The 288,358-nt window shown below is 41.8% G+C and overlaps 4 protein-coding genes and 1 long non-coding RNA gene across 9 annotated transcripts; 3 read left to right on the plus strand and 2 right to left on the minus strand.

Annotated features, from left to right (window-relative positions):
• Positions 1-7,681: 7,681 nt before the first annotated feature.
• WDR17 (WD repeat domain 17) lies at positions 7,682-122,481 on the plus strand. Of its 2 annotated transcripts, XM_084627230.1 has the most exons (31): positions 7,682-7,752; positions 9,329-9,477; positions 53,824-53,952; positions 62,094-62,277; positions 64,489-64,719; positions 75,362-75,613; positions 76,338-76,460; positions 78,187-78,374; positions 81,084-81,252; positions 83,091-83,182; positions 84,842-84,924; positions 86,080-86,166; positions 89,503-89,667; positions 92,371-92,573; positions 92,723-92,872; positions 92,966-93,096; positions 94,529-94,654; positions 98,179-98,334; positions 99,441-99,505; positions 100,237-100,369; positions 102,340-102,428; positions 105,090-105,189; positions 106,322-106,461; positions 109,800-109,820; positions 111,329-111,440; positions 112,525-112,666; positions 112,770-112,872; positions 117,602-117,703; positions 118,938-119,036; positions 119,258-119,441; positions 120,764-122,481. In XM_084627230.1, the coding sequence occupies exons 2-31, from the start codon at positions 9,469-9,471 to the stop codon at positions 120,881-120,883; spliced, it is 3,888 nt and encodes a 1,295-aa protein (XP_084483356.1). In that variant the 5' UTR covers positions 7,682-7,752; positions 9,329-9,468; the 3' UTR covers positions 120,884-122,481. The 2 variants fall into 2 exon arrangements, with proteins under 2 accessions (XP_084483356.1, XP_084483357.1); XM_084627231.1 differs by lacking the exon at positions 9,329-9,477 and having other exon boundaries at positions 7,700-7,752.
• A 155-nt stretch (positions 122,482-122,636) lies between these two features.
• Positions 122,637-131,618, minus strand: SPATA4 (spermatogenesis associated 4). Of its 2 annotated transcripts, none has more exons than XM_084627232.1 (6): positions 131,414-131,618; positions 130,821-131,319; positions 130,416-130,534; positions 127,623-127,840; positions 124,984-125,097; positions 122,637-123,260 (listed from the first exon to the last, which is right to left on the minus strand). In XM_084627232.1, exons 1-6 carry the CDS (start codon positions 131,512-131,514, stop codon positions 123,163-123,165), a joined length of 1,149 nt encoding a protein of 382 aa, XP_084483358.1. In that variant the 5' UTR covers positions 131,515-131,618; the 3' UTR covers positions 122,637-123,162. The 2 variants fall into 2 exon arrangements, with proteins under 2 accessions (XP_084483358.1, XP_084483359.1); XM_084627233.1 differs by having other exon boundaries at positions 131,190-131,319; positions 131,414-131,609.
• Positions 131,212-216,591, plus strand: LOC311520034. The gene is made up of 3 exons (XR_014711452.1): positions 131,212-131,341; positions 213,924-214,306; positions 216,048-216,591. It is a non-coding gene; the product is annotated as an uncharacterized lncRNA (long non-coding RNA).
• ASB5 (ankyrin repeat and SOCS box containing 5) lies at positions 154,238-203,640 on the minus strand (the record flags this gene model as incomplete). Of its 3 annotated transcripts, none has more annotated exons than XM_084627236.1 (7): positions 154,238-156,255; positions 158,367-158,558; positions 160,310-160,444; positions 160,579-160,729; positions 162,050-162,157; positions 164,006-164,085; positions 203,445-203,640. In XM_084627236.1, the coding sequence occupies 7 exons, from the start codon at positions 203,638-203,640 to the stop codon at positions 156,128-156,130; spliced, it is 990 nt and encodes a 329-aa protein (XP_084483362.1). In that variant the 3' UTR covers positions 154,238-156,127. The 3 variants fall into 3 exon arrangements, with proteins under 3 accessions (XP_084483362.1, XP_084483360.1, XP_084483361.1); XM_084627234.1 differs by lacking the exon at positions 203,445-203,640 and adding an exon at positions 182,488-182,678; XM_084627235.1 differs by lacking the exon at positions 203,445-203,640 and adding an exon at positions 171,086-171,211.
• A 15,810-nt stretch (positions 216,592-232,401) lies between the features above and the next one.
• Positions 232,402-247,559, plus strand: SPCS3 (signal peptidase complex subunit 3). Its single transcript, XM_084626932.1, has 5 exons — positions 232,402-232,792; positions 234,609-234,682; positions 245,233-245,309; positions 246,472-246,587; positions 247,124-247,559. Exons 1-5 carry the CDS (start codon positions 232,650-232,652, stop codon positions 247,254-247,256), a joined length of 543 nt encoding a protein of 180 aa, XP_084483058.1. The 5' UTR covers positions 232,402-232,649; the 3' UTR covers positions 247,257-247,559.
• The last annotated feature ends 40,799 nt before the right edge of the window (positions 247,560-288,358 follow it).

The following is a 288,358-nucleotide window of genomic DNA, read 5'->3' on the forward strand; positions in this document are numbered from 1 at the left end:
TACCCTTTTAATTATTGATAGAGCTGTCATAACTAAAATATTAAACAAATAAAAAAATATTAATTGCACTCCATAATACTCTATGGTTGACATTGATCAAACAATTTAACACTCCAAAGATGTTTACCCCTATAATTCCATATCCTTTGATTCTTCTATGCATAAGGCCAAATCTGGCAATGATTTGCCATTGGCCTATGTTGATGGACATTGGCCTATTTATAGGGATGAGAAATTGTCCTCCCACCCCATTGACAATACAAACATCTCTTGACTGCTATGGTGTTAGATCCACATTTATATCCAGATTTAAAATTGATAATGTTGACCCTGTATCCAAGTGACACAATAATCCCACTCTGATCTCTGCGTTATTGAGGATTACTGGGACTAAAGGTCTGGGGTCCAAAAGTAATTGTTTTATCCTTATGGGAAAGGCCTGTTCTTTTCTCCTATCTCTGCTTTCCTCACTGTCTCTCTCTATATTATTCATCCTATTTTCTAATTCTGCCTCCATCATTTCTAATAAATCCATAATTTCTTCATCATTAAGATTGGGAAATTCACTGAACCATCCACCACCTGCCATTCTCTTTTTTGTTTGTTCCTCTTTAACTCGCTTACTTTCTCTCTTTTTCTTTCCCTATATATAAATAAAATTACCATTTATATATATTATTTAACTAACTTTTAATTCCATTACTGTCACTAACTTATCTCTTATTGTTAACATAATCTAATTTATTTCTATAATTAATGCTATCATTAAACTTATTCCATATTTATAGTTATTACTAAACTTAAGTTTAATTAGGTAGTAAATAAGTGTTATCTATTACATACTCATTTTCCTTGATTTTATTCTATTCAACTGCATTCCACAGTACCCTTGCATTTATATCAGTCATACAATTTACCTTTTTTATAATGTCTATTCTAATAAGTCCTCTACTATTGACTCCCATATTTGCCAAACTGAATCTTACATTATCTATACATCTAATACCTATGTTGTTAGATAGAGGAATACTTAAAGGAATGGGTATCTTTTCTCCCAATAGTCCTGTAAGCATATACAGGTCTGTCAAGGTTCCTCCCCCACTCTGAACTCTAGGGTACAGATGTGGGGACCTGCATGAAAAACCTCCTAAGCTTATCTTTACCAGCTTAGGTCAAAACTTCCCCAAGGTACAAAATATTCCCCCCGTTGTCCTTGGACTGGCCGCTACCACCACCAAACTAATACTGGTTACTGGGGAAGAGGTGTTTGGACGCGTCTTTCCCCCCAAAATACTTCCCAAAACCCTGCACCCCACTTCCTGGACAAGGTTTGGTAAAAAGCCTCACCAATTTGCCTAGGTGACTACAGACCCAGACCCTTGGATCTTAAGAATAATGAACAATCCTCCCAACACTTGCACCCCCCCTTTCCTAGGAAATGTTGGATAAAAAGCCTCACCAATTTGCATAGGTGACCACAGACCCAAACCCATGGATCTGAGAACAATGAAAAAGCATTCAGTTTTTACAAGAAGACTTTTAATAACAAATAGAAGTAAATAGAAATAAAGAAATCCCCCCTGTAAAATCAGGATGGTAGATATCTTACAGGGTAATTAGATTCAAAAACATAGAGAACCCCTCTAGGCAAAACCTTAAGTTACAAAAAAGATGCACAGACAGAAATAGTTATTCTATTCAGCACAATTCTTTTCTCAGCCATTTAAAGAAATCATAATCTAACACATACCTAGCTAGATTACTTACTAAAAGTTCTAAGACTCCATTCCTGGTCTATCCAGGCCAAGAGGACTACAGACAGACACAGACCCTTTGTTTCTCTCCCTCCTCCCAGCTTTTGAAAGTATCTTGTCTCCTCATTGGTCATTTTGGTCAGGTGCCTGCGAGGTTACCTTTAGCTTCTTAACCCTTTACAGGTGAGAGGAGCTTTCCCCTGGCCAGGAGGGATTTCAAAGGGGTTTACCCTTCCCTTTATATTTATGACAAGGTCTCTTGACATATATCGGGTAATATCTACATCCATCGCTGTATTTATTAATGAAAGCAAAGATCCAGTATCCATATAGCAGTGTTTCAATTTCTGCTTCAGTAATTCAGATTGGAACCAATGGTCTATCATACTGATCTAAATATATCTGTGATACAATTAATGGAGAGGTAGCCTCTTCTTCAGGCACCTTTATTCCACTTTCTTCATCTGTTGCTTCTGCTTCAGATAATCTTATAAATTCATCTTTTGGCATATCTAGATCTAGTAAATCTCTCATTTCTTCATTATCCATCAGATTTTCCATTTCTTCTCCATTCATATCTGGCATTTCCCCAAACCATGCTGCTATCTCATTTATCTATTTTATTCTTCCCTTGTCTTTCTCTATCAAATAAAAAAAATCCATTTATATACACATTATTTTACTTATTTTCTATACTATTGCTCAAAAGATATTTCTTTCTAAATCTATTGAGCATTGGAGTGCTGTGAGAATTTCCATTCCCACTATTCCAAGTCCATTGTCTCTTAGGTTCATAATCGTGAAACACACTCCGAATACTTTTCCTGTCCTATATTAACTATTAGTGGATGTGTTAATGGAATTTCACTTTTTATTCCTAATACTCCTTGTACTACTACTGTGTTGTGGGAGGTCTGCTGGACTGTATCTGTTATTTAACACAGATTAAGTAGATCCAGTGTCTAGGTAGCATAAGTGTTATATTTTCTCTTTAGCTATGCTAATTGTGATCACTAGTCTTCCATTATAAACCTTCCACAAAGGAACTATCATTTGAAGCGGATGCTTCTCCCATTGATGGACTGGTGTTAATGTTTTGGGTTGCTTGGTCTGCTGTTGAATTTAAATTAGTTGTTTCTATCACTGGTAGACTTTCCAAGAACTCATCTAAATCTTGCTCAGTCCAATCTGAAGATATATACCAAGCTTCTTCATCTCATATTTCATTCTACATCCCTTCTCTTTGCATTTTTATAATCTTTTTAATGTCCCTACAATAAGTATTATTATTATTTTGGTTCTCCTTTCCTTGTTTTGTTCTTAATCAAAACAAAGTGGAGGGGTAATTAGTATTTTATTTCTACTTCATAAAGTCCTTAATTTTTATTGCCACTGAGGGTCCCAAAAATTCCTATGCTTTGTACTAACTTTAAAAAAAAAAGGCAACTGTATCTATTAGCATATCTTATCTGGATGCTCCACTATTAAATTCCACATATCCAGTGGGTTGTTCCCAATCATCTGGTTTTAAATGTGCCACTAGATCAGCATGATCTTTTGATGACATCGGGGAGATGGGGGGGCACTCCGCTTCCCTATATCTGATCTTCGGGGTGTGGTGGAGCCATAGGCATACTCCTTTCATGATTAATCTTTTTAAGTAGTTCTTCTGTAGGTAAACCATTAATCTGGTCTCTGGGTTCATAGTGTAATAATTTTTCTCCAAAGCTAATTTCTTCCTGCATCACCTTTTCTTTGTTCATAAGGAACCAGATTTTGTTTTTATTTTATTTTCTCAGTTATTATCCATCTTGTTTATGTTGCTGGTTTTCTTTTCCCTTAGGATTGTTATTGGAAAAGCTCACCACTGATAACCCTTTCGGCTTTTTTCTTGGGAGTGGCAATCCCTTTTGTATTTTACCTTTTCCTACATTGTTTAAAGTAGTGTCTGAATTACTAAATGTTACTGCTGTTTTTACTGTTACACCAAATTGTGAAACTAAGGCTTCTTCAGAGTGTAATACATTACCTACTATAGTACCTTTCTGTTTATGCATTAATTCCAAAGTCATACATGAATTTGGGTTTTCTTTTACCCATTGTTCCTTCTTAGGAAAACTTCTTAGAGAATCAGAATCCCCTTCCGGAAAAAAAGATTTCTTCTTTTGTCTTCCAACTATTAATATTACTTCCATAGGGGAATTAAGAAAAGATTTCTGAACTAGTACCAGGGCTGACCTTGTTCTTTTCTTTTAATCCCATGAGTTTAACTTCTTTGATGTTCACCACAGCACCACTTTTCTGAGCCATGCTATTAACTACCTGCATAGCCTGCCATTTTTTCTACATGCAAGCCACTTCATGCTAGCCATATGTCTGGTTAGTTTTAATCTGCTGGTTCTATGACCTCAGAACCATATCTACCATTGCCTGTGTGGCCATACATTTTCCCCTTGAGCAGCACTCCTGCTTCCCTAACACTTCAAGCCCTCACTCATCACAAATGCACTGCAGCTTTTCAGTCTGTGAACTCCTATATTAAGCTGAACCATCTCGTAACAACAAAGTTTCAGTTGCTGCTGAAGCAGCTGACTCTGGTCTTTCAACCTTTTGGATTCATCTATCTCAGACACGCAGGAGCTATTTAGTTATTTCACAACCACAGTTGAGACCCCATTCTATTTGTGCCTTACTGGCTTCTTTTTGCATGGCTATAATCTGAACGTTTTGAGTTAGTATAGTGGCTTTTAACATATCCGCCTCTGTTTTTATGCTAGTCAATTCCTCCTGTGAGGCAGTCATCTGAGCAGTATGTGCCATCACACTGGCTCTCAAAACTTCAGCCTCTACCTTTGAATTAACTAATTCCTTCTGTGAATTAGCTAATTCTCCCTTTAGCTTTTCTTATGCCTCAGATAACTTTTCTGCTTTCATCTTCCATTCATTTATCTCTGTTCTAAAATAGAAAAAGAGGAATTAGTAAACTAACTCGTTTCCTCAGCCTTAAACTATTTATTTCCTTACATAAAACTCCAGCCACCATTTGCAAACTCTGTAAAGCAGCTCACTTTTTCTCCTTTTCACTAGGCTCTCCTGAGAATTCTTTTTTTCTCAGGCTGAACCCATTGCTCACACAGTTGCTGGTAAGCACCAGGTCCAGTGAACGCATTTTTCTTTCCAAGGACCGCATCCTACCTTTCTAACAATCTTCTAAGTTGTTTCCCAACATTATTTCTAAAGTATTATATTGTGCCTCAGTTTCCCTTTTGCTGTCATTCTAATTTATTCCTTGCTTAGCTAGGCACTGGTCTCAGGTATAACCACCTATGTTTTTTTAAGGAAGTTGGGACTTGGGTGTGGCCAGGGTTATAACCCTGATCACTCCGGACTTACAAATTCCTTCAATAAAACTAAATTATTGACAGAACATGGGCTATAACTCTAGTTCTAACCCTTCTTCCTGTGCGGGGATTGGGTTGGGGTTACAAGTGCCTCGTGATAAGGGTGTTGGTGCAGAAGAGGCAAAGCTAGCTTTGCCCTTTATGTACCAATCCTTTACACTGGCTACAATCCTCGCTGCCTCTTATGCCACCGATCCTATTCTCACCTCCCTTTTACCGATCCACACAGGGCATCAGCTATTCGTTAATATAGTGTGATCCTCCATTTTGATGTTTTCTAATAGAGAATTATTGTGGTGGCCATTTTGGATTTTTAACTATAAATGATCATTACTTATTTAAAGCCCTACTTCTAAAACTAACTATATTTTTATGCAAGCTAAGACATTATGATACTGTCACCCACCATTATTATTCAACTCTGGAGAGGTGATTTTCACAATGTTTTAAAACCCCTTTTTCAGTTTTCCTGCAGATCTCTATCTAAGCTGCTGCAAGAGTTTTTTCAGAGCAGCTAAAACAAAATCCATTGTATCTGTGTGACCAAAACCAATGGCTGAGTTCTACATAAATGAAGCTTCAAGGGGATGGAAAGTCCAAAAGAAGGTAAGAACAGCATGAGGTCATTCTGCTTCTTTGGGAGGGTGGGGGAAGTCATTGAACTTTGGAAGATATATGCAAAGACAGAAGCCATCTTTGGCATCCATTAGACCAGTGGTTCTCAAACTTTTTTTTTTTTGTGGACCACTTGAAAATTGCTGAGGGTCTCGGCGGCCCACTTAATGATCTTTCCAAATGTTGTTTGTACCATTAGCCAACTATTGTAAAGTGCTTTGGATAAAAGCACTATATAAAAAAACCTCTTAATAATTAACTTCTTTTGTTCTACCTTTATAATGCAATGGATGTGCTCTCTCTCCCCCACACACACAGCAGCCCCCGAGCTGGGGTTGGGAAGGAGCCGGAGGGGGGGGGGGTTGTCGTCTCTCCTGCCACAGCAGTCACAGATCTGAGTCTGGGAAAGAGGGCCAACTCTACCCAGCAGCTGCAGCCCAGGACCTGGGGAAAGTTACCTCTTTCTCTGGTCGCCGCAGCCCTGCATGTCCCAAATTCCCCCCCACCCCCTCTTTTCACCCTACTAACCTCTCCCACCTACCCCCTATTCCCCCCAAGGCCACCACCTCACCTTACATGTACATCTTCTCCAGGGTCCAGGCACCTAATTAGTGGAGCCATGCAGGCATGGATCCACTAATAAGGTGGGTGGCCCTTCATTCTCTCATGTGCAGCTGCCCAGGTGCGCACCTTAGAGGGAACTATTCGTGAACCACCTGAATGGAGCTTGCGGACCACTGGTGGTCCACGGACCACAGTTTCAGAACCTCTGAATTGGGCAGAAGGGAACAAAGCTTTTGCAATCTGAGCAAGGTAAGTCCTTCAAACAAGGTGGCAGGAGTTGAAGTCTCTGGAAACTGATACAGGTGAGAAACCTGATTAGGCAAAGATCTTCCACCTTGTAAGACAAGGGAACCAGTCCCCTATACTTCTGTGGAAGGTCCTGACTGAGCGAAAGTTAACCATGGCGAGGAAGAAGAATGACCGGTCTAAGAAACTATCTTGAACAAAGTCTGTGCCTTGCAAGATTATATTTTAGATTCATGTTTTAAACTTACTTTTTTGTAACACTATCTAACTTTATTCCTTTATTTGGCATCACTTATGTCCTATTTTTAATAAATTATTTTTATTGTAAACCAACTCAGTACAGTGTTTATGGGGAAAGGTGAATGATTACCATGAAACCTTACTACAAGGAATTCTCTCTCACATATTTGTCTGCTAGGTCTTGCCTACATGCTCAGGGTGGAGCTGACCACCACATTTGGGTTCAGGAAGGACTTTTCCCCTACTGATCATCTCTTACACATATGCATTAATGCAGGGCCAGCTCCCGCCCCCAACGTCTGTTTCCCATTAGTCTAGTATTCCCGCAAGTATTTTCACACTTTCATTTGCATCACACTCACGTACTGTAAAACTGCATGAAGACAGCAGGCCACCCTCCAGACACTCACTCTTGGACACCTGCTGCCCTTGCCTAGTACACCGCCCTCCGGCTGGCGCTGTCACCGTGTGACCGCCTCCCCGCCCTGCCGCAGCGAGCCCCACGCTTAGCTTGGAAGCGCTCCGGGGCAGGGGCTCTCTGCTCCTGCGGGACCCGCAGCCCTTCCCACAATGCACAGCGCAAGGCTCGTTTCACTAGCACCATGACGTAAAGGGCTTAATCGTACGGGAATGCTGGGCATGCGCCCCAAGACCGCCCCAAGCTCCCCCTGGTTCCCCCGCCCCTTCACGCACAGCTCTTCTTCCGCCTCCCCAGCTGCTCCGTTGCTACGGTAACTAACCCCCGCTCACCACGTGCTCAGATTCGGGCACCGCCTCCTCCTGGCCCCCCCCACCCCCGGGACGGTCAAGCGGCTCTCTCCAATCAGCGTGGGTCCGGGCGGAGGAGGCGGGCCCCGCTCGTTGCCTGGGTGACGGGTTTTGTTGGTTTCAGCCCCCGGCCCAGGGGACAGTGGCGGTGCGGGAGCGGCCAGGTAGGAGCTGGGGCCGGTTGGGGGGCGGCTGCTGGGTGACCGCTGGGGGGGCTCGCACTTGCCGTGGGCAGATGCACGGGCCGGGGCCGGGGTCGGGGCGGCGGCTCGGGGTGTCCGTGCCCGTCGGGGGTTTGTGTTTCACATCAGCCGCCTCCGGCCAGCCTGGAAGCGCTTCCTTCGCCTCCGCTCGGCGGCGCCGGGTGCCGGGGGAGGGCGGCCCGGGGGAAGGGTCTCTGATTGGCAGCCTGTGGCACCCCCCCCCGAATTATTTTCTGATCATCAATAAACTTTCTTTGGGGGACTTTGTGTTCCGCCCCCCCCCCCCCCCGTGGGAGTCGCAGGGCGAGAGGGTGGCCGGGAGGAGTGCCTGGCTTCAGAGATACTTGCTGGGTTTGCAGGGAAAAGAGGGAGGGATAAATTTTGTGATGTATTTGGGGAGGTTACTGGATCTATGAAGATAGGTGTGGTAATCTGTGAGTGTCTTGTATATTGTTATCTGTTGGGTTCCATTGTTGAAGCTGATCGTGGTCTCCAGGAAGTTGACGCTAGCATGGGAGTGTTTGAGAGAGAATTTAATGGACAGATGGTGGTTGAAATTTGTGGTGAAAATCTGAGGGAATTTAAGTCACCTGTTTAGAGGATGAAAATAGCATTGATGTAGCTCAGGTATATCCTTGGTTTTGTGGTGTGCTTGTCTAGAATTTCTTCTTCAAGATGGCCCATGAAGAGCTTGGCATACTGGGGAGCCATCCCAGTACCCATGGCAGTTCCCATGGTTTGGACAAAGTGTTCGTTGTGGAATGTAAAATTGTTATGGGTAAGGATGCAGTGGATGAATTTGGAGTGGATATCTGAGGGCTGTCCATTGTCTTGTAAATATTTGAGGCAGGCAGCTATGCTACCATTGTGAAGGATGTTACTGTATAGGAAAATGAGGTCCAAGGTGACAAGGATGATGTTCTGTGGAAGATTGTTAATGTTGCAAAGTTTGTGGAGGAAGTCAGTTTTGTCTTGGAGGAAGCTGGCCCTTTGCATGATTTGAGGATTGTTTCTACGAGTCCAGATATCTTCTGGAAAGATGTCCAGTTTTGATATTAAGATTGAATGCAGTGATGGAGAATGAACAATCCATGAAGGGATGTAGTGCAAACAGTAAATTCTTCTCACTGTTTAAAATCTGTTTGAATTTGTCTCGTTTAGACTTCTAGCCATTGGCTCGTTTTTACGCCTTTGTCTGGTAGACTGAAGAGCCCTCTATTTAAAGTGAATCTTCTCCCAGACTAGGTACATGGATTATAATCAAGTGATCTGTTAATCTTTTATTTGAGAAGATAAATAAATTGTTTTTCTGTCACTGTAAGGCAGACTTTCCAGTCCTCATAACTCAAGTTGCAAAAAGTCAAGAAATGCAAAACCAGTCATAACTCAGTTGCTGTTTGCTTATGCAGAACAACTGTTCCTATTTGTTTCAGCATGATGTATTATTCTGTATTTTAAATTGTGTACTGTAAAATGTATACTTTGGGGAAATTGGTGAATTTAATTTTTGTATTATTATTTTATATTTGTATTGCAGTAGTGACCAAAGGCTCCACTCAGGATCTCAGTCTCCTAGTGCTACTTGCTGAACAAACACACAAGGAGCCATGGTGCCTTGAAGAATTTACAATTAAACAGACAAGATATAAACCTAGTAATAGAGATCATATAAGCAAAATGTCAAAGGTACATGTCTAGTTCTATGGTGTATGGTTGTTTTTTTTTTTGTTTTTTTTTTTTACATTTTCACCTGAATGCCATCTCCCTCCTCTTTTGCCTTTCCTTCTCCATCCTTCTGTTTCAGTTTCTGGATCATGTTGATCCAGTGGTCCAGATCCTGACCCCAGTGTGGCCCATTTGCACTGGTCTGCCTATGCAAAGGGGGCATAAAACTGAAACAAACTAGTAAGAGAGGATTCCCCTGGCATGAGGAAATTTTCAACAGGTATGGTCCCTCTACCCCAAGTAGGAGTTCAGACTGAATGTGGCTAAAGTGAGGTTCGTTCCAGCAAAGAATGGCTGATGTAACAACCCCACTGTTACAAGTTAGCATAAGTTAGACAGGCCCTGATTTGTGCCAGTAGCTGAGCTGTGCTCCAGCATTAGGAAGAAGGCAGAGGTGGTGTACAGCCACCTTTTTCCCCCCACTTGGGTTCTGTACTAAAACACTCCTTAGCTGGGCCAAAGGATCAGGGCCAATGTATCCTCCTTCGCCTTTCCCTGTCATAAATTCAGACTAAGTGTGGAAGGATAAGGGAAAAATGCCTGTGAGCTGGTGCCTCTGGTTCAGTTACTGAAAGTGTCTACAGACATCAAACCTCCTCCTGCATTTTTTGATGGCTGCTCCAGCGGCCTTCTATACTGTGCAGGGAACAGGGTGGAAAGGCTTTTACCTCCACTCTGTGGGGCTGCCTTTCAATGTCGGAAGCCAGCACAGCTTCTTCTTTTTTGGAGTCCAAACTATATAGTATTACTATTGCATGAACACTTTTTCATTTAGTTATATTTGTGGAGAAAAGGGAATGGATTAACCGTATGCTACCTTGCTTTTGCACTTGGGCAATATTTAATGTGGAATTCCAGAAGGTATTTCTGCTTTTTAGACAAAAAAGAATTTTAAATTGGTACATGTTACATACCCCTTGACAAGAAACTGTAGCATGTATAAGAATCAGTAACTCAGGGTTCTACATTTCTATTCATGCATTAAGCACATTTTTCTGTTTAAAAAAGGTACATTCTAATGACTGAGCCACAAAATAAAAACATCCTGTTTATTGCAGAAGGGAGGGGAAACAAAGGAGTTATGAAAACATTTATATAGTAAACATTCATATAGTTGGAGGTATTTATTATTCAAAATTTAGCAAGGCTGAAATTTACCCTTCTCTAGATAAAGATATGTGATTTGTATGCAAGAGATTATACAGGGTTTGACAGATAGGAGTTATACATCTATGCTAGAGGGTTTTGGGTGTGCTGACATTTCTCGACTCACTTGAGAACACAGAATTTAGCAAAACAAAATGGCCAATAAAGTCTTGTTTTTAGTTTTGAAAAAGTAAAAATATTTAATACACAATTTGAAAGATGCGTGGGAAGTGGTTAGCTCAGCACTGCATACAAATATTTTTGTGCAGTAGAGAACACATTGCTTTGCCATATGAAATGTATCAGACTTCATAGTATTACATATTTTCCTTGAGAAACAAGGTAGGTGAAAGTCTGTTTTTAATTGGACCAACTTTTGTCAGTGAAAGAGAAGCTTTTGAGCTTACACATTGCTCTTCTTCTGGTGTCTTCAGGAGTGTAAGCTCAAAAGTTTGTCTCTCACCAGCAGAAGTTGGTCCAATAAAAGATACTACCTCGCCCACTTTTTCTCTCTAATATCCTGAGACCAATGTGGCTACAACAACACTGCATGTTTTCTTTTAGAAATATTCATATTTACATATGGGAAGGATAGTACTGGTGTAGACCCTATTTTATTATTAAAATTTATAGAGTAGTATCAAGTGGCACTGATCCAGGCAGAATTTCCATTCCCATTGTGGAAATTTAAAGGTAACATTCTTTGATAATATTTCTATTATTTGCATGTTATATTTCTGAAAACCATATCCTATTGTTGATTTTTGCACAAAATGTCAACTGACTTTACTGGGAGTTCTGCACATAAATCTGTATCAAGATATGAAAGGAGTGTGATCAAAAACAGTACTTGAAAATATAAAAAGTCTGAGGATACATCTAATTGTATTATAGTTAAGTCCCTGCTGAAATTGCAGGATCATCGTCAAAAAATTGCAGCTAAGTTGCAGATAAGCTATGGAAAATTATGGAAAAGTAATAATGGACCTTATTATTTGTGGTAATGAAGTACATTATTACTTTTCTGAGATTTTCCACTGGTGGCTTCCTGGCTCCGGCGGAGGTGTGGGGGAAAGAAGCCTGATATTGAGGATTCTGCAATATCGCAAGTTAAGTAGGGTCCTAATTATAGTGTCTTCTGACCACTTGTGGGCTGACGGTGGTGGAAAAATGTTTAAAATATTTGTTAGTCTACAAAGTATGCGTTGACCAACATTTTTAGAGATTGAGAAGTTGTTGAATAACATTGCTTTTTTTTATTTGAGGGGGAGGGGTTTTTAGTTACTGCTGATAACGTATGGATTTTCATGAGGTGTTCTTTTGCTGGACAGTGTTTGAGATTTACCTGGCCAAATTCATTTCAGATGCAACTCTTCTGAAGTCAATGGGATGAATTTATCACAAAGTGTCATATGAATTATTTGGGGTTATTGAAGTACCATGTCTTCCTAACTTTGGTTTGATTGATGTTACAAACCATACTCAGAGTGGAACTTACAGTAGTCACTGTGGACATTAAATTTCTTCTCTTATGGTTATCATTCTCTTTTTATGTGGGAAATTGAAACTTAATTTAGCTCAAGCATACTGGCTTTTATTTCAATATGAAAGAGAGGTTTTTTTTTTAGGGGGGGTAGTGTTTTGAGTTTATTTAAGTAAAGGAGGATCTAAGAGGACTGTCAAGCAACTACAAATTTTTTCTTGCTGCTGCCAAATCACTTAATTCTATTTCCCTTTATCTATTCTAGTTTTGGACCTCTCTTGAAGAGGGACTGTCAGTCTTACCAGACTGAAGTGGTTTTGTAGTGTTCACAACTGGGGGAGTAGGATGAGGTCATCACTCACTTTCACTTGTAGCCTAATAGGATTTGAGTAGGGTGTCCTGAGGGGAAAAGTGTTAACTGCTTTGCCTCCCAGCTTTCAAGATACAGGCTAGTCAAGATATAGAAGTGTGTGTGTGTGTACACACGTATGTTCGTAAACACACACAGACACACAATGGAACATATGGAGATTTGAAATCACACAGCTATTTTGGTGGCTGGTGATGTAGTGAAATTAAATCCTCAATCAAAAAGGCAACTGGCCCCAAATAACTCCAGAAGAACTGTTATATCTGAAGTGGTCCTATTATATGGTCCCTAGTTAGATATCAAGGATAAATTGGGCCATTTTTCTTTAGTTTGTTAGTAAAGAACACTGCCAGTGCCACGTTCTCACTTTCCAAACCTCTTCTCCCAGCAAAATCTTTCTTTGTAGTAAAGTGCAATTTATATAATGAAGTGAAATCCCTTCTAAAAATGTTTCTATAATACAGGTAGCATCTGAGGAGGAGATGGGAGGAGAGAAACTCAGTCACAAAAGTCTTGTACCCACGACACTTGCTTTATGTGCCCAGTTTTCAAGAGACCAACTCCCCCTTTTTTAAAAAAAAAAAAAATTAGCATGAGCTAAGGATAAGATGTGACTTTTACCATTACTTTCTCAGATGGTATGTGACTGGAAAGAAAAGGTATGTGCCAACGTACAAGGAGTACAAACAAATCCCTGGTCATCTGTTTGCCGAGTGCTGTAGAAAGCAACTAAGAAACAGAGAGAAATACTGAAAAGTCTATTCTCCCTGAAAATTGTTACAGGAAAAAGCAAAAGCTATGTTATTTGTTTTGTGTGTCCCCACCACTGAGCACTTCCCAAATATTTAAAAGTAGGAGCTGCAATAATAATATCTCTTTCTACCTTCCCAACCTATAGGAGAAATAACTTGTCTAGTTTCTATGATATTTGTTTGTGACTAAATGGGTGTGTTGTCCACATGTGTGAAGACATTATTGAATAAAGGCTCCATCCAAGAAATGAGTTTTGCGATTGGTTCTAGAAGCGATACCCAGGGTTATATTTTTTTTTTGAAGGAATGTATTCCATACTCTGTCTAGCACCTGTGAAAATTCGGTATTCTGTGCTCATAAGTCTCCCCCTATTGGTTGACAGTGAATTGAACATAGCTGTAGTGGGAGATGATGATGATCGTAGAGGAAGAGAGGATCTCTCAGGTTGCTGGAGCCAATCCCATGGAGAGACTTTAGTATCAGGGCAGAGAATTTGAGTTGGATTTTGTATTTAGTGGAAGATTCTAGTGCAGAGAGGAGCTTCAGGATGACCTGTGTTGCTATGCACATGGGCTGCTGAATTTGTAGTTACTCTGGAGGTCATGAATGCACGAATCGCAGTGTCCAGTTCAGAGTTTCATGGGATTGGAGTACTGTCTTCTAGCGAATAGCAGATGGAAGTGGATGATTTTTGGTGTCATGGTTGTTTGAGCATCCAGTGGCACTGAAGAGTTTAAAAGGACCCCTTAAAGATGCTGAACACTACATTCCTATTCTGAGAAGAGATGCCTTCTGTAATTTGGTATGTTATGTGGGAAACAGGTTCTTCAAGGATCTTCTGTCTTCCTAATAGGATCACCCGAATCTTGCAATAAGAAATCTGGGAGATGGTGCACTTTATTTTTGTATAAAGGAGATGTAAAGCTGGATATAATCTATATACTGTTGGCACTTCAGTCCATTTTGTCTCATCAGCTCTCCCAACAATTTCATAAAGATGTGGAATAACATGGGGGAGATGACTGAGCCTTGTGGGACTCTGCATGTGAGTGTTTTGTAGCTGAAGATAGTATTTAAAGTTATTTTTTCCTTTTTATCAAAGTTTTTTTTCTTTCTTTAGATATTTGCAAGATATGCTGTTCTCTGGGGGCTCATTCCTGTTCCCAGTTAAATAAGTGGAAATAGTATCAGGCCACATATTCTCATCTGAACATTATCTTCTTAAATCAGTGTCAGATACTGGACATTTTCCCCTTCAAGAAAGACATAGTATTATACTTAAGATATGCTTTTAGTGTTTCTTCTTTATCTTTATATGTCATACATATAACATGCTTTGAACATTATTAAGAATGCTGTGGCTTGGCTTGACCAGACTGCATACGCCAAATAAAGGTCATACATGCAGAACACAGTAGTTCTTTCTAGGGTTAACCACACGAGATAACATATTTAAACACAGCACCTAGTGTAGACAAGGATAGTTATGTGGTGCTTAAAAAAAGCATTAACTAAAGGATGTTAGTTAATTTTGCACATAGGAATTTGTACCAATTTAACTAAATCTGTTTTAATTTAACCAAAATTAACCATTTGTTAAAATGGTGCAATTTATGATACAGGAAAAGGTCATAGACAAACCCTGTAAGGACAGCACAACATAATGTATGCAACATGACTAACTTACTGAGACAAACTTATCTTTGTGGACTAGACTGGATCAGTACTCATTCTACAGAAACCAGGACAGTCCAGCATTCAGTTGTATACAGAGGAGATAGTTATTTAAACAGCCCCAAGCTAGGACCAGCATTTCAGATCTAGTATACACTAAATGAATAATTTTGCTCCATATATAACATGCAGTCTTGTACATAATGGGTTTAACTATTTTATAATAAACTTTCCTGATTCTTAAATATTCTGTATAACCATAATAGGGTCAGCACCCACCTCTCACAAGTGCCTCCTTGTGTGCCAGCAGTCTCTCCGTTTGTGGAGTGGGGTGGCACCCACCTCTCGTGAGCACCCCGGTGGTTGATGGTTTCTTTGGTGGGTCTTCAGTGACTTAGCCCTCCATCCAAGTCTCACACACTATCTGCACATGGATCAGAACAAATCCCTTCTGGGGTATACAGTCTTTACCTCTCCCAGCCTGATATGTGGTGTACCCTCAGAGCAGGTGTGGCCAACCTGAGCCTGAGAAGAAGCCAGAATTTACTAATATACGTTGCCAGAGAGCCACAGTAATATGTCAGCAGCCCCACATCAGCTCCCCCTCCCCGCTCCCAGTGCCTCCCACCCCCGGCAGCCCCACTGATCAGCGTCTCTCCCTCCCTCCCCATCAGCTGTTTTGTGGCGTGCGGGAGGCTCGGCGGGGGAGGGGAAGGAGTGAGGGTGTCACAGGCTCAGGGGAGGGAAGGGGTGGAGTGGGGACAGGGCCTGTGACAGAGCCAGGGGTTGAGCAGTGAGCATCCCCCGGCACATTGGAAAGTTGGTGCCTGTAGCTCCAGCCCCAGAGTCGGTGCCTATACAAGGAGCTGCATATTAACTTCTGAAGAGCTGCATGTGGCTCTGGAGCCACAGGTTGGCCACCCCTGCCCCAGAACTTCCTCCCTGGAGACACTGTCTACCTGCAGCCTTCCCTGGGCTCAGTCCTTACTGAATCCCAGCAGCTAGCCAGGAGCACCTTCTTAGCTCCCCTGGTCCCTGTCCACACTGAGCTGTCCATGGTCCTGCTGCTCTTTCAGTCAGCCAGGAACACAATCCTCTCCCAGCTCCAGGCAGCAACTGACTGACTCCGTTTCTGCTGCTCCTTTTTATATGGGCCTCCTGGCCCCGATTGGCTGTTTCCCCTGCAGCCACTCTAAGCTGCTTGGAGCATCTCTCTTCTGCTCCTCTCTGGGATGGGATGGGGCAGGATCCTGAGATCTTCAGCAGAGGGCTTCTGGGCCTAGTCTACCTGTCACAATACCCTTCAGAGAGTTTGAATGAAAATTACTGTTAAGCAGGAGTTGCAATTACATTGTATGAGTATGCATACGTATACACAAACATATATATTTTACTTTCTTCCCAGGTATTTAATATGGAAAAAATAACACATAGACTTATACAAAAGCCACAACCAAAAATATGTACCAGGATGTAGGAATGAATAAAAATACATTTTTCATAGTTGAAGTGAAATAATGGGGTTTTAGCAACATGGAAAGACATTGAAAATATAGGGGAAAATGTAACAAGGCCTTGAAAATAATAGATTAAAAAGTTAAAAGGAATGTGACAAGACAAGTTTTGGAAAAATGCTGAGCTGAAAATGTGACTGATAATTAGAGGCTTCTCTTTTTCTTATCAGGAATTGTTCCAAGTAATGTAAACAGTTACCTTTAGTGTATCAGTGTTACCTTAAAGTAGGAGACCCAAGTCATAAATGTCTTGTCTACTCAAGGAAGGGAAAGGGGTCAACCCCAAACTTCCCAAAACTGGATCTTTGCTAAAGTTAGCAATTAGCAATGGCATAACTTGTCTGTTAAAGAATAACTCTTAAAAGATTCATTATTAGGTTGGAGCCAACGAGTCCAACATGGGTTTGAGCACCCATGGCCTAATCATGCTGTAAGTACCAGATCTTTATTTATAACTGTATGTTGTTATGGCTGTGATGATTGCTTAGGCACGGAAGGCACATTTGATGCAACTGGATAAATACAATTTGGCCTTCGAATTTAATAAAGGAATTATGATTAAGGCTGCGAGTTTGACATGGAGGTCACAGATTCCATGACTTTCCAGGACCTCTGTGACTTCTGCAGCGGCTGTTGTGGCTAGCCTGGGGGCCGCCTGAGCAGCTAGGATGGGAGGGGGTGAAGGCCCTGGGCAGCATTTACCTTGGGGGGGGGGCCCGGAATTGGTGACATGTCCCTCCCTTCCTCAGCTCCTAGCTCTGCATCCTGCCTCTGCACACAGGCACCAAGCCTGCAGCACCCATTGGCCATGGTTCCCAGCCAATGGGAGCTGCGGAGCTGGTGCTTGGGGCAGGGGCAGCGCATGGAGCTAGGAGCTGAGGGAGGGACGGACATGTCCCTACTTCCAGGAAGTTGTGAGGTGCCAGCCCCACCCACCCACCCCCCAGTACCAGCAGGAGTACCAGCAGGGGTCCCAGGCTGCCCCGCCCCCAAGATTTAGTCTGGGGTGTATAGTAAAAGTCATGGCCAGGTCACGGGCCATGAATTGTTGTTTACTGCCCGTGATCTGGCCATGACTTTTACTAAAAATACCTGTAACTAAAATGTAGCCTTAATTATGGTTAAGTTAATAATGTCTGGTGATATCCTGCATAAACAATAATATGAATAAGCTTCCAGTACAGGCAATAAATTACACCTGTGCAAATTCATTGATGGCAGTGGTGTTGGATGGGTGTTGCTGAGGACTTAATCAGAAGACAGTGGGGTGCCTCAAATGTAATTAAAGGTCAGTATCGCCTGTGGAACCTTTAAAACTTCTTACAAAGGTGCAAGAATAAAGGAGACTGGTTGGCTCTGAGTCCTGGTTGGGTGGGCACAGTTGGCAGTTAGGAAAAAATGTTGAACTGTAAACTGAGTGCATTTGATCTGTAATTATTGAGAAAATTACATGGAACGCTATGGTGCCATTATCACAGAGTTGCTTTTCAGAATAGAACTTCACTTTAAATGATGCTTTTAAGGTATTGTATTTATTTAATACAATATTATGTGTAATAATACTAATTAATAATACATTCCAGGAATTGTACACATCTATCTTCTAGACTTTTGCAATTGCTGGAATTTATCATGGGTGTATACATTCTAATTTCAATGCATTCAAAACAAGTTTTTGTGTTTACTTTTTTCAGTATCCTGCTTTTTAAATATTGACATTCTGAATTTCTTTAGCACAATATTATGGGTAAAGAAGGATCACAGATGATTTTTAGGGTAGAAAAGCATTTTTTAACCCTCAAAGCAATGTTAGGATTTATGAATGTATTTTGTTATGTTCTTCATCAAGAAACAGTTAATCTCTAATTTGCACTTGTTGATTTCAAAATGTCTCAACAGAGATATCAAAAACCTTCTGTAAGATACTATGCTTTGATATGAGGTCATTAATCTGAGGATAGTATTTTGTGCTATTGTAATGTTTCGGGGTTCAACCCGGATGAGCGAGAGATTGTGTGACAGCCTGCCCTGTAAAGGTGGGTGTCTTAAATGCTCTGTACCTATGTCTCACTGCCTAGGCACCAAAAGCCAGCAGAGGAGCATGTAGTTCCCTGAGTGTCTGTGTGCTGTGTAGCCCTAGTTCAAGTGCTGTGACCCCCGAGGAGCCTGCCTACAACACAGCAGCTTGGGTTAATGCTTGCAGGGTGACCCCAGTACATTCCCCCCCCCCCCCCCGTCCTGAATTTCCCCCATGCCATCTGTCCTGAAGTGTCTGGTCCTCTCCTGGCACACTCAGGGAAACAATATGGACTATAGTTCCTTTAAAGGGACAAATGTACAGTTTATCAGTTTAACTGTAGTGACAATCCTTTCAGTTTAAACATAGCATTGAGCTGGATTATAGTAAAAAGCCAAGAAGTGTGTTAAAAACAACAAAAATAGGTTAGGTGATACCAGTTAGAAGGGATTGAAGCATAAACATATGCTTTCTAATGGTTAAGATCTAACATAAGCTACAGACTTTGCTCAAGGTAGTTTTCTCACCAGTCATTCTGGCAACTTGGCTGACCAGACCCTCTGGCCAGGACCCAAGGCACAGAGCAAAAAGTGCTTGGGTCTTTTGTCTCGTCAGGTGTAGGCAAAAGATGGAATCTCTCTGTGTGCCTTATATTTCCAACGGGATTTCTTTGTCTTAAAATTCAGAAAGACCTCCTAGAGATGCAGTCTCCTGTGTCTCTCTGGGGTATAGGAGCCATGTTAATTCTCTGTCTCTCGACTACAGGCTCAGGATAACTCCCGCTGGTTTAGTGTGTATAGCTTTGTTTATGGCTAATATGTAAATTGAGGTAAATCCACATTCCTTTGTGTAGGACAGTCCTGTTCATCCAGGTTAGGCTGTTTTTGTGTTAAACATGTTTTCTAGTAACATTATACAAAGGAAATTCATAACTTCATATGTAAGGTTAATACGTGCATTTTACAATGATATTAATAACCAGCATCTTATTAGCTTTCATCTGATACCTCACAAGGCATATTTTGTACAAATATTGCAGAAGTGTGTATGGTGTAAATACAGGGGTGTGTAGGATCACAGCTAGAATTGGGCATATTTTAAAATACTGTTTAACTGTGTTGAAATAGAATTAGACAAGATGAGGCTAAGTTTGAACTCTCACCAATTTTTCACTGGTATAAATACATTGAATTTATTGGCGGTATTCCTAACTCTCAGAAGTGGAAAGCTGGATTGAGTCCAGTGTCATTAAATTACAGACACTACACATCATGTTGGAATTATTTTAAGAAACTAAATAGCTAATTTTCTCTAGAGAAATTAATTATTTTGCTTCATTTTTCTAAAACATAGACAGTAGCAGTAGATATCTTTGACAAATTATAAAGTTTGTAATAATAAATGAATAACAGATTTAGCAACATAATTAATCAACCAATAATAAATGATCTAATACTCTCTTCTATCTCTCTTCCAAAAATACCAACCCAACTTTTCCAAAAGCATGAGGATAATAGATGGGTTTTCCAGTGTGTCCAAAGTCAACATGGTTATTTTGGATCAAGGAGTGAGGGTGAATTCCAGAGGTGAGGGGGCCCTATCAGAAAACATTCTATTGACAGGTCCTGCTTTCATATACAAAGCCGCTCCAACTTGAAATGCCTTTGTGTATCCAGGTGTTACTGTGTCACGTGGAGAGAGAGGCCATCTCTCAAGTACGTAGGTCCCTTGCAATTTGTCTTTATAGCTCAAAATAAACTGTAAATTAAACTACATACAGAAAACAATAGGCAACTGATGAAGATCATGGAGCACTTGTATAATGTGCTTGTGGTGAGAATTTGTAGTAAATAAGAATTGGGTAGATCTTAGTATTCTTTATCAGCTTCGGTTTCCACACTGATTTAAAGTGTGGGTCTATGTAGAGTGCAGTGCAGCAATCTAATCTCAGATTGAGAACGGCATAGTTGATGGTATTAAAGTGTCCAAACAAAAGAAATGGTTGCAACTTCCAGGCTAGATGTATATTGGAGAAGTTGTCCTCTCCACTGTTTCTATATAATTATGTAATAAATAAATTCAACAGTGAAATTCAGATTGTGTGAACTTTACTAACAAATGATGGGCATATATTTTAATTCTAAACAGCAGATATAATTCTTACCATGGTTTCCAACTGCTTTCCCCAGTCTACCAACTTCACCTCAGTTTTATTTTGAGTTTCAATCTACTCTCTCTTATTCATGCACTAGTCATTCTCAGACTTGGGGGCCAGGTACTCAACTGCTCCATCTGGGTCAGAGAAGCGTGAGAGATAGGCACAGACCCTACCTTGGGTTCGGGTTGACTGAGAATTGGTGTACCTTTCCCACTTTCAGGCATTATAGGGATCAAATTATTATAGATTTAATGGCTCCAGTGGTTCCACAATAATAGCTGTGAGGTAAGCTTGGTCAGACTTGGCTGGAAAGTTCTGCTTTCGTCCATTCTTTCATGTAGAGGAGTTCCTATGGAGGAATCCTAGCTTTAAAATTGGTGGCAGACGTTGATGTGCAGGGATTTGATGGAGAGAGGAATTAACTGTGTTGCTGCTGATTGAGAATGATAAATTTAAACCATTTGTAGATCTTCCTCAACAATTTGACTTGCCCTTCTTTGGAGCAGGGAAATATCTCCAATTAAACATTTACTTACAAATGCATTTGGACCTCCAGAACTTCCAGGACTTTTATTATGGAAGTAACTTTCTGGATTTACGTGGCCAGCCATATCCTTTGACAATTTCTGATCCAAAAAACACTACCAAAGATTGAAAATTGTTCAAGTTGCTAGGAATGTTGCTAGGAATAGAGATTTGGATAGACCACTATCTCCAACCCAGTGGAAAACAATTGTGTCTAATATTACAAAAGCAACTGTAGACCTGAGACTACAGCTTATTCACCAAATGACGTTTTTTCAAATATACTTGTTCCCATATAAGTTAATGGTAATGGGCCTCATAAATGCTGACCGCTGTTGAAATGTAACTCCCTTGATGCTACACTACCTCATATGTTTTGGGAGTGCCCCTGTATCAAGAATTTCTTGTATGAGATGGGTCAAATGACCAGGGCCATCCCTAGCAGGATGCAGTGCCCTGGGCAGAAGTGACAGATTTGTCTCTTCCGGGACTGACTGTGCTGGTCAATCGCACCAGCCCGTAGGGTCCGGGGGGCCTGGGACGGAAGTGACGGATTTGTCTCTTCTTGGGACCAACCACGCTGGCCAATTGCACTGGCCCGCAGGGGCCCCCAAAGCGTGGGGCCTAGAGAGGTCACCCCGATTCGCCCTACCCAAGGGATGGCTCTGCAAATGACCAGTTTGATATTGGACACAAAATTGGAGCTCTCCCTCCTTACTTTCATTCTTGGACATATTCCTGATATCTGGAGGTTCCCTAGTAACAAGGTGATGTGGTTCTAACCTGTAACTTGGTTTGCTAAAAAATTAATTCCATAAAAATGCAAAAGTCATTCCCCATCAAATATTGATACTTGATTCAGTGATACCTGGTATCCCTGAACCCCATCAAACATTGATACCTGGCTGAACTTGCAGCTAAATAGAATGAGGGACATTCTGCAGAAGGAATGCCCAATAAATTCAAAGCAATTTGGGCTGACTTGTTAGAGGTCTGTGATTAATGCAGTCCCTGAAGATAGATATGTCACTTCCCCTCTCTTCTCTTTATCCTAACCCTCTTTACTTAATTTGTATATTATGATGAATTTTCTGTTTTGATATATTTGTTAAAGTTGAAAAAAATTAATGAAACAATTATATATAAAAAGGGACATAATCAAATTATTATTAAATTTGTAAAATGAAATTCACCTTGATCCAATCAATAACACCACATCTAGGTTCTTTAAAAATCTAGGATTGAACTAAGTATAGGGCTCATTATGACACAGTGTCATCCTCTGTTTCACTAACTATGGGTGTGATCCCACAAATTGACATAAAATGGGACTACTCACTGTATTAGCACAACTTTGTACAAGCACTGTGCCCCTAACAGATGTTTGTGTGATTGGGCCTGTAGACAGAACCACATTCCCCTAGAATCCAATGGAGGTGGATCTCTGGATGTGGGAAGGACAGTGCTGTGAAGGTGATGCTCCCCTTCAGTGTCAGTTTCCTCCTCGAGACTTCAAGCCATAAGAGTCCCATCTCTTGTGAACACAGAGTGGTTATTCAGGGCCTATGTTAATGCAAAGTTTACAGCTGTACAAAAGACAAGAAAATCAAACTTATTTTTCCAAACCAGCCATAATTCAACACCCTTGCATATGTGTGGTAATTTGTATTCCTGAATAAGGTGGCAACTTTGCCTTAAATGATATCTGATATGCTAGGCACAAATGCTCTGTGACGTAATTGTGGTGGTTGTGGAGCTATAACTTTGGATTTCTTAAACTTTGTACATATAAATCCCCACCAAAATGATGGGTTTAACCATAGTTCTTTGCATTTTATTTCTTCTATCCACAAATAATACTTTGAATTTACATAGCTCTTTCATCAAAAATGAAAAAAAAAAAGAAAGAAAGAAACAATGAACATTTGTATAAATACACTACTAGGTTAGTATGTAATGTGTATACAGTAATTTGTTCACATTGCATTGTTCCAAATGTTTTGTATAGGATACCCATCCACTCAGCTTACCTCAAGAAGTCTCCAAGATGAGAGAGTTTATTTCTTGAATGACATAGAGCCTAAACCTAATCCCACTGAAGACAATGGAGTTTTGAAATTGATTTCAGTGAAGCAAGTTCAAAGCTAGATCATCCCTTTATATATACTTTAATTGAGTTATTTTACATAGCTCAGTCACGTAAAAAGGGAAAAGTCAAAGTAGCTGGCCCATAAGTAAGAATAGAATATGCCCCTGAGTTTAACTTTCTAAAATGGTCTTTAAAATGTCTTTTTTTCCTATGTTACACAGGCAGTTTTATAAACTCATATTGCAGTGTCTGTGACCTCAGAGTAATAATTCTCCATTCCTGACATGTGGTTTTGACGATTAATAATAAACATACCCTTTCTAATTGATTGAAAAGAGGCAATCAGAATATCAGTAATGTAAGGTATATACTATATAAATAGTAAGAGTAATGTGAAGTGTTTGTTTAGCTTCTAAACTGTAATTGGTTCATCAGAATTGTTTCCTGTATGAATTAAGGTCACGATCCTGTAAGGTGCAGTGTGTCTTACCCCACTGATTTCAAAGAGAATTTAGGGTGCTTAGAATCTAATAGGATCTGAGACATAAACATAGGCATGTGGAATGTCTGTTTGATCACAGGGTTTATCACTATGGTGACACTAATTCCAGAATTAAGCAATTACTTCAGTATTTAAGTGAACATGATTTGTATGTTTTGTATTCCTTTTAGAATGTCAGGAGTACATTCAAAAGATTGTGTATTTTAAGACTGAATATGAGTTTTTAATTTGCTCAGAGGTGTGTATGATGATAGTTTATTAACATTATGTTAACCAACTAAAATGGAAATGAATTAAGTTTTTCCAGTGTGGTATATTACAAGAACTATTATACCAACAGTTCTAAAGCCTGTTCTTAGAGAGAGGGGGAAAAAATGATGATTAAAAGAAATGTAAGAATAGTATCAAATTCTTTTTTGAATTAAGTATTTTATAAACTATGTATCTAAAATACTAAAAGAAGTTAACCTTCTTTAGGCTAATTTAAAGAGTTTTTTGTTTTGTTTTTGGACTTACATTAACCCATCTTCATATTTTTATTTATTAATTAGGTTATATTCACCTTAAATGAGAACATTGCATGCCATTTGATTACAAAAAGTTTTTGTAAAAATTAGTTTTGACAGCAGGTCAATGAGTGAATGAATATGTTTATCAGTATTTCTAATGTACCCTTGATGTATTGTCTGAGAAGGAGAGCAGTTCAGGCTATTTTTCCCTTTATTATTTTTTATATTTATTTAATTTAGTCTGAAGCCTTCTACTGTATTTAGCTGCATATGGGTACAAGAAGTCATCAGCAGTTAGAACTTCCACACAATATCCTGCCCCCTATTTTAACTTGAGCTGAAGATATCACCACTAGTTGTGTTGAAATGATAATTCAATTTCTGTGCTCATTCAGTCCTTGTCTCCCTGCTGAGACTCTAATGAAAAGTGGGCTTTTGTAATGGTGCCTTTTGTGAGGAGATGCATTTGCCAAACAAGGACTGGATTGAGATCAGAAAACTCATTTTGCATAGGTCACCAGGGCATTGTGTAGTAACAGGCATAAGTGGTAACAACTTGTGGTCACTACTGAACTAATTCAGAACTGAACCAATGATTTACATGAGACAGGTTCTGGTTCCAGCTTAAAAACCCCAGAATCATCGGGAACCCAAAATCCATTTGAAAGGGCAAAGCTGACAGTCTGCAAAAACAATCTTTTCTAAACATACCAGTATTACTTCAAAGTATGAATAACTAGAAGGGGAGGGGAGTAGCAAGCATTAGCAATATGTAAATATGGATATGTTGTGTTTCGTTCACATTCTAAATCTTTGTTCTAAGGAATATATTACAGCTCTCATTTAAAAGACCTAATGCTCATTTCCATGTTAGGGACTGTGGTTTGCTCTACACCTAAAACTAGTTTGACCTAGCTACATTGCTCAGGGCTGTGAAAAATGTCATGCCCTGTATGACGTAGTAAGGTTGTCTTAGTCCCCTGTTGCTTATTTGAATTTAAGAATGATTCAAGATTATCAGTAACAGGCTCAGATGGAATTACTTACTAAAAGATTATTATTATTAATCCTAAAGAGCTGGTCTCTGTCTCTCTCTCCTCTGTAACTGGTGGGATGTTGGCAGTCTGCACTCTCCAAACTAACTTCCAAACCTGTGTCCTTTTATAGGGCGAGACAATGAAACTTATTTTTGGAGGAAAATATACTTTTCCACAATTAATTTTACCCTGTGTTCTGTTTTCCTAATTACTAATGACATTTCTTTTATGCACCTCAGTTTACCTGGTTGATAAGCAAAAAGGAATCTCTAATCTGGCCATTATTACAAGCATCTGTGAGAGCCAATGTGCTTAATGAATTAAAAACATCTTTCAGTGAGTCATTATTTCATCCATTTGCATTATTTCATCCATCTGAAATAACAACTATTCCTTATCAGTCACCCAGTTTTGTATATAATGTACTTGTGTAGACACTTTTCATTAGTTTGAGGGTTCTCTTCCTTGGACACCTGGACTATATTAGTGAAGTTAACATAAAAAGTAGGGTTAAAAGTTTATACACAGTCCATTATTAAGTTCATTTTCCTTCCATCCATTAGGTTCAATTGAAGGACAAAGAACTTTTTAGTTTCAATATATATAGGTAGGGGCCTACCAAATTCACGGTCCATTATGGTCAATTTCACAGCCATAGGATTTGAAAATTGATAAAGTTCACATTTTCAGATGTTTAAATCTGAACTTTCAGTGTTGTAACCTTGGGGCTCGCGACCCAAAAGGGGATTGGGGGAGCGGGGGTGTCACAAACCTGTTGTAGGGAGGTCATGTGATTGCCACCCTCACATCTGTGCTGCCTTCAGAGCTGGACAGAGTGGGGAGGAAGGCGTGCAGAGCTGTCTGCAGCCAGGAAGATACCCAAGAGCAGCCCTGCAGGAAAAGAGCAAGTCCTGCCCTGCCCCAGCCCTGCCTGGACTAGCAGCTAGGAGCCCCCTTTGCTGGGGTGCTCCCAGCATCACAGGGAAGATCAGATTCAACTCCATGAGCCTCCTCCAGCTTCAGGAACCTCTGGGTCTGCTGCACAGGCCCAGAGCGTTCTGCAGCAGGGGGAGGCACCTTGAGTTGGGTCTGGTCTCGTCCATCCCCCCTCCCCACCTCCAGTAGCTGTGCAGGGAATGGATAAGTCCTGTCCCTCCCCAGCCTAACCAGAGCTAGGAGCCCCTTTTGCTAGGGCGCTCCTAGGAACAAGGGGACATCAGATTTCACTCATGGTCCGTGTTGCGTTTTTCATGGCTGTGAAATTGGTAGGGCCCTATATATAGGGTACTAAATATATCAATACACAACATAAAAGGATTTTGGTTGGCACATAAAAGAATTATGAGAATTTAACTTAAAAATAGTAAAGTTAATATTTACTAACACCACTGTAGACGCAGCTAGATTGAAGGAAGAATTGTAGGTTGATGTTAATTCTGTGGCCTCTTGAGGGGGTAGATTTACTAGAGCAATGGAAAAACCTTGACTGTCACTGTCGTAAGTGTGTATGCTACAGCTGCAGTGCTTGTAGCATAGATATACCCTGTTTCTAGATACCTACCTCTCCCTCAGTCCAAGATGTTTGGGTTGTGCTGCTTTTCCAGCATATTCTTTTCCAGACATATCCATAAAGGCTCCAGTGAACCCCTCTCAAGATTTCATCCCTCCAGGCTGAATAGAATGGAGGTATAGCTCTGCTTCCTTTTTCTCTTCTTAGCTCAGGATGACGGCGGTAGGGAATAGCTCCCCCACTGTCTTTAGAAATAAATCTGAAAAGGTTGCATTCCTGCTGTGAGAGAGCTCTTGCCTTGTTGCTAACAAAGTTCACACATTGTGACTATGCCTCAAATTTGCTCACTTTCTTGGAAGCACCTTTATACCTCAAGAGTACCTGGAGTGACTTAAATAAAATACATAAATCTTAGGTTAATCTTTCTGCTGAGCTGGTTCTAAGGTTTTTCCCCCAATGTAGGACCTGTCTGCCCCCTCTCAGTTCTTTCTGCCTCAAGAAGACACAGAACTTGTTTATGCTACAGGTTTGAATCTAAGGGTATGTCTACACTGCAGTTAAAACCCCACAGCTGGCCTGTGTCAGCCCAAGCCCTGAAAGACTAAGGGCTTGGCTACACTTGCGAGTGAGAGTGCATTAAAGGAGCCCTGGGCGCCCTAGCTCACTACCCGTCCACACTGGCAAGGCACGTAGAGCGCTCCGACTCCGTGGCTAGAGCGCTCCTGGTACTCCACCTCGGCGAGTGGAATAACGTTTGGTGCGCCCACGCTGGAGTGCCGTGGCGCCAGTGTGGACGCCCTGGTCTGTTGTTGCTCTGTGATCAGCTTCCAGAAGTATCCCACAATGCCTGTTGTGGCCACTCTGGTCATCACTTTGAAGTCTAATGTCCTGTCCTCAGGTGACCAACTGTCAGACCCGCCCTTTAAATTCTCTGGGAGTTTTGAAAATCCCCTTCCTGTTTGCTCAGCCAGGTGTGGAGTGCTCTCAGCAAATCTTTCCAGGTGACCATGCCTCCATGCGCCAGGCGGGCCCTAGTATGGAGCAATGGCGAGGTGCTGGACCTCATCAGTGTTCGGGGGGAGGAAGCTGTCCAGTCGCAGCTGCGTTCCAGCCGTAGGAATTAAGATACCTTCGGGCAGATATCAAGGGACATGATGGAAAGGGGCCATGACCAGGATGCACTGCAGTGCAGGATTAAAGTGAAGGAGCTGCAGAATGCTTACTGCAAAGCCCACAAGGCAAACAGCTACTCTGGTGCTGTCCCTGCGACCTGCCATTTCTACAAAGAGCTGGACACGATACTTGGGGGTGACCCCACCTCCATTCCGAGGACCACCATGGACACTTCAGAGCCGAGTTTAACAAGGTAGGAGGAGGAGGAGCAAAGTGGGAGCAAGGGTGCTGAGGCAGAGGAAGACACCCTGGAATTCCTAGATGCATGTAGCGAGGAGCTGTTCTCAAGCCAGGAGGAAGGTAGCCAGTCACGGCAGCTGGTGCTTGGGGAAGGACAAACACCAGAGGAGGTTTCTGGTAAGCCGCTTTTATTTTGGGAAGGAAGTTATTCAGTGCGGGCTCTTGTGGGCAAGGAGGGTTAGGGCTGCATGCATGCCTAGATGCGGAATAGGGCGTTAATGTGCTCTCTCAGATCGCGGTAATCGGCCTCAGTGATCTCTTCAAAGGTCTCATCCAGAACTTGGGCAATACGCTTGCGCAGGTTTCTCGGGAGAGCCACTGTGGTCCTTGTCCCAGTAAGGCTAACTTGTTGGTGCCACTGTGCCATGGGGGCGGGGACTATTGCTGCACACAGGCAAGCTGCATATGGGCCAGGGCGGAAGCCGCACTGCAGTAGAAGACCCTCCCTTGCTTCCCAGGTCACCCTCAGCAGTGAGATATCTTCCAGGACCAACTCCTGTGGAAAATATGGGGACAGTGTTCAGTATAGGGGCCCCCTGCCACTGTTGGCTCTCTCCAAGGCACAGAAACCCAGAAGACAGTACAGCCATGAAACAATCAGTCACGCTTGACCCTGTGCTTACTCACCATTTTGGGGCTCCGGTGGGTTATGTGCGCTCGCTTTGGGATGGGCAAATTATGCTGTTGTTTAGACTGTGCTTGCCCTTAAGTACTGGGGAATCATTGCTCTGCCTGGTGTGAACAATGCTGCCTCTGTTAAGTGTTGGTTGCATTTTGCCTTTACAGATGCAACCTTGAGATCTCAGCTGTCTGTATTATCACCAGCCGAAAGACTCCAAAGAATCAGAAAGAGGCCACGCAGGAGCAAGGAAGACATGTTGCATGAAATAATGCAGCATTCAAGTACTGAAAATCAAAAAGTGCAGGAGTGGCGGGACAGCGAAAGGAGGATCTGCCTGCAGAATGAGGAGCGCTGGCACAAAAGCGCGGTGCTCCAGCAGCAAAGCACGGATCGGCTGATAAGCATAATGGAGAGCCAAGCAGACTATATCCAGGCGCTCGTAGCCATGCAGGTGGAGCACTACCGTGCCCCCCGACCCCGGCAGCCCTTGTCCCAAAACTCTTTCCCTTGTGCCCCCATGTTATGCTATACAAAGCACACAGGATCTTTTATAAGAGAGAAGGCAAATACGCCATATTTCTTGAAAATACAACAGCATATGCTTTTCAGTCACACACGCATATACGTATCATGCACACAGTCCTGCCAGCTGATGTTTTTATAGTTACCAGTCTGGAGTGTGGCCAGCCAGACTGGGCGCAGAGGGGAGCCGGGCTTTGTTGGGCGCGATCCGATGCTTTTGGAGTAGTGGCAAGACGAACCCAAAATCCCATGGCAAAGCACCCTGTTCTTATAGTTCTTTTTCTGTGCTGAAGTCTATGGATTTTGCTGTGTCAGTCTGTGACAGGTTACTCCTTAATTAGTGTATTTTTTGATGTAAACATTCCAAAACACCTCCGAGAGGGTTATCCTGTCCTGGTTCCGATTTAATCAATTGTCCTGTCTTTAGGGGTGCCAGCCTTCACTTCGGGGTCGTCAATTTGCCTTTCCTTCATTATGGATGCGCGTTGATGATTTTCTGGTGTCATTAGGTCTCTTTACTCCTTTTTCCTTGACCATCTGGTTATAACAATTGCTTTCACACCTTATCTTTTCCTGATGCATGCATTCCTCATTCACACAATCTTTTTACAGAGACCTTTGAGAATACAAACAGTGTCTGTTTATTTTGAATCTCCTTAACATAGACACAATACAAGATCCTATCTTTTACTTACTAAACCTTAAAACAAAGAAATGTATATTTAACTAGAGTGCCTAATTTGTAATACATATAGGAAACCATAGTAGACATAGCTTATCGTAAAACAAAAGGGTGACCATAATCAGTCATAAGGACTGTTTTGGTCTGTCCCTGCCTTAACATCAGTAAAGACACTAGCAGTCCCTCAGGTGCATTCCTACCAATGTCCCAGAGGGTCATTCCTTTCTGCTATTCAAAAAGGGTGGCTGATAAAATGAAATCAAGACATACATTAGTACCTCTATTCTTATAATACAATTATAAAATCCTCCTCCTACACCCATGTCACCTCCAACCCACTTTCCCCAACATCCGGGTTCTTATCGCCACCAGCTGCCTCCAACACCTGTAGCTTCGCTACCCAGCCCTGAAAACTATGACCCTTACCCACTGCACTCAACCCCCATCACCAAGCAGTATAGCCACCCTGAAGTGCAGCACTCATTACACAGCACTCCAGACAGGAAGGCTGAATATGATAACAGGGCATACGCAAATCTGTGATTTTACCGTTCCCCACCCCATCTCCTTGCCCTTTCTGTTTCCCAAACAGTTGTGTTTCTTTTCAATAAATGAATTTTCTTTTCAATAAATGGATTTTTTGGCTTTGAAAACATTATTTATTATTGCATAAAGTAAAAGATACCTTAGCCCAAGAAAGAAACAGGTACTGCCAGTCAGCATAGCAAACACAGATTCCTACTAACATTGGAACCACTGCACTTCACTCCCTTTCAGGGCACCAGCCGTTACTGGTGGCTTTCAGCCTCAAATTGCTCCCTCAAGGCATCCCTAATCCTTGCAGCCCCACACTGGGCCCCTCTAATAGTCCTGCTCTCTGGATGTTCAAATTCAGCCTCCAGGTGTTGAACCTCCAAGTTCCATGCCTGAGTGAATTGTTCACCCTTCCCTTCACAAATGTTATGGAGCGTACAGCATGCAGATATAACTGGGGGGATGCTGTCATCGGCCAGGTCCAGCTTCCCATACAGAGAGCGCCTGCGGCCCTTCAAATGGCCAGAAGCACACTCCACAGTCATCCTGCACCGGCTCAGCCTGTTGTTCATAGAATCATAGAATATCAGGGTTGGAAGGGAGGTCATCTAGTCCAACCCCCTGCTCAAAGCAGGACCCATCCCCAACTAAATCATCCCAGCCAGGGCTTTGTCAAGCCTGACCTTGAAAACCTCTAAGGAAGGAGATTCTACCACCTCCCTAAGTAAAAGGACTGCTCCTTGCTGCTGTCAAGGCCCCCTGCATAGAATTTCATGAGCCATGGCATTAAAGGGTAAGCTTGGTCTCCAAGGATCACAATGGGCATTTTGACTTCCCCTACGGTGATCTTCTGGTCTGGGAAAAAAGTCCCATCTTGCAGCTTCCTGAACAGCCCCGTGTTCCAAAAGATGCCTGCGTCATGCACCTTTCCGGGCCAGCCTGCGTTAATGTCAATGAAACGACCATGGTGATCCACAAGCACCTGGAGAACTATAGAGAAATACCCCTTCTGACTAACGTACTCGGAGGCTAGGTGGGCTGGTGCCAGAATTGGAATATGCGTGCCATCTGTCGCCCCTCTGCAGTTAGGGAAACCCATTTGTGCAAAGCCATCCACAATATCATGCACGTTACCCAGAGTCACGGTTCTTGTGAGCAGGATGCAATTAATGGCCCTGCAAACTTGCATCAACATGATTCCAATGGTCAACTTTCCCACTCCAAACTGGTTAGTGACCGATCGGTAGCTATCTGGAGTTTCCAGATTGCAATAGCCACCTGCTTCTCTGCCATCTCTGCTCTCAATCTTGTGTCCTTGCACCGCAGCGTGGGGGCAAGCTCATCACGCAGTCCCATGAAAGTGGCTTTTCTCACCCGAAAGTTCTGCAGCCACTGCTCATTATCCCAGACTTGCATGATGATGTGATCCCACCACTCAGTGCTTGTTTCCCTAGCCTGAAAGCGGCGTTCTGTGGTGGTGAGCATGTCTGTGAATGCCACAAGCAAACTCGTGTCATATGCGTTACTCGAGTCGATATCATCGTCGGAGCCCGCACTGTCACTTTGGATCATAAGGAATAACTGGACTGCCACATGTGACATGCTGGCGAGACTCATCAGCATACTCCTCAGCTGTTCGGGCTCTATTCCCGCAGACCGAAAGGGAAGACAGAGCACGCAGTACAAAAAACGTTGAAAGACGGCACCAAATGTGGACGGAAACACAGGGATTGCTGGGATGTGAACCGATGCATCACGGGGTTTTGGGACAGGACCCAGAATGCCCGGCACCCCCTACCCTCTTCCCACAAGCCACAGCACCAGAATGGGAAGAGGTGCTCTGTGGGATAGCTGCCCATAATGCACCACTCCCAATGCCGCTGCAAGTGCCGTAAATGTGGCCACGCCAGTGCGCTTGCAGCTGTCAGTGTGGACAGACTGCAGCGCTTTTCCTACTGCGCTCTCCCAATGCAGGTTTAACTCAAAGCGCTCTACATCTGCAAGTGTAGCCATGCCCTAAGTCAGATAAGGGCCTGTTTAATTGGAGTGTAGATGTTCAGGCTCAGGCTGGAGCCTAAGCTCAGGAACCCTCCCCACTTCTGGGGTCCCAGAGCCTGGGCTCCAGCCCAAACCTGAATGTCTGCACAGCAATTAAACTGTGCCTTAGCCCGAGCCCCCTGAGCCCAAGTCAGCTGGTATGGGCCAGCCCTGGGTGTTTAATTGTAGTGTAGACATATCCAAAAAGAACCAGCCTGCTCTGTGTGACTAAATGAGTCTAGGAAATAGTTACGTAGCATCCTGGAATCTGATATTAGTTACATACCCCCTCAAGAATTTTTGGAATCAGTACAAATATGTGTTAATCACATCTGGCTCCAAGTAGATTTGTATTCAACCCAATTGGTTTTGGTTTGCAAAAGTTAGTGTGAATGAGCATCTTTGTGTTCATACATCTAGAGTTTTGTTTGGAGTGTCCGGTTTGTATTGCTCCTAAAACATGAAGCAGAATTCACTCCTGATTATTGAGTTTTGTCTTGGTTCACATAGAAACCAAATTAATCTAGGAGTTTCAACAGATTTTGGTTTCTGTGTTTCTTAGTAAGGGAACTTTTTGTGCAATCTGCATTGTTTCAAGCTTGTGACTAACCTGGAAACCAGTTCTGTTTTGGGGAAAGGGAGTGGGGGGTTGTCAGGTTTTGTTTTCAAATATTTTTTTGAGACCAGAGAGGAGATCCAGTATTATTTTTCAACTAGAAGTCAGTCCTTACTCCTCTATCTAACAGATAAAAGGAAAGAAAATGATAAAAAGGTAACAGAATGATATAATAATCAGTTGTGGACTCCACACTTAGTGGTTGACTTATGAATCTTGTATATTCTTAGAAGCTAAAAAAGAGAATCTAAAAACTGCCTCTCATTTATGAGAGGAAAATGGCAGCTCTCCTTGTCAAATAAATGTTGCTAAACTTAAATGGTTGAAAAACTTTAATACAACTACATCAGATACATCTCTAGAACTGTCACTTCAGAACAGTCTCCAACTTTGCAGTCCCTTCAGCACACACGTCCACTAGATAGTCTAAATTGATCATCTTGAAAAATATACGGCATAGTTCAAATTGCATATAGAAAGACTATATTAAAAGAATGTTAAGGTTGCAAAATCCAGCATTCAAAAGTTAAGAAATTGTAGAATTAAGGTTGCCCATACAATTCTAATTCAGCCCTCATGTGTGCATTCAATATGACAGGCATTGTTCAGTAATAAGGATCATGAAAGGCACAAAATTATTAACATCAGTTGGTATAAGACATGACACTTGGATTAATTCTGATTTGCAGCTCAGTGCACCTTTCTCCTAAACCATAAGGTGTTTTAAATAGTAGTAAAAGGATGGGGATTCATTATCTCTGCATCCTGTCCAAAGGTTCAGTTCTGGACCCAGGATCCCGAAATGGAATGTGGGAAAGCATGCTCAGTGACAATAGAACATTCAGGGATGTTAGAGGCAACCCTTCAGCAGGGTTAACTGAGCAAAAACAAACTGAAGTGTTTAACAATTATAATTTAGCCAAATCTGAGTGGATTTCTATGGGAACAAGAAAAGGCATCTCCCTGATGATCCCCTGCCAAATGTATCTGTTAATTACCCATCTAATGGCTTTATACTGTTGCCCATCACTGTAGTATATGAGTGCCTTCCACATAAAATCAATAGCAGTAGTGAAGTGGACTTCCTGGAGTTTTTCTCGCTTCTACCTTTTTGGGTAATAATCTGCTTGGGGTAGGGTTTTTGTTTTGTTTTTGTTTTACATTGCAAGAGGATTATTGAATAAGATGGGTCTCACTGTTGTGACCTTGGCACTTTATTTATGTGGCTTGTTCTTCTGGAGTGAGTTGAAAATCTAGAGGATTCAGGAATCTTTGGGAGTGGACTAGCATTGGTTATTCGCTACCTTGCTGGGAAAGAGGGAGGACTCTGATCTTCATCTGCACAAGGGAGTGGTCAGACCAAGAGAGTGGTGTATTGGTGACATCTCTAGTATCCACTCCTAAGCTGAAGATAGGGTCCAACGTATATCCAACTGCATATGTACGTGTACAGATGGCCAGAGAATCCCATGGTTTCTGTGTAGGCCATGAGATCAAGTACCATTGCCTCATTTACATGGTGAATGTGGAGGCTGAAGCCACCCACGACAAGGAATCTGGTCAAATCCAGTACTACGCTGGGCAGTAGCTCTGTCAATTCCTTCCAACAACTTGACAGGGTTTCGACTTGGAGGTCTGTACACCACTAGAAGGCCTATGTTTTTCTTGTCCTTTTCATCATGTATCTTATGGATACTGTGACTCAGGGACCTCCTCTTGCCAACTAGCAGAGGGCACAGAGGGTGCACAGGGTTTTACAGGGATCCCATGGGTCAGATATATGCATAATAATTCACTAAAATATGGTATGTGAAGCCTCTACCGAGAGCCAGTAACCCACTGGTCATCATAATCATTGTGAAATATGTACAGATAATATTTAGGGAGCTGTGTCTATACTAAAAATTATGCTCTTAAGGCAGGTAACCAGGAGATGACATGTCTTGGACAGGTTCCTTTCAGGTAGGGGCTAGCAGACACTTATCTCCATGTATGGTCATTGTGTAGTGTGTGCCTCACAATCTATGCCTGTTCACACACTGAGCCAGCTGCCAATTGCAAAATCTATAAGAAAGGAGTATACAGAAAAAAACAACCAGTATGTGGGGGAGTGCCCTGGTTATGAATGAGCACAATGGAGATGCAAACAGACAACCTGGATCGTTCATCAAGGAGGCAAGCTGAGAGTGTCTCATGAAAAGAAGATCACAGCCAAGTCTGGCTGAAAATGCTGAAAGGACTTTGGGTGAGCATTGCTTTTTAAGATGTGCAAGTGTCTAGTTAAATAAGTCTAGGTTCTAGAATGCATCTTATGGTTTCATTTTATGTGTAACCATTTGTTTCCAATACTTTTACTTCCTGTCACTTGAATCTCTGTACTTTAAGAAACTTTTACTTGTTTGTACTGTAAACATAACTAAATCAAGTGTGTCATGGGGAATTGTGAACTGAGGTGAAACTGGTAAGCCAGGGTGTGTGACTTCTTTAAAAGTTCCCCAGCTATGTTCTCGGGTCTGTCTTGGCTTGATATATATATAGAGAGAGTATCCTGTGGGGACCGTCTGTACTAGGGTAAGGTTGGAGATTGGCATTAAACTATGTACCAGTGATGCAAGCAAGCGCTGGTGTTTCATCCAAGAGATTATGAATGATGCTGGTTTTGTTGATGGCCAACTGTGCATTCAGCCGCAGGATTTTCAGATTGTTGTTTTTGTTTTCCTCCTCTCTTTAATGATTTTACTGATTGAACAGTTGGCTTCAGGTGTCCAGCTTTTGGATTTATCCCAATATGGTGGTTTGGAGGAAAGTTTCCTTAACCCAGTGTTATTTGGGAGTGTGCAGGATAATTGGGTCTCACATCTTTGAAGATGCCGATATTCCAGTTTTCCAGATTTTTAGGGTCTGACAGTATTGTTCTGTGCTTTGCTGTAGTCCCTAGAAAAATTTTCATGATAGTCCCTAAATAAGTGCAGCTGACAGAGGGTGGTGTTGAAGTAATGGATTGTGGTGTAGATGGAAGGGGGCATTTCTTCCTTCCTCCTTCTCCCTCTTTGTTAACAGCACTTCATACTCCTGTGACGTGCTGTGGAGAATATGGAACTGAGTGTTGCACCTCATGGCCCAGTAGATAAATCAAAGGAGTAGATAGCACATAGGTGGAACTATCTCTTTAAATCTGCTTGATACCAAGGGGGAGGAGAGCGAGAGGGAGAAAACAAACACTGCACTTACATGTAAAGTTATGGTGATGACTGTACTTTGAGCTCCTCATCAGCGCGGATGGCTGTGGCAGAGCCCTAGAGATCTCTGTGGCAAACAATGGATATTTTAGAGCTCTTCAAAAACAGATTTATTTTTCTGCTAGAAGTTGCTAGGCAACCTATATGTCGGAGTTGCGACCATTTCTATGTAGTATTATTTGTACCACTGTAAACCACTCTCAACACAACCAAAGCACAGATATTGAAATTGATATTGCCTAATTTATCTAGCCCCATAAAGCTAAAGTTACTTTACATTTTAACACTTCGGTTTTGTGTTCTGGAAACTACCTCTTACAGACCAATTTTATAGTCTAAAACTGAAAACAGAAAATATGTTTTGGAAAATAAATAAGAACCACTTAACAGTCTAGCTCGGTTGTTTTTCACAGCTCAGCAGTGTTTTATAACCCAGCTTGAAACATTAATCAGCTTTTATCTTAAAATACTGAAATATATGATATAGTAATGATTTTGTTTATTTGTTGTTTTCAATTTTCACATTTAGAATTTCTTAAATGGATCGTATTTGTATTCTCATTAAAAGTCTTTCACATGTTCATGAATTTACAGCTTATTACTGTAAGGGAATCATTTCACTAAGCTCAGAACTGATCTCTGTGTAGCTTGGTTTAGTTTGGGTAAATTTTAGCACAGAACCCACGTTGTCCTTACATGTGTTCAGACGCTGAGATATAGTCTTATGATTGTTTGAAATTTAAAACAATTTTGTATCATGGCTTGGATGACTTATATTTCTCACTGGTTTGATGAAGATGATTGGTATGAAGGACACCAAAGAGTAAGAATTCTTCGTTAAAATTACCATTTTCTATTTTACTGTCTTACATTTTTCTTCATTGCACTGCTGTTTCTCTGTTACATATACCATTAGCATTATTTGTACTGCAGTACTGAGAATGGATCATTAATATTTATTTATATGGTCTTAACCCTGGCATAAGTATATAATGTCATATTTTGAAGATTTCAGTATAATGTAATATGAATAAAATTTTTCAGTCTTGGAACTTTAGTTGGCAGATAGCTGCATTTTTATTTTTTGGTTGCATACTTTAATGTGTAGTAAATGTTGAAAGATTAAATTAAATGTTCCATTTTAGTCTATTAGAAGGAATGAATGTAATACTTAGGGTTCTAATTAACTAACTACAGCAGAGAACAGAAGAGTGGGGGAAAATCTGAATAAGACAATATTTAAGAAATAGAGCATAGAACTTTACCTAGGGTCATCTCCATGTTGTACTCTGGACATTTGTATAGGACTTTATGGAGCGAGTGACATTATTTCAAAATAAGAAGAGTGGTTGCTATGGCAACCTTTGCAAGATGTCCTGGAAAAAATGTTTAAATGTGTTTTGATAACCATATGCTTCGGGCAAGCTTGGTCTATTTCTGTTTTTCATAGGTTTAAGATAGGAAAATAATGAAAGGCACATACCTTTCTGTATGTTATGGCCTCTTTTAATGTAATTGCTTGGTGTCTTTTTCATATTCTTCTTTTAATGGTATATTTCTCAGTCATTACATCATGTTGCAGCAGGAGTTGCTGGCTTCTCTGTTTTTCAGTAGATCCTTATTAGTCAACTATATGTGTGATTTGTTAAGTGCGAATTATGTGCTCGCTGCTGCAATATAGAGCTAGAAGATTTTAATGTTTTCTCATTCTCATCTATTGTATCGTTTTCGTCACATAGTTGCTTTTGATACAGCCTCATTCTCAAGCAGCCACTCATGAGGTAAGCAGTTGTGAGATTAGTGGTAGCCATATCTCAGACCAGTAATGCTCTAACGGCAAGCAGACAGCAGGAAGGAGGCTATGCTACGGTGTGGCTGGTAACCGTCTCCTGGGAGACTAAAACAGATTCCCTACATCAGGGTTCTCAAATATTTTCATAGTATGGGACACATCTTGATAATCTTGTGGACTACCTACCTCTCTTTTTTATCATCTACTGTGACTGTGCTGGCCATAGCAATTGTTAGCATGGCAATAGAAAGTATTTAATATATTTAGCTATCTCTTTAATTGCATTTAACATCTGAAAACTATTAATCCTAGTATCATGTGACCAGCCAGCTCTAAAAAGGTGTTAGTTTGAAACCTGTGCAATGTGTTGACTCAAGTTGACATAACTACTTGTATGATTCAACACGTCTGGCTGTGTGCTGTTAGGAATATTAGCGTATATTCAGAAGCTCTGGTATTAACATTTGGCTTTTCATTTTATTGTAGTTCTAGAAGAAAGAATTTGAAGAAGGAAAAGAATAAAATTTTGTGCTGTAGGGCTGAGAAGATATAATAATTATAGATAGCACTGTTAGAGTTGCCTACAGGGCCGGCCCACAACATTTTGGCACCTGAGGCGGGGAGCTCAAATGACGCTCCTATGCCCCCTCGCTTGGGCCAAAACTTTGAAAGGTCTCAATTCTGCCTTCTTCCTGTTCTACTCCTCTCATGGTACTGCTCTGCTACCTACCCCAATAAAGGAGAACTAACAACTTAAAATGCCTTGTTCAACATTTTTAAGTAACACATTTGCTGTTCAGGCGTTTGAAAGTTAACTTTCCTTGTCTGCATAGTAAACACTGGCATTTTTATCTGTTTGAATAATCAAAGTGGTTCTTTCCGTGCCTTGTTGATTGCAAAGATTTGAACTGCTTCCTGAAGGTCCACAGTCTGGGCCAGCTCATGCTCTATTGAGATGGTTGCAAGGCCGATAAATAAATTACAACATTTATTTCAAACAGTATGTCATGCCACCACACTAAGCCACACAGAAATTTAAAGTTATGTATGTTTCTGGTAATTCCATTTCCCTCTGCCACTGTTCTCCCATGAACAGTTCCTGTCATAGCGTTATCCTCCATAATGGCAACTATGGCATCATCTATCTTCCCAATTTGGTGTTTGATAGGCTTTATCGCCTCCACTCAACTTTCCCATCGTGTAGCAGTCAGTGGTTTCAGTGTCAGAGAGAATGTTCTCAGATGTTGCTTCAAAATTTGCAATCGGAGAGTTGATGCAGAGTAAAATACATAGATGCTTTGAATTACGTTTTAAAAATACAGCAGCCTCACTAGAAGCTGATGCTGCATCACTGACTACCAAGTTCAATGAATGAGAAGTGCATGGGACAAAAAAAGCTTGAGGATTTAACTCTCTGATCTGGTCTGCACTCCTCTGTTCTTTCCTCTCATGTTGGCACCATTATCGTAGCCCTGACCTCTCATGTCAGCTATCGCAATTCCTGTATCTTCCAGCATTTTAAGAAGCACATTTGTCATACCAGCTCCTGTAGTATCATCAATGTCAATAAATTCTAGAAAGTGCTCTCTAACAGTCACCTTTGCAGGGACATTTTCACTAGGTTTTGTTGTTGTTTCAAAACACGCCATTAAAGTCATTTGTTCCATATGGCTGATGTCAGGTGTGCAGTCCAGAATAACAGAGTAATATCTTGCTGACTTCAGATCTGCCACAATCTTGTGTTTGACTTTTGTTGCCAGTAACTGTATGATCTCATTTTGAATTGTTTTTCCAAGGTAGTGGTGTTTGTACATTTCTTGGGTGGTGACTCTTCTGAGATGCTCCTGGAGTACATCATCAAACTCAGCCATCAGCTCCACAGTTTCAAGGAGGTTTCCATTGTTTGGCACATACAGCTGATCTGAAGTGCCACACAGTGCTAGGTTTTGGGTAGCAAGCATTCTCACAATGGCAATGAGCCTTTTCTGAACATTTTGCCAGTAAAGAGACTCTGATGCAATCTTCTCTTGATGCTGATCATCTGTGGTGGCCTTTAACCTTAGTCTCATCTCAAGCTCTTTCCACCTATGGAATGCTCTCTAGTGATTTGCTGAGGAAAAACAAGAGGAAAGTGTGTGTGTGTGTGTGAGAGAGAGAGTGAGAGAGCTCCTTGTGCGGTCTTCCTCCTTCTCAGTAGAGCCAGGCATAATCACTTGAAAGTGAGTGCTATGGAAGTTTTGTGTTTTATTTTCTGTGAGGTTTACATTATGAAGCAATTGTTTTATTTTCTGTTGAACACACTAGATAGGTCCTCTTTACCCTACTTTAAAAAATGGTTCCTTAATGCTTTGCCTCTATTTCAAACTGAATGTTATGGAAATTTTTGAAACACCATAGCTTCAAAACTCTCTTTTCAGGGAAGTTTGGGGTCAAAAATTAAAACAAACTCTAATATTATATGAAATGTGCCATGTTGAATGTCAGGAGGAAGTATTTACAATCAGTCTGATAACTAAAAGCTCGACTCAACTGCATCTCTGTAAGTATTTTAAATAATCTCCATGCTTTGCAATTACATTTAGAATCTCACAAGTTCCCTTTAGTATTCAGAAACCCATAGCAAATTAATGAATTTTGTGACTGTAGTGAGTGAACAAGTACAGTTGGTGGGGGATGAAGGCAAAGGTGACATAATAAAGTGTACATTGTTCATTTTTTTGACAAATGTATTTTAGTTTTACTTTATAATACTTCATAGTATACATTATTTTACAAAATGTACTACTGTAAATGTGAAGACTTAATGAGATCTCACTACAGCACTTTACTCTTAAGCTCTGTGCTGAGAATTTAGTAGACTGGATATATTTTAATATGAAAAAAAAAAACGAGGAGTCCTTGTGGCACCTTAGAGACTAACAAATTAATTTGGGCATAAGCTTTCGTGGGCTAGAACCCATTTCATCAGATGTATGAAATAAAAGATACAGGAGCAGGTATAAATACATGAAAGGATGTGGGTTGCTTTACCAAGTGTTAGGTCAGTCTAATGAGATAAATCAATTAACAGCAGGATACCAAGGGAGGAGAAATAACTTTTGAAGTGGTACAAGAGTGGCCCATTATAGACAGTTGACAAGAAGGTGTGAGTAACAGTGGGGAGAAATTAGTACTGGGGAAATTAAGTTTAGGTTTTGTAATGACCCAACCACTCCCAGTCTTTATTCAGGCCTAATCTGATGGTACCTAGTTTGCAAATTAATTCCAGTTCTGCAGCTTCACATTGGAGTCTGGTTTTGAATTTTGTTGTTGAGGAATTGCCACTTTGAGGTCTGTTATTGAGTGACCAGAGAAATTGAAGTGTTCTCCTACTGGTTTTTGAATGTTATGATTCCTGATGTTAGATTTGTGTCCATTTATTCTTTTGCGTAGAGACTGTCTGGTTTGGCCAATGTATATGGCAGGGAGGCATTGCTGGCGTATGATGGCATATATCACATTGGTAGATGTGCAGGTGAATGAGCCCTGAATGGTGTGATTGATGTGGTTAGGTCCTGTGATGGTGTCCCTTGAATAGACGTGTCGACAGTGTTGGCACCAGGGTTTGTAGCAGGGTTTGGTCCCTGGGTTGGTGTTTTTGTTGTGTGGTATGTAGTTGCTGGTGAGTATTTGCTTCAAGTTGGGGGGCTGTCTGTAAGCGAGGACTGGCCTGTCTTTCCAAGGTCTGTGAGAATTATGAAGTATATGGAATAGTGAAATGCAGCTCACAAAGATTCTGCTATATCAGTCAATATTTTACGTGTGCAGTTTTTAGTTTGCTAATGCAAACTTTAGTATAGAATTTAGAAAAGTATGCAAACTTCAACCTAAATGGACCATCCCTTTAGAATTAAAAATATTGACTTCTTTAGACAATTAATTGTTCTGTTCAACTCTAGAAGAAATTCAGAATGATCTGGACAAATAGGAGAAATGGTCTGAAGTAAATAGGATGAAATTCAATAAGGACAAATGCAAAGTACTCCACTTAGGAAGGAACAATCAGTTGCACACATACAAAATGGGAAATGACTGCTTAGGAAGGAATACTGCGGAAAGAGATCTGGGAGTCATAGTCTGACATAGTCATAGTCAAACATCATTCTGGGATGTATTAGAAGGAGTGTTGTAAGGAAGACATGAGAAGTAATTCTTCCGCTCTGCTCCGTGCTGATTAGTCCTCAACTGGTGTATTGTGTCCAGTTCTGGGCACCACATTTCAGGAAGAATGTGGACAAATTGGAGCAAGCCCAGAGAAGAGCAACAAAAATGATTAAAGGTCTAGAAAACAGGACCCAAGAGGGAAGATTGAAAAGATTGGGTTTGTTTAGTCTGGAGAAGAGAAAACTGAGGGGTGACATAACAGTTGTCAAGTACATACAAGGTTGTTACAAGGAGGAGGGAGATATGTTGTTCTCCTTAACCTGTGAGGACAAGAAGCAATGAGCTTAAATTGCAGCAAGGCCGGTTTAGGTTGGACATTAGGAAAAATGTTCTAGCTGTCAGGGTGATTAAACACTGGAATAAATTGTTAAGAAGGTTATGGGATCTCCATCACTGGAGGTTTTTAACTGCAGTTTAGACAAACACCTGTCAGGAATGGTCTAGGTAATACCTAGTCCTGCCTTGAGTGCAGGGGTCTAGACTAGATGACGCCTTGAGGTCACTTCCAGTCCTATGATGCTATGATTTAAGACAGTGTTTCCCAAACTTGGCATGCTGCTTGTTCAGGGAAAGCCCCTGGCGGGTCAGGCCAATTTGTTTACCTGCCACATCTGCAGTATGTCCCTCAGCCCGCACCGCTTCCCGCAGCCCCCATTGGCCGGGCACAGCAAACCGCAGTCACTGGGAGCCACGATTGGCCAAACCTGCTGACGTGGCAGGTAAACAAACCTTTCCCTCAACAAGTGGCATCCCAAGTTTGGGAAAGACTGATTTAAGAGATTAAATTAATTTATTGGCTTTCAGATTATACTTGTCCTGAATATTTCAGTGTTGAGCCCCTGGTACCCTGCATTATCCCTTCTAGAACCGGTACATTTAACATCTGAAAATCAGTTGGGTCTTAATTTTTCTTTGCATCCTCCAGTTCCTTTGGAAGAGGGGTAGTATACCAACTGCACCGTTATTCCTATGTGAGGCTTACTCGCACTGAGGATGGGGGAGAGTGGAAGTGTGTGGAAAGGCTGACTGGACGGTTACCCAGACACCAGGAAGGATAAAACCTTTTGTTTGGTGTTTGTACAGATGTACTAGCACAGTGGGGCTCCTAGGCACTGTGCTAATACAAATAATAATAAAATGATTTTTAAAAATCACTTATTAAATTTAGATTCAATTTAATAATAAACCCTATCTTAAAATTTAATTTGAAATTATGACAACTTACGTTAAGGCTTAAACTAACTATAATCTATTAAAATAATTTAAATTAGATAAAAATAATATTAAGCAATACATGTTTGCTGCCAAGTTTCATTGTAAGTCAAACCACTGAAGTGGTGGAGGTCACAAGCTAAGCATCTGCAACTGGAGTTGGAGTGCTCAACCAGCTTTTGATGTCAGCAGTCCCTTCTGCAGGTGAAGAAAGAATATTTTCTTCATTTCAGTTTATTCAGCTAGTTCAGTGACTAGTTCATTCAAAGTTAAGAAACTGATTAGGAATTGAAAATTCAGGAAACATTGTTTTCCTCTCCCAATCTGTGCGTAAAAATTAGGTGTGTGAGGATGACATCTACTAGTTTTAAAATCCTGAAGGATAGTGTGACCTTAGAATATCAGGGTTGGAAGGGAGCTCAGGAGGTCATCTAGTCCAACCCCCTGCTCAAAGCAGGGCCAATCCCCAATTTTTGCCCCAGATCCCTAAATGGCCCCCTCAAGGATTGAACTCACAACCCTGGGTTTAGCAGGCCAACACTCAAACCACTGAGCTATCCCTCCCCCGTAAACAGTCAGTTCAATTTTCTAACAACAGACAATACTTCCTTCGTAGAGATGGGTGAATTTTTTTAGCAAATAGTAAATTTGCTAGAAAATGCATTTTTCAGGGCACCAAATTTCACAAATTTTGGTCAAATTCCACTCATAGTTTCAGCTGAGGGGGTAAAAAGTCTTTTTTTTCGGGGGGGGGGGAGGTCAGAACAGTTACACTCAGCCATTTTGAAACAAATTATTTTGACTTTTTTGTTTTGAATGTTTTGATTCAGCCCATTAACCCAAAAGTCACTTATTGACTTAGCTCTATTTCTTTGTTTAATAAATCAGATAGGTTTAAATGCAAATCATGTTTTGATAAACTTTCTGATAATCATTTTTCCTACGTATCTAGCATGTTTAATGTAGTTTTATTTAACTAATAAAAAAAAACTTTAAATTGTTTTTGAGCATTTTTAACTGAACACAAACTTCCATCAGAAAAGAGACTGACAGAATCAAAAATAACAAATTATCATCTGGTAAATAAGAAATGCATGAGTCATCATTTTCTAACATAAGAAAAGTGTAAAATTTCAGAATCTGAATAAATGTAAGTTAATCTCTAGCGTTGCTTAAATAAACTTGTATAGTTATAATGTATCCCCCTGATTAGACAGAAAGAAAAAGAAAGGCATAAAATTTAATGTAAAGTTTATATGGTAGTTACAAATCAACATGTTTTAATGGTTACCAACCAATGAGAATCAACCTTTCTTTAAGAAAATAACTGAAAAAATGCAAAACAAGATTAAAATCGATTATTTTAATTAACATTTCCTGCTTGTTGATTTTAATTATGATTTAAATCAGTCATCCTGTCAGAGACCCCTGGATTTCCCAGTAATTTTAGGACATCCATGTTGCTAAAGAGGCAGACCCCTGTACCTCTTCTATGTGTCAACAGACTGCTCCCTTGCAAGAGATGATGCACCTGAAACTGCGTGGTTCACAATGCATGTTTTACTCTCCCATTACTTTGTTCACAGAGGTGGGTATCAAGGCCCTCTGTCTTTAAGCAGATATCATCCTATATCTCTATCAGAAGTATGAACTAGATCTTTTAACTGTTATGTTGTCATTGACATGCTGCCAAAAATTAATATTTGTAGCACCAAGAGCCAACTGTTTGGATTCAGAAGTTTATTTTTGAGTATCTATATGTATGCCAAATGTAAATTATTAAAAGCAAACATTTCCTATATGGTCAACACAATAATTCTCGTTTAGTATTTTTAAGTTTCCCAACAGCTGGGAATAATTTGTTTCTGTAATTGGGAGTCAGTGACAAGGGAGTCAATAGAAGGGGAGATGCATTCTATATGGAGATTCAGAAAATGGGGCTTTGGATTATCAGTATCCCTTTGTATAAGTGTATCATAAAGATATAGTATATTCACATTCATGCACTCACACAATAATGTATATATCAGTATGAACAAGATATAGATTCCTCGTGGGTCAAAATCACTGGTAGATTGAGGATGTGCAACTGTATTAATTGTGCACTCTCTTGCTCCCTCTCTCTCGTGATATCTATCTATCTATCTTTGCAAAAAAGTAGCCTTTTCAAGTCCAGTAAAGAGGCATGAGTGGCATAGTACAGCATGCTTTATGTATTTGTGTGTGTGTGTCTGTGTCTCTCTCTCTCTCTCTAGATAGACACATACACACATGCACACACATATACACCCTGATAAATAAAGGATGTTGTACTGTGCCATTCATGCCTCTTCACTGGACTTAAAAGGCTACTGTTTTGCAAATAACGGTGTAGTACAATCTTGAAAAACAGCAAATAAATGAAATACACAGAGTACATGAAATAGAGGAAAAAGAGTTAGATTAAAATTAAAATGGTACCTCTTAAAGAGCTGCAGTTGCCAGGCTACTGACACTGCCGTTTTGTGTGTGTGGTGCGACACAATGCTCAGGCTTTTCTTCTGCATCCTTTAGTAAGTCTGCATTATTCTTTGAACATCAGGGTTTAGTTCCTTTATCTGTTGAGTAAAGTGATTTCTTTCAACATCCATATCAAGAGATGGTGTATTTCGAGAGCCACAAGGTTTTGGAATGGACATGGAAATTCTTAAGTGGTTCACAAAAAATTATACCTATTCTAAGCTACAGATAATATAGGCATGTATCTATAAATAACTATATAGCTGTAGCCATTCATCCAATCAATTTTGTCAGATGTGTTTATGTTATTTAATAGTATCTCTAAGTAAACAGACTTTCAGTTTAATGCTAGTTTCTATATTTAGTAACTAGGAAGGACTTATTATGTTTCAGCTCATGTCAATTAAAAAGAGAAAAGGCTTCGGCTTTTCTCTATCTCCTAGGAAACTGTAGACATTCTTCAATAATAGCTTCCTTAGTACTGTGTACATTTTACAGAATTTTTGAGAAAGCAAATTTTTTCTGCATAATTTACATGCTATATATAAATATAAAATAATCATTTATATTTTGAATAGAAATGATGAGTTTAACAGAGGATGACTGAAAAATCAACATTGCTAAAGATGTAACGTAACAGTTTGGATATATTTTTCTAATTTGCTGCCATTTTGTTCACACTGATGTTCTGATGAATGCTGCTTTCTGTCTCATTCTATGAGCATGTTTGACTGAAACCTGCAATGTCTGAGGAAATCTGCAGGATACTGGCTTGATGTGTGGTGTTGATAAGAGACATAATAATCCTTGTAAAATATGATTTAATTTCTTATTAGCTGTAATGGATTTCAGACCAAATACTTCCTTTATAATGAAATAAAACTGAAGTATTTTGCAAACAGACAGTGTCATGGAAACTCTATAAATAACAAAGAACAACCAAAAAAAAAAAAAAAAAGTCAGCAAGTTTACAAGAGATCCTAGAGAGTAAAGTTTTGAAGTACTTTATACATTATAGCTCAGAGTAAATACTAAAATATTCTGAAAACATGGATTTCAATGTAAATGCAAAACAAAAATAGTAAAAACAACTGTGTAATGATTTAATACAGGAATGATGCTGTTTAAGCGTGTACGATTGTCTTAACAAAATTGTAATAAATCTTAAAATCAAATGTTTTCCTTTTAAATATGCTGTTAAGAGCATAATTTCATTTTGAGAACATATTTTAAGAAAATCACTGACTTAGCAAAGTCAAAAAATATAATATTTTCAGATGACCTGGCTCATCTTGTTGCTGAGTCACCTGTTGCTAAGTCTCTCTAAAATGTATATTTCTATCTTTTTGTAAAGTTACTGTTTGCCTTTTTATAAACATATTCAGAAAGAAGGAGAAAGTACAGCCAGATTCATATTGCAAATAGAAGCACAGTAGTTAATGTGATATATATTTTGTGATATGGACACACATAAATTGTGAACTAGACTGAAAATAAAACTCATTTCACAGCCATCAGATGGCAATGACTCTTGGTCACCATTAATCTGGCCTTTAATCTGGCCTTCATGCACGCCAGCAACCTAAAGGCTTTGCATCTGTTAATGATACATTCAGCTACCCAGACTTCTTCTTTGTATCATTTAAAAATACAAAGTTCTATGTACAATACACCATGCAAGCACATTGAAGGAAAGAGTGGGGCTGTCTCTAATGCATAATTGCTGTTTTCTTGTGGTTGATGAGGGTAATCTTCAGCCCAGTGTGAGAACCCCTTCCTTTCCCTGCATGAGCTCTGGAATGGAGCTTTAAGCCTTGGAAGTCTCCCTGTCTTTAGGCCTTTAAATTTATATTTTCCTGCTGACTGAATTTCAGTGAGCCAGGGTATAATCCAGCTAAAGGGAAAGGGAACAAGAAATGTTGTTAAAATGAAACCTTTACTTAATACTTTACATTTCAAATGCTTTAACTGTTTTTCCATCTTTTTCTGGATCTTAAATAAAAGGTTACAAGGATTTTTAATGGTGTGTTTGCCATAGTACTAAGCAGGCTGAGATATCTTTATATCAAACCCTGGACCTTGTTTAACACTGTTTAATGTTCGACAGTGACTAGGTTATTTAACTCCTTTGGCTCATTTATTCCATCTAACTTTATCTAACAGGCCGCTAGCCCAAAGGGTTACACCACCCCAGAGCACTCTACTCCTAGCAGCGGCAGCCAGTCCTCTTTGCTCCCAACCCCATGCAGCTGTAGCTACCAGGCCTCCCCTTTCCGTAATAATGATGTTGGCTCTGCAGACTTAAGCAGTTGACGTTGCATCAGTTGACACTTAGTTTGTATTTGAGAGGTTATCTTTGTGTAAGAGCTAGAGACTTTAACTTGTTTTTTAATGAAAGCTTAGGTCCTGCAGAAGCTGATGGCCCACACTTCAGGAAAGAGTCCTCCTTGCCCTACGTGAGTGAATTTTGCAAGCCACAGGGTGAACCACTTCTTTAGGAATCTTTTCTCCGAGCTTTCCAGTCTGATTTCACACTTTCCCTATTGTACTTGGTTGCATGTTAAAGTAATATTAGGACAGTCTTAATGTGGAAAATAAACAATAAACTCACTGTAATGGGTTACACCCTTATTTTGTATCAGTGCTATATATTTCCTTTGCTTTGACTTTACCCTGTCAATGCTTAACTAATAGTAATTAGTACTCAATCTCCCCTTAAATACCTGAAGCCCCCACTACTGTAATCGCTCTAAGGGCTTGTCTACACTTGCAAGTTTTGTTGCCAAAAACTGGATTTTGGCGACAAAACAGCAATAGCGTACAATACTGCAAGGTCACTTTTTAAAAAAAAAACCAAACCCTAGTTTTGGCAACAAAAAACTTACACCCCTGCGAGAGACTTTTGTCTTTTCCCCTCCCTTTATTGTCGACAAGCAGCCAGTATAGAAACCGCAGGGTTTTTTTTCAATTTTATTGGCCTCCAGAAAGTATCCCCTAATTCCCATGCTGTCACTCTGGTCAGTGGTTTGAACTCCACTGCCCTGCAGCCAACCCACCCCTCCCCCTTGCAAGCCCCAGGACTTTTAAATCTCATTTCCTGTTTGCTGGCTTCCCAGAGGAGCTTCCCAGGTGTCTTCCCAGGTCAGCATGGCTGACTATCGCACCAAACGCACTCCTGCTTGGACCACCGCTGAGTTGGATCTGATCAGTGTATGGGGAGAGGAGTCTGTTCAGTCGCAGCTGCGAGTGACCCATAGGAATCAGGACACATATGGGCAAATTTCTCAAGGCTTGTGCTAAAAGGGCTATGATCGGGACACGCAGCAGTGCAGAGCGAAGATAAAGGAACTGAGGCAGGCGTACCATAAGGCACGGGAGGCGAACCATCGCTCCAGTGGTGCATCTAAGACCTGCCGCTTCTATAAGGAGCTGAATGCTATCTTCAGTGGTGACCCCACTGCTGATTGCCGTGTGGATACTTCGCATGCAGCTGAAAGAGGGGGTAACCTGGAGGCTGAAATCGTGGATGAAGAAGTCAAGCTAGAAGAGGATGCGGTGCTCCCAGCGGGGTTGCCCAGTGGGGCAGACAGTTAGGAACTTTTCTCCACTCCGGAAGAGCTCAGTGGGGAACAGGAAGCAGATGAGTCTTCGGGTAAGTTGCTGTGGCTTGTGTTGGGAATCGAAAAGTGTGAGGCAGGTAGTGTTTTCTGTGAGCTGGACATTGCCTTGTGTAGCTAATCTGCATGGCCAACCAGGGTGTCAATGGACATCGAGACCTGCAGGGAATCCTCCAGAGAGAAGCTCTGGAAAGTTTCCAAGAGGTACTTGTTAATCCTCTGCCACAGATTCCAATGGATTGCAGCCTTGTTAGCTCCCCCATTGTAGGAAACTACTATGCCATTTAGCAATCACTGGAGCTGACTCACCATGATTGGAGTGCTCGCAGAGCTGTGTGTTTGCCTAGAGTCTCAGAGAGAAAGTGATTTCTACTAGCAAAATGCCCTTTTTACTAAAAACAAAAGGAGTACTTGTGGCACCTTAGAGACTAACAAATTTATATGCTCAAACACGGCTGCTACTCTGAAACCTGTCACTTTTTACTAAAACGTTTCATTCGTTTGCTGGAATGTAACAATCTCTCTTCTGTTCAGCACAGACCTTGAAGAACACATCACGCACCCCTGCGGACCGGCTGTGGCAGATAAGAAAAAAACCTAGGCACAGCAAAGAAGACGTGTTCCGTGAGGTTCTACAGCGTGATGAGAGTCAGACATGGGAACAGAGAGAGTGCTGGGAAACTGAAAGGCAGGACAGAAAAGGGAGTGCTGCTTTTGCTAGGCAAGAGACAGCGCGGACGATAAAAGTTATGGAGGATCGGACAGAGATGCTCAAGTCATTGATACAGCTGCAGACTGAGCAGATCTGAGTTAGAGCGCCACTGCAGGAGATTCACAATTCTTTGCCAGCCCCACCCTCCTCTATGCCCACACATCCCTTTTCACTTCACAGCACTCCTGAGTTTCCCCATCACTCCACCCCCTCTCACAGCTTGCACAATGATCACTGGAGCAACACACAGTTGTGAGGTTTTACCCTTTTTAACAATAAATAAAGGCTAAGGTATTTAATGGTACAGAATTTTTATTCTGTGTGCAGCATGCGGCTATGACCATGGCAATATTATCCTCAGTAAGGTCTAGTCTGCCATTTAAACACCTCCAGCGAGCTTTCAAACGGCCAAAGGCACATTTGACTACCATGCGGCACCTGCTCAGCCTGTTGTTAAAACGCTCCTTGCTGCTGTCCAGGTGCCCTGTGTAAGGTTTCATGAGCCAGGGCTGTAAGGTGATCCACAAGCACCTGCAACACCATGGAGAAGTATCCCTTCCTATTGATGTATTCAGAGACAAGGTGGTCTGGTGCTAAAATTGGAATGTGTGTGCCATCTATCGCCCTGCCAGTTAGGGAAACCCATCTCTGCAAAGCCATCCACTATTTCATGCACGTTTCCCAGAGTCACGGTCCTTTGCAGCAGGATGCGATTTGTTGCCCTGCACACTTGGAGTAATATAGCCCCAAAAGTGGATTTTCCTACTCAAATTGATTTGCAACTGAGTGGTAGGAGTCTGGATTCGCCAGCTTCTACACACCGATTGCAACACGCTTCTCTACCGGAAGGGCAGATATCAATCTGGTGTCCTTGCACCGCAGGTCGGGGGACAGCTACATAGCTGCATGAAGGTTGCTTTATGCATCCTAAAGTTCTGTACCCACTGGTCGTCATCCCACACCTGCGTGACAATGCGATCCCACCAAACCAATATTTCCCTATCCCAAAAGTGACAGTCTACTGTATACAGCTGCTCTGTGAATACACAAAGCACTGATAAGTTGCTGCCATCCATATCATGCTCGGGTGCCTGTGATTCATCCTTTGCTAACTTTGTAACTCTGCGAGTAACTGTGCTGCCATGTGCAATGTCCTCACGACAGCTAACAGTGCATAGGAGAGAAGTGCAGGATCCATCCTCTCTCACTGCAGATTTTGGCGTGCACTACAAAAGAATGACCGTTGGAAAAATGGTGCGAAAGGAAGACCGAGACCTTTGGAGGGGTGGGACACAAAGCGGTGCAGGATGGTACATTTTGCACATCCCAGGATGCACCGCGCTCCGTTTCCGCATTCCCAGATGGTGACGGATGGTGTCGCCAGGCACTGTGGGATACATATCCACAGTCCATTCCTCTTGCTGTCGACAAAGGTGCCCAAAATGTGGACATGATCTGTTGACAGAGGGAGCAAATGTAGACACACTTTGGCAACTTCGCTTTTGTCGATTTTTCCTTGGTGACATTAGTTTCATTGAAAACACTTGCAAGTGTAGATAAGCCCTAAGTCACTTTGGGGTTTGGATCTGTCATCATGTGTGTTTGCTATCCCTCTAGTTTTGGTATCCTCTGCAAATTTAATCCTGGTTGAAATTATGCCAGAGAAACGCACAAAAAGAAAGGCATGAAGCAATGAAGTTGTGTGTTTTGGAATCCCTAAAGTGTCCTAGTCTGGATTAGTCCTACACTAGTAGGAATTTTCACTGCTTGGAAACTAGAGAGACAAGATGGGTGAAGTACTGTCTTTTATTGGACCAACTTCTGATGGTGAAAGAGAGAAGTTTTTGAGCTACAAAGAGCTCTTCTTCAGGCAAGCTTGGAAAATGACACATGCTTCATACTAAGACCGAAATGGAAGCACTTGGAAGTGCTCTGTGGACTAATGGTGGCTGTGAAACGCCACTGATCTAGAGTGCAAAGGATTTCTCTCTCTGTCTCACCTCCCTCCCCTCCCCCATCACTTGGACCATTGATTAATTCATATTTTTACAAAACCTACTATTTCTCATTTAAAAAATTAAATGGGGGCACATGGTCAACTCATGAAAAGTGCCTGTGGATGGGAATTGCACAGCTAATGCACCATGTGTTGAGTTGAGAATATACTTCACTGTTCTTAAAGAACTGTCAAAATATTTTAATCTTCATATTAAATATAAGTTCTATGTATTAATAGAAATGAAAATTGTTTGGGAATTTTTAAGGCATCACTACACTTCATTAGTAAACTGTATCTTCCAATGAGAGTGTGATTGAGATATCATACCCTCGTTTGTTTTACGCTGCAGTAATTAATTTGTGCGGAGGAATAGAGGTTAAGTGGTTTGTTTTTTGCAATTGCTCTCAGTATAGCAAAGATGATTTATGTGCAGATGTGTGCTGTCTTGGTCATGGGGCACTATATGAAGGGTATGAATGGGCTTAGTCACTATCTCATCCCTGACAAAACTAGTAACTCAGACACAATAACAAAGCATAAATCTCATCTCAAACTTCTTTCCTGAACTTGGTTTTCCCTGTGCGACCTATTCTCTCCACAGAGCCATTCCCATAATGGTTCAGCAGTACTTCTGCAGCTTTATTCATGTGTCTAATACCTACTAACAAGGTGGGTCAACAGGAGAGTCTTGTTACAAAACGTAAGACTGTGTCCACAAAGATGTTTAATGATACGTTAACATATGTCAGTTGTCTTCCTATTTATTTTTCCTGATGCATTTTAAAATCTTTTATTGTAGATGTAGAATACTGAGAAGATATGAAAAATTACCTTTTCATGGCTCCAGAGGGAAAGAGTAGGAATTAAATAATTAGCCCGTAGTGGTTTAAAAATTCAAGAAGAAATATATGTTGCTTAATTTATTTTACATTGAGATGTTTGGCACACGATGTATTTTACCTGCACATTTTTGTGGGGAATTAGATTTAAGAATAGAAAATGTTGAATTTTACTACAGAAGATAAAAAGAAATACTGGGACAGATCCTCAGCTGTTCTAAATCAGCATAGCTCTATTGTCTTCAGTTGTCTCTTCCTGCATGTATGTTTGCCAATGACCTTAAACCCCTTTCCTTGCATAGTATGACTATCTGTGTGGTTTTATTCCTGGTATATTCATTGTATCTTAGAAAACATATGACCTTGATTTATAAAATTAAAGGATATATTTTTAAACATACTGTTGAACGAAAGTGCATTGTTAGCTCATTAAAAAAGTGTCCTGTCTCTATTTCTCAGTTCCATAAATTTATTTTTTATAGGCAAAGATGTCACAGGTTAAGCAAGTGGGCCTTTTAGCTGCTGGATGTCAGCCTTGGAATAAAGATGTATGTGCTGCTAGTGGGGACAGATTTGCTTATTGTGCCACACTTGCTATTTATATTTACCAGGTAAGATTACTTTTTTCTCAAAAGACTACTTACTTTAGAACATTGTTCTTTGCTTTCTCCTTCACGTTCATCCCTTTCAAAAAATGTTCTTGTTGTAGTTTTGAAGTGTGATTATAGTCAGAAAAGTGACTGTGTAGAACTGGCATCTTTTTACTCAACAGATCTACTTCAAAACACTTAAAAACAATATTGTTACAATTTGTTACTCAGGTCAGCTTTGCAGAGCCAGTGTAGGTATGAGAGACGGAGCAAGATTCCATGCTGGCTTGTGCATCACCATCAGAATTGTGTAGCACTGATAATAGGGTGACCAGACATCCCAGTATTATCAGGACAGTCCCGATTTTAACCCATTTGTCCCACTTTCTGACTGCACATCAGTCAGAACACCCTTTGTCCCGCTATCAGGGAGGACTGCTCACCATCACCGCCAAAGTCCCAGGGCTGGCATGGCGGCGCTTCCTGGGGAAGCTCCCGGCGACTCGCACGCCCTCCTGCCCACCAACAGGAGTCTGCAGAGCGGGCGGCTCCTGGGCACAGAGGCGGAGGGGGTCTCCGTGTGCTGCATCAGCTCCCTCCTGCCCAATCAGAGCTGCGGGGGCCGGGCTTGCAGGCGCAGGTGTAGTGTAGTAAAGTGCTCTCTGTCGTAATGTGCTACTTACGGTGTACTGAGCATGCTCAGTTCATCTGAGCATGCTCAGTACATCTGCTGAAGCCACTGCCCTTCACCCTGCCCTTATTAGCTGTAGGATTCTGCGGACTGCTTTTGACAGGGGTTAAAAAGTGGCAAAGAAGGCGAATCGGAGCAGGGGGGTGGCCAGGGTCTGAGCGGGGGGGTGGAAATTTACTGGTCAGGGGGGTCAAGCAGCTGGAGGCAGCATTAGGAGAGGGGCTAAAGGGCAAAATCAGGAATGAGGCGGGGAGGAGGAAGAGTTAAGCCCAGGAGTGAGGCTCTGGCAGAGGGTGTCAGAGGGCAAAACCCAGCACAGGCAGGGGCACAGGGGGTAGCATTTACCCCAGTGGGACTAAGACACCAGTGCTTTGCAAAAATGATGGGGGGCAAAGGGGCTTTTTTTATTTCCCCTCTCAACATTGGCTTCCCAGGGCTGGGTTCTTAAAGGCACAGACATCCCAATGCCTAGTCAATGCAACTCCTCTTTGTCTTATCTAACCTACTGAGGCTATGTCTACACAACAAAGTTCAAAGCGTTGCCGCAGGTGCCAGTGCTCCTGGTAATCCACCTCAATGAGGGGATTAGCTCTGAGCACTGGGAGCCGAGCCTATCCACACTAGCGCTTTAAAGCGCTCAAACTTGCTGGGCTGGGGGGGGGTGATTTTTCACACCCCTGAGGCAGCAAGTTAGAGTGCTTTACCTTGCCAGTGTAGCTAATCCCTGAGATTTAATTCAGTGAAACATTTAACATATATCCCCTCAGAAACAAAGAATCCCTTATCACTGTATGATTGCAGAGTCTCCTAGCAGTTTCCCAAGTTTTTATCTGCTGCTGGGATTCCCTGAATTCCCTGAATTTTTAAATTTAACTTTTTCTTCTCATTTTAGAGCTGACTGAATTTCTGGCCTAGTGTCAAAACTTTGTTCTAAGTCAATCCACCAATGGGGATTGCAGTTTTGCAACTGTTATTTTGCCTTTCAGTTTAGCCCTTAGTGTTTTTCCTCATGCCATTGTGTACAACTTGATTCTCAAATATTCAATAAAGGCAGTATACTATCTCCTATAATGTCTTTCTTCCTGGAAAAAAAAATATTTTTGTAATTTTTGCAGAAAATTAGAACTGCCATCGTGGGTCAGACCAATAGTCCGCCTAATCTAGTATCCTGTCTTGTGACTGTGGCCAATGCCAGGTGCTTCTAAGGGAATGATCAGACCAGGCAACGACTCACTGAACCATCCAATTGTCCAGTCCCAGCATCTGGCAGTCAAAGGATGGTTTAGGGACATGTAGAGCTTGGGCCTGCATCCCTGATTATCTTGGCTAATAGCCAATGTACTTATCCCGAGGGACTGATCTAATTCTTTGTTCAACCCATTCATAGTTTTGCCTTTCAGAATATAATGAACACACATCTACAACCCTAAGATGCCTTTACAACAACAAGAATTCTAAAATCATGAGTTATACACCCTCGAGTCAAGAAATTTTAATAAATACATGATATCTTTTTTTTTTATGTGCCTCTTTGTTCCTGAGCCTGTAGGGTGCAGTAAGGCCAGTTCCAATGCCTTGAGCCTAAACACCTGTATGAATCTTAGTCTACCCTCATACTGTTCCTGTTACCTCTCCCAAACATTTAATATACCTAAGGCCATATCTACACTTTAAGTGTGTGTTAACTCAAGTTATGTCAGCATAGAGTCACTACGGTTACTATGTCTACCCCCAACCCTCTAAACCCACCTTGCCTCAGTGGCTACTGCCAATCATCATCTAGCCCCTGCTCACTGGGGCAGACTGCAGTCTGTAACGGCCACTCGTCATTAGCAAGGGGTTAGGACCTGCTGCCTTTGCCTATCCCCAGGCTGCCCCTCTGCAGCCGCAGTACTTTTTCATAGGCCTTCATCAAGACCTGCAGCCTGGGGGTTTACCAGGCTGGAGCTCCCCTTGCCCTTCCCCAGCACTGCTCCACTTCAGGTACCTTCCTCCCCTTCCCACTCCAGGGCTAGAGTGAGACTTCTCCAGCTTCTGGCCCACAGCCCTCTTATCAGGGCCAGCTGGGCCCTAATTGAGCTGGCCACAGCTGTGGCTGCTTCCCCCAATCAGCCTAGCTTGGCTGCTTTTAACCCGTGCTTATTGGAGTGGGGAAGCCACCCCACTACAGGCACAGACACAACTTATAGTGATATGCCCCGTGAGGGTTAATGTGTATAAATTAGGTATGTTGGCAACAAGAAGAAAGTCAAGGAAAGTGTGGGCCCCTTACTGAACGAGGGAGGCAACTTAGTGACAGAGGATGTGGAAAAAGCTAATGTACTCAATGCTTTTTTTGCCTCTGTCTTCACGAACAAGGTCAGCTCCCAGACTACTGCACTGGGCAGCACAGCCTGGGGAGGAGGTGACCAGCCCTCTGTGGAGAAAGAAGTGGTTCAGAACTATTTAGAAAAGCTGGACGAGCACAAGTCCACGGGGCCGGATGCGCTGCTTCCGAGGGCGCTAAAGGAGTTGGCGGATGTGATTGAAGAGCCATTGGCCATTATCTTTGAAAACTCATGGTGACTGGGGGAGGTCCTGGATGACTAGAAAAAGGCTAATGTAGTGCCAGCCTTTAAAAAAGGGAAGGAGGAGGATCCGGGGAACTACTGGTCAGTCAGCCTCACCTCAATCCCTGGAAAAATCATGGAGCAGGTCCTCAAGGAATCAATTCTGAAGCACTTAGAGGAGAGGAAAGTGATCAGGAACAGTCAGCATGGATTTACCAAGGGAAAGTCATGCCTGACTAACCTAATTGCCTTCTATGACGAGATCACTGGCTCTGTGGATGAGGGGAAAGAAGTGCACGTGTTATTCCTTGACTTTAGCAAAGCTTTTGACATGGTCTACCACAGTATTCTTGCCAGCAAGTTACAGAAGTATGGGCTGGATGAATGGACTATAAGGTGGATAGAAAGCTGGCTAGATCGTCAGGCTCAATGGATAGTGATCAATGGCTCCATGTCTATTTGGCAGCTGGTATCAAGCGGAGTGCCCCAAGGGTCGGTCCTGGGGCTGGTTTTGTTCAATATCTTCATTAATGATCTGGAGGATGGTGTGGACTGCACCCTCAGCAAGTTTGCAGATGACACTAAACTGGAAGGAGTGGTAGATACGCTGGAGGGTAGGGATGGGATATAGAGGGCCCTAGACAAATTAGAGGATTGGGCCAAAAGAAATCTGATGAGGTTCAACAAGGATAAGTGCAGAGTCCTGCACTTAGGATGGAAGAATCCCATGCACTGCTACAGACTAGGGACCGAATGGCTCAGCAGCAGTTCTGCAGAAAAGGACCTAGGGATTACAGTGAACGAGAAGCTGGATATGAGTCAACAGTGTGCCCTTGTTGCCAAGAAGGCTAACAGCATTTTGGGCTGTATAAGTAGGGGCATTGCCAGCAGACCAAGGGACGTGATCATTCCCCTCTATTCAACATTGGTGAGACTTCATCTGGAGTACTGTGTCCAGTTTTGGGCCCCACACTACAAGAAGGATGTGGAAAAATTGGAAAGCGTCCAGCGGAGGGCAACAAAAATGATTAGGGAACTGGAACACATGACTTATGAGGAGAGGCTGAGGGAAGTGGGATTGTTTAGTCTGCAGTAGAGAAGAATGAGGGGGGATTTGATAGCTGCTTTCAACTACCTGAAAGGGGATTCCAAAGAGGATGGCTCTAGACTGTTCTCAGTGGTAGCAGATGACAGAACGAGGACTAATGGTCTCAAGTTGCAGTGGGGGAGGTTTAGGTTGGATATTAGGAAAAACTTTTTCACTAGGAGGGTGGTGAAGTACTGGAATGGGTTACCTAGGGAGGTGGTGGAATCTCCTTCCTTAGAGGTTTTTAAGGTCAGGCTTGAGAAAGCCCTGGCTGGGATGATTTAGTTGGGGATTGGTCCTGCTTTGAGCAGGGGGTTGGACTAGATGACCTCCTGAGGTCCCTTCCAACCTTGATATTTTATGATTCTACAATTAGATTCCAGGGCCTTGTACCATCCAGAAACATATGCAACAGCGACAGGTCCTACTTTGCTAAAAAAGGGACATCTGATGTAGCTAATTGCTACAGATAGCAGCCTCAGGTACGTGTGGTGTGAGAAACTGCTGTCTGTAGGAATTAGCTTCGTCCGATTGCAGTGTTACAGGTAGCACATCCCTGCAGATGGCAGTTTCTTGTGTGTGTGTGTCTGTAAATGCTATCTGTAGGACCAGGCTACCTGCAGCAGTGTTAGGTACTACTTTGCTAAAAAAGGACATCTGCTGTAGCTAATTCAAGCAGTCTCACATGTAAAACCAAACTGATAGCTTTCTTTAACAGTGTAACAAGCCTTGTGGATGGGGAGGGAAGTGGTTGACATGGTCTATCTTGCCTTTAGTAAGGCTTTTCATACGGTCTCCCATGACCTTCTCATAAACAAACTATGGAAATGCAACCTAGATGGAGCTAAAATAAGATGGGTGCAAAACTAGTCGGAAAACAGTTCCAATAGTAGTTATCAGTGATTCACAGGTGGAAAGGGCATAACGAGTGGTGTTCTCCAGGGATCAGTTCTGGATAAGTTTCTATTCAAAATCTTAATCAATGATTGAGATAATGGCATAGAGAGTACAATTATAAAATTTGTGAATGATAACAAGCTGGATGCATACAAAATGGGAAATGACTTCCTAGGAAGGAGTACTATGGAAAGGGATCTGGGGGTCATAGTGGACCACAAGCTGAATACGAGTACTGTGGAAAGGGATCTAGGGGTCCTAGTGGACCACAAGCAGAATATGAGTGAACAGTGTAAAGCTGCTGCAAAAAAACAGATCACTCTGGGATGTCCGCTCTACTCCGCGCTGATTAGGCCTCAGCTGGTGTATTGTGTCCAGTTCTGGGCACCACATTTCAGGAAAGATGTGGACAAATTGGAGAGAGTCCAGAGAAGAGAGAGAGGAAAAAAGTAAGGTCTAGAAAACATGACCTATGAGGGAAGTAGCATCTTTTTACAAAAGCTGTTTCTTACAATCTGTACGTATAAATAACTACTACAGATAGCACATTTCTACACACACCAATTTCACATACACTATAGTGCAAGAAACTACTACTGTAGGCATTTGCCACATCAGGTAGCCGTTTACTACAATAGCAGTTTCTTACAATCTATAACATATCAGTAACTGTAGGAGATTATTACATGGAGCAGTTTAATACACTACACCGGCAGTGAGCAGAGAGCCCTCCCCCCCCACCCAACCCGACCCAATCCTAGGAGCCAGAGGGACCTGCTGGGTGCTTCCTGGGAGCTGCCCCAGGTAAGCACTGCTGGGACTCCCCACCTCGCTCCCGGGCAGGTCCCTCTGGCTCTTAGAGTCGGGGCGAGGGGGCAGGCGGCTCTCTGCGCGCTGCTGGCGCCTTCAAGCCCCACTCTACAGCTCCGTCAGCTCCCATTGGTATTTTTCCTGGCCAGTGGGAGCCACAGAGCTCGCACTTGTAGTGGGTGCAGCACGTGGAGAGTCTGGAGACCCCCCATGCCACTCTGACCCTAGGAGTCAGAGACCTCCCAGCAGGGCTGGTGACTGCAGCCAGGGAAGGGGGCAGGATGTGATAGAGTGAGTGTCTGGGAGATGTGTGTGGGGTGCTGGGCTTTGAGGGTGTGGAGGGCGCTGGGCAGTGGGGGAGGTTTGTGTGTTTTGGGGTACTAGGCAGTGGGGGCCTGTTGGGGGTGCTGGGCAGTGGGGGAGATCTTTGTGTGTTAGGGCACTGGGCAGTGGGGGTCTGTGTGGGGCATTGTTTAGTTGTGGTGGTGGGGCTGTGGGGAAAGGCACTGGGAGGGAGGGAGGAAACCTGTGCCCTTGGCCCCGTGGCTTCTGCTGGGGGCTGGAGCTGGGGCCTTGAGTCCTTGCCCCGTGACTTGTGGTGCGGGCTGCAGCAGGGGCCATACACCCCTCTTGCAGCTTCCTAGGGCTGTGCGCCCCCTCTCATGGCTCCAGTTGGGGCTGTGCACCCGTGGCTCTCTTTCCCCCCCCCCCCCCACACACCACCCCCTTCGCCCAATCAATGTGTCCTGATATTTCACTCTTGCGATCTGGTCACCCTAACTGGTAAGGAAATGTCAGGATTAGATTTACTTGCATGCTCTCCCTTAAATGAAACATAGTGGGGAAACAGGAAGTGGGCCCCGGAGGGTTCCTGGTGTATTCTGATGAGACTGAGCTGGTGTGGAGTGAGTGCAAGCTGCATTTGTTTGTTTTTTATATTAACTTTAATAAAACCCCAGTTTTAAATCCATCTCTGGCTTGGGAGTGTAACAATTGTTCATAATAGGATAAAACATCTCTGCAGCAAATAGAGTACGTGAGGTGCATATTATGGAGCGCAAGTGAGGGGATAAACTGAAGCTTTGCCCACTGCCTCTGGGCTGTGGAGTACTAACCATTGCTTCTACTGCCAAAAAAATGAGTATTAAAAATGACATACAATATATAGTTAAAATTATAGAATCCATGAATACAATATGTAGTCCAACGAAGCCTTGTATATCAGAGATTCTCCCTGGGTCATTTCCCCTTCTTTGCTATACTAAACCAAAAAAGCCAGCTAAGGAAACTGAACCACAAAATATACATGAAAGTAATATTAATAGTTTGACTTAAGGTGAAAAAATCAGAGTTAAATCTTTACGAAGTCTTTAATCAATCATGTTCTGTTAATATGAGACAAACGTTGGTTGATCTTACACACTATAAATGCTGGAGCTTCTGGATTTGAAGGGTTGGATATACGTTAGTGGCACTAAATAAAGGTTCCTGGAGATTATGTTGATTGCTCAATATTGCAAACATCCACTGAGTTCATTCAAAGCAAGATCAGACCCACTGTATTTTATAAATCACTATATCATGAGTAAATGTTTTAGGTTGCTTCAATAGCTTTCCATTAATTCCAGTGTCAAATTGTTATTTGTCTATGATTAGAGAAAGGTTCCAGGCATCATAAATTCTGTTCCAGCTCTGCCACTGATTGGCCGTGTTACGTAGGTCAAATATCTTTGCGCTCCAGTTTAGCCATCTGTAAAACAGGTATAATACCTGTAAAGTACTTTAAAATTCTGATATGAACAGTGCTATAGAAATGAAATAAAAGAAGTTACTATATGAAACACATTGAAATATTTTTAGGGGGGAGGGGAGGGGCTTAACTGAATATTGACATCTTTTCCCTGCAATTAAAATTTATATGGATCTAGCTTATTAAAGTTGCAAATACTCAGACTTGTTAAATGCAGTGGAAATCAAGTTGTAGTCTTTTAAGTATGGTAAGCTTCATATTCTTGTCCATTAGTGACTTGAGCTGCTATACTATGCAACTTAGCAATATATGCCATAGATATTAAGTGAGTTTACTGAAATTTGAGTATCTAAAATAAATTTGTGTATTTTTTTTCAGTTGGATCACCGATACAATGAATTCAAACTCCGGGCAATTATGTCTGAGCATAAGAAGACAATCACAGCAATAGCTTGGTGTCCCCACAACCCTGACATGTTTGCAAGTGCCAGTGCAGATAACTTAGTGATCATTTGGAATGTGGCTGAACAAAAAGCTGTTGCAAAACTGGACAGTACAAAAGGTATCTGAGACTCAGAGGTTTATTTCTTATACCTCTTCATCTTTGAAATAGCAGAAATACTCGCAATGTACTAAATGTTGAATGGTTGGTAGAGAAGGTTTTAGAAGTTGAACAGTTATACATGGAGCACAAAATTCTTTAGCCTCCCTTCTACTGTAGTTCATTGTAGAATATGATAAAACACAGTGTTTTTGTACATTGTTCTGAACTATATAGTAATTGCTGAAAAACTGAACTTTTCCACTCTTCTTACAGCAAAAGCAGCCTTTCAAAATGCCTTATACTCAGGGCACATTTACTTGTTTGTTTTTTATTGGCAAGTAAAATAGTATCAATTATCACCAGTCATCATAGTGAAATGTAGGCAGTTACGATTTATGACTTGGATGTGAATTTTCATGGCAGTTTTGCAAGGCTGAACACAAGTAAAATCTGGTCTACAACAAAGGCTGCTGTTCAGATGAGGCCATTTACTAATAATGATCACACTTCAATTCTAAATGGTAGGTTTTGGTTCAGTTTAGATAAACATCCTAACGTGCAGCTAGCTCTTCTCAAAAGTATGAAACTGTTCATCCTATTCTCTTCCAAATGTGTTTTCCAACAGGCTGAGTGTAATAACTTCCCCTGCAACAAGCCTGAGTTCCTTCCCTGCAACCAGCTAGTGCACCCCAGGTGCTTTTCTGCAAGCAGTTTCTCCAACATGTACCTTCTATGATCCTATACCTTTTCAAGTTCTGTTAGGTCCAGAAGGTCTGGCAGCCTCTCTTGGGTTTCTCAAACTTTCTGGTGCTCTGAGGCTTCCCATTTTGTTATTTTCTAGAATATATGGCATGCCTTTGAAAACCTTACGCACTGTGAGATCTAAAGGTCACATGAAAGCACAAGTAGTGGGCAGGGAAATCTGAATTGATTCAACTCTGATAAAAATTTTACTTTTGCTCAGGATATGGGTTAAAATCACTACTGGTACTTATTTTTTAAGGACCAGTTTATCAATCCTAAATAATTACTGGATTCCATGACTGACTTTGAAAGAGATGGTTTTCATATCCCATTTATGTACCTCCTGTGTTGCTCAACACTTCTATTTTCAGACGTAAAGGGTTTTAACATAAACAGTTTATTAACTTTACACTCATATCAGATATCTCTGATGCTACTGTTACTAAAATGTACCTAAATAAAATGTGCATGAGAGGCTTGGGGAAATGTAGATTATCGAGATTGTTCTTTGATCACACCTTTCAATCTAATTTTTATGATTATGTGGAGTATTGCAGTGTGTGAAATGCTGAGGTCAAACCTACAACTTGGGATACTTGAAGTTAGGTGCCTATGTCCATATTTAAGCATCTAAATAAAAGTAATCTGATTTTCAGAAGTGCTGAGCGCCTACAGCTCCCACTGATTACAAAACTTTAAAGTTTAGGTGCAATTATCTGCTCCTGTAGTCTTAGACCAGGTGTACACTACAACTTGTTTCGGTGTGAATAAGCCACTCCCTGAGTGACATATGTTACTCTGACCTAAGTGCTGATGTGAACAGCGCTATGTCATCAGGAGAACTTCTGCTGACATAGCTACTGCTTTTTGCAGAGGTAGGTTTATTATGCCAACGGGAGAGCTCTCCTCCCGTCAGCATAGAGTGTCTTCACCAGATTCGCTACAGGGGTGCAGCTGCATCGGTGTAGCTGTGCCGATATATCGCTTCTAGTGTAGACTAGCCCACTGTGATTAGAATTCCTGGTTTTTTTTCAAAACGTAAATACATTTTGTAAAAGTTTGCATGTAGTTTTGTTTTTTAACTGATTAATAACAGTTCATTACTCTTACTGTAAGGTAAGTAATTATGTAAGGATGAACATATAGCATATAGGAGCAGGCTAATCTCCAGTCATATACATAATGCCCTTTGGCACTAGTGGAAGGTAAGCATGTTTATCACAGTATAGTCTGCTGCCATGTAGTATATAAAATTTTCACTCTTTGAAAATGCGTAAGTAGAGTTTACTTTTATGCCATACCAAGTACACACAATTGCCTATGCTTAGACTGAAGTCTGTTAAATATTTTTAACATATTACTTTACTAGTAATTTAAGATCCGTAGCTTTTCAAGACCAGTGTCAGTAATGGGCTAAGAATATTTGATAGATAGCATTCTAAATTTCAAATGCTAGTTCTTACACTTTTTCTTTAAATGTTTCAGGGGTTCCTGCCTCACTTAGTTGGTGCTGGAATGCAGGTGATGCAGTTGCATTTGTTTCCCATAGAGGCCCATTGTATATTTGGACTATCTCAGGACCAGACAGTGGGGTAGCTGTACATAAAGAAGCACATAGTTTCTTGTCAGACATTTGTCTATTTAGATGGCATCCAAAGAAGAAAGGAAAAATAGTATTTGGACACACTGATGGAAGTCTTTCTATTTTTCAACCAGGTAAAACTGTACTTGATAAAATAATTATTGACCACTGAACGATTTTTGTTGTTATATTCTCTAGTTTAGATTTTATAAAAACTTTTATATAAAATTTGTTTAGAGTATAGTAGTGTTCCTGCTCACTGCATATGACGGAAATACATCTGATTAGCTCAAGAAAATTGAGAATCTTTTGTCTTTATATTTAATCCTATTTGGTTATCAAATCAACACTGCATCTTTGAAATGTGTATAATAAGCTGATTCTGAGGGTATGATAACAACCCTCTACTCTAAACTTTTGATCTGCCACTATACTGATGTTCGCCAGGAAGTTCTGATCTCCTAATTTTATTTATTTGGATTGTTATTTGTTGAATGTTCTAACTGTTTGAATGTTCAATCCTCTTACCTTTTTTTTTGCTAAACAAATCAGCACTTGTGAACCCAGATCTAAGATTCTGTATCCCATTAAAGCATAGTAGGGCAAAGAACTGTCCTTTTAATTTATCTGTAATGCACCTAGCACATTTTTGGATGCTTTATAAATAGCACAGTGTTGTATTAAATGCACATTCCTTAAAGGAATATGTGGAGATATCCTTGGGAGTTAAGTAGTTAATTCTCTTTTTCATATGTGCCTCACTGCTTGGTGAGGAAAGATGACCCTCTGTGATGACCAGTTTTGTGTCCCGGGGTATGTATTTTTCTCTTGCTCTGACAACTGACTTTGAATATTAGGGGAGGAAGAATCTCCTCTAAACCAGATGTTAGTTTTTGGACAATGCTAAGAACCATGCTAGAATTCTTGTATTTCTCCTGCTGCTGCTCTTTGTACCAAATTAGCACTTCCAAAGGCTATACTTTCTCTGATACTATGTGTTACTTCCAGGAGTGCTGTCTCAGCCTAATGGAAAGCATCAATAAAATGAAAATATATGATTTACTGTTGGGCCATGTACACACATGTGGGTTTGGCCAAAATGATTTGAAGGTGAAAATAGGAGTAGTAGATTTGGGAATTAGATATTTCAAGAATGTAAGAAACTTGCAAAGGTAAGTAGAACTCTGGCTAACATGGCGAACAATAATGTGAGTTTTTACCACTTGATGTTGTCAAAGTCAGATTCAAGACTCACTGAATTTGTCAGACCACTCTGTTTATTAGCAAAGCGCTTTGCCAATGCACCCAGATATATGTGAGCATCTCTCTTAGGCTCAAGCTAACTTATTTATACAAATAAGCCAAAGCCAATTTAACATAAGAGACAAAAGGAAGCAGAAACTGACAAATATACATACATATCTTATATGCATACTAACGTTTACCAATCTCCTAGCTCAGTAGGAGCTCTAAGTTAATTAGTTTGAGGACCCATTGTCTCACACTCCTTAATGTTTCTCTTCCTGACAACTATATTTCAACAAACCCTTCAAGTAGCATTTCTTTAATGAATTATAATTTCAATATAATTCATTCTACTTTTACAATGTCAGCATTATTCATTACTCTTGGGGAAATCTCAGTTCCCAGCAGCATAGAATTGACTTCAGATTAAACCAAGGGGAACAGTGGGGGGCAAAAATCCTAACTTGTTTCAAGACTGATCTTGATAAGTATTTGGAGGGAATAGTATCAGGAGATTGCCTACAATGACAAGTGTCCCATCTGTGACTGCTAGTAGCAAAAATCCCCAAAGACTGGAAATTGGGCCCTAGATGTGGAGGGCTCTGAGTTACTACAGATAATTCTTTCCCAGGCATCTGGCTGGAGGGTCTTACCGGGATGCTCAGGGTTCAACAGGTTGCCATATCTGAGGGTAGGAAGGAATTTTCAGCCAGGTCAGATTGGCAGAGACCCTGTGGGTTTTTCGCCTTCCTTTGCAGCATGGGTCATTTACTGATTTAAACTAGAGTAAATGATGGATTCTCTCTAACCTGATGTCTTTAAATCGTTATTTGAGGACTACAGTATCTCAGCCACAGGTGATGGGGCTATTACAGGAGGGGATAGCTGAAGTTCTGTGTCCTGCAATGTGCAGGTCAGACTAGATGATCATGATGGTCCCTTCTGGCCTTAAAGTTTGTGCGTGTAAACACAGAGGTACAGCCTACAGTTTTCTGATTAGGATTGTTTTGGTTTGAGTGAGATCATTATTACAACTTGGACTCATTCACTGGAACCTTTTTCTATAGAGTAAAATCTAGCAATTTTACATCACTCTGCTATATCTAAAATATAAATTCCACACTTTTGCATTCAAGCAGAGAATATAATTAGTTAAGTCTCGTACCCTGCAAACAGTTTAGCATGTGAGTAACTTTACTTACTGGAATAGTCCCATTATAGCAAATAGGACTACTCACAAGAGGAAAGTTAGGCTGTGCATAAGTGGATCAAACCCTAAATAAGAAGGTAAATACCAAATAGTTGCTAGGAAACCCTAATTAAGACAGTCTGAGCCAGAAGATAGTTTAGCTCTCACTGAGGATTGCTCTGATTTGAAAAATTTGCTTACAATAATAAATCTGAATATTTGAATTCACAGGATTTCTTGGATTTGCAACTGTGATGGCTACCATTGTATTACTATTATGACTTTGAAAAGAGAGAAATGGGTTGGTTTGTTTTGTTGTCTAAAAATGTAGCATAGAGCCAATAGCTGATTTTTACCCTTCTATTGATGCCACAAACGTAGCCTCCCCAGGTCAACACCACACTGACCTACAGATCCAGGCTTTTCCTGTACATGGTGGAATAGCTATAAATAGTTTCCAAAATGGACAAATTTTATGATCCATCCATCTCATAAAGAAATAGACTTGACCAAGCTCACCATCTACTGTAGAAGATAATACAAAACATAATAAGGTTATATACAAGAATGGTTCATTGATACCCTGAGATCTTGGAACTCTGAAACCAGTGCAACTGAAATTAATTTTCCTAAAATAAATATTGGAGGTGTGCTGAGTTGTTTTAATGAAAAGTGGTGCATAACCCGGCCATGACTGTAGAGGCGATACATAACTGTTGATAATGGGGGGGGGCATAATTTATAGGTTCTGTGGGGTATGTGACCTCCCCACAGAGGTTTTCAAACTGTGAGGTGTGTCCCCTCGGGGGGGGGGGGGGGGCAGAGGAACATTTGGGGAAGGGGGCAAGTGGTGACGCTAGGTGACTCAGGCCCCAAGCCCTATGCAGTGGGCTTGGGGAGGGAGCGCCACCTTCACCCCCTGACTCATCACAGTGGGCCACCCAGTCTGGGTTTGGGGGCAAAATCAAAAAATCAGGGAGGGGGCATGTTCCCCACCGTGCTTCCCCCACACGTCACCTCTGCATGGTTGGACTATTCTGTTAAAACTGATAAGTCCATTTTATTTTCCTTGGTGGGTGTATGCACACCCTGGCAATGCTGGTGGAATGGGAACTGATATGGTTTTTATCAAATCTGGATTCTGCAATTAGAAAAATGCACTCTATCAAGGCAAAGGTTTAATCAAACATGAAAAATGCTTAGTCCACTTGAATACAATGGCAGATTGGACTGCGACAAGGAAAAGAGAAGCTACAGGTAATTTTTTGCTATTTTTACATTTCACATTTATATTTTCATGTCCTTTTGCTGAGATTCACCTTCTAGTGTCAAATCAGGGGTCTAGACCCGAGTCCTGCACAAAATCATGTGTATAACTCCAAATCCTTAACCTATCTTAAAGCCTTCTGTTTAGCACCTATAAACTTTAAATCCCTTATCTTGAGGAAAACTCCAAAACTTGATGTGGTAGATCCAGCATACAATTTTTTTTACTGTTTTTATGATTTCAGTTTATTAATTTGCTCAATATCATTAATGAATTATGAATTTGATTATATTTATTTCATCATAACTTCCTTTTTCAGATGCCACAATTGCTGCTTTGGTGTCATCCTCACAAATCAAAAGAAAAATGTACTAATTAAAACCTTCACAAAAATGAATCAGTTTGCTGTGATAAATGAGTTGCTTCTGACAGGAGATCAAGATATAATAAACTTCAAGGACGTAGATCTTACTCTGAACAACTCATTAGGAATTTTCATCAACCTACTTAAGTTTACTGTAGGACAAGATTCAACATTCAAGGATGCTCTGAAAACCATTCAGAAAACTGTGAAGTACACTTCTGCTGAAATTCAGCATGGAATAACTGATATAATGAAGAAGGTTTTGAAAGATATTGTTGAAGCTATTCAGAAAAAATAGCGATGTTAAGTTCTTCTGCCTGAAATGTGACACTACAAAGGCTGCTGTTAATGTAGAAAATGTGTCCACTGTTTTACACTACTCTGTTGAGTTCAAAGCCAAAAAGAGATTTATTGGAGTGGTCCGATAACATGGCCTCACTGCTGAAGATATTACACAATACATTTTGAAAGACCTTCATGAACTGTCTTGACCCTCAAAATACTTTGTTCTTGCTTTGATGATGTCAAAGTTATATCGGTGTGCAAAGGAGGTGTTACAAATCCTTTTACAAGAAAGATTAAACAAGCAAATACACGCACTGGTTGAACCACCAGCTACATCTGGTGGTCTCTCATGTGTCTGACAGGAACTCAGCAGTGGCTGGCTTGTTCTCAAACTGTAATTTTCTATATAGTTTTTTTTTCACAGGCATGAAATGAGTATTCTGTATAAAGGCTAGCATCTGCAAAGACTCATAGAAGCAAGATGGACTGGTCACCTGAAAACCATAGAAATAATTCACAATAATTTGGAAGAGATTCAGAGTATTCGTCGGACTTTGTGAATGAATATGGTGCAAGAGGGATGTTGGAAGTTACACAATCACTCAAATTCTTGTTCTTAGCTGAGGTTATGAGAATGATTTTGAAGGTTTTTGCTCATGTGAACAATTAGTTTCAGAAGGAAGTAATGCACCCTGCTAAAGGAGTTTAATTGATTACTATTGCCCGTGAAGAACTTCTTCAAACGTCTCTGTCTTGTTGACTTTTTCCCAGACATTTGATCAAAGTACCATGTTGTGAAAGATGTGTGTGATGAAGCATCAACATTAAGATGTGCCCCAGAAGAGCCATGGTATTGCCCACAAAATTTCAAGAGTCCATGGTCACTGAGCACTTACCAGAATTCCAAAGTGTAAATGAGCATCAGAGGTCCCAAATTTGACAAAAATTGATCGATGAAACCAGTGAATTGCAAAGGAGATTTTCTGAGAAGAATTCCAAGTTATACAAAAGGTTGCCAGCAGTCTATTTCACCAGCTCTCCAGATATCTTGAAATTGGAATCACCGTGTGCTTTGATTTACTTGCTTGGATTAGATACTGAGAAGGTGACAGTTGAAATGGCTGTATTTAATGCACTGGTAGAAGAGAGAAATTGCAAGGGATTTTAAAAAAGAAAAGGAGTACTTGTGGCACCTTCGAGACTAACAAATTTATTTGAGCATAAGCTTTCGTGAGACTAACACGGCTGCTACTCTGAAACAAGGGATGTTAAGTTTCAGAGTAGCAGCCGTGTTAGTCTGTATTCGCAAAAAGAAAAGGAGTACAAGTGGCAGCTTAGAGACTAACCAATTTATTTGAGCATAAGCTTTCGTGAGCTACAGCTCACTTCATCGGATGCAGTCAGTGGAAAATAGAGTGAGGAGATTAATATACACCCAGAACGTGAAAAAATGGGTGTTATCATGCACACTGTAAGGAGAGTGATCACTTAAGATGAGCTACTACCAGCAGGAGAGCGGGGGGGGGGGGGAAGAGGAGATAGTGATAATCAAGGTGGGCTATTTCCAGCAGTTAACAGGAATGTCCGAGGAGCAGTGGGGGGTGGCAGGGGGGAATGCTCAAATAAATTGGTTAGTCTCTAATGTGCCACTAGTACTCCTTTTCTTTTTGCGAATACAGACTAACACGGCTGCTACTCTGAAACCTGTCATTATGCAAGGCACTGCATTTAGCCGTATGGAGTGGAAATCTATCAACTTCATGAAAAAACTTGTACAGATACAGACAGACATCATCTTCCTTTCCAAATGCGAACAGATGGACATCGTACCAAAAGGACTGAAGGTAAAAAATCCATTACAATCTACATACCACACAGACTATGCTGACAGATTGTGCTACATGCTCTCAAAGAAACTGTGGAACCACCTGATCAGCATCCTCTACAGCAAACGGGGAAAGATTAAAAATGAGCTCTCAAAACTGGATACTCTCATAAAAAAACAACCTTCCACACAAACTTCCTCGTGGCTGGACTTACTAAAGCTAGATAAGCCATTTACAACACATACTTTGCTTCTCTATAAAAGAAAAAGGACACTAAACTATCTAAACTACTACATGCCACAAGAGGCCACAGCAATGGTTCCCTTAACCCACCCAGCAATACTGTCAATCTATCCAACTGTACTCTTAGCCCAGCAGAAGAATCTGTCCTATCTCAGAGCCTCTCCTTCTGCCCCTCCACCCCCACGAACATGATACAGTTCTGTGGTGACCTAGAATCCTATTTTGACGTCTCCGACTCAAGGAATATTTCCAACACGCCTCTTAACAACATACTAATGCACAGAGATCTTCCTACCACCACTACAAAAAGAAGGATTCTAGGTGGACTCCTCCTGAAGGTCGAGACACCAGACTGGACTTCTACATAGAGTGCTTCCACTGACGTGCACGGGCTGAAATTGTGGAAAAGCAGCATCACTTGTCCCATAACCTCAGCCGTGCAGAACACCATGCCATCCACAGCCTCAGAAACAACTCTGACGTCATAATCTAAAAGGCTGAAAAAGCAGGAATTGTCATCATCATGAATAGGTCGGAATATGAACAAGAGGCTGCTCGGCAGCTCTCCAACACCACTTTCTACAAGCCATTACCCTCTGATCCCTCTGAGGGTTACCAAAAGAAACTACAGCATTTGCACAAGAAGCTCCCTGAAAAAGCACAAGAAGAAATCCGCACAGACACACCCCTGGAAGCCCGACCTGGGGCATTCTATCTGCTACCCAAGATCCATAAGCCTGGAAATCCTGGGCGCCCCATCATCTCAGGCATTGGCACCCTGACAGCAGGATTGTCTGGCTATGTAGACTCCCTCTTCAGGCCCTACGCTACCAGCACTCCAAGCTATCTTCGAGACACCACTGACTTCCTGAGGAAACTACAATCCATCGGTGATCTTCCTGAAAACACCATCCTGGCCACTATGGATATAGAAGCACTCTACACCAACATTCCACACAAAGATGGACTACAAGCCATCAGGAACAGTATCCCCGATAACGTCACGGCAAACCTGGTGGCTGAACTTTGTGACTTTGTCCTCACCCATAACTATTTCACATTTGGGGACAAAGTCAAATTAGTGGCACTGCTATGGGTACCTACATGGCCCCACAGTATGCCAACATTTTTATGGCTGACTTAGAACAATGCTTCCTCAGCTCTCGTCCCCTAATGACCCTACTCTACTTGCGCTACATTGATGACATCTTCATCATCTGAACCGATGGAAAAGAAGCCCTTGAGGAATTCCACCATGATTTCAACAATTTCCATCCCACCATCAACCTCAGCCTGGACCAGTCCACACAAGAGATCCACTTCCTGGACACTATGGTGCTAATAAGCGATGGTCACATAAACACCACCCTATACCGGAAACCTACTGACCGCTATTCCTACCTACATGCCTCCAGCTTTCACCCAGACCACAGCACACGATCCATCGTCTACAGCCAAGCTGTACGATACAACCACATTTGCTCCAACCCCTCAGACAGAGACAAACACCTACAAGATCTCTATCAAACATTCGTACAACTACAATACCTACCTGCGGAAGTGAAGAAACAAATTGACAGAGCCAGAAGAGTACCCAGAAGTCACCTACTACAGGACAGGCCCAACAAAGATAATAACAGAACGCCACTAGACATCACCTTCAGCCCCCAACTAAAATCTCTCCAACACATCATCAAGGATCTACCACCTATCCTGAAGGACGACCCATCACTCTCACAAATCTTGGGAGACAGGCCAGTCCTTGCCTACAGACAGCCCCCCAACCTGAAGCAAATACTCACCAGCAACCACACACCACACAACAGAACAACTAACCCAGGAACCTATCCTTGCAACAAAGCCCGTTGCCAACTGTGTCCGCATATCTATTCAGGGGACGCCATCATAGGGCCTAATCACGTCAGCCACACTATCAGAGGCTCGTTCACCTGCACATCTACCAATGTGATATATGCCATCATGTGCCAGCAATGCCCCTCTGCCATGTACATTGGTCAAACTGGACAGTCTCTACGTAAAAGAATAAATGGACACAAATCAGATGTCAAGAATTATAACATTCATAAACCAGTCGGAGAACACTTCAATCTCTCTGGTCACGCGATTACAGACATGAAAGTTGCGATATTACAACAAAAAAACTTCAAATCCAGACTCCAGCGAGAGACTGCTGAATTGGAATTCATTTGCAAATTGGATACAATTATCTTAGGCTTGAATAGAGACTGGGAGTGGATGTGTCATTACACAAAGTAAAACTATTTCCCCATTTTTATTTCACCACCACCCCGCCCCCCCACTGCTCCTCGGACGTTCCTGTTAACTGCTGGAAATGGCCCACCTTGATTATCACTACAAAAGGTTTTCTCCCCCCCCCCGCTCTCCTGCTGGTAATAGCTCATCTTAAGTGATCACTCTCCTTACAGTATGTATGATAACACCCATTTTTTCATGTTCTGTGTGTATATAAATCTCCTTACTGTATTTTCCACTGAATGCATCCGATGAAGTGAGCTGTAGCTCACAAAAGCTTATGCTCAAACAAATTGGTTAGTCTCTAAGGTGCCACTAGTACTCCTTTTCTTTTTAAGGGATTTTAAGAAGTTCTTGGTGCTGCCAAGAGATTAAAGGAGGCTTTCCTGTCTATTTTTGAAATGTCTATAGTGGTGTTGTTAGGAGCATCAGCTGCAGTTTGTGAGAATTCCTTTTCTTGTTTGAAAAGAATTTTATCACACCAAAGGATGAGCATCACCCATGACAGAAAGAGAAACCTAATTCTCCTGTCTTAGGAAAGTGATTTGAGTTAAGAACTGAATCTGAATGCCTTTGTGGAAGAATTTAGATGCCATTATCCAAGGAGATTTCAACTTTAGTTTCATGAACAGTCTTTTAGGTACACCTCACTTTCATGTTAAGATCTATATTTTTATATTTCTGAATCTTTGAATGTTGGAATATTTGTTATACTGAACAATCACATAAATATGTATCTTATTTTTCCTTATTTCATACAAAGAAAATAAAAAAAAAATAATCCTCTGACTGAGACTATGGTTTTCACTAAGTACATGAACTTTTGAAGGCAAGCACAACAGCACCTCTTGTCACGTAGTCCTCTACCCCATGTCAACATGCTAGCTATGGGCCTGAGATGAACTAACAGAAATGTATATCAATTTATGCACCTAGTCACTGTTATCCAGTCTGACGTGTATTATTTGCCCCGGCAGCAGCAGCAACAGGTGGTGTTTAATTCTACCACATAAGTACCATACACTTCTAAGTTATAGTGTGAATTATTTTAATACTCAGAGAAAAATGTTCCCCAGTGAACAGACGTTTTGATTCAGTTTTTTAATGCTAATTGAAGTAGTTTTTGTTCTACATCAGTCATTAAATGAAATCCATCAGAGGGATAACAGATAGCTTTTAGTGTTTGTCAAAATGTGACAAATTAATGGCATTCTTAGTTGTCAAAATTCAAAGGTAGATAAAAGCTGAATAACTTTAGAGATAATTAATTAATTCATTGTTTCTAGGGAAGTAGCACAGCATGTTTGTTTGTTTGTTTATTTTGACTAGGATACCATCACTTTGGAAAAAAAAAAGATTTGTATTATCTGTGAGTGGGATTGTTTTTTTGTAATATCAAAAATCAGCGCCAGCTTTCCATAATATTGGATAATGACTATCATAACACAAGTTACTGGGCTCACTGCTGGGGTAGATGAGTGATATTTGATGAACTGATATATACTGGATGTCAGTCTAGATGATGTAAGGGTCCCTTCTGGTATCATACTCAGACTTTATTTGTTATTTATCCACTCTTGAATTTGAACAAATGATGTAACAAATATAATTGACCATTTACATTTGAAAAAAAGATTATTACTCTGATTCATTATCACTGTCTTTCTCTGGGTTTATATCACTCTTCTTTTCTTCGCTCATATTTTATTTTGTTTATGCAGATGTATTTACCTAAAACTGGCTTGCATCTGGGGCCTGATGCTGCAAACCCATGAATGAGGGTTTGCAGGATCTAAACCTGTAAACACGAACAGCCATTTCACTCTATTTTTTCCATTATTAAGATAAAAAGGAAGCAGTGGAAATGTCTGCTGGCGTCAGAACGATATTTGTTAGTAAGTGCAGCAGAGGATGTACTACTAGCTTCCGTAGTACAGCCTGTGGAAGAACCTACAGAGTGTGTTGGGGAAAAATATGGATGGTTTGCCAGCCTAAGCAGACACAACAAAACTATGCATAAATCACTGTGATTGAGAAACACTATATCTAATTTAAGGTGGTCTGTTGCCTTTTGCTTTTAAAGGTTCTAAGAGTCAGAAACATGTCCTAAGACCAGAGTCTCTTGAAGGGACAGACGAGGAAGATCCAGTGACAGCCCTGGAATGGGACCCTCTGTCGACTGACTATCTTCTTGTTGCTAATTTACATAATGGCATTCGACTAGTTGATTCTGAGTCTCTCTGCTGTATCACAGCATTTAATTTTCCTAGTGCAGCAGCATCAGTTCAGTGCTTAGCTTGGGTTCCTAGTGCTCCTGGAATGTTTATTACTGGAGGTAATCTTTTCTTATTGTTTATTGTTGAATGGTTATAAATATAGCATTGAATCTCCAAAATAAGTACTCATGTTTAATCTTTTTTATACCTCTGACTTTAATGTCAATAGAAACAGAAATATTTTAACATATTCTAGAAAAAATGAATGCATAAAAACGAAGCAAAGAAAATGACTCCAAACAGTTTTCCATATTTTGTATCTCTTTTTTCCATGAGAACAAATGACAGAGGGTTTATGGCCAGAAACTTTCCTGTTTTTTATTTTAATCCCTATAATGTTTTCTTGATGCAAGCAGCTTTGCCATGAGTTTATCAGCATGGATTACAATTGGCTGGGGGATGGGCCTTCCCCACTCCCCCGCTTCCATTTCTGTTGTTTTTGGAGCTCACTTGTTCCAATCCTTTCTCCTTTCTGAACCTGAGAGCAAAGGGGAAAATGTGGCTGAATTGTGGGAGAATTGTTGTAGTAGTAGAGAGAGAGGAAGAGTGAATGAGAGAATATTTTATGCTGTTTTGATAGGTTTACCCACTGTACTCAAAGAATGAACATCTCTAATTTAAAGTAATATTATTGTGAAGATGAGAGAGCCTGCTTGTAACATTGAATTAAATGTATAATCTTAAAATAATGTTTCACTTTTTGATTAATTGGGTGCTTAAATTATGTACATTGTTTATGCAGAAAAAACATTAATAAATGGAGCTCTTTTTTTTAAATCTCAGATTCTCAGGTTGGAGTGTTACGTATTTGGAATGTTTCACGCACAACACCTATAGATAATTTTAAATTGAAGAAAACGGGATTCCATGGTTTACATGTGCTCAATTCTCCTCCAAAGAAAAAGTGTAAGTATACATTTTATTATTGTAATTCATTGCAATGGGTGCAAGTTAAAATAATATAGTCCTTTCTCTTTGTGTCTGATCCTGTACACCCTAAGCAAAACTCCCTGCCTTTGGATCTACTTCTGCAGTCCTTAATCAAAACAGCCATTTACACCAATGCATTTTTGGGCAGACTAAGTGCTATCAAATCAAACCTTTTGTTAAATTCTTTCTTATTAGGCACAGGCAGTCCCTCATGTAGGAATACTACAGTCTTGCTCCCAACCCTGGTGAAGTACGATATACGTTCTCTGTTTATAACAGATACCTCATAACAATATGCAAAGTTTGTAGCCCCTTAGAATAGCTTTATAGAGAAGGAACACAGTAAACAAGGTGAGGCAAGGTTGGTGAGATAATATCTTTTATTGGACCAACTTCTGTTGGTGAGAGAGGCAAGCTTTTGAGCTTATACAGAGATCTTTGTCTGGTTACACTTGACGCTGTCTGGAAGCTTCAAATCTTGTCACTCACACCAACAGAAGTTGGTCTAATAAAAGATATTACCTCACCCACCTTGTCTGTCTAATATCCTGGGACCAACATGGGTACAACAACATTGCATACATGTAAAGATGTGTAATGCAAGTCGTGTATTGATTCCAGTTCTCTAGCCTTAATAGATTAATAGTACAAAAATCAGAAAAGACATTTTGTTGAACACATAATCTCTTACCATGAAAGAGAGAGACTGAAAGGGAAGGTTACCTATTAGCATGTCATCCACTTTCTCCCTTTTATTCTATGGATTCTTCAAACGTCCTAGAACATGTTTTTGCACTCTTTCATCAGCCTAGAGACAGTATTTTGAGAATGTAACTAGATTGCTGTTGCATCAAATTTAAGCTTCTTACCTCCACCTTCAAAGCTCCATATACTTATCCTCCCTTGTTCAGCACACATTGTTCCTGTCCTCTCCACACTGTTGACTTTCCCACTCTCATCTGCCTGTTTATCAATTTGTCCCATACTCATCTCCCTGCCTTCTTCTATGCAACCTCTATGCATTGTACAGCTTCCAAGTTACCAAGGCATAGACCCATATTTAAGTTCCTTTTAGAGACCCACTTCTGCCCTACTACAGAGAATGAGTCTAATTATCTTGTTGTTCCTGGTTCCTCTAACCTCTTCCTAGCTGTTTGTTTTTCCTTAGACTATGAAATCCCTTCTTGAATGTCTGTACAGCACCTAGCAGATCTTGGGCATTTCCAAAAACAAATAATAAAGATGCTAATATTAGCCTTATTTAACTCCTGTTCTTCTGTTTTATGTCAGCCACCATTTTTCTACCACCAGTACCAATTCCTGTCACTTTTGTTACTGTTACCTTGATATTTTGAGGGACGCTATCAACTTAAATTTTTTGAAGAAGACTAATTTTCAAAAATTGTGGATTCTGACACAGCACCCTTTAAATGGTATAACCTGTTATTTTTTAAAAGTTTGTTGAATATTTTTCTAAGGGATTTCTCTTCTCCCCTGTTGATGTTTAGAAGGGTTTATTGGGAGACGCACAATATCAGATATACTCAGGCCCACCCTCTCACCATGGAAATCTTCCTACTTGTCAACGTTAAATAGGCAAATGAATTTTACAAGCCCTGATGTGAAGTGATGTAATTGCTACTTGTTTTTAAATATGAAAAAAAAACAAAATATGTTAATATGTTTATATCTTTGTATTAAGCACTTTCATCACATTCTCCTACTAAAAATCATCATACATCATCTACCAGTGAGGCCGTTCCACCCCCAACTCTAACCCAAAACCAAGCATTCTCTCTTCCTCCTGGCCATGCTGTCTGCTGTTTTATGGATGGTGGAGTGGGACTGTATGACATGGGAGCCAAGAAATGGGATTTCCTTAGAGATTTGGTATGTCTCCTTTGCCTGTCCAATGTTTTGAATGAAATAATAATTATTAATATACATACAGCATTTTTATGCACAATAATCAAGGACTGAGCATAGAGCCTATAGTGTAGTGTGCAGGCAAATCAGCTTCCATAAATAAAAAGGAGCTGAAGATTTAGAAACCTTATAATAACAGCTCTAGAATGTTGAACTTAATTCTTCACTACAAAGGAAGACTGCCAAATAATGTAGGGCCCAACTTTGAACTACCTTAAAACTAATATTATTTAGTGAGGGAAATACTTCATATTTTAAGTATCAGTTTAACTCTTCCCATCTCCCCTCCTCTCTCACCTCACAAAAAAAAAGAAGTATTACTCCTTCAATAATGGATGAAGAAAAGGAGTATAATAGTTATGTGACCCTTTTTATGCTGCATGTCAATTATCCAGCTAGCACATGCTGAAAATAGTGCTGATGAGTTCACTGATGATGCTCTTAATAAACAAGGAGATAAAAAATGCAGTGTCATGTTGGATTTAAGTAAAAAACTAAAAAGGAGTATTGAGGAAAAAACAGTCTACTCAAATGAAAAACCCTTAGCAAAGCAGGCAAATAAATATTGTTTTCAAACATCTCATAGTGTGATCCTGCAGTCCATATGCAAGCAAAGCATCTAGTGAAACCAGTGAGTTATGTCTGAGTAAGCACTGTGAGAGAACCTATGAAAATGTCATAGAGAAATAGAAAGTAACACAAAAATGTAAAACTACTAACATTACTTCATAATGTCTTTTTTCAATGATCAGGTAAGAATTAGAATTAGCAAAGCAGTTTCATGCAGCAAAATGTTGGGTCACACTGAGGGTGTGTTTGCAATGGGAAAATTCAGAAATGTAATTCTCTACTGCAGAATTACAGCTCCTTTGGTAACAACCTTGGAAGCTGTAGGATAGATAAGGCACAGGCATTTTTACTACCAGGTCATCTAATCCTGGATTATGGTACGCCACTGGTGGAGAATTACAGGTCTGGGATATTAGAAGTGTAAACAGACATTAACTGTGTATACCTTAGCTCATCCACCACTGGAGATATTCCAGGAGTTTGGTGGAACTTCACCACTTAGTGTTAGTGATTTTGTTAAAAATGGTTTTAATATTTTTAAATTAAGAAAACGAAATATAGTTTATTAAACAAAAGCTTGTTTAAATATACAGACGATTACTGTAAGTATGATTCCAGCATCCATCCATGTCCATGAAAATGGAAGCAGAAATGGGAAACCAGAAAAGAAACTGTTAGAATTCTTGCTGATTTCATCTGCAAGCAGCCAGTTTGTTTATTTCCATTTTTATGGAAACAGACATTATGTCTGAAAACAAAATAAGGGTTTGAAAAGAATGCTTTGGAACTTTCTCTACAACTTATTTTTTCACAAGTCCATTTTCGCAAGAGCAAAAGGTGTCCAGCTACTGAGAATAGTACCTTAGAACTTTCATGTCAGTTTCACATACTTGTTTTCCAAAAAGGTCATAAAACAAACACATTTGGAAGAAAAAGAACATAACATAAGAAAATTGAATTTTAAAATAGAAATGACTTCGCATTTAGGTACAGCCCAATTAATAACACTTCAGTCATAATGACTGATGCACAAAGCCAAATTCTGCTCATTTACACCTGTGCAATTCTACAGGGGGTTGGCAGTGTTAATTTCCCCAGTGTGCACAGGTGCTGCTTGGAGCAGAATTTGACCTGTGGCATATTCTATTTTGCTGGGTTTTTTTTAATCCTTTGGAATGAGAGAGAGAGAGAGAGGAGAGATCCAGATGCTTATTATACCTTTTACTATTAACTGATTAGCTGAAAAGTATGGCTCTGTTGGAGCCTGTAGTTGGTTTGGTAGGTTTTATTTTAGTGTCTTGCATTCAAGTGAAGGATCATTAGCTTTTTCTGTTATATTTTTCACTCACATAGTTTTCAGTTACTTAAAACTCAGCAATTCATTTGCTTTGTAGTAAGACTTCTAAAGAAAATATAATGGTGAAAATAGGTTAAACATTTTTTTAAAATCTAGAAATAAAAAAAGTGTTTTTGGCAATTTAAGGAATTAGCTCTCAACCTTTCAAGACCACTGTACCCTTTTCAGGAGTCTGGTTTGTCTTGTGTACCCGAAATTTCACCTCACTTAAAAACTGCTTGCTTACAAAATCAGATGTAAAAATACAAAAGTGTCACAGAACACTGTTACTGAGAAATTGCTTACTTTCTCATTTTTACCATAGAATTATAAAATAAATCAATTGGAATATAAATATTGTACGTACATTCTAGTGTGTAGTATATAGAACAGTATGAACAAGTCATTGTCTCTATGAAATTTTAGTTTGTACTGGCTTCACTATTGCTTTTTATGTAACTTGTTGTAAAACCAGGCAAATATCTAGATGAGCTGGTGTATCCTCTGGAAGACCGCTGCGTACTCTATGGGGTATATGTACCTCACGTTGAGAACGACTGGTTTAAGGGACTATGTAAATCTCTAAATTGCATGCTAAAATATTAATATAAAATGTTAATATAGACATAAAGATGTTAGAGAACTACAGTAAAGAGGAGTTAAAACTACAGAAAATAGGGTTAGTTTATCAATTAAATCAACTGTGTTCATGTAAGAAATAAATCTTTAATGTACTAGTACTCATTGTTTTTATTCTCTCATTTTAGGGACATGTTGAAACCATCTTTGACTGTAAATTCAAACCCAATAACCCTGATCTTCTAGCTACAGCATCATTTGATGGGACAATAAAAGTTTGGGATATAAACACTTTAACAGCAGTCTACACCTCACCTGGGAATGAAGGGGTCATTTATTCTCTTTCTTGGGCTCCAGGTAAGAGTATTTGATTTTAGGCATAAATATTGTTATATGATGATTGAAATTTCCTGCACAAAATGCAGTTGATCTGATGAATTCAAGTAAATGCTCATGTAATTCTCAAGTTGGCAAGCTGGAATGTACATGCTATTCTGTGGAGCTGTCCATCTGTAAGGAAGAATCCTTCCCTCTCCTCAGCATCTATTTGTAAAATGCCCTGACTGCACCACAACCAGGGCATTTTTGCTTCACTGGAGTGGAGGCAGGATTTGAGAAACCTGTGCAAGGGCTTTCTTCATGTGTTCATTGTGGATCTGAAGGGGAGAGGCTACCTACCAACAACAGTTGATCTTAGTGATCCTCTGGGAGATGTGTCCCCAAGCCCATCTAAGGGTGCTGTTCAGTGCTTTTAACTTAGGCAAAACTCCCATTGACTACAGTGTCAGTTTTGCCAAACTGCTGAAAAGGGCCCTTTGGGGGAATCTTCCTCAAAATATCATGTCCACATAGCTATGCTTGCTGCTAGAGAGTCTTCCGGGAACAGGAGGATGAATCTTTCCCTATCCAACAGAGCAACAGCAGAGCTCTTCTGTAATTACGACAACAGCCTCAAATCTGCAGCAGTTACTGCTTAGGTCCTGCCAACCACTCCTTCACCCTTACACAGGGTGACTGGAATCCCCCATTCTTTTCTTTATGCCCTGCATTAGTAGTACTAGGAGATAGGTCATTATCAAAAACAAATAACATACAATAGAAACGTATTTGTAATTTGATTTGTGGGAAAGAAATAACTTTATCTGAAAGAGAAAATGTTGATCCCTTTCCACTTTTTGGCTTGCATCATCCCCCAAATTCATTAGCTCCCACATGTACAATATTTGCCAACATTTGGATTTGATCTGGAGAAAGAACTTTGAACATACTGATTTCTTTTTTGCCTCCTCCATAACTCCACCTACTTGAATATCTTTTCTGCTCCCCGGGGTCCCTCTCCAGATTTTCTCCTCTTAGCCCCTTAAGTATAATCCAACATTTATTGTTTCTACATCGTATGGGTGTTTTCTATATGAGACATGCATGGTTAACAGCAGCAGTTTCTGTTCTGGGATTGAGTCACAATGGTGAGGAAGTGGAGTCTTGTGGTTCTGTGCCTTAATTCCCCATTGTAGAATATGTACAGTAATGATTCCCTACATCGTAGGAGTACTGTGAAGATGAATTCACAAATGTGTTTGAAGTACTCAGGTATTACAGTGATGGGGACCTATAAGGATAGATAGTAGTGGAATCTGATGGTCCAAGACTGGAAGTAATTTAAAAAGAAAAGTGATTGCTCAAGTGTCCTCACATCTGTCCTATGTGTGCCCAACTATGAGAGAGAGAGAGCACTTTTTCTGCTGTGTTCTGCTGTTCAGACAGGTTTAAAGTGAAACTACATAATTTTATGCAGATGCTTTAAGCACTAGACATTGTGGGGCATTTACAGTTTCAAAGAAAGCCTATGGACAACTAACTGCTGTCAGGTGCTACATCTTGTCCTCTCTCTGCATTCAATGCAGGGGGTTGGGATGGGAGTTGAGCTCGTGTTTGCAACCAGTCAGCGTCTACCTTGCACAGCGGTGCTTACAGTAGGAGGGTAGAACACACAAGGCTTTTGTTGGAACTGCTGCTTCTGAACTAGTGTCAAATCCCCTGCAAATGCTGGGCTCAAATTGTGAGGGTACGTTGCTAATCTGCTGTTGCTATCATATGGTTATGTATTTCTTTAATTAAAATGAAAAATTATATATGTAAAAATAACACTGACCCTGTACTCATTATAATGTGTCTCTCATGTCTGTTCCTCAAAGGGGATTTGAACTGCATAGCTGGTGCAACCTCCAGGAATGGTGGTTTTATCTGGGATGTCCCTAGAGGCAAAATGGTAACCCGGTTCAGTGAGGTGAGATGCGTTTATTTTGCTTGGTTTCTTAAATGTAAGCTAGTGGCTCCATCTAGTGCTCATCTAGATAAAGCTGGATCAGTGTTTGTATGTTTTAAAGAGGTATTTAACTTAACTTAAAAATATAGCCAAGTTTATTACACCCAGTCTGAGCTCTGGAACAGGTACAACTCACTTCCTTAAATTGGTTTTGTGACATGCTAGGATCCATCACTTCAATATCATTGCTTTACTAGTGACTTACAGAGGATCCAAAAGCAAAGAGGAATATTTCCTCTCAAAAGCGCACACATTCTATTTTATTCTAGTCTATTTTATTAATCTTTGGACTCAAAAATATATCAAAAATATATCAAAATATATCAAATATATATATCAAAATATATAAATATATATATAAAAATATATATAAAAATATATAAAAATATATCAAAATATAATGTGGTAGTGATGATTGCTAACAGATATAAAATTGAGGTTTAATTTTTAGTCCTAAGGCCTCACTCCAGAATGACAATGCTGCATTAGCAGTGCACTGTGAATTAATATCAAATATATATATCAAAATATATAAATATATATATATAAATATATATCAAAATATATCAAAATATATCAAAATATAATGTGGTAGTGATGATTGCTAACAGATATAAAACTGAGGTTTAATTTTTAGTCCTAAGGCCTCACTCCAGAATGACAATGCTGCATTAGCAGTGCACTGTGAATTAATTATTGATTTAGACCAATGTTTCCCAAACTGGGGATGCCTGGCAGGCTTTACCTGAACAAGCGGCGTCCCCAGTTTGGGAAACACTGAGTTAGACTTATAAAAAGCTGTATTAAGTGCCCCTCTTATGGGCTTGCATTACTTGGAATCTTAGTGGTGGTCAGTACAGCACTGATGTAATTTGCTCCTGGGATAAAGCTCTGTTTAATAAACTGGTTGCATCATTTTGCATTAACTTCATTTTCCAAGTGGTCTCAATGTGTAGCCCCATGTAGACCGCCTTACAGCAATCTAATCTGGAGGTGACAAAGACATGGATAACTGTGGTAAACTCAGCATCAGAGAAAGAAAAAAGTTGTCTTCTTCTCAGCAGACACAGATGAAAAAATAAAGTTCTTGACCACAGATGCCACTTAGGCATCCAGAAGTAGCCCAAGATCTAAAAACACGCCTAATGTGCACACCTGTGTTACAAGTTACCTTTCCTCAGTGAGTGGTGTTGATATATATTCCACCAACTTTTCTAGCTGCTTCACACAGACCACTAACTTTCTCAATCTTGTCCAAGTTAAGTACCCAGCAGCCAGCTAACCCCCAGCCAAGTTCATATGGACACAAAGTGCTCACTCTGCAGTTGTGACTCTCTGATCCTGTAGAAGGTTCTGGAGCAGGCCTACCCACAGCATAGTTTAGAGTATCTGGGGATCACTAGAGCACAATGGGACTCCAGCCGCACTCCCTTTTTCCTGGTCACATAGCCTTCATGGCCCAACAAGGCTAGGGCCTCATTACTGTGTAAAAGTGCAGTGTATATACGGTACTTAGGGAAATGGAGCTGAATCCTACTTGCAAAACCACAGAGAAGTCAGTAACTAAGAGAAAAGGGGGTGAATTATTTCTTATTGATAGGTATTTTGCATTTTTTGAAGCATGGAAAGAATGGAATCTTCTGCATTGCCTGGAGTCATAAAGATTCCAAAAGAATAGCGACCTGCAGTGGCGACGGATTCTGGTGAGTGTCATGTTGAAAAGCAATCCGGTATTTGGGCAGGTGAACTTTGATAGCACCGTATATTTAATGTTTAAGATCTTGGCATAAATAACTATTGGATGTGTTCTGCTTATATATATTAATATAAAGTTACCTAGCACTACATCAACAGCAGACAACACAGTAGCAACATATGCAGATATCATGCCACTTGCTAACAAAAATGCAGTATTGTTTCATGTTAATGGTATGTGCACTACGGCTTGCATTATGATCAAGCAGGCATAGGTATGGAACTCTAGTTCCCCCTAGCTGTGAAGAGACAAAAGGAGGTGTGGCCAAGGAGAACATGAGAATGTTCAGGCACAGTGGAACCATTTCCTTAATGTTTGTTGGTTGGTGTCACACTTGCCTAGGGAAGTTATGGAAGCTCCTTCACTGGAGGTTTCCAAAAGAGGCTGGATAGCCATCTGTCTTGGATGGTTTGGACACAACAAATCCTGCATGTTGGCAGGGTGTTAGATTAGATGACCCTTGTGCAGGGGTGAAAGTAAGGCAGTACGGGTTGGTACTGGTAAAAAGTGGTCGCTGGTACCAGCCCGTACCACTAACTTTAAAGCACTGCCATGGCAGCGCTTTAAGGACCTTGCTTAAAGCGCTGCTGCTGCAGCACTTGAACATCATTGCCCCTTTTGCCACCCCCCGGGCTGCTGACAGGAGGGGGCCAAAAGGAGCAGCTGCCCCGGGGCCGGCGATTTAAAAGGGCCCGGGGCTCCAGCCACAGCTGCCGCTACTGCCCAGCTGCGCCCTGCCTGATGCCCCACCCCTTCTGGGAGGGCTGGAGCTGGCCCCCGTACTGGTAAGAGTTCAATTTTACTTTCACCCCTGCCCTTGTGGTTCCTTCTAATCCTACGGTTCTATGATCCTATGTCTCTAAGGAAAGGTATACTACCTCTAACCAGCCCTTGTATTTGGGGAAGCACAAGGACTATAACTGTGGCCTTTGTGGGGGCTGCAAAGATGGGAAGCCTTCTTCTGTTCTTCCTTCACTTGTGCACTTCTGCAATCTGACTCCTTATGTTGATTATAGATGCACATAAAATCAATTTTGACCTGGGTTGTCCTACTGAGTATGTTGGGGTTTTTTTCTTATTACCATATTGTAATTGATTTCAGTATTATTCGAACTATTGATGGCAAAGTTCTTCACAAGTACAAACATCCAGCTGCAGTTTTTGGTTGTGATTGGAGCCAAAACAACAAGTGAGTAATAGTTAATTGAATTAATTAATTAACAAAATTTACAGCTTACATGAATGACCATCAAGATAATGCAAAGGTATTTAAAATGTGATATCAGTGTATTGACCTAGTTTTGTAAAGGCAAAGAATCCTGGGACCATACTGTAAAAGGCCAATTTACTCTTTCTTATTTATAGACATTATTATTTAACATGAGCTACACTGCCATCCTTGATGTGCAGTTCTGTCTCAATAATAGGACTGTAAAAATATCATTAAATGTCAATCTGGGTGCTGAGGATCACTTCAAATTCTTTTCCTTATGCAGCATCGCCAGTAATATAAAATCTGCAGACCAAATATTCTGCCCTCATTGAAGGCAGTGGGGATGATACAGGTATAAAAGACATGTTTGGCCTTTAGATCTTGTGTTACTGGTGATGATGTATGAGAAGAAAAGAACTCCACTTCGCTCTGAGTGAATCTGCAGGGCTAGGAGCATGGAAGTCAGTGAGAGACCCAATGCCATGCTTATGAGCCATTTTTCAGAGTAGACCTGCACTGCAAGTCTACTTTGGGGTGCAACGGGAGGCAGAGTGGGACAGGAACCAGTGGCTTGGCTTCCAGAAGAGGAGAGTCTTCAAGACTGTGAGTTTTTTGAAAAAGCTCACATTAACCATTTGGTCATGTGCTTCATAGGAAAAACTGTATGCTGACGTATGGAATCATGTGCCACTGAAGCTTAGCAGATTTGGCTTCTTCTCATGGCTGAAAAAAAAGCATTATTTAAAATTTACATAATGTATTTTCATATGCTTCATTTTAAAATAAAACCTTGATTGATGTCCCACTTGTGAACAAATAATTTAGAAATGGGTCATGTTAGTATTTAACATCCATAAATCAGAACACACAATTGTACCTCTAAACAGGAGAGTTCCAGTTCTTCAAACTAATAAAGATTCAACAGGTTTCCCATTTGAGATCATCAGAAAGAAGGTGAGGAATAAATGGGAAACCTTGATGGTATATCCACACAGCAGCTGGGGGGGATGCTTCCCAGCACAGGAGGGTAGACACACGCTAGCTCTGCTTGAGCTAGTGCAAGTCTTTCTACCCACAATGGGAAGCACCCTCCCAGTTTCTGCATAGACATACCCTCAGTATAGCTAAACTTAAAAAAAAGATGCATTGTGTCAGTGATGCAACTGACTTGGAGAAACATAAATGATTATGTTTAATTTAGCAACACTGATAGGGGCAGGGGTAGCTCAGTGGTTTGAGCATTGGCCTGCTAAACCCAGGGTTTTGAGTTCAATCCTTGAGGGAGCCATTTAGGGATCTGGGCCAAAAATTGGGGATTGGTCCTGCTTTGAGCAGGGGGTTGGACTAGATGACCTCCTGAGGTTCCTTCCAACAGATATTCTATGATTCTATAAAAATATATGTAATAAAATATATTCCATTGGAATAATTACAAAAAGTTAGAGCATTTGTAGTGCGTAAATCCAAGAACGGTGTAAATTGGTTACAAAAGGAACAAAAAACACAAAGTCTGCATAATCTTTCCTGAGTGCATACAACTAAAAAAAAATCTATTTGGAAAACCAAGTTTGTATATTTTCTATACAAATATAGACTATGAGCAAGTGTTCCCATAAATATTGGTCAAAATTTTAATGTTTGGCTTTGGGGGAATAATTTTTCAGATATTTGTGAGAAGCTGCAAATAGATAGGAAGCAGAGGGGCCCCTTCCCCATAGAAACTTCAGTGTGGCTAATTTGGCTGTGGCTTCTCCCCAGTTTCCTATAGCTTGTTCTGATGGTGGTCCAGCTTGTCTTAGCGGGGAAACAGAAGTGTCTGCTTCTTTCTGGCCCTTTCATGTGGCAATAGCAAGCCACTTTGTTTCCTTTCCTCCTTGTGGTCCATTCACGTCAAACTCCCCTGTCAAACCATGGGACAGACCTCATCTTACACAAAGAGGTGATTTTAAGAACCCTGGAAGACTTCAGTTTTAAAAGGTGTCTACAGTCTGTGGTGGATAATTTTCTCCCTCCTAGTCTTTGCTAGTATTTTAATATGATCAAAAATATTTGCTTAGAAAAGGCAAACATGAATATCATCATGTAGGCTAACTTATTTTAACTGATAATATAAGAAAAAGATAATTTAGAGTGTGATCTTTAAACTTTCCAGAAAGCACTTCATTTTTTCAAAATAAGAATACTAAACAGCTTTTTTAAAAGTAATCATTTGCAGAACACAGTTAATTGCCAGAATATCTGTAGGAAACGGAGATAACAGTTGAATTGCTTTTTTAAAAAGGAGTGGACTGAAATTTCTTTACATCTGCTGAATCAAACGTTTATGTTCTCTCTGCAGTGCTTGCTCATACTATGCTGATGATAGCACCTTATTAACAATATATAAAAGCAAAAATAATATCTGATCTGTTGTGTTTGTGAGGTTATGAGGTTGACTTAAATTGTAATGTTGAATTTTTAATACTAATCTTGCAGCAATCTGAGTGCATGCTGGGGGAGAGAAAACTGCAGGGGAGTTGGGCAGTTGCAAATGAGATTGTCATAGCTGCTGGATGTGGGTGGAAAGGGAAGGTTCATGGGTTCAGCAACTAGGAGGTCAGATTGGGTGCAGTGAAATAATGGGAGAACTGGACACAGCTGGATAACTTTTCCATAAGGAAATGGTTAAAAATAAAATACATAGTGATGGATATGTGACTTTATCACTTATTTTTCTGTCACTATTTGACCTTCATTTCAAATACCATTTCCATTTATTCTGTTTTTTCAAGTACCGTTTCAATTTATTCCTTTTTTTTAAAATTCTGTAATTATATACATAGCCTAATCCTGAGCACAACACATACAGACAGTATTATTATTTAAAACCTTGTTTTGTAAATATGGCAACCAGGCTTTAAGGAATAGCAGAGAAAAGAACAACAGGAAACAGATCAGTTCATTTATTTTGTAAATTTTTCCTTTAGGCAGAGTTAGTGATAGGTGCAAAAAATTATTCTGTTGTTACTGTGTACTCAGTAGATTTACTGACAAATAATGGGCTAGATTCTGGTGTAAATTTTATAGCTCCATTGAAATTCGTGGAACTTTGCCTATTTACACTAGCTGAGGGTCTATCCCACTGTTTGTAGTTGTATATCATATACTAAAGCATAATTTTAACTGTTAGAGATTAAATGAAAAAAGCAAATACAAGTCAAATTTTCTGAGATATACATTAAAAGGCGTGCTACATTTGTATTTTTTTGAATTAAAAACAATATATTTCTACTGACTCCAATAGCTGATGATTGTACTGTTGTCATTTTGCAGAGATATGATAGCCACTGGATGTGAAGATAAAAATGTTCGTGTTTATTACCTAGCAACTAGCTCTGATCAGCCACTGAAGGTTTTTACGGGGCATACCGCAAAGGTGTTTCATGTAAGGTGGTCTCCTCTGAGAGAAGGAATCCTCTGCAGTGGTTCTGATGATGGGTGTGTATTCTTAGATTCTGAGAGAGACTTAAGGTCTCAAGTTGCACTGGTGCTGACACTATTTAAAAAAAACCCCAACATTACTATCATTGTGTCTGTGAATAACATTTCAGGTCCAAACTGTAGCCCTGCCTCCTCCACATTACAGATCCTGGCTTGGCTCCATGCCTGAGGAGCAGTGCTAGTGTCCTGAGGAAGCCATGTGACAGATACATGACTACAACGCTCTATACTCTACCCAGATAATGGAGTCAGTGACTGCCACCTACCACTTAAAAATTATATTGGGATGATACTAAATACTCACATTGCATCCAAGACCCTGTGAGTGGAGGGAATAAGATTCCCTTGTGTGACTATCTAGAGTATGATAGACTGAATAGCATCTGTGGATGGCCATTGTAGGTGGGTGGTAAAAAGGGCAGTATGTAGGAGAGGACACTTCAAAGTTATGTGGCAAGACCTTTCCCTTTGAATTTCTGCTTGGAAATCATTCTGAATATTTTTATGCTCCTATAAGGCTTACTCAGAACAATTTGAGTTTATTAGTGAGAAGCATACCATAGAAATTATACATAAACACACAGTAGGATCTTTCATTTTACAAAGGCAAATAAATATGGTAATAAGCATAAGGCTATAAAATACAAGTACCTGTCATGACGTATATTTTAAACAAAGGTATTGTCTGCCCAAATACTTATATTGACAGAATTTGGCAGCATTTTTTGAACGTATTAAACCTGTACTCCACAATTTGTGCTCTGAGCATGTTCTTTTCCATATTAATTTTAAGATGTTGATTTTGACCTATAAAACTCTAAATGGCCTGGGACCTTTTTTATCGAGGAGTATGCCTCTCTTTTGTGGCAAACTGCCATAGTTGTTGTCAGCAGAGGCATCTGAGATGAAACCCATTCAATATAAGAGAGAAGGGGCAACTGGCAGGATATTCCCCATTAGGGGCTTGGGACTTCGGAACTGACTTCCTCCCTCAGTCCATAACAGCCTGAGTTTGGTAGCCTTCAAGGTGCACTGCAAGACCCTCTTTCTTTCCATAGTTTGTAAGGAGTGTAGAGCAGGCCTAGGTGTAGGCCTGAGATTGTGCAGGGCAGGAAAGGAGGGCTGACTTGATTTAATTTAATACATTATTTATAGTGATAGACTCAAGAGCTCAATCTGTTCAGTTTAACAAGTTTAGTTAAAGGGTGACTTGATTGACAGTCTGTAAGTACGTACATGGGGAACATATATTTAATAATGGGCTCTGCAATCTAGCACAGGGATTCTCAACCTCTTTCTTTCTGAGTCCCCCCCCAATATGCTATAAAAATTCCACGGCCCACCTGTGTCTCAACTGGATTTTCTGCATATCCAGTAGGTTAAAAGCCAGGGCCAGTGTTAAGGGGTAGCAAGCAGGGCGATTGTCCAGGGCCCCACACCACAGGGGACCCTGCAAAGCTAAGTTACTTGGGCTTTAGCTTTCAGCCCCATGGAGCAGGGCTCAGGCTTCGGCTTTCTGCCCTGGAACCCAGCAAGTCTAGCGCCGGTCCTGCTCTCTGATTTATTTTGGTGGACCCCCTGAAACCTGCCTGCGGCCCCCCAGAGGGCCGCGGACCACTCATTGAGAACTGCTGATTAGCAGAGAAAGGTGTAATATGACCCAATGGCTAGAAGTTGAAGCTAGACAAATTCAGACTGTTAATCAGGTGTAGTTTTTTTTAACAGTGAGAGTAATTAACCATTGGAACAACTAACCAAGGGTTGTGGCGGATTCTCGATCACTGATCATTTTAAAATCAAGACTGGATGTTTTTCTTAAAGATATGCTCGAGAACAGTGGTCCCCAAACTTTTCAGTGTTGCGCCCCTCCTCTTACTCCTGTCTGCAACCCCCCTCCCCGCCCAAACTGGGGCTGGGAGTGGGGCCGTGGCTCCGGAGGATCGGGGGTGGCAGATGGGGTAAGAGGGCCAAGGCTGGGGCCACAGCTGGGGGCGGGTCTGGGACCAGGGCGGGAACAGAGCCCAGCTAGTGGCTGAGGCTAGGGGTGGTGGTGGGGATGGGGCTGGGACTGGGACCTGTGGCTGGGAGGGGAGCCGTGGCCAGGCTGTGGCAGGGGCTAGCTGCTGCATCCAGGTGTGGAGCTGGGGCTGGGCTTGGGGCCAGGAGCGGGGCTGGAAGCCAGGGCCATGGGTGGGGCCGGGGCCAGGAATGGATCTGGGGGTGGAATGGGGCTGGATGATGCTCCCTCCACACTCCCCGGGAGGGCTGGCCCGAGCCCCGCCACCCACCCTCCCCAGAATGTTCCTCTGTGCCCCCCCTAGAGGGGTGCACCCCACAGTTTGGGGATGTCGAGCAATTATTTTGGGGAAGTTCTATACCTGTGTTACACAGGAGCCCAGACTGGATTATCACAATGATCCCTTCTGGCTTTGGAATCTTTTAATCTATGAATTTCAGTTATATTTTTGCTGTCACGGTATATTTGAATTGAACTGATGGGTCTCTTTATTTTAGTGTTCTTTTAACAAAGTGTATAGGGTGCCCAAAGCATTGGATAAAAGCTCTTGTATTACAGTGTGTGTAAATCTAGGTAAGTAAATACTCCATGTGAAATATGAACTTCAGAATTTTGCTGAATGTACAGGTGTGTTCATGTTTTGGTATATTGATGGATATATGCTTTTTGTGTCTTGTTTTCAGCACTGTTCGAATATGGGATTATACACAAGATGCTTGTATAAATGTTCTTAGTGGACATACAGCACCAGTACGGGGACTAATGTGGAATACTGAAATCCCTTACCTATTAATATCGGGCAGCTGGGACTATACAATTCGGGTGTGGGACACAAGAAATGGAACCTGTCTAGACACAGTTTATGATCATGGTGCAGATGTATATGGTAATATCGTTTTAAATGTTAATGTTTCCATTCTTATTTTGCTAAAATGTATTTGTGATACCTTAAAAGTCCATAATATATTTTCCTTAAAACTAATTAGCAGATAAATTTAATTGTCTGAATAATGTTTAAAATGGTCTCTCTATTAGGATTAACATGTCATCCTAGTCGTCCATTCACTATGGCCTCTTGTTCTCGTGACTCCACTGTGAGACTTTGGTCTTTAACACCTCTGATAAACCCTCTCCAAATAAATATCCTGGCAGACAGATCTTGGGATGAGATCATTGGCAATACTGGTAGGTAAATTATAAATTCTGTTACTTTCATTTGATTTGTGTTAGACTACCTTTAATAAAATGTTTGTGTGCAAAAACATTTGTGTTGATTAGATCGTGCTGTGGAACCAGGTGCTCCTCCCTTGCTATGTGGTAAAGTATCCAGGGATGTTAAACAGGAGGTGGACAAGCTGATTGGTAATCCTCGAGGGAAAAAACTAAGGTGGTTTTCAGAATGTTTGTCAGTAAGTATTCCACATCAACATGTTGCGCGTGCATATAGTCCTTAAATTAAACTGCAAAAGAAAAGTTTCTTCTTTCTTCTCCCCTCCCCATGTACTATTTCCCTCAATATAGGTTCAGAATATGCAAGGAGGACTTCTGCTTTGTGATAGTTTGTAGATGGAAAAATGTCCCTCCTAGAGCTGGTTTAAAAATTTCAAATGATATATTTCCCCATCAGAAAATATTGTGTAATCAGAATCCTAATTTTCCACTGCAGTAGATAAATTTCAGTAGAATTTTCCATTGAGAAAATCAATAAAATTGCTTTAATTTGTCCACCCAAAATTAAACATATTGTTTGTTTGTCAAAGTGAAGTGTTTCAGGTTGGGTTGAGTCTGCATTAAGCTCTACGGTTGTCTGAGCTGCTTCAGGGCAGTTGTAATTCCGGGTCACCCAACCCCCCCTTCTCACCTACTGGCCCCATTTGTTTCAGTCAAAAACATAGAAACAAAAAATTCTGAATCAGAATGTTATGGAAATTTGTTCTGCAAAAAATATCAATATTTTGGTGTTTCCTTTTGATTTGGGATTAAAAGAAATGTAAATATATCATAATTTCTCATGCATCAGAAAGTCTCTGGAATTTTTTTCATAAGCTCTCGTCACTACTAGTAAAGTCTGTCCAACTTGAAGTCCTATTCCTAAACTCTTAGGACTAGAATTGGGACCCAGGGCTTGCTCCCAGTTCAGACATTAAACTTATGATACTTTTATCTCTAAAAAGGCTTTTCAGATTACTTTAATGGTGTTTTAATATTTTTTTAGTTTTAATTTAATCTATCTCTGAGCCCTAGACTCATGGTAACCTAGGTACCTGGCTTTACAGGCAGAGGGATGCAAGAATTAGACCCATTAAAACTTTTAAAACTTCACTAAAACATTCCCAAAATAGCCTTTCTGTAATACATATGGCATATAGTAAATGAATGATGGTATAGTGATGAACAAAGGTTTTATCAGCGTTCTTTTAGGATGATGCATATCATTTGTTAGTTTGCCACACATGAGTAGTGCAACCACTTCTAACTCATGGCAGTAAAACCTCCATATGACACCATCATGTGTTCTTTATTTATGACACTTCTGCAATTTTTCATATGCTTCTTCAGTTTTCTACAGATATCCTCTCCACACATGTGGTATGTGTGTGTTCTGTATGTGTATAAGTATGTTGTGCTTTGTGGATATATAACTGACACAGGTCTCATCTTGATACACTTAACTGCACTAATAGTTCTTATTCGAAAGACTGTAGTGTGTGTCTAACCTGATAGACCCGAAAATGTTTACCTTTGAACTGACTAATAAATTCATACCATATCCTTTGCAGGTTTCATTTTAATATCTCTAGCACATTATTGTAATCTGTTTCTTTTTTTTAATTATTTCAGCCTCCAGGAGGCAGTAAAAATTTATGGGACCTCGTTGCTGTAATAAAAGGACAGGACGATAGCTTGCTTCCACAAAACTACTGCAAAGGAATTATGCATATGAAACATCTGGTTAGATTTAGAATGGTAAGTGGAGTATGCAGACTATGTGAAACTTGTACATCAGTAGTTTTTATTTTTAGTTATAAAAATATGAAAATCCACTGCTTTACAAAGCTGAACACTTACAATGAAAAGCAGTCACATTTTAGAAAAAAGGTAGACATTTCTTCTTTTTGCAAAAGATCAGATGTGAGGATAAAGCTCATGGACACAAGTGAAACATGGATTATTGACAGAGGCATTGGATCACATCTCCAGTACGGCTCTTCTTTCCTTGTGGACTCTCATGGGGCACTGCCCTCCAGCACACCCCTTCATGGCCCTGCAAATGCTTTGCATGCAGCACCCCCTTGGGTTCTTTCAATCAGTTACCCAGACTAGATTAATTCAAAACATGTACCCCCTTCATGGGGTCTGATTTACTAAATCTTTCTCGAAAGTGTAACTCACTTTTGATAGTCATCTCACTTCACCCCACACTCAGTCTGTATAAGAGTCCTGGTCAGCTCCCTGCCTGTTCAGGAGACCTCTTAGGCCCCCTTCCTGGAGTTGGGGTAGCACTTTACATCATCACTTTCTCAAAATAGGAGTCCCCAGCTTTCCTTCTGGGACAGGTCAATGAAACAGTCACCCTGTTTCTCTTTAAGCCAGGAGCCACACCCCTCCTCCTGGACCTGGGTAATTCAGATAATTATTACTTCTCTCCTTAAGATAGGAGTTTCCCGTTCTCCTCTCTGGAGCTGGGTTGTAATTTAGCCAACCAGAGGCATTAGCCTCCTTCTCCTTTAGCTGGCCTCTTTTCCTCAGTTAACTCTCAGGCTCAGAGGGTTCAGCATCCAGACTTCTTCTGCTAGCGTCTGCTCTGCAATGACAGAGGAGGCAGTATTTAAGCTGGTCCATTTCCCTCACCTCATCCCCAGTTGGTTGGGTGAGACGGGAGCCTTGTCCTGCCCTCTCTGCAAGGCTCCTGGCCAGTGCCCATAAAGACACAGTGATTGGATTGCCCCAAAAAGCCCAATTATTTCCAGGACCGTTTCCTTTCTTTCGATATCTTAGGTCCTTTTATATACATCTGACCTTTCAAAATCTTGAAGGGCCATGTTACATGATGGGGATGGACTGACCCCTAGGTACCTTATTCTTTAGGGGCAGACTACCCTGTCACAAGGATGTATTGCACTGCCTTTGGTCCTTATCTTTAAGACCTTTCAACAGCTTAGCCCCTGTTAGGTTCTTGTATTTTATGACATTATCTCCCACTCTTGGCTCTACCAATGATGCATAGCCCATTTGTCCACTTCTCCCACAACTAACCACACACTTCCTTTCATGCTATTCTTACTCATGGAACAACCTTCTCATTCCCCACCCACCCCAAAGGCAGTCTGTAAATTTGATCCTTTGATTTCCTTCAAATCCCTCTTAGGATCCAGTCTACAATGATGCCTAAGGGAAACTGCCAGTAGGGGTGTCCAATTGTTTGTTAAATCCACTTACTGTGTCTGGATTATAGGGCAGGAACCATCTTTTACTTTGTTTGTGTAGCACCCAGCACAATGGGATCCTCGCCATGACTGAGACATCTAGTTGCTACTGCTACGGTAATACAAATAATACAAATTTCTCCCATCTCCCATTTTTTCCTTTTTTCTTTTGTAAAAAGCTGTTATTTCTGCCTTGTCCCGGACTCCGCCTGTCTCTCTTCTCACACATTAATAGGAACAACAGGAGTAAATGAAAGCAAAGGTTTGAACACACAGCTACTCTGTTGATTTAGTTGCTATGCAAAGGAGAACTCATGATAAACATTTTACTTGCAGTTCTCTGTACTGTTCTGCCCTGTATTAGAAGCACCTGTGATTACCCCTTATGTTGAGTGGTAAAATGCTAGATTATGGTCTGTTAAAAACAGAGAGAGCGTTTCAAAACAATGGAAAAATGAAAACATTCTAGCAGCCTGCGCTGTGGAGTCAGACTACTAACTCTTGTTATTATGCACTTTGATATTCAATGTGTCAGATAACTTGATTATGTAACCATGATGTTTATAATTGAGCACACATCTTACTCTGATAATATGTTACTGAAAAAGCAAAAGCAAACAGAAAATCTCTTTGTCTTCATAATACCCCTCAGGATCAAACTTCCATAATTACATTTGAATTAGGCACATTCAAATCACAGCTTTAGAAAAAAAGACAAAACATTGAGAGTAGGGCTTGAAACCTCCACTAACATGGCATGTAGGGTTTTTTCTGTGCAAATGCCATCAAATTCTGCAAAACTCTAAACTTTCCCCTAAAAACTTTAAAAAATCCAGCCCTTATGGTTGTGTAGATACACTCAGTTCACATTTTCAGGATTAACTCATCCTCAGTATTGGTTTCCTAAGTCTGCAGACAATGCGCTCTAACACCTATGCTGTTTGCTCTTAGGTTTCCTGAAACTACTGCAAAGTAAAAACTGTCTAGAGTGTTGTTGCTTTTTTCACTGCTGCTATTTCAGAATATTGTAGAGAACAATGAAACTGGCAAGAGTTAGGTCAGTTTTATTCTGTTGCTTCTTGAGAAACATGTAAGCACCTGTAGATGCAGGCAATGGAACTGTTCTCTGAAAGGGTCTCTTTCAGGTCATTAATCAGTGTTAAATAACGTATGGCCAAGAACTGATCCCTGCATTACCCACTTCTGTAAAGGTCTGATTCAATCTCCATCTTTAGTAGGTGGTGCTGTGAAGTCACGAATGCAAAAATTGTCACACGTGCAGCTATGACTGGGAGATAGTTGAGATAAAATTAGAGCCCTTTACATGGGAGGAGGGTTAGAAAAATTCACTTTTGCCTTATTTCTCTTACTTAGTTAAGACAATGTGATTTTTGTATTTTACCTCTATATAAATAATTTCTCTTGTATACAGTTAGCACATGGGAAAATTCCTCTTCTCCTTTTATTAGTCATAACTGAAATCTTTACCTCCATTATGGTTAAAAATATAAATAGTCATGGAGGGAATGGGACATGGCAGGTTATGAGGATTCAAGGGCAGAAACAAAACCCACCTACCATAATCCTAGCCTCACTTAGATTCAGCTCCATATTCCCATCAGAACTAAGGGCCTTAGTTACCATCACCACTCCCCCTCCCCCCATTTGTGTGTTTACACAAAATGTGTGTTTAATGAGTTTTCAAAAAAATACAAGGTAATGATTTTTATGGGGTGGCATATGGGTATGTATAAGATATCAACAAGTTCTAAGAATGGAATTAAATGAAAATATATATAATCCAGACAAATATGAATCAGGATAATGGAATGAAAGAAATATATGAGTACAACTAATTAGCCATAATGCAATGGGTGTAGCAATGTAATAGCTCGGTGTAATCTCTTCAATGTTTAAGGTCTTTAGTGAAAAAGCTGTTGTTTAGCTTCTCAAATGGCACTTTTAATATTACCTTTAAAATGTTTGATTTTAATACTTACTTGTCTTAGCAATAATTGTATTAATCAGAAAGAAAATAAGCATAGTGCTTTCTTTCTTTACTAGTCCAAAGCCCAAGAACTAACAACAGTAAAAATGTCCAAATTTGGAGGAGGTATTGGTGCACCTAGCAAGGAGGAAAGGCTAAAGGAGGCCGCGGAAATACACTTAAGATTAGGACAAATTCAGAGATACTGTGAACTTATGGTGGAGCTTGGAGAGGTAAAGTACTAAACCAACTAATGAAGAACTAAATACAGTATAAAAGTCTAGTAAATACTACCTCTGCATGAGAGAAAACAAAAGAGTTATAAATCTAGCAAAGATTGATCTTCCTGCAATTTTGATGTTTTTAACATATACCATGAAACTTGGCTAAAGTAAACACACAAGGGGTTAACAAAATTGGTTGCTCAGAACAGATGACTTTTAACTGAAGTACAAACTAAAATGGTATATTTTCGGGTTTTTGTGTCATAGCATCAGTGAAGACTAAACCATGGTTATTTGTTCTCTGTTAAAATGCTGTTGCTATATCTAAGGTTGGCACTTCGTGATAGCATTTCAGGTATTCCTTATCTATTGTGTCATTTTTGCATTTAATGAAATAGTCACTTAGTTTCAGTAACTAGTAAGAAATACATCTGCTTAAAACAAAGCTAATTGCGCGCGCGTGTGTGTGTGTGTGTGTGTGTGTATTCCAATGCTGATCTTGCAGAAAAAACTTTGCAAACAATAAAGAGAAAATTGGATAAATAAATAAACTAACAGAAATAAATAAATTATAAAAACAGTTTGTTTGCATTTCAACATTATGATGATGGGTGCAATAATAGATTTGCTTAAAATAACTCCTAAAACAATCTTATTGAGAAATAATGTACACAACACCCCTTAATTGTGATGCTCTTTATGGTCCATAAGACTGACACAGAATTTAAAGCGTTTTGATGTTCTGAAAAAATAACTCTGTAAATCTGGCCCCAAAAGATGGAAAACATGGAACCGAACATGACATTTTAAACAGGGGTATTTATGCTCTAACAAAGCACATAGGTACCTAACTAGATTTACAAAAGCCCTAACTCACTTAAGTGGGATCTGCAGAAGTGCCCATCTGTATATTTAGGAACGTACCTCAATACCTTTTTAAATCTGGGCATTAGTTACATTCATTCTGGAGTATCCAATTTACAAGTAAAAAGTAGCACAGAATTTTTTGTTCTTTTTTTACCTCATGACAATTTTATTTTTAATGGAAAAGACATGTAATTGATTGAAACTATTTCTAAATGTAAAATTTTCATGTATAACATGTTGTATTTCAGTGGGACAAAGCACTCTCAATTGCACCAGGTGTATCTATGAAATACTGGAAGAAGCTAATGCAAAGGTAAGGCTAAAACACATTATTTTATGCATATTATAAGTTACAATTGAGCAAAGGACCAAGACAAATATAAATAATCAATACTAGTAAAGTAAACTGTATCTGGCATCTTTTTCAACATTCCAGTGATGTTGCTTTTATTGTTCGTTAAAATTTGTGATGGAATGAGCGAGGATTTCAATAGGGATTCCAGAGAGAGAGAGAGAGAGAGAGAGCTTGGAACATTTTAAAACAATATTATTCAGTAAGTTTAAGGGTTGGGTGTAGAATCGGTGATGAGGCTTGAAATCTTTTCATGTGGTGTCTTCATGGGAGAATCTTGTATAGCTTGTAAAGATATGTCTACACAGCCTGGGACAGCAAGCTTCCGAGCCTGTGTTGACAGACTTGGCTTTGTGCTACCATGCTAAAAATAGCTGTGTAGATACAGCAGTTTGGGTTGGAGCTCAGGTTCTGAAGCCTAGAGCATGGGAGGGGAGGTGCTTCACAGCCTGAGCTCCAGCCATAGCGACAACTTCAAAGTGCTGTTTACACAGCAGTTTTTAGCAATGATCCCAAAGCTGTTGACCAGGCTGGGAGGCTCGCTGCTATGAGCTATGTAGACATACCCACCGTGTCTTGGAGTCTGGAAAGGCAGATGGGTACATCTACTGCTAAATATACCACTGGTGTGCTATAAATATATTTAACACCAAATAAAACTAAACAGCCAGGTCATTTTTAATTTCATTTAGGAGAGCTGACCAGTTAATTCAGGAGGAAAATGATGATGTCATCCCATACTGCATAGCTACTGGTGATGTGGAGAAACTAGTCACTTTTTTTACTTCAAGAGGCCAACTTAAAGAGGCTCTGCTTGTCGCACAGGTATTATTGCTGACACGGCTCTTGGTCCATATTTATCACGGGCTAATGCGTCATTGCTCAAACTGGGGGTTCCAATCCAAAAAGGGGTCACAAGCTATTGTAAGGGGGTCACGAGATAAAAAAATGTTTTTGGGAGGAGAGCAAGCTGGGGGAGGAGAGGGGTACAGCAGTCGCTACTCTCTGACCACCCAGCTCTGAAGATAGCGCCGCCAGCAGCAGCAGCACAGAAGTAAAGCTGGCAGTATCACGAGTATGCTCCTAGGGGTATGTACAGTAATTTACGATCACTTCTGGGGCGGGGCCGGAGGTCATCCCAGCCTGAAGTATTTTCAGAGGCAGGTCCAGCAAAAAAGTTTGAGAACCCCAGAGCTAGTGAGTAAATACTTTTGGAGAGGGGGTTAATTTAGTGATTCGTTGCTGACCTTTCCGCATTAAATCTGAGATGAAGAGTATATTTAATAGGTCAGACACATGCACTTCTGTTAAATGGCCAAAAATCCCAACCCCACATGTCACTCGTGTATTCAGCTGGCCAACTCTGACTTGGAAACCATGAAAGGGGTCTCATACTTGGAGATTTTATACCTCATTCTGTTACATGGAAGTAATTGACAAAATTGCCATTGATTTTAATGGGTACATGATTGGGCCACTGTTAGGATGATTCTGCACTGTTCTAAATGCTATCCTATCTTTCAGAGGATCTTCACAACAAATAGTTTGATTAATATAAATACAAAAAAAAAAAGCAGGATAGTGAATGTATTCAATGAAACTATGCAGCCAAGTGCTAAAAATGTGCTCCTAAAATTCAGAATATTGCAGAAAATGTACAGTTTTAAATACCTGACTTTGTTAATGTGTTCAGTGTGACTATTAGGCCAGCTCTGAAAATATTTGTTCCCCATTTTTGCCTTCTTTGTGCCACCCCAAATTCGTATTTGAGCTCATGGTGCAGAAGGGATATAGGATCATGTCTGTAAGATGATGTTTAGAAGACAGAATATTTTACCTATTTTTTCCGCTGAATGTCAGCTCTCTCTTGCTTTATTCATTGCAAGTGGTTTCCATTGATTTTAAAGAGCTTACATGCATAAATAAGTAAGATGGCCCTAAGGCTTTATCTTGGGCCTGACTACCCTAGAATGCTTTTGTGATCTTAGCTTAAATCATTGTGAACTATTGATGCATGTTTTGTTTTGTTTTTTAAATCCCATGTGTTCACATTGCTTTTGTTCAATAGTTGTTATACTCTGAGGAAAAAGCTTAGATGTATACTTATGCACAGCCTAATTATTTTCCTTGAACCTTAAAGCAATACAGCTAGGATTGATCTTTTTAGTTGTTTGGCACTGGGAAACATCACCATGATGCTTTTGCTGTAGTTCATAGCATTGTTGGCCTTTCTTGTTTTGAAGGCTTAATCAAATAACAGTTTTAAGCAATAAAATCACTAAAGGCTATATTGAGCATTTTGATTCAGCCGTGACTGTTTAGTGGCATATAGCTGCATTGCCCCAGGTGGAGTCCAGGAGGAATTGTCACTGAGTCCTGGGCTGCTCCTGTCTTACTCCAGGTGGGAAGTAATTTTCTGCAGCCCTGAATTTTCACAGGCATCCATCTCTGCTGGCAGGCATATTGAGGAGCAGAGCCACGACTCTGCTTATTCTTCATTCTTTCCATTTGCTTCTAGAAAAGGGAGTATCTGTCATGTAACCCCTGATCTCCACCATTTCCTTGGGCCTGAAATCTGGGAAGACCTACTTCAACTGCATTAGGGATGTGGGGGTATCTTGCTTCCTCTTATGCCCCTGCATGGCTGAGAAGGTCCTGGGAACAGAGTTGTTCTAAACTAGTTTATTAGTTAGAATATTTCCTTTACAGCCCTCAGGTTTCAAAAGGGATTCTTTGTCAAATTATCTGGTTGAAAAAGTATTTTATGGTTGATGGATTAATTTGTTGGTTTCTAGGCAGCTTGTGAGGGAAATATGCAAATCTTACAGCTTTCAGCATCAAATGGATCTTCAAATCCTGAAGGAAATTTGGAAGATTACAATGAGTGAGTCTATAGAGAAGTCACTTCTTTTTAAGTTTTTCAGTAAATTTTTTAGTGCAGAGTATAAAGCACAATTACTACACTGGAAGTCTTGGTACTTGGATTTGACACCAGTAGTGTGGAGTCTAGGAAACAGACATTTGTATGCTCCCATACTTAGTTAATGCAGAGTCTGCTAATAATTAACTGCTACTGCATTAACAGATCCCATCAGTGAATGTTAGCTCCTGGCTCCAAATAGATTTTTCCAGATAAATTAGGCTTGAAATGCTTCTTATGACTACTTTTTAGACTTATTTAATACCAACAGAACTGTCTTAATTTTCATGACACTTAAAACTTTACTAAAATATGTTTTAGTAAGTATCATCAGGTTAATGGCACATAACCCCTCCCCTGCTCCAGAAGGCAACACTGCATTTCACCAAAGAGGAATATGCCACATAGTGAACACTATTGGCCAAATTTTCAAATAGTGAAGGCTGACAAGCTGTCACAGGGTCCACTCACTGCTGGTGGTGCCTGCTCCTAGCCATTCTGGAGAATCAGCTCTTTCCAGGTTTAAGGCTCCCTCTGCCTGCTCGCTGCATGCCCCGCCGCTACTCTTTCTCATGTGTGGGTGTGCTAGACCAAACTCCCTCCTCCCAAGGAGTGAACTGTGCACTACCCTCAATAGCCCCAGATAACCTCCATTCACTGGAAAGTGACTACAGACTACTTCCCTGCACTCCTCTCTGCTATCAGCCCCCTGGCTTTATAGAAGCCCTACCTGTTCCTGCACAGGTGAGCTTCCCCTAATTAGGGCTGTCCTTTCAGCCTTAATTCTCCCAGTCTGCCACCTAATAGGTGAATTGACCTATCTGGCCTCCATTAACCCCTACAGGGAGAGTGTCGGGTGGACTCCCCATCAAACGTGCCCACAATAAAACCCGTGAACATACCCGTGTTTGCACCTACACTGAAAAACATAAATCATGTAATATTTGCACAGCTGGGCATGTGCAAGTGCAAGCACGAGTATCTGCTTGTGCAGTTATCTGATTTTCATAGTCAGGCTTTTGAGCAAGCAGGTGGATGCTGAGGTAAATTTGAATGTACACAGTGAGTGACCTTCTGAAAATGTAGTGCTGTTGCTCCAGTTCTGAGGACAAATGGACAGACATGGATTGATGCGCACGTAGTAAAATCAGCATCCTGTAAATGCACAGGTGCTTATTCGAAGTAGCGCTTAGTATTTGTTAGAGCTCTCAAGCGATTGAAAAAATGAATTGTGATTAATCATATTATTCAAAATATTTATCACGATTAATCATGCTGTTAAACAATAATAGAATACCATTTGTTTAAATGTTTTTGGGTGTTTTCTACATTTTCAAATGTATTGATTTCAGTTACGACACAGAATACAAAGTGCATAGTGCTCACTTTATATTTATTTTTGGTTACAAGTATTTGCACTGTAAAAATGATAAACAAAGAAATAGTATTTTTCAATTCATTTAATACAAGTACAGTAGTGCCATCTCTTTTTCATAAAAGTTGAACTTACAAATGTGAAATTAATACAAAAAAAGAACTGCATTCAAAAATAAAACAATGTAAAACAGGAGACATACAGGTCTCCCCGAAGGAGTTCAGTCAAAAATTTAATTCACACATTATTTTTTTAACAAGCATCATCAGCATGGAAGCATGTCCTCTGGAATGGTGGCCAAATCGTGAAGGGACATATGATTGTTTAGCATATTTGGCACATAAATACTTTGCAATGCTGGCTACAAAAGTGCCATGCGAATGCCTGTTCTCACTTTCAGGTGACATTGTAAATGAGAAGCGGGCAGCATGATTTCCTGCAAATGTAAACAAACTTGTTTGTCTGGGCGGTTGGCTGAACAAGAAGTAGGACTGAGGTGGACTCACAGGCTCTAAAGTTTTACATTGTTTTGGTTTTGAGTACAATTATGTAACAAAAAAATCTATATTTGTAAGTTGCACTTTCACCATTAAGAGATTGCACTACAGTACTTGTATGAGGTGAATTGAAAAATACTATTTCTTTTGTTTCTCATTTTTACAGTGCAAATATTTGTAATAAAAAATAATATAAAGTGAGCACTGGACACTTTGTATTCTGTGTTGTAGTAGAGATCAATATATTTGAAAATGTAGAAAAACATCCAAAAATATTTAATACATTTCAATTGGTATTCTTTTGTTTAATGATATATTGCGATTAACCGCAATTTATTTTTTGAGTTAATTGCGTGAGTTAACTGTGATTAATTGATAGCCCTAGGATCTGTATAACTTTAGGAGCCCTAATCATGGACCAGGACCGTGCTAGGTTCTGTACAAGCACAATACAAAAAGACGGTCTCAGCCCCAAGGAGCTTACAATATAATGGGACTAGACATTTGTGTTTCTAGTCCTCCACTTCGATGCAGTCAAAATTCAGGACCCAAAAAATAGCTTGGTCTGATTATGTTGCTGAAGTCTAGTGCTGTTGATACAATGAATAATCAGAATAGAGTGGGTCAGTAACTCCTCTGGTTTAGTTGTTAGTGTGCTCAACTGTATTCGGTTCCCTTACTTATAAAGATTGCAGGTGTTTTCGTTATTACCTTTAGAAGTGTTCTTGCAGAATTCCTGTTTTGTTGTTACAGACTTCTTCACAGGGTCAGTACAGAATTGGCAGAGTGGTATTTCCAGGATGGCCGTGCGGTGCTTGCAGCTTGTTGCCATCTAGCTGTTGAGAATATTGAGGTAATATTTTTTCTTTATTCTGTACAAAGGAAAAGACCAATAATAGGTTATTTTTTATATTGCCAGCTGTAGCATATTTTCAAAAACAGACTACATTTATGTAATTTTTAAAATACATTATTTGCATTTAGTATGACTTTTTATTCATTCACATTGATAGATTGAAATCCTGGTTCCATGAAAGTCAATGACAAAACTCCCATTGACTTCAGTGGGGCCAGGATATCACTTTTAGGCAAAGAGAGAAATTATTTTATGTAATATTATATGAATAAATATAAGTTCTAAATATAGGGAAATAGAAATATTAGTGTTTACTGTTTGTGTTGAATAGGGATCTTATTGTGCTACATGAAAACACACAGGAAAATACAAGACTTGCACTCTAAATAGGCAAGACAGGCAAACAGTAATGTTAAAAATACATTTCTTGTTGGTTAATTTATTTTTTAATTCACCTTACTTCGAACCATCACTATCATCTCTCTCTCTCACTCGGTCCCAGTGCTCCACCATTACTGTCCCATTGTGTCCTTTTTCCACTCTGGCCTCCCCACAGAGATATATTGCAAAATAGTGGGTGATGAGGAGAGAAAGCAGACAATCAGTTGGTGGCTATGTTATAGCATAACTAGAAGTGTTTAAAAGTCTTGTGGCCTCTCCTATCCTCTGCAGTCCTTGCTGGCACCTTAGTTGCTCTTTACCCCAAGGAGAGGGTGGGATGAGGATGGGGAAGCTCCTACCTCCACTCTGAAGTCTCCTGGACTCAGGAGCAGGGGGGCAGCCTGGTTTCTCTCACCCCTGCAGTCTATGCTGGGAACTGAGAATCATAGATTCCATTGAAACAATATTCATTTATATTTGTTTTCTAGACTGTTTGACAGGACAAAGGATGATGTTAGAGTTTGGGCCAAAGGAAAGCAGTTCTGTTCATAAAAAGATCACAGATATGTGGTAGACAATTATTGAGTCCTCTCAGAAGCAGAACTTTTAAGTTTTAGTTGATGTAATTAATGCATGTTTTGTCACTCTGTAGAAAGCACAATCTCACAAATGAATGTAACATGCTAGTCACAGTGAATCCTAAAAAGTGCTTGTGTCACTTACTGATATGATTTTCTTATTGAGCAAGCTTGCCATGGCAAACCTGATTCGTGGAAATGAACTGGAGTTGGCAGTCAGTGTGGGTACTGTCTTAGGAGAAAGTGCAGCGCAAGCAACACATTATGCTCTAGAGTTACTAGCAAGAAAATGTATGACAGTAACAACATGGTAAGAATTTCTTACTCCAAAGAAGATTTTTTTTTCTAACAAAACACAAAGTTGTTATAACTGACAGAAGTCCATAGGATGATATGAATAAAGCTATCATTTGGAATCCTCTGTAGTTCTATAAGACAGACGCAGACAGAAATGAGATACAAATTGAGATATCATTTAATATATACCAGGTCGAGATGGTGAAATCTGGAATATATAATGCAGAGAAATAGTATGCCAAATGAGATATAGGCCCTTATACTGAAGTCTTTGTTCAGGCAAACTATTAAAGGCAGTTAGTGTTTTGCTTAAGCAAGAATAGCAGTATCAGACCTGTAATGCATAAAGAACCCAAATGTTCCTCAATTCCTCATTAATCTCAGAAAACAGACGCATGCGTACATATTGTAAATAAGTAAGCAGGTGCAGTGTTTCCTCAATGATTACCAAACTCTTAACTTGTATTTGAACAGGTAAAGCTCCTTCACTTGCCCCAAATCAAGTTTTTAAAACTAATTTAATAAAAGTGAATAAAAATAGTCACTTGGAGAAAGAAACTTAACAAAAGTCACTTGGAAGAAGTAAGGCCAAAAGTGATCCATAGGTGAAGAGTGAACAGCAGCTTAGATAAAAATTTGTGATGTGGTATTTAAAAGGATTGCAAGGCATAAACACCCAGGAGGGAGAGGGGTAATTTAATATGGCACTGCAAATATAGCTGGGAGAGTTGAGAAGTTATTAAGATCCCACAGAATTGCTGTTTGACTTTCTCCGGGAGAAGGAGGCCATGCCTTTGTGTCATCCAAGGAAATTTCACAAGGTCCTGTATTACAATGTCCTCCATGCACTGGTTTTGCTGTGGCAGGGTACAGTTTTGCCTTATCATTCTGTGATAGACAGCACAACATATAATGGGAGAAAAAGATGATGCCATATGCAGGATCAGCCTTAGGCATGGTTTTAGGACTTGTATTTTGTTTAGAGAAATAGGAATTAATGTGGGACAGTCAGTCTGTTTTTAAAAGGATCTAACAACTAAGTTTTCGTTTTGTTGTCAAAGTTGGTATTTGATCACGCAGTTAGAGATACACCAAGAGTAGCCTAGTTGACCTCCTTTCCACAGGAGAATAGGTCTAGTTTAATCAAAGAAACCGTTGCAGGAACATTGATTGCATAAAATGATTGGTTTATGGCTCTTGTCTTTACAATGGTTTGGCATGTCAGCACAGCAAAAATTTTGACAAAACTGTTCTGGCATGTCCACATACAACACATCTTACAATAGTAGTTGAATCCCTGCATTCTAAGGGCACGTCTACACTTACCTCCGGAGCAATCGATCCAGCAGGGGTCGATTTATCGCATCTAGTGAAGATGCGATAAATTGACCGCTGGGCGCTCTCCTGTCGACTCTGGTGCTCCACCGGAGCCAGAGGCGCAGGCAGAGTCGACGGGGGAGTGTAAGCAGTTGACTTACCGCAGTGAAGACACCGCGGTAAGTAGATCTAAGTACGTCGACTTCAGCTATGTTATTCATGTAGCTGAAGTTGTGTAACTTTGATCGATCTTCCCCCCACCCTTAGAGTAGACCAGGCCTGAGATTCCTGATTATTCTTATTCTGTAGGACACACCATCATTTTGGGCACAGTTGCTTTTGTGTAACTTCTGAACAGGAAACACTGCAGATAGAATTAGGAAGATAGATGAAATGGTACAATTGTAACACTTTGTAACTTTCCCATGCACACTTAGGGGTTGTCTACACAAACAATTAGACTACTAAAAGCTGAGTCTCTGAATCTATTCTGCACTCGCCTGCTGAGGTCTAACTGTATGTACCCTGTTTCAGAGTAACAGCCGTGTTAGTCTGTATTCGCAAAAAGAAAAGGAGTACTTGTGGCACTTTAGAGACTAAGATTCACATTAGCAGTTCATTAGAGCACTTTGATCTAGTCTGCTTTGAAATGGGACTAGCTGAAAGCACTCTAACAAACTCTTAATGCATGTCAGCAGGGTTCACAGGAGCAGTTAGACCACAGAAGGGTAGCAGGGTAGATTCACACCCCATGTTGCCACATCTAATTGTTCATATAGACAAGCCCTTAGAAGAAACCATTGCATTGAGCTAAAGACCTCATCCCAGTTAATACAACCAACGCTTGTCAATATTACCGGGACAACAGTTGTGTATACATTATACAGTCTTTGTAAACTCAGTGTTCAGAATTACAGTTGTTGCACAAATTTTTAGACAGAGATTGCTGCAACACAGTTCACCACCCCTTTCAGATAGTACAAAATAGCAATAGTAAATACCTATGCTATACCTATATCTCATTATAGTGAGAAGCAGAAATCCTGGCTGCTCTAACATATATGGAACTCCCTTTACCATTAGAAATCTTTACTTTTCCATAACTCAGTCTAAATTTAGAAATACCCACTGTTCTTCTGAAGCACTCTTCTTTTGCTATAGTGCATTTCTCAGAATACTGGAAGATCCCTGATTAACTTATAATTCATAGATTCATAGATATTTAGGTCAGAAGGGACCATTATGGTCATCTAGTCTGACCTCCTGCACAACGCAGGCCACAGAATAGGTTATTGATGGAACATTTTACTATACATTCGTCCAGTGGTATTCTCTCAAAAACAAACACAAAATATATTGGGAAAATTATTTTGAATGTTTGATAATGTCAGCTTAGTTTTGGTTTGTGCCCATCACCTCCTACCACTCCTAAAATGGCACTTCTTTCCCGTAGATGAATCCTAATAATATTTATTTATTGAAAGCTTAACTCCTACTTCACTGGCCTCAGTTGCACTATTTTTGCTAGATCCTGAATTTCTTTTCAAGATTGGTTCTTGAAAAACATTTCAGGTAACACAGTTTTGGATGACAGAGACCTTTGTATTAAACAGTTGTTTTCAATGTATGGTCTCAACTGACTTCTACCAACTTTTTTAAAAACAGTTTTTCCCTGGTTAGGCCAGCACATGCCGGCAAAACTATGTTATGGAAATAGTTTTTAGGAACTGATCTTGAAAGCCATTTCAGGATTCCACAAAGATTGCATTCTGGGTATGGCTTCTGTATATCTTGGAAAATTAACTGTTATATGTTGAATGACACAAGCTGATATTCCAAATAGCTTGTTGATTCAATTTTGCAGCGGGGGTTAGAATCAAGCCATTGGTGTAATTTGATGCTGCTGTTTCACAAAGCCAAATTTATCTGGTTGTTGGAATGGTTGTGCTGTTTGTTCAGTAATTTGTCCCCTATTTAGTAAACAAAAACTTTTTTTTTTTTTTGCTCATTACTGTTTCAATATCTTCCTTTTAGCTTTCCATCTCTTGGATACAGGTACTTTGTTGTTTCTAAAGAGAGAGATTCTAAAAAATCCATTGAAGCGCTATGATTTTGGCATAGGCTAAAAATAATCTTAAAGTATAAGTTTCTTTGTTTTTTTCTAGTGTTGATAAAATATGTATATAAATGTTTTGTAAAACGGTAGATGGGTAGAAGTTGTTTGTAAAGCAACAATTCACTAACATTTTCAAGTGACCACATAACTCTGCAAGTGAAGAGTAAACACATTAGAAGAATAAAAATATAGGGATTTGTATCACTCTGTCTCTCTGTTTTTAACTGAATGTACATTTAGGGTCATATCTTAAAGGTATTAGAACTATTCTAAATCAGGTAGAGCTGGAAAATGAAAACGCACCCCTCAATGGAAGGGAGTGATAAGAAAATGGCAGAATAATGACTAGGACATGCCAGCTTCCCTGGCCCCATCAAAGTATATAGTGCGAAAATTCAACAAGAAGACATTGCACCCTATTTGAGGAGCATTTGAACCTAAATGGTCCTTTTCTCCAATATGAGTTAGAGTGCAGGGAATGAATGGCACCCTTGCTTCACCTCCAGGTGCATTATGCTCTTTGGCAGATGGTAACTGTCCTTATACAGACATATACTTGATACTCTGTGGAAATGTGTATGTGTGGAGAACGGCCTCAATCTGCATTTGCTTGAGGCTAAATTGTGCATTTCCCCATATTTCCCAAAGGTGTCACTCCTGTTTCAGTTCCTGTGTATTCGATTCTGGCCTAATTAATGAATATTTACAATTACTGGCAAAACAAATGTGGGGATCGTAGACTCAGGAACATCAGTCAGAGATAGCTCTGCTGATGAAGAGAGCTAAATTTTATGGCTAACAGCTCCTATTCCCTGGGTAACAAGTGAAGTGTTGTTCAGACCTGGAGGAGTGCCTATTTGGTGCTTGTATTGGTGCAAGGAACAGGCACAGAAAACTGGGGAAAGAGCAGGAGCCAGGATAAGGAAGTATTGGGCACATAAAATAACTATTTAAAAATTTTGCTGTGTTAATTATTTTATAAATAAATATTCCCTATAAGCTATTTTATGTAAGATGAAGTAAAAATAATAGAGGGTGTATTTTCAGCAGTGAGATTCTTGTAAACGGCAAATCCATGTGCACTGGGCTGAAAATGTGTCCCTGTTTCCTGTTTTAAAATCCCATCTTGTAATTACAAGACACTTTTCAGTGAGCTTTAGTGCTGACTAATGTTGATTTCATGAAGTTCTGGGAGCTTTGCACCTTACCAACTTCCTGGAGTTGAACTAGGGCAAAAAGAGGCAGTACTCTCTTTATAAGCCTCATGTATCACACTAATAATGTAGGCTTACTGGACTGATCACCCTTTTCCATTTCCCTAGCAACAACACATATTTCTTCAGTGTAAGAGGAAAGGCGAGTATAAAGAAAACAGTCCTACCTCTGACACTGCATCTCCACCATTACATGTCATTGAGAGTAACTGCCACATTTTCTGTTTGCACAGGGACTTGGCAGCAGATCTTCTCATGATGATTCCCAATAATGAACTGCAGTTAGTAAAGCTATGTGCCTTCTATCCTGGATCCACAGCAGAGATAAATGACCTACATGAAAAGGTACATTTAAGGGGCTTTTATTAATAAAAAAAACCCCTCATTTTACTATTCAAGTAAATGTTTGTATTGATTTGTTTCTTAATATGTAGATAAATTCATAACACTTAAGGACAAATTCATTCCTAGCATGAATTTGGCCCCAATAATATGTTGTATTATCATCTCTCATATCCATTTTTGTTCTGTTTAATCTGCATAATACTTTTACCATCAGTTTATGCACAATAAGAAATGTGTATTTGGTTTCTGGTATGCTATAAAGGCAGTTTGATGTAGTGACCATCAGACTGGACTGGGACTCAGGAGACGTAGGTTCTATTCCCAGCTTTGCTGCTGGCCTGCTGGGTGACTGTGGGTAATTCACGTTCACTTCTCCGTGTCTCAGTTTCCACATTTATAAAATGAGAATAATGGGATTTTCCTTCTCTATTAAGCATTTGGAAATCTGCTGATGATTAGAGCTTGGTGGTGGCTGTTCTTATTATGTGTGCAGTAGCAGACTAAGGCCAACTCTATAAGAATCCGGATTCCCCCCAGTGCAGAATGTTTCCAATTGCTCATGGTCATAAGAGTCATCTGTAAATAGGGCTTATAGTCTCCTTGTCTCTGAAGTCATATTAAAGAATGCCTCCTTCCCCCACTACCCTGATCTCTGTGGTACTGCGTCTGGTGCCCACTGGCTCCTTTGCCTGGCAGACTTCCTCTGCAGCCTGGAAGAGTCTGCCTCCTCTGACTACTTTACTTTTGACTCAGACTACTCATCTAGTCACTTCTTAGACAAAAGGTTTGTCACAGAAAGACCTCACAAAGTTCTGAGACACTGAGGCTGACATTCACCAGGCATTTGGCATACTGACTCTACCAGTATGCATCCCTGTACACGGGATCAAAGTGTACTCTCCTAGTGGTGAGTTACATGTCCGTGAAAACAATCTTTATTACATTTAAATAAAGAGAATGATCTTTTCTTCATATCAGAGAAAATCTGTTTTTGTTATGCTTTATGGGAACTTCCATAGTTTCTTGAACCTTACCATGTTCAAACAAAACTATTTATTTCTTGTGTAAAACCTTTGTTTTCTAGTGTAATCTACCAGGTGTAGAAGAATGTATGCAGCTAGCAGAGACTGCTCAGGCAAATGGAGACATATTTGAAACCATAAAATACTATTTGTTAAGTACAGAACCAGAAGAAGCCCTTCCTGTTGGCATTCAGTATATTAAAGGTAGGCTTATGAATGGAAGAACCTGATCTCAATGTAGTCATTTGTTTGGCTTCTTTCTGCTTGGTATTTACCATTTTCATTTTTTGTTTGTATTTTTCAACAGAACAAATTAGTAGCTCAGATTGGACTTTGGATTCAGTGTGTCCCTTTCTTGATCTTCTAAGCTGTATACGCACTGAAAGATTAGTGCTGCATAAATGTAGTGAGTGAGTATGTTTCCCGTGATTATAAAACTGAAGCTTCCCTCTTTTTTAAAGATTACTCTTTCTCCTTGTTTACAGTCGTGTTCTGCTTCTTTCCTACAGCTAGCAATCACTTGGATATCTTTACAACATAGCTCTCAGCTTAGACACCTGAATAAAAATAACAAATACAACCATATGATCTAATCCATCAGCCTTAACATGGGCAAACTTCCTTTGAGCCAATGGGTGTTTTGCAAATGTTGGGACTGAAGGTTAGGTCCTAAATTCAGATTCAGGCCAACCTATCTGCATCTGTAGTAGCAGAGCAGGATCTTGAAGGGACAAATGCAAGATCTTCTCTGGTTGAGTTTCACTGAATTGACAAAGGTGTTGGGAGAACTTCAGGCCACAACCTGTGCATTCCCTATTTTGGGTAGTTATCGAGAAGGTTGTGGTGAGACCACTATCACAATATCTAGCTTCCTCAGAACTCATTGACACTCTAGTCAAAATGGGTATAAACCTAGGTTTAGTACACAGGCTGCACTTCTTGCATTTAATTTTCCCTTTGTGGTAACAATGATCAGGTATTCTTGCTAACTTCTAGATCTGTCAGCTGCCTTTAAAACTGCTGATCATGAAGTGTTGCTGACCCATCTTTGGTCTGAGGCAGGAATTGCTGGGGTGGAGATTGCTTTTTCTTGGCTGAGAAGACCCAAAGAGTTGTAATAGGCAATTATTTGTCAACTGTAAGGGCACTCTCTTGTTGGGTCCTGCAGGATTCCATCTTATTGCCCCTCTTGTATCAATGTGTATATTTGGTCTATTGAAGGAGTTAGTGAAGAGAAGCAGATGGTATTATTTTCAGGCTAATGACCTTAAAGTTTGTCTCCAACTCAAATGATCAAGCTGGAGCTGTTGAGACTAATGCAGGGTTCAGGTGAAATTGGGGAATGGATGAGAGCAAGCTGGCTGAGGCTCAATCCAGACAAGACAGTTGATGCTGGTAGGTTGAGAGAAACAACCCAAAGAGTTAGTGGAGATTTGATTTGCACCAAAGAGGTGGGTGTTCAGCTGCCATTGTTAAATAACTAGAGTCTGGCTAGACCAAAGATTGCATTTAGAAGTGACTGTCATGATCAAAAAGGTGTTTTACTATCTACGTCTGGCCAGATGAGTACGACATACTCTTTCAGATTCAGATATAGCTACTATCATTCATGCCTGTGTCACTGCAAGGTTAGACTATCCCAGTGCAGTCTGTGGGGGATACATCTTAAATTTAATAGGCAGCTGGAACTGGTGCAGAAGGTAGCTGTCTGGTTGATAACTAGACCATTCTGTAGAGAGCACGTGGCTCTGCAGATAGATTTTAAGGTGTTGGCTTGAACTTATAAAGCCTTAAATGGTCAGAGTGTAGCTGAGCACCTCTGTTTCCAGGATACACTGGCTTTGTCTGCACTACGCAGCTTTTAGCGACACAGCTGTGCTGTTAGAAGCTGAGCTGTTAAAAGGCGCGCACGCAGTGTAGCTGTTTTTTGTCAGCAAGAGAGAGCTTTCCTGCCAACACAAATCTTCCACCCCCAACGAGCGGCAGTAGCTTTGTTGGCAGGAGAGCGCTCTTGCCAACAAAGTGCTCTTCACGTTGGCGCTTTTCCTTGACAAAACTTTTGTCTTTTGGAGGGGAGGTGGGGGGGGAGGAGTGTTTTCTTAACACGTCTGAACGACAAAAGTTTTGTCATTCACTTGCCAGTGTAGACAAAGCCACTGTTGCAAGCAGGATCACCAGAGACACTGATGGTAAATCTGCGTAACAGAGAGAGCATTTTCCATAAGAGCCCCAGGGATCTGGTATGCCCTCCTGCTGCTGGTCTGAACTGCCTGGATTTAAGAACTTAAGGAGTACCCTGCAGTGCCTAACGCTCTGTCTACACTGCCAATTGAATGACAAAACTTTTGCCGTTCACAGGTGCTTAAAAAAGCCCCCATGAAAGACAAAAGTTGCAGCGGCAAGTGGCAGTGCAAACAGCTCGTTGTCGGCAGAAGCGCTCTCCTGTCAACACCGTGAACTCCGCTCCTAGGGGGTGGAAGTATTTTGTCAGCAAAGTGCCGACAAACAGTGTTTACACTGCCCAACTTTTAACGACATGGCCGTGTAGCTGTGTTGTGTAGACAAAGCCTAAATGTTTTGCCTGGTTTAGAGAATAAGGGAGTTTTATTATTGGTTATAAATATGATATAATGCATTCAGTTTGCCTAATTGACATTATCCTGCCTGACTGCATAAAATCAGAGGAAGCTTTTGTGGGGGGAAGCAAATAGGAAACAAAACAATGATAGAGAAAAGGCTCCTTCAGGGAATAACAGGGGAAGCTATTAATTGGGGAATGCCCCTGCATGCCTCCATCCAGGCTAACCAGGATTACATTTCCCAGACCTAACCCTACAATCAAAGGGAATACTAAACCTTTAAGAGTTTGTCTATGCTGCAGTCAGACACCCACAGCTGGCCTGTGGCAGCTAACTTGGGCTTGCAGGGCTCAGGCTGCAGGGCTATAAAATTGCAGCTTGTTGCAGGGCTATAAAATTGCAGCAAATTGTAGATGTTCAGGCTCAGACTGGACCATGGGGTCTGGGACCCTGCAACGGGGGAGGGACCCACTGTGACAGATTTTTGTTACCAATCTGCCTGAGGCATCAGGTGATTAGGCTGAGGCCACAGGATTGTTGGGGGCGGGGGGGAAGATGACCGAGCACATTAAGCAACTGAGTTTTAAAGTTTTATTGATAAAATAATAAAATAACAGCGGAGAGTGATGGGTGCTCCCCACGTCACTTAGAGGAAGGAAGAAAGCGTTAGTGCCCCTAACCCACTTTCATACTCACACCCTCACTACCCGAGGCTGGCCAGGCCTGGATGTAACGTTAGAAGAAGAGGGGGAAGGATGGACAGGAGTTCTGGCCTGTGCGCACAGGTTGTTTAGGGTTCGCTGCCAATCTTCAACTTGCTTCAGCTCTTAGGAGGGTTTTAAACCTTAGGATTTTTTGGGGCATTTTGGTTCAGGACTTTTGCTCCCCTGAGCTTTTCGTACCAGTCCGAGACAGCCTTTGGTGGCTTTTTTGGTTTTTTAAAAACATCCTAGCTTTAGGGACACTACATTAGTTTTATTTTTTGTTGGCCTTCACTGTTTTGCTTGGTTTTGCAGCCACTGCAGGTTTATGCAGTTGAATTTTTCTTTTTTTGTGGCTGGTTGGAGTTGGAATTTAGGCTCCCTCCCCATCTTTCTTGGCAGGCCGCCGAGCGTTGGTTGTGTGCTGTGGCCTTGAGCTGGAGCCAGCGTTTTATTTTTGGACTGAGCTAGCCGAAGTGTTGAGTTAACTTGTTCTCTGCTCTCTTTCTCCTTCCCCCTTTGGCCTCTCGCAGCCTGCAAAAGAATCTTTCACTCCCCACTCACACCTTTGACCCTTCCCAAATTGCCCTACGATGCTTGCAACAGTGTTAGCAATATACAATGCTGATCTGCCTCCCCCAGGGGACCCCCTGGGGGGGTGGGGGCCCTTGGGGTGTGACACCACAGTCTGAACTGCAACCTGAGCCTGGACATCTACACTGCAATTTTATAGCCTTGCAGCCTGAGCCCTGTGAGCCCAAGTGAGCTGACCCAGGCGAGCCACTGGTGTTTTACTGTAGTGTAGACATAGTCTAAAACAGTGTTTCTCAACCTTTTTGATACCAGGGACCATCTTGCTGCCTTTCTAAACTGTGTCAGGGAGATTTTAGGGACTGGCGCCACTCCACAGACTGACTGGTCATTGAGCAACGCTGGTCTAAAAGACCCTGGTGGAACAAAGAAGGGGAGGTGTGAAATATCAAAGGCTGCCTGGTGGAGAATCTCTGATAGAGGGAGACTCTGCAGCAAGCAGGCTGTTTCTCCTAACCCCAAGATTAATGAATTTATCAAAGCTTGTAAGGAAATGTTAAGAGTTAGGTAAGGGGAAATATACATATAGACCTTCGTTTTTACCCTTTGCTCTGCATAATCTGTACCTTTTGAGTGAATGAATATGTTATGATTTCTTTCGAAGAAGCTGTTTTTGTCACTTTTAGTGACTGCTGTTGCAGGCTCCTGGAGGTAAAGAGTTTACAGGTGCCAAACCCAGTTGACCCTGTCATATTAACACTCTTGAGAAAGAGATGTTGCAACCTAGAGATCCAGTTCCAAAGTGACTGGAACACTGGATTCCACCCTGGAGACGGGTGCAGGGGAGCCAGGCCTGTCAGGAAGGGATGCACCAAGAGGAACTAAAAGGGATCTAAAGTGCAACTTGCCCGGTAACCATGGCCCCTGCTTTTGAGGAGAGGACTGAAGTACTAACTAATATGTGAGGATGATACTGTTTGTATGTGGAGCTGCAGCCTACTGAAAGGAGTGAGCTGTCTGAAATTTTTACTTGAGTTTGTTATTTTAAACAACTGAAAATGCTCAGAGTCCATGTGTGGCGCCTTTTATTCTGAAGTATGAGAAAAAAATAAAAATCAATAAATGGAATCGGTGTTTAGCACATGAAATGTAGTTTACAGTTATCTGGTTTAGAACTTAAATGTAATCAACCAGGCAGCACACACATTCCCTACAGAAATACACAGATCAAGCAATATTTTAAATTATTTAGTAGAGTAATAGTCTGTTTAAAGTTTCTACAGATGATTGAAAAACTCTGATTACTTTTGATCCTTTTCTGTTTTTAGAGTTCGGAATGAGCTGCTGATATTGTCTGGTTACATTGGTGCTTTACTTGCTATTAGAAGACAGTATGCTAGCATTGTACCTGCACTTTATGAATACACAAGGTAATATTAATTATTTACCTACTTGCACTGCAGTAGCACCCAGAAGCCTTGGTCAGGATTATGGTACATAGTAAGAGAGCCCCTATCCCCAGAAGCTTATCAATCTAAAGTCCCATTCTTGCAATGAGCTCATGTGGATTTACTCCTGTGCTCACCCAGAGCTCTATTGGCTTCTTGCATCACACAGGCACAAGGGTCAGCCTGAAAGCAGAATTTGGGCCTCAGTCAAACTGTGTGAAAGAAAAGATTGTCCTGAAAGAAAAGATTGTTTTTATAAGTAGATAGATATTCTAGATCTTGTCCTTGCTTTATCATAAGTTATCAATTGTACTTTGTAATTTTATTTGACTGAAATTGATTTGAGAAATAATAACAGGATGAGATATTCTCTTTTATAATAGAAACAAGAAGCTAAGGAAAAATAGGTAGGTAATAACCTATTTGTGGCAATTCAGACATCAAGCTCTGAGGCGTCCTGGGACTCACAGAAGCCATATAGGTTTCAGAAGAACAAGGACCATCTAAAGCTGTATTTCTTTAGCCTGACCCTGCAAGACCTATAAAATCCACCATAATCTGACCTCATAGCTTTTTATGCTCCAATCCAACAAAGCACATAAGCACGAGATGTCCCAGTAAAGTCAAATGGCCCTGGATATATGCTTAAACATAAGTACATGCATGCTTGTAGAATCAGGGACTGAGTAAATTGAAAAGCTGTCCCTCTTTTCTTGCTCTGGTATATGTAAAATTAGGTCCAGTGTTAGTTTTCTGAAAATTCCTATGTCCACAAGTACTCAGTCAAGACAAGGTTGTTTCAGATATTGTGCAAAATCACATTACTCTGACCCACTTAGCCGTCCAACATCCTCAGATATTGTATTTATCATTTCAGCATACATCAGTCAGTACCAAGACACACAATTCCTATAAGATTCAGTAAATGTCATTTTAAAAAAAGCATATACAGCCTTAAAATATAGGCCTCAAAGGAAAACTCTGCCATTAAATTAAGATAATTATATGTGAAAATATAAAAACTAATCATTCATAAATTTAACTCTAGTGGTATAGCAAAAATATCCAATTTTATGGTCAATTCAACATTTACTCAGACAGATTGATACTGCTAATTTCTAGTTTATTTTCCCTTCAATTCTAACAATGTATATTTTCTTGATTTAAATGTTTTCTGTAGGAAGATATCTTAATTCATTTTTATTTCTTTTTTTAGTCAGCTTTTAAAACGAAGGGAGGTATCTGTACCCCTGAAAATTGAACAGCTTTCTGAGGAACTAGATGCTTGGAGAGCTTGTACTCAGTTAGTCAACAAGTATGTGTGAAATGTAAAGTTATCATAATAGAAATTACTATGATTTAAATATGCTCATTGTAAATAAAATGTTTTATCCCATTTTTTCTTTGTAGAGTATGAATATGTCAATTTATATAAAAATTAAGATACTTCATTTTGAAATAATATTGTTTTTGTTCATCTTGAGGTATACTGCAAATGAAATGCATAGCTTAAAATGAAATATATTTTACTCACAGATCTACTGATGAATTGTCATATACCCTTCCATCCGAATCACAGAGAATGGTTTATTCAACATTGGTATCACGAATAAAAGAAGAACCTCTTAAAGGAATTATTGGACTGGATTACGTCACTGGGTCTAATCTTCCTAGTCACTCAGATGTTCACATCTCTTGTTTGACAGGGTTAAGGATACAGGTACCATTTTATGGAGCCTGAGTGCTTTTTTTGGAATACTTAATAAAATAACAATTACTTTAAAGAGTCAAACCAATTGTTTTCAAGTGAAGAGGTGGAATAAAAATTGAAAATTGTTGAGGCTTGCAGCATTCTCAAAAGAAAACCTCTGAGGAAGGGGAATATTGTTGGAATATTGCTCGAGTACCCTGCACTGGCAAAAGCTGCCATTTTGTCTTGAAGGACACTGTCTTAACTACAGTAGGCTATACAGAGAGAAAAGAAAAAATTCAGGAGGAAAAAATGTTTGAAATCCCCAATTGGAGCAGTCAAAAGTTTTTAGTCTGTATAAGGAATAGAAATTTCTCTTAGCACATGCTCTCTCATTTTTAATGTATGTGACCTATTGCCAACCTTACCGTGGTTTGACTTGAAAACAATTAAAGTTTTATTTTAGACTTCACACTGTCCTTAATGTGTTGTGTTATAATGTGCATTTCTAGAATGCCAACCACTATAGTACCCAGGAGCCATTACATGAATTAAAAACATACATCAGTGATCCTTCAGAGGACAGTTCTCGTCGTCTCCCCATAATTTAATAATATAACGGATACACTTTCAAACATGACAATCAGCTTTCAATTACATTTATCACATATACAGTGCTTTGTGATCAAAGTAGTTAACGTATTTTAATCCTCACTACATCCCTGTGAGGTACGTATCATTATTATTGCCATTTTTACAGATAGGGAAACAGAGACTCTCAATTCTGCCAGGCATGTTTCTCCAGACCATGCTGCAATTTGAAGACACTCTGGGCTTGTACACTCCAGCGCTTACTTTGGTATAACGTAAGTCACTCAGGGGTGTGAAAAAGCTACCCCTCCCCCCCCGAGTGACAAGCTCTCCCACTGACATAGCTACTGCTGCTCAGAGAGGTGAAGTAATTATGACAACAGGAGAGTATACATACTCAATAGCCACACAGGAAGAATTCATTAATGATAAGATAGTTTGTAAATATGACAGAATTATTATTTTAAAATGTATCTAACTCAGGAATTTAGGAAATATGAAATTTGGGCTTGCAGATTTTTAGGACACATCTGTTTACCTGATAAGTATAGCATTATAAATTGAGTATGACAGTTTTAATCAGACTTGATTACAACAGGTATAACTTTTTAATGTGGCTGTAGCTATCACATAAATTAGCATTGTATTCTCGATTCATTTTCATATCAGATGAAGTAAAAATGTGCATTTGCTAGACTGCATCTCTTCTGGAAGTATGGGGACATGATGTGTATCTTTTTCCTCCCCTCGAACATTCACAGGGTCCAGTGTTTTTCCTTGAAGATGGAAAATCAGCTATTTCACTGAATGATGCTTTGATGTGGGCCAAAGTGAATCCCTTCTCACCATTAGGAACAGGAATACGACTCAACCCATTCTGATAAGACTTTTTCCTCTGTAGTGCTTAAAACAAGTAACATCCAGCAGGTTAACATTAATTTAACCTTGATTGTTGAAGGACAGAAAGATGGCAGTTGATTCTTCCTGAAGGACAGTTATTTGAATTTTGCGAAATGTAAGTGAGAAAATGAAAAATGGATTTTTATAAAGTTATATAATAATCCAAAGAAAAAATGTCCTTACATAATTGACAGCCATGGTTGTTGTTTTTTTTTAAGACAATAATACTGATGTCACACAACATAAAAATATTTCAGTAAATTTTGGTGAACAAATTGTAAAGCAAGTAAAGAAATATCTGAACATTACCAAAATACTAGGGTAGCTGAAACTGAAATTCATAAGACATTTTTAATACATCAGTACGCATTTATTTATGCTTTTATGAATTGCCACTGAGATACAGCTGAGTTTCATACATTCTGTATTCCCTTTTATTTGTATCTAATACTTAGTAAAATGTGATTCTAAAGAGTGCTAGTGTAAATTAAATGACAACATAGTCAAAATACTTCAATTTTTAATTAAAAAAATCTTTCCATACAACAAATATTTAAGCTTTAACAGGAAAAGAGAAGTCATTTTGATGAATATCTAGATTAGGATAAATTATTATATTTTCTAAGTCCATCTTTAACATTCCCCCATTATATTTTAAATGAGCACTAAAATGTGTTTTATGAACCTTATTTTTTTAATAAATAGCTTGTAAGTAATAAACAGCTTATTTAATGAAAATTATTGAAATACATTATGTAAATTAAAATTCTTGTTTTTTAATTTTGTATAGATTGTAAAAAATTGTATGGTATTGAGGAACTGATACATAAATATGTGGGCATTGCTTTATTTAGTTAGATGGTTAATTCATGTCTAGTATTATGTACACAAATGTCCATGAATGAATTGAAATCTGAAGGATTGACTCAACTGCCACTCTATCCTTTAAATCTTTGGTAATATACTGAAGGTTTATACTGCTGTACTTAAATCTTTTAAATAATTATAAATATGTAGTATAACTGCATCAATTTGTGGAAGTTGTGCCTTAATGTGGAACCTCAGACAAATCTATTCCCTCTTTAGACACTGAGGAAGATAAATTATTTTTTCATTGTTAGGTTTAGAGTATAAAAATTGAGTCAAAGGGCACTTTTTACATTAGAAATATGTCTGCTAATAGTCTTTGTGAACAAAAATTATGTTGTTTTTGCTTTAACGTAGTCCTTACCCTATGTGGGGGAAAAAACATAAGACAAAATATTGTAAAGTGTGCATTTACTGTTACAATATGTAGTCGCAACTGTCAAAACATAGCTGCATCAATGTTTCCCAAAATAATTTCAGGTTGTTTGCTAAAATGTGATTTCATTGTCAAGCAGAACTGCTCAACTATAGTTATTTCCCCTTTAAATTAAAAAAAACATTTCTGATGTCTTCACCTTCAAATAATTGTGTTTTGTTCTGTACCGTGTCTGAATTTCTCTATAGCTTTCCAGGCAAAAATATTTCAAGCCATACAACTTTTATACTCTGTAACAGGTGCTCTGAAAAAATCTCTTGTAATCTTAATGTTCTTGTAATAAGTGTTAAACTAATAAAATGTCTCTACCAAAGTCACATGTTTGTCAAAATGACGAAAAACATGTCAACTACTTGATATGTTACTAAAAATTAATATCAAAGATTGTAAAAATCCATGTACAATAGTTCAAGATACAAAAGGACACCAAGTATAACTGTCTAATTTATTCAACTCATCACATCACAATGTGCAAAAAGTTTGACCACATCGTCATTACCCATCTTGCACCAATGCAATCTGTAAATTGGAAAATTTCACTGACAAAGAACTTGAAATATTAAAAACAATTCAATCTAGTAAGTAATCAAGTCTAGGAGGAGGCTGACCTGTAAAAGCAACTATGGTAGCAAGTCACTGAAGGAAGCTGTCTAACAATGGGGAAACTACAGAGATGTATATTTTAGATACTGTTTTGTTTAGTGATGATTTCGCTTGTCACACTTCCACAAACATCAGATTTCCAATATGTACTTTGTTTTGGCATTTACTAGAAGAAAATAATGCTCTAATTTAACAGACACTGAAACCAATCAGGCAATTCGCTCCCAATGGATATGGTCAAAGAATTATAGAGATAAAGTTGATCTTGTACGTTTTCAAAGTTGAGGTCTCTTCAACACTTTTTTTCAGTGTTCAGTTAGAATCCTTTTGGCTAGGTGCCTGGAGCTGCCGCATTTATACATCCACAGTAAAAGAGCATCTGTCAGCTTGTTTCACCTGGATTTCTTTGAAATGAACGCCACTTTTGCCTCTGATTTCTGGACGTCCTCGGTCTAAGAAAAGAAGCAATTGAATAATGCACCCATGTACTTTTGCTGCTGATTTATTATCATACAATTTAACTATAAAAACATGTCCTTTGCAATACAATGAAATTTATCTCAAACTGCCAACCACAAGTCTTGTTTACACATAAGGAGTGTACCCATTTAGCTATACTGGTATATAGTTAAACCGGTTGGTTGTACAATCCCCTTAGTATGGATGCAGTTAAATTGGTATAAAGTTGCTTATACCAATATAGCTTATTTCCATTGATATAAGCACCTTTAGACTGATAGAACTGCAGCCATCCTAGGAGCTGGACAAATTTAGCTATCCTGATAGAAAAAAAAAAAATCACACCTCTAACCAAAACAGTTAAATCTCAACAAAAACTGCAGACCAGACCACAGTATACCTCAAACTATCATAGGAGATTTGTTACTGGACTCTTCTATAATACCATGATCAAGATTCCACATGAAATCACTCACTAGGAGACTCTGCTAATCCACTTCCCATTTCTATTGGAGATTGCAAAGAACAGCTGAACTGTGATACAAAAGTCATTTAGACTATTTAATACCATTATCATAGTATCTGAGGGCATCACTCCAATATATTTATCCTCACGACATCCCTGTGAGGCAGAAAGTACTAGGTGACAGAAGTGAGGGTGAGCTGTAATAATTTATCAATTATACTTTACATGTGTGTCTGATAGAGGTTTACTAGATGAATTCAAAGGGTCAATTCAAGAATAAGCTACCACCACTTAAGGGGCCTGTTAGGGTAAGCACGGTTGATCCAGGGTACTGGAGTCCAGGATCTGATCTGGCAGTGGGAGAACTGCACAGTTTCATCCCACAAGACACTGCACCTGAAGGGGTGCATTCAGACAATGGAGGGGAAGAAAGTGGTGCTAGTCCTGTAACCATAACATTACTACCCCCGTTTTTTTCCCCTCACAAACAGGGACCACAGACATAGAGACCTGCCAAAAATCACACACAAAGTTTGTTGGAACTGAACCATTGGGGAATTGAACTGTTGTCTCCTAAGTACTAGAATAGAGTTCTAACTGCTGGACCTCCTTCCAACTCGTATCCACACTTGCACAGCTCTGACCAGTTTAAACACTGGTCCACTGTGGCCTTCGAACATACAAACTGTCTTGGAACCTTTTCCATTTAACTAGTTACAATTTCTTAGGGGTTTTACATATCCACTACTTTTTTCTTGGTGAGGAAAAGCTTCAACTAATATTCTCAAAGGTTCACTGTCTGCCTTCAAGATATAAATACAAAGGCTATCTATGCAATCAGGGCCACGGCCTACTGTTCTTACTCAGGCAAAATACCCATTGACTTCGTTGGGAGTTCTGTTTGAGTAAGGACTGCAGGATTTGTCCATTGGGGAGCAAGTAAAGAACATCTGTTACCATTACACTGGAGAAGGAACTGCCTTCAGACTGTGCTACTAAGTATGGTGGAAGTTCTGAATCATAAGCCAAAACACTATGGTGTGGAAGAAAAGCAATTTCGGCTCCTGAAATATAAGCAGCATCTGTAGATGCTGCCACTGAGGCTCAGAAGAACTTTGTGGAAGCAATGTAGTTAGTTTCTAATAAGGTCCAACAGTTTTAGTAAAAAGACCACTTATCCATGTAATCAATGTAAAATAAAATTTAAAAAAAAACACACTCCAGTGGAAGAGACTGAAATGAAAGCTTACTTGATATAAAAGAAAGTTTCTCTCTCTTGATGTTAACCACACTCCCAGAGGGGTCTACAGCAGCTGGATGACGAACTGCACGCTCTGCCAAGCTTGGTTTAATGTTAAACCGCTCTTCAAAACACAATTACAATTCATTCATTCATTACAGTCCACATAGTCATAGCCTTCATACAATTCTTCAGTGATTTTTTTTATTTAAAAGACACTCCCAACTATAAAATCTAAATAAAGAAACAAAGATCATCACAAACTCTAGCAAAAGAAAAAAGTGCTCTGGCAAAAAAATACCGTAATTTTATTCTGCAAAAGCTATACACAAGGGGACACACAAAATAAGTTTATGTGGTGGTGGGTTGTTTGTTTGTTTAAGAGGCTATGATATGTTTTAGCAATCACATTGTGGGAAGAGTAAGGATATGTCTACACTTAAACTGCTACAGCAGCAAAACTGCATCTGCTCCACTGTAGACATTACACTGATGGGAATGGTTCTCCCATTGACAAGGGTAATTTGTCTTCCCAAGAGGCAGCTTCTAGGTAAATGGAAGAATTCTTCCTTTGATCCAGTGCTGTGTACACTCAGGTTTTGGTTGGCATAGCTATGTCTTTCAGGGGTGTACATTTTTCACACCCCTGACCAACGTAGCTATGCTGATGTAAATTCCCAGTGTAGACCAGCCCTTAATCCGAGATAGGTCTTATCCTTAAATAAGCATGAGAAGCTGTTTTGCAACAGATTACAACGTGCTTCTCTGAATAGCCAGGTGTATTAGTGCTGAGTTTGGCCAACTAAATAAAACACTTTGAAGAACAAAAGCAGTATTATTTTTTTGTTCTCATTTATTACTTGACACAGAATATCTGCTGTCATTATAGAAATCCAAACTTTTTGACCCACAAGTTTAAATTTAGACAGATTTTGACCATGTGTCTTTTCTACAGACAATCCGGACTGATGTTCCCATTTGTGCCATATCAATCTGAGTCCTGTAATACTTTCAAACTTTAGCTGTATACTCCTAGAAAATGTTGCTTAGAGCAGCTAACTTAGAGCTTAAGGCACTGAACATGTAAACACTTACTTGTGACCGGGGGAGAGGGGAAGAGGGCTTAGGCTACCCCCACATGGTGCCATGGTCACCGTGCCCCAGTGGGATGCTGTGGGAGTAACTGTGTTCCTCAGATGTATAAAGTGGGGAGTAGGAATAAGGAGGTGATGTTACCTCTGTATATGGCTTTGGTTAGACTGATTCTGGCATACTGTAACCAGTTCTGTTGTCCACATTTTAAAAAAGATGTTGAAAAACTGAAAAGGGTGCAGAAAAAAGGCACAAAAATCACTTGAGGGATGGAAAAAATGCCTTACAGTGTGATATAAAGAGCTCAAGCAGTTTAGCTTATCAAAAAGAAGATTTGAGAGGTGACTTGTTACAGTGTATAAGCACCTTTAGGAGATGAAACTACCAGGTACTAAAAGGGATATTAATGTAGTGGAAAATGGCATAAGAACCAGGAAGCTGAAACCAACCAAGTTCAAATTAAAAAATATTTGTGCCATATTTAGAACAGTAAAGGATGGTTAACCATTAGAACAAACTACGAACGGAAGTGGTACATTCTCCATCCCTTGATGTCTTCAGATCACGACTGGATACCTTTCTGGAAGATATCCTTTAGTCAAAGAAGTTATGGCACTTCATACACAGGTAACTGGGAGAAATTTAACAGCCCTTGACACACGGGGGTCAGACTTGATGTCTTATGGTTTCTTTTGGTCTTAAACTCTATGGATCTATGGTAGTAAAGTTAAACACGTGTCAGTGTTTGCAGGATCAGGGCCTCAAAGAGTAAAGATCAGCTGCGTTTTAGCAAATTCACCTAAGATCATAAAAAGTGAAAAAGAATTAAACAGAATAGTTAAGCAAGCTCAAAGTATGTATTTCACCTTCCACTCTTGAAGGCTTACTGAGAACATTTGAAATATGGGCCAACTCACCGCATTCCCCAGGCCCACTGTCCAATTAAGTTAAATTAACCTGATAAGTGAAAAACTTAGGTTCAATAGTTCCCTGTTTGTATGTTTTTACTAGCAGGAAATCAATGGAGTACCAAGGAAAATCTCTCTGCTCCAGAAACACTTAAACTATTTAGAGTTAAGCCAGCTAAAGAAGTGATCATGGCAGCAGCAGCTTTTAATGCAAAGGAATGGCAAAAAGTGAATGAATCACTTGTAAGTAATATGGCAATGGTGGAAACTTTATCTGTTATTTCAGCTATATTCCATCATTATATCACTAATATTAATATATCATCTAAGTATCACTGTTCACTTTGAATGCAACTGGCTGAAAATGTTTCCTCAAATGATGTAATCAGAAAGTGGTATGATGTTTTCTTTATAATTTCCTAAGCAGTTGCTAATCCTCTTCATGTTACTCACACCAATAGTTCCACTACCTTCAGTGGGGTGACAAGTTGTAGTTAAAGCAAGCATGACTTGGCCCAAAGATCATTCAAATATTTGCCTGTTTTCCATTTTCAATCATCAGACTAACAAAGTAGGACAGTGAACATGGGAAACAATCAGTTGCACTATGTACATCAGTTTTTTATACTTGCTTTGAAAAACCACTCACTTGGGTTCTCTTCCCTCTCTACCAGTCTCTGTTGCATATGCATATTGATGATAGCATTAACCTTTTGTCTATTTTTGTTAATGTTGGGCTCTATCATTATTTCTGTTAGCTTAATGTTGTTCTTGATAGCCTTTGAAGCTGTTGACCTGGCAACCATCGGTAACTGCTCCTGATAATAGTGGTCTGTAAAGTCAACCTCATCCTGAATATTTTTAATTCTGGGGGGGAGAAAAAAAAAAGCAAAATGTTAATGAGTCAGTTACGTTACTACTAATAAATACTGAACACATTATTATACTCAACACTTTTCAAGATACTGGTTACATATTACTAAAGAATTCTTACAATTCCATTGTGTGGAATTTATAAATGGGGAAACCTTGACACAGAGATAAGCGATTTGCCCAAACCCACAGAGACAAGTCAGTGTCCCGGCCAGGAAAAGAACACAGGAACTCCTAGTGCTCAGTCCACTAAACCAAAACTCTCAAACATTTTTCCAAAGTATGGACCATTCTTAAGAGAAAGTCTTCTGTGAGCCATCTCCACTCACATTCCGATTCATGATAAAACACATATAAGTCACAGCTGAAGCCAGAGAGCACCAAGAGCTTTCTACAGCTGTCTAACCTGGAAGCCGAACATGCAGACACTTGCTGATGCAAGTTACTTCACTCAAGTAATCATGTGACTAAAGCTGTTCACATGCATAGGACTCTCCACATCTGCCTAAAGATTGCACAGCAATCGGCACTTCAGGCTAACCCCCTATGGTGTGGACTACAAGGGAGGCTAATGTAAGGCTACTTATGTCAGCCCTATGCCACTCCCGTGCTGGGGAAATTCTCTTGCAGCTCACTTATGCCCTCTATATGCCACCAGGGTGAGTCATGGGGCCAAAGTGGAGAGCAGAATTTGGCCATATGAACTTATAAAGCTTGATTATTAGAAACTCATTGTGTTGTCTTGTAATTCTCTTGGTGGACGGTAACACTTAACTCACATATCTCTGAAATCCACTGAAGGGATCAGGGGCATCCATACAAATCTCCCTTAACACCATTTTGCTGCCTGGCCCCAGAAACCACACTGACAGTGGCTTCCCTGATTATGGCTGCCGCTGTAGCCCTCATCAGCGGAGCTCTAAATTGCAGAGCAGTAAGTCGGTGTGTCATAAATATAAAGGGAAGGGTAAACCCCTTTGAAATCCTTCCTGGCCAGGGGAAAGCTCCTCTCACCTGTAAAGGGTTAAGAAGCTAAAGGTAACCTCGCTGGCACCTGACCAAAATGACCAATGAGGAGACAAGATACTTTCAAAAGCTGGGAGGAGGGAGAGAAACAAAGGGTCTGTGTGTCTGTCTATAGTCTGTCTTTGTCGGGGATAGACCAGGAATGAAGTCTTAGAACTTTTAGTAAGTAATCTAGCTAGGTATGTGTTAGATTATGATTTCTTTAAATGGCTGAGAAAAGAATTGTGCTGAATAGAATAACTATTTCTGTCTGTGTATCTTTTTTGTAACTTAAGGTTTTGCCTAGAGGGGTTCTCTATGTTTTTGAATCTAATTACCCTGTAAGATATCTACCATCCTGATTTTACAGGGGGGATTTCTTCATTTCTATTTTTTATTAAAAGTCTTCTTGTAAGAAAACTGAATGCTTTTTCATTGTTCTCAGATCCAAGGGTTTGGGTCTGTGGTCACCTATGCAAATTGGTGAGGCTTTTTATCCAACATTTCCCAGGAAAGGGGGGGTGCAAGTGCTGGGAGGATTGTTCATTGTTCTTAAGATCCAAGGGTCTGGGTCTGTAGTCACCTAGGCAAATTGGTGAGGCTTTTTACCAAACCTTGTCCAGGAAGTGGGGTGCAAGGTTTTGGGAAGTATTTTGGGGGGAAGGACGCGTCCAAACAGCTCTTCCCCAGTAACCAGTATTAGTTTGGTGGTGGTAGCGGCCAGTCCAAGGACAACGGGTGGAATATTTTGTACCTTGGGGAAGTTTTGACCTAAGCTGGTAAAGATAAGCTTAGGAGGTTTTTCATGCAGGTCCCCACATCTGTACCCTAGAGTTCAGAGTGGGGGAGGAACCTTGACAAGGTGCTACACACTTTGTCTACAGTAACATACACAAGGTTCCACGGTATGCTGAGGGGTTAAGAATCTAGCAGAACTAGATCATCGTCAACTCCATTCACAGAATTGGGGTTCTGCTGGGTTGGGGAAAATTAAGCATGTTCTGAAGAAGCAGCACTCCCTCTTGCACATCCCCCCGTTTAGCTCAGTGGGCATAAGCTCCTTTACGCTCACAGAACTGGAGGAGAGCATATGGATTTATGGTTTTATACTTATAAACACCATCTGTTTTATTAATGGGTTTGCTCTTTATACTATTCTTATTTAGTGAATTTCAGGGCTGCTAAGAAGCATGCTGATAACCACTTTAAAGAGATCCTAGGTAATACTATGTGCTCTGTAAGCTTTCATACACAACACTAATTACCTCACTGTCAATTAAACAACTTTGCTTTTTCAATGAATGAACCAGAGCAGGACTGTGGTGATTTTTGTGATGTGGGCAAAGGTTTACTAGGAATTTAAATGTTATTTCTCTCGTGAAGCAGGCATCAGATCCTGGCCCTACTGAAGTCAATGGCAAAACTCCAGTAGACTTCTCGCCAAGGCTTCAGAAATCTGAAGGTTTTGAGTAATATTTAGATACTACTCATTAATATGCTACTAAAATGAATCCTTTACAGAAAACCTGATACATAATATGCTTCTGTAAACAATAGCACCCACCGTCCGTTTGTCAGCATTGAGTAGATGTCTTGTACCAAAATTTCTGCTGCTCCCGGTTTACAGTGAATTGTCCCATCTATTAGTTCTTGGACAGGCTTCAATTTTCTTCTGGAAAAAAACTATAGCAAAAAATAAAAACAGAGAGCATTTCAGTTCCTATTAGTTGAGAGGCACAGGTCTATCCTTCCATGCTATTTACTTGACGTGTGATCACTCACTTTGTTTTCTCTCAGCCCCCTTCCAATCCAATCCCACTCAAACCCTCACCCCTTAACCAAAAAGGAACAGCAATTAAAGAAAATATGCAATATTATGGGTGAGAACTGGAATCTAAACTGAGCAAAAATTCAACCAAAAATTCAATACAAAAACCGCAAGGCCAAGATTTAACCTTGGGTGCCTCACCATGCGCACGGCCCGGCGCCGGGAACAAGTCACCAGGGCTGGCCAGGTGCGTGACGTGTCGTCCGTTCCTCCAGCGCCATCCCCGCGGAGCTCGGCAGCGGCCCCCGGGACTGTCCGCAGGGACCCGCGGAGCGTGCCGGGCTCAGCCGGGCTCCTCCCGCGGCCAATCAATACCTGGGGGAGGGGGGCGGAGCGCCAAGGGGCCGCCATCGCTGCACCAACTTTCCGAGCCCGACGCGCCCGGGGCCATGGCGGGGCAGGGTTCGCACGGAAGGGAACCTCGAGCGCTGGGTGCTCGTTACCAGGCGCACCGTCCCCGCTCCGAGCCGCTGCCCGGGCTCGTGCCCCACGGCGGGGCGGCCCCCTCACCTGGCCGAGCTGGGACCAGTTGCTGAGCTTGGTGGCCAGCGAGGCGCCGTTCTCGTAGCTGTGGCTGTGGATGTCCTCGGGGTAATACCAGGAGAAGATCTCGGCGATGAGGTAGCCGTTAGAGAAGTCCCTAGAGAATAACGACAATAACGGTAAGGCGGAGGGCGGGTGGCGCGCGCGGCGCCGCGCCCGGCTCGGAGCTGCCCCGCCCCGCCCCCTCTCACCGTCGGAAGTTCCTGGGGAAGAAGCTCAGGTCCAGGCTCTGCAGCCACCTCAGCACGGCGCGGGGCAGCCCCGTGCGCTTGGGGGCGTGCGAGTACGACATAGGGGCGCGAGAGGCTGGGACTGCCCGCGAGCCGCAATAGGGCCCCCTTTCCCAGTGTCCTCTAGCTGCTGACCAGTTACCAAGCAACCGCCACAAACTATGGAAGTAGGCGGGGACTCATTCGACTCCGCCCACTGCCCACAGATTCTCCCAGGATGACTAGGGCGCGCACGTGCGCCAGGCAACCCGTGAGCAGTTTTGCCTGAGTGCGCACGCGCCGTGGTCGTAGCTGGAAGCCAATGGACGGCCGGCAATAGCGGCTGCACGAAACTCTGAGCTACCAGCACGTTATTCGGAGTCGGCGGCTAGCGCTCTACTGGCCGTGCCAGGGGGCGCCATCCTACCACACAGGTCCCCAGGTAGGCGCCTGCGGACCGTCATGTGCCCGTGCCCCAGGTGTTAGCTGTGAGCTCCCCGTACGCACCAACAGCACCCCCCTGTACAGACCAGCGTCATGCACATCAGTTACCAGCTCCTCTGGGTGTTTTAGTCTTGATCAGTTGCTACTGTGTTTACGCGTCTAGAAATAGCAGCATTAATTCATCTGAGATGTGGTACAAAAGCACATGCCGGCTGTCTAGAGATCTGATTCTATCTATTTAGTCTCTTTGCAGTGTTCTCCCTTATTTTGCTAGATATCCAAAAACATTAAAAAGTTGATTTTTTTTAATACTATCTAGGTTAAGAGCTAATGATTTTACAGCCATTAGTAAAATTATATCTGTGCATCCACCTCTTCTCTCTAACCCACTCAATTTATCTGAGTATTAGCCTTTTGGCTCGTCTCAAGACATGCATCGTGTTGACTGCCAACAATCATGACTTTGAAAAGGACACTTAGTCACTTTTAAGGATCCATTCACCATGTGTTTGTCCACCTTAGTCACGTACATTCTGCCGTTTTACTGCACTATCTCCTTTCTTATTTCTTAGATCTTGCAATCTTATTCCAAGATTTTTTTGTAATTAGGCCATATCCTGAATTGTTTTACAAGCAAAAAACCCACTAAAGACAATGGGCTTGAAAGTGTATTGATTGTACAACTGTGGTGTTATGTTCTGTCCAAAATGTCTTGTATGGTTCAGACACAACAAATCCTGCATTTTGGCATGGGGTTAGACTAGATTACCCTTGCGGTTCCTCCTAACCTTCTGATTCTACTATTACATTTATTTTCCCCCCTCACACTTGACCACTGTCTGATTTTTACTTCTAGATATTTAACTGGCTATAACAGCAGTATTGATCAGTCATTCCATTATCAGGCTTAATGTTTGCAGATTGCACAGAACTTCGAAAATGGGAAATTCTGCATAAGGGTAGGTGACCGGGTATCTGGTTTTCGACCGGAACATCTGATTGAAAAGGGACCCTGGTAGTTCTGGTCAGCATCGCCAACCGAGCCATTAAAAATCTGGTCAACGGTGCTGCCTGGCTAAGGCAGTCTAATCCCTACCTGTCCTGGGGCACGATGCTACACCCTGGAAGCGGCCAGCAGGTCCAGGAAGCTCCGCACGCTGCCCCCTCCCTGAGCACCAGCTCCACACTTCCATTGGCTGGTTCCGGTCAATGGGTGTTTGGGGGGCGGGAGGGGGGCGGTGCCTGTGGGCGAGAACAGTGCACGAAGCTTGCTGGGCCCCCCCACTGCCTAGGACCTGGACCTGCTAGCCACTTCCAGGGCACAGTGCAGTGTCCCAGGACAGGCAGGAAGCTTGCCTTAGCCCCCCCGCTGCACTGCTGACCAGGAGCTGCCCATAGTAAGCCCGCACCCCACCCTGAGCCCTAAACCCCCAGCCCTGACCCCCCAAACCCAGAGCCCCTTCATGAACTCCAAAACCCTCATTCCCGGCCCCAGCTCTGAGCCTGCACCCCCAGCCTAGAGCCCTCAGCGCCCCTACCCCCCAACCCTAGTGCCGCAGGCCAGAGGCCCCTCCCACACTCTGAAACCCTCATCCCTGGCCCCACCCCAGAGTCCTCACCCTCTCCCTCACCCCAACCCCCTGCCTCAACCTGCAGCCCTCTCTCACATTCCGAATCCCTCATCCCCACCCCCTGAGCCCCCTCCTACACCCCAAACCCCTCATCCCTGGCCCCACCCCAGAGCCCATACCCCCACCTCAGAGCCATACCGCCTCCCACACTCCACCCCACTGCCTCAACCCACAGCCCCCTCCCACATTCTGAATCCCTCAGCCGCACCCTCCCAGCCTGGAGCCCTCTCCTGCATCCCAAACTCCTCATCCCCAGTCCCACCCCAGAGCCTGCAACCCCAGCTGGAGCCCTCACCCCCTCCTGCACCCCAGCTCCCTACCCCATCCTAGTGCAAGTGAATGAGGATGGGGAAGAGCGAGCCACCGAGGGAGGGGGAATGTAGTAAGCAGAGGGCAGGGCCTCGGGGAAGGGGTGGGGCTAGGGTGTTTGGTTTTGTGCGTTTAGAAAGTTGGCAACCCTACATAAGGGCCTGCACCCACTGGCAGCCAGCTTCCCCCAAGCCCCACCGACCAACTCCTCCTCCTCCCCCCTCTCAGCACCTCCCACTCGCCATGATCAGCTGTTTCCAGCAAGCAGGAGGTGCTGGCGGGAGGTGGAGGAGTGGGCATGGGGCGGAACTGGGCAGGAAGAGGCAGGGTGGGGGTGCGAAGAGGCGGAGTTGAGGCTTGGGGGTGGAGCCATGGGCGGAGCAAGGGGTTGAGCACCCCTGGGGCCCGGAGGAAGCCAGCGCCTGCCAGGGCCTGATTCTGAGAGATCTTGAGCACCTCCTCTGCTGCCATTGAAGTCAGTGGCACTGACATAGGGAGCAGTTTCTGCGTGATAATTATAGTCATCCTAAATATGTCTTTACTAATGTCATATTACAATAAATTCTGCTCAGTTGAAAGGTGTAAATTTTGAGAAGCTATGATTAGCCTGGGTCACCCAATCTTTGCTTAAATGGAAAGGCTGTGCCTACTTTGCAGAAAATGGAGCAGATTGCAGTTGCTCCTGTCTCAGCTACGCAAATGTAGCCGATGGAAGTAAAATGTAGTCATGCTGGTTGGATCCAGAGGAAGCATTGCATATCCTGAAATCCATGGCCTGTGACTGCCAGGGCAGCTGAAATCTGCTCCATTAAATGCAAAATAAGTGAAGTCCTCATATAAAGATAAAGGAAGCAACACTGAACTGTTTAGAATTGGTCAATAAGCTGACTGTCCTTGCTGCTGGAACAATTAAATTTTCTTAATCCCAAACATACGCTTGTACTTGCTTGTATGCTTGTATCAGTCATTTTATCTTCCTGCAGTTACTTCTCTCTCATCATGAAATCATGGAACAATCTGAATTCTTCAAAGCAAGATGTGTATGTAGAGGAGGGTTTGAGTTTTTTTTAAAAATCATAGTTACATCCTGTTGGCGTGGATATGCATTGCTCATCTGCATATTTACTTGCTTTTCGGAAGTTATTCTTATTTTCCTTTCGGGAGACTGAGTTATTTTCACTATTCTGTTTTTAAGGTCTCTTGAAAAGACTTTTCCTGGTACACGTAGCAGACATTGGTCCCTATTGCAGTTCGTGCTTGTTTGGTGGAATATATGTTCTGTCTGATTTCCTGTAATTTGTGTATCCCATCAAGGCTGTCATTTGCAGGGGAAAATTACTCCACATAGATTTGGATTGATGCTTTCTCATTCTTGAATTTATTCTTCCATGCAAGTGTTAAAGTAGCAAAAGAAAATCTCTTTTACATATTGTTTAGCTGTACTGCATTGAACTATTGAACCCATTGAGTTTTCTATTCACTGTCTTCTCACTTGAAGAAGGACTAATGTATCTCAGCAGGTTTTTATTTTTTGTCAGTGAGAGAAGCATCCAAAAAGTCAGCTGGTGGATCAGGACAGTTGCAGACATGCAAGAAAAATAAGCAGTGTCAGGATCTCTAGGAATCCAAGTAGGACTTAGTCCCAGATCCTCAAAGGTTTTTAGGCACCTATCTGTCTCTTAGGCACTTAAGTTCATGATTTAGACTCCACTAACATTTTCAAAACTGCTGCTCAACTGCCATTTACCACATAGGATCCTAATTCCCCTTCATGCCTAAAATCCTGCCAGTTGGCATTCACAAAGACTCCTAATCCCTGATGCCTCCCCACAGCTAATGAGCAACTCAGAGCTCTAGCTTAAGCTGAAGCACAGGAGACCCTGAAGTAGGATTCTCAGTCTAGGCAGGGGAACTCCTATATCATCAGCAGGGCCCAATCCTGTATTGTTGCTGTGAGCTCGCCTAAAACTTGATACCTGTCAGACCCCAACCACCAGTAGCGGGTCACAGCACCCACACAGACGACAGCCAGGGACACAGGGAAAGAAGTATCGAGAGTGATCAGGAGAGAGAAAGAGAGGATTTTGGCTGCTAGGGCATGGACTTCATGAGCAGGTGACCTGGCTTTGTTACCCAACTCCAGGGGAGGGTTCCTTGCTGAGGATTCCTAGTGGAAGAAAGTGCCTATCTGTTGCTTGACAGTGAGGCACACCAGGTCAACCACTTAGGCAACTAAGCCGCTCTCCATTCCCTGCCCCTCCTCTCCATATTTTACTCCTGGTTAATATAGGCAGCTCCCCATGCAGCTTGCTGGCTTCTGAGGCTCCCTTTCGTAGGTGCCTAATTCTCCCCATGCACTCTACGGAGTACCTAGCTTGGGGCTGACTATTCTACCAGGTGGCAAGGCGCCTAAGGGGTTAGGTGTTGCAACACTTAGCACAGTGATTCTTAAGTACCTTTGAGCATCTGGGCCTTAGCCTGATCCAAAGCTTATTGAAGTTAATGGGTGTCTTTCTAGGAACTTCAGTGGGTTTTGGATCAGACCTTTGGAAAACTGGGTGGCAGCTTATTTGAATGGAAGAGGGGGCTCATTATACAAGTAGAAAGGGTAGTTAGTAGCTGTGATGGGATCTCTGGGGTGCAACCTGAAACTCGGGTACCGCTGTGCCCTCTTAACTCTCCAGCCTGAGCTGTCTCTCACAATGCTTTGCTAGCGCCAAGCAGCAAGTCCCTCCAAGCACTGTTATCACTCAGCACAACAGCATGTGGAGCCCCACACCCAGCTAAATGGCATGAATGCTTCCAGAGCCACTCACGAATCACACAGAGAAAGGTGTCAGCCAGTCCCCCTGCAGCTCTTCAGCCTTGCACCTCAGAGCTGTACCATCTTGCCCTGATCAGAAGCCTGACCAGTGTAAGTTTATTGCCCAGCCCACCCCTCCCTCAATGTGGAGAGGACCTACACTAGCCCTTGTAACCTGAGCTGAGATTTCCCAAGCACTTCCAGCAAAATACACTGTTTTAGGTAAAATATAAAACAGGTTTATTAACTACAGAAAGATAGATTTTAAGTGATTGTAAGTGGTAGGCATAAAAGGTCGGAGATAGTTACCAAAGAAAATAAAAGGTAAGCGCACAGTCTAAATTTTAAACCTTATTAGACTAGGCAATATTTAGATCAAGCAATTTTCTCACCCCACTGGATGTTACAGTTCATAATACAGAGGCCTCTCTCTCCAGCCTGAGACCAGTCTCCTCAGTTGAAGTCTTCCGTCTTTCCAGCATTTTTGTTGCTTCCAGCGTAGGTGACTGAGGAGAAAGGCCAATGTTATACCAATAAAATAAAAACTAGCAGGATCTTATTAAAGAGAAAAAGGCAAAATACCACATTTATTGTGAATACAGAAAGAATCATAGTAAGCAGTTAGTTATAGCTATAACATTCCATTCAATTTCATATTTATTCACACATTCATTCATATACACACACAAACATACGCACACAGGTTCTGCAAGGTTGTTATCATAGTTACCAGGCTTAGAGTTGCTCATGCCAAGCCACTGGCCAGGTGGCCTGGACATGAGGAGGGAGCAGGGCCTTGTCAGATGCACATCTGATACTCGTGGAAGTTGGTTTGCAGAATCAGGCGCCCAAAGTTCTCACTTTCTAGAGTCCATTTTTATAGGAATTTCTTCATATGCCAGTCTATGGGAAATGCTTCATCATGCTGTTGCTGAATCAATCAGCAGATGGCACATTCCTGATGGCTCCGTGCTGCCAGATGTTATCTTGTTCTTTGGTTCTCCCATTCTTGAGGCTGTTGGGTGGATTCCAGTCTGCCCTCCGGGGGTCCTCTGGTTATTTCCACTTGACGCCTTCTTCAACCGATGGACACTGGATTCTTAGGCTGGCACCTCCCTGATCATTCAGTTATTATCCACACCAAGCATCCATCCACATACATCCTCTATCTCTATTTTAATCACAATTGTTAATACAACAAAAGGGCGGGGAGTCTCGGGGTGCTGTTTCTGTTGTTACAGAGTATTGCTTTGAGTCTCTCTCTGTGTGAATTGCTTTGAGAACAGACTCCGTCTTAGAATGTACTAACACAATTAGCAGCTTGCAAGTTTCACACAAAGAGGGAGAGAAACAGTACCAAAAACCAAGAGACCTCTTAATTAGTAATATTCTGGAATTTAAACTATGGGGAATCAAACTCATTTGTGATTTTAATACAGAACTTCTTTAATATGATCCAACACCAAGGCCTGATGCCACTGTCCCTTTTTTTATAACCCCAGTCCATGTGCCTGGGAAATACTAGCCCAGACATGTCCTGCTGCCGACTCACAAGGTTGAGCAATCGCTCTGGTGTGGTCTTGTGAAACTGTCACTGAATTGTAAATCCCTTGTTTACTATTCCGCTGCTGGTGATGGTCATTCAGCGCCCACCTGGGTGTTGGTCACTTCCTTTGTTGTCAATGGAAAACTCATAAACTTACAACATATTTCAGTAACAATCATACAGCAAAATCTCATAAGTTCGTACACACTATCAAATATACATATTTTGACAAAACAGTGGACTTCAGCAGATCATGACCTTTCATATGATAACTTATATGGCATGTATTGTATGAAATATATCATAATTATGTGATGGATGATTATGGGGGTTTTAGGGTGCTGCTTTGAGTGCCACAGTAGCATTTAGAGATAAATTATTTCAGGCACCGGCTCACTCTCAAGCGCTTATTATAACTCAGTGATTTTTTCTGTTTGAGTAATTAAATAAAAAAATAGAGAGTCTAAGAAGAGTCTTTCTTTGCTCATTTTGATACACATTTTATTGACAGTCTCCTAAGGCATTAACCACTTAAAATTACTGAAGAGTGAAGATGCTGAAGCTGTGGCAGCATGTGCAGAGGTTACAGGTCAATACCACAGGACTGCCACCGTCCAGTTGTTTAGTGGAAATAACAATAGCTATGAAGGAAGTACTCTGCATTTTAGTAAATAAAAATCACAGGAAACTGAAAAGAGAACTTTTTTCAGTCAGACTTCATAGCTGGAATTTGCTAAAATATGTTACATTCATTTCAGCTCAGTTTTCTCTGGAAAATAAATCATATATTCCCTGAACTTCATTCTGAAACACATTATCATTGTTTTATAGAGTTTAAGGCCAGAATGGACCATTAGATCATCTAGTCTCACCACCTGTATATCACAGTCCATTCATTTTCATCTAGGTACATGGGCAACGCATGAACCACTGGCTGGGGAAGGCTAGCCCCCAGCTCTGCCCCTTCCACCTGTGGACCCGCCCCTTCCACGCACCCCAGAAGTTAACTCCCACCCACGGTCGCTGGCCCCTGCCCCAGGCTGGCTAGTGTCAGCAGCCCGCAAGCCCTGGAAGCAAGAGCGTGCACTGTCATTGCTGCAGCCTCCCCAGAGCTCCGGAAGGGAGAGCGCGCCATAGCACCTCTGCAGTCTCCCCCTCCCAGAAAAGGAGAGCCCGTGGTGCCACAGCAGCCCCCGCAGCCCCAGGAAGGCGGGCAGCATGGCCCCAGCCCTTGGAGCTCAGCAGCACTGGTGAAGTGTGGGTGGGGACACACCTGGCTGTTTGGGGAGGCACAGTCTCCCCCAGCCTCCCCTGACCGCTGCCCATGTCTAGGTACTTCTACATAAAGCCCAAAGACTTTTGTTAAACTAAAGCATTTCAGTCCTCAGGAGTGTGTGTCACAGGCAGAGAGCAGGAGAGACCAAGTTGCCACCAATGCCTGAAGCCCCCACCATGGTAGAGAATTGATGAGATGAGATATGCCCATTCCAGCAGCAATCTATGCCCCATGCTGCAAAGGAAGGGAAATCCCACCCAAGGTTGTAGCCAATGTGACCTGGGAGAAAATTTCTTCCTGACCCCTGGCAATCTGTTTGACCCTGAACATGTGAGCAAGACACACCTGACATAGACCAGGCATATAGAAAGAGGATTCTCTAAACACCTCTGACCACTGTTCCACACCGGCTGCTGTCCCATCTCCAGCTGTGACCAATCTTTGATACTTCAGGGGAAGGTGGAAAAAAACCCAGAATACTTAAAAATAAAAAATTGTATGGGGTGGAGGGGACAAATTCCTTCCTGATTCTTGTAGCATGGAATTTGATTACAGTTATAGTCTTAATAAGAATTGCAAGTGTTATAAGCATTTTGAGGGTAATGCAGATAATCTCATTCTCGTGGCCTATGAAGGAATAGGATGAACAGTGGAACTCAGACTCTCAGATTCCAAGGCCAGAAGGAATTACAACCTTCCAGCCTGACCCTCTCTCCCCTCCACACAGGCCATAGAATTTCTCCCCAAAATGGATTAAAGCATGTCTTTTTAAAAATATCTAATATCATTATAAAGATTTAAAATGATGACAAATTCACTCCCTCCACTTGTAAATTGTTTCAATGTTTAATTACCTTCACAGCTAGGAAATTACATCTTATTTCAAGGTTGAATTGATCTAACTTCAAGTTCCAGCCATTGGATCTTGTTATGCCTTTGTCAGCAAGATTGAAAAGCCCCTCCCTATCAGATTTCTTTTCCATGAAGTACCTATGACAATGCTTAAATAATTTGTTGCCTTCTCATCAATAAACTGAATTCCATAAGCCAGCGTTTCTCAAATTGGGGTCCACGGACCTCTGGGGGTCCCCCAGGGTACTTCAGGGGGTCCACAGGCCCCGCTGAGAAACTTCTCCCCCTCTCTTCCTCCCTCCCTCAACTCCTTCCCATCCCTCCCAGCATGCCAGGGAACAGGCTACCTACCTGCCCTGGCCCCGTGCTGCTCCCAGAAGTGGCTAGCACATCTCTGCAACCCCTTGAGGTGTGGAGGGGCAGGGGGGCTCTGCGCGCTGCCTCCGCCCTGAGTGTCGATTCCACAGCTCCCATTGGCCAGGAACTGCAACCAATGGGAGTTGCAGGGGTGGTGACTGTGCGCAGCGGCATCCTGCAGAGATCCCCCTGGCCCTCCTGCTTATGAGCCGCTGTCAGAGGATTTTCCAGTTGCTTTCAGGAGCCGCCTGAGGTAAGCATTGCACAGCCAGAGCCCTCACCCCCTCCCACACCCAAACTCCCTCCCAGAGCCTGCACCCCCTCCTCCACCCCACACTCCCTCCCAGAGCCTGCACCCCACACTCCTTCCCGCACCCCAATCCGTTGCCCCAGCCTGGTGAAAGTGAGTGAGAGTGGGGGAGAGTGATTGACGGAGGGAAGGGGGGTGGAGTGAGCAGAGGTGGGGCAGGGGTGTGGCCTTGGAAGGGGTGGAGCAGGGGGCAGGGCAACGGTGAGCAAGGGGATTGGGGGTCCCCAAATAATTTTAAATGAAAAGTGGGGTCCTCGGATTGCTAAAGTTTGAGAACCGCTGCCTAAAGCAATCTGACGTTGTAATGCTTGTTTTCCAGCCCCTTGATCACTGTTGTGGCCCTCTTTTGAACACTCTCCAGTATTTCCCCATTTTCATGAAGTTCAGACACCACAACTGACCATAGTATTTTAGTAACTTTCTTACCAATGCTGTGTACAGGGGCAAGATCACTTCCCTACTTCTACTTCATAGTTCTTTTTTATACATCCAATCATTGCATTAGCCCTTTTTGCCACAGCATTACATTGAGAGCTCATGTTATCTATATTGACCCCAACATCTTTTTTGAGTTACTGCTTTCCAAGATGGTCTCCCATCCTGTAGGTATAACCTGTGTTCTTAGTTCCCTGATATATAACTTGTCCTTTGGCTGTATTAAAACACTTGTTGACTTGTGACCATTTAACCAAGTGATTCAGATCACTCTGTAACAGTAACCTGTCCTCCTTATTATTTACATCTCATTATTATTAATTATTTTTAATTAAATTACTTTAGCTCAGGCAAAATTAGCTTCTGTGTCCATAATTAATTCAAGTATTGGGGCAAAATTGCTTTTTGATAGTTTGAAATGTGATACTTTCAAACCTATATATATATTACCTGTTTATGCTTGTAATTTGAATATGTTAGGGGAGTGTGTATGTTGGACGGATATTACATCAAAATGATCTTATCTGTTTGTGTAGAGTATCAATTTGAGACATGTAAAGGAGTCATATGAGATGACTTACGGATTTGATGCCCTAATACAATGCTTGAGAAAGGTACTGTACTGTACAGCCCCAGAAACTGAAATCTTCTCCTTATCCACTTGACAGGTACAGCATGGGCAGCAAACAGTTACCTCAGCCCATTAACTCATTGGCCTATCCACTGAGATTGCCAACAAGAGTACTAATGGAATGTGGTATATTTTGTCATGTGAATACCCAGTAGAAACATTACTGAGACAACCATGCTCAGGTCACGAAGATAATTGGATACATATCCAGTAATAAGAAAATGTTTGCTTCTTTTGTGACCTAGGCGGAATTTAAACTGATTATCCACAGGTCAAAGGCTCTCCATCATATTAGCCATCTGGTCTCCCAAAGCCATGATTATTGAAAATATCTGTTTCAGAATCTGAGGTGAGAGGAAGAAATGAAGTCCTAGTAAAGGGAGAAGAATTTCCAAGGCATACAGGTGGTAAACTTAACAGAAGTGATTCTTTATTATCTAATATTTTAATATTAAAATATTAAATATGTAATAGCTTGGATAATACAAATTTATTTCAACTAAGTTTATTAGCTTGCCACCTGTGTGCCTTTGGAATTTTTCTCCACTTATTAGATTTTCATGTATTCCTCAAACCACAGACTCTGAAAAAGAGATATTTTCATTAACAGTGCATTTCAGAAAGAAGTGCAGTTGTTAACTGTACATGAATTCTGCGAAGCAAATGGAAGAGTTGGTGGAATTTATATGAGCACCTCTTATCTTATTTCAGAAAGGTAACTGCCATTTTTAACACAGTAGTGCAATTGGCAGGGTACTCTGAGACTCAAGACTACTCCTGGATGCACAGGTAGCATCTGTGGCCAACAGAATTTTGTCCAGTTGTGCTTGTTGAGAGAAGTGCCCTAACTCTTGTGGACCTTGCCATAATTATCTCTGCTTTGGTCACCTCAACACTGTTGTAATGCACTCTACATGGAACTCCGCATTGAGATCTCTCAGAAACTGAAGTTAGTGAAGATTCAAGAACACTGCAGTTTGTCTCTTAAGTAGAATGGGAGCATGTTAGCAACAGAGGCAGAGAAAAGCCAAGGAATGATATACAATTCTTTAAAGATTTCCCTTCTACAAAGGTTGCTCTTTCAGTCAGACATTTTGTGAAATATTTGCACCATGTGTGTCCTAATTCTCCACCCCAGAAAAGGAAGTGATATTTTCAAATCAAAGACAAGTTAAAAGAAATGAGCGATAATCTTTACAACAAGAAATGTGTCTTTATCCAGGGGACAAATCCTAAAGTCCTTCCTTCTTTTCTGATTGTTCCTTTCTCAGGAAAACCAATCAATGGGAGGTTTCAGAGTAACAGCCGTGTTAGTCTGTATTCGCAAAAAGAAAAGGAGTACTTGTGGCACCTTAGAGACTAACCAATTTATTTGAGCATGAGCTTTTGTGAGCTACAGCATCCGATGAAGTGAGCTGTAGCTCACGAAAGCTCATGCTCAAATAAATTGGTTAGTCTCTAAGGTGCCACAAGTACTCCTTTTCTTTTTGCAATCAATGGGTAAAGTAAAGGCTAGTGCAAAACTGAGGGATGATTTCTCCCTGTTCCAGAGACCTGGTGGCTCAGTGGAGAGGGACAGCTGGTAAGGCACTTGTTGGAGCTCTCTGATCTACGTCATCTGGCCCCAGTATAAGTTAGAACAGTTTCTTCTCCTATGCTAGTGACACTTCTGCCAGTTTTAAGCCAGCTAAGAGTTTCCCTTCACTGGGGGAATTCTTGTCTGTCTGACTCTGCCCAGAATGCAGCCACTTAGGCAGCACAGTGAACAGAGAAAACAGGCCTGACTAAGGATGTCAGAATTTCATCATAAAGTATATTTGTACCCATGTATGATTATAGTGCAATATAAATAGGCTTGGAAAGATTAGCTTTTTATCAGTAAATGTCAATTTCACCATACACACAGAGAACCCCTCAAAATATTTTGATTCATAATAATCAAAATTTACAAATAGAAGAGTAAGAAAGATGCTCTTTGACAACTTATTAGAGTTTGATTTATGGATATTTACTTTGTATATTTTGACATGTGATGTTGACTTTGTTTTTTAACAGCTATAAAGCTTTAACTTTCTGAATCTTAAGTCTACTGTCATTAAATAATTAATGTCTGACCCTCCCCACAATTTCCCATAACAGTGAAAATTTAAATTGATAAAAATAAACATCACTATTATCAGTCAAAATAAAAAAAATCTAATTCTGCCAAGCCTAAATATAAAGGTTTTGAAAGAATAATAAGGGCAGAGCAGTCCAGCTGACACCTGCTATAAATAACTGTGGAACAATGGTTCTAACTGACATTTAGGATAGATTCCATAGTTTACTGTGGCTTCCTTCCACAACCATTGCTATGTAAAGAGAATCTATTTTGCAAGTTCTGAATTTTTTTACTGCGGTGTTTGGATTGTTTCCGAATTATCTCACTAGTTTCATGTTGTTAGTTCTGTTGAAGACACAATTCTGCTGGAGATGAAATTAACATAATAAATGATTTTGTAGACTGCCTAAAACAATGGGAACCCAATCCTTTTCCCCTGTGCAATACTGAAATATAAACAATAATTAATGAGAATAATCTGTGCATTCTTAAACTCCAAGGTAGTTCCCACAATAATCTGTACTTCTACTGTTTAAATCCTAGGTACGGTACCCCACTCAAAAAGGGAGAAAATAGTTTGCTGTAATTTCATGTGCTACATTTAATGGGGGACAAGAGGTATCTCTGCTCACTCATCACAATCCTTCATGTTTCTTGTGATGACTATATTCTACGAACAAGAGAATCAGCATATGAAGTTACTGGATCAAATTCTGATCTCATTTATACCAGTGTAAATCTTGAATAACTCTACCAAGTCAGTGATGTTACTCTGGATTTACACCGATGTAAATGAGATCAGAATCCAGACCACCTTTTTGTCATATATCCAAATCCTTCAGATTTAAATCTTTCTTGCCCTTACAGCCAGGCTGTTAAAAAAGAAAAACAAGCAAGAAAGCTAAATAGAAAACTGTAAAAAATACAAAGTGCAGTTTACTTTTGATGTCTGATCCTGAGTCCCTGGAAAATGTTTAGACTTCTTTTCCTTCCTTTGTGAGACTCTAATTTTACTATTGGTTAGTTAGGTAAATGTTAATTCTAACCCTGGATCATTGTTCTCTTTTCATTTTAGAGCTTGTCTTTTTTTATCTATATACTAAATTAAGCTTAAGTGTTCAGTTGTTTCACCTGAGCTACACCTATGTAATCATTCTTTATATTACAAAAAGAACAGGAGTACTTGTGGCACCGTAGAGACTAACAAATTTATTAGAGCATAAGCTTTCGTGGGTTACAGCCCACTTCATCGGATGCATAGAATGGACCATATAGTAAGAAAATATATATATATATATATATATATATATACTGTGACAGGGTCAGGCCAGATGGCTACAGGAGAGTAATAGGACGCAGATATATTAGCCCCAGGTTAAGTAGGTCCCTTTTCCCTGGGTAAGGTAACAGGGAAGGCTCCAGAACAATCAGGAACCTTCTGGAGACAATTAAGACAGGCTGATTAGAACACCTGCAGCCAATCGAGAAGCTGCTAGAATCAATTAAGGCAGGCTAATCAGGGCACCTGGGTTTAAAAAGGAGCTCACTTCAGTTTGTGGTGCGCACGTAAGGAGCTGGGAGCAAGAGGCGCTAGGAGCTGAGAGTGAGAATGCATACTGTTGGAGGACTGAGGAGTACGAGCATTATCAGACACCAGGAGGAAGGTCCTATGGTGAGGATAAAGAAGGTGTTGGGAGGAGGCCATGGGGAAGTAGCCCAGGGAGTTGTAGCTGTCGCACAGCTGTTCCAGGAGGCACACTAGACAGCTGCATTCCACAGGGCCCTGGGCTGGAACCCGGAGTAGAAGGCGGGCCTGGGTTCCCCCCAAACCTCCCAACTCCTGGTCAGACACAGGAGGAGTTGACCTGGACTGTGGGTTCATGAAAACGGCCAAACTGAGGGCTACCGTGAAGCTCCAAGGTGAGCAAATCCGCCAAAAAGTGCAAGGCCCACCAAGGTAGAGGAGGAACTTTGTCACAATACATACAGAGAGGGTGAAAGTTGCCATACAAACTGTGAGACTAATTAATTAAGATGAGCTATTATCAGCAGGAGAAAAAGCTTTTTGTAGTGATAATCAAGATGGCCCATTTAGACAGTTGACAAGAAGGTATGAGAATACTTAACTTAGGGAAATAGATTCAATATGTGTAATGTCCCAGTCTCTATTCAAACCCAAGTTAATGATATCTAGTTTGCATATTAATTCAAGCTCAGCAGTTTCTCGTTGGAGTCTGTTTTTGAAGCTTTTCTGTTGCAAAGTTGCCACCCTTAAATCTTTTACTGAGTGGCCAGAGAGATTGAAGTGTTCTCCACTCAGATTAAACCAAGGGGAACAGTGGGGGGCAAAAAGAACAGGAGTATTTGTGGCACCTTGTAGACTAACAAATTTATTTGAGCATAAGCTTTCATGAGCTACAGCTCATTTCATCAGATGCATGCAGTGGAAAATACAGTGGGGAGATTTTATATACACAGAGAACATGAAACAATGGGTGTTACCATACACACTGTAACAAGAGTAATCCGGTAAGGTGAGCTATTACCAGCAGGAGAGAAAAAAAACCTTTTGTAGTGAAGTGAGCTGTAGCTCACGAAAGCTCATGCTCAAATAAATTTGTTAGTCTCTAAGGTGCCACAAGTACTCCTTTTCTTTTTGTGAATACAGACTAACACGGCTGCTACTCTGAAACCTGATAATCAAGATGGGCCATTTCCAGCAGTTGACAAAAATGTGTGAGGAACCGTGGGTGGGGGCGGGGAATAAACGTGGAGAAATAGTTTTACTTTGTGTAATGACACATCCACTCCCAGTCTTTATTCAAGCCTAATTTAATGGTGTCCAGTTTGCAAATTAATTCCAATTCAGCAGTCTCTCTCATTGGAGTCTGTTTTTGAAGTTTTTTTGTTGTAATATTGAGACTTTTAGGTCTGTAATCGAGTAACCAGAGAGATTGAAGTGTTCTCCGACTGGTTTTTGAATGTTGTAATTCTTGATGTCTGCTTTGTGTCCATTTATTCTTTTGCGTAGAGACTGTCCGGTTCGGCCAATGTACATGGCAGAGGGGCATTGCTGGCACATGATGGCATATATCACATTGGTAGATGTGCAGGTGAACGAGCCCCTGATGGAGAGACTGGGAGTGGCTGGGTCATTACACAAATTGAATCTATTTCCCTGTGTTAAGTATCCTCAAACCTTCTTGTCAACTCTCTAAATGGGCCATCTTGATTATCACTACAAAAGGGTTTTTTCTCTTGCTGATAATAGCTCATCTTAATTAATTAGCCTCTTACAGTTTGTATGGCAACTTCCACCTTCTCTATATGTGTGTGTGTGTGTGTGTATATATATATATATATATATATATATATATATATAATCTTCTTACTATATGTTCCATTCTATACATCCGATGAAGTGAGCTGTAGCCCATGAAAGCTTATGCCCAAATAAATTGGTTAGTCTCTAAGGTGCCACAAGTACTCCTGTTCTTTTTGCGGATACAGCCTAACACGGCTGCTACTCTGAAACCTTTATATTACAGTTTCTAGAGTGTAGTAGTTCCAGTATCACTGATCATTCATTTACTTTGTTTGCTGATAGTACTTAATAAGGGTCTGATCCTGCAAATAATTATGCACACTTATAATCACATTCAGTTCAACAGAGCTGCTCACAAGCATTAAATCATTCACCTGAATAAATGTTTGGTGGATCTGGATGGTGTGTTCCTCCACAAACTGAAGATGGGCCTTTTGAAGTAGTTTTGAACAATGGGGCAGGTAATGAGGGGCTAATAGGGCTAAGCCTTATCAATTAATAAATCCCCTCTTTTTCTTTAAACAAATGAAAGTTGTGTTTCCCTCTTCTTTTTCTTTTCCCAGCCTCTCCAGCAAAACAATGGAGGGCAGGGTGCAAAGGAGGGCAGGAGACTGGCTGGATGGAAGGAGAGGCTGGCAGCTTCCAACACCTTCCATTCAGCAGCACCACAGAGTGCAATCAACAGAGGGAGAGTTGGTGAGCCTACTGGCTTTTAGATCCTAATAGAGTTCATCTTTCTATTAAACATATAGAGCAGTACAGAGATCAAATCATGCTCACAGGCTGTCTTTCTAGTCGTATTTGGGACAAATTCAGAGAAGCCCCAGAGTTCATAGAATGATTCATCAGGCACAGCCCTAGTGCATAGCTCCACTCCCAACTCAGGAAGCTTGAGTGGGTCCTAGTGGGAGGAAATTGAAGCAGAATGAATTGCTGGCCAACTTGTTATTTCAAGGAGGTAGCAGGTAGGAGCCTTTGACCTGGAAACGGTGGATGCAAGGGGAAAAAGGCAGGCTTTTGACTCAGATACTGGGAGATGGAAGTATGGGCAGCTGGCTGTTTTTCAAACAGGAATGGAGGCAAGGAGCTGAGCAGAAAGTGGCTGCTAGATCATCTTCAAGAGGAATAGAGGAGCTGTAGTGGGATTTACTGCAGAGGAGCTGTTAGGGAGCAGGGAAGAACACGCCTCCACATTTATTATTTGGTTTTATTTGGGATAACTGATTTGTGCAGAAGGTATGGAGGTTCAGAAATGTCCCACCCTACAATATATTGTGGGCACTATTTGTCATTGGCTATGAATGTATAGTAGCATTTTGTTTATGCTGAGACCTTTATATAATCTTCAATCTGTTTGGTTTGTGTTATTGCAACTCTTGCTTTAAATGCTGTAATTCACTCTAGACAGTGCCATATGGCATGTACACTTGAATGTAACAATGCCTACATTATTAAATCATTTTAAAACAAAAATAGAAAAATCATGGAATTTTGTACAGGCATTATAATATCTCAAAACCTCAAGTCAACCAGGCCCTGATTAAATACATCATAAAATACTCAAGGAGCTGACTGAGGAGCTATCAGAGCCATTCGTGATTATCTTCGAAAAGTCATGGAAGATGGGAGATTCCAGAGGACTGGAAAAGGGAAAATATAGTGCCAATTTATAAAAAGGGGAGTAAGAACAACAGGGGAATTACAGACCAGTCAGCTTAACTTCAGTTCCGGGAAAGACAATGGAGCAAATAATTAAGCAACCAATTTGCAAACACCTAGACGATAATAAGGTGATAAGTAACAGCATGGATTTGTCAAGAACAAATCATGTTAAACCAACCTAATAGCTTTCTTTAACAGGGTATGGGGGGAAGCAGTAAATATGGTATACCTTGACTTGGCTTTTGATACTGTCTCACATGACCTTCTCATAAAAAACCTATGGAAATACGACCTAGATGGAGCTGCTATAAGGTGGATGCATAACTGGTTGGAAAACTGTTCCCAGGGAGCAGTTATCAGTAGTTCACAGTCAAGTTGGAAGGGCATATCAAGTGGGGTCCCATGGGGATCGGTTCTGGTTCTGTTCAATATCTTCATCAGTGATTTAGATAATGGTATAGAGAGTACACGCATAATTTTACAGACAATACCAAGCTGAGAGGGGTTGCAAGTGCTTTGGAGGATAGGATTAAAATTCAAAATGATCTGGACAAACTGGAGAAATGGTGTGAAGTAAATAGGATGAAATTCAATAAGGACAAATGCATAGTACTCCACTTAGGAAGGAACAATCAATTGCATACATACAAAATGGGAAATGAGTGCCTAGAAAAGAGTACTGGGGAAAGGGATCGGGGAGGGGGGCGGGTCATAGTGGATCACAAGCTCAATACGAGTCAACAGTGTAATGCTGTTGCAAAAAAAGCAAACATCATTCTGGGATGTATTAGCAGGAGTGTTGTAAGAAAGACACAAGAAGTAATTCTTCTGCTCTACTCCGCACTGATTAGACCTTAACTGGAGTATTGTGTCCAGTTCTGGGCACCACATTTCAGGAAGGATGTGGATGAATTGGATAGAGTCCAGAGAAGAGCAACAAAAATGATTAAAGATCTAGAAAACATGACCTTTGAGGGAAGATTGAAAAAATTGGGTTTGTTTAGTCTGGAGAAGAGAAGACTGAAAGGGGACATGATAACAGTTTTCAAGTACATAAAAGGTTGTTACAAGGAGGAGGGAGAAACGTTGTTCTCTTTAACTTTTGAGGATATGAAAAGAAGCAATGAGCTTAAATTGCAGCAAGAGCAGTTTAGGGTGGACATTAAATTCCTAATTGTCAAGGTAGTTAAGCACTGGAATAAATTTTCTAGGGATGTTGTCGAATCTCTGTCATTGAAGGTTTTCAAGAGCAGGTTAGAGAAACACCTATCAGGGATGGTCTAGATAATACTTAATCCTGCCTTGAGTGCAGGGGACTGGACTAAAAATCCTCTTGAGGTCCCTTCCAGTCCTCCAATTCTATTAATTGTGAAAATGCACAATCAAATCTTCTCACATATATTTCAGTGAATGGAAATGAGAGATTAGATCTTGCTTTATTTGGTCCCTAAATGTCTTTTTGAAGCATTCAAAAAGCCAGGGAATAATAAATCCAAATGCTTCTTCATTCAGGATCTATCTTCCTGCAGAATCCAAGTGCACAGCTCTAATCCAGAACCCAAAAGTGGTTATTTAAACACCAGGAGTGAAATCCTGTCCAAACTAAAGTCAATAGTAATTGTCATTGACTTCAGTGGGACCAGGATTTCACCCACATTTTCTTTCAGGATAATAAACACTATGACTTCCATACATGCCCACATGCTACAAGGATAAGCACCATATAAAGTTCTACAATAGGTATACAGCTACATTGCTTTTAAAATATCTATTGATATGTATAATTGCTGTTTCTCCCCTACTTAAATTAATTTCATGCTTGTAAAAGATGTCAGATTGACAGACCTGCAGATTACTGTGTATCCATAAAACAGGTTCAGCATGGGCAACAGAACTGCAAGCATCCTCACGCTGCTCCAACATGTGTCTTGCTTCTAGCTTTATTTCCAGACCTACTCAGTCTCTGGTCTTATTCGGGGGGGGAGGGGGCTACAAACAGTTGCCAACAGAGGTAACAGTTCCAAACATGGTGGTGATTGTGAGTTTGTGATGTAGACATGTTTTCTAGAAACTGGGCTGTGACAACCAATTCATTTCCCTGTTCTTTGTTCCCTGCTGCTTTTCATGCAATGCACTGTCAACTCTGGAACCCCTTGCCAGAGGGTGTTGTGAAGGCCAATACTATAACGGTGTTCAAAAGGGAGCTAGATAGATTCACGGAAGATAGGTCCATCAATGGCTATTAGCCAGGATGGGCAGGAATGGTGTCCCTAGCCTCTGTTTGCCAGAAGCTGGGACTGGGTGACAGGGCATGGATCACTTGATAATAACCTGTCTGTTCATTCCCTTTTGGGGCACCTGCCATTCGCCACTGTCAGAGGACAGGATACTGGGCTTCATGGACCTTTGGTCTGACCCAGTATGGCCGTTCTTATGTTCCTGTAAGATAAAACCTTTTGGTTATTACTGATCTAGACTGGATTCAAACAAACAGCGTAGAAGACTCCATATCTCATTTCCCTAAGCCATGTACACTCTTTTTTTTATGACTTTCTATGTTGAGTTTTACAGAGCTTTAGTGGAAAAGAGCTCAGCTCTGTTTGTGTTGGACTCCCACAGATGAATCCCCTAATACTTTTTACATATATTTTGTTCTACAAATGTAGTCCTATCTCCAGGTATCCCTTCCTTTGCAATTGCTAATACCTACGGAGTCTCCCTTGTGGAGAGTTGCCCTCGTACAAGAACTTTATCCCAGCATTCCCGGTGTGGGGTGGGGATAGGTATCCCTTTAAATTTGGCAAAGTCCAGCAGCTGTAGCCCTAAAGTGGCTATTCTGTAACTGGCTGTTATTGCATCTTCCACTTTTCAGTGGGTAAGTATTCAAAATTCCTGTTGTGGTTTTTTCCTTCTCTTCTACTGAGAAAATCATATATTCGCACATGTCTAAATGTTTCCATTATTGTTTCTGGGGAAAAAAAATTAAAAAATTGATTTGCTTGAAATGTTCCATGAAACTTTTTGCTTTTTCATCAACAAAGCCATTTACTTTTAGAGGGGGGGAGAGGGGAAGAAGAACCTCTCACTCACTCTTACATTTTTTACTTACCCACCCTTTTTCCAAAAGAAAAGAGTAAAAAAGTGAATTTTTTTCTCACTAAAATAGAATTAAACTTTTTGAAAACTTTTAAAGATGTTGTGAAGTGAGTTTTTTGACAAATTTCAGCCAAATGATAACATTTTTTGGAGGGGGCAGGTAAAAATGTTCATTGCGATTGAAGAGGCATTTTCCATTGAAAAAGATCTTGCTGGGAAGTTTTTGACCAGCTCTCGTTAATTTTTTTGTTAGAAATGTAAATGTTATATGTAACTATCAAAATGTATTGAATATGAGTTGCTGTGGTTGTAATCAGGTAATGAATTGTATACAATATATGATCATGATTATTATTATTATTTATTTGTATTTTTATAGTGCCTCTGAGCCCTAGCTATTGACTAGGACTCCACTGGGCTAGAGGCTGTACAAACACAAAACAAAAATGACAATCTCTGCCTCAAGAATTACAATCTAAATTTAAGACAAGAGACAACAGATGGCTACAGACAACAAGTGCTGGAGAACAAGGAAACAATGAGGCAATAGTGCTCAGCATGATAAGCTATGTTTTGAATTGTTTGCTTGCTTTTTTTCTGAGAAAATAGGACACCTCTGGCATTGTGTAAACCAAGGGAGAAAAATCTTGTAAATCCAGAGCTACTGACATGTACAACATGCTTATTTAACTGTTTTCACTTCTTTTCAAGGATGGGATGGTTCTTTGTCTAAATGTAACCTGACATGAGTTGCACATAGCAATCTGCACAGAACAATGCATGTTTACTGTCACTTTTTTAAATTACATGAAAATCTGAATTATATTCCATGTAATCCATGGCAGATTTGAAGCCTAAGAAGCTAGTTTATCTAGTTTTGAAGAGAAAAGCAGTGCCGATATAGGGGATGGATTCCAGAAGCCCATAGCAAAGAATTTCCCTATAAAGGAATACAGATTAAAAATAACACTATGATTGGGAACAACTTCAGAACTGAATGGGCAGAAGCTTTTGAAAAGAGGAAAGCAACATTCCTCTTGTCTATTTAATCCAAACAGAAACTTCAAAAAGACAATAGGAAGAGGGTACAGCACTCATCATGTTTTTCTTTTTTGGGATCCAGACTATGGTGTTCCTTTGAGGAACAGCTGTATTTTCATTCCAAAAGAGATGATGTGATAAGAGAGCATAAATGGCAATTCAAAAAATATAAATTCAGAACAGATGTTGGGGATGGTGGGTTTTTTTCCCTTTCAAACCATATGTATCAAATATGCTATCATGTCAGGTTACAGGGACAAGGCACAGATAATCAGACCGCTTCATGGGTGAGAAGGAAAAGCCTGAGTGGAGATGAACCCTATGTGGAATGGCTTTCGAATTTTTACCAAAACATAGTTTATTCTTGTGGCTAGCCTGCCTTTGAATCTTCCTCAGAATTGGAATTTTGTATTAATTGGATGAGGTTAAGTGCTTTGGTTTAGGTTAGTAGAAACAATGAAATTAAAACATTTTAAAGTGTCCTAGGATAAAACTTTCACATGTAGCAAGGAGCCTATTTCTCTTGGCTGCTTTCAAAAATTTTACCCCTCTCACTGATTAATTTTAATATAATACATAAAACAAAAATGTTTTACCATCTTATGAATTAATGTGTTATGATGTTTTTCTGTGATTCATTCCGTGTACTGTAGACACAGTCTGAATGTCGAAGAGCAAAGACAACAAGGAGTCTGGTGGCACCTTAAAGGTGTTACACCTTAAGGTTAACACCTTAAAGGTGTTAAAGGTGGCACCTTGTTGTTTTTGTGGATACAGACTAACACAGCTACCCCCTGATACTTGACACCATGAAGAGCAAAGAGATATTCAAACAAACAGGCATCCAAATTGAAAAATGACTTTTTGTAGAAGGAATCATTTTGTTTCTCCTTTACAAATGGGGCCCATCTCTGTATAATTTATTAAATTTAAAATACAAAGTAGGATTAATCCAAGAGATTTAGAGAAAACTTTGTGTGGTGCTTTTGTTTCATTATTACAATGTAATATCAATATTTTGCATTAAGATTAGGTGTTTTCACTTTCTATAAAGATTTATGCCAAAATTTTCAATAGGTTGCATAGGGCAAGTGACTGTTGCCTAGTCAGGACTTGGATTTTCAGAACAGCTTTCTAGTCAGGCCCAAATGCCCTGATTAATACAAGAGGATAGTATCAGGACACAGTTAAGGAGCCAGCTGCTCAGTCAAGATTTTCAAAAGCCACAGGTTTGACTAAGTTAGCAGGTGCAGTTGTTACCATTCAGTAGTCTAGCCATTCCTTTGTTCTGCAAACCTGGGATCATCAGTCCATTCTGATTAAAAAACCAAACACGCAGGAGAGTATGAGTGAGAGTGATTCTATTGGTTTCTATTGGCAGCCGTGTTAGTCTGTATTCACAAAAAGAAAAGGAGTATTTGTGGCACCTTAGAGACTAACAAATTTATTTGAGCATAAGCTTTCGTGAGCTACAGCTCACTTCATCGGATGCACTATTAGAGAGCAAGCCCGCAAGATAGCGACTAAGCAACAGCTGTTATAAGGGCACTGGGGAGAAGGGTTGGGACAGAGGAAATAGGAGACTAGCAGGGAGAGTGGGGAGATAAGGGAGATGGCATATCTTGAGACAAATGAGGGAACACAACACCTGACCATGCTAGGATGGCATATCTTGAGGAGGAGGAGGAGGAGAGCCAAGCTTGCCCCAAAGTTTCCAATACCATCCATGTTCCCTCTGAACCCAGGAAAACTTACAATTACCTGACTGAAATGCAGGCTCAACCCCAAACCATTATACACTTTTGTGATTAGTGAAGATGACGTACAGAAGTTTTATTATCAAGGTCACCACAACCTTGGGCATACTAGCCACTGGGTCCTCACAGAGGACCATTGGCATCAAACCAGCTTCTTAGAAGTTCAATGCCATGATGAAGCCAGTGACTGAAACATTGACTGAAACAAGTGATTATGAAGGAGATGAGTTTGCCCGCTGTCCAGAATAGATGGCTCTTATGACATACTGGAAATGGTACATGCAGAAAAGTCAGATTGCTCACCATCTCCTGCAAGAGGCAGGGCACACTGCTGGTTTAGGGTGCCCTTTATATGAGTAAGGGTTCAAGGTATTAGCAAGGGAGCCAATGGTAGAATCAAGGTCAGGCAACAGTGGTGCTGATGTGAAGACATTTTATGTTTCCTTTTCAGGGATATGCCAAAAAATATGGCTTCTGAGTCTCCAATTAACTGTGGAAGTGGTGTTGGAGAGGAAGGGGGAAACCACCTCACCTGTCCATATTTTTGAATATTGTGTAAAGCAACTCTAGAACTGTGTGCGGGGGAAAGGGAAGGAGGGGTTGAAATGAGTTCTCATCAGTTGTCATTTATGAATTGCCTATATAGGAAAAGCAAGAAAGAAAAATTGAGAGACCTATTTATTTTTCCAACTTATAGAGTGCACCTATTGCCATGTATTTCTAGGCACAAATAACAGACATTTACAAATATACAATAATAAATCCAAACTGACAAACTCAACAATACTTGTAAAGGAACTCTGTGGGGTTTCAGATGTATCAAACAGATTATAACGTACAAATACAATTAATTAACTTTATCAGCAAAATAGCTAATTAGTAAGTGTTAAGCTAAAGCTAGCTATACAATCATTTCCCAGAGTATTAGCACACTTCATTTTACTCAGTTGTATTAGCATGTTGGCACCGAGTCGTTCAAGGGCTCCCAAATATTGTTACATCATGACTCCTGGTGTCAAAGACTTAGTATGGTAATATGTAAAAGACTATTTCCCCAGAAGTTCTTCCTGTGGAACATTCGGTATACAGACAAAACAGTACTTGTTCAAGTTTCTAAATTTTATCTATACTGTAAAAAATCCTTCAATATTGTTGGCAACTGAAGTTGGGGGATAAGATGCAGTCTTGCTCTTCCGATGCAATTTCGGATACATAGTCGGCAGAGCTGGCAAAGAGAGCATGGAGTAGCTACAAACAGATAAGAGATTTAATTAAGTAAATGTTGAGTATCCTTAGGAGTTTACAACATGGGGTATATTTAATATTGTTAGGGAGTACCTAAATAAACGTTAATTTTAAAAATTCTATATATCAGTTGACCTTATACAGTATAGTCTCTCAAAGATATACAACAATAAAAATTATGCTACTCAAATTTTATTAATGATCAAAGAAACAGAAAGGGCAAGGAAACTTATATTTAAACTAAATATCCAGAAGAATACATAGTAATTAACTCATGTTGTTGTGTTTATATAGCTAATAATTTTTAATTTTAAAAAATTGTGTTCATGAAAGATCCTCTGCTGACAACTCCAGAGATTGAAATTCTTTTTATTTATAGTATAGGTACAATATATGCTACACAAATGCAAGTTTCACCATCAATATATTTCAGTCCTTCCCTGTAGGGACCACTTTCAGGAGTTAAAGGGAAGTTCACCTTTCATGCCCATTCAGTTTTGGCCTCTTTGCTGAGGTTTCCGGAAATGCTGCTGGCTGTGATTAGTGTGTGTTAAGGACATCTGACTACTAAAAACTAGACCAACAGCCTTCAGATGGTGATACTGGATTGAATTAGTGCCAGGGACGCACAGCTCCCTCAATGGTCACCATTAAAAATGTATCAGTTTTCGCTTATAGAGCTAGCTACTCCTTTAGAGTACTGTGTTATGAAAAAAAGGTTGAGGGGTTGATTTGCTCACAGTCTAAGTATCTACATGGGGAACAAATAGTTGGTAATGGGCTCTTCAGTCCAGCAGAGAAAGACATAACAAGATCCAATGGCTGGAAGTTGAAGCTAAACAAATCCAGACTGGAAGAAAGGCTTTTTTGTTTCGTTTTGTTTTGTTTTACAGTGAGGGTAATTAACCAATGGCACAATTTACCAAGGGTTACGGTGGATTCCTCATCACTAATAAATTTTTAAATCAAGATTAGATTTTTTTAAAAATAAGATATGCTCCAGTTCAAAAGAATTATTTTGGGGAAGTTCTATTGCCTGTCAGACTAGCTGATCAGTGGTTCCTTCTGGAGTTGGAATCTATGTATCTATGACAGAGCATAAGGGGAGCAACCCTATGTGCAAGGATAGGAATTCTACCTGGCCATCACACAGGCTACGTGGGGAGGAAAGGTGAGGCTACTTCTACCCTCTTTTCCACTGTTCTCCACATATAAAGGCCAGGCAGAATCTGGCTCTGAGACATTATTATTATGATGATGTGTCAGAGCTGGAGGCTCATGTTAGATTATCACTGATGTCTTCCCTCAGTTTTGTGGTTCCAAAGCAGACCTTTAACATCTATTTAAAGTAGTATTTTTGGTGATTATGTTTTACTTAACAGCTTAAATAAAGACAAGGTTGTATATATCAACTCTTCTTTCTCAGGCAGTTAAATTCAACTATAAATATTTACTCCATAAAGAAAGTTAGAGTACAAGACTTTAATCTAAAAAATATTTCCCACAGGACAGTTTTGAAGAAAAAAATATAGGGCCTGATTCCAGAAAGTCTCTCTCAGATGCATAGTCTTTAAGAGTAATAATTCGGTGGTTTTAAAGCTACATAACAATTTATTAAAGTAATATTTTTGTGCCTGTATGACTCAAAAATTATTCTGATTTTAAAAAAAAATCTAACGCAGTACTGCTTACTCAGTAATAGAATTGTTCCTCTTCCCATTCTCTAAACAATTAAATGCGACACATCTTTCCATTTCCATGAACTATTTTTTAAAAAGGAAATTTAAAAAATCCAAGTTTTTCTTTAAAATAAGCTGCATGTTAGCCATACGTTGAAGCTACTAGTTTTTGTTGGTTTCTGTTATCACCTGTTAAACCGAGGAGGCCACATCTTCAGCTGATATAAATTCAATAGTGCTCTGTCCACTTATGTCACCATCTGAAAAACTGTCCTATTTAAAAATCTTTTCGATACTTTACAAAGCTGCAGGTAGAATTTTTAACTGAGTGTAAACAATCATTTTTAAACCCATTATCAGACAGCTTTTACTGATTCAAGTTTGTCCAAAAACTATGTATAGAATGATGAACAAAAGTATATTTGTCCCACTTACCTTCATGCAGAAGCAACATTCTCTCCACCAAACTGCTTGGGGCAGCTAAATCTATGGGCCGTTCAAAATCTGTATTCTTGGCATTAATGTCTGCCCCAAATTCAAGAAGCAAATTTACTATCTCTGTACTGGGTTGCTGAGCCGCTGCATGTAGTGGAGTGTCCAAATACTTTCCTTTCTGTACATTAGCTCCTATATACATATATTGGAGAGACAGAGACAAATAGATGAATTAATGTTGTCAGTTATAAAAGGTAATGCTTTAAAATCTGGAACAAGGTTTTTAAAAATAAGCGTCTGAAGTTACATTCCTAAATTTATAAATATATATATCTAAACAAATGGTCAGAATTTCAAAAGTTCTAAGCACTCAGTGGTCAACGTGAGCTGCTGGGTTGGGTCCAGGATGGGTCACACAACCCCTTATATTTAACTGGTTTAAAAAACATTCTATGGCTTTTAGAATCAAATTCCTTTTAACTCTCCTCTTCCCTCTCGAGCTCAGCCTCTGTGCTTTGTAAGCAGATATACTGGTATAGAGAAGGGGCTTTAAGGATAAAAAGAGAGGTACACAAACTGCTGAAAAACATTGCTGAAAGGGCAATGGCATCTTATGGCTCTATACCCACTTTAAACTCTCACTTTCATAGAATCATAAGACATGTAGAGCTCAAAGGGACATTGAGAGATCATTTAGTCCAGCTCCCTAATCTGAGGCAGGACCAAGTATACTTAGACTATCCCTGATAGGTGTTTGTCTAACCTGTTCTTTAAAACCTCCAGTGGCGGGGATTACTTTTATCCAAGCTAATTTGGGAGCTATTTAACTTTACTAACTTTATTTTTACTATTGAGTGAAAAGAAGAAAGTGGCTAGTGGTGCTGAAAATGCTTGATATCAGACCACTCAAGGTGGATGTTTTCTTTCTTCAACCCCACATACTGTAAATCAACAACCAAAAGGTTTCCCCTAACAAAAAATATGTCTGAGCATAAAGTTAAAATTAGAGTCCTGTAACAAGAAGCTGTAATAAATGAAGGGGAAAGAGGGTAGTTCCCTTTTAAGGACACCCAGCCAGCCAGTTAGCTATAAACTAAGTTTATAGCCAGTTAGCAGCTTATAGCTGCTCTTTACTTGCTTTACCTGTAAAGGGTTAAAAAGTCTCACTGCTATGAGACAGAAAGGGAGCAGTTACGCTGTGAAAACCTTGGGCCAGGTATGAAAATGTATCAGTATCATACCTAGAAACTGTCCTCATCTAAAACTCCAGATATTAAGTAGATCAGGAAATGTCTAGGAAGACGCAATTAGGTTTATTCCTTTTATTTCTTTATGGCTTGTGGACTCCTTTTTGCTAACCCCAGGTGTTTTTGTTTTGCTCGTAACCTTTAAGCTGGACCTCAAGAAGACTATTTTTGATGCTTGTAGTTGTTGTTTTTTAAATCTAGCAAAAGTCTAAGTCCCAGATGTATTTTCTTCTTTTTTTATTAATAAAATTGATCTTTTTTAAGAACAGAATTGGATTTTTGTGTCCTAAGAGGTTTATGCACATATTATTTATTTAGCTGGTGGCAACAGCTGATTTCCTTTGTTTTTCTTCTGAGCTCTTCCCCAGAGGGCAGGGTAAAAGGGCTTGAGGGTACCCCATAGGAAGGAATACCCAAGCGTGCCTTCCTGAGTTCTCAAAGGGGTTTTGCACTTGGGTGGTGACAGCATCTAACAATCCAAGGTCAGAGAAAAGCTGTAACCTTGGAAGTTTAATACAAGCCTGGAGTGGCCAGTATTAACTTTTAGATTCTTGCAGGTCCTCACCTTCTGCACTCGAAGTGCCACAGTTGGGAATTAGCCTTGACAAAAGCCTAGTTTTGTTTAGCTGAGTACATCTTATTGTAAAAGTGGGCAGTATAAGAATATATTAATATTTTAAGTAAATAAACTTGTACCTGCATAAAGGAGTTTTCGAATGCAATGGATCTGCTGTGAAACACAAGCTACATATAGAGATGTTCCCAGATGAGGAATGTCTTGGTCAACATCTATGCCCCAGGAGATCAGCACTTCCAGACATTCGCTGTGACCTGCCAACGGAGTATGAAATAGTTTGCTTGCCTCTTCAGTTAGACGTTCCATTTACGAAACCTGATACATTTCTTAACACTATGTAATATAATTTGTCAACTGTTTTATGTATGCTCAGAAGCTAGTTTTTTACCTCTACTGGCTGCTTCATGAGTCGGTGAAGGGAGACATGACTCCCACTGAGCTTTGGCACCATACTCCAACAAAAGCTCTGCACAAGACGCACTGCCTCTTGAACATGCATTAAATAACGGGGTCACTCCATCAATTGTTGTAGCATTTACCTAGAATAGAAAAGGTATGTCTAAGATGGCAATGAAGTAAGGGATGCATTCTTAACTGATAGTGTTTTAGAATAAGGTATAGTTGAAATATGCGTGATGCATCAACAAATTTACACTATTTACCATAACATTGCTTTATTGCACTCAACTTCTGTACAGTTCTTATCTTCCAACCCCACCCCTTGTTATTTGTTGAAATAAACGTACCATTATACATGCTAAACTATATCCTAGAAAACATAACTGACCATAATACTAAATCTAAATAAGTGGCCTGATTTTCAAAAGTGCTGAGTACTCAGCAGTTCTCATTGACTTCTAAGTTCTAAAGTTTTCTTTTCATTATGGAAATTTCCATTAGCACTCCCCAATCTCTATGATCATATGATTCTTTCTTGGCGCTCCACAAGCTCTAAAATTAGCCTATAACCATGAAGAACTAGCGTTCTACTCCACTCCCAAAAAACTCAATTTAAAAAAATTAAATTGATAAGTATTTTTTAAAATGTTTAGGTATAGGGGACTCTCTTTAAAATGTTCCTCATGTGCTAGTCCCCATTTTAAGGAGAGGGAATTTCTCTGGAAGCTTTACTACTGTATAGTTGTGTGTGTGTGTAGAAATAGCATGGTACTTTTGAGAAATGCAGAAGCATACCTAAATACTGTAATTGCATACGCTTTTATTTGTAAATCTTGTGCTCCCTTTTCCCTGTTCCCCTCACTGTTTGTTTGTTTGTTTGTTTGTTGCTCTCCCTTGTTGTGTCTTGTCTCATAATTAGAATATAAGATCTCTAAACATGTCTTTTTCTCAATTTTTGGAGAAACATGTATGGGTTCTGTAGAAACAATAAATTTGTGGGTTCTATAGAAATAATAAATATACATTCAATTTATAATGCTTACGTTGGCCACAGTTCCTCAATTTTATGTCCAATTTCACTCTTGCTTTCTCCCCTGTTTTTCTCCTTTTTCTCATCTATTTTCTGTTCTCTCTTCTGCCCATCTTCTGTGTGGTGTCTAATCTTACCCACACATTTTATGTGATCTTTTCTCTCTTCCCTCTACTTCTGCTGTCTTCTCTCTCCTCCATTATGCAAGGATCCCATCAGTCTCCTTTGCTGTCAGTCAGCAAAGACTTTTAAAATAATCAACTGTTACTTAAAAAAAACATAAAAGGCAAACCTACTGTTGTTAACAAAGGAAACCAATATAGTGCAGAGCAGGGAGAATGTGGAGACCTTTGGATGAAAAATCAAGGAATAAATCCCTTTCAATTAGACAAGGTTACTGCAGTACTTTACATATGAAAAAGATACTTACATTTGCCCCTGCTTCAAGAAGGATTCTTGCACACCCTACATGATCTCCCAGGCAGGCTTCATGCAGTGGAGTGACTTGGTCAATTGTCAGAGTATCCACATTGTAACCCTAAACAGGATAGGAACAACACACAAAGGTAAGACAAAAGCTATTCAAAGATGTTAAGTCTTCATCATTGTTAGTTGTAAGCACCACAGTTTATTCGAGCTGGGTGAATAATGGATTTTTTCAGTTCACTGGCAATTTTAAAAAAAATGTTTAGCTTCAGGTTGAACCAAAAATGACATTTTTAAAATTTTTCAGTGAATCAAAAAGTAATTTAGTTTTGACTCAAAAATGTTTCATTTCAGTAATGTTGAAACAAAATGTTTTGTTTTGTTTCACCCTGAAAATTTTTGTTTCAATTTTCAGGCATTTTGATAAAAGAAAAAGAAAGGAGAACTATTTACAAAACGGGGAGAGGAGAAGGTGCTAGTGTCCTTTAGCTTAAATTATTCGCCCGCCTGTTACGTTTATAGAAAGCAATTATATTGCCTCTTCTTTTTGCTAGGCTTAGCAAACCAAGCTCTTCCAGTCTCCTGACATAAAATAGCCCCCCTAGTCCCTTGATCATCCTAGTAGTTCTTCTCTGCACCTGTTACAGTGTGAATTTATCTTTCTTGAATATGGGTGACCAGAATTGTACAATGAGATCTTACAGTGCCTTGTACAATAGCATTAAAACTTCTCTGTTTCTACTAGAAATGCCTCATCTGATACATCCAAGAATTGCATTTGTCTTTTTCATAGCTGCATCACCTTGGTGGCTCATAGTCATCCTGTGGTCGACTCCCACACCCAGGTCTCTCTCCTGCATTACTTCCAAATGATAAGCCCCCCAATTAGAGGCAGAAATTCTTATGATTAGATCTTAGGTGCATGATCTTGCACTTTGTACTATTGAATTTCATCCCATTTCTTTTACTCCAGTCTTCAAAGTCATTTGGATCTTCCTGTATAATATTCCAATCCACTCTTGTGTTGACAATGCTACACTGAGGCCAGCTTTGCATCATCAGCAAATTATTACATTGGCTTACACAATATACTTTCTGTAATACCGTTTACCAGTGTTCCAGAAAGGGCTCTTATTTGATACCATATTATAGTACTTAACTGCCAAGTAGCAGGTTTGCTGTTACACTAACAGTAAAACTCCTGATTTTACTTTATCCCTCTGCTGTTACAAAATAATATTCAGTGTGTCTTTTTTTTTTTTTTTTTTTTTTAATTGCTGCTGTGCACTGGGCTATTTTCAATGAATTTTTCTGAAGAACTCCCAAGTCCTTCTCCTGATCAGTAGACAGGATGATTTCTTTGTTTAGAATATACTAATCCTTTCTCCCACAGAAGGGCTAGATATTCAGCTGGTGTAAATTGGCATAGCTGTATTGAAGTCAATGGATCAACATCAGTTTATATGAGCTGAGGAGGGAAGTCAGTGCAACTATGCTGATTTACATGAGCTGAGGATAAGGGTTACGTGCCTGTAGGCACAGCAGAGAGTAAAGGCTGGTGTATAAATTGTGCCACATAAGGAGTAACCCCAGGATGCAATGTGCCTCTAAGGCACTATTCTTCCTTAATTCTCCGAAACAAGTGCTTTACTGCTCTTTTTTACAAAAACAAATAAATAGCAACCATAAACAAGCAACATTTGCAAGGAAACAGTTTTCATAGGTTTAATCTACCAAGGCTTCACAACAAATATATTTTAGAAAATGCTTTTAAAACCAGTGGGAAAATATCTTGAAATGTCTTTAAATTTTACAGCATCAAAAGCTCCCAAATGAAAATACTTCTGCATTATTCACATGGAGAGGGTAACAAAATAATCATGTTAAATTTACCTTTTGTTAGGTTGTCATTAAATAAGATAAAAAAGGAAAATTGTTTTAAGAACCACTTGGGTATTACCTGTGACAGTAAAGTTTTTAGAGAAAGGAGACGTCCTTGACTAGCTGCCTCATGCAGTGGTGAACGATCTGCCCAAGAACCTACAGAATAATAATATTTATTGAAAAAATTACAGGAATTAGACTGATCTTAGAATGCACAGAACAAAGCAGAAGTGGTTATGCTGAAAATAAAGTCAAAGGTTCTATGAAATGAATTATTCTCTTTTTGGATGAAGTGTCTTAAATACATGTATTCTTTCCTGGACACTAAAAAGAGCAAACATGCTACATTGCTAATTGTAAACATCTAGGCTGAGTAATTCTGCAGTATGAAAGAGAAAGCGTTCTACGTGGTATTTTTTATTAATGCATTTTAACAATTTCAGCAATATTCATGGTATTTGTCTACCAGAGCCTTTTATATTTTCTACAAAATGTTGTATAGGCATATCAAAATCTACCAGCTTCAACAGGAAACATAGACATATTGGATTGAATATTTGAAGTTAAAATGGGGACCACACACACCTTCTGAAACAGTCCTGAAAAGAAGGAAACGCTGTTTTAAAACAAAAATTAACATTAAAATGTCTATGGTTGATAAGACCAATCTGAAGCATCTAACCCCCACTTCCCACGTGAAATCTACATGTAAGTCCCTTACAGAGAATTCCCATGGTAGAAATAGATTTTTAGGGCTAAATCCTTCCCCATGGAACAAATCCAAGCAGATGTGCTTCTTGATGCAAGGATATTTTACAGGGCTTGGAAAGAAAATCCTAGCTTCCGCTCCAGGACACAGAACCCCTTTGTTTCTTCTACTGAAGCCCAGAGTGTGCCCAGTGCTGTTGTGACCCTGTTCTACAGGGTTCAACTCTACTGCATGGGCTCTCCAGTATACAGGCAATGAGAATCCCTTCTCAAAACTACTCGTTTTCCTCATCCAGCACAAGTAAACCAGTTCCACTGTATCTTATGCCTTTTGTGGCTGAAGAGAAAGAGGTGGCATTTGCCTCTTGGTTTCTAAATGGGAAGGAGTAATTGAGAACTCACTTTACCTTTTTTATGTGTAACTTGGAGATGATGCACAGTTTGAGGGTTCTGTGAAAATGGTGCTCATATTCTTATTGAAGAAAGGCAGACCACTGATTTAGGGGTAAATCCAGCCCTCACTTCCACAGCCACAGAGGGCCCTAGCAGCAGAACTGGTTCAGTTCTGTTTCTTTGTGTAGGGCAGGGGTAGCCAACCTGTGGCTCCGGAGCCACATGCAGCTCTTCAGAAGTTAATATGCGGCTCCTTGTATAGTGTTGGATCATATTAAAGAAGTTCTGTATTAAAATCACAAATGAATTTGATTCCCTATAGTTTAAATTCCAGGGTATTACTAATTAAGAGATCTCTTGCTTTTTGGTACTGTTTCTCTCCCTCTCTGTGTGAAACTTGCAAGCTGCTAATTATGTTAGTACATTCTAAGACAGAGTCTGTTCTCAAAGCAACAACTACTCACACAGAGAGAGACTCAAAGCAATACTCTGTAACAACAGAAAAAGCACCCAGAGACTCCCTGCCCTTTTGTTGTGTTCATCTCGCTTTATTAACAATTGTGATTAAAATAGAGATAGAGGATGTATGTGAATGGTTGCTTGGTGTGGATAATAACTGAATGATCAGGGAGGTGCCAGCCTAAGAATCCAGTGTCCATTGGCTGAAGAAGGCGTCAAGTGGAAACAACCAGAGGACCCCCCTCTCCCACCAGAGGGCAGACTGGAATCCACCCAACAGTCTCAAGGATGGGAGAACCAAAGAACAAGATAACATCTGGCAGCACGGAGCTGTCAGGAATGTGCCATCTGCTGATTGATTCTGCAACAGCATGATGAAGCAATTCCCATAGACTGGCATAGGAAGAAATTCCTATAAAAGTGGACTCTAGAAAGTGAGAACTTTGGGGTCTGATTCTGCAAACCAACTTCCAGGAGCATCAGATGAGCATCTGACAAGGTCCTGCTCCCTCCTCATGTCCAGGCCACCTGGCCAGTGACTTGGCATGAGCAACTCTAAGCCTGGTAACTATGATAACAACCTTGCAGAACCTGTGTGTGTGTATGCATGAATGAATGTGTGAATAAATATGAAATTGAATGGAATGTTATAGCTCTAACTAACTGCTTACTATGATTCTTTCTGTATTCACAATAAATGTGGCATTTTGCCTTTTCCCCTTTAATAAGATCCTGCTGGGTTTTATTTTATTGGTATAACAATAGACACCGACTCCAGGGCTGGAGCTACAGGCGCCAACTTTCCAATGTGCCGGGGGATGCTCACGGCTCAACCCCTGGCTCTGTCACAGGCCCTGACCCCACTCCACCCCTTCCCGCTCCCTCCGCTGAGCCTGCCATGCCTTCACTCCTCCTCTTCTCCCCTCTCTCCCTCGCCTCCTGCATGCCATGAAACAGCTGATCGGAGGTGCGGGGAGGGAGGGGGAGGTGCTGATTGGTGGGGCCGCCGGTGGGCGGGAGGCACTGGGAGCGGGAAGGGGGAGCTGATGTGGGGCTACTGACATATTACTGTGGCTCTTTGGCAATGTACATTAGTAAATTTTGGCTCCTTCTCAGGCTTAGGTTGGCTACCCCAATGTAGGGAGTCAAGATTTGAGGGGCTCTGTAGAAATCCTCCTACGCCTTTTTGTGGATCCTCTGCAGCTCACTTCTGTGAGAGTTTCAGAATAGCAGCCATGTTAGTCTGTATCCGCAAAAAGGACAGGAGTACTTGTGGCACCTTAGAGACTAACAAATTTATTTTGAGCTAAAAACTTATGGTCAAATAAATTTGTTAGTCTCTAAGGTGCCACAAGTACTCCTGTTCTTTCTATGAGAATGCCTCAGCTTAGGAGAGCCGCAGAATGCTCATGTTCCTACTGGCCTGCAGCAACACTGCAGACACTTACAACATGGGGAGTTGTAAGTGTCTGCCTAATTGTGTGGGGTGGGTGCAGGATTTAGGATTTGGTCATAATTTGCAACATTTTGCAGGAAATTTAGGTTTGATTCTCAGTCCCATTTTCTTACTGCCTAGACTCACTGATGCAGGAATACCACAAAAGCAGTATGTTCAGCACATGGGGTCAGATAGACCACCATGTCTTTGTCATTTAATAACAATCCCTTGATTGATTGATTTTTATTGAGTAGATGCTGTGACTACCCAGAGAGTATTGCAATCAATGTGAATTGCAATGGAACTTCAGTTCAACCTGTTGAACTATGCTATTGATTTGTTTGGTGATTGTTGTTATATTGTGTTGAAACCATAGAAAGTTTACAGCCTGTAGAAAAAGTTTACAGCCTCTCCCCCAAAACACTTTTTCCTTTTTTATTCTCCCTCTGATCATCTTGTTTCTAAGTGGTAAACTTGTTATTGGAATTAATTGTATGAGAAAGGAGAACAAGAAGTTCTAGACACAAGGTTTTGTAATATTATTGTACAGCATCAGATATATTGCAGACATACTTTTCATCAAGCTGAATAGTTAATGTTGTCTGTCTTAAAATGGGAAGCTTCTACAAATTATCTGCCCATTTTTACTTTTTATGTAACTACTTAACAGTTGCAAAGGAATATGTTGCCTTACCAGTCTGTTAGGATTCTTTGAATGTGTCAATAACGTAGTGGATAAAAGTGAAGCTGTTGACATAATGTATTTAGGCTTTCAATTGACCTTTGACAAGGTCCCTCAAAGGAGGTTATTAAGAAACAGTGTAGTCATGGGGTAAGAGGAAATGCATTACCGTGGATCAAGAACTGGCTAAGAGAGAGGAAAAAAAAAAGTAGAAATAAATTGTCAACTTTCAACATGGCAAAAGGTTAACAGCAGGGGTGTCTCAAGATTCTGTTCTAGGATTGGTGTTTAATATATACATTAATGATCTGTAAAAAGGCATGAGCAGAGATCTGGAAAAATTTGCATTAACAAAATTACTTTGGGCTTGTCTACACTTAAAACGCTACAGTAGCACAGCTGTGCCACTGTACCGCTTCAGTGTAGACACTACCTATGCTAACACAAGGGATTCTTCTGTCAGCATAGGTAATCCACCTCCCTGAGAGGCAATAGCTAGGTCAACAAACAAATTCTTCTGTTGACCTATCACTGTCTACACAGGGACTTAACTACACCGCTCAGAGGTGTGGATTTTTCAGACTTCTGATGGATGTAGTTAAACTGAACTAATTTTCTAGTGTAGATCAAGCTTTAACAAAGTCAAGTCCAGAAAGGACTTTGAGAAATTTCAGAGGGCTTTACCCAAGCTTAGTGAATTGGCAACATGATAACATATGAAATTGAATGTTGATAATATGCAAAGTAATACCCATTAGAGGAAAAAATACAAGCTGCTGATATATCTTACTGGGTTCTAAGTTAACTGTATCAACTCAGGAAAACACTTGGGTATTAGTGTGGACTGCTCAATTAAGACTGGGCTTTGTCTACACTAGCACTTTTGTTGGCAAAACTTTCGTCAGTCAGGGATGTGACACCTCCCCCTCCCCCGACCAACATGAGTTTGGACAGTGCTGTGTCAGTGGAAGATGCTGACATAGCTACCGCCGCTCGTTGGGAGTGGTTTAATTATGCCGGTGGGAGAGCTCTCTCCCACTGTCATAGAGTGGCTATACAGGAGACCTTACAGCAGCACAACTGCAGCAGTACAGCTATGTTGCTGTAAGGTCCATAGTGTAGACATATGTGCAGTTGTAGTGGGGGGAAAAGCCAACAAAGTATGAGGATACATCAGGAATGGGAATGGAGAATAATATGAAAAATATGATGCTATTATATAAATCAGTGGTGTGCAATACTTGGAAACACCTCATCTCAAAAGGATATTGCAGCTTAGAGGGAGTTTAGTGATGTGTGATGAGAATGATTACAGCCCTGGAAAAGCTCCTATGAAGAGAGATTGAAAAGACTGAGATTGCTTATTTTAGAAAGAAGGTAAATAAGAGGAGACATGACAGAATCATATGAAATGAGTGGTATAGAGAAGGCAGATCCGGAGTTGCTGTTTTCCTCTCATAACATAAGAGCAAGGGAACATCCAATGAAACTGAAGGGTGGATAATTCACAACTGATAAAAGGAAATATTTTTTCATCCAACACATGATTAGACTGTGGAACTCTCTGCTGAATGATATCACTGAGACCAAGAATTCAGCAAGATTCAAAAAGAAATTGAATTTTTAAATGGATAGCAAGAATATTGAGTTATATTAATAAATACTAAAAAACAAAGTTTTACAAGTGATATAAAACCTCATGCTTCAGGTCTTAAACCTATCTTGAACTCACAGGAATTAGGAGGGGACTTCCCTATCCAACGTCAACATACTTTGAAGCTTCTTGCACCTTCTTTTGGAGTATGTGGTGCTAGCCACTGCCTGAGACAGGATGTTGGATCAGATGGACCACAGGTCTGAGCCACTATGGCAGTTCCTATTTTCCTATTAAGACAGCCATAATCTGTTATTCATTTTGGATGATTTGCTATAATTGGTGATACATATCCTTTCTCTGTATAATTTAATTGAAGGTTAAACACATTTTGCAATTCTTATTTTTAGTGACAATAGCCAAGAGTTAAAAAAGATGACTAGTGATTTTAGGTGCTTTAACGTTTCAGTAACCAACTGGAGACATCTTGAAGAGTTCTGATTTTCAGAAAGTGCTCACTGTTCACCCCCTCAAACTCAAGCTCTTATAAGGTATTTAAAACAGGGTACACAAAATTACCATCACTTTTGAAAATCTTTGGCCAATATTTATCTTTTGTAGAATAAATAACTAACACTAAAGTGAGTCAAGATCTCAAACAACGGTTACACCCACAAATGAGGTAGTAAGTAAAAGTTCTCTTCTTGTGGCTGCAAATGATTGTGCAAGAAAAATCAGAAGCCCGCATTTAGAGGCTGCTTTCAAAAGTCTGGGCTTATATTTTCATTTAAGAAAATTCTCTGCTCTCTTTGGGTGGCCTATTCCATTGCCAATATAAGATGAAAGAATGAAGTAAGAAGTACTGCAGTACTGTAGAAAAAAATCAGACAAAACTGTACGTTGCCCAAAACATAGAAACAGATTAAAAATCTTCTAAGAGATTTCAGATTGACTGCTGGTGCTATGGATATTTTATATTTACAGCTGGACAAAAAGCAGAATATGGATATGCAGGCAGAATCTCTTTCTGCAATCCATGTTTACCCCATCTTTGTTTCCCTCACCTCCCTCCTTCACATGTGCCCTCTTGGATTGCTCAGCAGAATGCCTGCTAATGTCATTACTTCAGTGACATGTGAGAATCAAATGATACTAGATTGCATTCCAAGTTCTATTTTGCACCTAGACCTTCCCTCGGTTGCTGCCCACAAGAACAGTGAAATCCAGCAGCTGATGGCTTCTGCTAAACCCATTAAATATAGAGTGCTTAGTTATGTGATTGCTTGCATTATAAACAGTGTACAGATATTAAAATTACTGCAGAAATATTCTGTGCAAATTAAGTTTAGAAAAATGTTTCCACTTTTCAAGAATTTGCTTCTGCTTCCATTGAAGTCAATAGGAGTTTTGTCTTTAAGTACAATGGGGACAGAATCAACCTCCAAATCACTATCAGCCCAGTAAAATTGGGCCTTCCAAATAAAATATAAAAAGATGTCTTTAAAAAGCAACATTCTAACTTATTTAACTCATTGCTTTCTGCTGATTTCCAGTTTTGCAATTTCTGTTATCTCGAAAGTGTTAAGAACACGAATAAATGTACTAATTCATAATGCTGTCTAAGAGCAATATTAGCAAATAGATCCTATTCAAAACCTGTTGATCTATCAGGTCTCTACTGTTGTGGTCTTTTTTTGATGCTAAACACAAGCTACCTCTCTCTATATTTAGAAACAGCACTAGTTCCAAGCCATCTGGTATATAATTTACAGGGAACAGCAGTCTACACTGTTCTGTAAACATGAGAGAGAAATAGAGTAAAAAAGAATTCATATTATTAACAGACAAGAACAAAGAATTATTTAAAAATTTCATACAGTACCTAAATCTCCATCTCCCCATGGCACTTCCAGCCAGTTGCAATTATAAATTCTACTCATTTCTTTCAGTGTGAAAATAAAAATCCGTCCCCCCTAGCTGGGGCCTATTCTTAATACACGTCAGCCATGTTTGCAAGGAGATCAGCAGCTCCTTGTAATATGAACTTTCACCTCTAAAACCTATGGCGTAAACACAGTTCTGAAGGCATCAGCTTATGCGGCCACCAACTTTTTTTCTTACTAAAAAGCAGCAACTGCCATTTAATATAACTATATAAAAATGTTAACATATTGGGAATATTAATTGTTTCTATTGGCCCTGATCCTGCAACCTCTACACCAGTGAAACTTCGAATGAAATCAGTGGAAACTTTGCCTGAATAAGGACTGTAGGATCAAGCCTTAATTACCCATCTTTTACCTTGTGGAATGAGATGAACTTATGAATAATAAATTATTTTACAGATATCCACTCAAATCATTATAAATATATAGCCTAGTGAGTGAAGATAAAGGCAGTGATCACACAGGCTACTTTGTTATATTGAATTAATACTTTTAAAAGCAAATAAGAAAATTGCTGCTAGTTTGTGAGCTAGCACAAGCAAATGTTGTTCTCATCAGTAAGAAAAACAGGATTTTGTCTCTCCCCACTCATGCCCCTCTTTCTGGCTATCTTCTTGCAGCTCACTACTGACTGGTAGAGGTTCTTAATTATTAGGTTGTTAAATTGAATGTAGAGCTACATTTAGTATTTTTTTTCCAACTTTGAATGAACAAAGCAGGTTGACTTTTTAAGGAAACTGATTTGAACCTTTTCTTTTTCACATACCAAAGCTTGAAAAATATTCAGGTTACCCAGTGTGGCATTTTTCAAAAATTATCATTATGATTATCAGCAATCAGGTGGTACCTACAATGTGCGAGGCACTGTCCAGACACACCAGAAGACACATTTTTGCCAAGGAGCATTTATAATCTAATAATGAATGTAAGGAGAAACAAATGTATTTTTTCAGTGGATTCTGCTGTAGCAAGCAATCTTGGTCTAAAATGTTAGTGAACAAAAGGTAGTTGGAGGAAAAATGGGATTTGGTTTTATGAAAAAAGTGGCAGTTCTGAAGCCATTCAAAAGCTAATGGCACAAGCACTGTGAAATAAATCATCACAACTTACTCTAATGTAAGGCCTGATCCAAAGCCCACTGAAATCAATGGAAGCCTTTCAGTTGACTTCAACAGGCTTTGTGTCAGGCTCTCACTTCCAGTCATTGCAGTTAAATATATTCTATTATTCTGTTTTATGGTTTATTAAAATGTGATATCTAAAATTTTCATATTTGGCTTATGGGTTCCCGTATGCAGGGTTCTCATGTTAAACAGGATGCTGCTTTAATGCACATGGCAAAATTTTAGCATGAGACCAGGAAAGTCACCACCTATGATTTTCTTCAAAATATTTGTTGGATTCCTCATAAAAATATTTTCATGGTAGGGCTAGCCACGTGGTTTTAAACCTTTTTTCATTTGTGGACCCCTAAAAAATTCAAATGGAAGTGCAGACCCCTTTGGAAATCTTAGACATAGACTGCGGAACCCCAAGGTTCCACAGATCACAGGTTGAAAATCACTGTTCTATGGTAATGACAACCTTTGCAGACCTCTTAGACAGAGCCATCCGTAGCCCACAGGTTGAAAACCATTGGGCTAGATCATGAATTTACCACAATCCCTGGGTAAGAGGCAGCAAGGTTCTTTCCACTCCCCACGTCTGCCTGCCCACATGAATGGGAGGGGGAGTAGTCTCATCACTGAGGCTTTGCTCCTCCCTGTGGTGTGAGCAGCCCAGATAGGACATAAGGCGGCACCAATCCCAGGCCATGATTTGGCCCTTAGTGCCATCTGTTAGAGTATCTCAGTCATTTACAAGCATGGACCACAAAACTCACAATAACCTGCATTATTATACACATTTTTAAACAACAGTTAAAGAGATAGGCATAGAGAGATTAACCAGTTTGTCCAAAATCAAACCAGAGGACTGTGTCAAAGCCAAAAATAGAATATAGATCTCCTGACCTCCAACTCTGTGCCTAAACCACCAAGACTACCCTTTCTTCCCCACCAGTACCTGCTGGTCCTTCCTAGTGCTGGCAATACAATGGATTACTCTTAATCCTGATGTAGACTATCCACACACTCCAGATAAAATTTCCTCATCCAAACCAAACCATGTTTCTGTGTTTTGCCCTTAAGAGATTAAGACTGGATAGACAGCCTGCAACTTTCTCTGCTTCTTGCCCATTCCTCAAAGGCCATACCTAACCTGGAGAATGCAATATTCCATCACAGAGATGGGTTGAAGTATCAAAATCTGTGTCTGAACTTCCCCAAACTTAAAGGATGTTGGTGTACAGGGTTTTGATTTGGTTGATTTCAAAGTTTACTGTCTGTGATCAGAGCTCATAAGATATGAAATATCTTTGGGGCTCATGTCTGCTGGACTCCATTAGCTGAGCATTGTGGGGCAATCCAGGGGATTTGTTGGGGGAAGGGCAGAATGGATTGAGAAAGTACAGGGGGAAACAGAGGTTCAAAGGAAAGTCACAGAGACATCTTCCAAGTAAAACACTTTGCTTTACCATTATTATAATTTGTAGTGATGTCATTACTAAAGGATCAGGTCGCAGCCCCATGGTGCTAGGTTCAGTACAAATATAGTAAACAGCAATCTCTGCTCCAGAGAGCTTACAATCTAAAAAGTAGTCCGTCTTAGCCATAGCCAAGTGTTTAAGGCCAGAAGGGACCAGCAGGTCATCTGGTCTGACCTCCTGTATATCACAGGCCACCAAGACCATCCAGCACCCAAACACTAAGGATTCCTTCACAATCCTTATCTAAAGATGGGCCAAAGAAGTAGTATTTCGCTCTCAGTTAGTTTGAGCTAATGTTTGGGGTTCAGGATGAAGACCAAATTAGGGCTGTTTCAAGTATGGATCTGACTGTGCTGTTCATACAAGATGTTGGCACTGAATGGTGGAAATCTCACAAGATCAGATAATCTAGAATGGTGGAATTCTCATGAGATTAGTTATTCTTGTAAGACTTCTGCTATTTTAGTATGAAATCTCCCTAGAACTACTGTTTTTTCAAGACACCACGCCTATCCAAACTGAACAAGAGAAAAAAGCCCTTCCGCTTTTGGATCCAAACTGTTAGGCCAATGCTAACAACCAAAAGTTAGAAAATGCCAGTGCATTTCTTAATGCGGTTCTACTGTGCATGTGCATTGAGATACAGTCTTTAATTGCATCATCACATACTGTACTATTTTTTCCACAAGAACCCTGCTTCATTCAGTGAATAGGTCGTTGTTTTTTTCAATCCTCCACATTCCGTCTGTGGCCCAGGTTTTATTTAATACACACCTTCACTGAATACAGAAATATTTATTTTCCCCCTGGTGTTTCTATGGTGCTCTCTCCATAATATCCAAATCCTTCGCAATCATGAACAAATTTAATAACCCTGAGAGAATCGATGGTATTATTTTCCCTATTTTACAGGTGGGGAAGTGAGGCAGAGAGAGATTAAGGCCAAAATTGCCAAAAGTGTCCACTAATTTTAAGAGCCCCACCTGAGATACCTATGGTCTGATTTTTTTCAGAGTACTTAGTATTATATTGCACTTTATATATTCATCACACAGCTCAAACCAGTTTCAATAGCACTTTGGCAAATCTGGACCCAGGTATAGCTTATTGGGCACCCAGAAAATGAGGAACACACAGTTAGTGGCCAGCTGTGAAAATACTGCTTTAAGTGACTTGCCTAGGATTACTGTGGCAGAGGCAGGGATAGAATCCAATTCGGCAGGATGGCATTCAACATCCTTAACCATCCTTTCTCTTCCTACAAAGCCCTTCTTCATTCTTTATGAACGTTCCAAATTCTTCAACAAATGAGGCAAGACTACAGACTACAGCCTCTTTTACTACACTGTCCTGATTTGTTCCTAGAGCACCATCCATCCTATGCACTGAATGAGGTAGGCATCCTGTGGGGAAAATATGTGATCATGCAATTAAACACTGTGTTAGAGTGTACATGCACAAAGGGGTCAAATTAATGTTATACAGGCAACCTTAATACTGGCATTCCTAACTTTTGAGTGCTTGGCTTTGCAACCTTAATATATTTTTAACAGTAGATTTTTTTAATGTCATCTATTTTTAAAAACCTGGAAAATAAAGAAATTCCATCTTCTGGAAGCATACTGACCCCCAACTTGCGTCATCAGTAGGATTGGGACCTTTAGATCCACAGTACAGACCTTAAGCTAATGGAATCACTGCTAGCAATATGGTAGTAGTAGTAGTAGGCTGTTATCTTCTATGCGGACCAGTCATTGGAGGGGGAAGAGAAACACACTTTGCCTGTGAGTTTCAAAGCTATTTGCTGATAGCAGAGGCAAGTTGAGACTGAAGACTCCTAGGTTCAATTTCAGGTTCTGGAAGGGAGTGTGTACTCATGGTTATAGACCCTTCGGCCCCAGCCACCTATCTGTCTCTGTCTCCCTCTCCTCCTATCCACTCTCCCATTGTGGTTCCTGCCCCCTTGCCACTTTGCTCTTATCCAATCCCCACTCTGGCTCCCTCCCCTTCTGTTCCTATATACTCCACATCTCCTGGATCCTGGCCATCTCCCCCACTGCAACTATATACTACCCAGCCCCCAACCCCCTGGTCTCTGCTCCTATCCAAACAACTCCACTGGGTCCTGCACCCTCCTCCTCTGCTTCCACCCAACCTCTGGCTCTTGCAAACTCTCCTTCTTCCCAGTTCCTCACCCCTATGAATTCCACTGTGCTTGCATCTTCCTTCTTTTCCCTCACTACCTGGGCACCAGCAAAAGAGTAACAAAGGGCAGTGGTCCTGCTCTCAGTTCCAGTGTCCATTCTACAGTGGCCTGGAGAAGCAATTGTTGGGAAAGTCATGATCGGTCCCTGTAACCCTAGGTTGGAGCATTCACTCTATGGGGATGGCACATGCACAGTCCCTCATATAAACTGTGAGGGTATGGATCATGCTCAGTGTAAATGAAATCTTCAGAATATTTAGCTGCCAAACTATAACTAGTGTCTACTGGCTATGTGCAAACTGCAATTTTTCAAAGCCATAACTTGGCCAAGTTTGGGTGAATTTTCACAGTGATTGCAAAAGATACCCCCCCCCTTGCAAAATTTTAAGTCCCCGCTCCAAACCATGTGAGTAACTAAATTGTTGCAAAAAATTTTTATAAAATATATTTTTGCTAACCTCATTCTTAATCTGCTGAACCATTTTTGCTGAAATTTTCATAAATAAGACACCTTGAGGCAGATGCCCAACATGGGAAATTTCAGCCCAAATGGTTAAAGTTTGGCAAAGTTATGAGCAACTGAAACAGGGTTTCATAATGGCAAGTGTCAGACAACCTTATGTAAAAGCAGCCTTACCAGTTCCTCCTATAATCATCTACTTGGTGGGAGATAAATCTGTGTATAATCTGTTGCAGCATTATCAGATGTAATAAATAAATAGATGCTTTTTCTGATGTGTTTGTGACAGGTATGGAAATATCCTGGACAAATCTTATTGAATTAAGTTAAAGATGTCACGCTGTCTGGAGTGGCTCATAACTGTGAGTGCCTATCTCAGGGCAGACTGTCAGAAAACAAGAGCAGCCACCCCAAACTGATGGTAAATTCTAATATTAGATTTCACCAAGCCAGTAACAAATGTGAACACCTAGATCCCTATACCAGTCTTACCATGGAGTCACAGACAGTCCCCATAGCCTCTCCAGCGTATCTTGCCACCCAGACAAACTGAACTTAGTGATAATGGTCACATAAACCAAAAAATCACGCAGATCAGGTTTCTCCCAGTCTCAAGACACCAGTAACTTACCCCGATCAACTGATACTCCAGATCTTACACCAGTGTCAATGCTGGCAGCCAATTCTATGGTAAATTTATAGTATAAGTTTATTAGCTAAGAAAAAAGAATGAGAGTTATTGAGAGATTAAAGAAGGTAAAATATAATAACAGGTGAGTCAAAGTTTGTAAGTCCAAAATGATAGCAGAGATGTAGTAATTTGCAAGTTTCCCAAAAGTCTTCTCAGGGCTACCAAGAATAACTGGGGATCTCAGTTTTCTTGTTCAGTTATTCTACCCATTAGAATCCAAACAGTCCAGAGATAAATGATCTCTCTTTGAATCAGTACTTGTAGCTTCTTTTCATAGACAACAATCTGACAAGTGTCTGTACCGACACAATGCCAATTGCTTTGAATTTAGCACTCTTCTTTATTTGCATTCGATGAGTTAGTTAGTCACAGGGATATACATAATGTAAATGTCTGCCATTATAATAGGAATAGATAAGTAAAAACAATACAATTAACATCTCCTTTGATCTCTATTAACACACAAGTGAATTCGCCTGAACATATACTAATACATTTAACTTCTTTGATATTCACACACAAGTGAATTGGCCTATGGCTCTGGCCTGAGCTGGTCTGTCAGCATCATAAAACTCTTAGGACATCATTGTATTAAAATGCAAGTGTTTAAATATTACCATGGGATAATTCAATGCTATGTAATGGCAGATAGCTAAAAAGTGACAAGTTTTTAAAGTGCTTATATACCAATGCTAGAAGTCTAAATAATAAGATGGATGAAGTAGAGTTCCTCATATTAAATGAGAATATTGATATAGTAGGCATCACAGAAACTTGGTGCAATGAGGATAATCAATGGGACACAGTAATACCAGGGTACAAAATATATTGGAAGGACAGAACAGGTCATGCTGGTGGGGGCACTATATGTGGAAAAAAAACATAGAATCAAATGAAGTAAAAATCTTAAATTAACCAAACTGTACCAAGAGGTGATATAGCTGGACCGCTTGGTAATAGTGACTATAATATAATTAAATTTAACATCCCTATGGTGGGGAAAACACCACAGCAGCCCAACACTGTAGCAATTAATTTCAGAAAGGGGAACTACACAAAAATGGGGTTACTTTTAAACAGAAATTAAAAGGTACTGCACCAAAAGTGAAATCCCTGCAAGCTACATGGAAACTTTTTAAAGACACCATAATAGAGGCTCAATTTAAATGTATACCCCAAATAAAAAAACATAGTAAGAGAACCCAGAAAGTACCACCGTGGCTAAACAACAAAGTAAAAGAAGCAATGAGACACAGAAAAACATCCTTTAAAAAGTGGAAGTTAAATCCTAGTGTGGAAAATAGAGAGGAGCATAAACTCTGGCAAATGAAGTGTAAAAATATAATTAGGAAGGCCAAGAAAGAATTTGAAGAACAGCGAGCCAAAGATTCAAAAAGTAATAGCAAAAAAATTTTTTAAGTACATCAGAAGCAGGAAGCCTGCTAAACAACGAGTGAGGCCACTGGACGATCAAGATGCTAAAGGAACACTCAAGGACGATAAGACCATTGCGGAGAAACTAAATGAATTCTTAGCATCGGTCTTCATGACTGAGGATGTGAGGGAGATTCCCAAACCTGAGACATTCTTTTTAGGTGACAAATCTGAGGAACTGTCCCAGATTGAGGTGTCATTAGAGGAGGTTTTGGAACAAATTGATAAACTGAACAGTAATAAGTCACCAGGATCAGATGGCATTCACCCAAGGCTTCTGAAGAAACTCAAATGTGAAATTGCAGAACAATTAACTGTAGTCTCTAACCTATCATTTAAATCCGCTTCTGTACCAAATGACTGGAGAATAGGTAATGTGACACCAATTTTTAAAAATGGTTCCAGAAGTGATCCTGGCAATTACAGTCCGGTAAGCCTGACTTCAGTACCGGGCAAAGTGGTTGAAACTATTATAAAGAACACAACTGTCAGACACATAGATGAAGGTAATTTGCTGGGAAAGAGTCAACTTGGTTTTTGTAAAGGGAAGTCATGCCTCACCAATCTACTAGAATTCTTTGAGGGGGTCAACAAGCATGTAGACAAGGGGGATCCAGTGGACATAGTGTACTTAGATTTTCAGAAAGCCTTTGACAAGGTCCCTCACCAAAGGCTCTTAAGCAAAGTAAGCTGTCATGGGATAAGAGGAAGATCCTCTCATGGATTGGTAACTGGTTGAAAGATATGAAACAAAAGGTAGGAATAAATGGTCAGTTTTCAGAATGGAGAGAGGTAAACAGTGGTGTCCCCCAGGGATCTGTACTGGGACCAGTCCTATTCAACATATTCATCAATGATCTGGAAAAAGGGGTAAACAGGTGGCAAAATTTGCAGATGATACAGAACTACTCAAGATAGTTAAGTCCCAGGCAGACTGCGAAGAGCTACAAAAGGATCTCTCAAAACTGGGTGACTGGGCAACAAAATAGCAGATGAAATTCAATGTAGATAAATTCAATGTAAATGCAAAGTAATACACATTGGAAAACATAATCCCAACTATACGTATAAAATGATGGGGTCTGAATTAGCTGTTACCACTCAAGAAAAAGATGGAGTCATTGTGGATAGTTCTCTGAAAACATCCACTCAGTGTGCAGTGGCAGTCAAAAAAGTGAACAGAATGTTGGGAATCATTAAGAAAGGGATAGATAATAAACAGAAAATATTATATTGCCTCTATGAAAATCCATGGTATGCCCACATCTTGAATACTGCGTGCAGATGTGGTCGCCCCATCTGAAAAAAGATACATTGGAATTGGAAAGGGTTCAGAAAAGGGCAACAAAAATTATTAGGGGTATGGAACGGCTTCTGTATGAAGAGAGATTAATAAAACTGGGACTTTTCAGCTTTGAAAACAGACAACTAAGTGGGGATATGAAAGAGGTCTATAAAATCATGACTGGTGTGGAGAAAGTAAATAAGGAAGTGTGTTCTTTTACATTTTCTCATAACACAAGAACTAGGGGTCACCAAATGAAATTAATAGGCAGCAGGTTTAAAACAAACAAAGTAAGTATTTCTTCACACAACGCACAGTCAACCTGTGGAACTCTTTGCCAGAGGATGTTGTGAAGGCCAAAAAGAACTAGATGATAAATTAATGGAGGATAGTACCATCAATGGCTATTAGCCAGGATGGGGCAGAGATGGTGTCCCTAATCTCTGTTTGCCAGAAACTGAGATTGGGAGACAGGGAATGAATCACTTGATGATTTCTTGTTCTGTTCATTAGGTCTGGGGCACCTGGCATAGGCCACTGTCGAGAGACAAGATACTGAGCTAGACCTTTGGTCTGACCCAGTATGGCTGTTCTTATGTTATGTTCTTACGATGGTATGTAACTTCTTTTAAGGGAGAGACAGGACAAATGTAAACACTAGGAAGTATTATGTGCTTCAAAGGACTCTTTAAAATAGTGGAGCAGAGAAGACGGAACTTTCAGTTGAGTGGGGTTCCTAAGAAATACTTCGGAAGAAGGGAATGGAAATTACTCACTTCCGGAGCCATCCTTTTGAAGCTGCTCCTTGAAGAGAAACCTAATGGTCTGGCTGATTACCTATTCATGATCTCTTCAAAGGCGCAAACCTGATAAAGGAGGGATACAGTAACTCATGGGGGAGCTAGTCCTGAGAGAAAGCTGTTATGAACTGGGGACCACAGGAAAAATCCCTAATCACCAACCAGAGCCCTTCTTGGAGTTAGGGTCTGGTCTCTGGTTAGGTTATTCACATGTGAGTAGGTTCTTTTATTGTTTTTACTGTTTTCTGTCTAATTCTTTTACCTTTAAGAATAAAAGTGTTCACTTAGGAAGACTGTGTGGTAACTTATAACTGTTGGGAATTATACATTATTAGTCTCTGAAGAGAAAGCATAATGCAGATGCAGGCAGCGTGCCTTGCTGGAGGATGTCATGATATAGTCAGAGGCCAGTGCAACCTGAAAACACTCTGGTCAGGAGGCAGAGAGTCGCAGATCTCTGACTCTACTCCAGAGAGGTGATGGCTGAGGAGACTAGAGTGGGTGCCCTTGTTGAACCACAGAGGGGGAATACAGGTACATTTGCCCTGAACTGCCCTGACAGTGTTTATATACCTTAGTCCAAAATATCTATCAGGAGCATTGAATTCCCTTTTCCAGGTTTCTACATATGTACCACCAATGGGTATATTATTAGTAAATGCTTATTGTTAATAATTATTATTTATTTTATTTATTTATTAGTATACTGTTGCCCTTAAATAAATTAGAAAGCTTTCTTTAGGATTTAGGGAAAGTATAGTAGCTGCTACTTGTATTCTTGAATATATCTTAATTCTCAATATTGACAGTAGTGAAAGTTATCACCATAACACTATTTTAAGTAGTCTTCTTACCTTTTGCTCCACTTCACAACTGTGTTATAGATATATATATATGTGTTATATATATATAATGCCAAATGTAGTTGACATCCCCTTCAAGGTGTAAATTAACTGTCAATACTTTCCATTTTCCCTTTATGTCTTTTTTCTCTGTTTTTTTAACATATTTTGTTCTATCAAACACTTGCTGATTTTTTTTTCTAAAATCAACGCTGCTAAATTTTGATGTCCTTAGTCTCCTTTTTTCCCTCACTTTGATCCTAATTAGAGTATTATTAGTATTTTAAAAAAATACTCTACCATGTTTATGCCTCCAATCATATATGTTAGTTCAGGCTCTGATAAGTGTTTTATTTTTCTAATATCTGCTTTAACTATCATGTAACAAAGCAGTTCGATAATATTCCCATCATGCCCTCAAGCTTATTGATTAAAATATCCTTTCTCAAAATGTCCCAATGTATGTCCAGGTAATTTTAAGTGCCTCTGCATTCTATTTTTTTCTTTTCACAATTTTTCTTTTAATTTTAGTATTCAGCATCTTGTTACATTTGAACAGACAATCTGTGGCAAATTCCTAAAATTAACATACTCTCTTCGGTATCTTTAATCTCCAAAATTTCCTATCTTTTAGTTACTCCAAGCCTCTCTTTACATGTAGTTACTTATCCCTTTCCATTATCTGATCTCTTGTAAACAGTCAGCCCTCAGTATTTAGTTACATTGACTTTTGCTTCCCCGCAACAATTTGCATTAAGCCTTGAACACTTGCGCCACAACTAAGGCATATAAACAAGAAAACGTACAGTGGATGAGTTTACATTACAAAATGTACAATCAAAAATTATAGCTGCATTATCTCTGTAGAAACTCATGCAAGTGTAATACACTACTGGTAATTAATATAAGCATGCCTTTACATTACAAATCTGATTACTAAAAAAATTCAGTTTAAAGTTAGTACACTGCAAAACTGGGTCAACTTGGTATATTCTAATGCACTGTCAGCTTGTGAAATGGCTGCTATACTAACCTTGGCTGGTCAGAATACCCCAGCAAGCTTTTCGTTTTGCAGGACACTCCCCTATACTTTCTAGGCTTCTTTTTAGGAGATTCTGGTTAGTGCAGCTCCTCTGAATAGCAGTACTTGTGATCATAATTTGTTATTTTTTTCTCCTGCAAAGTCTGTGTATCATTAGTGCAGATGCTCTAGTCAGAGGAACATCCACGGATGGATTTGTAGCTACTTTTTTTCCCCTTTCAGATTTTCACAGAGGATCTTGTTGTACTTACTGTAGAAGGCTACAACACTGAAATCCACAGTGAGTGCACAGTGGGGGAAGGGAAGGAAAGCTCTAGCATTTTCTATTTTTAAAATGGAAAAAGAATCAGCTTAGCTACAACATGAACCTTAACTATTTACATGATTTAAATGGAAAGGTGGTGTTTTTTTTTTATTAGACCAGAAAAGCAACTGATTCTTAAAACACAACACAGTTCATGCTTTAATATGAGGTTTGCATACTAAGCAGCTCAAATTAGAAAAAAATTATGAGTATGTTAATAAAAGAATTATGGTTTTGATAAATGACAGCCTTAAACAGTGAACCCCCCCCCTCAGTAATAAATACTGCCTCATGACTGGCTTCTGTCACCTACAGCTCTGCAGTTGGTAAAGAATTTACGTAGAACTTGGGAATTATCCAACAAATGCAACACTAATTGTGTATGTAGAGCACAGTATTGTGCAGCCATAAACTAGAAAACACTTCCTGAATAAACAAATGCTTTCATATGGCAACAGAAACGATGTAATTGATTACTTTGCAGGTTGTATCCAGATATGAAAGTAAGGTTATAATCATTTCAAGGAGTCCTGAGTCACTAGTTTTTGACAACAGTATAAATAGTAACAAGGACAACAAACTTGGATAAAGACTTCTTTATGCGTACTGGCTTGTAATGCTGGAAACAAATCTGCATGGACAAGGAAAAGGACGCAACTGATCCCTGATAAAATAACAGTGTGGATTAACCAGAGCAGTGATCTTATTACAGTAGTAATATGTTGACATACTGTTTAAAAAAACCCAACTTTTCTCACGGTCTTGTTTTATTAATGTACAGACTAGCCCATTCATCAACACTTTTAAAATAACACTACTACTTTGCATTAATATTCTGTCTTTTATTTGTGATTCTCAAGGTACTTTACAAATATTAATCAATTAAGCCTCAAAACACTGCTGAGATGTTGGAATTATACCCAGTTCACACATAAATTCACAGAAATAAAAATAAGCAAGTTAGCACATCAGAGTTCTATATCAAATGTAGAAACATAAGATGTGTGTAAATTAAAGTTTATGCGACTGTCCCACCACTCAATGAGCTGTTCTTATCTGTCTTGAAATTAAATTGAGTTTAGAAATCAAATTTAATTTTTGCCTCTTTTCCCTATATTCACCTCAAACAGAACTTCTAAAAAAAATAAAAATTAAGGGCTAGATTAAAGGTAGTTGGTACAAGAGAGTAAGGGCTAGATATGGCAGAGGGCACAAGGGATAGATCCACAAAGGGGACTGAGGAGTGGGTCAGTTTGGACCGCTGTGCGGAGCCCCGGACCCTCCACCTGATTTGGGCACCCAGTCCCCACCCAGGCTTACTCCTACACTGTTGCTGGTGGCGGCACTGCCTTCAGAGCTGGGCTGCTAGTGAGCAGTGGCTGCTATGGGAGAGCTAAAGAAAATTTTGGGGTGGCCCCCGCAAGCCTCCCCCTAGCACATCCCTGGCTGCCTTAGTCACCCAACAGGAAATTGGATTGCTAACCGTTCAGGACTCCCAGAATTAAAGATTAACCTTTAATTTAAAATTATGTCATGTGATGAATACATCCAACCAAAATTGGCAACCCTAATAGGAAATGCAAAGGGGGGGAGCCAAAGTCCTACCTCCCAAAAGGAGTTACGCATGTACTAGAGATGCCTCCCTCTGTTTGGGATTCAAAGCTGTGAACCTTCTCCTGGTCTAAGGTGCCTAAGCCAGATCAGCCATTTTCACAAAAGACCAAGGTGGGGGTAATCCTCTCCGCCCATAGCCCTGTGGTTACAGCCCTGACCTCCAATATGGGAGGTGTGGGTTCAAATCTCTCTTTTGCCTGATGAGGAACGGGGATTTGAACCCAGGTCTCTCACCTCCTAGGAAAATGTCCTAATCATGGGATTATAGAACATTCTGTGGTAGGTGTCTCTCTTTCTCTTCCCCCCCCCCCCCCCGATGAAGTTGTTCTGTTTTGTATAAAATATTTAAATAGTCATTGGCCCAGAGAGCGTGGAATAAGACTGACTATAGTCTGGTGGTTAGGGCACTCACTAGTGAGGGGAGATACCAAGGTTTAATGCCCTGTTCCTCATCAAGCAGAGGAGGGATTTGAGTGCACGTCTCCCACATCATCCTGGGTGACTGCTCTAACCACTGGACTATTCGGTAAAAAGGGGCAGCATTATCATTATTTTGTATGAGGCCCAATCCAGCATGTGGCCTCTGAGCACACCCATCCCACTGGCAAGGTACAGGGGGAATGTTTAGTTTGTGGATCCAACCAGGGGTTAGCCGTGGGTTAGAGATCAGGCACCAGGACTCAGGCAGCTTCACGCATGTCTACGAGTAGATATTTAGGCATCTAAGGGATTGTACTGACAGAAACATAGGCACTTGGAGAATTTATGCACCAGCCAAGCAGAGATTTTGAGGACCTACATTTTTGAATTAGGTCCCTGAAGTGAGTAAATGCCTAAATCCCTTAATGGATCTACCCAAGGGGCCTTGCACATTTGCACTAGAGGTATGCGCAATCTTGAGCCTCACATTCTTAGTACACAAGGACCCCAAAGGAACTGGAAGTGAGAGGGACTATTCCTCCCATGCTAGCCAGCAGAACAAAGGTAGTGCAGAGGAGTGTAGGTGCTTCATTCTCTCAAAGATGTTGCAGCCTCTGCACAGGTGTTTTCCCCTAAAGGTGCTCTGACTGAATGAGCCAGAGTGCCTAAGGGACCGCACACAAAGAAGGACATACCTCCACATCCCACAGACCAGGGCTTTGACTATAAAAGCCAGAACAAAGCCCTACACTTGATGGAGGGTGGGTGCATTATAAATTTAATTTTAATATTCATAAAGTTTCTTGTTAAATTGTCAATATTCTTCAACAACTAACTGAATTATACACGAGAAAGAAAGTCAATAATTTCCCCATATTTCATGACTTCGGGGCTTTTCTCGCTTTCACAATCACTTTTGACAGGTGCTTTTGGGAGGAAGAGGGGACCTGCAGGTGAATTTGTCATCTGGGATGGGAGGCTGTTGTTGAGGGGGGCTGTTGGTTAGGAAGGAAGTCCTGTCTTATGTGCTTTTGGGGAAGTATTGAGTGCATTTATCAGCTGAGAATGAGGTTGGCTAGCTTCTCAGGGTGGTTGAGCAAGTAGATTTGGTAGCTTAGAAGGAATTCAGGTTAGCTTGTTTTCCATAGATGTTCTAACCCTCTGCTATGTTATCTATGTCATCAGCAGCAGAGGGTGTGGCTAGCAGTAGCAGCGGCAAGGAAGTCCACAGACACTGTCTACAGATAGAACATGGCAGGCAGCTGCTGCTGCTTCAGAGGAGTTGACTTAGGGGAAGTCAGAGAAGCACCTGCTCTCCCTCCCAAAGAATTTGGGCAAAGAAGCAGGAAGAAATTATGTGGGAAGGGAGGCAGGATGGCTCAAAAAGCAGGGATGCTGAGAGGGATATCTCCTTTCCCATAGATAATTGATTAGTTAATTGATATGACTGTCATTATTTTCTACCAACTTTATCCACATATTTTAGATCCTCTGGAGGACATAAGAATATAACACACAAAGAGATGCAAATATTCTCCTTATTGCTTTATAGGATACAGAGTTCATCTCACACAGTATCCTTGACGAAACTTGACACAAGACCAAATGGGTTAGCATATAACTGTTTTGCTTATGGGCAACAGCCATATTGAAGTTCTGAAATGGATCTTTCGAGACTGGCATCAAACTCTTTTCAAAAATAAAATTAAAAAAGGGGAAATGACTAGTAGTCTAAAGTTTTCAGTTGGAAACATAAAAGAAAAGCACACAGGTGGTACGTGTATAGAGGAGAGATGAAATTGTGGTTAATCACTGGGACCCAGGCCACCTGGGTTTCATTTCCAACTCTGCACACACTTCTTGTGTGATCTTGTGCAATCCCTTCTCAGTTTCTCTATCTTTAAAACAGGAATAATATTTCCCTTTCTCATAGGGCAGTTGTGAAGATTAATTCATTAATGTTTGTGAGGTGCTTATATACTACTCTGAAGAATGCCATATAAAAGACCCTTAAACATCTTTGAAATCCTTTAACAAAAGTATTTAATTAAAAATCCATTTATGAGTACTATATATTCAGCTGTTGTGATGGACAAGCAATTAACTAATTATTTTTATGGCAGGGTTGTCTATGACAGTGATGCTGTAACCATCAGAGCAAAAGAATCTAGGGGAAGGGACAGAGACTGAAACATGTCAGTATGGAAATTGACTAGAGGATGTTATTCATAGGTGTGGAATTTTGACAGTATTGATTTTCCTTATCTAACTTGTAAACATGATATAATTCCCTGGCTCATATTCCTCTCAAAATGTTGGCTTCATTTCATTTTCTTAACCCAAACGTGAAACTATTAGAAAAAAATGAAGGCTTCTTATATCAAGCTTTTTTTTTTTTTATAGATTGTTATGGAAAAGAAATGCCAGTGCAAGTTTAAACATTTCCATGGAAGCAGAAAACTCATATGTTTATTTTATGGATGCAGCTGTGTTCCTGTCAACAGCTGTGAAGTTGTAAAGAAATTATTTCCCATCCATTTCAGTTGGGAAAGCATTCCAGTTTGAAAGAAGTATTTAAGACAAGCTTCAACAAGTGTTTAAAAACTGAAATTTTGTTTGGGTATAACTTTCTAGGAAAATGGGATTTTTTACTGTTTTTAATAAAAATAACAAAGGATGAATTCTGTAAAGTTTTGTGCCTTGGTACATGCTGGAAAAAAGTAAGTTTCTAGCATGCTAATTGTTGCCTTATTCTAACTCCAAATGAACAAATGACATTGAAATAAAGTGAGCTTTCTAAATAGAATCCTTTAGACAAGCTATTAAGATCAATGCACATATAATTTAAAATACTTTGAACATTTATGGTATACTCCTTGCAAAATCTGAGTGCTTTATAGATATTCAAGAATTATGCCTCATAGCATCCATGCAAGGTAAGCATTAACCCAATTTTAGTAGAAAAACTGAGGCAAGGAGACACTGAGTCTTGCCTGTGGTCACACAGAAAATTTGAGGCACAGTTGGGAATGGAACCTAGATTTCTCAACTCCCAAAAGATCATTTTTCCTTCTTAATAGCAATGACGCATTGAATTTACATACCACCAGCATTGTGCCTAGTGAAGGAGTGAGATCCCCTGATCCTGGGGTCATTGGGCACTGGCCCATGTGGCTAGTACATGACAGACAGCCTTCAGGCTTTTGGGGATCTATTGGACATAGGGTGTACCGGCTATGCCCTCTTTTCCCAAACTTATTTATCTAGGTATTTATATGGCCTTCATGACCATTGTGTCTGAGTATCTTGTGGGCTGACCCCTGAGGGAATCAAGCACCCAGTCTACCTGTGGCAGGCTCTGCTAAGGAGAATGAGCCAATTCAGATCCACCTATAGCTGAGCGATACTTCATGCAGTAAGGAGCACCTTCAGTCAGGAAGCCCCAGAACAGAGGAAGCTCCTGAGGAGAGAGAGGAAGTTACTCCCATTGGTGTCTCCCTGGAGAAGAGAGGCTCATAGGGAGAAGGAATGGGCCCAGAGAGAAAGCGTTCCCAGGCAAGGGACCAGAGCAGCTCAGGAGAACTGAGCATGGGACCTCCTAGGGATGTATGACGGACTGGCAGAGCAAAGAGGAATGCACTGTCAAGGGAAGAGTGGCATACAACCAAATGCCCCACAGAGGCCCAAGCTCCAGGCAGGGAATTCAGCCTGACGGTGCTTCAGGGCAAGTCCTAAGATTGATTAATCCAGGGCAGAGAATTTGCGATGGAGTGGCTTACTGAAGATTTTATTTGTTTTCATATTATACTTTTCTGACAAATAAATGAGACCCTCCAAAGAGGGCGCTCTTTAATAGTAGAAAAGCTTGCTTGGACTCATTTATACCATGGGTGAGGGGAAACTGAGCCAGTTGCTCACCTGCAGTGCCATGCCTGACCACTCGTGCTGTGCTGGGGTGACCTCAATGGCATTACACTAAGCCTAGGTATATTAGTGATTTTATCCTCACAACATCCTGGTGAGGTAGGGAAGTATTGTTATTTCTACTTTGCATATGGATAACCAAGGCACAAAGAAAGTAAGTGATATTTCCAGGGCAACAAAGGAAGTCTATGGGAAGGAAGTCTAGAAATTAAACTTAGATCTCCAAGTACCTTAACTACAAGACTGTCCAGGAAAGGGATAACATAGAAGCCAAAGATCTCTCTAGTTGAAACAGGGGAAAGCTCAAGTGTTCAGATCAGTTAGTTTAGGGCCCCTTTGTGATACTGGATGAAGACAAAGTGACTAGGGCCTCAGTCTGCTGCTTAGAGGGAAGAATTTCATTAAAGCCCAAAAATTAAAATGCTGATTATAAATATTTTATAAAAATTTCTGACACCCCATCTGCCTAGAAAATTAGCAAAAATAGATTTTGTAAAAACTACACCATATATTTAAATAAACACACAACATGAGCTTTTCCTAGTGAAATCAATGGTAAAGAATTTTTTTTCTCTTTTGCTTTCTGTAACTCCTTTCATAATGACAAATACATGGTTGTTTCTGTAGAACAAGTGGGTTTTTCCAGTATATAACTGGAATGTTTTATTTTAACAGGCCTTTGTCATTGTTGGTAAAGCAAGAGTGTGGGTTCTGTAATTTAGAAAATTTCTGAAATTTTCTTTTAAGCATGTAGTAATACATGAAATTTAAAGTTTGGACAATTGGCATACATTTAAACTTTTTATTGTATGGGAGAAAATTAAAATCCCAATACATGAATGCATCACAGTTTGACGCAAATGCTGTCAGGCTGGGTTGTATGTATAGAAATAACCCAGTGATCAAATCTGTCAATGAATTAGTGAATTACTTCCAAATTGTAGTAAAACAAGAAACTAACTAACTATGCATTTTACATTAAAAATCGTAACCTGCAAGGAGCAGGGTTTTCAGAGAAAAAAAAAAGCTTTGCTTTGACTGTTACACATTTAAACATATATGGTATACGATGGCTTATTTGAAAATATCATTCCTAAATTCCTAGTACCATACAGATTGCATTTACTGTTCTCTCCCAGTACTGAATCAAATGAGTAAGAATCGGAAAAGACAAGACAAATCTGTGAGTGTTTGATATAGTTTAATTTTAAAAAATCTTATTTAGCACTAGATTATTTACATGGATGTCGGATGCTAAAAGTGGCTAAATAAGGTAGCAGTAGCTTCTCAGGACAAACTGAAAATTCCTATAAATAAAAATGTTCTGCTGTCAGAAAAGTGATATTCTTTCTTTAAGTATCATATTCAGATTAAAAGGGGTAAAATCAGAAATCCTTTCAACTGTACAGTAAATCCTGGACATATGGGCCTCAATCACAAGGCTTCTAAATATATGCAACAACTGTTTAAAAATCTCATCTTCACAGTAACGTGCTACCAATGTTTTATCAAGGTGGTCTCTCAGAAACTTTCTCCCTTACACCCAGATCCAGCAAAGCACTTAAGCATGCAAGTAAACCATTTGAAATAATGGGGTTATTCATGTGCTCCCATAGGAGCTGCTGCATACATTGATTTTAATTGTCCATATAAGAGGTCTACACTACGGAGTTAGGTCGATGTAAGGCAGCTTACGTCACTTACTTACTTACTCTGTAAGTGTCGACACTATATTGCTCCCACCGCTGTAATTCCCCCACTACACCAACCTAATAACTCCACCTCCACGAGAGGTGTAGCACCTAGGTCAATGTAGGTAGGGTGACACAGTGTCTGTATAGACACAGCACTATTTACATCGCCTGTCAGCTCTGCGTCCTGCCTGGCGCTGAGAGCCTTGGCTCTCATCTTGGCACAGAGCTCCCACCTGCCTGGTTCTGAGCACCCGGGCTCTCAGCTCCTCATGGAGCTCCCAGCTGGGAGCCTGGCTGCCAGGCACTGAAAGCTGTCAGCAAACTCTCCTGGTGAGTACATGCACTTAGGGTTGCCAACTTTCTAATTGCACTAAATGAACATCACTGCCCCACTCCTGTCCCAAGGCCCCACACCTTCCCACCCCTTCTCTGAGGCCCCACCCCTGCCTTGTCCATCCCCACCGTCATCTGGGTTGAGGCCAGAAATTAGGGGTTTAGGGTGCAGGAGGGGGCTCCAGGCTGGGGCAGGAGGTTGGGGTGCAGTCTCTGGGGCAGGTCTGGGGATGAGGGTTTTGGGGTATTGGAGGGGGCTTCGGAAAGGGGGGATAGAGCCGAGGGGTTTGAAGTGTGGGAGGGGGCTCTGGGCTGAGGCAGAGGGTTGGGGATACAGGGGAGGTGTGGTCTGTGGGCTCTGGGAGAAAGTTTGGGTGCTGGAGGGGGCTCCGGGCTGGGGCAAGAGGTTTGGGTGCGGGCTGCAGGAGGAGCCTCAGGACTGGGGCAGGGAGTTGGGGTGCAGGGTGGGGGAGAGGGCTCAGAGCTGGGGCAAGGTGGCAGTGCTGGAGGGGGTGCGGGCATCAGGAGGGAGTTTGGGTGTGGGAGGGGGCTCCGGGCTCGGGCAGAGGGTTGGAATGCGGGAGAGGGTGCTGGAAACGGGCTCTGGGCAGCACTTACCTCGGGAGGCTCCCTGGAAGCGATGACATGTCCCTCAGCTCCTAGGCAGAGGGACCAGGCAGCGCTGCACAGTGCATACTGCCTCCACAGCTCCCACTGGCTGCAGTTCCCAGCCATTGGGAGCTGCAGAGCTGGTGCTCATAGTGGGGACAGCGCGTGGAGCCCCCCTGGCTGTCCCTCCACCTAGGAGCTGATGGACATATCGCTGCTTCCAGGAGCCATGCAGAGGCAGGTAGGGAGCCTGCCAGCCCCGCCAACTGGATTTTTAATGACCTGGTCAGCCATGCTGACTGGAGCCGCTAGGGTCCCTTTTCAACCCAGCTTTCCAGTTGAAAACCAGACACCTGGCAACCCTACATGCATTACTGACAGAAGGAAGGCAGTGTGGACATGAAAAACTGCAGTAATTACTGCGGTATCTGTAAGTCGACCTAACATAGGTCAACTCAGTAGTGTAGTGAAGATAAGACCTAAATCCATAGAAAGGTTTGTACTTTGTTCTCATTATATAAAGAGAATATTGATCATATAGCAGAGTGTTGAACTTATATACTTTGAAATGGATTGTGGTGTGGGAAGCCCTTTTAGGGTGGTCTGGAGTATCTTCCCCAGGAAAGTTTTGTTTTGTTAAATGTTTGATACTTGGCGCAATCTGGTTCACTCCAGAACCAGATTGCTCTCTTAAGAAGTGTTTTTGAGTGCCAGTCTTCTCTGGCAGGAGTGATTTAGCAGTGTCCAGAGAGGGCGATGAACTCCATTATGAAATATCTCTATTTCAATGTTTTACTCAATCTGGTATCAGATTTGTAAAAGGGAGCAGCCCCTAAGAGCCTCATTGTTCAGCAAATTATCGATTCCTAATCTACATTAAATACTTTGACACTACTAACTATATATAATCAAAGAAAAACAAAATGCCAAATGTTGGTGCCTTACACTGAGCAGTGTGATAAATAGGTATTCCATACAACATTCCTTTCATTACCAAATGACTATTGTATCTAGGAAGCTAGTAAAGGTGTTATATGGCTTTTATTAATAGAATTATGATCTGTGTGGAATGTGAGTTGAGAAGATGCCTTGTGCTTATTTTTCTCCCCTACCATCTGTTGCTAAATGATGTTATCAGTTGCAAATTGTTAGAATAGGGTAGTAGGAAAACATTACTCTGTTTAATCATTCACTATGGTTTAAAAGCAGTCAACCTTTCCAGACAGTGCATCTCCAAAAATGAACAACATTATTTCTGATTTATGACCATAGGGGAAGGAAAGGTGCGAACATACCTTAAAACTACTTTTGCATTCTTATGATCCTGAGAAGAGCTGGGGGGGGCGGCTCCCAGTTTAAATCAGAGCAGTCTCAAGGATGTTCTAACTTTGCCTCCTTGGCACTTAGGTTTACGAAGAAAACCTTAAAAACGTGAACTGAGTGTAAACTGATTCAGCCTAGTCTACCTGATTATGCAGAGCCTGATGCAATCGCTCTGAAATGTATGAATAAACTCCATTCATCTCAGTAGAATGTCAACTTTTAAATTTTCATTGTTAGGCTTCTGTTATGCAGAGAGGTACTGGTGAGTGCTTGGATCACAAATCTCTTGGAGATTACATGTGAACAGCACCCTTCAATTAATCCGCTTTCACAAGATAGTCATACATTTTCAACCCAAAATTCTGCAGTGCATTAACATTTTAGGGGCACCTAGTTTAATGTAAAAACTAACCTGCAAAGAACTCCAAAAGAGAAATCAAAGAACCCACAGCCAGAAAAAATATAGCGTGAACCGAAAAATAACTGTGGAAATCTCCTACTTTAACTTAAAAAGAACACAAGTACTTGTGGCACCTTAGAGATGAAGTGGGTTTTAGCCCACGAAAGCTTATGCTCAAATAAATTTGTTAGTCTCTAAGGTGCCACAAGTACTCCTGTTCTTTTTGTGGATACAGACTAACATGGCTGTTACTCTGAAACCTACTATAACTTGTATCTGCAACTGATACAAGTTACTGATTCCTTTCTGCCCCAGTATGTCATGAGTACAGATGGTAAGAGATTTTTCATCAAAGCGGTTTTGCCTCAGAAAATGCTATTTTGAATCAATACAATTTTTTCACAAAACTCATCAATTTTGGCAAAAAATTTCTGATGAGACAAAAAAATAACTTTTAATTTAGGAAAATTTCATTTCAGAAAAATTTCAAAATCTTGTTTCAAAATAAAATTTCATTTTGAAATTTATTTAAACTTGTATTTAGTCTTATTATCTTTACATTATTCCATGTCATCAGTAGTAGTACATGTCATATCATGACATTATGAAATGATGTCAGGTCATAATATACACTACTAATGGCATGTTGTGAAATGTAAAAAATAAAATACAATAATTTTCAAAATGTTTCTGAAATGAAGTTTTCCTAACCTAGCATTTTTGGAATTTCCATTTTGTTAGTAACTTGAAAATATTATGGTTTTGTTCAGATCTGGGATGAAAACAAATTTTGATATTTTGAAATTTCCCATGAAACAGAAATTCCAAGTTCAATCAGCTGTAATCATGAGCCTATTTCCTGATGCAATCATTATAAAAGTAGAAGCCTCTCCCCGTCCCACCACACAGTTCACAGCTGCTGAATTTATATTCACTGGTGAGTTTTCAAACATTTACAGCTATTAATATTGCTTATATATTCTAATTAAGTGACCTCTTCTGTAAGTAGTCTAAGGAAATAGTAAAAATATGGCTTCAGTTTTCCCTTAACAGATAGCTATGCTGCTTCTAACTTCAGCTATAGTTATCAAACCCAACCTTAACCAAAAAATTGGGGGGGAAATGTTTTGGGTTGACCCAGAATGGATTTTGTTTATTTGTTTGTTTTTCTTGGCAAAATGAAAAACACAAATAAAATGAAACATTTTGTTTAACCTAAAATGAAATATGGTGTTTTTTATCCCTTTAAAAATCATTAAATCTAGCTACATTTCAAAATTTTAGAATTTCTTTTGATTTTTCAGCTGAAACTATTTTCCAAATTCAACTATTTGCAAATATTTTGTTAACCCGAATTTGCATTTTTTGCAAACTGTTTGTCCAAAAATTATGCTCAGCTCTACATCAATCGCATAATTTATTTCTCTTTCCCCAGTTGTCATTTCTTGCTTTATTCTTAGCTTATGAGCTCTTAAAGGAAGGACATTCTGTTACTTTATATCCAGACAGTTCCTAGCACTGCACTGTAGGCACTTGTTAAGGAAAAGTTAGCACATGTGACTCCATTTTGGTTTGGGGCCCACCATTGTCTAAAAGCAAGCACATCATGCACCAGGAGGAGTGTTCCTTAGATACTGCATTCCTGTGAAAATCCTCCTCCTTGTCTCCAGCCTGCCTTGACTCCCGGTATCTGTTCTTTGTCTGTCCCTAACTCCCTGTCTCCTGGCCTTTGATGTGAGGCCTCCCATCCTTATAATAAAAGTTACTGATGCATCGCTTTAGGACCATGCTGTGTAAATTAACATACTAGTTTAGCACGAGGAATGCACCAAGCAGGGATAGGTGGTAGATAAGGGAAGGGTTTGTCTATTGGCTAAGGCTTCCGATGCACGAGGGCAACATGCTTTGCTAAAAGGTATATAACCTTTGTATAATCTGTATTCGGGGTCCCCTCCTGGCTAGCAGCAGGGCACCAGGATCGATCGTCATAAACTTAGTATCTTTGGGAACTCTGCAGTTGTGGACTTTGTTTATGTGCCTCAGCCTAGATTCGAACTGTGCGTGACCTATCAGGTATAATTCGTAGCATTTGTGTGCGTGTCCTACCAGGTGTAATTCATAGCATTTGTGTGTGTGTCCTACCAGGTGTAATTCGCAGCAGTTGTGTGCGTGTCCTATCAGGTATAATTCGTAACACGCTACAATAATAGAAATAACTGTTAGCTAAATTTTCATAGGTACTGAGCACCTGAGCTCTTATGTACTTCAGTGAAGTCAACAGGGATCTACAAGAATGCAACAATGTGCCCTCAGACAGTCACTTTCAGGATTGGGGTTTAATACTTTTTTTTTTTGTAGATGACCAGGCTAGTCAGCATTCAGCAAACTTTAGTTCATTTGCATGCTGCCATAAATTGCTTTGTTTTTCTGGTTACATCTTTAAAATGTAGTCTAAATGATTGTGATGCAAAGCCTTATCATTTTATTTGCTAACGAGCAGTGGGATATTTAACAATTAAATTGACAAAGTACTTTGTCAACATCTTATATAACTGATGAAGGAATCATAAGAAAACACAAACTATTAAAATGTTTTTGAGTACAGAAAAATAAAGAATGTATATTCTGGGATAATTTCAAGAACAATATTAGCAAATAGTTAAATGAAAACATAGTGTAATGCAGGAAGGTGCTAATGGCTGCCATGGAGCAGGTCTTTGATCTACAAATCACAGACCTGGTTAAAGTCAGTGGGTGTGCTAGCTACCCTTTGTTCTGGCTAAATAAAGGAACAGTTGAGCCCCTTTAACTAATGACACAGCTGAAAACAATAGAAGCCACTGCCTAAGGTAATGGTCCACATGACAAAGTCTGATGAGAAGTTCAGTTGTCTAGGATCAGGGGTTCCCTGGTTGCAGCAAAACTGTGTAAGAGACTTTCTGGATAGGAATCAGGAGTTGTTCTCCCTATCCAGCAGAGATATAGGGTGTACTGCACTGGTCCAACGTAAGACTGCTGCTTCGGGAAACGAGCCCATTAAACAGCCACCTCATTGTTAACCAATTGCAAAAAGGGAAAGGGCTTTACCAGCCACTGTAGAAATTTATCAGGAAGGCATAATTGACCCTTCAACTAGTCCTTGGGCCTTACCCATAGTTCTGGTTAAGAAAGAGATGGCAGCACTAGATTCTGTATGGACTATAGAAAACTAAATGAAGTATTCTTTATCCATTACAGTGAATGGATGATACCTTGGATGCTGTAGTAGGTTCAGTCTGGTTTTCCACACTGGATCTTAAAAGTGATACTAGTAAGTGGAAGTGGATCCAAAGCACAGGGAAAATACTGCTTTCGCACAAGGACAAGGCCTGTGACCACTTAAAATTATGGCTTTTGACTTGTGTCATGCAGCAGACACATTTGAGAGGCTTTTGGCTAAGGTATTGCATTGTATATTATTATACTTAGCCAAGGGCGCCGGACCCTTCATAAACAGGGGAGGGGCATGAGGCCCAGCCCCTCTGTGACCCCACCCCAGCTCCCCCTGCCCCCTAGCCTGGCAAGAAGCCAGAGCCTGGCTGGAGTAACACACACCCAGCCTGCTGTGGGGAGCCTCAGACCCTCCACCTGCCCTGGGTGGGAGGCCCAAGAGCAGCCCCTGACCCATGTCCCCGCCCATGGTAGGTGAAGGGTCCGGGGCAGCTCTCACCTCAGCCTAGCTCCGACGGTGGCAGGGACTCAGGGGGCTGAAGAGCAGCAGCTGGGCCGAGGTAAGAGCTGCCCAGGGGGCCTGGGCCACTGTGGGGAGCCCCGGACCTTACACCTGTCCTGGGCAGCGCACCCCAGTGGGCAGGAACACAAGCCAGGGGTTGCTCTTGGACCCCCCACCCCCTGCCCAGATGGGCTGGAAGGTCTAGAGCTCCGCACAGCTGCCCAGGCTCCCCAGGCGGCTCTTACCTTGGCCTGGCTCCAGCTTTCAGCTTGGGTGGAAGAGGAGGGGAAAGGGTCTGGCGCCTGCCCTGAAATGTGGACAGGCCAGGCTCTATAACTTTCAAAAGTGGGAGGTCCATGGCCCCAACTGGCCCTCCTGTTCCAGCGCCCTGTACCTAGATCAGCAGTTCTCAAACTTTAGCAACCTGAGGACCCCCATTTTGATTAAAAAAAAATTGGGGACTCCCAACCCCCAGCCTCAGCCCTTGGCCCACCCCCTTCCCCAAGGCCATGTCCCTGCTCACTCCATTCCCCCTCCCTCCATCGCTCCCTCTCCCCCACCCTCACTTTCACCAGGCTGGGACAGGGGGTTGGGATGCGGGAGGGGGTGAGGGAGGCTGTGCTTACCTTGGGCAGCTCCCAAAAGTGACGGGCACATCCTTCTGGCACTGGCTCCTGGGCGGGGGGGCCAAGGGGTCTCCACGCGCTGCCCCTGCCCACAGGCACGGCCCCTGCAGCTCCCATTGGTTGCAGTTCCCGGCCAATGGGCACTGCGGATTCGGCACTCAGGAGGGGGGCAGCACACGGAGACCCCCTGTCCCACCCCATCCCCCCGCAGGGCCGTAGGGACGTGGTGATCGCTTCCGGGAGTGGCATGGACCCAGGGTCTCCGCGCCTCCCCCTCCCTCCCAGTGCCTCCTTTACCCTGGGGAACAGCTGTTCCTTAGCGTGAAGGAGGCGCTGGGAGGGAGGGGGAAGAGTTGATCAGCAGCGCCCGTGGACCCCAGTTTGAGAAACGCTGACCTATATAATATCGTGGTGCATGCTAAAACCTTTGAACAGGAATGGATACATTTACAAACGATCTGTGATAAGGCTAAGATTTTGTCACAGATATTTTTAGTAAAAGTCATGGACAGGTCACAGGCAATAAAGAAAAATTCACTGAAGCCTGTAACCTGTCTGTGACTTTTACTAAAAATATCCATGAGAAAATGGGAGCACAGCCAGGCAGTTGTGGGGACCCGCTCGGAGCTCCAAGGTTCCCCTCCCACCTGTGAGCTCCAGGGTACCCCCACCAGGCAGCTAGGGTACCCCGCAGCTCCTGGCCAAGGCAGGCTGAAGTCACGGAGGTCACTGGAAGTCACGGATTCTATGATTTCCATGACCTCAGAGTAAAAATCATAGTCTTAGTGATAAGTTTAAGACTGCCAATCTAAAACAGAACCCAAAGAAATGTGATATGTTCCAAAAAGAAGGAACCTATCTTGGACACACAATCTAAATTCCCACCACTAGCAAGAAAACTGGCTGGCTGTCCACCAGGATCTGCAGAGGGACTCTACTGCCTGCTTCTGTTCCTGCAGTTCAACCAGACGCCTCAACATGTCTTCTTGGTCCTTCATAATCCTAAGCATCTTATCCTGTGCCACATGCTTTTGCTCATTGGAAGCTTTCCTGCTCTCCATGTCCATGTCTAACTTCTCGGACAGTGAAATCCTCCATGCTCTCAGCTCTGTGTCAGCTATCCCGGAGACATTCATTAGCTCGGTGAACATGTCCTCCCGCTTTCTTTTTCTCCTCCTTCTAATCAGCGAAAGTCTGCTTTCAGGTGTTGATGACATGCCGAAGGACACATTTCCAGCTGTCAGTCATGGGAAAAAATAAAGGTGCCATTGTACATGAATAAAATGTTTCCATAGCAAGGCCATTTTCATAAAAAAAAAATCCCTTATTACTCTAGGTGCAAGCCATAACATAATCAGAGTCCATAACTGTTCACTGTGCCATTTTGCTGCTCCGGCCCTGGTGAATAAGCCCCCCCGGGTCCTGGGTGAGCACACTTTTAATGAAGTTTACGGCAGGCTCATGTCGGGAGTAGAGGTAGCTAGTCAAACAATGGCCCTTCCCCACAGCACCACGGGAAGTTGTTTATGAACAGGGCTGGGGGGAACGTTTTCACTCCCAAATTGTGGAATCTCTCATGTGGGGCCCCAGTTCCCTATCATCCATTTTAAACTACTTGCCAACCCATGCAGAGCACAGTAAAGGCACATAAGTAGCCACGTGGTTTGGTGATCCGGAATGTGCGGGTGTGGGGTGGGTCTACATGTCCTTTTTTTCTTTTAAGAGCACTTTTAATGAGAACTTCCCTTATTTCCCCTTGGCGACCTTATGTGATATCAGTCTCCTGAGGGTAACAGAGGCGGAAAGGAAGGAGATGCTGCAAGTGTCTGGGTATAGACACTTACGATGCTATGCTGTGTACCACAAGAATGCCCGCAGAATTAATTCAGGAGTTGTGTGGGAAAGTGTCCTACCATGGTGGAAGAAATAAGACTGCCCTGCCCAGAAACCATCTGCAAAGGATTGCAGAGTATCTCTATGAAAGTTTCCTAGAGATAGCCATGGAGGATTCCTGGGCTATCCCAGTCCACAAAAACAGTCTTTTCCAGGGGCCACCCTCTGCATAGCTGGAGCAGCCTCTTGTAAGCAAAGAACCACAGCACCTTGCTTTTTCTGCAGTAAACATGCAATACCACCGAATGTGTGTGCCTGCTAAAGTTTAACTGGACTTTGATTGTAACTGTTTTCTCACCAGAGGTGCCTTCCCCAGCATCACGGTCGGCCACCATGATGTCCTGTGACCCACAGGGCTCCAGGGTTAAAAATATTTCCTTGCTCTCGGGGAGAATGGATCCATCGCTCACCCGTCTCCGATTCTCCTCCTCATCCACCATAATGTCCTCCTTGTTGTCCCTAGACTGAAACACCTGTGAGGTGTCCACTTTGCTTCTGGGGGTTGCTGGTAGGGTCATCCTCAAGAATTGCATGCAGCTCATTGTAGAACCAGCATGTGGGGGGTTCAGTCACCAGAATGACTGTTCGCCTCCCTTGCCTTCTGGTACTCTTGGCAAAGTTCTTTTATTTTCACACGGCACTGCTGTGTGTCCCTCGTGTAGCCCTTCTCCTCCATTCCACGAGCAATCTTTACATAGATGTCAGCGTTTCTTCTGCGGGATCAGAGCTCTATCCGCACACAGTGATGAGATCCACCACCTCCTGTGCAGACCAGGCTGGAGCGAGTTTGGGGCATGTAGTCTCCAGGATCAGCTGTGCTCAAACTGGTGTTAGGATATAGATATGCAGGCCTGCCTGTATAGGCCTATACTTTAAGAACTGTTTCCTGTGTACCTGGCTGCAGTGCAGCAGAGTTGAGAATGACCTCCAGAGCTTTCACAGATGAGCATCATGGGACATCACCTGGAGACCAATTAAGTTGAATTACACAACACTGCATCTGCACTACCTTGCAGTTGACCCATGAAAATCGAATTAAGCACTATGTCTCTTGCAGAGGTGGATTATAGAAGTCGACATTAGAGGCAATTTAGGTCGGTGTAAAGGACCTGGTAGTGTAGACACATACATTAACAAGTCGACATGAGGCGGCTTCCTTCTACCTAACTTTCTAGTGTAGACTAGGCCTAAGTATGGCCCTGAGAAGATGCAGAGAGACAGAACTCCTCAGGGCACAAAACTGACTGGAGAGGCTGACTGCTGTTGCTGCTGTTTGCTTGTACTGTGTTCAGGAAAACAGGACTGTATATATATTCTTTGTAAATAAACAGGATTTCACCAAGAATATACGTGACTTCTATCATCATTTCTGCTCTTAGAAGTAATCCTGCAAGGTCCCAAATACTGGCAACTGCTGAGGCCAAAGGAGCAACAATATCTACACACACGATAACCAAGGTTGCATATTAGTGACACCCATGTCTTTCCTGAAAAAAGTCATGGCAGTCCACTAATGAGCAATACTTTTTCCATGATTATTTTCATACAAAAGTGGCTCAATTATGTCAATTTGGTGGAATATGAGATTTTAAAATGGGATAAAACTTTGTGTGCTATGACTTTTCATTTTCTTTTGTAACTAGAATCATGACTTTACACATTTTTGCCCTGAAAAATAACCAACCTTGGGTACACTTCACCATGAAGAAGGGGAAAACTAGGCATAATCATCTAAACTTATAGGCCTTGGCCCTGCAAACACTTAACTAGTTAGTGCTACATACCTGAGCAGTCCCATTGAATTCAATGGGACAACTATGAGAACAAAGTAAGCATGTGAATGTTTGGAAGATCAGGGCCAAAGTTAAAGAATAATCCAGTTAATGGGAACTTTATAATAGACCTGATCCTTCTCTCATTGAAGCCATTTTTTGAAATGAGAGTTTTACCATTGACTTCACTGGGAACAGAACTTAAATCTTATTTTAGGACATTAACTTTGCTATTTGAAATGGATGACTCAGAAAAGAAAAAGTATTTTTAATTTCTTATTCACATTTGACTTCTAGAAATAGAAATTTGTTCAGTCTGTGACTACTGTAATTTATACATGCATGTTTATATTTTTGAAACTCTGATGCTGAGCACCCAGATGAAGCTCAGAAGTCCCAAAGCAACATATGTTACACATTTGTTATTTTTAACTCAGAGACTACCTTCCATTTTTTTAACAAGAGACCTGCTCTGTTTACCACAGCCCCTCACTATCTATCTCCTTTCATTAAAACAAATCCACTTTCACCAAATTTAACATCACTAAACTTAAATTACAGAATTCAGTCACATTCTCCCCCACTAACCTCCTGGGAATAATTATTTTTTTAAATTAACCCAAAATCACCGTTAAAGTTGTGTTGCAGACAAGAGCTAAGAAATCCAAAGTTAAGGACGACATATTGTTCTGAACAAAAAACAATGTTATATAAAATAACTGCTCAGTGCAACAATGTGAATTAAGGACATCATTACCCTTCACCTTAAATATACATGTTCTTTGAGGCCTTTTTTTGGGTCCATCAACTAGTGACATATAAAAAAATAAACTGAAAAATAGAAAGTCCATCACGTGGAACCATACTGACACCCCCCCACACACCCCGCCCAATGGGTCACTTGCAGAATTGGGACCTTTAGATCAGCACAGACCTCTTTGCCATTTGAGCTAACAGTCACTTTCAGCAATAGTAAATCATTATCCTATATGGACCAGCCATATAGGAAGATGCAACCCGTATTTTGGCAGTGGATTTCACAGATGTTTGCTGATAGCAAAGGAACAATAAGACTCAGGACTCTTGAGTTCAATTCCAGATTCTGTAGGGGAGTCTGCTATGACAGTTAACTATTCTTACCCTATTCCTCCAAGCCTGATTCCTTCTACCCCTATTCACTCCAGCCTGACCCAGTCCTCCTCTCTCACCCAGCTCCTGTTTCAGTCCCTCACAAGCTCCTCACCCCACTGCATTCAATTCAGCATACTTCCTTTCCCTCCATGCTACATGAGTGCTTGGAGTGACCCCAGACAGATATAGGAGCAATTGCAGGGACACATCATCTCTGAAGTCCTGAGCTGAGCAGGAGCATGGTCATTCACTCTGTGGGGATGCTGCAGATGCAGTCTGGTGGGCACATAGACTGTGGAGATAGAACCTGCTTAGTACAGATGGACTCTTTGGAGAATAATGCTGCCAAACTAACAAATGTTTGCTTGAGCACATGCACACTGCAATTTTCAGAGGCTTACAACTTGGCCAAATGTGGGTGGATTTCTATGAGGATGCTAAAAAGCCCATCTCTGACACCTGGGTGACCTTCCTGCCAAATTTCAAGTCTGTATTCTAAAGCATGAAGATTCTAGAGTGTCTCAAAGAAATGGCTGTAATAATTTTAACATGGGCAAAGCAACATATTTTTGTTCTCAGAAATGTATGAACTGATTTTGTTGAATTGTTCTAAAAAACTTCCTGGGTCAGATACCTGGCATAGGAAATTTCAGCTCAATAGTTAAAGTTTAGGAGTATGTATGCAACTGAAAGTAGGGTCTTGTAATGGGAAGTGTTAGGCAACCTTAACTATAGGAGTCACTAGCAGAGCTGCCTATAATAATTCAGATTTATACAGTACCTCACATTAATCTACAATTTATAAACTATGTTTTCTAATAGATATTAGAAAGTCATTGCTCTGGAGTTTTCCTTCTTATACATTTTTTGTTATAAACTATATCAAACATATAAAGAGAGCTAACAATTAGATTTTCTGACCATAGTAGAACAGATTCTGCTACCCATACTCATAACGTGTGGAGCTTTTCACAGAGAAAAATTCTAGTTAAGGTAAGGATGGAAGAATATGGCCCAATATAAACAAACTAACACTGTTGTAATACGAGCTATCTTATATTGGGGGGAAAAATCACACACAACTTGGCTTAATGGAAATATTTTTTAAAATCACATGAGCAGTTAAATGATTAACTACAACAAGAATAAACCAATGGCAATAAACTAAGATACAGTAATAAGTACACACATACCTTGCCCTTGAGGAATTCCATAAAATTCATCAGCTATCCTTGCTGCCTCTTTACGGTTCCCTTTTACAATGTAGAAGTGACTGAGGATGGCAAGGCTGATTTTCACAAAAAGTTTAAAACAAAAAAGTGAAAGTATAGTAAAGTAGACATTGGATAGTTGCTGGGCAAAAGGGCGACTTTCCTCTATGACAGTCATTGCTGCACCAGAGTGTTTGTCAGTGTTTCGGTACAATTCTCAAATGTGTTGATAAGATCATGTGGCTCCAGTCAGGCACTCCTCAGTGCCAGGAACAGCTGGTCCTGAGGAAAGAAAATATCAGCTGGTCATGATGCTTGCTGCTCAAAATATGAGGATTATTTATACTGTACATAGTATTAAGTTCACTACAGCTCGTGCTGACCTGATGGTATTCAACTGGAGCGGAATATCCACAGAGTTTCTGACAGTGACAGTTTCCAAGATTCTTCCATTTAAAAGGTCTATTTCATTCCAGATTTTGCATTTTTATTTGTCTAGTTTTTTCTATTTTTACTTAAAAAACACTGTCAAAAGCATTATTTTAAGACTCGTTTGTTACTCAGTGTTGCCAACAAAAGCTCTTTGTAACCTTGAATATGAAATCAATTTTCCTCCAGATATGTTCTCTCTGTTCCTAATGTACATTTATTTGTTATTGTTAGGTTTCTAGGATATAGGACTGCTGCCATAAGTTTTTCTAATATCCTATCAGTAAAGCATTTTTTCTGAAATATATGGGCTTTGCAAACAGATAAGAAAATGAAAAGTAGAATAAATTTGGGCCATACCAGTTTAGTGGCTCTTTAATTCAGGAATGTCAGGAATAGTGACATGCTGCTCCAAAGTACCTGCTATGCATCTAGTATGTATGGTTTACATAATTTAACTGAAATAATAAACAGCTGACAGGAGAAACAAATTCTATATTGCTTTTACAGTTAGATCTGTTGCACAGAATATTTAAAAATTCACAGGAAAAAAACCCAGTAAATATACTATAGGGAATGATCCTGCACTGGCAAAGAGAGAAACTAGATGAGCTAATAAGTCTCTTCTATCTCTGATGTCTACGATACACATTTTTATTATGCTGTGCCATGTTATTTTATATCTGTGATGTGGCAGACTTACATCTTGACCTATTTTGAACACATTCCTTACATTCTTCAAAGATAACTGATTTGCTCATATACTGTAAACCCATTACTCACACTGATCAGCAGTTCCATTACTGTGAGTAACTGCTCACGAGGAAGCAATGACTTCACAATGTGAGACAAACTGAAGATCAGCAGGATAGCTCAAGATTCTTCTATAAGAGACACAATGCAAAAATAACATACGAGGACAGAACAGCTGAGGATCTCACCCTACTTTCTCTTTGTAAATTTTTGAATAAAAAAATGAATTAATATCTTTAAATGTGGTATGAAATTATCAACCCAAATATATACTGTAACTTCCTACTCTTTCAGAAATTTTAACAGAGGCCTTTTGTTAAATATATCAGGTCAGGTTACTCCTTTAATTTGCTCTAATTTGATGCACATAATATGGAGAGACTAATACCACTGACTGGAATCTGTCACACTGTAGTACGTGTGAACTTCCCCATATGATCTGCCAAGCTATATTAATCTTAAAACTGAAACACCTTTCTATTCCATTCCTGGCTCTTTTGCACAACAATTAAAAATCATACAGAATTCTATATGAATTTTAGAATGGTGGCAAATGTGGAGGAGAGACTAATGGCGTAATCCATAGCCCACTCAATTCAATGTAAAGATGCCCACTGACTTCAGTGACCTTTGGATCAGGCTCTTAGGCAGAACCACCAAACACATTTTCAGATGAAACTCAAAATAGAATGTCAATGCATATTTCCAGAGGAAAAATGGCAAAATAATGTATCTACCATACCACCTAGCTGCCGGACTAAGTTGTTAAAGTGAAAAGTGCAATGGCTTCTGAAAAAGGGTTGCCAACTTTCTAATGGCAGAAAACCAAATGCATTTGCCCAGCCCCTTTCCCAAGGCCCTGCCCATGTCCTGCTCCTTCTCGGAGGCCCCACCCATGCTCACTCCATCCCCCCCCACCATTGCTCGCTCTCCCCCACCCTCGCTCACTTGCTCATTTTCACTGGGGCTGGGGCAGGGTGTTGGGGTGTGGGAGGAAGTGAGGGCTCCATTTGGGGGTGCGGGCTCTGGGGTGGGGTCAGGGATGAGGAGTTTGAGGTGCAGGAGGGGGCTGTAGGTTGTGGCCGAGGGGTTCAGAGCCTGGGAGGGGGCTCCAGGCTGGGGCAGGGGTTTGGGGCTTGGAAGGGGGCAAGGGCTTCAGCTGGGGGTGTGGGCTCAGTTGTGGGGCCTGGGATGAGGGGAGTGGGGTGCAGGAGGGGGCTCCAGGTTGAGGCAGGGGGTTGGGGAATGGAAGGGATATGGGCTCTGGGCTGGGGTCCGGGCTCTGGGATGGGGCCAGAAATTACGGGTTCAGGGTATGTGAGAGGGGCTCCAGGCTGAGGCCAAGGGATTCAGACTGCGGGAGGGGGCTCAGGCCTGGGGCAGGGGATTAGGGTGTGGGAGGAGGTTCTGAGCTGGGGAAAGGGGTTGGGGCATGGGAGCGGGTGTGGGGTGCAGACTCCGGGAGGGAGTTTGGGTGCGGCAGGGGGCTCAGGGCTGAGGCAGGAGGTTGGGACAAGGGAGGGATTTCTGGGTGCAGGCTCCAGGCATCACAGACCTCAGGCAGCTCCTGGGAAGTGGCAACATGTCTCTCCGGCTCCTAGGCGGAGGCATGGCCAGGAGGTTCCGTGTGCTGCCCCCAGGCGCCACCACCCATAGCTCCCATTGGCCACAGTTTAAGCGCCACAGTTCCCAGCCAATGGGATCTATGGAGCCAGCGCTCTGGGTGGGGGCAGCACATGGAGCCCCAGTGGCTGCCCCCAAGCCAGAGGGACATGCCGGCCACTTCCCGGGAGCTGTGCAGAGCCAGGCAGGGAGCCTGCTAGCCGTGCTGTGCCGCTAACCAGACTTTTAATGGCCCGGTCAGCGGTTCTGACCAGAGCTGCCAGGGTCCCTTTTTGACCGGGTTTTCTGGTTGAAAACCAGACACCTGGCAACCCTGTTCTGAAATCTAATGTGTGAAGAAACCTCTGTGGGAAGAGGGGCGGGAGGAGAATGTCTGTTTGAGAATAAATGTCAAGCCCTTTCTCTGCTTGGGCTTTTAATTTTATCTTAAAGAGAGCAAAGTTTTATGTTTTTTTCTGAAGAAATTTGAATGTATGCAAAATCACAGGAATAATTAGAGAAAGCAATGTACAAATAATGCATTTTATCTAGAAAATTATACTCTGAAAATATACTTCAGTTTCTTCTTAAAGTTTGTTCATAAATATTTCAGCAACCAGCTAGCATAAATATTGCTTTCCTAATAGTATAGTGAGAAGTGTCGGTGAGTATTTGGGAAACTGCCAGATGAAAATCCCTCTTTATATTTGGCATATTGTTATCTGACACTGAATTGAAGTGACATGTTTTCCATAGGGATAAATGTGCACTATGTTCCTAACCACAGCTGCCAATTTCCTCTTCAATCATTAAGAAACAGAAATTATATTTTCCTTAATCATACATCCAGTGTTTGATGTTTCATACTCTCTTCCTCACCTTTTCATGGTGTTATAAAGAATGTATTCAATCAGATAATCAGTACTTATCAGTAAGGCTGCGAGTCTATCATGGAAGTCATGGATTCCGTGACTTTCCATGACCTCCATGACTTCTGCAGTGGCTGGTGCTGGCTCAGCAGCTTGGGTGAGTGGGAGGGGGCTCAGCGCTAGGGGCAAGAGGTTGGGGGCACTTAACTTGGGGTGGGGGGCTCCCCAGCGCCCACTGGCATGGCCCCCCTGCAGCTCCTAGGCGGTGGAGGGGCCGGGGGGGTTCTCCGTGCCCCATGCTGCCTGCATCTGCAGGCCCCGCCCCCACAGCTCCCATTGGCTGTGGTTACTATTTAATGGGAGCTGCGGCAGCCGGCACTTGTGGCGGGAGCAGCAGAGCCCCAGCCCTGACCCCTGCCTCCGCTGCCTAGGAGCTGTAGGGATGCAAAGCCAGGTAGGAAGCCCCGCCAACCACATCAAACACCCCCTCTCCCCCAGCACCAGTGAGGGTCCTGGGTCATCTCCCCCAGCACCCGCGCCACCACCAAACCCTCCCCCCACCCCACCCCCTGAGCACCTGCAGTCCCCCACCCAAGTTTTAGTCAGGGAAGGTATTTTTGGTAAAAGTCATGGACAGGTCACGGGCCCATGAATTTTTGTTTACAGCCGTGACCTGTCCATGACTTTTACTAAAAATACCCATGACTAAAACGTAGCCTTACTTATCAGTACTTACACAGTTCAATGGTCTGAAGCACTTCTGTTTTTCCAATTCTCCATTCAGAACAACGAAGAAGCACAATTTGCTGATGAAGAGGATTGTTTTCCTCCTGGTGGAGCTTTTCAGTTTACTCTATACAGTTGCACCCCAGGTGTACTCTCTATCATCCCAGCTTCTCCCTAATTTCAAGCTCTACAAAAAACCAGAGTATTCTGTTAATAAGCAAAAATCCAACCACAATAGCTATTAACTATAGATGGAGCTAGTAGTGACATCTATAGTTAAAGTTGCCTAACACTTTCCATTATAACACCCTGTTTACAGGTGTTTGTAACTTTTCCAAATTTAAATTGTTGGCTTGGAATTTTCCATGCTGCCTCAGACTGAATTTTTTGTGAAAGTCTCAGCAAAAGCAGCTTAGCTCATTGCAAGAATTTTTCTTGCAGCTATTTCCTCTTTTGCTATATTTTGTTTTTAAGTGTTTCTATTGAATATTGACAGGTTTCAGAGTAACAGCCGTGTTAGTCTGAATTCGCAAAAAGAAAAGGAGTACTTGTGGCACCTCAGAGACTAACCAATTTATTTGAGCATAAGCTTTCGTGAGCTACAGCTCATTTCATCGGATGCATACTGTGGAAACTGCAGAAGACATTATATACACAGAGACCATGAAACAATACCTCCTCCCACCCCACTCTCCTGCTGGTAATAGCTTATCTAAAGTGATCACTCTCCTTACAATGTGTATGATAATCAAGTTGGGCCATTTCCAGCACAAATCCAGGTCTTCTCACCCCCCCCCCCCACAAACTCACTCTTCTGCTGGTAATAGCCCATCCAAAGTGACCACTCTCTTTACAATGTGTATGATAATCAAGGTGGGCCATTTCCAGCACAAATCCAGGTTTTCTCACACAATGCCATCCACAGCCTCAGAAACAACTCTGACATCATAATCAAAAAGGCTGACAAAGGAGGTGCTGTTGTCATCATGAATTGGTTGGAATATGAACAAGAGGCTGCTTGGCAGCTCTCCAACACCACTTTCTACAAGCCATTACCCTCTGATTCTTCTGAGAGTTACCAAAAGCAACTACAGCATTTGCTCAAGAAACTTCCTGAAAAAGCACAAGATCAAATCCGCACAGACACACCCCTGAAACCCCGACCTGGGATATTCTATCTACTACCCAAGATCCATAAACCTGGAAATCCTGGGCGCCCCATCATCTCAGGCATTGGCACCCTGACAGCAGGATTGTCTGGCTATGTAGACTCCCTCCTCAGGCCCTACGCTACCAGCACTCCCAGCTACCTTCGAGACACCACTGACTTCCTGAGGAAACTACAATCCATCGGTGATCTTCCTGATGACACCATCCTGGCCACTATGGATGTAGAAGCCCTCTACACCAACATTCCACACAAAGATGGACTACAAGCCATCAAGAACAGTATCCCCGATAATGTCACGGCTAACCTGGTGGCTGAACTTTGTGACTTTGTCCTCACCCATAACTATTTTACATTTGGGGACAATGTATACCTTCAGAACAGCGGCACTGCTATGGGTACCCGCATGGCCCCACAGTATGCCAACATTTTTATGGCTGACTTAGAACAACGCTTCCTCAGCTCTCGTCCCCTAACACCCCTACTCTACTTGCGCTATATTGATGACATCTTCATCATCTGGACACATGGAAAAGAAGCCCTTGAGGAATTCCACCATGATTTCAACAATTTCCATCCCACCATCAACCTCAGCCTGGTCCAGTCCACACAAGAGATCCACTTCCTGGACACTACAGTGCTAATAAACAATGGTCACATAAACACCACCCTATACCGGAAACCTACTGACCGCTATTCCTACCTACATGCCTCCAGCTTTCACCCTGACCACACCACACGATCCATCGTCTACAGCCAAGCTCTGCGATACAACCGCATTTGCTCCAACCCCTCAGACAGAGACAAACACCTACAAGATCTCTATCACCTGCGGAAGTGAAGAAACAGATTGATAGAGCCAGAAGAGTTTCCAGAAGTCACCTACTACAGGACAGGCCTAACAAAGAAAATAACAGAACGCCACTAGCCGTCACATTCAGCCCCCAACTAAAAGCCCTCCAACGCATTATTAAGGATCTACAACCTATCCTGAAGGATGACCCAACACCCTCACAAATCTTGGGAGACGGGCCAGTCCTTGCCTACAGACAGCCCCCCAACCTGAAGCAAATACTCACCAACAACCACATACCACACAACAGAACCACTAACCCAGGAACTATCCTTGCAACAAAGCCCGTTGCCAACTGTGCCCACATATCTATTCAGGGGACACCATCACAGGGCCTAATAACATCAGCCACACTATCAGAGGCTCGTTCACCTTCACATCCACCAATGTGATATATGCCATCAGGTGCCAGCAATGCCCCTCTGCCATTTACATTGGTCAAATTGGACAGTCTCTATGTAAAAGAATAAATGGACACAAATCAGGTGTCAAGAATTATAACATTCATAAACCAGTCGGAGAACACTTCAATCTCTCTGGTCACGCAATTACAGACATGAAGGTCGCTATCTTACAACAAAAAAAACTTCAAATCCAGACTCCAGTGAGAAACTGCTGGATTGGAATTCATTTGCAAATTGGATACTATTAATTTAGGCTTAAATAGAGACTGGGAGTGGCTAAGTCATTATGCAAGGTAGCCTATTTCCCCTTGTTTTTTCCTACCCTCCTCCCCTCCCCAGACGTTCTTGTTAAACTTGGATTTATGCTGGGAATGGCCCACCTTGATTATCCTACACATTGTAAGGAGAGTGGTCAGTTTGGATGAGCTATTACGAGCAGAAGAGTGAGTTTGTGTGTGGGGGGGGGGTGAGAAGACCTGGATTTGTGCTGGAAATGACCCACCTTGATTATCGTGCACATTGTGGGGAGAGTGGTCGCTTTGGATGGGCTGTTACCAGCAGGAGAGTGAGTTTGTGTGTGTATGGGGGTGGGGGGGTGAGAAAACCTGGATTTGTGCTGGAAATGGCCCACCTTGATTATCATGCACATTGTAGGGAGATATTCGCAAAAAGAAAAGGAGTACTTGTGGCACCTTAGAGACTAACCAATTTATTTGAGCATGAGCTTTCGTGAGCTACAGCTCACTTCATGTGTTTCCACGGCATGCATCCGATGAAGTGAGCTGTAGCTCACGAAAGCTCATGCTCAAATAAATTGGTTAGTCTCTAAGGTGCCACAAGTACTCCTTTTCTTATTGTAGGGAGAGTGGTCACTTTGGATAAGCTAGTACCAGCAGGAGAGTGAGTTTGTGTGTGTGTGTTTTGTGGGGGGGGTGAGAAAACCTGGATTTGTGCTGGAAATGGCCCACCTTGATTTTCATACACATAGTAAAGAGAGTGGTCACTTTGGATGAGCTATTACCAGCAGAAGAGTGAGTTTGTGTGTGGGGGGGGGGTGAGAAGACCTGGATTTGTGCTGGAAATGGCCCAACTTGATTATCATACACATTGTAAGGAGAGTGATCACTTTAGATAAGCTATTACCAGCAGGAGAGTGGGGTGGGAGGAGGTATTGTTTCATGGTCTCTGTGTATATAATGTCTTCTGCAGTTTCCACAGTACGCATCCGATGAAGTGAGCTGTAGCTCACGAAAGCTCATGCTCAAATAAATTGGTTAGTCTCTAAGGTGCCACAAGTACTCCTTTTCTTCTCTTGAATATATTACTTTTAGATACATTCTTTTAAAAATTGCATTTGCACCTATGTATTACAGCTTTGAGAAAATAACTTCCATCATCCTCTATTGCTTTAAAATGTCTTTTTTCCAGTTGATACTAAATTTAAGTGAAGAACAACAACATGAGTTGAATATATTGCCATTTTCCATAATAAGTTTTTTTTTCTCTCTCTCTTAAACAGTCACCTCTTCTTGTTCCCTGGGCCAGACCAGTTGCCAGCTCATGCCAAGGCCTGTCGGCTTCATTGAACACTGACAAATACAGGAGTACCTGTGGCACCTTAGAGACTAACCAATTTATTTGAGCATAAGCTTTCGTGAGCTACAGCTCACTTCAGAGTGCCACAAGTACTCCTGTTCTTTTTGCGAATACAGACTAACACGGCTGTTACTCTGAAACTGACAAATACGTATCTGGAAACCAGTTTGGCTCACCTATGTGTTAGTATTGTTAAAATAGGTATTAGATTTATAAAAATGTCTGCAGACTTTGTGAAATGCTTGTAGGTTGCTGCATGTATTACTCTTATTTATAACATCTGTTCCCTATGTTATAAGCTAGTGTTTAAGTGTTTGCTCTGTACCTATAGAAGTGTTTGCTCTAAAACTGTAAACCTCACAATCAGGAGAGAATAGGGTTGCCAGACGTATGGTTTCTGTTCAAAATCCATTTGGCAGCACAGCAGAGGCCTGGGGCTAAGGCAAGCTCCCTGCCTGCCCTGGCTCCACGCAGCTCCCGGAAGCAGCTACCCGATCCTTGCGGCCCCAAAGCGCATGGGCGGCCAGGGGGGCTCCGCGCACTGCCCCCACCCCAGTGCCAGCTCCACAGCTCACATTGGCCGGGAACTGCGACCAATGGGAGCTACGGGGGCAGCACCTGCAGGCACAAGGGCAGCGCACGGAGCCTCCCTGGCTGCCCTGAGTCTAGGGGCTTCCAGGACCTGGCGGCCATTTCCCGGAAGTCACAGTAAGCACTGATGGAACCCCACAAATGCAACCTCCTGTCCCAACCCTGAGCCTCCTCCTACACCCCAAATCCAACATCCCTGGCCCCACCCCAGAGCCCACAGCCCCATCCAGAACCCTCACCCCCCCTGCACCCCAATCCCCTGCCCCAGCCTGGAGTCCCCTCATGCACCCCAAACCCTTCATCCCCACCCCCACCCCAGAGCCCCCAGCTGGAGCCCTCCCCTCAACCCAACCTCCAGCCCAGAGCCCCCTCCTTCTCCCTAAACCCCTCATCCCAGGCCCCACCCCAGAGCCCACACTCCCATCTGGAGTCCGCACCCCCTCTCGCACTCCAAACCCCTCAGACCCAGCCCAGAGCCCCATCTTGCACTCCAAACTCCTCACTCTGGCCCCACCCCAGAGCCTGCACCCCCAGCAGGAGTACTCACCCCCCACACCCCAACCCTCTGACCCAGCCCGGAGCCCTCTGACGCACCCTGAACCCCTCATCCCTGACCCCACACTCCCAGTTGGAGCTCGAACCCCAACCGCTTGCCCCAGCCCGGTGAAAATGAGTGAGGGTGGGGGAGAGCAAGTGATGGAGGGAGGGGGGATGGAGCAAGCGAGAGCAGGGCCTTGGAGAAGGGGCAGGGCAGGGGCAGAGCCACGGGGCAGGGGTGTTTGATTTTGGGCCATTAGAAAGTTGGTAACCCTAGGAGAGAAGCATTACCAAGTATGAAATACTAGCTTATCACAATTAGTGTCCTCTCCTCTCTAACAAAAGAAGGCCCATAGACACCAGACAAGCCACTGTGGAACATCAGTGAATAAAAGACTTTGTTGATTGCTCTCCCCACTCATGAAGGTCTGGTCTACACTATGGGGTTAAGTCGAATTTAGCCGCGTTAGGTCGATTTAAAAATGACTGAGTCCACGCAACCAACCCCGTTCCGTCGACCTAAAGGGCTCTTAAAATCGACTTCTGTACTCCTCCCCAATGAGGGGAGTAGCGCTAAAATCGACCTTGCTGGGTTGAATTTGGGGTAGTGCAGATGCAAATCAACGAAATTGGCCTCCAAGAGCTATCCCAGAGTGCTCCATTGTGACCGCTCTGGACAGCACTATGAACTCCGATGCACTAGCCAGGTACACAGGAAAAGCCCCGGGAACTTTTGAATTTCATTTCCTATTTGGTCAGTGCGGCAAACTCAGCAGCAGAGGTGACCATGCAGTCCCTCAGAATTGCAAACGAGCTCCAGCATGAACCAAAAGGGAGACACTGGATCTGATTGCTGTATGGGGAGAAGCATCTGTGCAGGCCAAACTTTGATCAAAAAGAAAAAATACAAATATATTTTTCAAAATCTCACAGGGCATGTTGGACAGAAGCTACAACAGGGACACACAGCAGTACCACCTGAAAGTTAAGGAGCTCAGGCAAGCCTACCAAAAGACAAAGGAGGTAAACGGTCGCTCTGGGTCAGAGCCCCATACATGCCACTTCTATGATCAGCTGCATGGCACTCTGGGGGGGACCCTACCACTACCCACCACTGTCTATGGACACCTGCAAGGGGGGAGTCTCATGCAACAGGGAGGAGGATTTTGTGGATGAGGAAGAGGAGGGGGAGGAGAATGCTCAGCAGGCAAGCGGTGAATCCATTCTCCCTGACAGCCAGGACCTTTTCGTCACGCTGGAGCCAATACCCTCCTAAGGTGGGATCCCCGACTCTGAAGCTGGAGAAGGCACCTCTGGTGAGTGCACATTTGTAACTATAGTACAAGGTTTAAAAGCAATAGGGTTTAATGTTTGATTTGCCCTGAAGAATTGAGATGCATTCACGGCCAGTACAGCTACTGGAAAATTCTGTTCATATGTCTGGGGATGGAATGGGAATCCTCCAGGGACATCTCCATGAAGCTCTCCTGGCATGTCATAAATACAAAGGGAAGGGTAAACACCTTTAAAATCTCTCCTGGCCAGAGGAAAAATCCTTTCACCTGTAAAGGGTTAAGAAGGTAGGATAACCTCACTGGCACCTGACCAAAATGACCAATGAGGAGACAAGATACTTTCAAAAGCTGGAAGGAGGGAGAAAAACAAAGGGTCTGTGTCTGTCTGTGTGATGCTTTTGCCGGGGACAGAACAGGAATGGAGTCTTAGAATTTAGTAAGTAATCTAGCTAGATATGTGTTAGATTATTTTTTCTTTAAATGGCTGAGAAAATAAGATGTGCTGAATAGAATGGATATTCCTGTCTGTGTATCTTTTTGTAACTTAAGGTTTTGCCTAGAGGGATTTTCTGTATTTTGAATCTAATTACCCTGTAAGGTATTTACCCTCCTGATTTTACAGAGGTGATTCTTTTTTACTTTTTACTTCTATTAAAATCCTTCTTTTCAGAAACTGAATGCTTTTTCATTGTTCTTAAGATCCAAGGGTTTGGGTCTGTGGTCACCTATGCAAATTGGTGAGGATTTTTACCAAACTTTCCCTAGGAAGTGGGGTGCAAGGGTTGGGAGGATTTGGAGGGGAAAGAGGTTTCCAAACAACGCTTTCCTAATAAATAAACCCAGATAAACGTTTGGTGGTGGCAGTGGAAGTCCAAGGGCAAAGGGTTAAATAGTTTGTACCTTGGGGAAGTTTTAACCTAAGTTGGTAAAAGTAAGCTTAGGAGGTTTTCATGTAGGTCCCCACGTCTGTACCCTAGAGTTCAGAGTGGAGAAGGAACCTTGATATGGCGGTACTCTGAAAGCCTTTGCAGAAGGTTTCTGGGGAGGGCTGCCTTATTTCATCCTCCACGGTAGGACACTTTACCACGCCAAGCCAGTAGCAAGTATTCTGGAATCATTGCAGCACAAAGCATGGCAGTGAATGGTCCTCAGTTTTGGTCACATTCAAGCAACATTTGGTCTATATCTTTCTGTGTTAGCCTCAGTAGAGTGATATCATTCATGGTCACCTGGTTGAAATGGGGAAATGTTTGTAAGGGAACAGTGAAAGGACCCCATTCATGCTGGGCTGTTTGCGGTTGGCTAAAAGGGATCATCCCAGAGAATAGCCACGCGGTGGGGTGGGGGTAGGTGTGTGCTGCATATCCACCCGAAAACCGCAGCCCCTCCTTTTAAATGTGAAACCCAGATGGGTTGGGTTTCACATTTAAAAGGAGGGGCTGCGGTTTTGGGAAAGGTTTTTTGCTTGTTCTGGGAAAGGAGGGTGCTGCAGTTTGAGAACATTCCCACATGTTATGAAGGTGTAAGAAGCCAACCCTATGTACCAAAAGGCTTACCATGGCTGCCTGGAAACCGAATTCTGTTGCCCAGCCATGTGTGATGTGTCACCATAGCAGCAGGCGCTCAATATAAAAGGCAAAATACGACCTTGTACCTAAAGCACATGTGCTGTGAATTGCTTGATTCACTGTGAAAGAGTCTCCCTTTTGTTCTCAGAAATGTATCATCTTAAATTTTACTGTCCCTTTTTATCTCCCCTCAGGTGCAAATGTTTCTATGCTCCCCCTATCATCTCTCTCCCTGAGGTTATCACAGATTAGAAGGCAAAAAAAATGCACTCGCGATGACATGTTTTCCAAGCTCATGCAGTCCTCCCGCACTGATAGAGCACAGCTTCATGCATTCAGTGGCAGAGGCCAGGAATGAATTAAGTGAGTGCAAAGATTGGAGGAAACATGCGATGCTGAGGCTAATGGGGGAGCAAACAGACATGATAAAGCAGCTATTGTGGGAGCAAACTGACATGATGAAGCATCTGTTGGAGCTGCAGGAAAGCCAACAAGAACACAGACTCCCGCTGCATCCACTGTATAACCGCATGCCCTCCTCCCCAAGTTCCATATCCGCCTCACCCAGACGCCCAAGAACGCGGGGAGGGGAGGCTCTGGGCACCCAGCCACTCCACTCCAGAGGATGGCCCAAGCAACAGAAAACTCCCATTCAAACAGTTTGATTTTTAGTGTGGCTGCAATAAACAATGTGGTCTTGTCCTTCCCTCCTCCCCCACCGCACCCAGTCTACCTTGTCCATTCTCTCTTTTTTTAAAAAATTAATAAAGAAAAAATGCATGGTTTCAAAACAATAGTTACTTTATTTCGAAGTGGGGAGGGGGTCAGCTTACAGGGAATTAAAATTAAAAAAGGGGGCGGGTTTGCATAAAGGAGAAACACACACAACTATCCCACCAAAGCCCGGCCAGTCATGAAACTGGTTTTCAAAGACTCTCTGATGCGCAGCGCGCCTTGCTGTGCTCTTCTAATCACCCTGGTGTCTGGCTGCTCAAAATCGGATGCCAAGCAATTTGCCTCAACCTCCCACCCCGCCATAAACGTCTCCTCTTTACTCTCACAGATATTATGGAGCACACAGCAAGCAGCAATAACAATGGGAATGTTGCTTGCGCTGAGCTGTGACCTAGTCAACAAACAGCGCCAGCGAGCTTTTAAATGTCCAAAGGCACATTCTACCACCATTCTGCACTTGCTCAGCCTATAGTTGAACTGCTCCTTACTACTGTCCAGGCTGCCTGTGTAAGGTTTCATGAGCCATGGGAGCAAGGGGTAGGCTGGGTCCCCAAGGATAACTATTGGCATTTCAACATCCCCAACGGTAATTTTCTGGTCTGGAAAGTAAGTCCCTTCTTGCAGCTGTTCAAACAGCCCAGAGTTCCTAAATATGTGAGCGTCATGCACCTTTCCCATCCATCCCATGTTGATGTCAGTGAAACATCTCTTGTGATCCACCATTGCTTGCAGCACCATTGAGAAGTACCCCTTGCGGTTCACGTACTGGTTGGCAAGGTGGTCCGGTGCCAAGATGGGGATATGCGTTCTGTTTATCGCCCCGCCACAGTTAGGGAACCCCATTGCAGCAAAGCCATCCAGTATGACCTGCACATTTCCAAGAGTCACTGGCCTTGATAACAGAACGTCAATGACTGCATTGGCTACTTGGATCATAGCAGCCCCCACAGTAGACTTGCCCACTCCAAATTGATTCCCGACTGAGCGGTAGCAGTCAGGTGTTGCAAGCTTCTACAGGGCTATCACCACTCGCTTCTCAACTGTCAGGGTGGCTCTCATCTTGGTATTCCTGTGCTTCAGGGTGGGGGAAAGCAACTCACAGAGTTCCAGGAAAGTGGCCTTAACGCATGAGAAAGTTTCACAGCCACTGGGAATCATCCCATACCTGCAACACAATGTGGTCCCACCAGTCTGTGCTTGTTTGCCTGCCTCTGCTCACTCCATCCCCCGTCCCTCCATCGCTCGCTCTCCCCTCACTCCCCGCTTACTCACTCATTTTCACCGGGCTTGGGAGGGCGTTGGGATGTGGAAGGGGGTGTGGACTCCGGGAGGGAGTTCGGGTGCAGGAGTGGGTTCTGAGCTGAGACAGGGGATGGGGGCACAGAAATGGGCTTGGGGTGCAGGCTCTGGGCAGCTCTTGTTGGTGGGTTTGCGGGGGCTCCAGGAGGCACTGATGTCAGGCGGACCCTTAAATAGAAGTCACACCAGCGCTGCCCTGGTATTTTCTGGCCTCAAATGCTGCTCTATCTGCCATGAATCCTGGATACATGGCTGGGCCAGAACACTGAGGACAAAAGTTTTTCCTGTTCTCTGGAATGCAAGGGGTGGGGGAGAGGGAGAGAATTCCACGCAAGTGACACACACACATATGCCCCTGGCTCGCTGCACCCCCAGTGTATTCCATATCACAGCAACTCCAGGGAGAGAGCTGCTGCAGACCCCCTTCTACTCCTCCTGCCATTTGTAGTGACCCCCAGCCCCTCTCCTTCGTCCCCCCCAGCCCAGCTGTTGGCTGGGGCCTCCCTCCGACTCTGCTCGGACCCATTCCCGGGGACAGCAGCCCAACTTTAGCCCCATGCTTCTACACAGCCCATTCATCCCCAGGAGGAGACTGACAACCCCACAGCCCCTTACCTGCTGGTCACAAGGTCCAGAGACAAGCCTGCCCTGGCCCCCTCCTCTGACGCAGGCTGCATGCAGCCTGGGAGGAGCTTGGCCACCCCCTCTTTCTGCTCCCACTGGCCGGGAAGCAGCAGGCCAGACACGGAAGAGGGCTGAAGGCACTTTCTAAAGGCCACAATGCCAGCTCCGCAGGGAGCCCCAGGCCATCAGGGCGGCAGTTGCCCAGGGTTAACCCTGCTGGCCTGAGCCTGCAGCCGAATGCCTTTCCCAGCTCCTCCGCTGGGATCCACCGGGGTTCGCACCGCCCCTGAGCTCCACAGAGAGAGCTCCTGCAGGTCCCCTCTTCATCCCTCCATTGCCAACTGGATGTTTAACAGCCCAGAGCTGCCAGGGTCCCTTTTTGACCAGACGTTCCAGTTGAAAACAGGACACCTGACAACCTAATGCTGGGGACACCCATGGGCATAGTTTGAGGAGACAGGGAGGATATTGCCCCCCAAACAAAGAGAGGTGAAGTACCACTGCCCTCCCACCCCCATTTGTGTGAACGCAGAGCTGCTCGGATGAGGGAGGGTGCCGCTCAGCTCACTAGCTCTGCAGCTGGCATCCCTTCAGTGGCAGCAGCAGCAGGGACTTCCCCATTAAGCAGGCCTGATGAGAGCCCCCTGCACCTGGACCACCCCGACGAGCTCCCTGCATCCAGACCTCCCACCCCACTAAGACCCAGACAGCTGCACCCAGAACCCCCCAGCTGAGCTCCCCACACCCAAACCCTCTCTGCTGAGCCCCATCCCCCCACACCCAGAGCTCCAACCACTTCATTTTGACCCCCCTGCAGAGTCCCATTACCTCTGCACCTGGCCCACCCTGATGAGCCCCCACACCCAGACCCTCTCTGCTGAGCCTTATTCCCCCACACCCAGACTCCCGCACTGAGCCCCAACCACTTCACCTGCACCTGGAATCCACCAAAGAGCCCTGTGCATACAGATCTCCCACTGAGCTGCCTGCACCCAGACTGCCCCACACAGAACCCTCACACCTGGATCCCCCCTCATTAAGTCCCTCCACTCTTGGATTCTGCTTGGCTGAGTCTGCCTGCCCACCCAAATTTGGTGCACCTGGCACGGAGGAGCAGGAGAGGTGTTTCTGGGGCAGGCCCGCCCTTGCGCTGTGTCAGCGTTAGGTGCAGCCTCCCTGCCAAAGTCCCTGTCCCGGTGGGAGCGGGGAAGCAGCAGGGTGATCTCCCATCTCTGTGCAGCCAGTGGCCTGTGCTCCCCACTGCCATGCTGGAACCTCCACATTCATTTATTGACAAATAAAACTTGCAGAATTTTAAAATGTGCTCAGAATTTTTATTTTTTGGTGCAGAATTCCCTCAGTAGTAAGTCTTTGTCCAACCCAGTTTTCATTTGTGAGAAATAATTTAAAATTACTTTTTCACTTACAGATCAAATTGAATTTCAGTCAGTTTAAGTCACTTGACTTTTTATGCAGGTCCTGCTTGTTGTTAAAAATACTTTTGCTAATTTTCTTAGCTTTAAGATGTAGATGCTCATCCCTGAAGATAAAAACAACGTAGTTCTGACTTAAATAACTATATTCCCAGACAATAGTGTTACTGTCATAGAGGATTTAGATATCCTATGGCATTTCTAAGAGTTATTAAAATGTTCTCTCATTTAATGAACTTTCAAAATAATAAAAATTAACTGAAATACATTTGCAGGCATCAAGTTCTAGATTTCATACTTCTCCAGTTCTTATATACCACTTTACAGTATTTTTAAAGTACCACCACTTCACACTATACGCAATGGATAACTGCCAGTCACATGGTGACAGATTCCATCATAACTGTTTGTCTAATATCAAACAGTCCCTGCTATCAGCAACGTCATCACATGAATGTGTTTGGTCTACTTAACAACTCTATCTACTCATTTACAATAAGATCGTATAACATAGGCACTGAACTTTTATCTGTGCTAGAAAACTGGATTCGTTAAATTGAACTGTTTGTATTTAAACAGGTTAAGCAAATGGTTAAGTGTATCCACACCAACCATTCTCAGTTATGTTAAGAACCTTTGCAGGTATGGCCCAGGCACTCAACTAAACCATCGCTCTCTGGATAGTTATTGCAGCACAACTCCCAAAAGTAATATATTCTAGGAGATTTTTAAAAAGCTACCAGTGTACTGAGATAGTAGTGAAAAGACTAGAATGGTTTCAGCTAGTGTGCATCAACACTAGAACTAAAACAAACAGTTCAGACTAAAACAGTACCTAAATCCACTAACGCAGTCTTAGCCAAGTGGTATTAGTACACCTGTTAAATTTTGGAACACGTTGTGTTTGATCACTTGTTTTAGAGGGAGCAAATAGTATTGAATAAAGTACATTTCTCTAGAGTAGATTTAACTTGAGATTAAACCCTTCATGGTCTGATTTTCAAATTGTACATTTTTAAGCTCAAAAGTATGTGGATTTTTTTCTGCGGCTCATCCATCAGGACTGTTCTTTTAAACTGTTATAAGGTTAAGTAATTTGTTTCTCACTTGAACCTGTTAATTTGTTTTAAAAAAAATGAGTAATATTTGAGTCTCATATTTGTACTGTATTACCGTACTGCCAAGCGATCCCAATCAACTTTGGGACCCTATTGTGCTGGACACTGTATAAACATAAAATAAATGACATCCTATTTACTTTAAACTCCTCTTCCTACAGGTACTTGTGTTCACTATTTATAGATGGTCTTGGAACAATGTCCACAATAAGGAGCTCCATACAGGGGTATTGTTTTATATTTGAGTACTTGCAATTCCATCTGCAGAGGGACAATTCCTAACCTACCTAGATCTTCAGATCATTCTGAATCTCTAAATATTTTGATACTTGTACACCTATGTCAACTTTTTAAAATGTCTTAATGCTTGCTAATCATCCTGGTGACATTCTATCCTGTCAAGCATTATTTTGAGTGAAGCCATGAATTGTGACAAATTAGGGGTGAATTTGCTTATTTTGGTTATCATGTCCATAAATCTCTGTAAGCTCTCCTTGTTTTGCAGGTCTTTCCGTTTATGCAATTGCCTCCACCTTTCATGGGGCCTTTCAAACTCCTCTGTCACTTAGTCCATCCTTGTGATCTAAATTTATGCAGCTCTATCTGACATTTGTTACTGTTCAATTTAAGGTTATTTTCTTTGTCAAACTACAGAACATTACATATTCTCATTGTGTTAATTATTTTCTTCCCAAAAATCAACAGATTGTCAACTATTACTTCCACCCTTTCCAGATTCTGGAAGATTAAGGATATGTTGCTTTGCTTTTGCATGAGGTATATCAATCTACCAAAAGGAGAGTTGAAGGTGAAGAGTTTTATATTTTCTGTTTCAAGTCAGGGCTGCCAAAAACTTTGGCGTGCAACCCAAACTGATACTAACTACTCTGGCATTTTGAAGCCAAGCCATGACCTCCACAACTATTTTCTCACATTTGCTGGCCTTATTAAAATCTTTTGGACCTCCATCAATCCTTAACTTATCCAGTTTTACTTAGTAGGTCTTTAGATAATTGACAATGGTATCATCTTGTATATGGTTTAATGTAAAGTAACATTTTTGCTTGGTTCAAATTATTTTTAACTTTTTAAATAACTTTGTCTAGTAATTTGCAGTCCTTCATGATCCTATTGGAATTTATTGTACATTTCCAATAATTCTGTTAGATCTACCACATGTAGGAGAGGGCAGGATTTCAATCTCTCTGATTTCTCTTTGTCATAAATATAAAGGGAAGGGTAAACATCTTTAAAATTCCTCCTGGCCAGAGGAAAAACCCTTTCACCTGTAAAGGGTTAAGAAGCTAGGATAACCTCGCTGGCACCTGACCAAAATGACCAATGAGGAGACAAGATACTTTCAAAGCTGGAGGTGGGGAGAAACAAAGTCTCTCTCTGTCTGTCTGTGTGATGCTTTTGCCGGGAACAGAAAGGAATGGAGTCTTAGAACTTAGTAAGTAATCTAGCTAGATATGCGTTAGATTCTGTTTTGTTTAAATGGCTGAAGGTTTTGCCTAGAGAGATTCTCTATGTTTTGAATCTAATTACCCTGTAAGGTATTTACCCTCCTGATTTTACAGAGGTGATTCTTTTTTACTTTTTACTTCTATTAAAATCCTTCTTTTCAGAAACTGAATGCTTTTTCATTGTTCTTAAGATCCAAGCATTTGGGTCTGTGTTCACTTATGTAAATTGGTGAGGATTTTTATCAAGCCTTCCCCAGGAAAGGGGGTGTAGGGTTTGCGGGGGAAAGACGTTTCCAAGCAGACTCTTTCCCTGTTCTATATTTGTTAGACTCTTGGTGGTGGCAGCAATAAAGTCCAAGGGCAAAAGGTAAAATAGTTTGTACCTTGGGGAAGTTTTAACCTAAGCTGGTAAAAATAAGCTTAGGGGTTTTTTTCATGCAGGTCCCCACATCTGTACCCTAGAGTTCAGAGTGGGGAAGGAACCTTGACACTCTTCAATACCACGTGCTTGCAGGAAAGTATGGAGCTATCTTCCAATTCTCAGTCATGTTATCTTCCAGAGTGACAGAGGAAAAGGTGACTACATTTACCCATTTTTGCCAAATATTTAGTTACCTTTATTGTGTGGTGTCAGAAGTTATGATTGGTGCTGGTAATCGGCTCATTTTTATTTCCTGGCCTTAATTACATGACATGAGTTAGACTTAAAAGATTATACCACAGTCACATGGCAGGGTAGCTATCCTACTATTAATGTTTTTCTTTAAAATCCCTCCCCTAAGAAGTATCAGTTAAGTGATGACAGACTCAGCAAAACATATCCTGGCTTGAGAAAAGGAATGACAATCTCTAGTTAAAAGCTATTGGTACTTTGACAAGAGACCTAAAAATACACTGTGACAGAGAACAAAGAATTGACTCAGAGACTGAGATACAACCACAGCGAGGTAGATCAGTGAGTCAGGCTTCTTGCCATGGAATGCAAAGCACAATGAAGTGTGAAGGTCTCAGCTAAACCAGTGACGTACAAAAGCACTTTACCTTATAAGGCTTTGTATGCCATGTAGTGGGCAAAAGCAAATTAGCTTGATGCTAAAAATGTGCTGTCTTTGGCTCCAAAGCATATTTAGAACCAATTTTGGTCAAGTTAATTTTATATACATTGTAAATCAGGAATTTAAAAAAAAATTCCCAACACTTACTGGCCACAGGACAAAGCATATTAGCCCTGGTGAAAACCTGTGCTCCCATGCTCCCCTCCCAAATAGATCAGTTCTCCCATACCCAGTATCTCTTTCCAGAGTATCTTCTTTACCTCTGAATATGTCACCAGCTGCCTGCTCTGCCTCCCTCCTTTGAGTAGATTGAGCTTTTCTTCATAAGGATAGGGAGGCCGACCACTGCCACAATTTCCCTTCCAGCTAAATAGGTGCTCTCCTATTATTTCCTACATTCTCCAGCTCCACACTGAGTAACAAAGTGGGGCTGAGAAGGAGGTAGGAATCAGAGAATTCCCTATTCAGTCCACAGAGAGGACTCCACATGGCCATCTGCCTGCCCAGCAGTAGCTTAACTGCTGCTAGGAATGATTTCACTACAGTAGAACCTCAGAATTACGAACACTTCAGAATGGAGGTTGTTCATAACTCTGAACAAAACGTTATGGCTGTTCTTTCAAAAGTTTACAATTGAACATTGACTTAATACAGATTTGAAACTTCACTAGGCAGAAGAAAAATGCTTAGCTAACCATCTTAATTTAAATAAAACAAGCACAGAAACAGTTTCCGAAGCTTGTCAATTTTTTAAAACTTTCCCTTTATTTTTTAGTAGTGTACTCTATTTGATTTTTTGTAATCTGTCTCTACTGCTGATTGAGTACTTCTGGTTCTAAATGAGGTGTGTAGTTGATAGGTCAGTTTGTAATCCTGATTTCCTAACTTTGAGGTTCTACTGTACTTTACCCTTTCCACAGCTTCTGTTCTGGAGTCCTTTTCTCCAGCTGCTCATAGTATTCCTAAACAACAGCAAAGGAAAATGTGATATTATACTTGACTATTTCATTTCTACCCATAGGGTTCTAAATAGCAGCAGTGAATTTGACCATTGTCTTGTTGGTTTCACTGATGTTTAGTGTGAAAGCTATAAGTAGGGCTTCCTGTTTGTCACGGAGGTCGCAGAAGTCACGGATTCTGTGACTTTCCGTGACTTCTGCAGCGACCAGTGTGGCTGACCCCAGGGCCACTCAAGCTGCTGCTGGAGTGGCTCTGCAGCCAGCCACTTGGGCAGCTCTGCAGCCAGCCGCACCGGCCGCCCAAGCAGCTGGCCCCAGCATCCACCGGCTGGTGCGGCTGGCCCCGGTGGCTCCCGGCAGTGGTACCTGGGGGGGCTGGAGTAGCCAGAGCTTTAGTGGCCCCCGAGGCGGCCCCCGGCAGCTGCTGCTCCGGTGGCCTTGGGCAGCTGGTGCCGCTGGCTCTGCCCCTTCCTCCGCAGCAGCAGCCTGCTGCAGCAGCAGCTGCCCCAAGATTTAGTCAGGGGTATTTTTAGTAAAAGTCATGGACAGATCACATGTGAATTTTTGTTTATCGCCCATGACTTTTATTAAAAATATGCGAGATTAAATCGTAACCTTAGCTATAAGCAGCAGCAGAGCCACTGAAGCTGTCTGTCTACACACACAGGACAGCATTGCTTCTGTTCACATTTGGAAGGTCATCTTTCAAACAGTTGACCAGAGAGATTGAAGTGTTCTCTGACTGGTTTTTGAATGTTATAATTCTTGACATCTGATTTGTGTCCTGTCAAGGTTCCTCCCCCACTCTGAACTCTAGGGTACAGATGTGGGGACCTGCATGAAAAAACCTCCTCAGCTTATCTTTACCAGCTTAGGTCAAAACTTCCCCAAGGTACAAAATATTACACCCGTTGTCCTTGGACTGGCCGCTACCACCACCAAACTAATACTGGTTACTGGGGAAGAGCTGTTTGGACGCGTCTTTCCCCCCAAAATACTTCCCAAAACCCTGCACCCCACTTCCTGGACAAGGTTTGGTAAAAAGCCTCACCAATTTGCCTAGGTGACTACAGACCCAGACCCTTGGATCTTAAGAACAATGAACAATCCTCCCAACACTTGCACCTCCCCCTTTCCTGGGAAATGTTGGATAAAAAGCCTCACCAATTTGCATAGGTGACCACAGACCCAAACCCTTGGATCTGAGAACAATGAAAAAGCATTCAGTTTTTACAAGAAGACTTTTAATAAAAATAGAAGTAAATAGAAGTAAAGAAATCCCCCCTGTACAATCAGGATGGTAGATATCTTACAGGGTAATTAGATTCAAAAACATAGAGAACCCCTCTAGGCAAAACCTTAAGTTACAAAAAAGATACACAGACAGAAATAGTTATTCTATTCAGCACAATTCTTTTCTCAGCCATTTAAAGAAATCATAATCTAACACATACCTAGCTAGATTACTTACTAAAAGTTCTGAGACTCCATTCCTGTTCTGTCCCTGGCAAGAGCAGCATACAGACAGACACAGACCCTTTGTTTCTCTCCCTCCTCCCAGTTTTTGAAAGTATCTTGTCTCCTCATTGGTCATTTTGGTCAGGTGCCAGCGAGGTTACCTTTAGCTTCTTAACCCTTTACAGGTGAGAGGAGCTTTCCCCTGGCCAGGAGGGATTTCAAAGGGGTTTACCCTTCCCTTTATATTTATGACATGTCCATTTATTCTTTTGCGTAGAGATTGTCCAGTTTGGCCAATGTATATGGCAGAGGGGCACTGCCGGCCTCCCTGGTCACTCAATTTCAGACCTAAAAGTCGCAATTCTCCAACAAAAAAAAAAAATCAAAAACAGACTCCAACGAGAAACTGCAGAATTGGAACTAATTTGCAAACTGGACACCATTAAATTAGGCTTGAATAAAGACTGGGAGTGGATGGGTCATTACACAAAGTAAAAACTATTTCCCCATGCTATTTTTCCCCTACTGTTACTCACACCTTCTTGTCAACTGTTTGAAATGGACCATCCTGATTATCACTACAAAAGTTTTTTTTCCTCCTGTTGATAATAGCCCACCTTAATTGATTAGTCTTGTTACAGTTGGTATGGCAACCCCCATTTTTTCATGTTCTCTGGGTATATATATCTTCCTACTGTATTTCCCACTGCATGCATCCGATGAAGTCGGTTTTAGCTCACGAAAGCTTATGTCCAAATAAATTTGTTAGTCTCTAAAGTGCCATAAGTACTCCTCGTTTTTTTTTGCTGATACAGATTAACATGGCTACCACTCTGAAGTGAGCTGTAGCTCACGAATGCTTATGCTCAAATAAATTTGTTCGTCTCTAAGGTACCACAAGTACTCCTTTTCATTTTACTCTGAAACCTGTCAGTATGGCACAAATACTCACCCAAATCAAACCGTGCTCAGGACAATAGACCAAAACAATAGCAAATCAAAGGACAAATCAAAACCAGCAAGCCTGACTGCTACAGAGCCACCACACTAGAAGCCGACCTACACAAAGTCTTAACTTGTATTCTTAGGGTATGTCTACACTACGAAATTAGGTCAAATTTATAGAAATCGTTTTTTTAGAAATCAGTTTTATATATTCGAGTGTGTGTGTCCCCACAGAAAATGCTCTAAGTGCATTAACTCGGCGGAGTGCTTCCACAGTACCGAGGCTAACACCGAGGCTAGAGTCGACTTCCGGAGTGTTGCACTGTGGGTAGCTATCCCACAGTTCCCACAGTCTCTGCTGCCCATTGGAATTCTGGGTTGAGATCCCAATGCCTGATGGGGCTAAAACATTGTCGCGGGTGGTTCTGGGTACATATCGTCAGGCCCCCGTTTCCTCCCTCCCTCCGTGAAACCAGCAGCAGACAATCGTTTCGCGCCTTTTTTCTTGAGTTACCCGTGCAGACGCCATACCACGACAAGCATGGAGCCCGCTCAGGTAACCGTCACCGTATGTCTCCTGGGTGCTGGCAGACGTGGTACTGCATTGCTACACAGCAGCATCAACCCATTGCCTTGTGGCAGCAGATGGTACAATAGGACTGGTAGCTGTCATCGTCATGTCCGTCATGTCCACGCCTGGGCAGACATGTGCGCAGGGACTAAATCTGGAGTGACTTGACCAGATCATTCTCTTTAGTCCTGCAGTCAGTCCTATTGAACCATCTTATGGTGAGCAGGCAGGCGATACGGATTGCTACCAGACCTACTGTACTATCTTCTGCCAGGCAGGCAAGAGATGAGGATGGCTAGCAGTCCTACTGCACCGTCTTCTGCCGAGCAGCCATGAGATGTGGATGGCTTGCAGTCCTTCTGCACCGTCTGCTGCCAGCCAAAGATGTAAAAGATAGATGGAGTGGATCAAAACAAGAAATAGACCAGATTTGTTTTGTATTCATTTACTCCCCCCCCATCCCCCGTCTAGGGGACTCATTCCTCTAGGTCACACTGCAGTCACTCACAGAGAAGTTGCAGCGAGGTAAATCTAGCCATGTATCAATCAGAGGCCAGACCAACCTGCTTGTTCCAATAAGAACAATTACTTAGGTGCACCATTTCTTATTGGAACCCTCCGTGAAGTCCTGCCTGAAATACTCATTGATGTAAAGCCACCCCCTTTGTTGATTTTAATTCCCTGTAAGCCAACCCTGTAAGCCATGTCATCAGTCGCCCCTCCCTCCGTCAGAGCAATGGCAGACAATCGTTCCGCACCTTTTTTCTGTGCGGACCCCATACCAAGGCAAGCATGGAGGCCGCTCAGCTCACTTTGGCAGTTAGGAGCACATTAAACACCACACGCATTACCCAGCAATATATGCAGCACCAGAACCTGGCAGAGTGATACCGGGCGAGGAGGCGACGTCAGCGCGGTCATGAGAGTGATCAGGACATGGACACAGATTTCTCTGAAAGCATGGGCCCTGCCAATGAGTGCATCATGGTGCTAATGGGGCAGGTTCATGCTGTGGAACACCGATTCTGGGCTCGGAAAACAAGCACAGACTGGTGGAACCGCATAGTGTTGCAGGTCTGGGACGATTCCCAGTGGCTGCGAAACTTTCACATGCGTAAGAGCACTTTCATGGAACTTTGTGACTTGCTTTCCCCTGCCCTAAAGCGCATGAATACCAAGATGAGAGCAGCCCTCACAGTTGAGAAGCGAGTGGCGATAGCCCTGTGGAAGCTTGCAACGCCAGACAGCTACCGGTCAGTCGGGAATCAATTTGGAGTGGGCAAATCTACTGTGGGGGCTGCTGTGATGCAAGTAGCCCACGCAATCAAAGATCTGCTGATATCAAGGGTAGTGACCCTGGGAAATGTGCAGGTCATAGTGGATGGCTTTGCTGCAATGGGATTCCCTAACTGTGGTGGGGCCATAGACAGAACCCATATCCCTATCTTGGCACCGGAGCACCAAGCCGGCGAGTACATAAACTGCAAGGGGTACTTTTCAGTAGTGCTGCAAGCTCTGGTGGATCACAAGGGACGTTTCACCAATATCAACGTGGGATGGCCGGGAAAGGTACATGACGCTCGCATCTTCAGGAACTCTGATCTGTTTCAAAAGCTGCAGGAAGGGACTTTATTCCCAGACCAGAAAATAACTGTTGGGGATGTTGAAATGCCTATAGTTATCCTTGGAGACCCAGCCTACCCCTTAATGCCATGGCTCATGAAGCTGTACACAGGCAGCCTGGACAGTAGTCAGGAGCTGTTCAACTACAGGCTGAACAAGTGCAGAATGGTGGTAAATGTGCATTTGGACGTTTAAAGGCGCGCTGGCGCAGTTTACTGACTCGCTTAGACCTCAGCAAAACCAATATTCCCACTGTTATTACTGCTTGCTGTGTGCTCCACAATATCTGTGAGAGTAAGGGGGAGACGTTTATGGCGGGGTGGGAGGTTGAGGCAAATCGCCTGGCTGCTGGTTACGTGCAGCCAGACACCAGGGCGGTTAGAAGAGCACAGGAGGGCGCGGTACGCATCAGAGAAGCTTTGAAAACCAGTTTCATGACTGGCCAGGCTACGGCGTGAAAGTTTTGTTTGTTTCTCCTTGATGAAATCCCCCGCCCCTTGGTTCACTCTACTTCCCTGTAAGCTAACCACCCTCCCCTCCTCCCTTTGATCACCGCTTGCAGAGGCAATAAAGTCATTGTTGCTTCACATTCATGCATTCTTTATTCATTCATCACACAAATAGGGGGATGACTACCAAGGTAGCCCAGGAGGGGTGGTGGAGGAGGGAAGGAAAATGCCACACAGCACTTTAAAAGTTTACAATTTTAAAATTTATTGAATGCCAGCCTTCTGTTTTTTGGGCAATCCTCTGTGATGGAGTGGCTGGTTGGCCGGAGGCCCCCCCACCGCGTTCTTGGGCGTCCCTGGGTGTGGAGGCTATGGAATTTGGGGAGGAGGGCGGTTGGTTACACAGGGGCTGTAGTGGCAGTCTGTGCTCCAGCTGCCTTTGCTGCAGCTCAACCATACACTGGAGCATACTGGTTTGATCCTCCAGCAGCCTCAGCATTGAATTCTGCCTCCTCTCATCACGCTGCCGCCACATTTGAGCTTCAGCCCTGTCTTCTGCCTGCCACTTACTCTCTTCAGCCCTCCACCTCTCCTCCCGGTCATTTTGTGCTTTCCTGCACTCTGACATTATTTGCCTCCACGCATTCGTCTGTGCTCTGTCAGTGTGGGAGGACAGCATGAGCTCAGAGAACGTTTTTTTTTCTCTCTAATCTTCACTAGCCTCTGGGAAGGAGAAGATCCTGTGATCATTGAAACACATGCAGCTGGTGGAGAAAAAAAAAGGACAGCGGTATTTAAAAAGACACATTTTATAAAACAGTGGCTACACTCTTTCAGGGTAAACCTTGCTGTTAACATTACATACATAGCACATGTGCTTTCGTTACAAGGTTGCATTTTGCCTCCCCCCACCGCGTGGCTACCCCCTCAACCCTCCCCTCCCCGTGGCTTACAGCGGGGAACATTTCTGTTCAGCCACAGGCAAACAGCCCAGCAGGAACGGGCTCCTCTGAGTGTCCCCTGAAGAAAAGCACCCTATTTCAACTAGGTGACCATGAATGATATCTCACTCTCCTGAGGATAACACAGAGAGATAAAGAACAGATGTTGTTTGAACGCCAGCAAACATACACTGCAGTGCGTTGTTGTACAATGATTCCCGAGTACGTGTTACTGGCCTGGAGTGGTAAAGTGTCCTACCATGGAGGACGCAATAAGGCTGCCCTTCCCAGAAACCTTTTGCAAAGGCTTTGGGAGTTAATCCAGGAGAGCTGCAAATGCCAGGGCAAATTAATCCTTTCACATGCTTCCTTTTAAACCATGTATAGTATTTTAAAAGCTACATTCACCAGAGGGCCCTTCTCCGCCTGCCGGGTCCAGGATGGGTTCGGGGGGTACTGGCTCCAGGTCCAGGGTGAGAAACAGTTCCTGGCTGTTGGGAAAACCGGTTTCTCCCCTTGCTTGCTGTGAGCTATCTACAACCTCCTCCTCCTCCTCATCTTCTTCTTCGTCCGCAAAACCTGCTTCCGTGTTGCCTCCATCTCCATTGAAGGAGTTAAACAACACGGCTGGGGTAGTGGTGGCTGAAGCCCCTAAAATGGCATGCAGCTCATCATAGAAGCAGCATGTTTGGGGCTCTGACCTGGAGCGGCCATTCGCCTCTCTGGTAGGTTTGCCTCAGCTCCTTAAGTTTCACGCGGCATTGCTTCGGGTCCCTGTTATGGCCTCTGTCCTTCATGCCCTGGGAGATTTTGACAAAGGTTTTGGCATTTCAAAAACTGGAACGGAGTTCTGATAGCACGGATTCCTCTCCTCATACAGCAATCAGATCCCGTACCTCCTGTTCAGTCCATGCTGGAGCTCTTTTGCAATTCTGGGACTCCATCATGGTCACCTCTGCTGATGAGCTCTGCATGGTCACCTGCAGGTTGCCACGCTGGCCAAACAGGAAATGAGATTCAAAAGTTCGCGGTTCTTTTCCTGTCTACCTGGCCAGTGCATCTGAGTTGAGAGTGCTGTCCGGAGCGGTCACAATGGAGCACTCTGGGATAGCTCCCAGAGGCCAATACCGTCGAATTGTGTCCACAGTACCCCAAATTCGACCCGGCAAGGTCGATTTCAGCGCTAATCCACTTGTCAGGGGGGTGGAGGAAGGATATCAATTTTAAGAGCCCTTTAAGTTGAAATAAAGGGCTTCATCGTGTGGACAGGTGCAGGTTTACATCGATTTAACGCTGCTAAATTCGACCTAAAGTCCTAGCGTAGACCAGGGCTTAGGGTGTTGAAGACCCATTTTTCCTGCTCTACCCAGGGAGTTTGATTTAAATATTGCTGAACTGGTGCTGACACCTGCTGCCAGCTACAAGTATTTTTTTCCTACTGCAAGCCAGGCCTAGCAGACTTCCTTAGGAGCACAAGGAAACGTGCAATGCTCGCAGACTCTCCAGAACACAATCAGCATGTGTAACTGGAGTTGGTAACAGACACCCAAAGCGCAGTGAACAGAGAAAGGGCTCTGCCATCACTGTGACACAAGAGAGATTGACAGAGAGAGAAAATCCCAAACCCAAGGGACTGAGAGGCTGGTCATTAATAATACACATATTCAAGGAGGCTCGCCTCTAAAGCTCGAGGGCTGGCGAGCGAAAGCAGAGCACGGCGTGGAGCTGGAGGGTGGGTGCCAGCCCGGGGCTCCCAGGCGGCGGGGGGCAGCGGGGCGCGCTGTCGGTTGCGGGCACGCGCAGGGGAGGCCGGGTGAGGGGCAGCCGGATGTCCCGCCTCCCCGGCAGGGCGCCGGCGCGGATCGCGCGGCTCCTCCCCACTGGCTGGGCGGGCTCAGGCGCATCCGGCCCGGCCTCTCCTCTCTGCTGGTGCCGGGGGCTCACGCGCGGAGGCGGTGGCTGCAGCTGCTCCTGGCCCCGCAGAAACCCGCCGCCGCCGCCTGCCCCAGTTGCCGGCGGTGTCCGCCCGAGGGGCTGCGGCAGGGAGGGGCCGAGCGGCCGGGGCCTGCGTGGCTGAGCGGCGGGGCCTGCGTGGCTGAGCGGCGGGGCCGGGCGGAGAGATGAACACGGTGTTGTCCCGGGCCAACTCGCTCTTCGCCTTCTCCCTGAGCGTCATGGCGGCGCTGACCTTCGGCTGCTTCATCACCACCGCCTTCAAGGAGCGCAGCGTGCCCGTCCGCATCGCCGTCTCCCGGGTCATGCTGTGAGTGCGGCCCCGGGCACCTCCCCTTCCCTGCCGGTCCCGAGCCCGGTGCCGGGGTCTGCGCGCACACGGGGCCCCGGGGCTGCTGAGGCACGGAGCCAAACTCTCCCTGCGGGGAGGGGGAGCAGCCGGCGCCCCCTGTCCGGGGCGATAGACAGGTGGCTGTGGCCGCACCCAGCACCTGTACACGAGGGGGCTGGGGTATGGGAATCTAGGGGGGCTGCCTGTCCTGATTTGTTTTAGGGAGCCGTTAAACAGATCGTTTGCCATCAGTGCCCCCCGCACCTCCCCCCTTCTCCTCTCTGTAGCTTGGGCCTAGAATAAGTACAGTCAGTGTCTGCCTCTTCCGTTTCCTTCCTGCGCGCTCTCTCCCTCCTGGCTGGGCCAATGAGGGAACCCCACGACAGTCAACTCTGCTGCAGTGGTGTCCTTCCTCCTCCTCCTCTCTGCCAGTTCTCTGTGTGAAGGCTGTTGCAGTGCATAAATTGCACGCAATCACACACACCAAGACTCCTGCTTTATATGAAGGCAAGACATATTGACAAGGGGGAATATTCTCTCTTGAATTCAGATTCCTTGATTGGCTTCTGTCAGACTTAATGCTAGACCTTTTTCAACATGCCACCTTCCCTTCTTTAATTGGTGTCTTGTAAAAAAGTGTGATTGGCTATATAAGAATAGGTATTGACTGACTTTAAATGTCTCTAAACATCCTTCATCTCTGTAAGCCACATTTTTTAAAACCGAACTAGTAACCCAGTCAGAATTGAATTGGAGCAGCATAATGAGGATCTCTCTACTCGCATCTTTTTTTGATGGTTTCTTTCAGCCAAACCCCAGTTTAATGTGTGGATTCTTCCTGTAACAGATTGACAGTGACTCTATGCACCTGTCATATAGGTGCATATAATGTGAAGATGTTAGTTTGTGTGAAGGGAAGGAACAGTCTGTAGTCAGCCTTCAAAACAAAACTTTGGGCTTTCTTAGCTTCTTTCTTTTTGAAGTAAGGAAGGCACTAATCAATGTGGCAGACTTAATTTTTTGTTTTTTAAAGCTCAGGGACCTGAGTTTTCTGTTTTTATGCCTGGAGATTTGAGTAAACTCCGTTTCAGTCTGCAGCAAATGTTAATGTCAGGTTCAACGCTCCTGAAGTTTTGGTGGCGAGGTTTATCCATTGTCAACTAAATTATGGCATGATGACTTAATATTGTGGAGAGAGCATAAACTTTCAACCAATGTAGTATTTTTTTGTTTGAGGATTGTACGTGCCAAGGGAGAACTTTACAATGTGTGTGTGCAGCACAAATATGAAATCAGGGTTAACAGGTGGTTAATGTAGATGGGCTGAGGGGCTCTTTGTGATGTCAAATCAGGTGGTATGACTGAAAATAGTAGTTACTACCAGAATGACTGACTTTGCTGCTGCAGATGTTCAAATTGGTATTGACTAGTTGGTGATGGCTACATATGCTTGACTAAAATCAAATGAAGCACAGCTGAGCTTCCCATGTCTCCGTAGGCAGGAAAAAGTCCATAAATTATTACTCTTATTTATTGTTTGAATTCTAGTAGTACCTAAATGATCCAATCAGGATACGGGCTCCATTGTGCTAGGAAGTGTACAAACAGTAAAACAGTGTTCTTGACCTGAAGTGCTTACCATCTGATTAAGACAAGATACAATAAATGGGTGTATCAATCAATCAAAATGGTAGAAAGTGTACAAAGAAAACCAATAAGAATGTTCATTGACTTAAAACAAGTAATGCAAACTATGCTAATTTTGTGTTCTTGCTTTTTATTTATTTATTTATAGAAAAAATGTGGAAGACTTCACTGGGCCTAGAGAAAGAAGTGATCTAGGATTTGTTACATTTGATGTTACTGCAGATATCCTTTATAAAAACACTAATGCTTAAAATATAAATTTTGCTATATTGTTGACACCACTTCCATAGTTGTTATGATTGTAATGTATGAAACCAGTCCTCCAACATTTAAACCAGAAGACCTTAAGAAAGTAAAAAGTTCGAGGAAAGCCACGTGCATACCCAGCTTTAAAGTAAATGGAATTAGAGAATGTATTGGGTGAGGCGAGAAATACGGCAGAAGCTCAGAGTTACAAACATTTCGAACAACCTGAGGTGTTTGTCACTCTGAAATGTTCATAACTTTGAACAAAATGTTATGGTTGTTCTTTCAAAAGTTTACAACTGAACATTGACTCAGCACAGCTTTGAAACTTTACTATGCAGAAGAAAAATGCTGCTTTGCTTTTTTTATTTAAAGTAGTTTACATTTAACGGTACTGTACTGATTTGCTTTTTTTTGGTCTCTGCTGCTGCCTGATTGTGTACTTCTGGTTCCAAATGAGGTGTGTGATTGACAGGTCAGTTCATAACTCTGGTGTTCGTAACGCTGAGGTTCTACTGTAGTTCTTATCGGATGAGGAGATTGCCAAGACGGTTTGTGGCAACCTCATCAGCAAAGTTCAGAGTCCTCAAACCACCATTAAATCTAATCAGAGTGTAGTCATCAATAATGTGTGACGTGTTTAGCCACAGCCGCATTTAGGATTCTCTGTTGGTCCCAGGTGTGAAGGCTGGCTGCCCATTTACCCTGGCCTGTTTGAAATCAGGTCAGAAGGGCCCATGAGCAACGTGGCAAATAAAGCTGGGTATGCACGTGGTTGGGTCAAGAGACTGGTATCTGACATCAACTGCAGCCCATTCTTCACAAACATCAATGTCGCAGAGAAGTCTGGGCAGGACAGATAGGCCCACAATGGTTGCCTCAATGACAAGGATGCTCTTAGGTGGTTGAAGTCATCTGTGTATAGTGGTAGGCTCAGGGTTAGCCCTGATGATCTCAATCATTCTTGCTGTAGCATTGTCACGACAAATGTTGCGAGTGATATTGCTTAACATGGAGAGCCATGGTATGGGTGTAGGTCGGTAAGGAGAGAAGTAGTTAATCATAGGGATTGCTTATGTAATGTATATTTTATGAATACTTAAAGATCTATGACACGGGTTTCAAATTCATTCTGTTAGGAAAGCCTGGATTACAAAGTTAAGGACCTATAATATGGGTGGCAGTAAAGATCAAGGGCAGACATAGTAAATAAAGGACCAAAATATTAAATATCAGTTGCATTTATCATCACTCACTGGAAATAATTTATTGAGCAGTATACACAATTATATCAACTTCTGTCTTCTGTTTTTCTCCCCATCTTACTTTCTCCCCTTTCTCTCTATCTTTGATTGCCTGTCTCTTGTGTTTCTTTTATTTTCCCCTTCACTTTCTTAATGGTTTCTAGTCTCTCCTCTCCTCTCTCCCCTTCTGGCTCCTTATCCCACTCTTTTTTTGCCCAGCTGTCATAAATATAAAGGGAAGGGTAAACCCCTTTGAAATCCCTCCTGGCCAGGGGAAAGCTCCTCTCACCTGTAAAGGGTTAAGAAGCTAAAGGTAACCTCGCTGGCACCTGACCAAAATGACCAATGAGGAGACAAGATACTTTCAAAAGCTGGGAGGAGGGAGAGAAACAAAGGGTCTGTGTCTGTCTGTAGTCGTCTTGGCCGGGGACAGAACAGGAATGGAGTCTTAGAACTTTTAGTAAGTAATCTAGCTAGGTATGTGTTAGATTATGATTTCTTTAAATGGCTGAGAAAAGAATTGTGCTGAATAGAATAACTATTTCTGTCTGTGTATCTTTTTTGTAACTTAAGGTTTTGCCTAGAGGGGTTCTCTATGTTTTTGAATCTAATTACCCTGTAAGATATCTACCATCCTGATTTTACAGGGGGGATTTCTTTATTTCTATTTACTTCTATTTTTTATTAAAAGTCTTCTTGTAAAACACTGAATGCTTTTTCATTGTTCTCAGATCCAAGGGTTTGGGTCTGTGGTCACCTATGCAAATTGGTGAGGCTTTTTATCCAACATTTCCCAGGAAAGGGGGGGGTGCAAGTGTTGGGAGGATTGTTCATTGTTCTTAAGATCCAAGGGTCTGGGTCTGTAGTCACCTAGGCAAATTGGTGAGGCTTTTTACCAAACCTTGTCCAGGAAGTGGGGTGCAAGGTTTTGGGAAGTATTTTGGGGGGAAGGACGCGTCCAAACAGCTCTTCCCCAGTAACCAGTATTAGTTTGGTGGTGGTAGCGGCCATTCCAAGGATAACGGGGGTAATATTTTGTACCTTGGGGAAGTTTTGACCTAAGCTGGTAAAGATAAGCTTAGGAGGTTTTTCATGCAGGTCCCCACATCTGTACCCTAGAGTTCAGAGTGGGGGAGGAACCGTGACATGGTGGCACAGTGGTGGGATTAACCTGAAATCGTTTTGAGATCCAGTTGAGATTTTTTGAACTAGAAATACAGATTTTAAAAAGGAATTTTTAGGAAGTCCAGAAGGCAGCTTTGAAACTGAAAGCAGCTTGGTTTCTCTCTGCTTTGTGGCCAAGCAGAGACAAAAGGGGATTATCTTGTGAATTGCAGGTTTTCTTTGCCTGGAGGCAGGGTACTTAACTCCTGCAGGGAAATTCACAGTCTTCCAACCCAGAGGTTTTTTTTTTTTCTTTTCTTCCTAAAAGTAAATAGGGGGTGTGTGCTCTACCCATTTGCCTGGAGACAAAAGTGGCAGGGTTTTTTTTAGGATTTTGATTTTTTTTTTGTTTTACAAGGAGCACAGGTTTGAAAAGAAATTTTTTTTCTTCTTTGGGCTGGGTAAGCAGGTTTCCAAGTAGTTGGAGGTTTTTTGCTTTAATTTGGGCCCAGAGCAGAGACAAGGGAATTGTCTTTTTCTGTAGGCTGACAATCACTATCAGAGAATAGGTATTCTATTCCAGCACAGCAAAATTTTACAGCCAAGTTTTGTTTGTTTATTTCTAAACCTCGGGTGTAAAGTTAGTTAAAAACAGAGAGGTTAGAATGGCCAAATCCTCAGCTCGACTACAGCTGGAATTAGCCAAATTTCAGGCTGAGGAAAAACAAAGGGAACATGAAAGACAGATAGAACTCATGCGGCTGGAGAAGGAGGTACAGGAGGCTGCCCACAAGAGGGAAATGGAGGCAAGGAAGCATGTGGAGGAGATGGAGAGGATAAAGGCCCAGCAGAATATACCAACAAACCCTAGCAATCCTTCTCCAGGTACCACTTCCCATCCCAGAAAGTTCCCCACCTACAAGGCAGGTGATGATACTGAGGCCTTCTTAGAAAACTTCGAAAGGGCCTGCCTTGGGTACAACATCTCTACTGACCAATACATGGTAGAGCTGAGGCCGCAGCTCAGTGGACCCTTAGCTGAGGTGGCAGCTGAAATGCCTAAAGAACACATGAACAAGTATGAACTGTTTAAATCCAAGGCGAGAGTCAGAATGGGGATAACACCCGAGCAGTCTCGTCGGAGGTTCAGAGCCCTAAGGTGGAAACCAGACATGTCATTTACCCGACATGCCTACCACATTGTGAAACATTGGGATGCCTGGATATCAGGAGCAAGTGTTGAATCTCCAGTAAATTTGCTCTTCCTAATGCAAATGGAACAATTCTTAGAGGGTGTTCCTGAGGAAATAGAAAGATACATCCTAGATGGGAAACCCAAAACTGTAATTGAGGCAGGAGAGATTGGAGCCAGATGGGTGGAGGTGGCAGAGAAGAAGAAAACTGGTCGCAGTTGGAGCGGAGACCAGAAGGGACCACCCCAGACCACACCCTATTACCGGGGGCCGCCCAAAGCCCCACCTACCTCCCAAAGAACCCTCCAGACCCCTTATCGTCCCACCACCCCGTTCTCCAGCAACCCACCTCGCCCCAGTGACCCGTCAGCTGGACGATGTTTTAAATGTAATGAGCTGGGGCATGTAAAGGCCAACTGCCCCAAGAACCCCAACAGATTACAGTTCATTGCACCGGAATCGCACCAGAGGTCCAGATACCTCCCAGATACCCTTGGAGCGGAGGGAAACTGTGAGTGTGGGCGGGAAGAAGGTCACCGCGTGGAGAGACACCGGAGCACAAGTGTCAGCTATCCATGCTTCCTTAGTGGACCCTAATTTAATCAACCCAGAGATCCAAGTGACGATTCAACCCTTCAAGTCCAACTCTTTCAATTTGCCTACAGCCAAGTTGCCTGTCCAGTACAAGGGCTGGTCAGGAATGTGGACTTTTGCAGTCTATGATGATTATCCCATCCCCATGCTGTTGGGGGAAGACTTGGCCAATCACGTGAAGCAGGCCAAGAGGGTGGGAACGGTCACCCGCAGCCAGGCTAAACAAGCCGTGGGGCCTAGCTCTGTTCCGGAAACTTCTATCAGGGCCCGGTCAGAGGTGATGGACCCGGACCCCAGGCCAATGTCTGCAACAGCAGTAGTGGATCCAGTCCCAGAGACCCAGACGGAACCAGTCCCAGAACCGGAACCAGCCAAACAACCAACACCAGACCCCGTGCCAGCACTGAATCCAGTACTTGCAACCTCAACACCAGAGGGCCCCACCGAACCTGAACTGGCAGCAGCCGATAACCCTACACAAGAGGCTCAGCCGGAGCCTGAATCCCAACATAGTGCACCAGCGGAGAGCGGTTCACAGTCAACAGAAACAGCTCCATCCCCTATATCGCTTCCAGAGGGACCAAGCCTATGTCCCCAATCCAATGAGGAACTGATGTCTCCAGCATCAAGGGAACAGTTCCAGACCGAACAGGAAGCAGATGAAAGCCTCCAGAGAGCGTGGACGGCGGCACGGAGCAACCCACCGCCTCTCAGCTCTTCTAATCGATCCAGGTTTGTTGTAGAAAGAGGACTTTTATACAAGGAAACTCTTTCTGGTGGACACCAGGAAGACTGGCATCCTCAGAGACAGTTGGTAGTTCCAACTAAATACCGGGCCAAGCTCTTGAGCTTAGCCCATGATCACCCTAGTGGCCATCCTGGGGTGAACAGGACCAAAGACTGTTTTGGGGGATCATTCCACTGGGAGGGAATGGGCAAGGATGTTTCTACCTATGTCCAGTCTTGTGAGGTGTGCCAAAGAGTGGGAAAACCCCAAGACCAGGTCAAAGCTCCTCTCCAGCCACTCCCCATCATTGAAGTTCCATTTCAGCGAGTAGCTGTGGATATTCTGGGTCCTTTTCCGAAAAAGACACCCAGAGGAAAGCAGTACATACTGACTTTCATGGATTTTGCCACCCGATGGCCGGAAGCAGTAGCTCTAAGCAACACCAGGGCTAAAAGTGTGTGCCAGGCACTAGCAGACATTTTTGCCAGGGTAGGTTGGCCCTCCGACATCCTCACAGATGCAGGGACTAATTTCCTGGCAGGAACTATGAAAAACCTTTGGGAAGCTCATGGGGTAAATCACTTGGTTGCCACTCCTTACCATCATCAAACAAATGGCATGGTGGAGAAGTTTGGGGGCCATGATACGTAAATTCGTAAATGAGCACTCCAATGATTGGGACCTAGTATTGCAGCAGTTGCTCTTTGCCTACAGAGCTGTACCACATCCCAGTTTAGGGTTTTCCCCATTTGAACTTGTATATGGCCGTGAGGTTAAGGGGCCATTGCAGTTGGTGAAGCAGCAATGGGAGGGATTTACACCTTCTCCAGGAACTAACATTCTGGACTTTGTAACCAACCTACAAAACACCCTCCGAACCTCTTTAGCCCTTGCTAGAGAAAACTTACAGGATGCTCAAAAAGAGCAAAAAGCCTGGTATGATAAACATGCCAGAGAGCGTTCCTTCAAAGTAGGAGACCAGGTCATGGTCTTAAAGGCGCTCCAGGCCCATAAAATGGAAGCATCGTGGGAAGGGCCATTCGTGGTCCAGGAGCGCCTGGGAGCTGTTAATTATCTCATAGCATTCCCCACCTCCAACCGAAAGCCTAAGGTGTATCATATTAATTCTCTAAAGCCCTTTTATTCCAGAGAATTAAAGGTTTGTCAGTTTACAGCCCAGGGAGGAGACGACGCTGAGTGGCCTGAAGGTGTCTACTACGAAGGGAAATGTGCTGGTGGTGTGGAAGAGGTGAACCTCTCCATGACCCTTGGGCGTATGCAGCGACAGCAGATCCAGGAGCTGTGCACTAGCTACGCGCCAACGTTCTCAGCCACCCCAGGACTGACTGAACGGGCATACCACTCCATTGACACAGGTAATGCTCACCCAATTAGGGTCCAACCTTACCGGGTGTCTCCTCAAGCTAAAACTGCTATAGAACGGGAGATCCAGGATATGTTACAGATGGGTGTAATCCGCCCCTCTGAAAGTGCATGGGCATCTCCAGTGGTTCTAGTTCCCAAACCAGATAGGGAAATACGTTTTTGCGTGGACTACCGTAAGCTAAATGCTGTAACTCGCCCAGACAACTATCCCATGCCACGCACAGATGAACTATTAGAGAAACTGGGAAGGGCCCAGTTCATCTCTACCTTGGACTTAACCAAGGGGTACTGGCAGGTACCGCTAGATGAATCTGCTAAGGAAAGGTCAGCCTTCATCACACATCTCGGGCTGTATGAATTTAATGTACTCCCTTTCGGGCTGCGAAATGCACCCGCCACTTTCCAAAGACTTGTAGATGGCCTCCTAGCGGGATTAGGAGAATATGCAGTCGCCTACCTTGACGATGTGGCCATATTTTCGGATTCCTGGGCAGACCACCTGGAACATCTACAAAAAGTCCTTGAGCGCATAAGGGAGGCAGGACTAACTGTTAAGGCTAAGAAGTGTCAAATAGGCCTAAACAGAGTGACTTACCTTGGACACCAGGTGGGTCAAGGAACTATCAGCCCCCTACAGGCCAAAGTGGATGCTATCCAAAAGTGGCCTGTCCCAAAGTCAAAGAAACAGGTTCAATCCTTCTTAGGCTTGGCCGGTTATTACAGACGATTTGTACCGCACTACAGCCAAATCGCTGCCCCACTGACAGACCTAACCAAAAAGAAACAGCCAAATGCTGTTCAGTGGACCGGAAAGTGTCAGAAGGCCTTTAACAAGCTTAAAGCGACACTCATGTCTGACCCTGTACTAAGGGCCCCAGACTTTGACAAACCGTTCCTAGTAACCACAGATGCATCCAAGCGTGGTGTGGGAGCAGTTTTAATGCAGAAAGGACCTGATCAAGAATTCCACCCCGTAGTGTTTCTCAGCAAAAAACTGTCTGAGAGGGAAAGCAACTGGTCAGTCACTGAAAAAGAATGTTATGCCATTGTCTACGCTCTGGAAAAGCTACGCCCATATGTTTGGGGACGGCGTTTCCACCTGCAAACCGACCATGCTGCACTAAAGTGGCTTCACACCGTCAAAGAAACTAACAAAAAACTTCTTCGGTGGAGTTTAGCTCTCCAAGATTTTGATTTCGACATCCAACACATCTCAGGAGCTTCTAACAAAGTGGCTGATGCACTCTCCCATGAAAGTTTCCCAGAATCAACTGGTTAAAATCGTCCTTGAGATGTGGAAAATATTGTTAGTCTTTATGTACTTGGTAGTATATTTAGAGATGCATGTGTCTTATTAACTCTGTTTTCCTAGAGCTCCAGGAAGAAATCCCAGCCAGTGTTTCACCCTAGCTGAGATTTGGGGGGTGTGTCATAAATATAAAGGGAAGGGTAAACCCCTTTGAAATCCCTCCTGGCCAGGGGAAAGCTCCTCTCACCTGTAAAGGGTTAAGAAGCTAAAGGTAACCTCGCTGGCACCTGACCAAAATGACCAATGAGGAGACAAGATACTTTCAAAAGCTGGGAGGAGGGAGAGAAACAAAGGGTCTGTGTCTGTCTGTAGTCGTCTTGGCCGGGGACAGAACAGGAATGGAGTCTTAGAACTTTTAGTAAGTAATCTAGCTAGGTATGTGTTAGATTATGATTTCTTTAAATGGCTGAGAAAAGAATTGTGCTGAATAGAATAACTATTTCTGTCTGTGTATCTTTTTTGTAACTTAAGGTTTTGCCTAGAGGGGTTCTCTATGTTTTTGAATCTAATTACCCTGTAAGATATCTACCATCCTGATTTTACAGGGGGGATTTCTTTATTTCTATTTACTTCTATTTTTTATTAAAAGTCTTCTTGTAAAACACTGAATGCTTTTTCATTGTTCTCAGATCCAAGGGTTTGGGTCTGTGGTCACCTATGCAAATTGGTGAGGCTTTTTATCCAACATTTCCCAGGAAAGGGGGGGGTGCAAGTGTTGGGAGGATTGTTCATTGTTCTTAAGATCCAAGGGTCTGGGTCTGTAGTCACCTAGGCAAATTGGTGAGGCTTTTTACCAAACCTTGTCCAGGAAGTGGGGTGCAAGGTTTTGGGAAGTATTTTGGGGGGAAGGACGCGTCCAAACAGCTCTTCCCCAGTAACCAGTATTAGTTTGGTGGTGGTAGCGGCCATTCCAAGGATAACGGGGGTAATATTTTGTACCTTGGGGAAGTTTTGACCTAAGCTGGTAAAGATAAGCTTAGGAGGTTTTTCATGCAGGTCCCCACATCTGTACCCTAGAGTTCAGAGTGGGGGAGGAACCTTGACACCAGCCAATCCCAGTTCTCCCTCTGTGCCCCAGCTCCTTGCAAGAGCTGTCTCCCCTCTACCTCGCCCCTAGTCCCACTCTCTTCCCCAACTTCTCATCTGATCTCAGTTGTCAACCCCCAAGCCAAGTGTTTGAGTCCCTTCCATTTCCCTGACCAGCTCCCAGTTGTTTTGCCCAACCAGTCGCAGTTTCTCCCCCCAATCCCTTCTAGTACTAGTCTCAGCAGACTCCTTGTCCCAGTCTTTCTTTCCCTTTCTCCTGGTCTAGCTTTTGTCCCTTCTGCATTTGAATCAGACAGTTTTCTCTTCCTTTCTTGTCTTTGGGCCAGCAGGAGGGGCACAGGAGAGACAGGTTCCCTGCTCTAAGTTCTGGTGCCTGGCCCAGAGCAGCTGGCAACAGTCATTACAAGGAAAGTCTGACTTTGCAACTGAAAACAGGGTATTATGATTGGAAGTATCAAACAAGCTTAACAATAAGAGGTGCTACTAAACCTATCTATAATAATACCCTTAATATAAAATAATTTAAAACTATAGTTGAAATATAGCAACTTCCAAGATATTCAAACACCTCTGAAATGTTTAACTCTTGGGAAGACAGGGCAGACAAGGTATGTTTCTTTGAAACTAACAGATATTTTATTTATGTTTTGGCTCCACTAAGTTGCAGTTCTGAGATTCCTTTGTGTATTTAAAACCAATCCTTAGTATTTTTTTAATTACTTTTGGTTATTCATATACTTTAAATTGGTCTTGTCAACAGAGTAGCAAGGTGATACTATATTAAAGAACATCATTTCGTAAAGGACTCTTAGTCTTTCCTGTGTAGGAAATGTTTTTCAGTGGGGCAACTAGGGTGGGGTAATATTTAAATTCTGAGATGTTACTAAGTTGCAGTGTCAAATACAGCACTCTTAGATAAGGCTGCAAGTTTGTCATGGAGGCTTCCATGACTTTTGAAGCGGGCTGCCAGAGCAGCTGAGGCAGCCCCAGGGCCAGTCGCACTGGCTGCTGGTGGGGCAGTCTGAGCCACCCACTCAACCCCCAGGAGTAGCAGGAGACTTCTGGGTTGGGGGCCTCAGGGTTGGGGCGTGGGAGGGGGTGAGGGCTCTGGGAGGTGCTTACCTTTGGGGGGCTCCCTGGAACAGCAACGCATCCCTCCCTCGGCTCTTAGCTCCATGTGCTGCCTCTTCACGCAGGCACTGCCCCTGTAGCTCCCATTGGTGGTGGTTCCCAGCCAATGGGAACTGTGAAGCTAGGAGTTTAAGGAGGGACATGTCGGTGCTTCTGAGAAGCCAAGTAGGGAGCCTACCAGCTCCCCCAAACCCCTTCCCACCAGTACCAGCAGGAGTCCTGGGCTGCTCCCGCCTGAGCACTGACCATGCCCCCCTGGATCACCCCTCCAGAGCACCTGCGCCCCCCCCGGCAGCACTCACAGTGCCTCCGGTCTGTTCCCCCCCCACACACCCCAGCACCTGGGGCGGGGGCCTGGGCCTCCCCCCATGAGCACCCGCAGCACTCCCAAGATTTAGTCAGGAGTATAGTACAAGTCATGGGCTGGTCACGGGCCGTGAATTTTGGTTTACTGCCTGTGACCTGTTCATGACTTTTACTAAAAATACCAATGACTAAAATGTAGCCTTACTCTTAGATGCGTTCAAAAAACTATTTCTTATGCTTTTAAAGAGATACTGATAACCTTTAATTTTTTTCATATTGATTAAAAGAAAAATTAGTTCCTGTTAGAACACCCTTTAAGTAGTATGCCGTGTAGATCAGATAACGTCAGTTATGTTGAAATGTAGGAAAATATCTTAAACATTATAATTATATTGTACTTGGATTATGAGATGATCTATGTTGGAATATGGTAGAAATATCGTTTAAAAATAAAATTGGTATACCATTTTCCTTAACTTGCTCACATCTGCAAACTATATTTGATTGGAATGTTAAACAGTTATTTCTGTATTTATCTGCAGAATATTCAACAAAAAACAATGTAAGTATGAAATAGAAAATTTAAACAATTAAAATTATTTGGTGTGGCTGCTATTTAACATGCTGTAATCATCCTATGAAAGATTATGGTACAAAAATTTCACATTACTTTGACTTATTCCTGCAATCTTTGACTTTTGCTTTTGCTGATATTTAATAGTAAGAAGTGCAAATGTTACATCTCATGACTTTCTGAAATAGTGATGTAGCTAAAATGCCATACAACTTTCGATACATAGCCCTTTGGCGCCATTGTCACTTAAAACTGCTGTTCTCAACTGTTTCAACTGGTACAGCTATTTTGCCACTGTAGAGAGGTCACAATTTTCCTAAAATGATTTTTAAAATTCATTCTCAAGACTACGTCACTACCTAATCTGTTTTTAATGACTATTTAAATAAAATAATATTCCATCTATGCTGGTAGCACAACTGCACTTCTGAATCAATTTTTAGAATTCTCTGTTTCATTAGTTAGGCTTTAAGAGTCTATATTGTTTTATATTTCATAAGTTCAGTTTATAAACAGCCAACTCTTATAAATTGGTACATTATAATGATATACTTTAGTCCCTTGTTCAAATTGTATCAGAAACTCGGAATTTTGTCTGGTGTCAACCCCAATATGGCAGATCATCATTACTGAGTAAGTAATTCAGAAGAGACACATAAAACCTCTTACGAATTCAGGACACCTTACTGAGGTGCAGTTATTCTTTTGGAATTATACTTACAAATCTGAATACAGTAATATTTCATAAAAAACACTGAAAAATTTGTACAAAATGATAGGATTTGACTTCAGTACAACTCAAGTCTTTCATTCTTGAGACAATGTCCAAATAAAAGTTATATAGTTTGAAATCACTTTTACTTTTGCAGTTGTAATTACAATTAAACACTAGAATCCATCATACTTTCTCCTGGTATGTCTTTAAAATCTGCTATCCTTAAAATAAGGTTCTGTCAGGTCTGTTATCTCTACCATATTTAAATATTTTAGTGGCAAACCTCTGTTCTTGTGAGACATAGTTCTATTACACTTGGAATCCATAAACAAAGTTTATGCTCTGCAATTTGTTTCCTGAATCGGTAATGCTTTGTAATTTCCAGTGATCAGATATACTTAATTGTGTTAACTCAGTGATTAATTTTAATTGTAGGCCCTGAACCAGGTTGTCCTTTGGGACAAGATCATTTTGAGAGGAGATAGTCCAAAGCTGTTACTAAAAGACATGAAATCAAAATACTTTTTCTTTGATGATGGAAATGGTCTCAAGTGAGTAAATTACATTTCTTTATAGTGTAGCTCTTCTGTACTCTGGATATTTGTGTGTTGCTGAGGTAGGAGTGGGAGAGAGAGGTAGGTGGGGGGAATATGAATATTTAACAATTTTAGAATATTTATTCTTTTAAATTTTATAATTGTTTCAAGACTATTACATCTTCATAAATCAGCTGATGAGATGTGCTATGTGGTAGAGATCCAGACCTCCACTGTCTACCCCCCAATTCACTGGGCTGAAAAGCAAGTGGCTGCCAGAAGCACTTGGCTGCCAGGTTTCAGCCTGTGCCTGCAGAGCTAGGGTCATGTCCTGCAAGGTGTGGAGAACCCTCAAATACTTTGCAGGAAAGGTATCTGGACTCTAGGTCATATTCCATGCAGTAGGTTTGTGCAGATACTGTAAACCAATGCAAACTGTGTAAATTTAAAATGCCCATTATTTCTGGCTCACAGAAAAGTATTCATATTCAAGGTAACTTATGTCTTTATAAGTTGAGTATTTCTTCTGATGATCTATTTTGATTTTACAGGGGAAACAGAAACGTCACTTTGACTCTCTCCTGGAACGTTGTACCAAATGCTGGCATTCTACCTCTTGTGGCAGGATCAGGACATGTATCTGTTCCATTCCCAGATACTTATGAAACAGCAAAAAGTTATTAAATTATTATACTGAATCCTAAGCAACGTATTTTTATACTTGTATATTATGAATAAATTTTATCACTTTCTTCTCCTATCCCCTGCAGCTCTCCAGTCAAAGGTACTTGATTTCTTTGGCTCTAATTGAGCAGGAAAAAAAAGCTGAAATTTAGACTTTTTTTTTTTAATTTTAAATAAAACACTGATGCTGAAACTTACGGGAAAGGTAAACGGATGGTTTAAAATTTTTGTAAAACTAACTTTTTTTGTTGGCCATGTGGGTAGAAAAATATGTTTCTTATAAATAAACATTTAAACCCAGAACATAGTCTGATTATTTTAAAATTTATTATAAAAGTTCTTTATGTAATCCCTCTGAAGCGCCATGCACAAATTTCAGTGTTGTAGCCAAAAATGTAGTACTTGCAGGTTCATAGGCACTGTGGCTATTGTATTGTATTCTTCAGCTGAATGCTGAATTAGGGTAGATTGTTTCTTTGTAGTAGCATAAAAAGCCACTCTGTAGAAATTGTTGTTCATTTTCCATGAGCCATCAATCAGGAGTATTTTAGTACTGTTCCAGCTCAAATTTGATATTGGTTGAATAGAAATCCTTATTTGAAAGATTTATGTAATATTCATTGATTTAACAAGAGTGTGCCATTGATTTAACAAGAGTGTGCCATTGATTTAACAAGAGTATGTGTTTTGTGTTTAAAAAAAACACGCACATCTTTTAAGAGCTGTTTACAACATAGATACCAGTAGAAATCATAAGCAGGATAAAACAGTGGAAAAATACCTCTCGCATATAAATTGGAATTTTTTTTGCTTATTTGAAAAAGCTTAATATTAACCAAGTGTGCATTTTTTTCACACTTGTACAAATAAATAATTTTGGATTAATTAAAGTCAGAAGATCATCTTAAAGCATTTAGGATGTGTTGTGCAGTATACAAAATAAAAATGTGTTTAAAAAAATATATACAAAATATATGATTTTCTTGTAAAATATTTGGAATTCTTGACTTTCAGTATTATAGACAAATAAAATTAAAATATAGTAAAAGTGTGAAAATAAAAATTAGACTTTCATGGGAATAAATTAAAAAGATTGGGACTACTTAGCAATGAGACAAATAGGATGTAGAATAGTATACAAAATGAATTGTGTACAGAAGGTAAAGGGGCCACTGTCCTTCACTTTTTCACAGTACAAGCACAAGGAGACATTCAGTGAAATTGGAAGGCTACAAATTAAAAACCTGATCAAAGGAAATATTATCTTGTACAATTCATAGTAAGTCTGTGAAGTTCATTATCCCAAGAGCTGAGGTCAACAGCTTAGCAGAATTTTTAAAAGGATTAAACATTTATATAGATATAAAATCATAGTCAATTTTACTAGATAAGATGATATAAAACTGCATGGGATACTTGGGTTCAGCAAGGAATATCATTTTTTGGGCAGATTATTCCATAATTGTCCACTATGAAATATATTTCTCCTTCCCCCTAAAGTATCTGATAGCAGTAATTATCAGAGACAGGACAGTAGATTGGCCATTGATCAGATACTCTATGGCAAACCTATGTTGTGAGTTGACTCCAACTTTTTTTTAAAAAAGGCTTTCAAACTGTTTGTATGGGGCCACCTTTTCCTCCCTGCATCCTGTTCCTTGTGAGGAGGGATAACAGCATAGCCTGCCACCCACATACCGTTAGTATGTGCAGAAAATTCTTGCTCTAATTCTGTGAATCCTAGGTCATCCATGTGGAGTGGCAATAGGGTGACCAGGTGTTCTGATTTTTTGTATGGACAATCCTGATATTCAGGGCATTGTCTTATATAGGCACCTATTACCTCCCCACCCCCAGTCCTGATTTTTCATACTTGCTATCTGGTCACTCTAAATGGCAACTTAGTGTCTGCGCTGTTACTGGCTTTTCCTGTTGTGTGGCTTCTTCCTCTTGTGAGAAGGGTAGAAAGTGGATCACACCTCAATGCATATAATTAATAGCATTATTTAAAAGTGCACTGGACTATGTGATAAAAGAAATCTGCATAAGAATCTACATAGGACAAGATTTAAAAGTGCCTTGATTTTTGGATTCCTCCTTTTTGTGTGTTCAACTTGTGACACTTTAAAGAGCCCAGTTTTTTCAGAGGGTGGGTGCTCAGCACTTCCCATTTCCAAACATCAGGCCTTTTCAAGATATCTTAGGTTGGGTACTGACAAAATTGTTGCTCTTGAAAAGCTTGACCATACAGTGTAAAGCAGCTGATCTGTAGCTCTGCGCTCAACTATACAATATATCTTTGTATTCACGTGTTTCTTTGGAGGGATTGTTAGTGGGGTTCTACCAGCCTGATTTCTGTACACTTAATGTGTTTGCTCTTGTCTGCTTTGCTGCAGAGAGAAACACCTCACAGTTTGGGTTGCTAAAATACAAATTTTGTAATGTGAGCATTTTTAAAAATGCATCTTAATAAACTGTTTTAACAGTATTCCTAAGTATAAAGAATCTTACCTTGTTGATACAGAATCTTGTAATTGCTAAAATTGATAGATGTTAATGAAGTTAAAGCAATGTATACGAATTTCAATTATGTTGTCTCAATTATATGAAAATATTTTGCCCTTTTTTGGTGGTAAAGGAATATCACTTGGTCTCTGCTTCTGCAATTTGTTAACTAAGATTAACATTTACACACACAACAAAAAAAATCAAATTGATAAATTGGTCTATTCTCCTGGCCTTCCTAAAGGATAATCTGTCCTTTCTATGTATCTGAGCTTCTTTCCTAAAATGGCTTCAGAATTTCAGCTTAAACAGGAAGCTTCCCATTTCAGTTTCTTTCCTAACTTGAATTGCAGGAAAGAAAAGTCTTGTCATATCTAGATTACTATATAGGTCATAGCCTTTCTATAGGTCATAATTTTCCAAGATGTTAAGGAGAGACTTAAGGCTTCCTGGCAAAGTGGTTAAGAGCTTGCATTCAGAAAGCTTCAAGTTAGCTGTAGTTCCTTCCCTGAAAAGGATCAAAGTATATTCTACCAGGTCTCTTGTTTGGAGTGGAGTTGTGCCTCTGGAGGAACTCTACAAGATTACCATTTAGAAGTACTTTATACAAGTATATAAAGCACACCATTTGAAAGTTACGGCAGCAGCTGCTGCAGGATGCTCAGACCAGTGATCTGTTACTGAAGCGCCTCATCTCAGAAATTGTTCTTTCCCATTCTCTCCAGTTTTGGCATATTCCTGGCTTTTCTTCTCCAGTACTTTATCTAGCCTCTATCTTTGGTCTCTATTATGCCATTATTTTTACAGGGACTGATTTACCAAATCTACTAATTGGTGTCGAGACTGGTGCAAATTTTATGCCTTTATCTGTTAACTTGATTTGTGGCCTGGTTGAAATAGCACATGTATCCATACAGGAGGAAGGCACTGCAGTCGAGACCCAGCCATGATCTAGTTACAGGGTATAGAAATTCTCACCTGGGTTCCATCAGAACATATAGTAGAGAGATGAGTCTGGAGCCAGAAGAATCCATTCTACTTTGGTATAGCTTGCCCGGTATATACTGAGGAAGAGGAAAACCCAGCAGTCTGTGCTGTTTCAACCAGGTCACAAGAATCAAATGAACAGATAAGAATTTAAATTACTTTTTACGCTATCCGTCTTGAAACAAACAAAATAGAAATTGCAAGTCTTGTCTTACATTAGGGTTGTAATCTCGTTGGGGCAGGGATTGGTCTTTGATCTGTTTGTACAGTGCCTAGCCCAATGGCATCCTGGTCTATGACTAGAGCTCCTAGGCACTAAAGTAATACAAAAAGGACATTCAGAAAACTGTCACAGTGGCTACTTAGTGTCATACTGCTGCTCTTCCATTGAATGCCATGTCCTTTCATCACCTTCCACTGACTTTTCCCTAAAGTGATATGGTCCTGGAGAATAGACTTGAGGGTAAAATTTGCAAAAATCTAAGTGATTTAGGAGCCTTAAGTCACTTTTGAAAAATTTACCCTACTGCTTTCTCCACTTGTCCTCCAGGCACCTGTTTTCTCTGTTCAGATACTATCTTGATACACATTTTTCACAAAGCCTCCTACTGGTCATGCACTAAAGAAGGGTGAGTGGTAGAAAATATACAACTTGTGAGGCTTGACCATCTTTTGCTGATACAGTGCTTTGCAAGTCTTAATTGTATATGTAATTTACAATGTGAATTTTTTGGGAACTACCAAGTCTTCCTCTTTTTTTTTTTTTTATTATATGAGCACTCAGGTCACTGTTTGTTTATAAATAGATACTTAACCATGTATAAAAGTCACTATGTTATCAGTTACAGATTTCAGCAAGTCAGAAGTTGCTTATAACTATCTGACAGACTGGGGATCGGTCTGTCATTGTCAACTCCATGTCAGTACCTGAAACGATGGGTTTCACACTCTCTGCTTTGTATTGTAACCTTCATGGGGTGTGATCTCTTGTGGGTGAAAGCAGATATTTTGAGGCTGTGATTTGACACCTGGTGGAAAGACTGTCAGAGAAGATGTGACTGGGCAATTAACTCTGAATTACTCTTTCTTGCTGAAACATTGACTTTGAATGACTTTACATAGAAGCAAAAGGGTGGGGAAGCCTGAGCTTGGATTCTCATGCCCCAAACACACATCCCTGAAGAGTTTAATCAAGGTACCAGAGCTCCCACAGCCAGGTCAGCTCTGGGGGAATATGCTTAAGTAAGTGGGGCCTTTGGAAGGCTGAGGCACTTTTTGCAGGGTGTAAGGTGGCTGTACTTCAGGGTCCCATTGCCCAAGAAAGAGCTCAAACATGGGGCCTGAACCTGCATGTGCCTGGGAGACCCAGAGCTAGCCCCAGGGATCAGTCACTACTCAGACATAGGGGTTTAGGAGAACATGGGGCCCAGGATTTGGGGCTGTTTACAATAGACTGGTGTTTGCCCAGAGATAGGACTGGGCCAGGTTGCAACATAATCTGTAACACTTTCTACTGATGTGCTTATACCTATCAGTGATGCAAACAACTCATAGCTATAATGTTGAATAATCGTTTATGAACCTTTTATAAATAAATTCCATTTTTTAATAATTAGGCAATAACTTGGTAACTAAACACTTCCACAATTAAATCCTTACACTAGTCATTCTTTTCCTCCATTTTCCATTTTGTGCAGTGCAAATGTGTTCTCAATTTTCCAGCTGCATGCACTTTTCAGAGAGGTTGGCATAGTCAATTTTTATTACAAAAATTAGAATACATTTAAAAAAAAGGGGGGGGGGGCACTACATGCAAAAGAGAAAAATTAAACTATAAACTCTAGTCAATGGCAATTCTTGCTCCTGATTATACCTGCTCTCTGGGGTAATGAAACTTGCACTACAGCTGGAGCTTGCGGTCTACTTTATGGATAGATTATTTCCCAGAATTCCTGCTTACAGTTTATTTCCCATGGTTTGGCGTTCAACTGAGAACCACCTACATTTGTTAGGATGCCTTTGATAATCAGAGCCTCTCTCAATCAGATTGAAGGTTGCTCATTAAAGCCTCTGTGTGAAGTGCTTTTATTAAACAGGAAAAGAGCTGCTATCAAACAAATGTACACAAACATAACTTCTTACAAAAAAATTGGATATTCCAGTCTTCTAATAAAGACAAATAATATCCATCGAATATGAAGAAAAGATCTTAACTCTAGAAGTTTTGCCCAGTGTAAGAAGGTCCTGGAATTTCTCTAATGAAAGCACCATATCCTTAGGAGAAGGGGACTGAAGAGCCTTAAGAGGAGAGAGAGAGAGAGAGCCAATTTGTTTTTGCAGTCATGCTGAAGTACATGGCATGGAGCGTTTGGTTTCATTCTCACTGCAAGTGCGGGATACCTTTAGAAGAAGGACACTTCTCATTCGTGTTTAAAGTGGCATGTTCATAGGTCCTCTGCTGCAGGGTAGAGTACTGTATCAGGTCATCTACTTGTTTCTTATCTCACTGGGTCAGGGTCAAGACTCCTTAGTTATTGTGACTAAAGCATATTAAAAATGGAAAGTTCTACATAAAGTTGGGTGTTTTTAGTGGTATTATGAAATAACCATTTATTTAAAAAAAATTCAGGGGAACACATACATCTAGTCCTCCCACCTCTACTGATGCATGAAAAAGTAAGCATTGAGTATCTGAACATATGACTGGATCCCTACATGTATTGCTTCCTTTGGGTTTTAATCTGCTCCTTTAGGTACTGATGTTATACATAAAGATACTTTTTCTAACATTTGTGGTATACTTAACATTCCACAAAAACTTTGAATACTTGTCTTCAAATAAATTTGATGCAAGAAACCTCTGATGTATTTAATATAATTTTTATGAAGAATTGGAAGATACACTCTTGTGTTGGAGCTGAGAAATGCAGGCTGTTTACTGTTATTCCTGTTTACTATTAAAAGTGTGCGGTCAAACTGGTGAAAAGTGGTATGTGGCTGAAAGACAAGATCAGCTTAAAATTCATGTACTGAAAAAGCCCCAAACAACTTTAATTATCTCATTAACACCCTGGGTTATTGAAATTGAAAACACTTTAAAAACCTACTTTACTTTTAACTGTTCTGTCTGTTTCCTCTTTTCACAATATTCATTATAGACCATGATAATAAATTTGTTGATATTACATTTGTTTGTAACCAGCTTCATCTGAGCAGGTTGCTAAAATATTTGGGTTGGAAGCCCTGCAAAGTAATGTTACTCCTTTAAAAATAATTCTCAGTTGCAATGTTCTAAAAATAAATTTCATGGAAGCACTTCTAGTGGTGTTAGAACAATTTAGGTACAAAATTCAGGTTTGGAGGAAGCAAGCTTCCATCACATGTAACAGTGCTCCCCTACATCACTGAAAATCAGTTTATGAAAGAGATTTTTAGAAAGTCCATTAAATGATTAAAGTGTTTCCTCTCTTGTTTGTACACTTCTAGTTTTGCTAAAGAATCAGGAGATATTTTATTTGCAACTATTTACACAACAAACATGCCTAAATAGTAATAAATACTCTGATTCTGCAAACACAGGCATTCTTAACTTTACACGCCTGATTTAAAGCACCCGTGTAAGTGTTTGTGGCATCGGTCTAAGTAGATAAAAGAAAGCAGGCAGCCAAGTAAAAACAGGCTCAGTTATTACAACTCCTAATATTACACCAGTAGGGAACTTTGACAACGAGAGAGCATGCTTTGTATTTTGTGTCGGGCAAAGCGAAGACTGGTTTATAAAATTAAACCCAAAATGATTTGGTTAATACTAATTAGAACTTATATTACACTTTTCATGGAAGGATCTCCATGTGCCTTTAGAAAGAAAGGTAACTCTCGTTATCTCCAGAGGCTGGCTGGTTGCTAGAGGTGGAAAGTGCTAAACTCTGCCAATAATGCCGCCTCCGCAGGTGGCCGCAATAAGAATCACTGTAGTAGTATCTGCAGCGTGGCTGTTGTACTGCAGCGTGTAATACCGCTTGCTGCCACTAGGGACCAGGCAGTCCCCCGCAAGCAACGGGAAGTAGTCCTCTGTGCGCTCAGATTATTACATGAAGAGGGGTTGGCTGTAGTTTCCACAGGAAGAAGGAGGCTCAGATACAGGATGATAATCCCAGGTTAGTTCCAGTGGTGTTGGTCATAGGGACGCCAGCCGCATTTCTTCCTTATGGTATCTGCTTATTCAAGCCTAGCAACAGGGGGCAGTTGTGAGCCTAGATGCGTTGGTGGCTCTGAATGTAGGTATGTCAGAAAGGAGAGGGTCTAGGACCTGAGTGAGGTGTTTCTGAGCTATGGATAGATTAGGAAACGGGATGTGTGTTGGGGTTCTGAGCCTGCCAGGATAGATGAATGGAAATAGGGGGTTTGAATGGGAAAGCACTCCTGTTTAGGTAGGAGTTGGGTTGGAGGGAACTGGGAAAGGTGGGTTGGGCTGGGCTGTCATGGCTGACTACTGGGGGGGAATGCTATTAACTGGTGGGAGTGTAAGACAGCGTGGAAGACTGGGGAAGGGAGCAACAGGTAAATTTGGAGAGGATGAGGTTGGGAATAGGAAAAAACAGCAAAGGGGTTGCGAAGGGATGAATACTATTTACAGTAAGGGCAGAATGGAAGAAAAGTTTCCAGTTTTTAATTCTGAGAGGGGAAAATGTGGGTGAGAGGTTGTTGGTTTTTTCATAGCCCTCCTTCCCCTCCCTCCCCCCCAGCCTCCCTTATCCCATATAGAATTGCTGCCCCATGACATTCTCCAACTAGTATCCTGTGTATGTGTGTTGCTTTGAAGAGCTGGTTACTTTCCAGGGGACTGCGGAAGGGCTCTGGTACTGGCAGTCTAAGCCCTATGGGCATCAGCCACCACTGACTATTCTCATTTTACAAAGGGGAAACTAAATGATTTGCCTAACTCTGCACTCCAATAAAATAGGCTGACAAACTTGCCTTCACGTTTCCTGCTGGGCTTTGGCTACTTGGTGGGACTGCCTAGCTTCTGGATTTCTACCCTGTCTCAGGACGAGAAGTGATTTTTGTTTCATTGCAGCCATTCTAAATAATCAGGTCTGTCACCCCAAATGGAGTAGGAGAGGGATGATGACCTGAGCCGCTGTCTCACCAGGAGTTTTTAGGGAAGAGAGTTCCTCTAACTGTCCTGAGATTGTTAGGGCTGCTTTTTAAAGGCTAGTCTCAGTTTGGATAGACTTGTTCTTCTCGTGAAAGAAAGGTGTTAGGATTTATTGGTCCAGTCTTGCAGTTAATTTCTTCAAAGAACTTTGCAAATGTTAAGGGGTGAATCCCACTTCCATTGGATTCATGTATGTGTGACTATTTGCAGCTAGGTTGCACTATACAAGTAGAGGATAAAAATGATAAAGCACTGAGTAAACAACTATTAGTGCTTGTATTGTTGATGTTTTCTGACATTTCCTTTTTATTAGTATTGATTTCAGTGGTTAGAATGTTCCTCAGTGTATTAAGTAAAATTGCTTGAACTTGTATGCATGGTTAAGAATGACCTATTCATATCAAGTCATTTGAGTTGATCTTGAGCTCATTACATTCTATAGTACATTTTGTGAGCTTGTTACTTCTAATTTACATTTATCTGTGTGTGTGTATTCTTCATAATCTATACACATGACTTGGATTATATATGTTTTGTGAGGGTAACACACCTTGAATTGTGGTGTTTTAATAAAATGGCTTTAAAACTTGGTTTGGACTAGAAAGCTAAATGCAAAACTTTCAAGAGTGCTGCGCACTCAAATCTCTAACTGAAATCAGTTGGAACTGCAGGTGCTCATCATTTCTGGAAATTGGGCCTGAAAACATTTTTGTTGCTCTTAAAAGTAGATGACTCTCAGAATCTAAGGGTATCATTACAAATGGAAGTGCCAACATGTGAATAATTGCCTTCCCCTTGATATCTTTTATTGGAATACCATAAACTGAATGCAAATATACAGTTAGAGCAAAATCCTCCAATCTAATGCACAGTCCAGACCCCTCCCCCTCCCTCGGCCCCCCCGAATAACACTTTATATCTTATGTGGAACCTCTGTATGGGATTCCTTATTTTTTTGCAAATATTGAAGGATTGTTTGGACCACAAATTGTATAATTTACAGGTAACTATAGCCACCGTGGACTCCAAATTTATACAGACAAACTACAGGATCAGTAAACTTGAACAGACCAAAACTGCTCTTCTGGGTGCTTTGCTGAAAAAGCTTCTTACACCTAAAAAGCAATGTTGCACTGACAAAAGAAGTCAAGGCACCAACTATAAGCCATGATCCTGCAGTCGCTAATGCATATACTTAATCTTAAGCATGTGAATAGTTTTCACTGCCTTCAATGAGTGGTCACATGCTTAGATTTAAGCATGTGGATTAAGTGCTTGAAGGATTGAAGCCCTAGGCTGGAATCTGCAGATAATGTTCATAGCCTGACAGCATTAAGTTGGTGGGGCTAATTGAAGGCCGGAAGAGCTGAATGTAAATTCCCTGAGATTTTGAGATAGAAAATTTATCCTGTACGGGTTGAAAAGGTGCTTGGTATCCAAAAGCTTTAGGAAACCAAAAGTTTTGGGTCAGTTCACAGAGATTTGGACCAGACCAATAAAACATTATGGGTTTTGAAATCAATGAGACTATGCAGCCTAGTAATCACTGTACCCACTAATAAATATTTGTAGGGTTGAGCTCTTGACATACAATAGAAATACAATTTTTTGTCCTCCATGTGGCACATGCTTCGTAAATAGAATTTCAGCCACTGAACATTGTATTCAAATGAACAAGAGTTGAAACAAATCTCCTTTTCTCTGGATTTGGTTCGGTGTGAATACTTGCTTATTTGGGAAACCTGAATTGACAGGTAAACTTTTGGGAAACGCAATAAGGGCAAATTCAACTGAAGGAACTGACCATTCTGTACTGTTTGGAAGAAGATATTTCAAATTTTTATCATTTTATTGCCATCAGATAAACAAAGAGCTGCATGTTACAAACAGTAGAGAACAGAGTATAATGTCAATAACACAAAGGAAGAGCTTACTTTATACATTTATAAATACTTTATACTTTATACATTTATATAAACATATTTGGTGTTGTCTGTCTTTAACAACTTAATATTTAAGAGTAGTTAAATTCTGTATAATAAACTCTTCTTCATATCCATGTAATTGCTATGAATATAAATACTAATATCATCTTGGACAACTGATAACTGCAGTATTTTTAGAGCCTAAAGTGATAGTTGGTTGATTTTTATTGTTTAGTAACCAGGAAATCTATATACATATACCTCATAGTTTCCATAAACTTCCTTCTGTTTTTTAATCCAATGTTGTCTTCCAGTAGATAGGTTCATCCTTATTTTGCATATATAATTGCAGCTCCATACATACTGCAAACATGATTGCTGTCCCTCATGCATTATCTTAAATATAGATCGGAATTAATTTTTGTTAGCAAGTGAAGGAAAATACAGTCTATAACGGGTGGGCAAACTTTTTGGCGCAAGGGCCACATCTGGATATAGAAATTGTACAGCAGGCCATAAATGCTCATGAAATTGGGGGTTGGGGTGTAGCAGGGAGTGTGGGCTCTGGGGTGGGGCTGGGGATGAGGGGTTGGGGTGCAGGAGGATGCTTCAGGCTGGGACCGAGGGGTTAGGAGGGCGGGGGGGATCAGGGGGGGGATCAGGGCTGGGGCAGGGGGTTGGGGTGCAGGCTCCAGGCAATGCTTACCTCAAGCAGCTCCCAGAAACAGCAGCATGTTCCAGCTCCTACATGGTGGTGCAGCCAGGCAGCTCTGCATGCTGCCCTGTCCACAGGCACTGCCCGTGCAGCTCCCATTGGCCGTGGTTCCCTGCCAGTGGGATCTGCGGGGGTGGCGCTTGGGGTGGGGGCAGTGTGTGGAGCCCCTTGGCTGCCCCTATATGTAGGAGCCAGAAGGGGGACATGCCACTGCTTCCGGGAGCCGAGTGGAGCAGGGCAAGTCCCCGACTCTGCTCCCTGGCGGGAGCTTGAGAACCAGATTAAAACGGACAGATGTGGACCTCTGGGCCATAGTTTGCCCACCCTGGTCTATATTGAGTGAAATTCAGTTACTAAAATGTGCAAATACAGACTTCAAGGGGTATTCAAATACTTTTTTCTCTGATTATCTTTAAGAGGAATCTTAACATCTTGAATATAAAGTATAGAATTTGGGGCATATACTGATGAGTATTTCTCAATGAAGTTGTACAGCAGAGATGTAGTTACGGCCACCCTCTGATTGATTGTATTTTTCTGATCGGATCTTCCGCACTCATGGAACTTCGTTTCCTAATTCTAGGAAATGTCTAACTTGTAGTATAGCTAGAAATTCAGAGAAGGTAATTAAATTTAATTCTGAGCTGTTCCAAAACCACTAGTGTTATGCCCTGGAAAAAAAAAACTCCAATAGCTGACAGTTCTTTGGCATTCCACCTATTAAAGTTGATTCCTTCATGTCCTGGAGGGAAACCTAGTAGCCCACATGTCCAGGAAGTCAACTAGAAGTCTGACACCTGACCATACCTGTCATGTATTTCCGTAGCAGATACGGACTGGTTATAGAGTTTGATTATACACACCAGATGTATTCATCCTAAGATCCTTTAATGCTCTGCCAGGTATGGCTGGGGTTAGCTTAAATAGGGTATTTTACATAGTGCCGCCAAGTAGCTGAACAATATGATACAGTTTAGTATGCCATTACCGTACCAAGATACCTGATTTCCAATGTTCCCTCTAATTTTTTACATCCATGTGCAGAATCAATTCTGTTATGTGCAGAATCAATTCTGTTATGTGCACTAATATGTAGGTGATATGTGGTGGGGGTGGGGCCTAGGGGTTTGGCGTGTGGGAGGGGGCTCAGGGCTAGGTGAGAGAGTTTGGGTGTGGGGGTTGAGGGCTCTGGTTGGGGGTGCAAGCTCTAGGTTGGAGCCAGGGATGAAGGGTTTGGGGTGCAGGCTGCCCCAGGGCTGAGGAGGGAGAGCGGACTCCCCCCAGTCCTCTCTTGCCGCAGCAGCCTGTGACCACAGCAGATAGAGATTGCAAATTGATATCCAAAAGTAAGGCTCTCTAGTACAACAAAAATGTCCTCTAAAAGAACCCTAATGCTTTCTCTCCTAATACTAAAATATGGCTGACTTTGTTTAATATGATTGACAATTAGTGTCTGAAAAATATATGAAGGTGTGACTTCCCCTGAAATAAAGATAGATTAGTCTTCTCACTGCTAATTTTCACTAGTCAGAGATAGCTGGTTTGCTAAAACTAGTGACAGTATTTCTTTGTCTAGATAGATTATATTGGTCAATATGAGCTACATTGCTCTGAATTATTCTTTTAAGGAATGCAGTCATGATGCATTTTGACTATTAATAAGCAATATTCTTCCCTCAAGGGAATGATGCAAGATTTGAAAAGAGTGATAATGGTTTTTGTCATCAGCCTCTCAGCCCTGGAGATTTTTGGAAGGTCCCTTAAAAGTAGTTCATCAGTTATATCTGCTTCAAATTGTATATTCTTCATAATACTGTGGTATTTTTAGGCTCTCCAAACAATGTGTTTGCGTTGTAGGATTTCCTCCTATACATTACCATTTACAAATGTCTTATTGCGTTTTGATCACTACTCTTTTCGTAAAAAGAAAAGGAGTACTTGTGGTACCTTAGAGACTAACACATTTATTTGAGCATAAGCTTTCGTGATCTCTAAGGTGCCACAAGTACTCCTTTTCTTTTTGCAAGTGTAAGCAGTGTCAGGATGAGCTCCACCCTGACATCTGGTGGTGAGGCGTGGCAAGTTGTGGAAAAGAACTTCAGGGGCCGATCTCATTTGCATAGGCACACCCACCACACCTAGAATGAGACCATAGCTGCCCAAATGGTCACTTTGGCTGCTGTGGGATCCCCAGTGTCTCTGTTATTGGGGCAGGAAGAATAAATTGCTATTACCCTGATTATGGGAACTGTGCTTGGAACTGTACGTGGCCTTTTGTTATGATGGAGGGATTCACCATCAACTAAGTAGCACTCGCTAGGCAAGGGTCATGGGTTCCAAAACTGTGTGAATGGAGAGAGGCTGGGGACAAGTATTAATACTTGGTGGCATGGGCCCCTTGGTGAGGGCCTTACATGCTGATTGCACTTCCTCCTCTCTCCACTGTGGAATATCAGAGCTAATTTTGATTTCATTAGAAGTCTAGTTATAGGCTGCTGAGCTCACTTTGGGCTGACAGTGCACCAGCACTGGGGCTCCCCTACTATAAGCTGAATTCACCTAAGAGCTGAAATCACTGAGTGTTGTGTTAAGTAGTGGGGGAGCCTGAAGATATATTGTGGAGCAATTTGCGGGACGGCTGGTGAAGCAGTTCGACGCGGAGCAGTGTGTGGATGGCAGGAGCTGCTTGTGGGCCGTGGAGCTGAGTGAAGGAGTTCGTGGGGCGGCTGGCGGAGCGGAGCGCAGCTGAGTGAAGGAGTTCGTGGGGCGGCTGGCGGAGCGGAGCGCAGCTGAGCGAAGGAGTTCGTGGGGCGGCTGGCGGAGCGGAGCGCCGCTATGGAGCTATGGGGCGGTCAGCTTCAGATCACGTAAGGTGCCTCTTACCCCTGTCCCATTTCCACCCAGATTGGGAGGTAAAGCTCCGCCGATAAACTTTCGAACTCTGGGGCTGCCCTGACCAGGGACAGAGACTTTTGGGGCATTGGACTTTTGGGACTTTGGGTGATTTGGGGTTGCTGGACTCAAGAACCAAAGGGAAAAGGGCATGCCCCAATTTGCCTGGGGTGGGGTTGTTTTTGCTCATGGGTTGTGTTATGAATCCTGTTGGTGGTGTTTCCCCAACATAATGCCACATTGTTTCTCTCTGTTATTAAAAGACTTTTGCTACACTCAGACTATGTGCTTGCGAGAGGGGAAGTATTGCCTCTTGGAGGCGCCCAGCGGGGGTGGTATATATTGGTCCCAGGTCACTGGGTGGGGGCTCGAGCCGGTTTGCATTGTGTTATTGGAATGGAACCCCTAGATATTGAACCCGGCCCTTGTTGCTGCCAACTCTGACGGGCAGAAGGGGCAGCAACAAGGGCCGGGTTCAATATCTAGGGGTTCCATTCCAATAACACAATGCAAACCGGCTCGAGCCCCCACCCAGTGACCTGGGACCAATATATACCACCCCCGCTGGGCGCCTCCAAGAGGCAATACTTCCCCTCTCGCAAGCACATAGTCTGAGTGTAGCAAAAGTCTTTTAATAACAGAGAGAAACAATGTGGCATTATGTTGGGGAAACACCACCAACAGGATTCATAACACAACCCATGAGCAAAAACAACCCCACCCCAGGCAAATTGGGGCATGCCCTTTTCCCTTTGGTTCTTGAGTCCAGCAACCCCAAATCACCCAAAGTCCCAAAAGTCCAATGCCCCAAAAGTCTCTGTCCCTGGTCAGGGCAGCCCCAGAGTTCGAAAGTTTATCGGCGGAGCTTTACCTCCCAATCTGGGTGGAAATGGGACAGGGGTAAGAGGCACCTTACGTGATCTGAAGCTGACCGCCCCATAGCTCCATAGCGGCGCTCCGCTCCGCCAGCCGCCCCACGAACTCCTTCGCTCAGCTGCGCTCCGCTCCGCCAGCCGCCCCACGAACTCCTTCACTCAGCTGCGCTCCGCTCCGCCAGCCGCCCCACGAACTCCTTCACTCAGCTCCACGGCCCACAAGCAGCTCCTGCCATCCACACACTGCTCCGCGTCGAACTGCTTCACCAGCCGTCCCGCAAATTGCTCCACAATATATCTTCAGGCTCCCCCACTACTTAACACAACACTCAGTGATTTCAGCTCTTAGGTGAATTCAGCTTATAGTAGGGGAGCCCCAGTGCTGGTGCACTGTCAGCCCAAAGTGAGCTCAGCAGCCTATAACTAGACTTCTAATGAAATCAAAATTAGCTCTGATATTCCACAGTGGAGAGAGGAGGAAGTGCAATCAGCATGTAAGGCCCTCACCAAGGGGCCCATGCCACCAAGTATTAATACTTGTCCCCAGCCTCTCTCCATTCACACAGTTTTGGAACCCATGACCCTTGCCTAGCGAGTGCTACTGAGTTGATGGTGAATCCCTCCATCATAACAAAAGGCCACGTACAGTTCCAAGCACAGTTCCCATAATCAGGGTAATAGCAATTTATTCTTCCTGCCCCAATAACAGAGACACTGGGGATCCCACAGCAGCCAAAGTGACCATTTGGGCAGCTATGGTCTCATTCTAGGTGTGGTGGGTGTGCCTATGCAAATGAGATCGGCCCCTGAAGTTCTTTTCCACAACTTGCCACACCTCACCACCAGATGTCAGGGTGGAGCTCATCCTGACACTGCTTACATCCTCCCCCCAGCTGAGACTTTGTCGTCCCGACAAATCACACTCCCTTTATACCAACTCATTGGTTTCCTCCAAAGGGCCTCAGGAAGCCCACTTTAGCTTCCACAAGCCTGTGTGCTAAATGTATTGGCTCCTCACTAGTCACCCCAGGTGCATCATAAGTTAACCGTTTCACTGGTCTTATCACCCTGTCTCGTCTATTGAGAATCTCTGTTGCCGAGGTAGGGGGAACATCCTCTTGAGTGACGGATGGAGAGGCTTCCCTGGAGGGTCCCTCGGCTACTGGCGTAGGCCCCTGCACTCCTAGTTCTAACGCTGGAGGGTCCAAGGTGCCCAGGACATCCTCTACCTGTCTGTCCCCATTGTCCAATAACCTGTGTTTGTCATCACAGGGGGGTCTCATCAGCAGCACCGGGGTATCAGAAAGGGGCCTAAATAGTTCCGCCAATGGGTTTAGGGCGGAAAAGGGAGAACTCTCGTTTGGTTCAGCTGATCGAGACTGAAATCTTGTCTCCATCCCAGGATACACCAGGGTTGTGTCTTCCTCCTCAGACTCACTCTCAGATGTGCAGAATAGGGGTAAGTTAGCTGCAGGGGGCCCACTGTCTGTGTTGGATGGCGGCTTTGGTCTAGCACCTCTGTTCTGCCCGGCGGCCCTGCCGTGGCCCATCTCACAAGGGGTGCTTACCAATTCCCCCACAGGGAGCAAAAGGTTTCTATGCACCGTCTTTATTTGCCCTGGACCGTCTTCAGGTTTGATCTTGTAGACCGGCAGATCTCCCAGCTTTTCCATCACCAGGTAAGGTATTGCCTTCCATCTGTCAGCTATCTTGTGTTTGCCAGCAATACCCAAATTTCGCAGCAGGACTCTGTCCCCTGGCTGGAGCTCCTGCGAACGCACTCTAGCATCATATCGATGTTTGTTGCGGTCTGCGTTCTTCCGAGCCGCAGCGGTAGCTAAGCGATAAGCATCCCGCAGCTTTTCTCTTAGTCGGGATACATATTGCTGATGAGTTTCATAGCTATCTCCATCCTCTGATACACCAAAGCACAAGTCTATGGGTAATCTTGGTTCTCGCCCAAACATCAAGAGATATGGGGTGACTCCCGTAGCATCGTTCTTTGTGGCATTGTAGGCATGCACCAGAAATGCGACATGCTGGCTCCAGGTTGCCTTCTGCTCTGGTCGCAAAGTTCCCAACATATCTAATAGGGTTCGATTGAACCTCTCTGGCTGAGGATCACCTTGGGGGTGATAAGGCGTTGTCCTAGACTTTTTAATTCCTGCTATCTTCAGCACCTCCTTCAGAAGGTGACTCTCAAAATCCCGCCCCTGATCAGAGTGTATCCGAGCCGGGAATCCATAGACTGAGAAATATTTGTCCCACAATACTCGAGCAACGGTGGTGGCCCTCTGATCACGTGTGGGATATGCTTGTGCATACCGTGTAAAATGGTCAGTCACTACTAGAATGTTTCCAACATTCCTCTTGTCTACCTCTACAGACAAGAAATCAATGCATACCAACTCCAAAGGTTTGTTGCTGGTGATGTTCTTGAGATATGCAGCCCTCGTGGGCAGAGTTTTCCTTTGAACACATCGAGCGCAAGTCTCACATTTCCTGCGAACATCTTCAGCCATTCGGGGCCAATAGAACCTACTACGAATAAGTTCCAGGGTCCTCTCCATCCCTAAATGCCCAAAGTCATCATGCAGGGCCCTCATGGCCAGGGCTCTGTACTTTTTTGGCAGTACTAGTTGTGCTCGTTGTTTTTGTAAAGGGTCAGTGGTCATTCGGTGTAGCACTCCCTGAATCAGTTTTAGTTTGGTCCATTCTCTCAATAGTAGTTTACCCTCCGGGTTAGGTGGGACAACCGCAGTTGGGCTTCGCCCCTCCCTTTTGGCAAGTAGTGTATCACGAATGTCAATATCTTGCCGCTGGGCTTCTTGCCAGTCAGCCGCATTGAGCATGGGCAAAGGAGATTGGTCTAATGCAATATAGTTCACCGAAGCAGAAGGCATGCATTCAGGGGGCAGGCCCAAAGCTTCTGCAACACATCCCTGAAAGTCTTCACGGGCCTCTGGCTCTCGGCGACTCACACTGCAAATAGCTCTCACTCCATCTGTGGGTATCACAGCAACTTCTGGAGCCTGCGGACGCCTGGACAATGCATCTGCATCTACATTGCTTCTCCCTGATCGGTACTGAATGCTGAACTCATAGCTAGCCAAGGCGGCCACCCATCTCTGCCCTGTAGCATCCAGCTTAGCACTTGTTAACACATAAGTCAGTGGATTGTTATCTGTCCACACCTGGAACTGAGCACCATACAAGTAGTCTCGAAATTTCTCAGTGATGGCCCATTTCAAGGCCAAAAACTCCAGCTTGTGGGTGGGATAGCGAGTTTCACTATCAGACAATCCTCGGCTGGCAAAGGCTACAGGTTTACATTTGCCTTCCACTTCCTGGTACAGGACTGCTCCCAGACCCTCCAAACTGGCATCAGTATGCAGGATAAATGGTTTGCTTGGGTCAGCAAAAACTAGGACTGGAGCATGAGTTAGGCAAGTAATGATTTCTTGAAAAGCCCTTTCACATCTCTCATCCCACCGTGGCCCAAATGGTGCAAAGGGGCCATTGTGTCTCTGCACAGGAGGCTTTGGGGACCTCCCCTTATTCTTGGACTTAGATTTGTTCTTGCTGAACTGATGTCCCCTGGTAAGATCATTCAGAGGCTTTACAATCGTAGCATAGTTTTTCACAAATCTGCGGTAGTAGCCACTAAATCCAAGGAAGGTCTTGAGTTCTCTGTAGTTACTTGGACGTGGCCATGTAGTGAGTGCTTCTATTTTATCAGGATCAGTACTCACACCTTCTTGGGACACAATGTGACCCACATACTTCACTGAGGTTCTGCAGAACTGGCATTTGTCAATTGAAAGCTTCAGACCATAATCCTCCAACCTATCAAGCACTTTAAGAAGTCTTTCTTCATGCTCCTCTAAGGTTCTTCCAAACACAATCAGGTCATCCAAATAAACTAACACTTGCAGTAAATTCATGTCTCCCACAACTTTCTCCATGAGACGTTGAAAGGTGGCAGGTGCTCCAGAAATCCCTTGGGGCATGCGTTCAAACTCATAAAACCCTAATGGGCAGATGAAGGCTGTCTTCTCCTTATCTTCTTCTCCCAGAGGGATCTGGTAGTATCCACTTCGAAGATCCAACACAGAGAACCACTGGCTTCCCAGCAAACAGTCTAAGGCGTCTTGCACTCGAGGCATAGTGTACTGGTCGACCACAGTACGGCTGTTTAGGGTGCGGTAGTCAATACACATCCGGATTTTCCCATTCTTTTTGCGGACTACCACAATGGGTGAGGCGTATGGGCTGCGGGACTCTGTAATGATGCCATTCGCAGCCAGCTCCTGAAGATGATGTCGCACATCTTCCATCTCAGAGAGAGCAATCTTCCTAGATCTCTCCCTGAAAGGTCGAGAGTCATGTAGTCTGATATTGTGCTCTACTCCTTTTGCACATCCCACATCCCACTCATGCAGTGAGAACACCTTGGATCTTTCACAAAGTTTCTTCCTCAGGTGATCTTTCCAGTCCTCGGACACTGGTGAATCTCCAAAGTCAAACTTTGCTGGGTCTATTGCCGAAACTGGAGTTTCATACTGGGGTTTTACAATCGACTCAGGCTCAAAGAGGTCTGCTATCTTTTGTCCTTGCTTCACAAAAATATCACGACTCGTTTCATTAGCAATCAATATAGTCACCCTTTTCTGGGCTTCAGCAGGTAGGGTTATGACTCCACTGGGGACCAGCACTCCTTCAGGGAGCTCTCCTCCCATCGGCTGCTCTATCATTGCTAACGTCCCTTTACTGCCTTTCAGACAGGTACTCATGACAAGCACTTCTTGCTCCGTCCTTGCAGGCACTACTAAGGGGGTTGTGCCCGCGTACTTCAGTGCCCCAAGCGGTAGCTCAGATGTGTCCCTTTTAGCGCTCTCAATTTTCCTATAGGCTTCAGCACAAAGCGTATGGATCATCAGGGTATTCAGGTACTGGTCCCCAGCCCGCCTTCTGCAGTAATCCGCGAGTACCTTGAAGAGACTGGAGTTGGTCCCTATCAGCACAGACACATCAGAAGTCCCTTTAGGGTCAGGGCATATTAAGGCAGCTGTGTCTACCTCTTCTCTTACCCCAGCAACCTCCTCTGGGAATTCCAGGTGCACTATGACATACCCTTGATAGGGGTATTCATCCATGCTGAGGCCACATAGGCCAAGGCCAGTCAGTGGCTGTATAGGCAGGTGCCTAAGCATCTGTTGGTAGAATGACTGAAATATAATAGTCACTTGAGATCCAGTGTCAAGCACTGCTTTACACTCCACCCCTTCGATCCTCACCATGACCTCTGCTCGAGGCCCTATCAGTCCTGCAGGGATCCCAGCTGGACAGTCTTTTCTGGGGGAATCTTCAAATCCTGCAGACCTGGGGGGTCCCCGTCCCCAGACCCTCTGGCAGCTACCGGATCTCTCCCAACTGATCCTCAGCTTTCCATACACTAAGGAGGGGTTTTCTTCATTACGGCACTTGGCAGCACTGTGTCCATCCTGACCACATCGGTAGCAGAAGAATTGACCTTTCCCCCTTCGCCTGGGGGGGATGGTGGCTCTAAGTGCGGGCTTCTCAATCGCCACAGTTTGAGGCTTCTTATTCCTAGAAGTCTTAACTCGGTCAACGGTACTTTGCAGCTCAGCTATCCGTTCCGTCAGGACCTGCATTTGTTGGGCAAGTTCCTCTCTGGTGCTCACCATCAGTACACTGGCCATTTGCAGTGGTGTTGTGCTGGCTGGCTCCAATGTTTGGGCTTCCCAAAACTCACTGGCAGCCTGCCTTTCTTCCTCCTCTCGGACCTCTTTTATCAGCTGGGAGTAACTTGGGGGATGTTCCCGTCGTTCTCTTAGCCGGAGATGAAGTAGAATCGGGTTCTGATACTGAGTTCCTCTTACAATTTGAGCCAGTCTGGTCTGATCCATCTGCTCAGCAGTCACTGCTCCCCTCATGACAGCTCTCTGAAGCAGTCTCTCCAGTCTCTGTATGTAGGCTGAAGCCTTCTCGCCCTTTTGTTGTCGGGAATTAAGGAACTTACAGTAGCTGTCTTCAGGGCCCTCTACGCTCCCAAAGTTGTGTTCAAGGGCCTCTAGGCAGTCCTTCACACTGACCCCAGGGTCAATGAGCTTCAGGGTGCGAATCACATCTAATGCTGGGCCGCCAAGGCTCTCTATAAGGCATCTTCGCTTTTCTGCATCTGGTACGGCCCACTCTTGCATCATTTCAGTGGTATGCTCTAACCAGGGTTCAAACTCCTCCTCCCCAGCAAATAATCTTAACTTACGACAAGAGTCTGACTCAGCATGGGGAAGCACAACCTTTTCCAATATTTGCCCCAGAGCTTTTGTCCAATCATCAGCCGAGGCTGCAGCCTCTGAGCTAGAAGCTGCTGAGCCAGGGCCCAACAAACCTGACATATTAGCCATTATACAAACAGTAATTTCCTCAAAATATAAGCACAAACAAAAAAATATATAAATTGTTTCCCAATGTAGTGGATCACTCAACAGGTGATTGCGAGGGGTACTGACCCAGGCGATCCCGGACGAGCCCCCAAAAATGTAAACCTTCTGCCCGTCAGAGTTGGCAGCAACAAGGGCCGGGTTCAATATCTAGGGGTTCCATTCCAATAACACAATGCAAACCGGCTCGAGCCCCCACCCAGTGACCTGGGACCAATATATACCACCCCCGCTGGGCGCCTCCAAGAGGCAATACTTCCCCTCTCGCAAGCACATAGTCTGAGTGTAGCAAAAGTCTTTTAATAACAGAGAGAAACAATGTGGCATTATGTTGGGGAAACACCACCAACAGGATTCATAACACAACCCATGAGCAAAAACAACCCCACCCCAGGCAAATTGGGGCATGCCCTTTTCCCTTTGGTTCTTGAGTCCAGCAACCCCAAATCACCCAAAGTCCCAAAAGTCCAATGCCCCAAAAGTCTCTGTCCCTGGTCAGGGCAGCCCCAGAGTTCGAAAGTTTATCGGCGGAGCTTTACCTCCCAATCTGGGTGGAAATGGGACAGGGGTAAGAGGCACCTTACGTGATCTGAAGCTGACCGCCCCATAGCTCCATAGCGGCGCTCCGCTCCGCCAGCCGCCCCACGAACTCCTTCGCTCAGCTGCGCTCCGCTCCGCCAGCCGCCCACGAACTCCTTCACTCAGCTGCACTCCGCCAGCCGCCCCACGAACTCCTTCACTCAGCTCCACGGCCCACAAGCAGCTCCTGCCATCCACACACTGCTCCGCGTCGAACTGCTTCACCAGCCGTCCCGCAAATTGCTCCACAATATATCTTCAGGCTCCCCCACTACTTAACACAACACTCAGTGATTTCAGCTCTTAGGTGAATTCAGCTTATAGTAGGGGAGCCCCAGTGCTGGTGCACTGTCAGCCCAAAGTGAGCTCAGCAGCCTATAACTAGACTTCTAATGAAATCAAAATTAGCTCTGATATTCCACAGTGGAGAGAGGAGGAAGTGCAATCAGCATGTAAGGCCCTCACCAAGGGGCCCATGCCACCAAGTATTAATACTTGTCCCCAGCCTCTCTCCATTCACACAGTTTTGGAACCCATGACCCTTGCCTAGCGAGTGCTACTTAGTTGATGGTGAATCCCTCCATCATAACAAAAGGCCACGTACAGTTCCAAGCACAGTTCCCATAATCAGGGTAATAGCAATTTATTCTTCCTGCCCCAATAACAGAGACACTGGGGATCCCACAGCAGCCAAAGTGACCATTTGGGCAGCTATGGTCTCATTCTAGGTGTGGTGGGTGTGCCTATGCAAATGAGATCGGCCCCTGAAGTTCTTTTCCACAACTTGCCACACCTCACCACCAGATGTCAGGGTGGAGCTCATCCTGACAATGTATTGGTCAATATGAGCTACATTGCTCTGAATTATTCTTTTAAGGAATGCAGTCATGATGCATTTTGACTATTAATAAGCAATATTCTTCCCTCAAGGGAATGATGCAAGATTTGAAAAGAGTGATAATGGTTTTTGTCATCAGCCTCTCAGCCCTGGAGATTTTTGGAAGGTCCCTTAAAAGTAGTTCATCAGTTATATCTGCTTCAAATTGTATATTCTTCATAATACTGTGGTATTTTTAGGCTCTCCAAACAATGTGTTTGCGTTGTAGGATTTCCTCCTATACATTACCATTTACAAATGTCTTATTGCGTTTTGATCACTACTCTTTTCGTAAAAAGAAAAGGAGTACTTGTGGTACCTTAGAGACTAACACATTTATTTGAGCATAAGCTTTCGTGATCTCTAAGGTGCCACAAGTACTCCTTTTCTTTTTGCAAGTACAGACTAACACAGCTGCTACTCTGAAAACTACTCTTTTTGTGTCATTACATATTTTTGAAAACATACGTCTGACTTTAAAAACTCAAAATACTGTTTTGTGGGGGCAGGCTTGGGCCCTAGATGAGATAACGTTGTCAGCTTACAGTTGAACTTAAGCTGAAACTTCTTGTTGGTGTAGAAGAAGTGGTTTTAGTTGTTTCCAAGATCAACTGCTCTGACTGAAGATGCACCAAAAAAAATGCACATAATGGTAATTCATCTAATGTATAACTTTAAATTCTTCTCACAAATCCCAGGGGAAGATTTGTCTATTGTTGTTTATTTCAAAATATTGTTGTACATGAGCTCTGATAAATTTTTTAACATGCAAGAAGGGAATCTCTGCCTAGGTGCTGGTCTTTGGAATTGCTGACTTCTAGGCAACAGCACATTAGTGTGTAATAAAATATTTTAAAGCTAAATACTTGGAGGCTCTTCCACTTTTTTGAAAATCAAATATATCCTGGATGAGAAGCCATGAACTTTGGAATGGAAAGTCAAGACTTTTACTACCTGTGTTCAGTAGCTGCTAGACATCAGAGAAGCCTTTATTTCATAAGGATGGAACTGAAGGTTTAAGCATGTTTTTCTGGAAACTGGGAGGCATTTTATCTAATTTCTTTTTAACACAGCAATACTGTCTTCCTCCAAGAAAGAGAGAATTTTTAAAATGGCTGTAATTACTAAAATCTCAATTGCTCATCAGATTTATTAGGAGATGCCTCCATATCCAGATATTAACACAGTGTGCTAGAAAACCAGAGATCATAGAAGATTAGAGTTGGAAGAGACCTCAGGAGGTCATCTAGTCCAACAACCTGCTCAAAGCAGGACCAATCGCAACTAGTGATCAATGGCTTCATGTCTAGTTGGCAGCCGGTGTCAAGTGGAGTGCCCCAGGGGTCGGTCCTGGGGCCGGTTTTGTTCAATATCTTCATAAAAGATCTGGAGGATGGTGTGGATTGCACTCTCAGCAAATTTGCAGATGATACTAAACTGGGAGGAGTGGTAGATACGCTGGAGGGCAGGGATAGGATACAGAGGGACCTAGACAAATTGGAGGATTGGGCCAAAAGAAATCTGGTGAGGTTCAGTAAGGATAACTGCAGGGTCCTGCACTTAGGACGGAAGAACCCAATGCACAGCTACAGACTAGGGACCGAATGGCTAGGCAGCAGTTCTGCGGAAAAGGACCTGGGGTGACAGTTGACGAGAAGCTGGATATGAGTCAGCAGTGTGCCCTTGTTGCCAAGAAGGCCAATGGCATTTTGGGATGTATAAGTAGGGGCATAGCGAGCAGATCGAGGGATGTGATCGTCCCACTCTATTCGACATTGGTGAGGCCTCATCTGGAGTACTGTGTCCAGTTTTGGGCCCCACACTACAAGAAGGATGTGGATAAATTGGAGAGAGTCCAGCGAAGGGCAACAAAAATGATTAGGGGTCTGGAACACATGACTTACGAGGAGAGGCTGAGGGAACTGGGATTGTTTAGTCTGCAGAAGAGAAGAATGAGGGGGGATCTGATAGCTGCTTTCAACTACCTGAGAGGTGGTTCCAGAGAGGATGGTTCTAGACTATTCTCAGTGGCAGAAGAGGACAGGACAAGGAGTAATGGTCTCAAGTTGCAGTGGGGGAGGTTTAGGTTGGATATTAGGAAAAACTTTTTCACTAGGAGGGTGGTGAAACACTGGAATGCTAGGGAGGTGGTAGAATCTCCTTCCTTAGAAGTTTTTAAGGTCAGGCTTGACAAAGCCCTGGCTGGGATGATTTAATTGGGGATTGGCCCTGCTTTGAGCAGGGGGTTGGACTAGATGATCTCCTGAGGTCCCTTCCAACCCTGATATTCTATGATTCTAAATCATCCTAGCTAGGGCTTTGTCAAGCCAGGCCTCAAAAACCTCTATGGATGGAGATTCTACCACCTCCCTAGGTAACCCATTCCAGTGCTTCACAACCCTCCTAGTGAAATATTGTAGTTTTTCCTAATATCCAACCTAGACCTCCCCCACTGCAACTTGAGACCATTACTCCTTGTTCTGTCATCTGCCACCACTGAGAACAGCCGGGCTCCATCCTCTTTGGAATCTCCCTTCATGGCAGGGCTTTGGAGCGGAGCACAGAGCTGGAGCCTGCACAGAGCAGCTCCAGAGCAGTGGACCTGCAGGTTTTTGCCTGGAGCTGGAACGGAACCAAAGCACAGCTCCAAAGCCCTGCTTCATGGAGTTGAAGGCTGCTATCAAATCCCCCTTTTCAGACTAAATAAGCCCAGTTCCTTCAGCCTCCTCATAAGTCATGTGCCCCTCTGCTGTACTCTCTCCAATTTGTCCACATCCTTTCTGTAGTGGGGGGGTCCCCAAAACTGAATGCAAAACTCCAGTTGTGGCCTCACCAGTGCCAAATAGAGGGGAATAATCGCTTCCCTCAATCTGCTGGCAATGCTCCTACTAATGCAGCCCAATATGCCCTGAGCCTTCTTGGCAACAAGGGCACACTGGCTCATATCCAGCTTCTCATCCACTGTAATCCCCAGGTCCTTTTCTGCAAAATTGCTGCTTTGCCAGTCGCTCCCCAGCCTGTAGCTTTGCATGGGATTCTTCTGTTCTAAGTGCAGGTCTCTGAACTTGTCCTTTTTGAACCTCATCAGCTTTCTTTTGGCCCAATCCTCCAATTTGTTTAGGTCTCTCTGGACCTTATTCCTACCCTCCAACGTATCTACCTCTCCACCCATCTTGGTGTTATCTGCAAGCTTGCTGAGGGTGCAATCCATCCCATCATCCAGATCATTAATGAATATGTTGAACAAAACTGGCACCAGGACTGACCCCTGGGGCACTCCATTTGATACCAGCTGCCAACTAGACATTGAGCCGTTGATCGCTACCTGATGATCTAGCCAGTTTTCTATCCACCTTGTAGTCCATTCATCCAATCCATACTTGTTTAACCTGCTGGCAAGAATACTGTGGGAGACTGTATCAAAGGCTTTGCTAAAGTCCAGGTATATCACTTGCACTGCTGTCCCCATATCCACAGAGCCAGTTATCTCTTCATAGAAGATCCCATCATAGAAGAGCCAGTTATCTCATCATGGTCAGGCATGACTTGCCCTTGATGAATTCATGTTGACTGTTCCTGATCACTTCCTCTCCTCCAGTGCTTCAAAATGGATTCCTTGAGGATTTTTTCCAGGGACTGAGGTGAGGCTGACCGGTGTGTAATTGCCTGGATTCTCCTTCTTTCCATTTTTTTTTTAAGTTAGGCACTATATTTGCCTTTTTCCAATAGTCCAGGACCTCCCCCGATCGCCAAGAGTTTTCAAAGATAATGGCCAATGGCTCTGCAACCACATCAGCCAACTCCCTCAGCACCCTCGGATGCATTGCATCTGGCCCCATGGACTTGTGCATGTCCAGCTTTCTAAATAGTCCTTAACCTGTACTTTCACCACTGAGGCCTGCTCACCACCTCCCCACACTGTGCTGCCCAGTGCAGCAGTCTGGGAGCTGACCTTGTCTGTGAAGACCAAGGCAAGAAAACCATTGAGTACTTCTGCTTTTTTATATGCCTCCCTAGTCATCTGTCCAAGTTTCCACTTCTTGTAAGCCACCTTTTTGTGTTTAAGCTCACTAAAGAGTTCTCTGTTAAACCAAGCTTGTCGCCTGCCATATTTTCTATTCTTTTTGTACATCGGGATGGTTTGTTCTTGTGCCGTCAGTAAGGCTTCTTTAAAATACAGCCAGCTCTCCTGGACTCCTTTCCCCCTCATATTAGACTCCCAGGGGATCCTGCCCATCAGTTCTCTGAGGGAGCCAAAATATGCTTTTCTGAAGTCCAGGGTCCGTACTCTGCTGCTCTCCTTTCTTCCTTTTGTCAGGATCCTGAACTCTACCATCTTGTGATCACTGCTGCCCAGGTTGCCACCCACTTCTACTTCCCCTACCAATTCTTCCCTGTTTGTGAGCAGCAGGTCAAGAGGAGCAGGGCTCTTAGTTGGTTCCTCCAGCACTTGCACCAGGAAGTTGTCCCCAACACTGTCTTCAAAAACTTCCTAGATTGTCTGTGCACTGCTGTATTGCTCTCCCAGCAGATGTCAGGGTTATCGAAGTCCCCCATGAGAAACCAAGGCCTGTGAGCTGGAAACTGCTGTTAGTTATCCAAAGAACACCTTGTCTGTCTTATCCTTCTGGTCTGGTGGTATATAGCAGACGCTCACCAGAACATCACCCTTGTTGCTCTTGCCTCTAAACTTAACCCAAAGACTCTCCAGACCTTTCTCCAGTTTCATACTGGAGCTCTGAGCAATAGTACTGTTCTCTTACATACTGTGAAACTCCTCCACCCTTTTTCTCCTGCCTGTCCTTCCTGAACAGTTTTTATATCCATCCATGATAGTGCTCCAGTCATGTGAGTTACCCCACCAAGTCTGTTATTCCAATCACATCATAGTTTCTTGACTGTGGCAGGACTTCCAATTCTTCCTTCTTGTTTCCCAGGCTTCTTGCATTCATGTACAGGCACCTAAGATAACTAGCTGATTGCCCTACTTTCTCAGTATGACTCAGGAGGCTTCCCCTGTTGCACCCTCCTCCTTGTGTTTCCTCCCGGTATCCCACTTAGGTCTCCATCCCCTGGCAAATTTAGTAGTTTAATCTCTCTTCATCCACAATGACTAAAGTAGCCCCTATTGTAAGATCAGTGTAATATAATATACATATACATAATATAGCTCTTCTCTGTTTAGGATGGAGCAGATACTGGCCCACTCAATTATTTTTTAAATTAGTAGATTCTGATACTTCTAGCTATTTCTTGTCTTAGTGCAAAGCCCACTTTCTCTTTCTTAAGAAAAGAGCACTTTTCATACATTTTCATGCACTGTTGTTAATTGTAATATTCTGTGTACAGAATTTTAAAGAATGCCAAGGAGATGAGCTGGGCATTTTCAGTTTGGTTAATACCCCTTCTAAGTAGGCTCTTTTATGTATATTGTTGCTTCCTAGGGTACTCTCAACAGATAAGCTATTGAGTAATCAATCCGTTTTCTCAATGACTAAGTAACTGGAACAGTTGAATTTAAACACATTAAAACTGTATGAAATATCCTGTTGAGGGCAAAAGAAGAAGACTGGTTATTAAATAGCCACAGTTAACTTTAATGACTAGACCAATGTTTTACTGTCATCATAAGACCTACAGTAACTGTACAGAAATAGGAGTTTAGGGTCTGATCCAGTGTTCATCGAAATCAGTGGGAGTCTTTCTGTTGACTTCCATTGGCATTGTATCTGGTCTATACTATTTCTAGGCTGACTCAGAATGCGGATGTATCAAACTCTCACCCTGTCTTCTCCTCTTTTATATCCTTGTTATACTCACCAGTGAGGGATTTTTTTCCCCAAGCAGTATGAAATCGGCATATTGTAATATTCAAACTGTGGCACGGTCAATTTTATGTTTACACACTTTAAACTGGCTGTGTTCATTAATTGGCAGTGTTCTTATCCTGCAACCTGTTGTGTTTGGGCAGATCCTTCCCCCTGCACATAGCTTCATTCACTTCACCTTGGCGGATCAGAGCCTAAGGCAGGATGTGTCCTGGAGTGTGAGTAGAACCTGAGTTTAATCCTATTTAGCCATCTTTTGTCACATACAAGAGTCAAGAATAGGGAACATTGAGAACATAAGGAAAAATGGGTACTAAGAATGTTCATGAACTGTATCCATCTGAAAAAGATGTGGTATTTTGTACAGGCCCTTTTTAATTCGTGCACAGTCCCACAGCCTACATGGAAAAGCCTAGACTGCTCACAGTTAGGCCCACCAAAGGTTAAGTTATCATAAAATTATTAAAGATGTTCCCTGTTAATATATTTATCATTGAAGCTAAAGCTATGATAATAACTAGGATATTTATTTTTTTTTCTTATTAAATAGTATTGCCACTTAAATTATTGCTAGTATGTAATTAAACAGTCAATGTTGCCTTTGAGTCTTTGCTGATTTCAGGGGTTTCAAACAAAGGTCTTTGTTCCTTTAAAAATCTTCAGGGTTGCTGACTTTAAGTAATATATCTAGTACTCTGATCGTTAAGTAGTTCTCTTGCTGGATGGAAATGCTATAAGAGGTGAAGAAAGTCGTGGAAAAAAATGGCTGTTTTTCTCCATTTGAATAAGTAAGAGTGTGCATGCACACACCTACTCTTATGGCAGCCCATAAAATGAATTGCTTGTCTTTAAAGTTATGTGGTGATTGAAAGCTGAGGGTGAAGATGAGCTCTAACACTGGCACTTGGTTCCTGATGGGGTCTGTTTTTCATGTATTCCCATTTCCTTTTCATTTTGGGATCCATTTGGGAAACAAGCTTATTTGGCTCACGATTTGCTATCCTTCAAGGAGTCCTTGGAGTTCTATATTGTATGTGTGACTTCTGTTTCCAATATTTTCCCATCAGCTTTATCTTCTAATGATGTCAACACCAGAGAATTTTAGCAAGAAATTCCTACTGCCTCATACACTGGTGGGAACTCCTGTGTGCACAAGGCTTTGGCAACTTTTGGTGGTTTCTCAGAGCCATAAAGTGCTCATGTTCTCTACACTGGTATCGCTTCTTCAGCTGTACTGGTGGTATCACCAGTTGAAGTATTTTGCTAAAATTCCCTACTGTAGAGACCTTGGTTTTCAGGAATTGCAAATGGATGTCTTGTCTGTCTGAGCTGATTTGTATGATGCCACTCTTGGTCTGTAGCAGTTAGGTGATCTTGAAATCCATCTGCTCTTCCAGTTATGGGGACCAAGGAAGATTGGAGAGGTATTTTGACTTCTGAAGTCTTATCTGTAATTGTAGTCAAGTTTTAAGACGGGGCTGTCCAGAAACCAGGAATCCCGGATCACAAAATTTTTCAGTTTTTCAGAATTAATTTTTGTTCTGCATTTGGCCAAACCTGAGCCCTTTCAAATATTTTCACAAAAACAAGGGAGTGCTAACTCAGGATAAACAATAGCCCAGTGGCTAGGACATTTATCTGGGAGGTGGATGACCCAGGTTCAAGTCTCTGCTCACCGGGCTAGAGAGAGAATCAGGAAGAGCATTCTCTTCCTTTCTCTCTCTGGCCCAATCAATATTGAATAAATTCCTGCTTTTCCTGATTCAGAGCAGAGACTTGAGCCTGTCTCCCACATTCCAGGTGAGTGCTGTTACCACTGGGATATTGGCTACTCTGTGGTCTCTCTCTCTGGTCAAATCCAGAGATTCCATCCTAGGACCTGAGAAAGGTTTGTCTAAACTGTCAAAATTTTGCAGGAAAAAGGTTAATCTGTATTTTGTAACAACCAAAACCCCCAAACACCATTTCATTTAAAAAATGTTTTCCCAGTTATCTCTAGTTTAAGGAAATTCCTTAGTAGCCAGAGTTTTGAGTTTTGCAGACTGCATGACTCTGCCATCTTGGATGTCTTCCTGATCTGCTCCAGCTGTTTCAGAGCTGCAAGTTTTTTATATCAAATTCAGCAGAGCAACCTTTCTTAGTACTCAGAAAGGATTCCATAGAGGGTTAGAAATAATTTCTTTCCTTTAGTTGATCAGGAAGCCAAAAATCAGCACTTGAAATAATGATCTTAATTCAGTGTGAAGCTCCCAGCAATGTTGCTATGGTAGAGGAAATGTAAAAAATGGAACAATTTAATGACTTTAGCTTGGATTTAAAGATCAGACTATGGCTGGAGGGCTGTGCAAATGTTGTTTTGTAGTTTAATATCCACTTAGGCTTTTAATAATGCTTTATTACTAATTCCAATAATAACTTTATTGCTAACAAACTTAATTTGTTTTATTTTTAAAGCCTGTGCATCTGTTTTCTGATTAGAACAGTATCTAGTAGTGTTTTAATCTGTTACTGCCATGTTCAGAATCCTTTCTATTCCCCCATTTTTCTGCATATCTTTTCTTCTTGCTGTAATTTGAGGGTGACTCTTACTGTTTTTATTATGAGATATCTGTATACACCCTGAGATCTTTGATAAAAAGTGTTTCATAAATAAAATTTATAATTAATGATGTACCCTTTATCCAGGAAATTGGGGTGCTGTACAATTATCTTCATAATAAAGATATTGGACTGAAATTTGGCACTTGAATCAGCAGGTGCAGCTATTATTGGCTCACTTCAGAGGGAGCCAACTATTCATTTATATGTTCACTAATTGGGTTTGCCAGCTCAGAATTTTTTTGAAGGGTCCTCCTGTCATTGTATTATTCCAATTAGCAATTATATTTTCATGATATTCTATTAGCCTGACTACAAAATCTTTAAAATAGAAGGGGGGGGGGGGAAAAGCTCAGTTTTTAAAAACTTTAGGTTAAAGGGCACACATTTTTATAGCTTATATCTGCTGTTTGCACTAATCTGTTTTTCATATGTAGAATGCACAAGCGGTAAGCATTTTTGGTGGTGGTTGGCTTTCATGTAATATCATTTGGTTTCAACCTTCTCTGCACAACAATTTTGTGGGGGATTTTGAGGTTAATACCTAAACTAAGAAACTATTTTTGATGTAAGTCCGTTGTTAAAACAAGTTGCTGGGGAGCCATATAAATATGAAAGACCCTATGTTTTGCCCTGAAAAGACAGTGGAAACCGTTTGATGTACTACATAAAATTTGTTTTGAGACCTTTTTGCCAGTTCACATAAATATTACCAGCAGGTGTCACTCCTTCACTTTAGAAAACAATTGAGCTCAAGAAGTGTTCCTTTTCACTTTACAAACAACAGAGAAAGCCTTCATTTTAAATTCAAATACAGTGTTAGTTTTATAATATCAGTAATCTCTTTACCTGAGAGAATTTGGATTAAAACACTGATTAAGTTTTCTCATCATAGTTTTTTTTTTTTTTTTTTTACACTAAGGTGATTTACTGTCTGACTAGTACATGGGAACACCTGGAAGACATTAAAATGCAGCAATGTGAAAATAACACCCAGAGAGGTCCAAAGCAAAAGCCTAGATCCAAACAACCCCAGATTTTGGGCTTGGTCTGACCTGGCACTGAACTTTGTGGCTGGGTTCCATTGCTATTCATATTCATGGTATTACTTTTACCAAAGAGATTTTTGATAAATGGTGCCTGTGTGGCTGGTGAGAAATAGACATAAGCATTTTGGTTTAATCCGTGACATCCTCACATTTGCCTTTGTCATACTGTAAACTTGGAGTGATATTTAGAAGAGCACAGTTTACTTTAATCCCAAAATTTTGCCACAAATCTGTTTATGAGAGGAAGGATGATCTTAAAGGAAGGCTAAAACCCAGGGCTGAAGTCAGGAGACTGGGGTTTTGTTCCTGGCTCTACCAAGACTTCCTCTGAACAAGTTACAGATGGTGAAATTGAGGCACAGATTTTAAATAATATAGCAACAGTGCAGAGGTGTTCTGAAACTTACTTTAATTTACAAATTTTAATGAATTCAATTATTTGACTTTGAGATTCTTGGACGGAAGGTGTTATACAAATGTGAAGTATTACAATGAAACTTTCCTTGAACAACCACTCAAGGAACTGGCAAAGACTGAGTGCTTTACTGATGTGGTCTCCTAATAAAGGTGAAACAGTGTTATACTAGGATGTTTGAGGATACTTTGGGTAAGGAACTGATTTTTTTTGTGTGTGTTTTGTTTGCTGGCAGTTTAAAAAAAAACAGCTTGACCCAAATTGACTTAGAAATCTCTGAAAAATTTAAATGAATCAAGAAAAGTCAACCAGAAAAGAGTTTTTTGAATCCAATGAAATATTTTGTTTGGCCCAAAAAAGGAATCATTTAGTTCCTGCGCACTTCCATATTTAAAAAGCAAAGTAAATGAAGGGCTAGGTGTACAAAGCAGCCAGAATAGACGGTATAACCTTTATCCCAGTGGATAGGCCACACACCTGGGTTGAGGGAGCTCTGGGCTCAATTCACCCTCTGCCTGATGTGGAGATGGGATTTGAGTGCAGGTCTCCCGAGTTGCTGCAGAGTGTCCTAGCCACTATGTTCTGGAATATTCTGCTGTGGGTGTCTCAGTTTGTCCTGTTGAAGCTGTTCCACTGTATAGTCATCCAAGCAGGGACGGGAACTTGGATTTCCCACCTCGAAGGTGAGTACCCTTGCAACTGGCCTAGAAAGTCTTCGTTCATATAAATATATATATATAAACTTCTTCAATAGTCATTCATATATATGCACGCACACATATATATGTATATGAATGACTATTAAAATGTTTTTACACCCTTCCTCACATCAGGCAGAGGGGGAAATTGAACCAGGTGTCTCACGTAATTGGTGAGTGCCCTAACCAACAGGCTAAAGGTTATAAGGGACCTGCCACCATCCCCTCTGAACATTTTGTAAATAGTGCCTAACTTCCCCTGCCACACCTCCTGATTTATTTTTACCAAATTTGTGTCAAGTATGAGAATAGCTTGAGGTTGACTGAAACTACATTTTTCAGTGAATAAACTATTCATCTGAAAAATATCACTCACTGCTAACTTTGGGGCAGTCTCTTGAGAGAGCAGTTTTCCTAACAAGAATGGCTTATTTAGTTTTATTAGGCCAACACCAATCTCTCTTTTGCTCTTTGGATAGGCCAATGGGTATTGAAGGTTGCCTTAAAACCATTCATAGCTTGCTGGTTAAATGCATGTGTGAAATAGAATACAAGCGGCTGCTACTTAATCTTCAAATAGCACAATACAAATAATCAAGGACAAAAGTAAGCGAACACGAAACAACTAGTATGAGAACATTGTGTGTGTTTGGGAGTGGGGAGAGGGTGCTAACATTAGTGCTACATCAACCTTTTTCAGACCCATTTAACCACTGAGGAAGTATTCTTGAATTTTAGTCAAAATTGCAGGGACGGACTAAGATTAGTTCCACACATCAGAAAACACTTGAACATACTGGATGCCTCATAAAACCAATAACTTAATTAGTTCACGTTTGGAAAATGTGCTAAGTAGAGGTACAATGTAAGGGCATGACATGCTAGAAATGTGACAAATTGGGAAGAGACCTTACACACATGACAACTTGGCTCGGTAGTTTATGCTTACAAGGGCGGAGTTCTGTATGTGATGGGGAGGAGGAGAAGTAGAGTAGAACATACTGATAAAGCACCATTTCCTCCTTATAATAAATAGAGAGGCTTTTTACAGTATATAAAATGACATGACTAATTACTGTCTGTTGAAAACTGCATGTAGCAGATTATGACTATCGCAAAACTGTCAGTGGTACTTGCTTGACAAGTCTACAGAGTAACTTAGTCTGTACATGTCTCTGCATTATCTTAAGGGAGTCCTGAATGTTCTGAAAAATAGAATGCATCCCTTTAACCAGACCGCACACAGCAGTGAAGATTGCAAGGAGTTCGACCAAAATGTTACTCTCTGTGGTTTGAGCCAAAGGTTGAAGACAAGGCAAGCAACCCTAGAGTAATACTGAAATTTAACACTCTTCTCTGCTTGCAATGTGCACAGGGTATCAAGAAAGAAGAGTACACATGGAACAGAACAATATTTCAAGATTGCCTGCAGTCAAGAATGGTTGGCAAGCCAGATGATGGAAGCCCTGCAAACCAATTAGTTCAAGTAAACTGTGATAGACCGTACAGAAAGACCCTACCTTAATTTATGGTAATGTTTGTTATAGGCACACACAGTAAAATAGGCCTGGAATTGCTCTTGACATTCATTTCAGTTTCATACAGTGCTGATGGATCACAGTATCTTTCACTTTGTTTCAGACAAATAGCTTTAAGCTAGGGGTTCTCAAACTGGGGGTCGGGACCCCTCGGGGTTGCAAGTTTATTATATGGGGGGTCACGAGCTGTCAGCCTCCACCCCAAACCCCACTTTGCCTCCAGCATTTATAATGGTGTTAAATATATACACAAGTGTTTTTAATTTTTAAGGGGGGGGTCGTACTCAGAGGCTTGCTATGTGAAAGGGGTCACCAGTACAAAAGTTTGAGAACCACTGCTTTAATCTTGTTTTGTGTTGCAATAGTGTTGTTCAGATCCTAGTAAACTTCAGATTTCATTCGTGAATATTCTCAAATTATTCTGGTTAAACCTTTAACATTGAGAAATTAACATCAAGCCTTTTACATTATTAAATGTTTACCATTTCTCTCTCCTTCTCTCATTTGGATCCCATAGCCTCACTGAAGTCGTGGAGATTTGAATGAATAACCCACTGGCCATTGTGCGTTAGGTGACCCCCTCTCTGCTCAATCCACAGAGCATGTGGGCCTCAGATGTTTGGGATAAGCTGCTCCTGTCCAAGGGAAGCATGTAACCCAATGGTTAATGTTGTTGTCTTGAATGTACAGAGGATGTGGGTCTGTTATGACTCTTAGCTGCAGAGGCTGGCTCTCTATCTCAAGCTGTAGAAACTCTCACAACTCTAGGAGTCCCTGCTTTAAATCCAGGTGTTGGACAAGATGGCAGCTGTCATACATACAGCAGAAAAGTAGATTAAATAAATGTATGCGCACACAATGTTTTATGTATTAAAGACCTGACCCTGAAGCCTCCCTCACCTTAACTGACTTCCTTACGTTGCCTTCTGAGTGTTTAAGTGGTGTTTATCAACACAGAATTCTGAACTCAACTCCTGGAATGTTAAACAAAAGAGGAAAAGAATGCATGTATTTTCAGTCTGCCTTAGATTTGCCCCTTGCCAAATACTTGCCCCCAGCTCGTCTGATGTGGGAGTGCTTGCTGTAGCAGAACTGGAGCTGTTCCATGCTGTTCCAAATGCTAGTTGCTCAGTAACTTAAAAAAAGTACCAACGGCAAATTCTGAAACTAATCTAATCCAAGAGTAAAAAATGGAACACTTTACCGCTACTAAGTTACATGAATAATTTAAGATGATCTGTCTTCAGGAAAAAAAAGTCCTAAAACTTTGAGCATACCATGTAATTTTCTTTGGTAAAAACAAGTTTGTGCTTTAGAATATTTCCCTTGATAACCTGTTCTTATGTCATGTCACCAGATGGTGCTGTTACACTCATGGTCTTACAAGTTCTCTTTCTTAGTGTGTGAGCAAGATTATTTCATTAAGAAAATGCTGCTGTGGTGGTGGTTTTCTGATGTATTTTTCTTTGGTGCACATGTAACGAACAGCAGAGGAGTTTGCTTTCTGCCTTAATCTTTCTGACTCAAGTGAATTCTTGAGTCAGGGTGACTCCCTGGGAACTGGTGTTTGGGCTGAAATTCCTGAAAGAGGGATTTGCCTGTGTGCTATTTGTAACCACTTCCGTTCAAGGACTGGGTGTATACAACAAGTTGCATTCAGACTATACCCAGACTCTGTCACTATTTCTTTCCCAGTGAAAAGCCAACCAGCACGGCCATAACATCTTGCTACCTCTCAGTAGAGGAGTGATGCTATGTTGAAAGACAGTGCTGAGTTTGTTTAAAATTATGGCATAAACTTAGTAAAGGAAGGAATCTGTGGGCCTGATGCTATGGTATGACGTGCTGAGTCCATTCTCGTTAAAGTCCATAAAGGAACAAATTGTAGGAGATGCTCAGGTCCTGTAGCATACTTTCTGCACTTGTTTTCACACAGAACTTTAACTGATATCAAAAGGAGCTCCATAGACATAACAAGTGAAGAACACAACATAGTGTGGACTGTAGAGGAAAAATAAGCTTTCAGTTTTCATTTTTCCAGAGTGCCTGGCTATTGCACAAAATCTGGGGTCAAATGTCCCCTAGATGTACACACAGACTGTAACTCACACTAATCCTGAAGATGAGACTCCATGGTATTTAAGATCACGTACTTTCCCCCACTGAACTTAAACTACAGAGACAGAACAGGAGAAATTAGGGCTGGAATGATGCCTTGGAATTTCAAGAAAGAAGGACCACAAATTGCACAATAGAGTATTTAAATGTCATTTCCTTTTTAATGTAATGGTATTGTGAGACAAATTAACTTTACAGAATGCTGTGTATTTGTTTATGTACCACCACTGAAATCAAATGCTCACACAGTTTAACTGAGCTTATGTTATACAAGAAAGCAAGCTTCCCCTCTTCCCACATTGTTGGGGTGAAGGAACACAAAATTGCATTTCATTCTAGCTGGACGGTGCAGTTTGAAATTATTTCATTATATTTCTCAGAATGTTACCAATAGATATTTTAAAAACATTGACATTTCCATTAGTGCGTTTCATTCATGAGAACAGGGGAAATAGCGCAGGATGAGATGGTGAGAAAAGTTAGAGGAAACAATAGTAATGAGTCATAACTAGAGCCTGCATTTTATAGATTTCCTACCTTAGCAGACTTTCCTTCTGAAGGAAAACCCAAAATAATGTTTTAAGAGCCAAATTGTTTAAGAAATACTATAGTATCCAGAACAAAGGTTTGTTTTTACGTTAAGACAAACCAATGTCCATGTCACTTAAGTTTTGTACTCCCATTTGCTTCAAAGTCTAATTCACATTTTTTTCCAGAGCCTGATTTTAAGTGCTGAGCACCTTCTGCTTAGCACTACGTGTCCTCATCTCCCTCCCATTGACTTCAACATGAGTTGAGACTTCAGCAGTGTCTTGCAGAAGGTGCTCAGTACCTCTAAGGCTCAGGCCTTCAAAAGGTTAAACTCTCTTCAGCATGATGATACTGCACAGTATAATGTCCAACTCTGAACATAAAGTCTGATATCCAACTAGAACATAATGGCTAAAAGAACAGTGTTCTCTGTGAAGTGATAAACTAATTAATTTTTGTTTTTAAATTTTTCTGCACTTTTGTAATAAGAGTGATGTTTTGGAACAATATAACTCTAGTCTATCCTGGTAAATGAATTTTCCTAGGCAGGGTGCATAACCAGCTGCACACGCTGTTTGCTAGTGCTCTTCTTTGTACTTACACTCTGGAACTAATCTAGCTAAGTATTCACTCCATCATCGGTGAGAAAGATGCTGAAGTGAACACAGATTCTTTGTACTGGAAAATGAAAATGTATGATCTCAATGGGTGAAAAGAACCACCTATCTGCTACTGGTCCTTCTTTTTGTTAGATGAATGTACAGAGGCTTTTTTATTTTCCAATAAAATTGATAGCTATCATGTTAAAGGAACATTTATCTGGCAGTTGAAACTTTTTTTTAAAATCTATATTTTAAATTTCAGTAGTGATTTAGTGTTTATGATGCACTGAGAGCACTACTAGGCCAAACTTGTCTGTTAATCCACTAAATAGGAGAAGCATACAGAGCCCCACAAATTAGTGTGAAAATGAGTGTATCGGTGCTCTTTTAACTATGTCTAGCAAAGCCCTTAAGCTGTAGTCCAGTAAAGTAAGTTCAAACCTCAAGTATGGTCAATCCTTGGCTTTTTACAGCAGAGAGTAATTTTTGACACCATGTACTAAGGATTGGTTGTTTTTTAACAATGCAAACTAATACTTTAATACAAGTCCACTGAGAATCTTTTCAAGTTCTCCGAACCATACTTTAGATTAACTTCTTTTGTAAATCAGACTCAACCCATGAAGAGCCATAACTAGATATGAATGCTGTTACTTTCTGAATATTATACCGTAAAAATTCATAAAGCTATACAGGGGGTCCCCAGTATATATCACCCCCTTATCCGTTGTTTCACGTACCCATCGCTCATCAATAGGGAACATGTTCCAATTCACGGCGGTCCCAATCCGCATATCCGTCACTTCACCTTTTGCATAGCTTTTCTTTGGGTGCTTCCGCTGGCGTTCAGGAGGCACTGGGAGGGAGGGAGAGGAGCGGGGATAGGGCGCACTCGGAGGAGGGGGCAGAACTGGGTGGGAGGAGGTGGGGTGGAGGGGAGACAGGAAGAAGAGTGGCAATTAATTATTTCTTATGGGAGAAAATTCCTCAGTATCCATCACCCTTTTCAGGAACGCAACCCCAACATATACCAAGAATCCCCTGTAACAGCTACATAATACAAAATAGCTGCCATTATTTTCTAGTTTATTTGCTTGCTGAAAATGTTGCAGTATTTACAAGGATGGGTATATTGCATACTTGCATCCATTTTTCTATTCTTCATGTTGAATTTGTTTTTTGGTTTTAGATTCTTCTTCTGTGATCTTCTTGCTATTACACATGTTCCTTTACTCTTCCTCATCCCCACATATAGATGCATATCCATTGTTTATTAAATAACTGCAGCAGGATATAGTGGATTAGTGCAACCATGACTAGGTCATCCAATAATTCCTAAGGTTAGTGTCAGTATAATGACCCTTTAGCTGAGTAGAGTAATGCTTGCTTTCTCACAGACTGCATTTGGATTCTTGGCACTTTGTTTAGTTCAGGAATCTTGGCTGATATGCATTATGAGTTCTGGTCTCAGAAGGGTTCATTTCATATTAATGAGTTGTGATGGTTTTCACCTTGAAACTAATGAAACTAAGCGTGCATGTGTGTAAACACTTGCTATCTACAGTGTGATTTATTGGAGGAGGTGGGAAATTTTCTGATAGAATATTTTTCTGCCAGAAAATGCAGGTTTGTTTAAAGCCAAATGTTTTGCAAAGGTGTCCAATTTAACAAAAGTTTGCTTTGAAAGGGGAAAACTTGGGAGGCGGGAAGAGGAAAAACATTTTGATAATATAATACCAAAACCTTTTTTGAAACACTTTGGTTTTCTGTTTCAAAATGACCTGTTTCATTTTTATTCAATAAGTCAAAATTGGAATTATCAAAATGTTTCAACCTAAAACTTTTTTTTAATTTGATTTTTGTGTGAAATTTTGGATTTTTTGTTGTTGTTTTCCCATTTTAGGACAGGAAATTTGAACTTGTGAAATGAAAAATGAATGTGGCACTTGGGCAGAGATCACAGGTTCATGTGGGACTGGAATTCACACAGGATTTGTTCAAAATGGTTCTGGTGTCATCAAATCTTGCCCATGTCTTGCCAAATCATCCCTTTCTAATGCAACTGCTGCTTGCAATTCCACCTCCTCTTGGCGTATATGATACTACTCTGCCATCTAAAAAACTTATAAATTCCACTGTGTCCTTGTATCCTTACTCTAATGGATTGAGTATGATAAACATCTGGATAGATTATCAGGAATGGAGGCTCTCTCAATCTAAAGGCCTTTATTCCCAGTCCCTTTGCTGGAAGCAGTAGCAAACTCATATTTTTTGGGGAGTCTCAGGGTTGGGGTGCAGGAGGGGGTATGGGCTCTGGGCTTGGGATGCTGGCTCTGGGGTGGGGCTGGGGATGAGGGGGTTGGGGTGCAGGAGGAGGTGAGGATTCTGGGGTGGGGCTAGGGATGAGGGGTTCAAGGTGTGGGAGAGGGCTCTGGGCTGGGGCAGGGGTGCAGGGGGGATAAGGGCTCTGAGGTCAGAGATTTGGGGTACAGGAGGGGGCTCTGGGCCAGGGCATGGGCATGGGTTTGGCATTGGGGCATGGGCTTACCTTGGGGAGGCTCCTGGTCTGTGGTGCCGCAGGGCTAAGGCAGGCTGCCTGCCTGTCCTGTCTCTGTGCTATGCCCTGGAAGCGGCCAGCAGGTCCGGCTCCAAGGCAAGACAGGAGTCTCCATGGCACATCTTGCTCTTGGCCACAGGCACCACTGGAAGCCAATGGGAGTGCAGAGCCTGTGCTCAGGCAGCGTG

The sequence above is a fragment of the Lepidochelys olivacea genome (assembly GCF_965140295.1).
Source record: "Lepidochelys olivacea isolate rLepOli2 genome assembly, chromosome: 4".
Classification (NCBI taxonomy): Eukaryota; Metazoa; Chordata; order Testudines; family Cheloniidae; genus Lepidochelys; species Lepidochelys olivacea.

Bases quoted from the DNA above. Each gene is read 5' to 3' on its own strand.
- WDR17 (XM_084627230.1), top strand. The intron at 84,925-86,079 runs GTGAGTGTCATG...AATTGATTTCAG, and splicing joins TGCAGTGGCGACGGATTCTG to TATTATTCGAACTATTGATG. The intron at 89,668-92,370 runs GTGTGTATTCTT...TCTTGTTTTCAG, and splicing joins TGCAGTGGTTCTGATGATGG to CACTGTTCGAATATGGGATT.
- SPATA4 (XM_084627232.1), bottom strand. From the start codon at position 131,514: ATGTCGTACTCGCACGCCCCCAAGCGCACGGGGCTGCCCCGCGCCGTG. The intron at 131,320-131,413 runs GTGAGAGGGGGC...GTTATTCTCTAG, and splicing joins TTCCCCAGGAACTTCCGACG to GGACTTCTCTAACGGCTACC. The intron at 125,098-127,622 runs GTGAGTGGTTTT...TGTGTTTTGAAG, and splicing joins AGAGAGGGAAGAGAACCCAA to AGCGGTTTAACATTAAACCA.
- SPCS3 (XM_084626932.1), top strand. From the start codon at position 232,650: ATGAACACGGTGTTGTCCCGGGCCAACTCGCTCTTCGCCTTCTCCCTG. The intron at 234,683-245,232 runs ATATCCTTTATA...TAACTTGCTCAC, and splicing joins TACATTTGATGTTACTGCAG to ATCTGCAAACTATATTTGAT. The intron at 246,588-247,123 runs GTGAGTAAATTA...TTGATTTTACAG, and splicing joins GATGATGGAAATGGTCTCAA to GGGAAACAGAAACGTCACTT.